The following is a 288,358-nucleotide window of genomic DNA, read 5'->3' as shown; positions in this document are numbered from 1 at the left end:
GGAAGATCCGTAAGTAAAAACCAGAGAGAAGAGAGAAGCTTAACCAGTGCCCTGCTCTACAACATGACCAGGAAATACGTCCTCCGTGTGATGTCACTTGTGTGTCAGCATTTGCATCTGGGAGAGTCTAGCATCACTGAAACTGACGCAGTTTCAACGGATATCTGTGGTATCCATAACCACTTCATGAGTTTTCCGCCCACCAGCCATGGTTCTTTTCCAAAAAGGAAAGTTTATTCATTAGCCCCTCCCTTACATCGGTGAGTTCTTTTTCCTTCTCTCTATTGAGGCCACCAAACTATGACTATCTTTCCTTAAGAGCCACAGAGATTTTCACTCAATGTGCTTCTTCAGGTACACAGTAGAATCTTGCTCCTCCATTTCTTCCCCTTTTTAAAATAAACCGATTTATTTAATATTACCAAGAACAACGAACAATACAGGGTCAAGAGAACCTTAATTTTAATCACACTATCAGTTTTTAATTCAAGTGGATACACTTGGTATTTATGGTGGAACTCTGAACTGTACAGGAAATAAAATTTAGAACCACCATCTAAACAGCCAACTTTTTGTTTGGTTTTTAGGGATTTTATGTATGTAGGAGTTTTCCCTGTAGATACGTCTGTGTACCACATGCATACAGTACCTCAGAGGCCACCTCCCTTCCTTCCTTACTGCTGTTTCCAAACACAAGGCCTAACTCTGAATCACGGTCTCTGGGTATAAGTAGTTCTATGCCTCTTTGAAGAGATGTTTAACTTATTAAAAATAAACCCCTCGAGCATTAAAGGCATCATTTATTATTTAATTATACACAAAGAGCTGTGTGCTTTTACACAGTGAACGTTTTCGACCTTATCACAAACCTTATCACAAACCAAGGTCATGGGTATTGTTAGAATCTCCACTGTGCAGATGAGAAACGGAGGAACTTGGCTAAAGTCACACAAGAACTGTAAAATCTAAATCTAGACCTTACTGTCTTCATTATGCCCCCCACCTGCTCACCTGGGGCTGAAAGCATCTGCCTTTCTATGGCATGCATGAAAATGTATGAAGGGTATGCAGAAGGCATTCTGCTACATTCCTTTTAGAAGCCACTGATAATAGGAAAAGAAACCTTTTCACTCTTCTAAAAAGCTGGTATTGGAAATTTAATCTAAGGACTCACACACAGGCAAGGCAAGCGCTCTGCCAGCTGAATCGCAGCCTTTTAAAGATTTTAAATTAATTTTTCTATAACCTGTGTGTGTGTGTGTGTGTGTGTGTGTGTGTGTGTGTGTGTGTGTGTGTTTCACAAGATAGACCTGAAGTGATGGGCGGTATGTAATTACATGGCATTAGCCTAGAGCTCTTAGCTGCATTTTGTTTTCTGTTCTTGTTGAAGGAATCCTTGCTCAGTTAGCAATGAAATGTTCTACTCTACAGACTTCAAGGAGGTACTGTAGAACACTGGTGATCATTTTGTCATTTCAATGCAACTTATCCACCAGATTTTGATCCAGTGGTGGCAATATTCTTTGATTTGTCAATAGGGACCCGCCCTGCAAAGTTACCTATTTGATAGCAATAATTTCACATGTAATTTGAAACGACATTTCAGAAAATGTCATCATAAGGCAAGAAGGCATTGAGTGCTTATCAATGCCAGGCATGGAGCTGATCCTTCTGTATTATTCTTTAGTCGTGCCCAGTAACCACGTAACTGGAATTCTTTTGTCCCTACTTTTAAAAATGAGGAACTCAAAACAAAACCTCTAAGTAATCTGTGAAGCTCACACAACAGAGATAAAAAGGTAACTCAGATGAGACATCCCCACCCAGAGTCTACTTCCTAACCAATACAAAAGCAGAGTGTGAGCTTCCTACTCTTGATCTGCCCTGGGCCTGTGAGTCAGAGGCCAAGACAGTGACTGCCTGCCTGCCTGCCTGGAGACATTTTACATTAAGCTCCAAATAGGTCTTGACTTCTTCCATTTGTCCCTGGGAATGTTCCTGAGTTACATTGCCAGAGAGAAATGTCAAATTTGGTTTCAGGTGACTTAAGGTATATGATTTAATTAATTCTCATATACTTTAAGGGATGTTAACTTATTGAAGCTTTCTTTAAAAAAATAATTTCAGGAAAAAAATCTGTAGGGAGTTGTCTTAGTTACTGTTTTATTGCTGTGAAGAGACACCATGACCCAGGGTGACGTCATGACCAGAGACTTAGTCCATTAGCATTGCGGCAGAGAACATGGCAGCACACAGAGGTGCTGGAGAAGCAGCTGAGAAATGTACCCTGTCCACAAGCAGAGAGGAAGGTGAGGGCAGGGAGGGATGAGGGAAGAGGGATGGGAGGAGAGAGGGAGGGAGGAAGGAAGGAAAAAAACAGAGACAGAATGAGAATTGTGTATGTGTGTGAGAGAGAGGGGTAGGGATAAAGGAAGAGGAAAGGAGAGAAGAACTGAGAGAGACAGAGACAGAAAGAAATTAAAGGAAAAGACAGACAGACAGGCTGACTGACTGACTGACTGACTGGCTGGCTGACTGGCTGGCTGACTGGCTGGCTGACTCTGTCTAGTTTGGGCTTTTGAAACCTCAGTCATCCCCAGTGACACACTTATTCTAACAGGGGCATAGCTTCCCTAACAAGGCCAACCCATAGAAGCTTCTGGGAGGTCATTCTTACTCCAATCAGGACAGAAATGTTAGGAACTGATGTTTAAATTCCCCCATAACTACCTCTTGGATGCAGTGTTTGCTTGAAGTGGCAGCACTCTAATATCTAAGTCTGCTTCTTCATGAATACTTTTCCTACGTATGGACTAAGAATAGGCATTTTACTCACTCAAAAACAGAGGCTCATTAGACGGGACTTTTAACTGCCAGATTCTTCTGGCTTCTTAGGATGTAAGGAACACTTGTCCCTAAATCTTAGAGAAGCATTCTGAAGGTCAGTGCATTTTTTTCTTTCTGACAGAGATGTGGAACTTTGCCATTGGTCTAAATATTCAGCGTGAATGTCCACTGTCTTTCACCTCGGTGCTTCAAATCACCAAACTCACTATTAGATCTTGCCTCCCAGGACCTATGCATGGCAAGTAATTGTTGAGACGCCACAATCTGCTTAGCTTAGCAAAATCAACATTGTAAACAAGATCGGATATGCCTGGCTTGGGGTTCTGCTCAGATCTGAATATTCACTTTCATATACAGGGAATACTTCTATATTGCTTGTGATTGCGCTTGCTATCTGTGAACTCACTTGAGAAATAGATGTATAGTTGCTTTGCCTTCAGGGAGCAGAATTCTCCTAGAAAAAAATTACCTAACTAAATTTTACCAAACTACAAAATGGGATTTTAAGCAAAATAGTGATGGCATCTAATCACTTAAAATACACAATTTTCACTAAAGCGTGTAAAACATTAAGACTAGTGCAATGATCTTCATAAAATATGAGCATTCTAAGAAAAGCCCAATGAAGAAAGACTTTATGAAAAGGTCTTTGCTCCTAAGACTAAGACTAGCTATAATAAAAGGTCCAAAGATCGGGAGCTGCTGAGTCATGGACACAAGGTCAGTGTCCTGTGAACCTGCAGGCTACAGCATGCTGTCGGGAGGGAGGCAGAAAGAACAGGCGCAGGTACGGTCAGCCCAAAATGCCCAGTGTGTGCTGGGAAAGGTCACGCATGGACCAGTGTGACCTCCATATGACAGCATTCTCTGATCACCATTCAACATGAGCTGACTCTCATCAAGAGTAAACGGGAAGCATTAAAAAATGGCTGCTCCGAACAGTGTGAGATATGTTGCTAGTTTCTGTCCCTTCTTAGTGTTCTAAGCATGTGTGGTTTGCTTCCTCTGAAGGGACCGTGGCTTCGCATCACTTGGCTTGATCCAGAACAGATTGTGATGAGGCAATCGTAGTTCCTCTAGTTGTTCAGGTCTTTTGGAGTTCCGGCCTCTTGAAGGTTTCCCCTCCTAAACATCTAGACACACATTCTGGATTCTACACTGGGGAATCATTCCAGACTGTCTGCTGCCTTCCACTCAGCCGTCTGCTGAGGTTAGTAGGTCGTCTTTGATTGAGGCTTAATTTCAGGACTGTGCCACAAGGAATGCCTTCCACTTAAGAAGCAGGGGGAGGATTTCATCCAGACAATAAATTCTAAAGAGAAAATCGGGGGGTTAGAACTTACCTCTCTGGCTTCATTGGCAGTGTGTGAGACCACAGCCAAAAGATTAAGTTCCCAATAGGTTAGTTTCCTTGTGTGGTTAGCTCTCGGTGTAATAGTGATTTCTTATTTACAGCCTTTCATTCTTAAGGGGGAGTTTGTGTACCTTTATGAGATGACATCTTCTGAACCAAAATGTCAAGTGTAAAATCGGACAGATGACTTTTTACTACGGTTTCTATTCCAGCACTTGAAAATCATTCTATTGCATGTGTTAGATTCTCCCTGGTTACTATTTAAACCAGAGCAAAATTCCTGCAAACGAAGCCAGGAGCTGCATAGAGGCTGAGCACGGAAGCAGAAAGCCGGAAGCCACGCTGCCTTAATTTCCCCTTGCAGTTTTTTCCACAAGGAAGTCCGTTTTTCAGATTGTAGACACACACTAGAATGGTTTTGAAGGGGAATCCGCTTCCACTTTCCACACTGTTTCTTGCGTTAAGATTCAGTTTTTTGTGGAGACAAGAGCTCTGTTTGCACAACTGGACTTGGAGAAACACTGCTCTCAGCTCAATTACCGAACAAGATGGAGTCAGAGTTGCTGGGAAGTCCTTCGCTGTGATCTCACATTCAGCTTGGCTTAGGAAGCTTCGCCAAACTGTCCCGAAGATGGCGCCACGCGCTCAGTTTTAGAAAAGGCAACCGCCGAACTCCAAACAGGAACACAGATCTGTGGGGACTGTTACCTAGGAATAGCATTCCTCGGTTAAAATTCGAAGATTAAACCAGTTCACCCAAGGAATGACATATGATTGGATTATATCTGTTTTTTTGTTTCGTTTGGTGGATAGTACAGAAAAAGAAAATGCAGAAAACACCTCTTGGGGTTAAATCAATGCCAGGCTGACTCCAAGAGTCCCAAGACATCTCTGACCTTGTTATTCCTGCTGTGTTCAGTGTCGATGGCATGGCCATGGGTCAAGTGGAGTGAGGCAGAAACCTGAATGAAATCCTTGGTCTTTTAACCTCTCCCACCATGATGCCACATCCAGTCAACCTAAATATCTCAGGTGTGCCCATATCTCCCCATTACCATAGTTACCAGAGCTGCTGCCTGCCGGCTAGCCCACTACCAGATGGTGATAACGGCTCCACTTAAGCATCACGCTTCTCTCCAAGGGCTCCCCACTCTTCATCAAGAGTCAAAAATATAGATCTGATCATTAATCTCCCTGTTGGTCATCCCTGGCTCTCTAGTGCTCTCAGTAGATTCGAATTCTCATGTGACCTACAACACCTTTAGCAATTGGCTGCCCTCTGTTTCCTAAGCTTCAAATTGCCACACTAGTCCTCTTATTTTCTGCCTTAGACATGAGCCTGTTTTTCAACCCCTAGTGTTCATAGCAGGGCTCCCGGGTCACACTGGTTTAGCAAGAGCTGCAGCTCACTGCTGTCCCACACAGACAGTACCTAGTCTCCATTTACCCAACTCATGATATGATTCCATGTCAACACGAACATTGTTCCTCTCTGCAGGACCCCTAGAGTGTATTGGAACCCCAATCTGTGATTTCAAAGGACCCTGTATTTTCCTTTTAAAATTATTCCAGATGATTACTTGTTATTTTTTTCATCTGATATATTATAAACTCTATAGCTATAGAAAATGTCCTTGTACATTTTTTCACAATTTTATTTATTTACCGTCTTAGGGTTTCTATCACCAAAATAAAACAACATTGGCCAACAACAAGTTGGGGAGGACAGTTTATTGGACTTATACTTCCCTGTTGAAGCTACAGTATTCCTACTCAAACAGGGCAGGAACCTGGAGGCAGGAGCTGATGCAGAGGCCAGGGAAGGGTGCTGCTTACTGGCTTGCTCCTCATGGCTTGCTCAGCCTGATTTCTTATAGAACCCAGGACCACCAGCCTAGGGATAGCACCACTTACCATGGGCTGGGCCCTCCCCTGTCCTTCAGTAATTAAGGAAATGCTTTACAGCTGGCTCTTATGGAGGCATTTTCCTATTGGAGGTTCTGTCCGTTCCAATACCTCAGCCTACAGAAGACTAGCCAGCACATCTACTGATTTGTGTGTGTGCTTATGCTTGTGTATTCGTCAGAGGACTCTGAGCAGGTCAGGGACATTGTGGGAGGATCTGTTTTCTCCATCCACCCTGCAGGTTCTAGAGATCAAACTTAAGTTATTTGGCTCGTGAGCAAATGCCTTTACCCACCCAGGCTTCTCAGTGGCATGCAATATTCTTTTTCTTATGTCTGTTTGTTTTTGCTTTTCAAGACAGGAACTTAATCTGCAGCTCAAGCTAGCCTGGCACTGACGAGATTGGTCCCAAACTTCCTCTGATTCTGAAAAGCTGAGCTTACAGATGTGGGCCAACATGTCGGGCTGCAATCTCTTTACAGTGACCTTGTATCACCTTAAGGTTTCTGACATTCTGCCTGCCATTTCCCACATCTCCCACTGTAACCTCACTGCTCATTCCTCTAATTGCTTCCTCTAGCTTCAGCAAGAACTTGCCAGGCACGGTCCTGCCCAAAGGCCTTTGTCTTGCTAAGTCTCCTTAGAAAGCACCTCCCCCAGCCATCTGAGTGACCCCACCCTGACCTGCTTCAAATTCTCTATGCCATTATCATGTTCTCAGTAGACTTTTTTCTGACCATCTCACACTGATCTCTGTGCCACTTCCTACCACGCTCCCTGCTTATATTTTCCTCCTCGGTTCTTAGGGTTGTGTAACATCGTTCTGTTGACTGCTACTGAGCCCCTCTGTTAGAATGCATGCTCATCAAAACAGGGCACTATCCCTCCAGTGCACAGAGTAGCTCTGTGAAACTTACTCTACCTCCAGCCTACTGACATCATAGACTACTTCTATTGTTTATTTTATTTTATATTTTTTCAGGAATAGCACTAAATCATTCTAACTAATAGCTTCAGAGAATTCACATACTCCTGGAAAGTGTTCTCTCTTCTTAACTAATTCCCTAATTCTAGAACTCATCTGTCTTTGGGGGAGTGTGAGAGCAGGAAGGCTTAGAGAAATCAGAACTAAAAATAGTTCTCCCATGAAAATACAAAAGCATAAATTCCTGAGCCCTTATGCATTTCTTTTGCTTCCAAAAATAGAATTTCCTGAAAACCAAGAGATTAATTGATTTGAGGCCAGAGCAGTAAGTCCTGTTGAAAAACTTCATCCCTTGGCCAGATGCTAGCTCTTTGGTCTTTCAGTATTTGGTGAGATACTCAGAAAGACTTGGATTCCCTAGTCATTTTGCTAAGTATAGCGTGGTTGCCTCTCGGTACATCTCGCTCTCTCACTTGGGTGGAAGTGTGAGCCCTCCCAAGCCAAACCAGGTGTGCAGGAAGACAGAGCCTAGTGTCCTAATGCAGGGATGACAAAGGAGAATCAGGTTAAAGGACTGCAGATGGGAGTCTTAGGCTGTGAAGCTGGAAGCCTGCATTGTCAACACCAAAGGAAACAAGACGCAGATCCAGAATATGCAGTGTTCACTCGTGACTAACGATTGATCATATAAGTTTGGCTCAACTTTCATTTTCAGAGGTGTAAGATGAGGAAGGAAACATCAAACTCCTCCCAGGAGTATCTTACTGCAACTGTTATTAAGCGCATTATCGATACAGATGTGTAAAACACTTTGCAGGAAAAAATTAAGAACTAGCATATATCAGGTGAAGTGGAAGCGATATGTTTTATATCTAAATTGTATTCTTTTTAGCTAATACACAAGAAGATTACATTTGTAGACACTACTGAATATCACATGATGTTTTGATACTTATATTTATTGTATAATACTTACATCTCTAATATATCATATAATTATGAGTTATCTGTGGTGGAAACATTCAAAATGCCTTCAGTGTTAAAGGATAAGTGTCCCACTCTATAAAAGTCTACAGGGAAGGCAGCAAAGGTAGTATTTGGTAGGAAGGGTAAGCACAAGATTGCAAAGGCCAGTTCATGGAATGTTATCCTTGCACAATGGCGCAGTTTCCCAATGGAAAAGAAGCCATGGGAATTTGGTGGAGAAAAGGAGGCTAAAGCAGTAGCTTAGGAAGCTACTCTAACAGAGGTCAGGAAGTAGGTGATGTCAGGGCTGCAAACATTCACAATGTAGACATTTTGGAAACAAGCAAGACAGTGGGAGTCCTATGACACCCACATCTGAAGTGGAGTTCAGCCAGAGAGTAAAGGGAAGACTCCAGCCAGCTGCTGACCACACTGAGATGACAGCAAGACTGCAGGTATGGGGGCAAGAAATTAAGGTGGGAAATAGAAAAACAATTTCTAAAAGAATCTCCCACAGGGTTGGAGAGAGATCTCATTTGATAAAGTGCTTGTTTGGTAGGCACAGTGGCCAGAGTATAATCCTGAACTCATACAAGGAAGCTGTAAGTGGCTGTGCCCACTTGTCATCCCAGACTAGGAAGGCAGGGGCAATGGTCTAGTGTTCTTGGAAGGTTTCAAACCAGTGAGAGATCCTGTTTAGGAAACATAAAATAAATAAATAAAAACAAGAGACATAAAGGGAAGAATGACACCCAACGTTGTCTTCTGTCTTTGCACATACATGTGCACCACCACGCATAAAAAGAGTGCCCCGTGATTGATAGTGATCTGAATAAAAGACTTGGTCCAAGGACAAACTGACTGGAAGAAAGTAATAAATCCTGGGGGGGGACCTCTGTCTGCTTCCTGGGGGGTCTCATGTGGAAATATTCCCCATTGTATCCCTACTTTCTTTCTTAGTCCCACCATGGAACCTACAGTGAAAGACTAACCCATCTACACAGTGTGGAGTCAAACAGTGTCGAAAAATAGCAGTCAACTGTTCCCAAGATATGCTCCACGGGATGTTATCATCTGCTCAAGTAGAATAGGAATTCAAGGATTAAAGGAAATTGTGATTTTTCTTCTCCTTGAAGACATCTGTGAGCATCCTATGTGCTTCTGGATGGTATGTCAAGATCATAACACTCAGTGACTCTACAGCTTTTCCTTATGGTTTATTTTCTATGAGCAATGTTGCAACAGGTCGTGGTGAGTCATGACCTTCCGAGACAGGAGCAGGTTTGCCAGAAAGCAGATGCAGTTCAAAATTCAAAAGTGAGTTTCTTAACTTCTGGTACAGTGTCCCTTTGTTGTCCTCTGAATATCCTTGTGGGTCTTTGTAGACAAGGGTGACATGATGTATGTGAAGGCTGTTGTACTATATATAATAAAGCTCTTTCTCTCTGACACAAGAGTCTCATGTCCTCTGCCAGCATTTATGAAATGTCAGAAGGCTATCCTGATAATTTAGAAATGTAAAAGTTCCTGGCTCTGATCATTACTACATAATTCCCTGGGGTTTTTGTTCTTTTGGGTTTTTGTTTGTTTGTTTGTTTGTTCGTTCGTTTTCTCTGATAAAGCCAACTTGACCATCCAAAGGACAGTATTGTGAAAACTATTTTCCATATTAAAGATCAAGCAAATTAATCTTTCTATATAACAGTTAGAAGAATAGAAGTTTGCAACACATGCCTTGGGAACCATAGTCTAAGAATACTAATGCAAATCTGGATGGAATATTTGGAAAATTTAAAAAAACAAAAACAAAAACAGCGTTCTTCAAGATACTTTGCTGTGGTCTGGTATGTTCCCATCATCACACACCTTCTGGATGATTCCTTCACTAAAATGTGTGGTTTCTAGAAGTCTCCTACTGAAATGCAGACATGTTACCTAGGGAGGAGTACAGGAAGACATAGAACACAGAAGAGTAGACAGGGACAGAGCTGCTCTCTGACGGACTGTGGTGGGTGGGCTGTAGGGAATATCCTGAAACTAAACTGTGTCTGGGTATTAGAGGCAGAGGAGAGGCACTGTGGAGATGAGCCCTCTTATCCCTATCTCCCTTCAAGGGCTCTGAGCTAAGGGTTGTATTGTTAATGAATTGTAAAGTGTCTGTCATCATCCATACTTATTGTTTTTTTCTTGTTTAAACATTTTAATTTTTCATTCCCATCAAGAAAGTAACTAAAGATGTGACTATTTGGGAATTTGTTTTTGCCCTTGTTTGATTGATCGCTTTGCTTTGAGACAGAGTTTCAGAAGCATCTGTTGGCTATGTTATCCCTATGTAGCCAAGGATGACTTTGAGTGCAAAGCTTATGGAGTACACCTCTAAGCCTAGCTTGATGTACTGCTGGGAAACACTCATTCTAGGCAGGTACCCAGTCAATGACTTACAGCTCCAACCCCTGTATAGGTTTGCTTTGATGGAATCTCTTGTTTCTGGGAAACAAAAGATAAACTGCTGGGCTATCTTGCAAAATACTTTCAAAACAAACTCTTGCTTCCTCGAGGACACCTTTGACGGTGCTAACACAGAGTCAGCAGGCTGTTAGCCTCAGTGCAGCTCTTCTTTGTCTCGTTGGTGGTATTCTCTTTAAATTATCATTTTGTTGTCGAGTAAGTGTGTAATGTAGAAGAATGGTGGTGCGTCTGCTGTGTGCAGTTGTGTAGGTCAGAGGACAGTTTGCAGATCCAAGTCCGGACACCAATCATTTGCAATAGTTCTGTCCACCTGGTGACCCCTCTCACTGAGGACCCACTGGTGTTATTTTTAAATTCACAGTTGTCTTATTTTGTTTTTTGATTCTTTGACTTTAAGTCACACACTTGGAGATTTATGGTAGATATGGCCCAACCCTGTTTTCAATTACAGCTATTTCTGCCAAAACAATGCATATTCTAGTGTTCTTACTAGGCTCACGACTTTTAAGAAGCTGTTTATCACAGTTACTTAACTTGTACATGATTTTGCTATGTTCTCATCACTGTTTGGGAAAAGTTATTCAGAGAGAATGCACTTATTTTCTGTTGTATTTACTTTTAAATGGAGGTTGTGTGTTCAACCCAGGGCATTGTTCTCTAAGAGCCTGGGTTTTCCTTAGGAATGAACTTCTCATCCATCCTGCATACACTAAACTTTGGACAGAGCAAGGAGTGCCATTGCTAATCCAAAGTGAGTGGCACCTCAGACATGTTTCCCACCAGTTGAGCTATAACAGGAATTAGAGAAATTATTTCATGGCATCCAGTTAACGTTCTTCATGTTTTACAGACAGATTTAACATAATGGGTTCTCCTAAGAATGGAGTATTTGTGGCTCATCCAACATTTCTGTCACATGTAGGGTCATTTTCATCTGTAGGAAACCTCTGAGAGGTCAGCAGAAATAATTGACATTTGTAGAGTCTTAGATGCTGGCTCTTAAGAATGTGATGGATTCTAACACATTAGGGTGTGTGATCCATCCAATAACATAATTCAGCCTCTGATTCCTACACAGAGAACATCTAGCACTGTAAGGAACAAATATGGAACCATGGTTATCAGAAGTAAATGTCATTAACAAACCAAGAACGAAAAGAACACACCAGACATTTTCACCCCTCAGGACAGGTATCCCTTACCTTCGTCTTCCTGTATTTCACTCCACAGTGTTAGTCCTCGGGAGTGCAACAGTATTTTCTGACATAGGAAAGCCAGGCACAATTGGGATTGGACCTTCAGTAAGCTACCCATTGAGAAAGATTTGCAAACTATGAGTACTTTTTACAAAACTTCAAGCTCTCAGGAGGATTTTGACTGAAACTCTTTCTTCCATTAGAACATTAGACATTCCAGGTATATCAGCAGAGGACAGAGATGCTGGTCCTTTGTCTCATTCTCATTTCCAGGCTCAAGGACTACTATTTCTTAAGAGGGGGTTGGGGGTACAGTTTTAGTTGCTTGGATTTCAGAGTTAATAGGAAAAGAAGGAGTTGCTCTTCAAATGCCAGGAAGTCACAAAGTATACCAGTTTAGTGTGTCTCATGTTCAGTGTGAGTCAACGCATTTGACTACTCCATCCTTCTAGGGCTCAAGACTTCTGGAATGCTCAAAGCCACCATGAAATGTCTTGTTTAAAAATGCCTGCCCTCGGATTCTGTGCTTCTCTGCCTTCACTTTGCTCATTTCTTTATGAATGTCCTAACTTTTATCCTCCGGCCTTCCCAGCCTTGTTGACACAGCCCCATACACACTATGGATGTGTCTACCCCATAACTCCTTAGACCTTGTCGATTTAAGATACGTCGGAAAGCATATCCACTGCCTGCACGTGCACCTCGCTGCAGAGCACCACACTCTCTCCAGGAGTACAAAAAGCTCCTGAGAGATGCTGAGAAATCTATGGAGAGTGGTCTTAAGGAGGCTGAAGCTTCTTCCTTCTGCTTTTCTGGAGTGTGAGGTCGTGACATTTCTACTTCCTTTCTATCAGAGAACATCAATTAAATTGTGGAAATACCGACAAGGAGTTACCTTCAGTAGCCCATAACAGTACATCTTTGATTAACTTTATTTTCCTGTGACATTTCTCCACCCCTATATATACTTCCTCAGATAACTTCCCAATTGACCATTTGAATCTTTATTTTATGGTCTTTTATGGGAACCAAACTGGAATACAGACACTGGTTTTCTTTATTATGTGACTTTGGCCTACATTTGAATGACGTCATACCAGATACTCAAGCCAGGCATTCAGATAATTTACCAACTCTAAGGCATTTTACAGGGAAGCCAAGAGCAATGTTGTCTTATTTGTAGTTGAAACAAGTTTGTAGTTGCATGGCTTAAATGCAATATTTTCTCCTCTTATTACATCTCTATCTCTCCAGAAATATTGTATTAATTTGTCAGTGAGCTCAAATATGTGCCTCTAAGCCAGAGTTTTCTCTCAAATTTTGAACAGAAAATATTGATTGGTCTTGTTTCCTGGATATACTGATACCCGTTAAGCCTGACAACAACATCTCTTAGCTTAACGAATTTTCTTCTCAGCCTGCTCCATCTCAGGGCCCTCTCCATTATTTCTCTTACCGCTTAAGTAAGAACGCAAAGTGCACGCTTGATTCCTCTCACTTAAACCACTGTCAGAAAGGCATGCATTTAGCAACAAGTAATAGGAAACTCAACTGGCTCAAATTGATATGCCTCACGTAACAAATAGGTTCAGAATAAATGGCCAGACTTTTCATTCAGTAACCTAAATATTTCTAGCCATGTTCTCACAGTTCAGGTATAATTCTCTGAGGGCACTGAAGCAGAACTATGCCAGTTCCAGAGTCAAGGAATGCAGACGCAGAAGCAGAAGGAAACATTTGAGGCTTGTCTCAGTATCCACTCCTTTCCCTGAAGAACCTCCCAGCAGACTGCTCTCTTAGAACAAGCTAGAAGAACATACCAGCTACAGGAGAGAGCAAGGAAAGAGGAATAGGCTAGTTATTGTTAGTTATTGTGGGACTACTCCCATAAGACTTGATGACAAGAGGGGCCCATTGGACCCTAGAGGAATTAATATTTCTTTAGGGAAAATAAAGCACTGTATTCCCTCCTACAATCCCACACCCCAAGGTCAGTTCTGTGATTTCAAGATATTAAATTAATCACTCTGTGGTAATAGATACATGCAGTAGACAATAATACTTAATCTAAATATTGATTTAAGGAGTTAAAGAGAAAGTGTTTGTCCCAGGCTTGGAAGGTCATGTCTGTAATCCAAAATTCACATGGTAATACAGGACCATTTTCAGGAGTTTGAAGACATGTTGGACTATCTAATGAAGTATAGGCCGTCTTGATCTACAAAGTCTGGGGGCAGAGAGAAAGAGAGAGGAAGGAAGAAAGGAAGAATGACTAATATAGATGCTAGATGTAATCCTAAATTATGCACAGGTCAATGGATGAAATCTACTGAATGCTACTTTCTTTTTTCAAAAATGAGTAAGTTGGATCCCTATTCTACCCTTATGGAGCATATAGTCTGGGTCAATGCTATCCAACAGAATAGAAGATGAGTCACATATATAAGAGGTATTTTCTAACATCTATACTACAAGGCAATTTAATTACAAGTATAATTGATTTCAATAATTTTAAAGTCACCTGTGAAAATATTATATGAACTGGAATCCCCTCAAAGGGGCTATGCAGATCATGATTTCCACTCATAGCTGTGCCCAGTGTGTACTGGATTTCCACTTCTATTACACTTCATTAATTTACAGTTGGAAAAGCACCTAACACATCTTAAAAACTTAAAAGCTTAAAAACTCTACAATCCTGCTTCAAATGGCACTTGCAAGTTTGACTTCTCCACTACTAAAGAAGATGTTAATTCAGGTCTCAATTTCAGTGTTGTATTTCAGTGCTGAAGCACCACATGTAAGTTAGGCAGGAGGAGATGTATGATAAAGGCGCCCATTACTATGGAATATGAAAGGTGAAGACACTGTACTTTGAGGACATGCTGGAGGTAAGCCATGTGAGGGAATCTGCAAAGAGATATTCTTGATTTTCAGCCTTGCTTATTTTTCCTACCTTATTTGTAAACTGCTCTGAGTAACCCATGCAGTATTAACCATGCACATATATACATTCACTGCATTAATCTCTCTGACAGCTGTTTAGGGCTATGAAACTACTCTACCCAATCTATTCAAATAAAATTTTTCTTCGTTATTAACCAGTTAGTTCTAGCATATATTTGATCTCTCCGGTAGATCACATTTTTCCCATTTCCTGGTGAGAAGCATTGTCTCAACATCAGGAGGATGGCTCAAGCTTCCACTTACATATGGGCACACATGAATTTATAACAAATCACACAAGTACACCTACATAGACATGAACACACACACACACACACACACACACACGCATGCATGCATACACATTTATAAAATGTGGTGGTTTAAATAGAAAATGTTCCTAGTTGTTTGTGCTATTTAGGATTTGTTGTAGGGATTCTTCCTTGCTGGAGGACTTTTGTTACTGGAATTTGGTTTTGAGAGTAAAAAGTTCTTGCCTTCCACTGACTAGTTTATTTTCCCTGCTTCCAGCTTGTGGTTCAAGATCCACACAGAGACCCAACAAAGAAAGAGAACATCAGACCAGTTTCCCTTATGAATATCGACACAAAAATACTCAATGAAACCTTACAAATCGAATCCAAGAACACATCAAAACTAATATCCATCATGATCAAGTAGGTTTCATCCAGGGATGTACGGATGATTCAATATATAGAAATCCATCAACATAACTCACTATATAAACAAACTCAAAGGAACCAAAAAAGTCATGATCATCTCATTAGATGCTGGTAAAGCATTTGATAAAATTCAACACCCCCTCATGTTAAAAAGCCTTGGAAAGACCAGGAATTCAAGGCCCATACCTAAACATAGTAAAAGTAATAATCAGGAAACCAGTAGCCAACATTAAAGTAAATGGAGAGAAACTTGAAGCAATCTCACTAAAATCAGGAACTAGACAAGGCTGCTCACTCTCTCCCTACTTATTCAATATAGTTCTTGAAGTTCTAGCCAGAGCAATCAGACAACAAAAGGAGGTCTTGGAAAGGAAGAAGTCAAAGCATCACTATTTGCAGATGATGTGATAGTATACTTAAGTGACCTCGAAGTTTGACCAGAGAACTACTAAGCCTGATAAACAACTTCAGCAAAGTGGCTGGGTATAAAATTAACTCAAGGAAATCAGTAGCCTTCCTCTACTCAAAGGATAAACAGACTGAGAAAGAAATTAGGGAAATGACACCCTTCACAAATAACATAAAATACCTTGGTGTGACTCTAACCAAGCATATGAAAGATCTGTATGACAAGAACTTCAAGTCTCTGAAGAAAGAAATTGAGGAAGATCTCAGAAGATGGAAAAATCTCCCATGCTCATGGATTGGTAGGATTAATATAGTAAAAATGGCCATTTTGACAAAGGCAATCTACAGATTCAATGCAATCCATACCAAAACTCCTACTCAATTCTTCATAGAGTTAGAAAGAACAATTTGCAAGTTCATCTGGAATAACAAAAAACTCAGGATAGCAAAAACTATCCTCAACAATAAAAGAACTTCTGGGGGAATCACCAGCCCTGACCTCAAGCTGTATTACAGAGCAATAGTCATAAAAACTATACGGTATTGGGACAGAGACAGGCAAGTAAATCAGTGGAATAGAATTGAAGATCCAGAAATGAGCCCAGACACTAATGGTCATTTGATCTTTGGTAAAGGAACTAAAACCATCCAGTGGAAAAAAGATAGAATTTCAACAAATGGTGCTGGTTCAACTGGTGGTCAGGATGTAGAAGAATGCAAATCAATCCATTCCTATCACCCTGTATAAAGCTTAAGTCCAAGTGCATCAGGAATCTCCACATAAAACCAGATCCACTCAAACTAATAGAAGAAAAAGTGGAGAAGAGCCTCAAACACATGGGCACTGGGGAAAATTTCCTGAACAGAACACCAATGGCTTATGCTCTAAGATCAAGAATTGACAAATGGGACCTCATAAAATTGCAAAGCTTTTGTAAGGCAAAGGACACTGTCATTAGGACAAAACAGCAACCAACAGATTGGGAAAAGATCTTTACCAATCCTCCATCCGATAGAGGGCTAATATGCAATATATACAAAGAACTCAAGAAGTTAGACTGCAGGGAGACAACCCTATTTAAAAAATGGGATACAGAGCTAAACAAAGAATTCTCAGCTGAGGAATGCCTAAAGAAATGTTCAACAACCTTAGTCATCAGGGAAATGCAAATCAAAACAACCTTGAGATTTCACCTCACATCAGTCAGAATGGCTAGGATAAAAAATTTAGGTGACAGCACATGCTGGTAAGGATGTGAAGACAAAGGAACACTCCTCAATTGTTGGTGGGATTGCAAGCTGGTACAATCACTCTGGACATCAGTCTGGAGGTTCCTCAGAAAATTGGACATTCTACTACCTGAGGACCCAGCTATACCACTACTGGGCATATACCCAAAAGATGCCCCAACATATAACAAGGACACATGCTCTACTATGATCATAGCAGCCTTATTTATAATAGCCAGAAGCTGGAAAGAACCCAGATGCCCTTCAACAGAGGAATGGATACAGAAAATGTGGTCTATATACACAATGGAATATTACTCAGCTATCAAAACAATGACTTCATTAAATTCATAGGCAAATGGATGGAACTAGAAAATGTCATCCTGGATGAGGTAATCAAGTCACAAAAAGTATATGGTATGCACTCATTAATAAGTGGATATTAGCCCAAAAGTTTGAATTTCCCAAGGCTACATGAAGCTCAGGAAGAAAGACGAGCAAAGTGCCGATGCTTCTTCAGTCCTTCTTTAAAGGGGGAATAAAATATTTATAGGAGGAGATATGAAGACAAAGTTTGGAGCAGAGACTGAAGGAATGACCATTCAGAGACTGCCCCACCTGGGGATCCAGACCATATATATACAGTCACGAAACCTAGACAATATTAATGAAGTCAAGAAGCGCATGCTGACAGGAGCCTGATATAGCTGTCTCTGAGAGGTTCATCCAGAGCATGACAAATACAGAGGCGAATGCTAGCAGCAAACCATTGAACTGAGAATGGGGTCCCCAATGGAGGAGTTACATAAAATTTTGATGGAGCTGAAGGGGCTTGCAACCTATAATAACAACAATACAAACCAACCAGAGCTTCCAGAAACTAAGCCACTACCCAAAGAGTACACATGGACAGACCCATGGCTCCACCTGCATATGTAGCAGAGGATGGCCTTGTTGTGCACTAATGGGAGGAGAGGTCCTTGGTCCTGCCAAGGCTAGACCCCCCAGTGTAGGGGAATGTCAGGGAGGGAAGGGGGATGGTTGGTGAGGGGGAACACCCTCATAAAAGAAGGGGAAGGGAGGAATAGGATAGGAGTCTTCTGGCCAGGAAACCAGGGAAGGGAATAACATTTGAAATGTAAATAAAAATATACAATAAAAAATAAAAGCCTCTGGAAACAAACAAACAAAATAAATAAAAAAGATGTGAGCTTTTAGGTAGTTGCTCCAGCTTCCACACAAACCATCCTACCCGCCACTTCCCCTAGGATGGAGTTTTACCTCTCAGCAAACATAAACCCAAATAAAAGTATTCTTTTGTAAGTTGCCTTGGTAATGACATTTTATCACAGCAACAGAAAAATAACTAGTACAGAAGTTAAAAATATAAGCCTAACGTGACCCAACTGTTAGGGTGTACACATTACAAAATGAAATTAAATAAAAAGCAGGAACTGGCATGCATTGGTGAGAACGTAGAGAAATAACTCATTTACTATTCTGCTGCCAAAAGGGAAAATGATGCAGCCATTGCAGAAAATAGTACAGCGACTTCTCAACGGACTGCACACATATACACACACCACTGAAAACAGGACATTGAAGAGATATTTATAACACCCATGTTTGTAGCAGCATTATGCATAGTTGCTGTAATTTGGAGAGTACCTATGACAGATTAGATGAACACATAAACAAAATACAATATGTACCTGCAGTAGAATGTTATTCTTCTTTAAAAGACAAGGAAATTGCACAGATGCTTCAACATAGATATATCTTAAGCACATTATTCAAAGAGAAGGAAGACAATTACAACAAAGCAAATAGGGGTTGTTCTACTTATTTGGGGTTCCTAGAGCAGTCACACTTGTGGAGAAGTTGAAGTAGAAAATGGGCTCAGTAGGTTAATCATTTGCTGTGCAAACACGAGATCCTGAGTTTAGATCCCTAAAAGTCTTGCCTAGCCAGTGCAGTCCTGGGCATCTGTAGACACTAAGTCCCTACAGCAAGATAGGGTATGGAGAGAGGAGAATCTACAGAAGCTTCAGCCCACATAGCTAAGCATAGTGCAGAAAGCCAATGTCCTGACTCAATGTAGAGGATGACACCATCAGCAAGGTTTCCCTCTGACCTCTATTTGTGCCTACACTCATACATGCAAGCAGGTACACACTTGTTTCATGTGCATACACACACACACATGCATACACACATACACATACAAGATAAATTACATAGGGGAGCTGGAGAGATGGCTCAGTGGTTAAGAGCACTGACTGCTCTTCCCAGAGGTCCTGAGTTCAAATCCCAGCAACCACATGGTGGCTCATAACCATCTGTAATGGCATCCAATGCCCTCTTCTATAAGTACAGTTACAATGTACTTATATATAATAAATAAATATTTTTAAAAAAAGAAAAATACATAGAGAAAGTGGAATAAGAAATTACAGTTGAAAGATACAGACATGAAATTTTGCAAGATGAAAAAGAATCCCAGAGGCAGGTATAGTAATAACTGAGTCTAAATATATTTATTATTACTAACTTTAGAAATGGTAGATTATTATAATTTTGTTATGAATTTAATTGCAAATGTCCAGGCTCGCGTATCTAGTGTCTAAGCTCATGGTACTACTGAGGGCAGACTGAATCATGAAGGTGTTGACTTCATGAATGGATTAAGTCACTGGCATGTCATAATTTGATGACATTATTGGAATGTTCTAGGAACTAGGAGTTGGGGTCTACTAGTAGGAAGTTAATCACCAGGGGCCAGGCCTTGAAGGAAATAGCTTGTTCCTGACCATTTTCTCTCTGTCTTTTATTGTCCTGGCTTTCTCAAGGTAAGCCGCTACGCCCTTCTGACATTATGGTTCTTTTCTGCCACAGGGCTATCAATGGGCCTCTCTAACCACGGAATAAAGTGCTGAAAATGGGATAAAATAATTTTTCCTTCTTGGATTGTTTTAGTCATAGCAGGGAGAGAATATTATCAAATACTATAACTTAATAGAAATTAAAACAAAACCCAATAGCTATGCATGAGCTAAAGGATTTCCTACTGATGAAGGCCAGAGACAAACCTAAGGACTGAATTGGAGTAAGAAAAATGTGTCAGAGAAAAATAGGGTGGTTGAAGGGACACCAGAGTATAATTAGTCAGAGTATATGAAAATTTGCTCTTAGCTAAGAGAAATTAAGATTGGAGCTATTTCCCAGAATTATGTTTGAATAATAATGGTACACACCGGGGAAGTTCATTGAGATGGTGAATAAAAGAACGTAGGCTTGGCTGAGGTTGGGACTTTCGGGAGTGAATGATTCTCCTTCAGACTCTTAGATTATGATGTGCTCACTAAGGCTCAGAAGAAATCTTCTAGAAAGAAGCCTGCAATGAAGGTTCATTTCTGGGGACAGATCTTGTAGCGAGCATAACTAAAACAGCCGGAGTGGATGGTCACCAAGGATAATCTGAAGAAGGCTGCAGCTTGTCTGCCAGCACTTTGTTTCCTTCCGAGTCTGTGGAAAATTTTCACTGACTGCCCATGTGATTGTAAAAGAAATAGATCATAGACACAGAGTGGTAGCAATGGATGAGCAGGGGGCAGCAGCCTGAGCTAGTGCAGCTGAAAGGGTTTGGACGGTAGGACTGAGTTGTTTTCGAAAGTCCCCATCTCAAAAAGTAGAGTTCCAGAGTTCATTTTGCTGTGGCAAGGGTGAATAAGGGCACACTGAAATTTAAAATATAGTAAATTAAAGTGCTTTATTTTCAAAAAATAAATACATCAAAATTAGGTTGAATATGCTTTGCCCTATTTTCTCATCGTTCAACTTAACATCAAGGTCAAGTTTCTATCACTTTGTTGCACTCACTTTCAAGGCTGTAGCACACATCCGTGCTCTCCTTTCATTTGGAGAGTCGTTCCTTTTGGAACGCCATTTTGCTCCTTTGCACTGTTGCCTTTATGAAGCTTCTTTATCTGCATCCCTATTCTTATGGATAGTGAGCGCTGATATTCTTTGGGTCAGATGTTTCTTCTGTAATCTCACTAATGTTCCATTTTAATTCTTAGAATCATGTCAACTTCTGCAACACTGAACTTGACCTTGCCTGGTACTGAAATGCCCTGCCTTCTGTCTCTTTTACTGTTTTAGTTCAGTATGTAAGCTCAGTATCTGACAGTAGTAACATTGATTGTATTGTAGTCTTCCATCCCAAATAGGAATAAAGACTTCAATTCTAGTCCAGCTGGTTTTCATGTATAACTACTACTTCAGTAAGTCATGCTAATATCACTTTATCTTGTCTGACTTATCCTTTGTTCTGTAGCTTCAAGAAGATAAGGATCATAGTTTCTCTTATCTTTTTTTCAGTCTGTAAGCATATCACATTTGTCTCCAATACTTTTAATTTCTTTGCTGCCCTTCAATTATGGGTGATTAATTTTCCCTCACTGGTTTTTGTAAACTTCCACATGGGTTTCATTACATGAACTGAATCATAGGTGTATAACAACCATTCACTAAGTAACTTTGAAGACAGTAACGCGACTAGTCACTAAGTGTGAAGGTTAAAAAGTTGTCAACTTGATGGGATTTAGGATCACTATGAAAATATATCTCTGGGCATATCTGTGTGGAAGTTTGTAGAATTTAAGTAGAAGAACACACTTCTAAACTAAATATGGACAGCATCATTCTATGGCCTGCGGGTCCTGGAATGGAAGGGAGAAGTAAATTGAGCACCAGCGGTCACCTTGCTCTGCTTCTTGACTGTGGATGCAATGTGACCAGCTGCCTCCTCAGGCCCTGCCACAGTGAATCCTGATACAAGGGACTGTAGCCTTCAATTGTGAGCCAAGGTAAACTTCTTGTCCCCCAAATTGCTTTCCCAAGTATCATGTCCTGGAAGTGAGCAAAGTAAATAGTGCACGTTTGTGTTCACGGAAGTTAATTTGTGGTGATCGGTGGACTGAGAAGTTAGCACTGAGGTTAATGCAACTTCTTGTCTTTTATATCCCACATGCGTAAGTTTGAATGATGCTGTCAGGAGCTGGTGTTTGTCACCTAAACAGTAGTAAACTAATTGTCCAAAGCAGTGACTACCTTTCTGCTTAGTGCAGAGGTTGTGTAAGAAGAAACCAGGAGACACAGTTCAGTGCCTTGAGAAGAAACCATTTCTAAGGAATAAGCAAAAGAGAATCCTGCATAATAGTTAATAAAAATAACCAATCAAAGGGGGAATAGACAATCAAGAACCTTCCTATAAGGCAAAGGGTTTGTTTGTTTTTTAAATTGAACAATACTAAGATTTCATAAAGCAGCACAATGGAGTTGGCCCTTGTTTCAGGGTATGTGAGTGAGTCAGCCCTGAGGACATGAGTATAGGAGAGCTGGCCCTGCCACGTGTTTGCCATTTGGTGTCATGGGCAAGGAAAAGATGCTCCCTACCCCTCACCCCCTATGGAAAGTGAGAGAGCTGATCCCCAGGTCATGAAAGACAGATAGCTGGTCCCTGCCACTCACTAGCTCTAATACTTGGAAGACTGGCCCTGCACTTCACTGGAATAGTCACGTAGCTTGGGTGCAGGGGTTGCCAGTAGGCAGCCTCTGAGGGTGTGAGTGTGTGAGAGCTGGCCCAGAACTTCACCTGCTGTGGCACTCAGGAGAACAGGCTTTACACCTCCCCTGAGTAACAGCCCGCCATCAAAATAGAGCTGAGCCTATTTTGGAGAGCTGGTGGGCTGATCAGCTCAGCTACCGCTCAGGCCCAGATCCAAGGCTTTGAGTTGATCCAACACCTACCTCATTGACAAACATTGGATTGAGTGAAGGCGCCAGTTTTCTTCTTTTCTTCTTCTTCTTCTTCTTCTTCTTCTTCTTCTTCTTCTTCTTCTTCTTCTTCTTCTTCTTCTTCTTCTTCTTCTTCTTCTTCTTCCTCTTCTTCTTCTTCTTCCTCCTCCTCCCCCTCCTCCTCCTCCTCCTCTTCCTCCTCCTCCTCCTCTTCTTTCTTTTCTCCTCCTTTTTCTTTTTTCTCCTCCTTCTCCTCCTCTTCCTCCTCCTCCATATTCTTGTTCTTCTCATTCTTGTTCTCATTTTTCTTTTTCTTACTTTTCTTGTTCTTCTTTCTTCTTTTCTTCTTCCTCCCCCTCCTCTCCTCTTCCTTCTCCTCCTTCTCCTCCTCCTTCATATTATAGTTGTGGGAAATCCTGTCTCTGTGACTTTAATTATGACAGGTTTATTTTAGTCCACATGTCTTTATGGCCCATTTGTGTGGGAACATGTTTCATGATATTTTTCTCTTTTAAAACTAAATATTGCTTGTATAATGTATGCAAATGTGCATTTTTGTATGATATATATTTGACCTTTTTTTCTACTTTGGGGGCAATGATAAATAATGATGATGTGGATGGTTGCATAGAAAAGTTTGTGCAGACATATATTTTTAATATTATTAAAGATATAACTATCTCTTGTTGACTTGTGCCACACGGTAAGTCTAATATTTTCAGAAACATCCTGACTAGTTTATGTTCCCACCAACAGTGTGTGAAGATTCAGTCATATCTCTTCTTCAAAAATTTGCATATGACTATTTCCTCTCATTTTCTTCTACTTTTATCCTTTCTCATTCTAATGTCATGTCTTCCTTGTGTCTTTGCATTTCTTATTCCATAATTGTTAACCTTATTGATACTCCTACTGTGCAAACAGTGCCTTTCTTATCATATAAATCAATTGATTACAGCCTCCTTACCTTATACAAAAAAAGAACCTATTCATTAAAATTATAATGAGTGTCAGATCTCTAATAGTTCAGGTCATTTTCCAAACTATTACCATCATAAAATCCAATAAACCAAATCCCAACTAAACAAACAAACAAACAAACAGCAACAAAATTCCAAGGCTAGGTAAGGTGAAGGTTCATAGGAACAATTAGTTTAACTACCTGGTTCTTGCCTTACATTAAAAGAACACAACGCGATAGGTTTGGAGTGAAGAGTGCTTGCTCAGTAACTCTGATCTTTAGGTTTCACAAAGTGAAACAAGTGGCCTTTTGTTTTGGGAGGAACATCTGTTTACCAAACTTACCAGATGAGTCCTTAACTGAAATGTCAGGGATCTAAATGTACTGGGATTTGCTTCTTACCCACTGACAATCATGGACAGTTTTGATACAGCTAGGGTGCTGCTACTTAAATTCTGAGTCTATTAATACAAGGTCACTGATATAGTGAATAAGCAAGCTGTTCTATGGAGTGGGGGTGTGACTCAAGTTTAAAGCTAAACTACCCTATATAGTGGAAAAATTGGTGCATCTGGAATAGAACAGTTCACAGAAAACTGATCGGATATTCTTTCATATTGAGATAAAGAAAAAACATCAGAACAGTCACTGAAAACTGAGTTCAGGGATGTGTTGCTGATTCACTCAGCTAAAGAAATCATGTGGACTAGCATTTCCATTTAAAAATCTGCCTCTTGATTGAGCTTACAGCAATCTACTGACATTCTCCAACAGTCAACCTTCATTTATATACAAAGCAAAAAAGAAGCACAGGTTTCCTATGGGATTTTAAAGGGATTGCTACCCATGCCTGTTAGCAGATAGACCCAGCTGCTTGAAAGCAGTCCAAAAAGATAGAACGTAAACAAGATTATAAGAGAAATGTGTGTCTCATCAACTGAAAAGCCTTATGTAAGTCGACAAGAATGATGCTTGGTTTTGTCTTCAGTGGGCTAATTCCTTCTTTCTTGTTGCCACAGTATCCACATAATAATTGGTGTCTTTTCTACATTACAAGTGGAAAAGGCAATAGGATGGTCACGTCAATTTGTTTTATTGACAAGATCCACAAATTGCTTTCATTGATCTCACCTATATCATTGGCACAAAACTTTGTTATATGGCCAGGCACAGCTGAGATGTGGCAAGATAATGTAATCTGTGTTCTGAATGGCTGTTTTTAGAGCTAAAATTTGGATATGGTTTTTCTGTGATAGAGGGCAGAGCTACCAAGGAATGACCAATAGCCATAGCAGTATCTCCACATATTTCATACTTTGAGTCTAACTAATCTTTGCATTCCTCCAGAGTGTAGTTTTACTTTTTGATAAGGACAAAAAACTTGACATTCAGTCCCTGGTCTAATACAGCTTTCATAGTCCTCACTAGGGTCAGAGAGAAGACATGAATATTAATTGTCTCTACACGTAGGATATATGGAACCCAATTACAGTATGGATTTGTAAACCTATAGAATTGGGACCCCCCAGTCTAAAAGTCCACATATGTCCCCACCCTCTGTTTTGTTAATTAGTTCACAGTTGATGGGTGATCGTTCCAAAGGTTGATTTTTTTTGTCTCTTCTGACTACATAGTGGCCTTGAGAATGTTCAAAGGTACTTTTAGAGGTGGGTAAGAGAAAGATTTGGGACCCTCTTATACAGCTTCCTCGACATTCACATCAAGCCTTGGATCACGTGGGAGCAGGAGCTGCAGAGCAACCATCGGGAGACCATGATGGCTTGTGACAGGTTCCATAATTCACATCATGTTATTTGCATCTAAAATGCAGAGATCTAAGCAAAGATTAACACACTGTTATTGGGTTCCTTGAGTTAAGGTGGCTCCAATAATCAGTATATTTCTGTGTGTTATAGTAAAGAAAAAAATATCACCTTGCTTTTGACTCTCATAAGATGTTTCCTGTTGTATCGCACTAAAAATGTCAAGGTAATGTATGTCTGCTCGTCAGAGGATGGAGAAGAACGTGTAAAAAGTTATCTCATAACTAGATATTTTTAACTTTTTCTGCTTAAAACTTTGTATTGCTCTTTGCCTACATTGTATCCAGAAAGCTTGGGTACTATGTTCGGTGTGGCTCAATATTAATTGTATGCTTTAACCAACTCTCTGAACAAACAACTATACCCAGGGGTTTCAGAAACCTGTCGAATGTAAAATTACTAATAATTATAACTGTTTTAACAAATTCAGTTTAATCCTCCCTAGAATAGCCTCTTGGAAAGCTATTCCCATACAATTGCTCTCATATTGAGGCTAATAAAGACAAATGGACCCTTGAACTTATGGGCTAGCTTTTTCTTGCATTCACAATTATTCCAGCTTTTTTCTTCTTGGAACTGATGATAGTCATAGGTTGGTGGTAATGAGAAATGCAGAGCAGGTGTGAAAAGAGTTTCCATTCTCTTTCAAATTATATGCATTAGAGGAATCTTTACACATACCCACATTAATACTTACAAGATACAGCAGAAGGAATTGCTGATGTTGGGAAAGGAGGTTTTGCAGTAGCATTTTAATGTTTTGAGAAGTAGGAGCCATCTAAGTATCCTCAAATGTTTTCATTGTACTTCTCAGGTTGTGATCTCTAATATGATCCATTAGCAGGTGAGTGTGGCGAGATATTGGACACTACACATTTTCCCTCATACTTTACTGAGTGTAATGCTTTGAGGAGAAGTGTTCCCCATAGTCCATGTGTTTTAACACTTGATCCCTAGTTATTGGCACCATTTAAGAGTGCTTAAGAGATGTGGTCTCCCTAGAGGAATTATGTGACTACAGGTGGGCTGTCAAAGTATTTAGCATCTGTCTTAAGTTAGAGAGTCTATTGCTGTGAAGGGACACCATGACCACGGCAACACTTATAAAAGACAATGTTTAATTGGGGCTGGCTTACAGTTTCATATTTTTAGTACATTATCATCATGGTGGGAAGTATGACAGCACGTAGGCAGACATGGTACTGGAGAAAGAGCTAAGAGTTCTATATCTTGATCCACAGACAGTAGAAGTGAATGCCACACTGGGCATGGGTTGAATATCTTTGACTGCAACCACTAGACCACTTCCTTCAACAAGGCCCCACCTATGCCAACAAGGCCATACTTTCTAATTGTGCCATTTCCTATGGCCCTAGGGAAGCCATTTTGTTTCACATCACCACAGCCTGTCTTTATTTCCAGTTTGCTGTATCTGCTTCATGTTTCTAATTGAAGTTGTGATCTCTTAGCTTCCTGCTCCCACCTCGAAGCCTGCTACTTGCTGCTATCCCTCCCTGTCATAATGGATCATTATCCCTCTGGAACCTAAAGCCAAAGTCACCTCTCTTGTTTCTAGGTTACCTTTCATCCAGATCTTTTATGCCAGCAACAGAAAAGTAACTAACACAGTCATATGGATGACTTCTGAAAAGATGGTCACTCACTCGAGTGTCTCTATTTCCAGAACTCTGGAATAAAGCTCAAGAATTTTGTTTTCAATAAGCTCTCAATTGTGACCAATTCCACTGGTCCAGAGACTGGTTGGAGCACCAGCAAAATACAACAACTCAACAATCTGTGTTTGTGAACAGACCGACTCAGCTCTGCAGATGATTCAAGCCTCCCTTAGAGAAATCTTTCCTATGTGCCTTCCCAGCCCCGTGCTTTGAACTACTCATTTTTTTCACTTGAAGTTACCCAGAGAAGGTAAAGGAACAGACCCAACACTCTTTAGATTCCTTCTATTTCTAAAATAGTCTACTGCAGTACCTATTCAGTGTGGCACTACATTCCAGGTGACCACAGGCAATAAGTTGATCAAGGAATCTACTGTTGGATGTCACGGACTATTGTCATCTCCCCCTTTAATACCTCCAAACTGCATCCTAGTTCATCAGTCAGCTGGTCACATGGCCTTGGGTTCTGACTATTCTGTTGTAGTCACAATTCTGCTCCATTTTAAAGGCAGGAGGGGATTAGGAATTGCAGATGCTATAATTGGCACCATGTAGAGCCAGTACAAATAGATTTCATGGTGGGCATAGATACTTCACAGAAATGTCAATAAATGTAAAAGCAGAGTCTAGCTCTAGGTTTCAAGTATGATATTCAAAACCATATCATAAACTAGGCTGCTAAGAGAGTCTCTAGAGTCAGGCAGCTAAGAAAACTGAAAGCTAGCACTTCATTGGCTGCCTTAAGGACTTTGCGCTCAGCTTTGTGCCAGCCAAATAAGTCTGTCCTCTGACTCTCTATGCAACTCAGTGTTAAGTTAAACTTTAGGGCTGTGATTGTAAAATGTTTGCCCCTGCTACAGAGTCCAGGCAATGCTTTGCATTTATTGCTTTGTGTTACTGTCCAGTTTTTATTATAGAAAAGCAAGCAAGGACAGCATTAGATTGTGATGTGAGTAATTAATCTGAAACATCAATGACAGGCAGAAAAACCAGCTTGTACCTTGTATGATTGTGTACAGCAGGCTGACAGCATAGGACTGACTAATGCTACAAGAAGTATAGATCCTGAAAATTGGTCAGCCACAAACTTTCTCGAACTGCATGTTATCTCTCATATTAGTTTTTGAGAAAGCATTTCATTATGTGTCCCAGGTTGGTCTTGAACTTGTGATCCTCAGGCCCCTACCCAAGGTGCTTCAGTTTCACATATACACTGGCATGCCCGGCGTATTGCCCATTCTTGTTAGATTGGTATTCAACTGAATAGATGGAAAGGTTTGTAAAAACCTTTACTCTTGGGCTCAGGTTTATGGCTCATTGGGTATAGAAATTGCCACACAAGTGTAAGAACCTGAGTTTGGATCACCAACATAGCTAAAGTCAGATGTCAAAGCACATGATCTGTAACTCCAGCTCTCCTGTAGGCATAGAGACAGGACAGGAGGATACTCAGAAGGTCACAGACTAGATAGCCTAGTATAAGCAGAGCGTAACAATAGATTCTGCCTCAAATAAGAAGGAAGGTGAGGACCAACACATCTGAGGTTGCACGTTGATCTCCACATGAGTGTATGGAATGTATGGGCCCACATACACACCGATGTACACCACACACGCACACGTGTGTACATCCATACGTACACACACACACACACAGAGCAATTTTTTTAAAAAGCTCTACCCTTTTCTAGATGTGTAGCTTTGTATAGGTTATTTTCTCATCTGTATCAGGATAATAACTAATATCTGATGCAAGGTCTGTGATAATGTGTACACTAAGATAAGACTATGTGTGCAACAAGAAATACTGACACTAAATCAACATTGTGATCAAAAGGCCACAATCAATGGGCTTTCTGAGATAGATAACTTTGTTGTATGTGCGCGAGTGTTCATGTCTATAGTAAGTGTATGTGGAGGCCAAAGGACAATCTTGACTGTTGTTCCCCAAGCAAGGTACACCTTGGGTTATGTTGTTGTTGTTGTTGGTAATGGTTTTGTTTTGAGACAGGGACTCTCTTGGCCTGGGACTCATTGGATAGGCTAAGCTAGACTGGCCAGGCATTTTCCTGTCTCTACCTCCCCAGCACTGGGATTACAAGTGCGTGCTGCTACATCTGACTTTTTATATGGATTCTGTGGATCTAAGCTATTATTTTCATTACACGAATGAGGAAATAACTCGTCCAAAGCTGCACACACGGAAGAGTGGCACTCAGATCCTCATGCTCCATTGGCAGGCACTTTACCTATCAAGACATCACTCAGCCTGGTAGACAACTATTGCATGGTTTCCATAAAACTGAACATGAGTATCTCCAAGGAAGGAAGTATGAGCTTTCTTATTTTGCACTTACATATGAGTCTGATACGTGTGGTTTGTTGGTACTTGGATTGAAATACATGTCTCCTTGACGACTGGAAACTTTGCAGTTTAGAATCGAAGATCAGCAATAAATTAATGATATCTGATAAAGAGGTGCCAAACACTTCATTCCCCTCCATCTTCTCCCTAGTTCAGTTGAAAACTCCTTCCTTTGTCAGTATTTAGGGGATGAAAATGCCTAGAAACAAATGTTGGATTATAATTAAGCAAGATATATTTCTTAAAAAAAATAACATCTCCTATTTTTAATTTTTGTCATTTTACTGACTATAATTATATACAGTACACAGTTTCACCCCCCTTGTCTCCTCCCATATCACCCCATCTACTCAACTCCCTCCTCAAACAAACAAACAAGACAATAAAGAGAAAGAAGACAGAATAAACAAAGCAAACAGAGAAAAATTAGAAAGAAAAAGCATGAAAAATACACACATACAATACCCACATATACACACAACCCATAGAAACACAGCTCAGAAACCATAATATATAATAAAAGACAAGTAACGTTTAAAAAGTGTTCAAACAAGACATCATGAAATAAAACATCTCCAATTTTTTTTTGTTAATTTTTTGTTGGCCATCTATTTTATTGAAAAATGTTGTAAGCCAGATACAATTGGGGTGAAAATCATCTGAATTTGTATAGGAGAACAAATTTTAGTAAATTCCTAAAGATTGAGCTAAGAGAAAGATTAATGAAGAGGTATAGAATGATTCATCTGCATTGTCTCTTCAAACTGATTAATCTAATCAATTAAATTTGTTGACGATACATAAAACCTGGGGAGATATGATGGCCTAAGGTACTGGTTACCAACTCTTCAGACTTCTCAACAGAAAGTCAGAGCAGCTGACATCCCAGGTCTTTGTTATTTTCAGAATGACAGAAGCCATCAAGTTTAAAGTTAGCTTCTAGAAACAAGGATGAACAATGCTTTATAAACATAATTCGATTCTGTGCCACCACAGCATAGCAGCTAAAGGACCTGCTTTGGGGTCTAGCTGATCTAGGCTTGGATCTCACATCTGCACCAAGTAGGAGACACGGAGCATGTTACTGAACTGGCCTCAGCTGGGTTTCTGTTCAACTGTTAAATACGAATCACCAGAGCTGTCACCTATTTTAAACCCTGGACTGATGCCGGTAGCTGTTTTTGTTTCCTACCTTGCAAAGTGGCAATAACTCGTGAATGAGTTATTGATTTACTATGTAATTTCTGAAGAGACAAATAGTGTTCATTCAAAATTAAAATAATCGTTGCTATTTCATTCATTTTAAATCCATTTAGACACTCTGTACAAAACTGGCTGTAGTTTTAGGGTAATCTTCCTGAATGTTCTAAGCTATGTCCTCTGCCTTGATTGACCTGCTGTACAGCAGCGTGGGTCAAACTCCACAATTTATTGCTAGGAAAACTGTAATAGCGAATCAACCAATGCTGTAACCAGCATGCTGCACCCCAGTTCTTTCTACTTACAGGAATCTTCCACAGCTCCGTCATACCCTATTCCCCCAATCAAAAGTCTTCTGGGGACGCAGGCTCTGAGGCTTGTCTCCTCACTTCTTTCCATTGTTATTCAACTTCCTCTTGCTACTAAGGATGATGACCTTACTTAAGGCCTTTCACGTTTTCCAAGGACTAACTAGAAGACCCCACCTTCACACCCAAGGCACAAATCCCAGGGCACACCCATCTCACTTTCATGAACCTTCTCTTCCTGGGTGGCCTTCCTGTGCTAATCTAGGCCAAGTGTCTTTATCTTCTGTTTTTAACACCCTGGGGAAGCTTGTTTTACTTTCCTGTACACCCTTCTAGCTGGTCAGCAAAGACTCACTTGTGAATGAACCCAATTCAATGAACTGCATAGAAAGCTTTTTTTAAAAAAAGGTCTATTGTTCTATTGTCTGCTGCTACAGTCTTCTGTCATCCCTCTACATTCAACCTCACAACCCAGTGGCTGGACTCGTACAGATTTGCAAAAGATGCTTATTTCCTAGTATATTGGTTTGCATGAGAATGCACTCCCCCCATGGGTTCATATTTTAGAATGCTTGGTCTCCAGTTGGTGGACTATTTAGGAAGGATTGGGTGTGGCCCTCTTTTAGGAGGTGTGTCTCTAGGAGTATGATGGAGAAAACACAAAACAAACTGAAAATCTAAACCAAATGCTCTGACCAAAGCCACTAGTCTCAGCCCTTGAGTAGTTAATATTCTCCAACATTAAGAGAGAACATGGAAATCTAGGATGATTTTTTTTCCACTGAAAATTATCAGTTTTGTTCATAGAAAGCTCTACGAATTCAGGTGTGAATTCAAAGGAGATGGAAAAGGTATGTTGGAATTAGCTGACTCAAAAATATTTTCTCATCTCTCAACTTTTTAAGGGAAATAATTTATAAACCACAGACACATGGATTTCCTCTTTTACTCCCTACAGCATCCAAGAGAGTCCGGAAAAGATAATTAAGAGAGAACCTCCTCACAGGCTACTCACTTTCACTCCAACCACATTGCTAACAGTCCAAGGCCATGTCTTGAAAGTAGACCGAGAGGCTGTAGCTGCATAGTGATACTGAAACGGAGAACTGAATCTACCTCTATCCAGAGAGTAGTTCCCTAATGTCCTTATTAAAGTCTGAAGGTCAAAATTAAATATTTACTCATTTTTATACTTCATGATTCAAGATAGGAGCATCAGATTAAACATTACTCTGCCTGTCCCTCTCTCAACCTCTTAAATGGATTTGTGACTTCTTTTTGGCAGATGGTGTGCATAGACAGTAGATTTCAGGGAGCAGAAAGCAAGGGGAGGAGATGAGAGAGGGAGAGGGAGAGGGAAGGAGGAGGGGAGGGGCAGAGAGAAGAGGGGGAGAGAGGGAGAGAGGGAGAGGGAGGGGAGAGGGGAGAGGGAGAGAGGGAGGGGAGGGGGAGGGGAGAGGGAGGGAGAGGGAGGGGAGAGGGAGAGGGAGAGGGAGAGGGAGAGGGAGAGGAGGAGAGGAGAGGGAGGAGAGGAGAGGGACACCTGAAAGATCTTGAGGGAAGTGGAAAGAAAGCAAGGGCATGGGAAGGTGGGGTGCACAGGAGATAGTGGGTCTCATCCACAGTCTTGGCAACACTGTTATAAGCTGCCTCTTCAAATGAAACACCTTTCAAGGGGAAGGAAAGAAAGTAAGTAGAAGCTCAGAGCAACCAAGGCAGAGGAGGCAGCTGTGGGGACCTGCCCTCACAACTCCTCACTCCATGCTAAGATTAGGTAATCGTGGCCAATTCCCTCTGGGATAGATTTTGGCATTCATAGTCTTCCCAGCGCTTTGATGTTTTAAGTTTTCAGCACTGGCTTGCTTATTGAAGAAGAAGATAAACCAAGAGCTGTGAGTTGTGTCACGAGAGAAGCCTAGAACCTCAGACTATCTCACAAAAGGACCAAATAGGTCACAGGATCAAAGTAGAGGTGTTTATCAACAACCTGGAATGTTAATTTTTAAAAAGCGATTTCTAATACAATTAGATCCTCTGTTATGACATGGTTGTGGGCCAAATGACTAAAGTGGAGTCATATTTGTGTTGTGTCTGCCTGCCTATAACTATTTGTTTATTATTAGAGCCTAGCCTTGTAATCAGATTGTTCTGTTGGGGCCTCAGAGTGGCTTGTCACTGGGTAAAAATAACTTCCCATGGCAGGTGCTCCCAGCAGGTGGCTGCTCATGGTACCTGCAGCAGAAAGGTAGATTGAGTCAGAGATTTAATTTTAATAGGAAATCTGTATTACAGCCGGAGCCGCAACTGGGTGATGTGCCAAAATTCATGTCTGCAGCATGATTTATTATGTGAAAATACCACAGAACTAATCAGTGGAGTTACTAATTAATACAAATCTGCATTTTTGCATAAGCAATTAGCGCAAGGAGAGAGCAGTGAAAGAGGAAGTTGGACTCCTTTAATCTCAGTGTCTATTCAAGTGGAAAGACCCACCAGGGCCTAACTCCAAGATCTACATTTGGAATTTTCCCACTTTGATGAGTTAAAGACACAAAAGGTCAAATTATCAATATTTAATTCAAGTGGAAATGCATCTTTTAAAGAAAGAAAGAAGGGACTTTATTTAAAGAAAGTGAAACTCTAGGGGTGAATTCTTGAATCAAAAATAATTATGCCTTTCAATGACAATGAAGCCTGAATAACACCCGATGAAGAGTTTGTTTGCTGATCATATTTGGAAATAAAAACAGGACGTATATGTCCTGACTAGAGTGCAAACTGCTTCTGAAGAGATTGAGCTTCTCTTCTTTTATTTCCATGTTTCTTTGATCAATCCTAATCTAACAGCGAATATGTCGCACATTTCTAAAACACTTGTGTTTTGGTTGAAGGTACTTGCCGTTCCCCGACTCACATCTCTAATAGACTGTTTTCCAGCATATTCTAGACTAGTCATGTGTCCCCAGTGCAGTATTTAAATCTTTGTGGTGCACCAAATCTGAGAAAACAATACAATTTTGCTTCTGTAGGATTATTTCACCCATAACAGAAGTCACTTATGGTATAAAACAACAGGAGAACTGATGGATAATTGTGACAGAGAAGTATTTAAATCCGTGGTAAAATAGAATTAAAAACACTTCTAGAGGAAGTAGAAGCCCAGTAGAAAATAGGTGAAAATACTAGAATAGTGGCTTTTTTAAATTGTTCAGTCTTTGTTTCAGACATATTGGTTGAAATTTGGTTAATCTTTCCCAGGTCCACATCAGGATATCTAGGTTTCCAGGAAACTTACTCTGTTAAGGTCCTGGGAGGCTCTCAGACTAAAGGTGACTAGTGATTTAGCAAAAGAAAGACATTAGAGGGTTTGGGGATTTAGCTCAGTGGTAGAGCGCTTGCCTAGCAAGCACAAGGCCCTGGGTTCGGTCCCCAGCTCCGAAGGAAGGAAGGAAGGAAGGAAAGAAAGGAAGGAAGGAAGGAAAGGAAGGAAAGGAAGGAAGGAAGGAAGGAAGGAAGGAAAGAAAGAAAGAAAGAAAGAAAGAAAGAAAGAAAGAAAGAAAGAAAGAAAGAAAGAAAGAAAGAAAGAAAGAAAGAAAGACATTAGAAACAACAGCAATAACGATGGCGACGGCGACTGATGACAACAACAACAACATCAGCAAAAGAGTTTTAAATCTGAAAGCAGTTTCAGGAGTCGGGTCAGGGTAGGCGTTGTCCACGGTGCTGATTCTCTCAGGAAGTTATTTCCCTCAAGCTGCCTGGGCTCTACTAAGCCTAGCTGGCTAGTCTTCTATTCTGCCTTTAGAACCTTGTTTGGCTATTTCCCCATCTTAAGGTGTCAGCCATTGTTAAGGGTATCCTGTGCGCTTAGCTGGCCCTTCACTCCTAGCTACAATAGATCTCTCTCTCTCTCTCTCTCTCTCTCTCTCTCTCTCTCTCTCTCTCTCCTGTTATGGCAAAGTCTGGCAAACACAGGGTGCTTGCGATCCCTTTAAGCCACAAGCTGTTCCTCACTACATAAGAAGTGAAACCCTTGGGCATATAGCCACTACCCCCAACATACACGGTACCAATATATACATTTATGCTCTCAGATGTCGAATACACATCAACAACCACGCACATAATCATAGATCCACGATCATATAGTCCCACACGTGATCGTACGTTCACACTCAGATTCACACGCTTGAACACTCAACCACAATCGCGCTTTAACACATTTGCACACGCAGGCTTTCTGACAACAAATGTGCCTGAGAGCCGCGTCTGCCAAGGTGCTCTGCCATCGTTTATTTTTATGTTGTTGATTCTGAATGCTGAACGGATTTAAAGGAAGCCCCTTAATTCTGACAGGGAAGCGGAGGTGCATTCTCTCGAGATCTGTGGGCGCCAGGAGGGGAGCCACTAAGGCCCCAGCGGGATCTAGAGAACGTAAATAATAAATAAAAGGGCTCGGGCAGGCCAAGCTGGGGAAGCCCTGCACTAAATCACTCCCCAAATCACAGCCTCAGCGTCCTCCATCCAATAGCTTTAAGCAATTTGTGGAGTTGGGGGTTGGAATCAATTTTTTTTCGTTCTCGCAGGTGCAATATGAATCAATTATCTTAATTAAGATTATGCCGCAAGCCCAGGAGATTTGGGGAGAACGGGTTTTGCGCTCCGGGCGATAGCGAGGCATTTTAATAGCGTCTCTTTTGCTCCTGGCTCTCTCCTGTCGCCTGCCTGTCTAGTCGCGGCAATTCCAGCTTCTGGCCAGGACCAGTTCAACTGCCTCCAGAGAGGCGGATGAGCAAAGCCAGAGCAACCCTGGTTGGTAGTCTTATCCGAACCAGCTCCCTCTTACCTTCTAAAGGGTAACAGTTAAATACGCCTAAGAGAGGGTTTTAGTTCTCAGCTGATGGATCTAGGGATCCACCGCACCCCAAGGTCTCCGAGTACTGGCTATGCTGGGTACCGATAGGCTCCTGAGGGAGCCCAGGTCGACTCTAGGCTCTGTAGGAAGAGACTTGGGAGACATTCGAGTCGGTGGGCAGACACAGACACACTGGGTCCTTTCATGGAAAGTAAGCATCTGTTTCTGAGAAAAACAGGTCACCACCCGGGACGCTGCAGGCCACGACCCAGCTCTTTATCTTAGCTCTGTGAATGCGCCCCTGCCCCATGGCCAGGCCACACTCCTCTGTCCTCTCTCCTCCCCCACCCCTCCCAAGGCCTCTGCTTCCCTGGCTCCCGGGCTGCGGCTGTAACGGCCCCGACGCAGGTCCAGTGCCTCGCTGGGGACTAGGGCCCGGCGGGGTGGCAGATTTAGGGCATTGCTGGAGGGCACTGAGTCATGAAAAGCGGCTTTTGTTGCCTACGCGTGCAGCTCGCGTGCCGCCCGGCTGCCTAGGGCGCCCGAGGGGGCCAAAGTTGGGGGAGTGCGCTCACCCGCTAGGCAAGCAGAGAGAACTGGGAAATACCCACTGTCCCAGCAGAGCTACCAGCGCCTAAGGGCTGTACAGCGGGCCAGGGTCAGGGGCCCCAGCACCGGACTTCTCTGAGCGTTCCGCCTTCCAGCTGGGTGCGATTCAGGTGACCTCGCGGTGTTGCTCCTTCCCCCAACACACACACCTACTTTTACAAAGCAAAAGTCCTTAACTCCCATCCTTATTAGGCAATCACTGCTTTCCCCTTCCCCGGAGAAGCCTGAGTGTTTGTGACTCAGACTTGGAATCAGGGCCACATTAGAATTAAGCAAGCATGAGCTCTCACAGAAGGAGAGATCTTACTTCAAGTCCCCGAATAGGCAGGTGTAGCTTTTCCTTTTCACAACCTCTGGTCTGTCAGATCCCCTGAGCCATAACTTCCACCGCGCCCCAGTTACTCTCCTGTAGCGCCCCTAAAATAGAGATGAGAGCCAGGATTCGAGTTACAATTACTGAACCAGGATATGCAAGTTCTTCCTAGAAGGGCGGTCCCAATAAAGGCTGCCTCTACTGTGCTTAAAAACTTCGAGGTTTTTCTGAGGCCCCAGGGATTTAAACTCAGTACTCTGAGTGAAAGCAAGGACAGTGCTCCTTGTTTGCTCTGCATGCTGACAGAACAAAGAAAAGGCAAAACTCCATCTCTAGAATCCCAGAGCAATTGGTGCCATATTTTAAGCCACCAAAGAACTCCCACAATGCCTTGCTTTTTCTTTTTAGATTCTTTCTGGATCTGGAAGGTGACTTGCAATACCTTACACATGCGCAGGATCTCCTTAGAACCCTCCTCCCCTTCCCCAGATGTACCCCACTCCAGCCACTCAACCCTGACACTGTTTGCAAACTCAAGGGCAACTGCCTTTACATAAGCAATTCAAGTAGGATGTATTCATTGCAAAGGGGTTGAAGAGGGTAAGAACTTGATAAAGAATTAGAAGAGGAGCTGGAAAGAGATAGGGGCCCAATTGTTCCTCCTCAGGTACTTTTCTTGGGCCACAGGGTTGGAGGAGAATCCTTCTGAAACATGCCTCATTCAGATGGAGAAGATAAAGACTCCTTATTTAAGAATAGATTAGGCTCTTCCACAATAGACTTTGCTTGACTTAAAACAGAGAGCCTCCGGATAGAAAAATGACACCTTATTGCAGCTTCTCTTTGAGCCTCTTCTGACCCAGGATTCCACGGCCAGAGACTGAGCATCAGGGGCTCAAGGAAGACTGTGATCCCTGTCAGAGATGAAATTCCCACTTCTGGTGAGGGGTATTTAATCTTCTGGTGAGGGGAATTTAAGTATTCCTTAAATGGGCTAGGTGAGGTCATTTATTACTACAGCAGCATCTGAAGACCAATGAAATCAAGGTTTGCTGGCAGAAACTAGCTTTAGACACAAAGTTCTAGGGATTAGACTTGAAGACTGTCTTAGTGACGTCTCGAGGTGTAGAAGCAGGTGAAGGTTAGGTTGACATTTGGAGAGTGAAAGTGTAGGGTATAAAATTTCTGACCTGCAAAGGATGCTCTAGTCAGAAAGGTTGACAACTAGTCAAGGCTGCATTTTCAGATGGGGTCGTTTTTATATGAAATATATGATTGCCTAGAGAGGTGATGGGGATTAGAAGCCAGCCACCCTTTCATGGCAATGAGCAAAGCTTCTGCCAAGGGGTAGAAGCCAAGGGATGGGTCTCTCTGAGAGGACAGTCAATCTGCACTGGAGACTATTGTCAAGGGAAGGACCCTTCAGCGCACCTCAATATCCGGGCTGTGACTGGTTCACCTCTGTCTCCTTGCCTGCGCTAAAGCAGGTTTCAGGCTCGGACATAGACTCAGTGATCTTCCTTTACCTTTCCCGCTCGCCTCCCGCAAACCCCTCCCCTATGTCCTCTGTCTTCTGCTGCCACAAAGGGTTAATCTCTCCTGCGGGTAAAAACAGGTCCGCGGAGTCTCTAACTGGCGACAGATGGGCCACTTTCTTCTGGCCACAAAGGGGCCGGAATGGAGCGCTCCGCGGCATACAAATAGGCAGGTCACGTGGTTCCCGGCTCTTGGCTGGACCGGGAAGACCATATGGCGCATGCCGGGGAGGAAGGAGCAGGGGCGGAGGTACTGTGGGGGTGAGGGGAGTGGTGGTGGAAAGGGGCGGGAGGGGAGTTCTAGGGAGGGGTGAGTGGGGGGCGGGAGTCGCTCAGCCTGGACGCGTGCGCTATTGCGGGGCGCAGGGACCTGCTCGTTGCTCAGCTCACGGCCCCGCCCGCGCTCAGCCTCAGCAACTCGGCTATATAACCCTAGCGCCCCGCGCCACCGGGACACGAGGAATTCGCCCACGCAGAAGGCAAGGTGTCCCGAGGCTCCAGGGTTATGAGATCGTCACTATTCAGAACCTTTTAACAACAGGTAATTACGATTCCTATTTTTTACTCTCCCGAGAATAAAAGCAATAACTGAAGAGCTGTACCTTGGTACTTTGCATGCGCACATTCGTGGAGTCGGTTGTCCCTATATTTGAGACTGGTGTCCCTCCTTGTAATTGCCCACAAGTACTCGCACATAATGAGTCCCAGCACTCAAGTACCCCCTGCAGGCTTTCTAATTACATTTAATTTTTAATAGTATAGAAGCTTTTAGAATGTTTGGGGAGGGGAGTAACTGTAATTATTTGTAAGCGGTTATTTGAAAGTCCCCAAAGCAAACAACCACTTCAAGTTCTCACTTATTCCAGAGAGGCAAAGAGGAAAAAAGCACCTGCTGCCCAGAGTTTTATTTGGTGTACAGATATTTAGACGCACTGTCTTATGAGACTATTTCAGGAGGATGGGGTACTCGCGTCCGGAAAAACTGACTGAACTCTGAGATGGCTTAGCGGAAATGTAGAAAGAGGGGGAGAAAAGGATGGAGATTTTCCTGCTACCTGTTACTGCCCCAGAGGCAGCCAAGTCCTCGGTAGCCTCTGCTGGGGCCAGACATTCAGTTGTTTTACTAAAGGCTTTTTACAGTCCTTATTAGAAGCGGCACCTTCACCATTGCCAGTCGCTGACCATTGTAATTACTCCATCTTTTAAAGCGAGGTTTGAGGCGAACTTTGAAAAGCTCCAATAAAGAGCGGGCGGCCCTTTCAATGGGCTGTTTATTAGAGAGGAGCCTTTTGCACCTGATCCCCAGCGCGTGGGAGAGCCTCGCCTGGGAGCCAGAGCTTTTGTACAAGGTGGGAATTTAGCGGGGGTGGGGGTGGGGGGGGTGAGACAAGGAAAGAAAGGCAAGGGAGGGACGGAAGACTCCTGCCCACTTCTGTGGCCAAATGTATCGCTGGTGGGGAAATAATTCGGTGGAAACTACTTTTCCTCCTCCGTGCACTGGCTCTCCCTTCCGTATAATCTTCTTAAAAATCGGGGTCAGTGTTAGTAAATTACGTAATGGCTTTTCAATTTATTTAAACCTCTAAGTAGTGGAAAGCCAGAACAGAGATGAGTTCAGAACGTTCCATTTCCAAACACATCGGTTTTTTTTGTGAGTTGGGAGTGACTTGGGACGCATTCAGAAAAACGTGCACTCTGCACTTATTTCTACAGAGGGCACCTGGCCAGACAATCATTTGCCCAGCACACAGTTAAGCTGATCACTGGGAAGACACCCATAGCCACTCACGACAGGCCCAGTGATGTCCAGTACGCAGCAGCGAGGCACAGACACGCCAGCATGAAGCGCTGCGTTTAACTTTTCCTAGAGGCATCCATTTTGCAAGGAACTCCTGTGTATTTCTATTTGTGTGCATTTCTGTAGGATGAGGGAGAGGGAGCTGAAGACTTATCCAGCTTTTAACTATAGCTGGTGGATATTTTCTTTCTTTCCTCTTTCTGCTTGCCTCTTTCCCTGTTGAATACAGGAAGTGGAAACATGACCAAATCATACAGCGAGAGCGGGCTGATGGGCGAGCCTCAGCCCCAAGGTCCCCCAAGCTGGACAGACGAGTGCCTCAGTTCTCAGGACGAGGAACACGAGGCAGACAAGAAGGAGGATGAGCTTGAAGCCATGAATGCAGAGGAGGACTCTCTGAGAAATGGGGGAGAGGAGGAGGATGAAGATGAGGATCTCGAAGAGGAGGAAGAGGAGGAGGAAGAGGAGGATGATCAAAAGCCCAAGAGACGGGGCCCCAAAAAGAAAAAGATGACCAAGGCGCGCCTAGAGCGTTTTAAATTAAGACGCATGAAGGCCAACGCCCGCGAGCGGAACCGCATGCACGGGCTGAATGCGGCGCTGGACAACCTGAGAAAGGTGGTACCCTGCTACTCTAAGACACAGAAGCTGTCCAAGATAGAGACACTGCGCTTGGCCAAGAACTATATCTGGGCTCTGTCAGAGATCCTGCGCTCAGGCAAAAGCCCAGACCTCGTCTCCTTCGTACAGACACTCTGCAAAGGTTTGTCCCAGCCCACTACCAATTTGGTGGCTGGCTGCTTGCAGCTCAACCCCCGGACTTTCTTGCCTGAGCAGAATCCGGACATGCCCCCACACCTGCCAACCGCCAGCGCTTCCTTCCCGGTGCATCCCTACTCCTACCAGTCCCCTGGACTGCCCAGCCCGCCCTACGGCACCATGGACAGCTCCCACGTCTTCCACGTCAAGCCGCCGCCACACGCCTACAGCGCAGCCCTGGAGCCCTTCTTTGAAAGCCCCCTAACTGATTGCACCAGCCCTTCCTTTGACGGACCCCTCAGCCCGCCGCTCAGCATCAATGGCAACTTCTCTTTCAAACACGAACCATCCACCGAGTTTGAAAAAAATTATGCCTTTACCATGCACTACCCTGCAGCGACCCTGGCAGGGCCCCAAAGCCACGGATCAATCTTCTCCTCGGGTGCCGCTGCTCCTCGCTGTGAGATCCCCATAGACAATATTATGTCTTTCGATAGCCATTCGCATCATGAGCGAGTCATGAGTGCCCAGCTTAATGCCATCTTTCACGATTAGAGGCACGTCAGTTTCACCATTCCCGGGAAACGAATCCACTGTGCTCACAGTGACTGTCCTGTTTACAGAAGGCAGCCCTTTTGATAACATTGCTGCAAAGTGCAAATACTCGAAGCTTCAAGGGATATATGTATTTATTGTCGTTACTGCCTTTGGAAGAAACAGGGGATCAAAGTTCCTGTTCACCTTATCTATTGTTTTCTATAGCTCTTCTATTTTAAAAATAATAGTACAGTAAAGTAAAAAAAAAAAATGTGTACCACGAATTTCGTGTAGCTGTATTCAGATCGTATTAATTATCTGATCGGGATAAAAAAAAATCACAAGCAATAATTAGGATCTATGCAATTTTTAAACTAGTAATGGGCCAATTAAAGTATATATAAATATATATTTTTCAACCAGCATTTTACTACTTGTTACCTTTCCCATGCCGAATTATTTTGTTGTGATTTTGTACAGAATTTTTAATGACTTTTTATAACGTGGATTTCCTATTTTAAAACCATGCAGCTTCATCAATTTTTATACATATCAGAAAAGTAGAATTATATCTAATTTATACAAAAATAATTTAACTAATTTAAACCAGCAGAAAAGTGCTTAGAAAGTTATTGCGTTGCCTTAGCACTTCTTTCTTCTCTAATTGTAAAAAAAAAATAGAAAAGAAAAAAACAACAAATTGCACAATTTGAGCAATTCATCTCACTTTAAAGTCTTTCCCTCTCCTTAAAGTAGAAACCAGACCCATAACACTCAAGAGGAAAAAAAGAAATGCATTCCTTATCAAAACATATCGATTCATTCCTTGCACACGCTTGTAAATACATACTATAAATAAATGCCAACACACACTCCTTTAAATCAAAAGCTGCTCGACTATCACCCACAATTTGCACTCTTTCTTTTTAGTCTTTCACTTCTTTGAAGTCAATGATTTTTACGGAGTGTCTGACGTTATTGATGTTTCCAGAAAATATAAATGCATGATTGTATACATAGTCAAACAAATGGTGGCTTGTCATCTATTCATGTAATAAATCTGAGCCTAAATTTATTCAGGTTGTTGATGTTGGGGTTTATACCTGTGTAGTCAATTAGTACAGTAGTTTAAATAAAATTCAAACCATTGGATCCATAATTAGAACAATAGCTATTGCATGTAAAATGCAGTCCAGAATAAGTGCTGTTTGCGATGTGATGCTGGTACTACTGGAATGGACATGTACTGTAATCTTGTTCGTAATCCTGTGTATTATGGTGTAATGCACAATTTAGAAAACTCTCATGCAGTTGCAATAAAAATAGTATTGAAAATCAAAACAATGGGTTCATTTCTTCCAAAAGTGATTTTTTAAAAGAATAAAATCGTATCGTACCAAGGAGGGTTAACTTCTGTATTTGCTGAGCTAATGTTAAGTATTAGTAATAAAATAAAGAGTTGAGCTTGTCTTATGCTTAGTCTGTCATCTTGCTTAGGGAGTCACCAGCTTCATAGATATAAAAAAAAAAGACCTCGCTACTGTTTTATTATTTGGAATACAGAGCTGGACAAACAACTCTGGTTTTCTCAAGGTGAAACGTCTTCACCTTGAACGTAGTTTTTTTCCTCTTTTGCTTGTATGTTTGTCTCTGTTTTTTTGAAATGACTGTTAGAAGTTTCTTTTATTCTGAAGGTGGATTTGCCTAAGTATTAACTAGCAAGACAAACCAATACCTGACTTTAATTTGTTTATACATATTTAAAGCATAAACGAAGAGCGAGCATTTTCCTACTGTTCTGTTACCTATACATTTGCTGAACTAAGTAGCTTTCTTTCAAAACAGTGCAGCCCTCCAAATTGTCCTGTGATATTGTAGGAAAATTATTTAATCAACTGAAAGATTCCCAGAAGATGTGGCATTTGGTAGTTGTTCTATTAAGTGCTTGAGGATATCTTTACTAATTGTTCCACAAAAGTGCCAGTGAGCTTTTGGTACACAAGTATACATTACCTGTACATTATACATTATACATTAGGAAGGTATATTGCTTCCCAGTTTAATAAACACAATACATATGCACCTACACACACACACACACACACACACACACACACACACACACACACCAACTTCTGTCCATTGGTAAGTCCACTTAAAGAATAGTTTGGCTTTTCCTCTCCCATGAGAAATGACTGACAGTCTTGACTTTTGTGGGATGGCGTTTGGCAGTTTTATTCTGGCTCTACTGTGGTTCTTTGATTACTGTCATTAGTAACTCTATTGTTCCTTCTCTGATTCGGATGCCACATTGGATGCCTACCTCCCTTGCAAGCATGTTCCTTTAATCTCCTTCTCATTGGTGATTTAAGGGTTCCAGAAAGCTGACCTCATTTAGTAAGCTGCTCCAGAAAAAAACGTGAGTAATCTAATAGACAGGAACAATTAGCCATAGTGATAACATTGCCAACGAGGCCACATCAAGCTGTGACAGTAGCAGCAAGGGATATTTCAACGTTCAAAAAAAAATGAGTGTAATTTAAAATCATGTTTTCTACCAGCCTTTGTCATACACAGAAATACATTAAAGCTGGTCCCAAACGCAGCAATCTCTGTCCAAATGAGTCAGGGCAGTTCTTTTGGAACCAAGCTGTTGCTTCCTATCTTGGATTTTTCTCACCATTGACTTTAGGACACACAATACTGACAGCAGAATACTTCCAGCCACCCAGCCCAGGGAACCATGAAGTGAACATTCAGGTCTGATCTGATCTGATCTGATCTGATCTAGTAAGCGCTCAGTTCCACCTGTAATTAAAATTAGACATCTCCATGTGAACTAAAAACTGTTGCTATAGTGAGCAGAAGGTTCGAGGACGGCGTTTCTAGAATCACAACATTTAAAACAGAGAGCAAAGGAATCTAGACTGTGGGTTTCGTGAAAGGGAGAAGTGAAGGATGAAGGCTCTGCTCCGTTCTTTTTGCTTTTTCATTTGTGTGTGTGTTTAAGACTTCACTCTAAAGCAGGGGGATTCTTTCAGTCAGTCAGGGAGTAACTCACATGCCACCATCTTTAATTCAAAGGCAGGCACAGATGTTCCTTCTGCAGGGGAGGTTTTAATTTATGAAAATGATATTGTTTATGCATGAATGAACTGCGTGCACTCTGCATAACGCATAGAGCTTCCATCTGATCAGAGAAATACCACGAAACCAGCGCCAATGTCAGAAACATATTCTACACATTCACTCACTTAAATGTTTAATGAATATTTGGAAGGCATTTTCAAACCATAGGAAATCTTTTAAATTATCTCCGTCATTTCTTTTATGAATTGTTAAGCATGTTTTAAAGATACTTTTGGAGGCTTTATATTTGCTTCATCCTTATATAAGCTAAAAAAAGACTAGTCTTTGGTGAAGACTAGTCAAGAAAGGAGAGAGAGAGAGAGAGAGAGAGAGAGAGAGAGAGAGAGAGAGAGAGAGAGAGAGAGAGAGAGAGAGAGAAGATATGCTGGTAGCTTTGGCCTTATCAAGAAAAATATTTCATATGGTTTGGCTGTGTGGTGCTTGTTATAGCATTTGAGTTCTGTTTTCTTATTCTTCATGAGCAATTGAAGTTCCTACCATAAAAAAATACAGCTTTGTAATGTTAAAACACGTGGAAAACTTACTCCTAGAAGAAGCTGGCAGATTACTTCATTGTTGGAGATGAAGTTTGGTTAAATACTTTAACTTGTGTATAATTCCTACAGAATAGGGCTACTCCATAAAACACAAATTTCATTTATATCAATATCAATGTTATGTAATATCTATATCTATTTTTAACTATTAAAAAGACAATTTCATGCACCTATTAATGGATTACCACATATTCAGAATAGCATACAGACTTTTAGGTTTATAATACGTTATAGTAAAATAATATTGCACTCAGATTATAAGTAGCATAACTTATTGTTTAGAATGTCACTGTTTTCACCATTTGAACATCTATATAAATTCTTGCAAAACTGATGCATCTTCCGCAAGATGCCTACATCCTGCAATTACTAAAATGATATATGGATCATTAGCTAACAGTATGAGCCAAGCTGTTTTAGTTCTATAATTATATGAGAAATTTGAAGTGAAAATATCTATTAAACAATTAATAAAACTAGGTTTCAAAAGCAGAGCAGTTTTGTCCTAATGGAAAACGGATAATAACAAAGCTTTTTTTGAAACTACACTAAAAACCTCTTTAAACAAAAAGACCCATGGCCTCTTATTTTTTAAAAAAAAATCTAAATAAAAATGTCTGTTCAGGTATCCAACAAAAGCTAAAAGAGCCGATGTGATATGTTGTGGAAGCCCAGGACTGAGGACCCATGCTATGATTGTAAGAGGCGCTCTGGAGTCGGATGAACAGTGATTTGTAAGGTGGCAGAATCACTGGCCAGGCATTGTGTTCCAGTGGACACCATTTTCAGGAACCGTTCAGCTAGAAAGCTGCATGGTTGTGCACTCAGAAGTTGAGATCATATGCCTTCCTATGTCAGGAAAATTCTGTGCTGGCAATCGACTCATGCACTCTCTCCACACACACACTAACACTTGGTTCAGTGGCTCTGATGGAATTAACAACGTAGCCAAGCTAGTGGCATTGACAAGGCACGGTCTCTGGGGAAGTCTGATTAAACTGGTAATTTAAAAATACCTTGAAATGCAGAATGTTGTGTTAATGGTGGACTAAATCTTTAGACACATTAAGTGTTGTGTTGGCCACCTACACACTTAGGGAATCTTTTCGCCTCCCAATTTAAAAAAGTAGTAACAGGAACCACATTTCTACAGATCCCCAGGTTTGGGAAAATCCTACGGTCTACGTCAAATTAAAATGACATGGAAAAGGGAAAATAAGTATGTTCATCTGGTCTACATGAGAAATCGGTGTCATCGCTGCAGCTAACGCTGCTGTGGACTTCATGAGTAAGGACAGCTCAGCGGGAAGATGGTCTCTCACACCAGGTCAGTGCTCGACACTTTCTGTTCATTTGTACCTGGCTTCATCAAAGTTGTCTTGTGTCTTATATTACATGGGATATATTTCCCATATATTACATCATATGGGAAGTGGCAGGAAACGCCTGTGTTTGAAATTTTCTTTTAGGATCTTGTTTCCTCAAACAAACTTTTTTTGACATTGATCCAATGTAGCCAACACCTTCAACAGTACCCAAAGCACTCAATTATTTTACCTCTTTTTTTTTGCCATAGTTTTTATCTAGTATTATCTCTTTGTTCGTTGTGATTATTTTAAATTATCTATCTCCTTGTACAGTCTGTGGGCTTCTCAAGAACAGGGACCTTGGATTTTTCACTTGCTGCTATTATTCTGATCCTTTAGAGACCTAGGGCAGCCTTAGCAAATATTACTTGTCCAAGAGACCAGACTGTACGATTGATGCAGAGGCCTCTTGCCAGAACCACAGTGCTATAAATTAATCTGTTGAGGATGAGTATACCAGAAATGAGTCTCATCCTCATGGTCGTCAATTGTCTGAAAGATAATAATTGCAACTCCTCTCTTCTGTTACCAAATTTCCCTCCCGGTTGAGAGTAAGCAGTCTTATTTGCCTTTCTTTCTTATTTACTGATGGATTGATTCATTTATTTTTACATCATTGGGTTGAATATAACTTGGGTCTTGGTTAAAAGGAATGTTAAAGTACCATACGCTGTCTTCAAACCAACCTTTTTCTTTCACATAATAAGAATTCTCTTATAAGTGGATATTAGTCCAAATGCTCAAATTACCCTAGATGCATAGAACACATGAAACTCAAGAAGGTTGACCAAAATTCGAATGCTTCACTCCTTCTTTAAAAGGGAAACAAGAATACCCTTGGGAGGGAATAGGGAAGGAAAGTTTAGAACAGAGGCTGAAGGAACGCCCATTCAGAGCCTGTCCCACATGTGGCCCATACATATACAGCCACCAAACTAGATAAGATGGATGAAGCAAAGAAGTGCAGGCTGACAGGGACCGGATGTAGATCTCTCCTGAGAGACACAGTCAAAATACAGCAAGTACATAGGCAAATGCCAGCAGTAAAACACTGAGCTGAGAACGGGACCCCGTTGAAGGAATTTTAGAAAGGACTGAAAGAGCTTGAAGGGGCTTGAGACCCCATATGAACAACAATGCCAACCAACCAGAGCTTCCAGGGACTAAGCCACTACCCAAAGACTATACATGGACTGACCCTGGGCTCCAACCTCATAGGTAGCAATGAATAGCCTAGTAAGAGCACCAGTAGAAGGGGAAGCCCTTGGTCCTGCCAAGACTGAACCCCCCAGTGAACGTGATTGTTGTGGGGAGGGTGGTAATGGGGAGAGGATGGGGAGGGGAACACCCATATAGAAGGGGAGGTGGAAGGGTTAGGGAGATGTTGGCCCAGAAACGGGGAAAGGGAATAACACTCGAAATGTAAATAAGAAATACTCAAGTTAGTAAAGATGGAGAAAAAAAAAAGAATTCTCTTGAATGCATGCTACATTTTTCTCTCCTATTTATCAGTGTTCAGGGCATCCCTCTTATTCTATATTTAGGGCTCTGCAAAATTACACTAAGCTATAGTTTCTACTTTAAAATGTTCAGTTTATAAACATACCACATGACTGCTGTTTCTGTACTGTTCACTCTCAGTGATGTCAATTAAGGTTACAGTGACGTCAGTGGACCAGTTTCCTCTTGCTTAAGGGAACTGTTAATTCCTTTTATCTGGCATCCTTACTGATCATGGGGCTTGTCTGCTCATAGAAGGGGATTATAGGACTATAATCTGTTGAAGGCTTTGAGTACATGACTAAGAATGTTCACACCCAACAGATAAATAGAGAAGATAACAGAGAGATCAAAACAGAATGGGGAAAGCATTACCTGTTAAAAATAACAAAATAGCCTGTATTCCACATGGCTAAATGTATGCTGATAAATAACAATAAATTAAATGCATATAACTTATAATAAATTCTTTTTTATTTTAGCTATAATAAATTCTTAATAGTAAAATTAATAACATTTCTTCACAAATAATTTCTTAATAAAATAAGGTTGCTTCTATGCACATTTTTAATGCTAACACAAGAATATTTGCTTAGAGGACATCTATTTCAATGTGCTTTAACTCTAAAGGATTAAACAAAGAGATCTTTACTTCCTAATCAACTGATAGTACATTTGTGTTGTGGAATATATTTAATCTCAATTGGGGGCTTCTACCCTACCTTTGATCATTCAGTTCCAGGATAAAAAGCATATAACACTTATATTTATAACAAACTTTAATCAACACCAGAGCTGGGCAGATATCCACCCTCTATGCTGGTAGAATCTATTTCCCAATCCATAACCACAAGGTATAATTCGCCATGTTCCATGTGAGCTGCTCTTAACTTCAATTGGCCAGCCATGTTTTCATGACTCGCCCAACCCATGCCATCGTTCTTTCCACCTTCTCTCTCCTCCTCATGGTTCTCCTGAGACCCCAATTCTGGAAAGCCCAAGACCCGCCTACTTCAATTCTGCCCAGCTATGTTGTCATCTTTATTCACCAAGCAGGGATAACTTGGGGAGCAAGGTCACATGGTATCACTTGGGTCTGGTGCAGACTTTCTCGTCCTTGGGGGGCAGCCAGGCCTTGGGAGCCAATATTTAGCATTATAATATATAGCTAAAGAACAAATCTCAATATATTGATGTTTACATTTTATTTGTCTATCTTCATATATATTTTTATCTATTTATTTGTTTGTGCGAAGAGATCTTAGTTATCTTAAACCCTAATTATTTTCTCACAGATAATTAGGATGTTAGATGAAACGTGAGATGAAGTCACTCTGACTGAGGTGGGCCCCACAAGCAATTCGCTAATGTTGTTGTGAAAAGACAGGATATACAAACACATGGCATATAGAGATAACAGGAGGTGATGAAAAGAGAGGAATTTGAGCAATGCGTGTATGAAGGCAGGGACTATGGGGACCTTGGACCACTGCTAGAAACTCAGAGTCCCTAGGAAGGAAGCAGCCCGAGGAGTACCTTATTTCACAGCTGCCATCAGAAACGATATGACCTGCTGCAACCGTGATACTTTATTAGAGTATCCTTATAAAGCTAAAATGCACAGTGAAGTCTGCTTCGAATTGATGCTAAAGATATGTTAGCTGTGGAAAAGTTAATTCAAATCACATCGAAAATGTTCTAAGTGATCACGTGTGTCACCACCAGAATATTTTAGTTAGTACCAAGTTTGCTTCTTGAACAGACTGGCAAATAGTAGCTATCCAGTAATTACCTGGATTATGTAAAAGTTGTGGGGAGTTTTAATCATATGACTGAGCTTTTTTTTTTTTTTTTTTTTTTTTGGTTCTTTTTTCGAGCTGGGACCGAACCCAGGCCTTAGCTTCCGAGGCAAGCGCTCTACCACTGAGCTAAACCCCCAACCCCGCATGACTGAGCTTTAAAATATAGGTATATTTAATGAAAGGTGACTTAAAATTCAGATTTTAAAATATGACAGACTTTATATAAAGTATCAAACATCAACTATTGTCTAAACTTCATGGGAAAATTTTTATTTGTAGGACAGCATGGATTCTCCTAAATAAAGCCTCTGCAGAAATGTCACATTTACATAGTTTCACAAACACTCATCTAACACACAGTATTGTAACTTTCTTAATGCTTGTAGTTCTAATTAATTTAGATGCTATCACTTTTTAAAGTTCTGTCTCTGTTTCTAGGTTATCTGGGGTCTTTAGTCTGTTTTCATCTTTTAAATTTGAAACCTGGGTGCTGAGACACCAACTTAGTTATGGAGGACTCTTTATTGAGTTACATAGTTGCCCTGATTGCTCTAAATATGAGTGAGCTGCTGCTGCTGCTGCTGCTGCTGCTGCTGCTTCTGTCTCTGTTGTTGCCTCTGCTTCCTCCTCCTCCTTTTTCTCCTCTTCTTTTTCTTGATATTCACTTAGACGAGTTTGGCTATTCTATACACCTGGAATTCATGATTTTTGGTTTTGTTTTTTGTTTGTTTTGATTTTAGGGGCAGAGTTTCATTCTGTACTATTTATCGGTTGTTCTAGACTTTGCTTTGTGTAGGAGGCACAGAGATTTTTTGGTTTTGTTTTTTCACTAATTTGTTCATTTATTCACTTTACATCCCAAAAGCAGCCACTGACCTCCTCCCAGTCCCCCCTTACACAGCCTTCCCCCTTCTCCCCATTCCCCTTCCCTGAGAAGAAGGAGGTCCCAGTGGGCACCAACCCACCCTGGCACCTCAGGTCATTGCAGAACCGGGCACATCCTCTTCCACTGAGATCAGACAAGGCAGCCCATTTAGGGGAACAGGAAAATATTTAAAATCAAATCACATCCCGACTCTCATCCTTTTCCCTGTTGATGGCTAAAGTTGTTAGACTTTGGGGGGCAAAATGTAATACAAGAAGACTTCCCTGGGATTTCCGGTAAAGGGAAAAATTAATGCCAACAGCTGAACTAGGGCTTCAGGCATGCCGGGCATGTGCTCCATCAATGAGCTAGTGATTGTTATTGTTACACACACACACACACACACACACACACACACACACACTACACATATGAATATATATTATGTAAAATATATAAATATAATTAGCCGAGACCACGTTGTTATTTATGTGTATACAATTCAGGGTTGACCGTTTTGTATTAGCTGATGACCAATCAGGAGGTTCATCCTGAGGAGAGGCTAATTCTTCATTTCTTAGCAGTCTCCTCTAGCTCATTGTCTAGGGGTGGGACTCTAAGAGGTCCCACCATTTTTATGCATTTATTTGCCACTCACAAAACAGAAGTTCTACAGCAGGTGTAGAATTAGAAAACCAATGGGCTTCACATTCTACTTCGTGACTCATTTTTAAAAGCTCAAGATGAACTCGTGAGTGACGGGAAGCCACATGGGGAGAGACAGAGGTCACTAAGTGATGCAAAGCCACATGGGGAGAGACAGAGGTCAGTCTCCACAAAATTCAGCAACCCCTCTGCAAATGCCAGGCCTGTGGGTTCATCATGGATGTGCAGCCAACCAAATACCAGTGTGTTCAATTAACAATCCATGGAGCAGAGCCACCTAGCTGGGTCCAGCCAACTCCCAGAATCACGAGAAATAACAAATTGTCATTGCTTTAAGTTAAAGTGCTTGGAGACTGTCATACACTGGTAGAAAATCTATATGACCTAGAAGGGACTACCCAGATGTTGGTTGCCTCACCAGCTGTCACCTATCTCTGTGCTGTTGGGTTTTTATCAATGTGACAAACCCGGATGTATCTTGGAAGATGGACTCTCTATTAAGGAATTACTTCCATTAGTTCGGCCTGTGGGCATGTCTATGTGGCATTTTTTAATTGTCGATTGATGCGGTTATCCCCCTTCTTGGCAGGTGGTCCTGGAGGTAAAGGAAAAGCGAGCTGATCCAGTTGGTAAGTATCCTTTCTCCGTGTTCTCTGCTTTGCTTCCTGCTTCCAGGTTTTTGCTCTGAGTTCCTGTCTTGGCTTTCCCCAATGACCAACTGGGATCAGGAAATGTAAGACAAATATGTCCTTTCCCCCCTCAAGCTGCTCTTGGTCATGGTCTTTATGAGAAAACAATCTAAGATAACCTGACCTTCTTTCCGTAGGTTGGCAGGTCTCTGAAAGCTGAAAAGCTGCAGACATGTTCCCCCACCTCCCAGAGCCCAGCTCTATTGCCAGATGCTAATTTGTGGTACTTGAGAGAAAATGTGATGGGTGAGATTTTGAAAGATATGTTCTTCTCAGAGAAAACGGGAGATGAAGAAAGAGAACCTGCTTTTCTCTCTTCATTCCTCTTCTTGGACACTCTTGTGGAGAACATTTGACTCCAGCACACCAGGAACTATCTTGGAGCCACCCACAGGGTCCTGACTGTTTTGTCAGGGCCAGCAAAGCCATTTCTTTCCCAGTGACATCACATAGGATCAGGAAACACAGCAACACTCTGACTCCGGACCATTTGAGAAATATTAACTTTTATGTGAGAAATACAATCTCATAAGCTATGCACTTCTAGTTGTATAAGTTGTTGACAGAGGACAGAGATCCAAACTGGTCAGACACAATGAAATAAGATTGAAAGCCACCTAGTTCAGTGCAAATTCTGTTGCCTATGGGGAATAGCTGGGAAGCAAGTTGCTATTTTCAACAGTAGAAGGGACACTGATTTTTCTCTGTTTCATTTAGTGAAGCAAACGAGGGTAGGTTTGTGATGGGTGGGATTGTGGGACCCCTGCCTGCTTTAATCGCGTGCCTGTTATGCCTAATTTAAGATTCCACAGTGCAGAGTCTCTACTGGTCGCTGTCAGATGCTTCCAACTCTCTGCTCAGAGGAAATGTATTTGGAGATTTTACTTGTAGTCTATACATTTCAGCACCAACCTTAACAGGATTTTTAAAACACTTGGGAGAAGAGAAAGAGGATCCATCCTCCTTCTCTCTGTTGCTCTGTGTTACTGCCCACTGAGAGGCTGGATATCATGGTGTGTGAGATGTGTCCTAGAATGTAGCTGAGCAATTCATTTTCAAAAGTTCCAATCTGAGGAATGGGGGTGGGGGGGTTGGGAATCTGGCATATTCAGAAAATGGGATATTCTGACTTGATGGGCTTTTAGCATATTTTTCTTTTTCGTTTTTCCTCTGTGATTGTTGTAGGGACAGATGGCCCTCTACCTTCTAGGCAGCAGGAGCCACAGTAGCAGGAACATTCTGACAACATCTCCACTCAGCGTGAGAAGGAAGCCTTCTCTGTGATGCCTTGACAATGGGCCCATAGAGCATCAGGAATAAGGGAGAGGTGGACACGACCTAAGGTGACCTCACTTCCAATGCCTGTTGGTGTGCAGAAATAAATGCTGACTTCTGCCACACATATTTCTGTTTCTCTTATCCATGAGGCACTGTATATTGAATAAGATCAGAAATTAAAGTGGAATTTCAATTTTAAACTAAATTTACTCATCAACACAGTCAACCCAATTATTGAACATTTGTTACTGCAAAATATTACTATAACTACATTGTGTAGAGTGTGTGTGTGTGTGTATGTGTGTGTGTGTCTGTGTGTCTGTGTGTGTAGGTGTGTAGAACAGAGGACAACTTTAGAGGTCAGTTCATACTTTCCACCCTGCTGAGGCATTGCACACTTTATTCCGCTGCTGCACTGCGTATCAAGCCTACCTGTCCCACAAGCTCCAGGACAATTCTCCTGCTTCAGCCTCAGATCACACCCAAGGGTGCTAGGATTATGGACTTGTGTTACATGTGCTCTGGGAGATCTGAACTTGGTCATCAGGGTTTTGTATGCAGCAAATATTTGTACCCACGGAACCATTTCCTCCACCCCAAAAGCATTATTTTAAGCACAAGAGATTGATTTCTAAGTAAGAAAAATAGAGCTAAGGTAGAAATCTAACAGAAGAGTATAGGACAAAAATTAAAATTTGGCCTATGGCCAATGCCCTTAGCTGCCAGTCAGGACGGATTGCTGAAGACACCACACACTTCAGACACAAGGTTTGAAGACATTGAGCTGAAATAGACCCGGAAGCCTCTTGTTTGAGTACTAGCTCTAATAGGTCAGAAGGGTTATGCAAGCTTCCAGGAGAGAGAAGTGATTGGTAGTGATTGGCCGTAAAACCAATGAAAGAACACCTAGACCAGCCAGGCATCTCTAACAGAACACTAGTGCTACTTTTATCTTGGGGATTGACCAACAGATGTCTAATTGTACTTTAATCTGCTTAGGAGGAGGGAATTCATGCCTGTTGTTGTAAACTCAGCTAATTATCTGTGTCTGGAGAGGTAACAGAGTCCAGAAAAGAACCTGCTACTGCCGGGTTCCCAAGCCGGTGCAATGTCTGCTTCCTAAAACTCGTATCCTTATACCCACAGATAAGCGTAGCTCTCACTCCTTGTGTGAGAAGTTTCTTTTTGCCACCAATAGAAACCATTGGCTGATAAACGACTAGACGAAATGCAGAAAATAGGTTGGTTGGGGTGGGTGCCCAACTGTTACATTTGTAATTCAACCCCTGCAACTAATGCTTAGGAAAAGAAAAGGAGGTAGAAATATTATAAGAGCCAGAGAAACAAGATACCTGGTGCTAGCTAGTGTGTCCCATGTCATGGGATGCTGCACCCATGAAATCTCAGCAATCCGGTCATCTAAATATCCACATGATGACAACACGGCTTGAAATGCCAAGCTGGACAGGAACAATTTACATGGTTCCATCCCGTAATGTAACGTCACAGGTGGTCAGTGCAGGTGACAGGGGGAGACTTAGTTTCCTCTGGGGATGAACTCCCACAATCCCAAGTGAAAAGCATATACACATGATTGAAGTTCACATGTAGCAATAAGAACTGCAGAAGAGCTCATGAATCTGTGAGGGAACTGTAAGGGGGGGAGAGTAATACAGATGCACTGCTCATATACGAAGTCCACAGAAAACTTATCTCGCAGACATCAATTTCAATTTTGCAAAGCAGAAAGCGAAATGGAGACATCACCGCTGAGTAGGACTTTAACATTTAATTAACCAGACAGATCTGTCCTTTCAAAAAAAATGACACGAAATCCGTTCCCATTCCAGACAAAGATGCACCAGCCCAGGGTGGTTTGCATGTACTGTTTGGTGTCTGCTGAGCCACAGAAGAACTTTAAAACAAGCAACATCGGGGTTGGGGATTTAGCTCAGGGGTAGAGTGCTTGCCTAGTAAGCGCATGGTCCTGGGTTTGGTTCTCAGCTCCGGAAACAAAACAAAACAAAACAAAACAAAACAACAACAACAAAAAAAAACAAGCAACATCATATAGAGGATGAATACTGAATGTGTTTTCTAAGGACATCTATGCTAGAAGAAGAAAAGGAAGAGGAGGAGGAGGAGGAGGAGGAGGAGGAGGAGGAGGAGGAGGAGGAGGAGGAAGAAAAAGCAACTATCTATCCAGATGCATAATTTCACATTGTAGCGAAGCAACAGTGAGTGCCAGGGAACTCTAAATAAAAGATGCCTATGTGCTGATAGCCATTGTCTATCTTCCCAATGACTATTGCAAACATTGAATGCCTATTTCAAGGCTTTCCCCCTTTAAGAAGATTCTTCTCATACTGTTTTCCATTGTCAGCATTGTTTCTACAATTTTCTATGCCCTGCATTTATTCTTCGCATCATTTCCAATGCCACAGGTATGCATCATATGAGGATTCTTAGAGCTTTCTTGTTTCTTTTACACACATATGTTTGCAAATTTTACTATGCAAAAATATGTTATCACAACTTATTTGAGTTGGTAAATAATTACTTTGCTTCTACCTACAAATATTGAAACCTTGTTGATAAATGCTGGGTTCTCTGTTTTGCAATCTACACATGTGAAAAACTTGAGGTTTCAGTCATTGGGGTAGCTGTGCATATGATAATGACTTACTGTGTATTGTTATTATTATTATTGTTGTTGTTGTTATTATTATTATTATTATTATTATTATTATTATTATTATGTGAGAAAGGGGCCAGGGGCAGTGCACATCACTGTTGACCTGTTTGTTTCAACCAGTCTCCATCTGCTGAAGTTCTCTTTTCCTCTAATAATACTTCTAGTCAGCAACTACTTTGGAACAGAACTGTAACACTTACAATAGTAATGCACATTTGTATATTTTACTTTTTGACCTTTTGCCCCATAAATACAGTTTGCCAGATCACAATAATTATGCCCATTCAACTAACTGTGTTTAGTGTAACAGATTATTTATGCTTGCAATATATATAGATGTCATTATTATTTATTTTATTATGTGCCTATGAAATTCTGTCATGGTTTTGTTTATAAAATAAAGCCCCCTTTAGCACACAGTTTTATATGCTTATATGTTTTATATATCATGTTTAACATGCAAACACTTACAAAACTCTTTGGGAATTACACTTCGGGGGTTTTGCTATTTTCTTTTAGACTTTAAGGATTTTATTCACCGGGATGATAACATTTGGTATTTTCTCTTCTGGGATTACAACCCAAGCTGGATTCAGATATACAATATCCTAATGCATTAAAAATCTCATTTCAAAAGCCTTGAAGCATTCTGAACATGGCTTTCTTGCTATGGTTGTACATTGGATATTCATTTCCAGAACATTGAACAGAAAGAGTGCTAATCCAACAGTCACATGGTTTATATCCAGAAAGATTTGGCTGTGGAAGTCTTAGAATTCTGACTAGAAGACCATGGAAGGCCTCTAATGTTAACAAAATGTTTTCAGGGACTGGAGCAATGGCTTAGAGGTTAAAAACGTGCACTGCTCTTGAAGAGGTCTTGAGTTTGGCTCCCAGCAATCATGCCCAGCAGTTCTCAATCAGCAGTAACTCCTGCTCTCAAGGGCCTAACACTCTCTTCTAGTCTCCAGTTACAGCTGCACCCATACATTTATACACAAAATAAAAATAAAAAACAAACCTTAGGAAGAGCGTTTTCAGGAGGCTCCTACATGTGTTCTGAAAACAAAGCACTCAGGCTCACAGGGGAGGTGAGGTAACTTCAGGGCCCCGGCCACCGGAACAGCCTGCCTAGGTCTGGACCACTTCCCAAAGCGTCAGATGGAGACAGAACTCCACTGCCAGCAGAGACACTGCAATGGGGAAGGTGACAAGGAGCTCTTCTGGTGGGGACCAACTGCAAGAGCTCTGAACTCCAGCCTTTGAACATTCAAGCCTATGCTATTCCCTCCACCTCCCAAAATCTGTTTCTTTAAGAGTTTGACAAAGCATAGGGTATTTTTTTCTATTAAATCGATATTGACATAATTCTTTGGATAATGACTTTTAAAGAGTGTTTATTGAAGAAGGACTTACATAACTCTATGTGATCTCATTCCAGCCCACCCACTAAGTCTCCACTATCTGTGGCAGGGCATGTGTGTGCATATTTGTGTGAGTGTGTGTGTGTGTTTGTGTGTGTGTGTGTGTGTGTGTGTGTGTGTGTGTGTGTGTGTGGGTGTGTGTGTGTGTCCATGGGTCTGTGTGTGTGGTCTGTGGGTCTGTGTGTGTGTGTGTGTGTGTCCATGGGTCTGTGTGTGTGTGTGTGTGTGTGTATGGGTCTGTGTGTCTGTGGGGGTGTCTGTGAGGCTATATGGGTGTGTGTGTCTGTGTGTGAGTCTATGGGTCTGTGTGGGTCTGTGTGTCTGTGTGTCTATGTGTGTGGGTCTGTGTGTGTGTGTGTGGGGTGTGTGTGTGTGTGTGGTGTCTGTGTGTGGGGTGTGTGTGTGTGTGTCTGTGTGTGTGTGTGGTGTGTGTGTGTGTCTCTGTGTGTGTGTGGTGTATGTGTGTCTGTGATGTGTGTGTGTGTGTGTCTGTGGGTCTGTGTGTGTGTGTGTATGTCTGTGTGTGTGTGTCCATGGGTCTGTGTGTGTGTATGTGTGTGTGTGTGTGTGTGTGTGTGCATTCCAACCTGGCACAAGTTGGAATCATCTGGAAAGTGGGAACCTCAGAGGAGGACTTGCTTCCATCAGATTGGCCAGTGGACAAGTCTGGGCATTTTCTTGATTGATGTGAAAGGTTCCAGAGCCGTGAGTAGAGCCATCTCTGGGCAGGAGGTCCTGGGGTGTGTAAGGACAGTAGCTGACTGTGAACCTGGGGAGCAGGCCACTGAGCAGCACCCCTCCATGACTTCAGCTCTTGCCTTCAGGTTCCTGCCTAGGTTTTCCACCCTGACTTCCCTTCGTGATGGATTCTAAACTGTGGTTGGACATAAGCCCTTTCCTCCTCAGGCTGGTTTGGACATGGTCATGGTTTGAGTGAGATTCTCCTGGTAAGTCTTGGCTGATTGAATATGTTGCTATGGTTAGTGACTATCTGCTGAAGAGTAGCAGGTGTGACCTTGCAGAACGAAGTATGTCACTGTGACCAGGCTTCAAGACCCTAGCTCATTCCAAATGAAGTCTCGCTGCTACTCTCAGAGGTGAGCTCTTGGGTGCTTTTCCAGCTGCCTGAAGCCTTCTAACTCTGATCTGCCATGATGGACTCTAACTTGCTGGACCCATGAGCCCCAAATCAACCCTTCTAGAACCTGCCCTGGCCTCGGTGTTTTACCACAGCAATAGACAAGTAACTGATACAGCCATGTTTATTACAATAGAAAGCAAACTGGTACGTCGATCATGGTTTTCATGCTTCTCTCCTTGATGCCCCTCAAGCAAGCCAAGCACCTTGTCTTCTAGGGGCTCCTCTGTGCTCACTACTCTGCACAGAGCATTTTTTAAGTGAATTGTTGCACAGACCTTCCCATTCTACTCTGTACAGTTTTGAACTAGCCAGTGACATTGCTGGCTTCTTCACGAATGCACGTGAAGACCACTAACATATTTTAAAAGTGAAGGTTTTGTCATTGCTAAACTCTTAAAATTTGGCCTTCTGTCCCTTTTAAGCACCACCCCTGCCATAGAAATCATGGGTTTTCAGAGTTAGACTTTTAGGATTTTACCATCTGGGATTCTAATCTTCAGGATTATGATTTGGGGGATTGTAGATTTTATCATTTTTTATCATTAGGGGTTTCAACATTTGAATTATAGAATTTGTGATACTTTAGACTCATTGTTACAAATGTTGAGGGAGTTCGCTAACCATTTTGGTTATTTATTGAGCATTTACTAGATACTAGGAGCTATGCTGAATGTAGGGGTCTCAATGGTTAACACGTTAATTTTTCAGCCATCAAAGAGTTCATTTTCTACAGCAAAAAGGTGATGTCTCTGGAGTACTTCTTATACTGTGCTCCTGACACTAATGGCATTCAGTGAGTGACCACGACATACATGAAGAAATAAATATGCAAGTATATATAACAGCTACTTCTTTTTAAAGAAAAATAAAGAAGAGTATTAGCAACAGCCTACAGCTAGGTGCATCTCGGTCCCCAGAACCTGTGAGCACATGATTTCGTTTAGCAAACTTGACTTTGTTAGCCGAATTGAGCTAAGGATTATTGAGAAGTCATGAAGTCATGAAGTCATGAAGTCACACATTTCTTGTAAGAGAGAGAGAGAAGGGTCAAAGTCAGACAAAGGAAGGATACTCGTGAGTAGAGGCAAAGAGCATAGGAAACCACAGACTTGGAAGATGAAAGAAAGGGCAGAATCCGGAAACAGAGAAGCTTGAGAAGCTGAAAGGTCAAGGGAGGAGTTTTCCCCAACCAAAACCAGGAGCTGTGCTGACACCGTCATTTTCATTTTCATTTAGACAGAGTCTTACATAGCTCAAGCTGGTCTTGAACTCATCTTGTGGCCGAGGAAGACCCTTGACCCTCCCTCCTTTGCTTCTCTGCCTGAGTGCTGGGATTATAGGTTTGTCCCATCACATCCACTTATGTGTTTCTTGTCTTGGTGTACGGCGGTGCACAGATGAGGGCAGGCTGACAGGACTGAGTTATGAAGGTGGAACACTCGGGATTTGTAGTGAGTTGGACAGGAGGCATGAGACCAAGGACAAAAAGGTGGCATGTGAGCTTCTGATGACATTGATTAAAAACTTTCCAGAAGAATAAATTTGTGGTGAAAAATCCTAAGGTAGACATCTATCTGAGGTTACTGGTCAGGTAGATGGAGGTGAGATGTAGCCCATTGGGATATACTATTGGAAGTTCTCTCTCTCTCTCTCTCTCTCTCTCTCTCTCTCTCTCTCTCTCTGTGTGTGTGTGTGTGTGTGTGTGTATGTGTGTGTTAGATCCTTTGGTGGCACAGAACCCTTTAGAACCCATGGGCTTTATTGTTTTCATCTTCATGACAAGACGAAACGAAGCCAATGTTTGCAACTCCTGGCTTTACTGAAGCTTGACAAATGGCAACCTGCCCCTTTGTAAAGGTCCTAAGAAGTAGCCATTGCCTTGGACTGTTTGCCTTGGCTCGCAGGGAGTTTTTAAAATGCTAAGGAGCTTGAGTCTGCCTGACAGCTGTGAATCCGAGATGTTAACTCTAGAAGTGAACTCTTTCTGGAACCGCACAGCCCTTACCTACCAGTGACTGCCTGCGAGAGGCTTAGAGATGGATGGGTTTCTGCTCCAAGAAACACGGCAACCTGGCTGCAATCAGACCAACCAGAGGCATTTCCCTGATTGCTGGGGAAGGCTGAGTATTTGCTTTCAGTGCATTGAATAGGAGAAGTCCCTGATTCCCTGACCCACTGGAGGTTTATGTTTGAAATGAATTGTCTACAACAGTGTGAGTGTTGAACCCAGAGAAATCCTCCTGCAGCTAGCCCTCCTGACATAGGGCTGTGGCCACACAGAGCATGAATTGTCTGCCTTATGGGATGGATGGAGTCCTTAGGCAATAGTACAGGAGAGCCCAGTTTTAAATCATCCTTCCATGCTTGACTCCCCTCCTCCCACCTCAGAGCATTATAAGGACCTCATAAAACCCCCTTCAGTGTCTAGACTCCAGCCACACTAGGCTCTTGTTTTCTGATTTCAAGTCTTAGCCTTGGCTAAATCCTGGGCTTTCAGAGGGAAATGTTTCTGGAATCTGGACCTCATCCCTGGAGATTGCAAACTAATCATTTTGAAACGTGGCCAAGACAACTGGATTAAACAGCAACAACCCTCCTAGGTCACTCACTCTATTGTACAATCACAGTGGAGAGCTGTCCCTCCTTCCAGCAGGAAGTTAAAGCTGAACTCTGGAGGCCTCCTGCTGAACAGTTGTGTTTGGTGGATAAGCCCTGCTCTTTGCAGTTTCTAGGCAGCAGCAGCAGATCCAGCAATGCTAAGGCTGAGGAGGACGCATCCAGGGAAAGGTAGGTCTCTGTATAGATATTCTACACTATGGATAGGCTGGACAGTAATATAACTTTGTAAGGTGCACGTTTGTGTATGCAAATCAGGGGTTTACACTTGCTCGTGGGCAATCACACAGTCATAGAGATAATGCAACTCCTTGGGGAATCTCAGAGGAGACCTCTTAGAAGGTAGAGAGAGCCTTGCACACTGAAACTCCTTTATGACTCCTGGCCAGCCCCTTCTGCAGTCACCCAGTAAGTAAATTCTTACTGTTTCTTGTTGTTGTTGTTGTTTTTGTTGTTGTTGTTGTTTTTAAATTTCTATTTCTGGACAGCGTCTTACATGTAGTCCTGACTGGAGTCGGACTCACTGTTTAGCTCTGGCTGGTCTGCAACTCAAGTTCACCTGCCTCTGCCTCGTGAGTGCTGGAACTAAAGGCGTGTGCCACCACTCAGAATTTTGGGTACTCTTTAGATCTATCTGACAAGAACCTGCACTTTATTTAACACGTGACTAGGTGATGCATAATCCAATTTTGGGGATGCCTGGCAGACTAGGGAGCTCAGCCAGGGAGCTCATACTAGCAGCATGGTCCAGAGAGGACACTAGCCCTCGGGAAAAGAGAAAGCGCCCGCGGCTCCGCCCTCTCGCCCCGCCTTCCTTCAGGCTAGCGTCGTTGCCCTGGCAGCGTGGGACAAGGCCCAGGCGGTGGCTGTAGCCACTCTTTCTTCCCCCACCAAAGGTTTTTGGTGGGTTCCTAATTCTGCCCAGCCCAGCGACGCCTCACCATGCTCCGGAGGAGACTCGGGAGCCGGGTGGGCGCTCTAGAGGAGGGGGCGCCCGTCGGGTGTCCGGAGCTCCCAAAGGCAGCTGCTGAACCCGAGCGGGTTCTGCTTCGAGGCATCTTCGAGATCGGGAGGGAAAGCTGCGATGTGGCGCTGGGCGAGCGGGCCCTGCGGTGGCAACGCATCCGGCCTGAGCTCCCGGCTGGTGAGTGGCGGCCCCCGGCCCCCACCTTCCCACGCCCCCCACACCCTGCAGCCGCCACGCCCTCCTGTCACTGACACCCCTCTGACCCTCCACCCCCAGCCTCCTGTAGAGGTTGTGATTGCAAACCAGGAAGTTGCAGTCCACTTTCCATCAGGAACAAGTTTTGAAACTAGATGTTTAATGAATTTCTATAGAATATCGCATCACAGATTTGCGCATTACTTAACCTTACAGTCTATTGACTTACGGTTTTGTGTTTTACTTGTTTGTTTTGTTTCGATAAGAAAATGCGATACCACAAGTCGACTTCGGTTAGACCTGTCTTGGAGAACAGTGGAATATGGTTCACAGAGTGTTTTTAATTAGCTACGAGTTTGTGAAATTAGAAACAGCTGATTCCTTCGGCCTCCAGAGGAAAAAACCTCCTTGGGCCACAGTTTGTCATAGAATGGAAAAGTCATTGTTTGAAAGTTTCTTGTCCAAACGTCTAACTAAATGAAACCATCCAGTCAGGGACCAGCATTAGCGAGGAGTATGAATTTCACCGGAGCCACAGGTGCAGCGCTGTTCACTTAAGCAAAGCTCCTTTGGGCTTTAAGTAAAATGTTTTCATGTCTCTTAAAAACCCAAGGTGAAGTATTTTCCCGATTCTTTAATATTACAAGCGAGGTGCCGGGATGTGGGATCTTTCTCTTCGACTGTAAATCAGCCTGAGTTGGGGAATATACATGTTTGTAACTAGAATCTGGATTAGCCCAAGGAACCAATTTAAGCTACAAGCTGACAGCATTTAGAGATTGCAGTGAGACCCCCATGTAGGTCAATGCAGGTCAATGCTGCAGCACAAAGACAAATAGTGACTAGAGGAGAGAAATCCCGCTTTACAGTGAGTGGTGATGGAGGAAAAATCGGTTTAATTAGCACTCCTGGTAATAGAATTTGAAAAGCTCTTGTGACAGTTTGATTGCTCCGAAGTTTGTAAGTGTTTAATTTTGCCCTAAGACCCTTTGGTTTTCTTTCCCTTCATACAGAACACATTAGTTTTCTTCACAATTAAAACCTGGTACTTTAAACCAGAACCTGGCACTTGTATTTGTAGAACAGGCCAAGCAGCACATTAATAAATCCAGTGGGTAAAGAGTAGGCATTAGGTGACCGTACCAGCAAAGGTCTGATGTTGCATTATTGTAGATACGCATGATGAGGAATGAGAAAGGTGAGTTCCAGAGCAGAGGGGAGACACAACCAAACCACCACACTTAGGAGAACATGGCACTGGGATATGTAGTAGAGGAAGCCATGACTTGGCAGTGGCCTAGCTTCCCAGGGTGGTGCTGGGCATCCTGGAGTGGGGCTGAGGTCACAAGGTCTCCGGACACTATTATGTGGTATATATGAGCTGTTATCAGAGCATTGCATTTTAAAACTTGAAATATCTTAGCAGTTTCATTGAGAAACAAAAATACTCCACGATCTTCCCTAACGTGTCCATCTCGAGCACAATGAGGGAAGACACTGATGTGTTTTATGGAGGCCATCACTGCTGGAGCTGGGATTAACTGGTGATCTTGTTGGCAGGGCAAGTGACTCTGACTGGAGTGACTGCAGTTCCCTTATTGGGTTCAAGGTTGACTTGGAGTGACAGTTGTGTCATCCTTCTCTATATAGATGAGGCTTATGAGGGTAACTACAGGCTGAGGTGGAAAGCTTAAATACACCAGCAATAAGTTTTAGTCTTTTTTCTTTAAATGAAGGGATGTTTTCACTTTAGTGTACTAGGTCTTGTTAGGAAAGATATTAATCCTGTGAGTAGTTACTTCCTTGTAAATTTCAGTATTTAGGGCACAAGGACTACACAGACTAGCATACTTGCCTGACACCTAAAGACAGAACTCCAAAGACTGACACTGCCACCAGTCAGGCATTCATCACATGTGAAGTAACCAGTATGTTGTGCGGTGATCTAAAGATCCACTGGAATTTCAGTGTGCTCAACAGAGCATGTTCTGTTCATGATAGGAGGATCAGTTAGCTATTAAGTCCCAAAAATTTAGGGGCAAGGAGGAGAAAATTGAGCATAATGGTATTTTATTGTGGGTTTGCAGTATTGTTAGAAACCAAGATGTTATCTGTGGACCTAGGGTAGAGTTTATGGCGATTGCCTGGGAAGTGTGAGGTCCTAAACTCAGTTTCCCTAACCCTCCGAAGGCCCAATCCTCCCTTGTGTCTTTAGCCTTAGTGTCTCTTGGTATTTCTTGGCTTGTGGTTACATAACTCTGTATCTTCACATGGATCCATATTGTCTCCATGAGTTCCCTCCCCTTCTTATAAGGTCAGTGGTCACTGTAGTCAAGAACCACCCTAATTCTGTGGTAATCTCCCTGCTAGATTACGAAGGCAGACAATTTTCCAATATGGTTCTTTTCAAGGTTCCAATAGGATGTGAGTTGGGGGAGACAGTTCATCTCACCAAATTTATGATGGGAGTTGGGAAGACAGTTTGGGTTGAAGGCTTCAATGAAGAATAGAAAATGAAAGGCTGTTGCCTGGGTTTGTAACTGATGAGCATCAGTCAGGATTATACCAGAATATTCCAAAAGTACCAGAGACCCGATGATGAGAAATGCAGGGTTAATTCAGTCGAAAATATAAAGTTCTGCCATGTTTTTCTTCTTTAATTTTAAATCTCTCCACAGATCTCTATTCTAAGCCCTCTCACTAATGATGGCCTGTCGAATCCTTATTGAAACCACCCACCTTCCATGCCTCTGCCGTGTTAATGACTTTAGCTTTCATTCTGCTTCAGAATGCCCAGCTATGGCTGCCACACAGGTGTTTGCTATGTCTTAAGTCTATGTCCAGCTCAGGAAGGATGCTGTCTCCTCCCCTGTAGATATTAGTCTTCTTTCTCTCAAGCTCTTTTACTTAAGCATGGTGAAGTGCCCAGGGCTTGCCCTTCCTGACAGTCCATGGTCTGGATCTCCGACTGTTCCCTCTCTCGTTCTCAAATTGTCTGATGTGCTTTCAGAAAAATGGTGCCTCTCGTTTCCTCCCATGACTCATCTCTGAATTCTTTCTTAATTCTGGGAGGCCCACTATCTTCCTCTCTGCTGAAGGTGCCCAGGAAAAGCTTTGAAGCAGTATTCAGTTAAATAGAAAATGCCAGTCTTTCCCTTCATGGAGTTCTCCTTCCTGTGACATGATTCAATTCCATTGGCTTGATCCCACTAGCACCTAGATTTTCAGTCTCCCATGGAGCTTCATTCTATGTGTTTGTACTTTTTGGTGTTCCCAAGGAGTCTCATCTGTTGTGGCTGCATATGCTTTCCAGAGTGTAGGCAACTGCCAAGTATTTCCACACAGCATTACTACTTGCCTGAAAGTCACTTTGTAGCTACATTGATATTTGATCAATAAACAGCTAATGATTTAGTGCTCATATATTGGGGTCAGAACTATGCATAGTTTCAGATACATGGTGATGGATAAGAGGGGTCACTGAATTTCCAAAGATCAGGTAAGATGTGAGTCCAGAAAGAACCATTGGTATTAGTAATAGATGGTAATTAGTAATAAATGGTGGTATTATGCTTAGGCTTCAAGGGAGTAGACCTGAATTTAGAGATGAAGACATTAGGCCAGATCTTTGACCTTTGCCTTAGCCTGACTCATTTCTTCCACCAACCCTTTGAGGAAGGAGGTTAGAATTCACTTACCTCAGCTCCCTCTCTTGTATTTGAGGCCAATGATCTGTAGGCAGGGGAAAGAGAGCAGTGCTGTCATGCATAGGTAGTGGCTTCAGTGCACAGAGGAAGTAAAGAATGACGGAGTCCAGATCTGGATGGAGGAAGGAAGACAGCCAGAATGTCTGTTTGCTTTACTTTCAGCTCCAGCATGGACCAGCCACAAGGAGAACATTTACTGAACGAGCATGTTTGTGACTGATTGCTGGCCTCACAAGCATCAGTATTACCTAGTGCCTCGTCTCATGATGATCTCTGCTAAGCATGGACTCATCCTCTGTACGAGGGTCCTCACCTCCTTTCTCCACTTTAAGAACTGGAATTCTTTATAAAAATGTTCTTAGGGGATTTCCAATATAACATACATTAAAATGAACGTTTCTTAGTCAGAGTGAGTGAGTCTGTTTCCTTGGCTCCTACTTTGCCTAATGGGACCATATTTGTTTCTTTGAAAACCCACTGAGTCGTAGGGAATGGGCTGAGAGACACATTAGCTCCCATGGCATGAGGTCTCCATGATCTACATCTGCCTGGCTCTTTGTCCTTATTTCCTCAAATTTCACCACCTTGTGCTAGACAGGATGACAGAGATAGAAGCCCACAGACGGGGCTTGCCATGTGACTCCTGCCGCCCAGAACTGGCTTCCTCTTCTGTTTTTATCAATACTTCCCTGTTGGCACTCATTAAAATTAATAGAGACTCATTTTAGATTTGTTCCCCTCGTTCTCTTTCTGCATTTGGGGCTCACATACAGAGACATGAATCAGTTTTCCTTTCTCATTAGAGGACAAGCTCCTTGTACATCTTTAATTTTATATTGTTTCTGAGTTTCTAACATAAGAGCTAGCGTTGCCTCATTTCTTTGCTGTGAGGGTCTAACAGGGAGTTCCTGTTTTGCTCAGCTTCAGGGCCATAAAGACAAGAAGTCTGGCACTGTCGTATAAACTATATGAACCGTAAGGCATTATCCAGTTCAGAGAATGATTTATTTTTTATTGCTGCAATAGTCCTTGATGATCTTCTGATTAGGACTGAAAATTGTGACCGCCTTACTTGTGGACCTTACATGAGTTTATTCATGCTGATGTAAGTACTCAAGGTAGCTGCCTGTGACATAGAAGAAAGCAATATCCTAAAGATCTTAGAATGGAGTCCGATGAGATTTCTGAGTCCAAATGAGCTGGGTACAAGGTGCCAAGATTCACAGGGAAGCTCAGTGTCTTGGTCAGATACAACTGACATTTGCCAGTTTCTTTTAACTTTTATTGAATTTAATTGACAATTTCATATATGTATAAGGTGCATTCTAATTATTGTGATCTCTTCTAAATTTTTCTCTTCCCTATCAACACCCTCTTCTCTATGTAATTCATACAATAAATTTTTGAGTCCATGGAATTTTGCCAGGATCACCTGTGTGATTATGAATTTAGATATATCCACTGAAACCTGGTAGGATACTCAGTGGGTACACAATTGAAGGTTACTTCTCCTCCTTCAGAAACCATCAGTAGCCAATAGCTCCTTGTGGAGAAATAGGGTCCTATGGGCCTCTCCTTGATCCATTATGTAGATAGGCTTAGTCTTGTGTAGATCTGGTCCATACATCCAGAACTCTTGGAATCCACCTGCTTTATACTATGCCTATTATCCTGGTTTTTTTGTCAGCCCAGGTGTCTCCAGAGTTCAATATTTTCAATGGAAATAGCTGTCTATTGCATTGTTTTCTGTCTCAATCAATGGCATACTTCTAGGAACATGTGTTTGTTGATGTTGATGATTAATTTGGATTGTTATATTAAGGTAGAAGACACAAGACTTTGTATATCCTAATCACGAAGATATTTTACTGTCTTGTGTGATCAGGTGTTATTTATTTCCCACGGAACAAAAGCAAGAGAGAGAAAACAAGGGACAGGGGGTTTGGGCTAGGTCAAGCTTGGTTGTACTTTATTTACAAATGTATTTAGAGATGGATCTCTGTGGCATGTATCAACAGCCCCCGGTGCTTCTCATGACGGCAACATGTCTCCTCTGTTTTTTCTCATTTCTCTGAAGTGAGGGCTGTGGGTGAACAGAAGAGTAGGACATAAGCAGATATATGATCTTCTAACATGGAAATTTCAAAGAGAAAAATCTCACCATTGGTCTGTGAAGGCCACTCTGGTTTCACACGAATGGTGATCATGATTCACCAAATTAACTTCATAATTTGCTAAAAACCAACAACTTGGAGCCCCTACATCCCTGACGTCTATTTGCATATGTGATACAGAGCATATTTCAGGCACGGACATGGAAGACTCTCAGGTCTTAACTCTGGGACCTGCAAGTGTATAACCTAGACAAGTAAGCAAACCTGGATGGGCATCAGTTTATTCAGCTGCAAAATGAAGGATTTGTACTATAGCAACATTTCTAAAGAACATCAGATCCAATCACCTGTACAGCTGTGCTTTAAAGAAGAGAAACCCATGCTCGCTTCGGCAGCACATACGCTAAAGAACAGAAACCGGGACGTATTTTGTCCAACAGAAAAAGTCTGAGTAAGCTTTGGATGGTGAGGGGATTCAGCATTTTGGTGTATGTGGACAAGAGTTTTTTAGTTTTTTGTTTTTTGGCAGGAACTTTGAAACCTATTGAATTTCTCATTAGGAAATGAGGGAAACAGGGGTATCCTTCAGTTCTCCAGTACTAGGGCATGATGGGAAATGGGTTGGACCTTTTTCACAGGCTTTGTCTACTTGTTAGCAGAGTTTCCATGACAGGCAGAAGTGACATTTCATCCTGTCTGAACTTTGTTTTATCTGAGCAGACTCTGTAATCTTATTAAAATATTATGCTTCAAACACTTTTACATAAAGTGAGGGTTTTAATTTTTAATTATGATTTCCAACTCTTGTTTTCACATATTTACTACCTCTGATACATTTTAAAGTTGTTTTCTTTAAAAAAAAAAATTCTCACCATAGCTCAGAGCTCAGAGAATTAGATCAGTGACCAGAAAAATCTAAGAAAGCCAGGCTTCAGGGAGAGTTTTCAAAGTGTCTCTTGTTACAAGGCAAAATGACTTTCTCCATCTTTAAGTTGATACAAACACATTTACATACTGGAAGTTTAGCAAAAAGAAAGGTAATATGGAATAATGTGAAAATGAGAAAAAGAAATGATTTTTTTTTAAATGGGAGTTGGGGATTTAGCTGGGCAGGGCCCATTCTAAGTATTAATCTGCCTAAGCTGCTTGGGAACAGATGTAAGCGAAACAGATACCCAGAGCTCTGCCTTACATCCAAACTGAGACATCTGTCAGAGGGCCGTGTGGTCACGAATAATGGAAGGAGGGGCTAACCCCTCAAATGACCTATTCCTCATGTGAGTTAGGGAGACAGTAATTAGTAAGACGTGGTGCTTTGGGTTGTCACTCTGCACACTAATAAGAAAGCGTCTCTGTGTGGTGTGGTCCAAAGCTGCCGAACTTGAAGGGATTCTTAAGAGACATATATAAAGTTTCAACTTTACATAGTAACTGTATTCTACCTGGTAATAAACTTTTAAAAATGCTTTATTTATCATGTGAAAATTTCCCAAGAATTTGTTTTTTATTAGGTAAATTGGTCTTCATCATAACAAAACAAAGAAAACCATGACATAACATAAATAAATATACTGTGATGCCTCTCTCATAGGACTGCATTTGCAACTGGCCAGTTCAGGCTCCATGTTCTGCCTAGAGGTTTTTAAACAATAGAGATATGGCTAGTATGATAGAAGAACAAAATCTGAAATAAGGTTGAATTTCAATGTATATAAGTCTAATACACGCAAAAGGCTGGTGACAGCTTCATTAGACAATGCTGTAACAACTCAAGAGTGAGAATGTTCATTTTTGATCTAGGGATGTAGCTCAGGGAGAGGATCCTTATGAGGTCCTGATTCAATCCCCAACCCAGTACTTCTAAAAGGAAAGGGAAAAGAAAAGGTTAAGTTTTCTTATTTTTCAGGATTTAGTTCTAATGCATTTTTCAACACAGGAAAGTATACTTTTCAAAATGTTTATCCCGGTGTAGAATGAAGGGAGTCATACAATTTGCGTGGCCTATTAACAAGAAAAGCAATTGAGTTCTAGGCTGTGTTTGTTGGTACTCTAGAGGCCAAGGCAGTGTATCTCAAGTTCAGATTCAAATCCAAAGGAAAAACAAACAAAAAATATTAGCAATGCTGATCTGGAAATGCTGAAATGGCATTTACTCTATTTTGTGTATACAAGACGGCCTTCATTATTTGTGAGTTAATTGGCTAGTGATTAAGTGTAAAAACCACTGCATAGTTCACCACAGTCACACTGTATTTATTGCTCGAACAAATTTGACAATTATCAATGTGCTACTGATTTGAAATGGTCATGATCCCATCTGGCCCCTTTGACCTTGTGAAATTCTGTAGACTAGAATTCTTTTATTCCAAAAGATTAAGAGCCCATTTGAAGGCAAGCACATTCAAACTTAACCTGTCTTCTTTTGCTTGTTCCTCTCCTTTCTTTCTACTCTTGTGGGCTCTTTGTGAATGAAACTGGAACACAAGTGCTCCCTGGGAGAGGAGACAAATTTTCCACTGGCCCCTCAGGGACATACAGTAAGAGGCACCTGGGGGATAGGGGTGTCGAAGGTCAGTAGATTAGAATTGTGAAGCAGATGGCACTGTCCATAGCTTGGGGCCCTTCAGAGGACTGAAGAAATGCACAGATGACAAAGATAAAGACTGAAAGAGCCAAGGTGATCAGTACAGACAGCAGAGTACTGTTGGGTACAAGGAGTTATGGTTGCCTCGGCTGGGGAATGTTCACATCTCATCTACTGCAGTTTGACAGTGGGTTTTAGAGGACCTGAGATACCTGGCAATTGTGAGGTCTCACTGTTCGACTGTCCACCACAATCCCATGTTCCTTACGGCTTCTTGTATGTTCTGTGACTAGATGGTAACACTTCATATTACATGGATGACTCAGCAGAACATCGCTCAGTTGTAAGCACAGTCCCCTCAAAAGACTGTGACGAATCACTGGCACAGTTGTAGAAGTGTGGGGCTCATAATAGTGTTCCATCCCGAGGGAATGAGGTATGTCTCTGCGTACATAAATACATTCGTGTGGTACCAAAGGAAAGGAACTCTCAGTAGCTATGATTCTTCCTATGATCTTGGAATTCCCAAAGCCAGGGTGTGCTAGTTGAAGTTAGGGAAAGAAAGGAAGGGGAGGGCGTGGCAGGAAATTGAACCTCATGCTAAAGTTTTGTCATGAGAACAAGATTTTCGGGGTTCTCTGTGTAGGAGATGACTAGATCTAAAGGTAGGCAGACAGGTAGACAGACAGACACATACACAGACTAAATACTTTTACAGTTTTTTATTTTATTTTATTTGCATGATTGGTATAATATGGTGTAACACTATGCACTTACAGTAAACACAAGGATAAGTCTAAGCTAACATACCAGCTGGCGTCATGGGATTCTTGTGAGTACTCCAAGATTTTGTGTCAGAAACAGTATTGTGCACAAGCCTACTGCTGCTACACCACAATGCCCTGTGCTTGGCTGCAAATAGTGAACGCACGTCGATTGGTGTTTATCCCACTAGGATCTGTGTTAAGCGGTTTTTATTGTTTTACCTTTGCAATAAGACTTTGTGGTCTAAGAGGGAATTGGCAGCATTAAGTATCTTGCCCCAAGCCTTACTAGTAAGTGGAGTTGTTTGGATCCAAAGTTTGGCAGTCTCGGGTGCCTGCACTTCTTACAACGCTGCTTCTTCAGGGAACCTAGAATTCTTTAGGACTCCCCAGACTTGTTGGTGCCACATCCCACAGAATAATAGTGAAGACTCGGGGTCCTACCTCCAGCCCTAAAAACTTTCAGAGGAAATCATATGGCTTCTTTTGCCATTTAAGAAAGTTGACGCAAGAGTTTGTTGCCTTTCTCTATCCATTTGTAATTTTTTGAATAAATGAAGGAAATATGAATTTTTAACAAATTGTTTAGTTTTAGTTATTTTAATTATGTGTACACATGAATGTCTGGGTGGATGTTTATACTTGTGAGTGAAGGGGTTTGTGGAGGCAAGAGGTATAGGAGCCCCAAAGAGCTGGAGAGACGGGCAGTTGCAGACCACCCAGGTGGGTGCTGGTACACCCCCGAACCAGAGTTAGAGATGAGAAATGGTATTTTACATACTTTTAATTAGTGCTTCCCTTAAATCATTTGTTTTTATTTTATTTAGGAAGCTTTCTGTATGTGCTGGGGTTGCTAAGTGTATAATGAGTTTGACGGGCTCTACAAGGTATATACAATCTCTTGGAAGGCATAGTAGCAGAATAATGACTTGGTGATTCACATTTGGGGCGGATGAGGTGTTACAGGACATTGGGAATGATCATGGGCAAACAGCTAAAGGAAAACCATCTCGTCCCATGGGTAGGAGTATGGGGTGGAGAGTGGGAAATCAGGTGAGAGTGAATTTAGAGTAAGCTCTTAGTCTGGCCGGGAGTCAGCAACACAGATGAAGAAAAACAATCTTGAGAATATTTTGAGAATGTGCTGGAAGTTTTTGGCTTATTTGCAGAATGAGCACAAGGTCCAGGTAGAATCACATATGCTTATGAAGACAAAGAGGTGACCTAGTTAGGGATGATAAAGGACTTGAATACAGGACTAGCATGTCCTATCAACCTCCGTATTAAATAGGAGCTGGGTGTTAGTGGGAATTATGGATTTGTTTTTATTGTATTTATTTACTTTGGAAATAGAGTTTGGGTTTAGAAAGTCAATCAAGGATGTAGGCAGGATAGATCAGTGGTTACAGGAGGAGGAGAACGGCCAGTATACCAGAAGACTAGGAGGCCATGTGTGTAGACAGGGGGAGTGGACATGTGGGAGATTATCACATATAGAACTTGGAGAATGTAGGATTAAAGAAAAAGGTGTTGCAATGGTGATACCATTTATTTTTAAATTTTTATTTTTTTATTTATTTACATTCCTGTCAGAGTCCCCTCCTCAGTCCCCCTTCCCATAGTTCCTCATCCCATCCCTCTTCCCCCTTGCCTCCAAAACCTCCCCCTTCCCTGGGGCCTAAAGTCTTTCAGGATGAAAGCACACCTCCCACTGAAGTGTTATATACTTGACCTGTGACAGGCCTCAGACCAACCTGTGTATGCTCCTGGTTGGTGGCTCAGTCTCTAAGAGCTCCCTGGGACAATTTTTAAAAGTAGGTAATTGATGGACTGTGGGTATTGCTAACATCTATCTCAACTGAGCTAAGTACAAAGCATTGTGTCTGTTACAGATCCTCCCAAAGACCCCGTGTCAAATGTGTCAGTGATTAGTAAATGCCCAGCAGAAGGGAAATTGCTTGAACAAGGCACTAATAGGAGAAATTGCTCCTGAAGATTGTAAGTTGAACCCTATCAAGCCTAAGTTTCGTTTTTGTTTTGTTTTTTTCAGAAGCCTCGGGGCCTCTCCTGAATGTATCTTGTTTCTTATTAGAATGAAGAATGCTGCCTAGAAATGATATCTTAGAGCTTTTTGTACTCAGAAAATATTGTTAATGTGATAAGGTTATGATCTTTGAACATGGCCAGCAGTTATTATGAAAATAAAAGTGTGAAATAGCAGTTTATAAATATAATTTTAATATGAGTAATATATAAGTTTATAGCATTTTAATATTAGAAAAAGTCCATTTATTTCTTAAAATCTCCATATAAATTTGATTTAAGGCAAATATTAATGCTTATTTAGCTCAGGTTTAAGTTTATGGATGTGAGAAACATATTACTCAAACCATTGTGTCCATCTGTACAGGAAGAATAACATGAATGGGAGTGAACAGCTGTTGTCAGGTGCAGGGGTCTCATATTCTATGTTTTAACTCTTTGAAAGTATAAAGCAGAGGCAGTATGTTCTGGTGATATTCCATTATGCAAATAGTTAATACCATTTAAAATCTTGTTAGATATATTTTAATAGCCCCATTAGTATCCCACATATATTTAAATTTTTCATTTAAGTACTTATGAGAGTCATAAACTCTCATAAAAATATAAAGATTGAATTTTTCATGAAACTTGTTTACTTTTGATAAATTTAACATGGGTCATATCTCGGGAAAAATATCTTTAGAATCTAAGCTAAAGATAGCTATTGTTTCTCAGGTTGTGTGAATTCTTTGCATCGGGAACAAATGTCTTCCGGTACTGGAAATATCTTGGAAAACAAATGTATTCCTGGTCAACATTTGTTTTCCTGGGCTCTTCTTGGTATGTGAGAATCTTAGGTGCACATTGGATGTTTGCATCTAGTTGTGTTGGGGAAATCCTGTGCTCTGGGAATCCGGAGCATACAGCATGGATCCCAAAAAGTAAAGCTATGGGGTGCCTTTTGGATTTGAATGTTTAAAGTCCCTTAGTCAACAACATTTAACTAGTATCCATTGTGTAACATTACCTATTGCTTTATTGTGGATATAACTATGCCCAAAGTAATATCTCAGAAGATCTCAGCCTGCTGAAGTAGATGCCACACTTCTTTGGCTGTTTGGTACTTAAAGTTTAGATATTGAGTCAGCAGTTACACATTGCTTAGCCAATAGATATGGGGAACAGCACAAAAACCATCGATTAAGGGATTCTTGTTTATATCCTAGACTTAGCTTTAAGAATAGGTGTATCAGTGTTGGAGAGATGGCTCAGCAGTTAAGAGCACTGGCTTCTCTTCCAGAGGTCCTGAGTTTAATTTCCAGCAACCAAAAGGAATCACAACCATCTCTAATAGTATCTGATACTCTCTTCTGCCATGCAAGCATAGAAGCAAATAGAACACTCACATGCATACATACATACATGCATACCTACATACATACATCTTAAAAAATAACACCTATCTCTGACATAATTCTTCAATAAATAAAACCACATTGGAGGTCCCTATAAAAACACAGACACTGCTGTGTGGTCTGTTCTGTGCTTACAAGAAGTTAAAGTAAGGTTGATGAACTGCTACCTCTGAAAATCCAAACCATGCATCATTCTCAACTTGCTACTAATTTCACAGCCTGGAAATAACCTTGTATTCTGTTTTCCGACTTCGTCAGAGCCTTGGTCATCACCGCTGCTAGCAATGCTCTTTTGTCTGCATACACTGTTGCAACATAATGTGTTGTGCATTCGATACGGATATTACCATATTGCCATAAGGAGCTGCTATTATTTTAGTCACCAACTGATTCTACGATAGTGTCAGATTTCTTTGGCATATGCTTATGTTTTTATACAGATGACCCTAAGTAACATCTGCCAGCTTTGTGGCGGTATCTACTGTTTCCGTTTTAGGTTTTGTGTTTTCCAGTCACATTTTAAATGCAAATCTATAATATTCCACTGTGTTAGGCTCCTTTTATGCTTTAAATATCGATATTAGGAAAATGAACCGGCATTGTTATCTCATAATTAGGACAGAAGTAGATTCTACCTACACATGGTATTTTAGAAAGCCCCTTTATGTGACTGTGCTTTTCACCTCTCTTGTTGATTAAAATTTGAAAATAAAAGATGCCCTTCTAATGGATCCTTTAGGTTTCTAAATTTCAAGCATACATAGCTTTCTATTTTACATAGTAGGGTTCTATAAACTTAATGACCCAAATGTATAGTCGTGACAAAGCTCTGGTTAGCTCATATCTTGTTGGATACCAGTCTTTCTTGGTGTCTGTGATGGTCATACTAGGGCAGGCAAAAGAAGTGGAAGTGAAAAGTCTAGAAACTGTCAAAATACGTCTTCACAGGCACTGGAGAAGATTTTAGAAAACAGAGGTCATTGACTAAAACAGTCAAGGGGCCCTTTCTTGATTCTCTTGGCACCTCCTTGTTGGAAAAGAGCAGAAACTAACAATTCCCACTGACCTTTCCTTTTATTTTCTGCTATTCTCTTGTTTTGTCTACTTATAAAACATATTTATTCAAAGGAAGTAGTTTGACATCTTTTTTGGTGGCACTTAAGTGAATCCAGAATATCAATGAAATGAAAACCCAAAACTTCCTTTGAATTTAGTATCAATGTGCCCTTGTTTTCTGCTGGAATATTAATTAGATTTTATCCAAGGGTATTATCAGTTAAATATGTCACTTCCATGCTTGCCACTAAACTTAAGCTGATAAAGTAAACACACATAGAAAGCACGGTCCTGTTCACAAGATGTGTGGTGTTGACCTCACTGTGCTTCTCTGTCCCAGCAATTGGCCTTCTTGCTCAGGGTATCAGCAAAGCCAACATCTCCATGTTCATTCAGTGGTGCTGGCTTCCCTCAGTCCCTCTGTGTCCCTTGGGTGGCTTACATCATTAGAATAACCTTCTGTTCCCCTCCTTGCTGCCACTTGGCTGACATCACATTCTGTGCCTGTCTCTCATGGCTCAGCCTTGGCTGCTGTGGCGTCTGTGTGGCTTCTCATCCAAAACTCAGTTCTACTGGGGTGGGGGGCATGGACTAGGATCCCTGCAATCGTTGGTTTTGAGGATAAGACCCAAGTGAAGCTGAGTGCTGGAGTAGCTTTTCATCTGGGCCTGAAACAGGAGAGCCTGGGACTGGAGTGTCCCTTGAGAAATAGGAATCTGCTTCAGCCTTCTGTGCCCAATACTCAACTGCTTAAGTGGGCTGGTGGGCTGAGTCCAAAGGGAATATCATTTCCACAGATTGTGGTTTAGTTTGTCTCCCTGTACAACTGAAGCAAAACTGGATAGGGGGTGTTCCCAGTGACTCCCTTCTTCCCAAGGAGTAGACAGCTCACTTTGTCACATCTCCCTACTTCTCTGTACAATCTCCCCTACATCCCTACATAAGGTATTTGAGGGGCAATAAGACTTGGAGACACATTCTTAAAAGGGGTTTTTAGGTGTTGTGTATATATGGAGTAATAGTTGCTATATATAAGATTGCTTAGCTGTTTTCAAAGAGAATTTCTGATGCCTTGGTTAGCTTTTAGCATGGTAAATTCTGTCAGTACTCACAAGGATGGGGCTAATAGGAAGAAACATATTTCCATTAAGATTGTGTTGTGTCTTGTAGCCACCCTGAGCAGGTGGACCTGTAATTATTTATTTGATGCTCTTTTAAGAAGTCAATTATACCATGGGAGATAGAAGAATAGCAAAATTAATTTGTTTAAGCATTGCGTAGGAAATCTTCTGTACACGTTCACTAGAGAAACATCGGGTTTCTTCCCTTAAAGGACAAGGCTTTGTTTTGTTTTTAGTAAGACACACTCTTTATAATTAAAACAAAATCCTAGTGTTAAGGGATTACTGCTTTAAATAATTGGATTTCTTTCTTTTGTCTCTCTGATCCCTATATATGAGAAGAAAATCTAGTTGTGCCATAGGATAATAAATATTTCCAAATTAAAGGGTCCTTTTAAGCAGAATTTTAATAATGTTTTTTAAAAAAGTTTATGGATGATGATATAGGAATACGTTAAGGTCAGGAATCATTTTAAATTTAAATTCAAAAGCCAAAGATACAAAACTTGGTGGAGCAGTGGAGCTGGGCAAACACTTCTTACATGGCAATGCATTTCTTCTTTGTAATAAATTATTACAGATTATCCAAACAGCTTCATCGAATCCTTTCATCACAACACTATATTTATCTCTTTACCCATTTGGTACTTTACATTTTGTATGTCATATGTCTCTGTCAGAGATAATTAAAATTTGAAAGTGGTCAGGGTGAGAAAACTGTAGGGAAATGCATAATGTAAATATCTGACCATGTTGGTTTTAGGGAAAACTTGCAGAATCAACCGCAGTCTTCTTTCTTTTATCTCTTTACACCATTGAGTCTTTTTAGGAGATTCTAAAATCATTAACACGGAGCCTCTAAGGGCAGCTGCCTAAAATTGAGGGCATAATTTGTATGAGGTAGAGTTGCTCCATCCAGCACCTTTCCTTGAGCATTTCCTTTAACCCTTGAATCAGGAAAGGATGGCATTTGTGGATGAAGAAGAGTGAGCTGACAGGGCTGAGGGTTCTTACTTCCTAGGAGATCACTCTGGGGATAAGGAGCACCTTTACAGATCCATCTCGTGAATTTCAGTCTTGGGCTCTTTGGAAGCTCAGAGAGGCACAAGCTCTCATTCTAGTTGAAGACTTAAAACAAACAATCAAAACAACCTCAGAACAAACCAATGGAAATCTGGGGCTGGAATAGCAAGAGATTTCAACTTGACCCATTTGGCAAGCAGCATGGGTCTTGCCATAAATGATACTGTCCCTTCATAAACAGGTTCTTAGTCACCTTAATCCATGTCACCAGATTGTTTTGCAGCCCTTGCTATCTTGATGATTGCTACCTAAAATAATTCAGTGGTTTCTCAATATAACTCAGATGTTCAAATCAATAACAATAAAGTAGGCTTGTTTTGAAAGTGTTTCCTCTTTGGCATTAACTGTTCTTCAGCACTCACACTGGGGGGGTGGTATTTGATCCCAGACTGAAAGAAGGGATAGGAATGAGTTATGTGTCTGTCAGATTTCCATATAATGACAAAAAGAACAATGGATCACCCACAGAAGACAATTTGGAACTGTTATGGAATAAGAAGTTATGAGGGGACAAGATAAGGAAGGAGGGACACTACTTGTCTGGAGCTGCCTTAAGAGCACAGACAGTGTGGCTTTAAACCACAGAATGACTTCTCATACTTCCGGGACTGAAAGTCCAAGGTTCTACCAGGGTTGGTTCCTGAAGTGCCTCTCTCGGGCTCCAGGGCAGCTGTCGTCTCTCTGAGTGTTTACCTGGTCTTACCCTGGTAACTCCAGAGAGAGAGAGAGAGAGAGAGAGAGAGAGAGAGAGAGAGAGAGAGAGAGAGAGAGAGAAGAGAGAGAGGAGGAGAAAGAGAGAGGGGGAGCAGGAGAGAAAAAAAAGATAAGTGCTAGTGGGAGTGAGAGTGAGAGGGAGAATTTTGTTTTCTTAAATAGAAGGAGATCAGTTCTCCCTTGAGATGTCATTTCAGGTTAGCTAATGGCCTCATTGCTTGCTCTTCAAACACAGTCCCACTGGATGCTGGTTGGGCATTGATGTATGAATTCTGGCCCATACAGTCCATAATGGATGAATCTACTACAAAATTATAATTAAATCTTTTCCAAATGTGCAAGTGAGTTTTTACTCCTAACTGTGTTAGTAAAGTTTATCTTTTGATTTGAATATAGTGGCTATCGGCAACTTTCTTTAAAAGTATATTTAGAAAACAACTACCAAGAAATAAGAATTGTTAGGACATCTAAGGCATACTGAAATAATTTTGTAAAAGGAGATTTAATACGGGGTCAATATAAATTTTTATTTTTACAGACTAAAGAAACATGACAAAAAAAAAATACCTTCGTGCCCGGGTGTTCCAAACATTGTCATGACTTTACTTGTTCCTGTCAATGTTTAGCCAAGTTAACTAATATGGCTACTAATATGATTGCTGATGTCAGACACAGATTCCTCTCTGGTCCCTTGACATTTATTACATGCTTACTTCACATTTAGGTACCAAAAAAATCACTACCACCACCACCACCACCACCACCACTACCACCACCACCACCACCACCACCAACAACAACAACAACAACAACAGCAGCAACAACAACAAAAAACCAACAAAAGACCAATATTCCCTTAAGTCTAAATCTTAGGTGCAAGTCTTACCAGCAAATAATTACTTTAAATGTTGGTACCTGCATTGGGCTACCAGATTCTTGGCCTCACACCTAAACCATTCAATAGCCGTGGGGAGAAGTGACCTAGGTGGATATCCTACTTCATTCAGGTCTGGGAAAGCCACATTTGAGCTCAGTCAGACTTCTGACCTACATTTGCAAAGGCAGTGCTGTGCTGTTACCTGAATCCATTGTGCACCTGAGGGTGAAATCCTAGAACTGAGGCTGACAGTATTTTTTTCCCCCAGCTATATTTGACCAGAAGTGATTTCTTACATCAGGTGGCTGGCTTTGAAAGACACAAAAAGTTCAAGGTTCCCTAGGATACCTATGTGAAATCATAGGAAAGGTGATTGAGAACAAGTCAGGATACTGAAAAACAACGCCGAGATAATGTAAAGAGAGATTCAGATGACTTAATTGTACCAGAAAGTAGTGAGACATAACTGTGGCTTTTGCTCAAACCTGCTCTTAGGTACATGCTCTGAGTATTAAATCATTTACTTCTTTAGTCATACACCCGTTAACACAGACTTAGAACCTCATCCTTATCTTGGCTCTGCGAGGCTCTGGAAACACAAAGCGACAGATGTTGTAGGCAGCATAATTACATGTATCCTGGAAACATATCTTTATGAAGTAGGATTGGTTCTTGGGAAAACAAAAATTTGGCAAACAAAGGGCGCTACCTTGCTGGTGTCAGCAGTTACTACTCAGGCTAGATTATAATGATCCTGTGTAAGCAGTAACCTCGGGCTGCGTGTTTCAGAGAAACAATGGAGTTCTGAAATACACTAACCCAAGTGAACAGTAACCCACTCATTCCCTGAAGGACGGAGGAGAGGTCCTCACAGCTGAGTTTCGTGTTGGGAGAGTTCTTTCTGCAGCCCTTAAAGGGCGTTTCCAGAGTGCCAAGTCTTGGCAGGTTGGTGCTAAAGTTTGGGGCACAGCTGACGGGGGATGCTGCCTTTGGGCTGTGTTCTCCTCTAGGATACCCACTGCAAAAGGTACCCATTTAACAGCTGAACTGAGCTCCTACCTTCCGGTAACTCGGTAACTCTTTGAATTGAGTTGGACACCCTGGGCTCTGCAGTTCTGTGACGCTTGATCAGCATTGGAGTCTGTACCACTCTTTCATTGGCCTCCAATTCCAACTCAAAGCACCCTCTTTGCCCTCTTCTGTTTAATACAACACACCCACTTAGTCAGTGTCTCAGAGGAATTGTCTAGACAACATGTTGAGGGTGACTATATGACCCTTTTCTAGTGTGGGAAGCTGCAAAGTTGAAAAGACCTTGACCAATGTTTCTGGGGTTACAGTCAGAGGCTTAAGTAACTAGGTTTGCTTACAGTCATGATCTGTTTATCTACTTGGCATCAAGATCATCTAAATGTGGACTTGTTTATATTTCCCCACCAAGTTATTTTGAAAAATAAACAAGGCCTCCAGTACAGATTATTTATACCACAAGGCTATTCTGACATAATTGCGCCTCGTGTCATGTGTCTTATTTTGTGTATTTTAGACAATCAGCCTGTATTTTGTTGTTGATAATCATCTTACAGATGGGCCATCACCTGCTTTAAAAAGCTTAGCAACCAAGCCTCCTCCGTTGCTATGGCACAGATTTCACATTTCCGAGAAGCAAAGACATTGAATAAAGAGAGTGGCACATTTCAGGGTTCAGGGTTCGCATGCCACCTCATTCAGTGTCTCAATGCTCAGGGCAGTGCTGTGTGTGGGGTTGAGCCCGGCAGTGTGAGGATGCCTTCCTCCTCAGCACAGTGTGTATTTTCACAAAGCACAGGAGCTACAGGAAAGTCAAGAGCAGGAAGCTAGGTAGCTGTGAGCAAACTTGAGCTGCACCTACCTCACCCGCGTTTGCCCAAAATTTAGCCGTTCCATCTTGGGTTGGAATAGATGTTGAACTTCCCAGTGAAGGGAAAGTTACAGAAACCTTTTAAAATCATTGAATTGGAATGACTGTCCTGGTTAAATGTTTTTGCAACCTTGATCACAAGCTGTAGCCATTAGAGAAGAGGGAAGCTCAAATGAGAAAATGCCCCCCTCAACCCCCACTGGATTGGCTGTGGAGCGATTTTTTCTTGATTAGTGAATCAATAAGGGAGGACTCAGCCCATTGTGGGTGGTACCTCAGGCTAGGGGTCCTGAGTTGCATATGAAAGCAGGCTGAGCCAAGTCAAGAAAAGTAAGCAAGGAAGCAGCACCCCTCCATGGCCTCTGCTTCAGAGTCTGCCTCCAAGTTCCTGCCCTGACCGTGATGTGGAAATGTAAGCTGAAGTAAACCCTCTCTTCCCCTGGTTGCTTTGGTCATTTGTATTTTTTAACAACAGCAATAGTTTTCAAAAGTGTCAGAACTCTATGGACGTGTAGGAAATCATTATCCAGCTGGTAAACGATGGGATTTTCTCATAAGAACTGAATCTGTGGTCATAAAATTTGTCCAAGTTTCTCCTACTCCACAGGCAGACACTTATTTTATTGATGGCTCATCTAATGGTATGGTCATGGGGGAGTGAAGTTAGTCTTCCAGATATTTATTAATCTTAATAGACTGGTATTTCCTCTTCTTCAGCCCTATGGGTGGGGTTGGATGTTTTGATTGATCTATTACAGTTAATTTCACAAACCCTTAAATATCATTTCAGATTCTGCTTATCATCTCAGCAATAGATTTGTCATACTTACTATCATGCACACTGTAACTTCTCTGGTTTTATGGCAGAAGGAAATAAGCAAGCTAATGCATCATCCTGCACTGTATTTACTTCTCTAGAAGAAAATTGGGGAGGGGTGTGCATCTGTCATTGGAGAAGTTAAGGCCCTATGTTCTGAGGAAGAATTTATTTTATTATTGATTCTATGTTTATGACTGGATGTTGGGACTACAACAGATTTATCCATTCAACTGTAGAGGGACCACATATAATTTTCCCTGGATTTAAATCACTTCTTAGTTGCATAGGACATCATAACATTTGTATTACTACCGAAGCCAAATATGGGCTTATCTTCTACAAGATACTAGAACTTAATCTTGTGGGCTCTATGAAGCCACTATATGTTACTTTAACATTGTGTATCAGATTGCATAATTCTTCTCTATGGGAATCAAATCCCAAGCCTCTGTATCGTCTATACTCCTGTTCCATGTCACATGCCAGCTTCTGATTTATCTGTTTGCACATCATATCTCCCTAGCCCTTTTTCACTAGTGTCTGCCACATCTTGACTGTTCATAAATACTAAACCTGCTTTTCACACAGGGATTTTTTACACCTGCTCAGGCAAGTGTAAACTCTTAGAGCTAGTTGTAACTTAAAATTTAGATACTTGTTAATATGGTGTATGTAAGTTACCTGACATAACTGGCCTAGATAGCATCTTATACTCAAATATTAGTATTTTTGAGTGAAACATTGACATTAGTCAGTCTAGGCAGGAGAGCAATACCTCAGCCTGTATGAAGTTTTTCCTGTGTAGTCTCGAGGACCTCCAACATCTTTATTTCAAGTATATCTCAATTTTTGGTCCACTGTATGTCCTCCTAGACCAATAATTTAAAGACAGTTTTAAAACACTAAGCTCTAAGCCGGGGGAAGATGTCTCAGTCTGTAAAGCATATGCTGCACAAGTGTGAGAACCTGAGTCTCATCCCCAGGACCTACACAAATCCTGGGCCTAGTGTCACATTTTTGTGATTCATGCAATGTGGACGTTGAGACAGGAGTAGTCTATAGACTCTGGCCTGCTAGAATAGTCTAATTGTCAAGGGCCAGGTTCTAGGAAGAGACTTTCTCAATGACAACCAAAACAAGGTGGAAAGCTCTTGAGAATGACACCCAAGGTTGTCCTTTGCTTCCCCCTCAAAAAACAAACACGTAAGCACAGAAAAGCACATGTATACACAAGCATGCACACACACAAGCATACATAAGCATACAAACATATATGCACACAAGCATGTACACACAGAGATATAAATGTGCACACACCCACAAGAAAATACATACATAACTATCTGTGTTCATGTTCAAATATTTGCATCTCTAGTGGACATGTATAGCCACACACACAAATAATTTTTCACTTCAATATGGTCTTTTGTTGAAGATGGTGCAAACAGTTTAAGAATAGTTCACCATTATTGAAAACAAGTACTATTTGTTTGATAGTATTTAATCAAGCACGTATTAATAGTAGGAATATCAGAAATAACTTAATGGGTCTTATGTCAGCGAATGATCCATACATAATGTCTTCTAGGGCATTGCAATATAACCAACTGAACCCTCTTATTGATCTGCTATTGATTTGACTCCTATCTGTAAGTCATGAGGGTAATTTAATCCTCACTTGACATTTTAATATTTATTTGTGTCCCTTACATTGAGGAACTTATTTCTTGCCAAAGAGAATGAAGATAATATATGGCAGAGATATGTGTCTTGTTTTGGTTGACAGTTCACAGGAGACAGTTAGGCACGAGTAGCAGTTTCAATAAGGATCACTTTTCTTTCTCCAGTCAGAAAATTTTTAAGTAATTCTATAAATTTTCATTCTTATTCCTCCCTTCTAGCTTTAGGACCACGGTTGGATTTGAGCTGCTAATTTGTTTTAGGATACATAATAAATGGTTGGACATTTATACTCAGCTGACCTTGGTACTTGTATAGTATTTCTTTTTGTTACAATCTAAGTATCTTAACAAAGAAAGGTGGAGATCCTGTTATAGTTTTGCTGCATTTTCCAGATCGATTCCTGAGCTATGTGCAGAAGTCCCTTTTCAAACAGGAGTTCTCTCTCTTTGCCTTTCTCTCAGAGACTGGATTCAGTAGATTCTGTCAGTTTGTTTGTTTGTTTATGCAGATTTATTTTTTATTTCACATTATGGGGTAAAACTTTGTTTTGGAGAACTATAAGGAAACCTCATGGTAGCAATAACTGCGTTGCAAAAGAAAATGAAACCAAATGCTAAATGTCCGTGCTAAGTAGGCTTGCAGGCTTTATGAGGTCAGTATTCTGAAGGCCTTCCTTTCTGGCTGCACTGGGCTATATTTAGTAGTGTTCTTGCTACTGAAATAAAAGCCTTTTTAGCCACACAGGCACAGGTGGGCATCTTGGTAGCAAGCCCCATGCAGTGTGACACATGGCACAACCCTACATGGGGGAGAGATCATGCAGCTTGAGCTAGGAGCCATTTTATGGCTACTTTACTGTAGGTTTGTAGCTTTCTTTTTTCTTTTTCTCTTTTTTTTCATAGAAAAGCCACTATCCAAGACAGTTAAAGAATATAGCATTTTGAAACCTCGATGTTTGTTATTATTTCCCTAAAGTAGTCAAGACTTGAGTCCTAGAACCTATTTAGAAAGCAGAGTCTCCCACCCGCCCTTCCTATCTATACAAATGATATTTTTGACTCTGTCCTTTACAGTGTTGGCACCCCGTGCATATTAGATGTAATCAGGGCTGAAAGGAAACTTGAATCCATCTGGAAGCAATAAACTTTTCTAAAAGACTGCACAGTGTTATTTAATCCTGTGACTTCTCACTGTGAGTGAAATTAAGGTTTGATGCAGTTGTGTCACATCGTATTGATATCAAATTTATCTTTCTAAGAAAAAAAACCCAAAAAACAAAAAACCCTGACAGTAGTATTACAGCCCCGAGGAGAAGATGGTTTTCTGAAACCCTGAAAACCATTTTATGTTCAGGGCTTGCTATGCAGCCCAGCAAAACTGTACAGTACATGATCTAGAGTACTTGCTTTCTTTAAAAATTTCAAATTACCAAGTAATATTCTCATGCCCCTGCCTTGGGTACTAGTCTTTTATCATAGTATTGTGTGATAGAGACTGTCTAAAAGACCTGGAGAAAAATCTGTTTTCAAGCCATTTTGAACCGGTAACACGGTATGTAAACACCCTGCATGTAGGAGTAAGTTAAAAACAGCAAACTCACTTTTAATACCAGACCATTTGAACTCTTTAAGCATTTTTCAAAGAAAAAAAATTGACCTCTAATTTCATTGTGGGAATAACTTTTAAACTGTGATTTTATTTCAAATGTTTAGGTCGGAGGGTTACATGTTTCATGTAGATACGAGTTTTGATTATACCAGTTAACTAGCTTAATACCTGAAGTTTATTTTAACGGTTTTTAACATATATATTTACTTTATTAAAACATATTTTTCTTAAAATTTGACTAGGTTGAAAGCAATTGAATTAGAAGATAATTTAGAGTTGGGTAATTTGACTACATTTTTTATAGATAATTTTCTGGTGATTTTTCTTTCTTAGTGAGTAATTCATATTGCATTTACTCAGCGTTTATCAATGTCAGAAACAAATCAAAACCCAAATACATTTGTCATTGATAAGCTTTTAATGATAGAAATGAAATAAAAGCTCATATCATGCCAATGCTTAGCATATTAAAAATAAACATGAACATTGTCTTGAATATTAAGTTGGATTAAAAATAACGTGATACGTTATATTCTAATTGCTTCTCCCTGTTTTTTGTTTCCATATGTATTAGCCTTGTAAATACTAATCAGATAGTAAATAAATATGATTTTTTATATAACCATGGATGATGTGAATTTCATGTTTATTTTGGATGTTCAATGTATGTGGCTTCTGGAAATCTCTCTTTAATTTCTTTTCATCCCTCCTCTCTTCCAGCACCTTGTCCACACAGTGGTCTGTTGACCCAGTTTTGTCTCAGGATTAGGGAGGGATCCAAGGAGCAGGTCCCAGTAGATGGTTCTTGTTTCTTTTCTTACCTTTAACATGTGATCAGGATTTTGGCATGCTGCTCCTGGCTGTTTCGGACCATAGGTAAAAACCATTCTGGTTCTAAGTCCAATCTTCTAGGTAAAAACTGCTACTTCTTCAGTCTCCCTGGCAATGGGACTGCTGCCTTCCAACCATGCAAATCTACCTGGGTGGAGTCAAATCAACCTTGAATAGCCAGTAGCTATTCTGATAATTTCTTATGCTCATATTAACAGTCTTAAGGGGAAAACTATGTGGAAGGGAAGACAAAATGAATCCTCTAGTCTTTTTAACTAGAAGTTTTAGTCTTTTAACTTTGGGTAGACTAAAGGGCTATATGATATCCTCGCACTGTGAGTGCAGGAAGGCCAAGGCACAACTAGATAGCCCTGGTATCACATTGGTTCACACTAATGCATAGTTGAAATCAAAGGAGGTACGACTAGCCATGAGGCCTCCCTGAATGTTAGAGTGTGAATTGGCTTAGACTGTGGAGCTCTAAGTCCACGTCCAGACCGCCTTTCTCAGAATTCATTACAGAAAATGTCAAAAGTTCTCAGGGACACATGTGTTTCAACCCTTGTTTCCAAGGTGACAAACCTGTTTGGGGAGGTTGTGGCACCTTCAGGAAGTGGGGCCTAACCAGAGGAAGTGTGTCACTGGAGTGCAGTGAAGTGGCAGGCTTTATGGTACAGCCTAGCTGACTTTTATCCAGATGATCTCTCTGCTTGCTAACTATAGCAAAAGTGTGGCATACCCCCCATGTCTTCCCTGTCACAATGTGGTGTATTTTGCACAATATAAGTCAAAACAAGTCTTAAATTCCCCTGAGTCGATTCTATCAAGCATGGAGTCCTATTGTTGAGAAAGTAGGAATCAGTGCACACCCCAACAGAAGGATGCTTTTATCACTGTCATGGATCCAGCCTACAAGTTGAAGGGCACAAACTTGAGGAACTCTCATCTATTCTCAGACAGTTATCTATAAGGTCCAAGTACAAAAACAATAGCACTTTAATTTGGAAAGGAAGTATCTAGAGTATAGTAAATGTTCACGTATGTCAAACAAAAGATTAAAGCTGTTGTGTTTGCCTCAACCCACTGCATTCTAATTTATCTCTAACTATGGCCTAAGTTTCATTTTAAATCACTTGTTCAATGTGGAGAACAAGTGCAGAAGATGAGTGGAATGCTCCCTGTAACTTTTGCTGAGTATCTGGACTATACAATTCAGAAGGACTCAGCAGCAAAGGTTATTCCTGGGAATGATGACCTAATTGGCCTTAAGAGTTAATGTTTGAAAAGGCTAGAGTCAAGAAGGCCTTCCATTATCCAGGAAATGAAGGGCCAAAGGTTTGGAAGTGGACACGTGCATAGTGTGATTAAGATGCATCTGATTGCTCTGACTGTGCTTCCTATCCGCATTTATTGGGAGACTGACCTCTTGTTGAAGCACCAAATGAAGTGCTAGGATATGGAGAGAAGTAGAGATGGGGATAAGCATAAAGATACTGCCAGTGTGTATGACTTGACAGACATATATGAACTGATAAGGTCAAAGAAATGGCTTGATTATGAGAATAGAGTGAACTCATTAGATTCACATCTTCTGTGAGTGCCATGTGTGGCATCCCCTACCCTTGAATTTATCAATGTTTCTATTAAGAGAGATGGGAGTGACACAGGGAAAGAACACACATGGACAAATATGAACACGATAAAGTATTAAATGGTCCCAGTAGAAGTTGCACATGAATACCCTTCCTGAAGGAATGACAAAGCCTGATCATGTTCCATAAAGTCATTCAATAAATAAGCCTAAAGTAACAAAGTATTTATAGGCTTAGATTGTGTCTTCTCAAGGGTCATATTATATATTTCAAACTCCTGTTTGGAGCAAACTTGAATGATTGAAAACAGCCAAGAGATGTTATTTATACAAATTATATTCACTGATGTTAGTTATGTTATAGATTACAGATATTTTACAATATTAATTAAAGGGCCAGGGATATAGCTCAGCAGTGGAGTGTCTGACTGGCTTGCAGAAGGCCCTAGGTTGGTTACTCAGCATCACAGAAAAATAAAATATAAAAATAATAGTAGTAAGCCTACTACATATTAATATCAACAACACACTTATTTAAGACATTTCCACAAACACTATAATAGCAGTGACACTGTCTTCACAGTCCCATAGTCCTGGGAACCTCTTTAATGTCTGGTGGAATAGCAAAGAGTTGGCCTCTCACTTTACTGCTCCAGTCCGCTGTGAATATTTGTTCTGGTTGATGTGTATAGGAAAATCAAGCTTAACTCAGGTGTAGGAGAGGAAACCGTTTCACATTTGCCTGTAACCATCGCTCTGAAACCGTAGCACAGTACATCAAATACTAGCTTCTCACAGGCCAGCTACAATGTGGAATCTGAACAATTTCAACTGATTTCTCTCATTCTGCTATTTGAACAGATTGCTAACTCATGCATGATTTTCATGGTTTTTCCCCTCGACTGTTCGGAAAGCTGGACACCTCTGTTACAGTTTCAAGACACATATATCTTGCAGAGTATATTTTTTTAAAGTCAAAGAATCCTTGCCAGTATCTCCAGAAAATTCCCTTAAGATGGGAACCTATCATGTATCTTTTAGAAAACCCGATTTTCCTCAAAATCTTGTATTTTATGATGGGCCGCACTTTCAGTTGTATTTGTTGGCCAGTTTTGTTCATTCTCCAGAGAACACTTGGCAAGTAGCCATGACTGAATGCCAGGTCTTTTGCTCAGACTGGCCTTGAACTCTTTATGGAGCCAAGGAGAACCTTTAATTCCTCATCATCCCGCCTCTACCTCTTGGGTGTTGGGATTAAGTGTGTCCTACCACACCTGTTTGTGTGCTGCTGGGGCCAAACCAGGGAGGGCCTCATGCGTGCTAAGCAGTCACTCTCCCCACTGGGATACCTTCCCAGTCAGCTGGTCCTTTTAAGTAGAGATGTACCATAATAACCCTGGAAGGCAATTGGGTGACGTCAGCTTGGGTGGTGCCAGGGCTCTTCTGGAGAGGACCATCATTCTGTTCACAGCAGTGACACTTTACGTACACTTGGCCTACAAGATCTAAACACAGTTTTCTTTCCTCCACCATTAGTGGAGAATGTGGGTGGTTATTAGTCACATTGAATGGCCTTGTCTGTAGTCCTTTCAAAAGCAGGTCCTTAGCCAGCATCAACATGGCAGGCAACAGAGTATTGCCAGCTTTAGTAGCAATAGAAATTCTCTTGAATCTGTGTATCCTGTAAGTCTACCATTGAGAATGGCCTATGGAGCTGTTTGATTTCTCTTAAGCAGTTGAATGACTTGCTTAACCCATTCTCCCCAAACTGTCTGTGTAAGGCAGCACGGTAGATGTAGGCATAACTTGTTACCGGCAGATATTTAAAGAAAACTGATCTCTCGGAACTGGCCAAGGTATATGAAACATGAATAAATTATTCATCAAGAAGTAGTTTTAGCATAGAAGATTGTGTGTTAGTTTTTTTTTTTGTTTTTTTTTTTTTGTAACCAGTTCTGTATTTTCTAATGCCAATTTTGTGATAATTATGCCTAAATATAGACTATGGTTTTAATTATGTCACTTCTTACATTTTGGGCATTGTTCTGAATAAAGAATTGGCATTTTTATCTGTATTTTAAAACCCAAGCTACAGGAGAATATTTAAATTTTCTTGACTTTTCATTAGTTCACTGTGAACTTGATGCAGAAATGTCTTTACACCTTTAAGTGTTTAAAATCTTAAGAGACACATTTGAGGCGCTTACATTTGACAGAAATAGATAAATGGAAGAAACCCACAGGCAGAAAAATCATTTTCAATATTAAATTTGGTCTAGTAGAACTGTAAGATTGATAGTGGATTTGGGATTTCTCTCAAATATGATGGAAGTTTTCTAACGTTTTCACTGGACAAGAACACTAGTTCTCCATATCTCTGTCTTGATATCGTGTGCCTTCGGAGTTTGAGCATCTCTGCTACCCAATGCTATTCCACGTTCTCCAGGAGCGCAACACACTGAAGCCCGTTTTCGGTCTGCTACAGGATTGGCCCTATTTCTGTAAACCCTAGTTTAACCTGATTATTAACAATTACGTTGTGTTTTCTACTTACAATTAGAGTGTATTCAAATTTATTGGTCCCTTGCTTCACAAATTTTTCTCAGTATGTGGTGTTTTAAAAAAGATTTTTTTTTTTTTAATTAGGGGATTAAAAAAGTAATTTTGAAAAGCAAAAAAAAAAAAAAAAAAAAAAAAAAAAAAAAAAAACCAACCAAAAACCTGTTAGGCATCATTTTGCCTATCAATCTGACATACACCGTGTGTGTGTGTGTGTGTGTGTGTGTGTGTGTGTGTGTGTGTTCAGGGTGTTGTGTGGGAGCCATCTATCCAGCAGGCTGTTTTCTCAGACCGTGTTTTAAAAAGTGGACATGTGCAGGAACTGTGAGCACAATTAGCACCAGGCAGATAAACCCAGCTTTAATCCTGTTTACGGTCCGCATCAGGCAGATGTGCCAAGATTGATGCAGACAAGCCCTGGGCTTATAGTAATATTTTTAAAAGTGCCGCTCGCTGTCCTATTTTTGTTAAACCTTTGCTCGGGTACCCTTAAGCACCCCAGGCTTTGCTCCTCTTATTTGCCACCGTAACCCACTTTGAGCAGGTCCTGCTTTGCTCTCATGGTGACAGGGTAACCTGCCAGGAAAGGTTATCTTTATTCCTTGTAATTAAATTGGCTCCCCCTCCCCCAAGAAGATACAATAGGAAGTGGGTGCTGAATTAAATAAATAGCAAGCTATCCAATAGACGCATACTTAAATCCCCTGCACGAACAGATGGCCCCAGTATCTCTGTAAGTAATGCAAGAGGACAGTTAGTGTTCTGAAGCAACTAGCAGCGACCAGTATGATTCTAATGAGCCAATAGCTTTCAAATAACAACCCACATGCCACCAACCAGAGCCCTCCAGGATCTGTGAGGAGTTGGTGGCCTGAAAGGCAGTACCCGTAGAGCATTTCTGATATTCTCCTGATATCAAACGTGAATTTGTAAATGATGTTTTACTTCAGAGTCTTCCCAATAACTGTGCTGCATTTACAATACATGCCCAGAAAATCAGTAGGCGTGGTGCTTCTCTGTAGAACTCTTTCTTTACTCTACAGTCTGGTTGTAATAGTTCCACAGAAATATGGCTTTCACGTGTAATTATGCGAACATTTGCTTTCCTTGTGACAGAAACTGATACCGTCCCAGAATCAGCCCAGCCACTCGGGAGTAGGGAATCCAAGCAGAGATTTAAGATCTGACCCTTTTGTTCAGCACTTAAAGTAGCTTGCTTATTTTCAAAAGCTTCTTTCTGACTCGCTTGTACAAGAAAAGGAATCCAAGTCATTCTTAAAATAATCCTTAGAGACACGCAGACAGGTAGTCCACCTTTATGGAACCCAAACTTCTATTTACGACACGGTTCATTTTCTTTACTCGTGTTTATAATGAATATTTGTATATCCCGAGAGCGTCCAAAGGGTGTGCTGAAGTGGTGACTGAGGAGAAATAATGACCTAAGATTTTCAGTTTATCCCATCAGATAATCCCCAGAACCTTTAGCCTTTCCTCAGGCTAGCCCTAGGGCTTTCCACAGGGACCTGGGGAGACCTTCATTAACCTCTGATCCAGGAGGCTGGCGTTGCCCCACCCAGAGCCAGCAGGTCTGCTGCTTATTGCTTACAGACGTCAAAACTAAAAGGTGCAGCTAAGCACAGCCCACACTGATTAAACAGTCAGGCTGAAGCTTTCTGATAAAAACATTTCAAAGCCAAGTGCACAGAATTCTAACGTGTTTTCCTTCGGACCCATTTCTACACGGAACGCTCAAGTCCCACTGTGCTACATCAAAGTGCTTCAGGGAACACGCCTTCTATTATCCCATACTCTAGTGGTTTCCAAGTTTTATCTCGGTGCTGCTTGGGTGAGCTCTCCTTTCACTTCCGCTGTGCTTCTTAGTCATTCTTTTGGAGTTAATTCTGAAGAGTAAGTTTCCTGCATCAAAACTATGCACACAAAAAGCCTTTCCTCCCTCCCTCCTCCCTCCCTCCCTCCCTCCCTCCCCTTCCCCCTCCCTCCCTCCGTCCCTCCTTCAGAGTTCATGTGCCAGGGTGGACATTAGAGAACAACTGGTCAGGAGTTGTTCAGAGCTCGCCAAACCTCTTTCCCCACTGAGCCATCGTGCACCCAATTTCCCCTTTTCTACACTCAAAATTGCTGCTGATTACTGGAAGGGAAAGCTAATGAAGATCTAAGAGACAAACAGAGCTTCATGTTCTCGATCTTATCGCTCTGAAACAGTAACTGGTGTTGAGCATTTTCTGTGGTTATCTCTTGGGGTTCTTTCTAAGTAGTATGTAAGCGGGTTCAACAACCTCTCCCCCACTCCCCAACAACTGTGTCATTTGCTTTTATTACATGCATTCACTCTTACTGTCAATGTCTATCTGGATGCGGACACACCAGTGACACTTGTTCAGTCAAAGCTGAAGGCAATGACGGTTTATTCTACCATCCTCTGAAAGGACACTAGTGCCACTTCTAACCATTTTGCTGTTACGAATACTGCCGCAATTAACATTCGGAAATCGTTTGATACGTACTTGCAGCAGACTCCCCAGCAGCTACCATTTGTACACCGGCACTCTAACTGCTTCCTCCTCAGCCATACCAGCGCCCACCCTTAGTTTTGATCCCATGCCAACCTAAAAGGCAAAGAGTGGTGTCTGGTTGTTTGGATTTGCATTTCTTTGATTACTAATTAGGTTGAACTTCTTCATATGTTTGTAGGTTGATTTGCATTCCTCCTTTTGTGGAATGCCTGCTTGAGTCTTCCGTGTTCTTTTCCATGAAAGTGTTGCAAATAACTCTTTGGCCTTTGCTCTCTTTGTGACTTTTCTTTATGAATCTTTAGGCCTTTCAAGGTGATTAAATGATTTTTAGGTCAGGTGACTTGAGCTCTGCTTGTCTCATTGTTTCATTACGATTGGTGCATACTTAACTTAAGGCTACATAAATTTCTAATCTAGAAATACTGCTGTAATTTAGGGCTTTCTTTTATCTCAAATGATTAATAAGTTTGCAACCACCTTCTACTCCTTTCCACAAACTTTCAACTTCTTTAGATAAGTAAATTAATGAATTTTCAAGCACACATGCATTTCTGTGATCCATTTGTTTCTGTTCTAGATATTGAAATTACTGCCACTTTGCAAATCTCGCCTGCAGGGGATGGCAATGTCCTCACTGTTCTTAGAATCTCTTTCTAGCTAACACAGCCTATTACCCCAAGAAAACTTGCAAATTATTTGAACAGAGTCCTTGCTCATCAAAATATTAAAACAACCAACCAACCTTCCATTGAGGTTTTGGCTGAAGCTGTATCATAAACATTCTTGAACAGTGAGATTTTAGGCTTGCAAGAAACGAAATCTTGAGATCTAGTCTGTCTCCTTTCATTCACTTCTCTTTTGGTAAATTTTAAATGACTTCACGCACTCACTCAATTCCTGTATCAATCGTGGCTGACTTTTTCAAAGGTATCATATGCTAATTGATATGGAAGTTCTGTCTCCCGATTATATCTTCACGGATGTAGACATATTCACCTGCAATTGTCATTAGGTCTAATGATTAGTTTGATCCACTTGAATCTTATAAATACGTCATGCTCTAGCTGGTAATTAGAGTTGGAGTCCTACTTCTCCCTGCAGCGCCAGGCTTGCCTTTTGTCTCCTAGCAGTTAGCCAGGATGGGGAGATAATCAGGAGCAGCAAGGGTAGTGATAGGCATTCTTCTTCCTGTAAAGACTTCTCTGTTTGCCATTACCAAATGTGGCATTGTCTTCTGGCTAATATCTATAAATTTGTGACTTATAAGAGATTTATGTTAGATTTATCTAGTAATTCTTGAGTTACTTAAGTAAAACATGTACATATTGAAGAATTCAAACTATGTGGAATGAAATTTCAAATAAAAATCGTGGAGTATACAATTTTTTCTTAGTGTCTATTTCATTCTTTCCCCTCTTCCTTTCTTCTATTCTTTTTCCCTCTGCATATTTATGACATGTCTCACTCTACAAAACTAAATGCTTAATTGACATAGGCTATGACCAACATCAGCAGATTGGCCTAGACACTATTTGCATCCTGTACAATAAGGGTCAATGCCAGCCAAGTTTATTTGTGATACACCTACAAATGGGCGAAAGATGAACAAGCGAGAAGAAAGGAGGAAAAGAATGTGCAAGTGAACCACCCTTCTGTGTCTGTGTATTGCCTATCTGTGTATTGTGTCTGTGTGTACTGTGTGTCTGTGTGTGTTGAATGCATATATGCATTGTTGTGAGTACACGTGCTTGTGGAGGCGAGATGGTGACACTAGATGTCTTCTCCGTTGCTCTCCAGCTTTTTGAGACAGATTCCCTCACTGAACCAGCAGCTCACAAATTTGGCTAGACTAACCAGTTAGCCAGGAGCGGAAATCCACCTGTCTCCATTTGGTTCCTCCCAAATGGTTAGAGCCCCATGCTATACACATCTGACTTTTGTGTATCTGCTAGGTAACTGAACTCAGACCCTTCTGCTTGTACACCAAGCTCTTTATCCACTAAGTGCCCCACCCCTCAGCCCTGAAATAACAAATCTTAAGAAATACAAATGGAAAATAAAGAGGTTTCACTAATTGCTTGACTAGTAGACTTTTGCAAAACTACCGATAAATAGACCAAAACAAGTTCTCCCCCTGGGTATTATAATATAGCTGTAAATATATCTCTCCAGGAGCACCTCCATGTGGAATATAACTGTAGTTTTCAGACAGTTGACCACACAGTCTGTCACACTGCGCTAGCTGAGGAATTCCCTGAACTTTGATGAGCCGGTTTTCATGCCCTATGTACAATATCTGACTCTTGCACATTCCAGGGAAGATACTCACGTGCCTGCCTGCCTGACAGGTGTACATAGCAGCTAATAAGCTCAGCGTGTACAAACATGACTCCTCACTGGGGCTGAGTTTGGTTCCCTTTGCTGTGCTGAATAGTGTTTATCAAGTAGACACAAACAAGAGTCACCTGGGAAAAGGAACCTCAATTTAGAAATTGCCTTCATCAGATGGCTGTAGGCAAGTCTCGGCAGCACCGGCCAGGGTTTTAGTTTCTCATGTTTCTTCCCCGGGACTCCTTGGAGTCTATAAATATTATTCAGCTCTGAGAAGCAAAGGCTACTCTCAAAGACATCTGTAGGTGGTTACATAGAGCAAAGGGATATGGCTGCAGGGATGAGTAAGCTGGGATAGTTTTTAGTATCAAAATGTACTACATTTACTTGATTGAAAGACTATGTAAACAGATGTAATGCTGACATAACCAAAACAGACATTGTCAAGCACGCTGTGATGTCATCTTCTAAGTGTGGTCCAGAAATTTCTTTTCAGGAAATATAACTGAGATAAGCACTTTTATGAAATTACCAAGTTTCCTGGCAGTTTTTCTCTCATTCCCTGACAAGAACACAGAGTTCTGAGGGTCATGGACTGTGTCTATAGTATATATACCATACACACACACACATATACATGCTTTGTATCTGCATGTTTTTAAAAGGTCTTAGTTTTAATTTCCTAGACCTAAAATATAGATACATATAGGCACAGATATGAAAGTTATTTGGGATCCTTTGATCTTTTTTTTTTTACATGAGAAAATCCACTATGAGGCTAATAGTTTGAGAAGTCTATACTAGAGAAAAGTCCTCCTGAGTGAGGAAGGTTATTTGAAAGGTGTCTATAGAAAAGTGTGTGCATGCATGCATGCGTGTGTGTGTGTGTGTGTGTGTGTGCATGCATGCATCTTGTAAAATAAGTCAGACAGCTTCACTCTCTGGATTGGGTTAGGTGCTGACTGCAGTGCTATGGTTGGCTTACTGTCTGTGACATGGACTGTCTTGATGCTCATAAACAAACCCATGGAATTTAACCATGGGAGAGGACTGAATCTTAAGCCACCAATGTCCCCATGAATGTCCCTGCACACTTTTAATTCCTTGGGTGTAGTGTGATCCCTCTGAGACTTGCTTTGAAGCCTTGTACCTTAGTACCTTCAGTCGCTTGCTAATGAGACCCTCTTCTAACTACTGTCCCCTGCTTCCCCCTCAATACTTCCTTTCTGCTCTCATACCATATGATGTGTGTGACTTAGTAGTAATGTATGTATCCTTTACTTTGATAAGCCATCATAGACTTGTGTCCAGGAGCAAAATCAGTGTTTTCTACTTTTCAGCACTGGAAGTCTCTTGCATAGTGCTAATTGGTTATTAAAATACTGCTTTGTCTTCTAATTTGTAAATTTGTTTATACATCATGTGTTTCTAAGATTCCAAAAGTCATGCGTTGTACCTGGACCATGCACTTCAGTTTTTCTTTATCCTTGGGAAAATTGATCTAATTCTTTTCTCTCATTTCCAGTTCACCCAGGGACGGAGGAAAAAGGCAAAACCATGAAATCCCAAGTTTAAATAGCTCTGTGGTTGTCAGGTATTCTTCATACACTCAAAATGGAGAAACAGTGGTTTTGACTGAGAGTTTATTTATTTATTTAATTTTTTAGGTGGTGCCAGGTGTGATCCGCTGGGCAAAGAAGAGTCCCTAGACCTGGAAGACATATTCGCAGTGAAGCTGAAGCAACGTTGCTCTGTCAAGCACCCGGGCAGTGGCACACTGCTGGGCATCACACTTTTCATCTGCTTGAAGGAACAGCAAAACAAATTAAAGGACTCCACGCTGGATCTCATTAACTTCAGTGAGGACCACTGTGACATGTGGTTTAGACAGTTCAAGAGAATCCTGGAAGGTAGGTCCTTATCATGGGGATTTTTAACGAGCATGGCTTCCTCAATATAGGTAGGGAACATTGCATGTCAGGGGATAGAACGGTGGGTGGTGGTTAAGAGGACTCACTGTTCTTCCAGAAGACCCAGCACTCACATAGTGGCTCACAACCATCTGTAACTCGAGTTCTAGGAGTTCCAGTGCCCTCTTCTACCCTTCATGGACACTGGGAATCCACACGGTACACATTCAGACATGTATGCAGACCAAACACCCATACACCTAAAATAAAAATTAAAGCCCACAAGTTACTTTTCTGGGCAAAAAGAACATGCAATTAAGCTGTAGACCAACCTTTCTGTTTCTAACCTGTTGTTTTCATCCTGAGGAGATCTTGTAATTTGTCAGGTGCTTTTAAAAAAATCAGCTCAGAAAATCATATAATAATTTTCCCCTTTATTTTGCTGATGTGACTGACATAGTACGAGGGTTGGAAATTGTGCCTTGAACTATCCTTCTCATTCAAGAATAAATCTCACTTCACCGTGACATATAGTTCTTTTAATGTGCTATTGAATTAATTTGGTATGACTTTCTTAAGAATTCTTGCATAAATATCCATAAAAAGTATTATCTTTGGGTTTTTGTTGATATCATTGCTTGATTTTGCCACCTAAACAATCCTACAATCTGATCTTACAAAATGAATTTTATACTAACTTTTGAATGATCATTCTTATGGAGAAGTTTTGGTAATTTTAAGCGGGAAAGATTTTTATTTTATTTATATGTATGGGTGCTTTCTCTGCATGTACATATGTACACCATGTACATCATGTAAATGTAATGTTGAGGACATTAGATCCCCTGGAACTGGAGTTACAGACAGTTGTGAGCTGACTTGTGGGTGCTGGGAACCAAACCCATTGAGCCATCCTTCTAGCCACCTAACAAGTTTTAAAATAATTTCATTGCATTTAAAAGTTTACAAAATTTACTTCCATTTGGGGTGTGTTAACATGGAGTACATGCCACAGTGCCTACGTGGAGGTCAGAGGTTAGCTCTGTGGAGTTGATTCCCTCCTTCCACCTTGACGTGGACTCTGGGAATAGAACTCTGGTAGTCAGGTATCCAGTGGAAGCACCCTTTCCTGCCCACACACCTTGCCAGCCCTGTGAGTTATTTTCAGAAGTATCTTTATTGTGCTAACTCATCTTTCTCTCAAACTTGTTTTAGAACTAACTTGCTTCCTATCCACCCATTGCTGGCAAAATACATTTCTGTGTCAGATACTTGAAAATAAAATTTAAAAATGTATAATTTGCTATGCTTTTTATAGTTGAGAGTTGTTTATTGTGGGGAAGATTTTTCTGAAACTAAATGCCTGAGTATGTACACGAGGGCATTGCTTAGTCATAAACTCAGTGTGGTTGAAATTCTGAAGTGACATTTCATACTTTGAATGCTAAAAATCTTAAATGCCATGAACTTCATGCCTTTTGAGGACAGAATCACACAGAGGCCAGAGTTTGGTTCATCTCTCTATAAACAAAGCAAACGTGTGTTCATAACTAGAAAAAAATCATTGCGGTAGGTTATTTTTCAATGCTGTTATTTTAAATTTCTCTCAAAAGATTACATCAATTAAATTTATTTACATGAGTAGGTATTCAGAAGGCTTAGATGGTCAATAAAGTAAGAATGTGTCATTTTCTTAAGAGAGTGAACCTCTTCCTTGCGCTGAAGGTCTGAGAACACTCCCAGAGGGCGTATGAAGAGCTGGCCAGGACAACTTCAATATATCTTACCCAAGCAAGCAAGCGAAGGACGTCTAGGCAAGCTTCAATTTAGTAAAAGCAATTTCATAGGAGTAGAGAGACTTGTCAAAACCCACATACCTCTGAAAACACTATCCAAATATTTAGTTTAATGAGCGATGCGTTAGCTTGGTCGAGGGTTAAAAGTCTAGTCAAATCGTCAGGAATGAGTAAACTACACATCTTTGTCCGGCATCCTCGGGGGATCTCCCTTGGTACTTTTGATTTAGATAAGAGTGGGAAGCATCCATAGGGCCATCTTCTCTGGCTTGCTCCTGGAGTGCTCGATAATTTTGCTCATGGAAAGCAAAGAGGTTGACTTCTAAAACCAAACAGTGCTGACCATTAGGGTTAAAAACCTCTAATGAGAGGGAAAGAACCTAAGCAAGACAGAAGCGTCTGCTCCATCTCTGCATCCAGGGACACAGAGTGTCCTGTGGGGGTCAGGTCCTTGTCCCATCGAAGGCAGTCTGATCATCATGCTCAAGGACATGTCAGAGGCTACAAAGCTCTCTGCCAGTTACATTACATAGGGTCTCCCTTTTCGAGCCTACAGTCCAGGAGTGCCCCCTCTGCAGATCCATATGATTCAAGCATTCAGTAAAGTGCCTGCTACCCAAGAATCAAACGGAGTTGGCGCCAATCCTCTCCCATGAATGGTAGAGGCTCTGTGTCCTTCCCAGGCTAAGGTCTGTTGACCAACTCTTCCTGATCGTCCTGGTTTTCTTTCCATGGATTTAGATCTCTGTGTGTATTGTCTTCCTGCCATATCCACCATTCCTTGCTTGACACAGGACTTGAGATTTTGGCAGAGAGTGGTTACTCACTGGTTACACCCCTGCCCAGTGTCCCCCATCTAAAGAGTTTATTGTTCATAGAAAGTTTGGGAGGTGACAGAAATTTTGCATATTAACAATGTATATAACTTCCAGTTAAATATTAGATGACCATATTTTAATTCCAAAGGCGAAGAACTTACTTTGACAAGTCATCCTTAAAATGGCATTGGATTCAAAGTTATTTTGAATTTTGCCTTGATTGAACAAGTATAACTTTTTTATTGCCAATACTTACATGTCTCTTCTCTTATTCTTCTAAGGAGGAAAACAAAGAGACATTTAAACCTCAAGCGGGTGGTCCTCTAGTCTTAATTAATCCAACAATCACATTTTTTATAGCTCTGACACTGTGTTATTTCTAGATATGAGCAATTATACTTGGAATCCGAGCAAGGAATAAGATGTGATAATTTTTAAAGGAGAAGTTGGCAGAGGCGGCTGCAGGAGGAAAGCAATAGCAAATACTTGAGATTTGAAAACTAATTAACATTGACTAAATAATTACAGGTTTATAAATATAAAAGAGCACATTTTCTTTTCATCTAAAAGTCAGTCAATTTCCCTCTTGACCCACTTTTCTGAGCACAGTTGAGCAGCATCTTTTAACTTTATTTTGCTTTGTGTTTTTGAAACAGAGTCTACATAGCTCCAGCTAACCTTGAACTCATGTTCCTCCCTTCAGAGCCTTCACCTTGCTAGAACGACAGGCCGGCAGCACTGTACCCAGCTTTCTTTTCAACTTTTAGCCATAGAAAAGTTGTCATAATTTTGTAACTAGTAGGCAACATAATTCATTCACATACCACACATCATGCACCAGACTCTGTTCTGTGTTGTAGACAAAGAGAAAACCCCAAAACAAACAAAACAGAGCATGCACTTTTTTTTGAAGAGAACCTGAGTTCAGTTGCTGGTCCACAATAGCAGGCTCACGAGTGCCTAGAGCAATCTCTCCAGAAGGACACATCTAGACTCTGAGGGCACCTGCACTCACATGCACAAACTGCCCCGACAGCCCTTCTCCCCAAACACAGCTACACATAGTAAAAATAATAAAAAAAATTAAAAATGGAGATGTATTCCTTAATCTTGTTCACCATGGAGACAAAGAATACAAAATGCTGTTTTAAAAATGGGTCAAGCATTCAATGAAGACACTAACTTAATGAAAACCATAGTCACTGACCATTGATTCTGGAATTAAATTTTCTTTTTTTTTTTTTAGCAATTGTCATAATTATGTCAAAAGTAGTCTCACGTTTTCTGATTTAAGAAAAAGTACCTGTGATATGAAGATAAGTATACACAGCTTTAAATATAGTACATTTATGTATGAATACTATGTGTGTGCTATTGTAATGTACACATTAGATGTGTCCATTTTCATCCCTTTAGGGCACAATTCTGTTTTTTACATATTTGAGTTTCCTAGTAATTGTCATTTCAAAGCTCCTTTGGAGATCTGAATGAGTATCCTTGGGTTTTCAAGTATGCACACCTCAGACAATCTCACAGCTGTCATTTGGCCCATCAAAATTGATAGAAACCTATAGAAACAAGAACAAGGCTTTTTTTTTCTAGTTCAAAAGCTCTAAAGGCTTCTGCTAAGTGACTTGGAAAATTAATGGATAGAGTGTACTCAAGGCTCCAACTGGCTCCAAGGGAAGGTGTCCTGATCTGGAGACTTAGGGACTTCAGACCAGGTTCCTACTCCTCTGGAGAGAAGGCAGCTCCAGGCCCTTTAAGAGCAAATTGAGAGGAAGTGAAGAAATCCTTTGATTTAGGCGTACAGGCATGCTTAGAAAGTAGTGGTATATAGTTTCCAAAAATGACTAAATATAAAATCATAGGAGATTTTTGTAATAAAATATATAAGAGAAACCTTAGAAGAAAAATGCAGAAGTGCGCCAAAGGTAGAAGCGTTATAGAACATGATTATTGAATTTTGTTGATATATTTAGGACTTGTTGATCTATTTCCAAGTAGTGTAGTCAATTAATGATACTTTTAGCACAAATTGGGGAGATTTAGTTCTGAAGTCATTACTGTTCAGTTTCATATCTTTAAATACTGATTTCACAAGGCAGGAAACTATAAATGAGCTACATGTGTTTAGTTTATTTTGCTCTTGCAATGTAGCCTGAAGTCCTATTGTCATAGCTGAAATAAGCTTTCAGATGTGAGGCACAAAGAAAACAGAAATGCTATTTAACTATGTAGTTTTATTCCCAAGAAAAGTAATTTCCCCTGTTTTGCTATTATCTCAAATCTGTGTCTGATAGGTTGATCTTAGTGTACACACAAACACATAAAAACCAAACAAACAAGAAAATAAAGAAAAAAATTTTCCTTAAAACTCTTTTGTTTAGTGAATATATCATCTTGTATAAGCAAATTATAGTTATAATTACACACAGAGAGAAAAGAGAGGGGAGAGAGAGAGAGAGAGAGAGAGAGAGAGAGAGAGAGAGAGAGAGAGAGAGATTGTCTTATCTGGAAAATATGTAACAGTTTTACTGTGATATGATGAGAAATGATGTACTTAGACGGAAACATAAAAAGTTAGTATAATAAAGATTACTTTAAAGTTTACATTTGTGTGTGTGTGTGTGTGTGTGTGTGTGCGTGCATGTGTGTGCATGTATATATGCGGGCATGCACATGCAACGTCATGGGTGCATGGGCCATGGTATGTGGAGGTCAGAGCAACTTGTAAGACTCATTAGTCTTCTTCCATCATGCAGGTCTTGAGGATTGAACTTAAGAACCTTATAATGTTCTCTTTTAAATGAGCAGTTGTTATCGGTTAAAAGAATGCTAGTGTCAGACACTCAGTTGTATGTAATATTAGTTGGTAGCATGTGCTCTGTTTAGGGACAGGTCTTTTTTGTTCAAAGTGGTGTCATATTTGAAGTACATTCGTTGTCTTAGGTACCAGGAAATGCAATAAGACGTTAGTTATTGATCAGTCAACTGGACAGTAAAATCTTTTATGTCAGTTTTGAATGTTTTCCCCACAAGTGTACACAATCAACATACAAAGAAACTGAGCATTATAGCTATTTTTTTTTATTTCTGTATTAACATCAAAACATAATCTCATGTGAGGTACTCTAATGTGATGTGCCACCCTCCTGCAGCAGCTTAAAAGTGAGGTCTTCGGAGCACCACTACCCCATTTCCTGCCCCCACATCCCGGTGCACTTTCTGCATCAGCTCACCACATACCTACTCTTCAGCTAACTGCTACGATTTCTATTCATTCCTTCTGAGTAAACCTTTGTGTGTATCTACCACTCAGAACCCAACCACTAGAAACTCTGTGCATCATCACAATGAAAGACAGCCTATCAGCACACAGCAGCCTCCAATGCCAGCCTCTTCGGCCACACAGAAGCTTGGTAAAGTCTGAGTACCCAAATCTATATGGGTGGCAAACCTGCAATTCAAATCAGAGGCTATCTGCATGATGTTAGTACTATTATTATCATTGGCATAAAGACTTACTAAAGCTATTCATTGTGAACATGTTTAACTGTTTCCCCTCTAATGATCTCATATAGGCTGTGTCTTATAAACTGACTTGCAAATAGAAAGCCTATATTTTATCAAGCCAAGTATTAACAATGAGTTTAAAAATAAATTTTTTTCTCAGTTAATGTTCATTTCTTTTGGATTTTCTATTGATTACTGAACTGGACATTGGAAAAAGGACAGTGACATTCATCTCTAATAAATTCTGAACAATTATCAATACTGTTTAACTCTTCAAGGATTATTGTCTTATCAAAAAATTTCATTCAAAAATCCAATTTTGTCATTCTTGCATCTGAAATTAGACATGGAGACAAAGCACAGTAACCATGCAATTTTTGCTAATAAGGCAATAGAAGCATTTACAGTTTATGTTAAACCTAGAACAGGTTGCTTTCACATTTTGAATTGTTTCCATTCTAGCAATTAGCAGTGTGAAAATTTACTAAGTGTCAGCCTGTAAATATAGCAAACCATAGCATTGGATCCCAAAGAACTTCACACAATAGAACAAGCTCAAGCTGAGAATACAGAACGGCCACTTCTCAAACAATAAAGCAAAAAGAGAGACAAACTATCTAAAGATATGTGAATGTGCATTCTAGAAAATTTATCTTCACTCTCTGGCCTGCTATTCCTGGACCTGAGCCTCAGAACCTCTCACTGAATAGGTCTTGGTGGCCCCAGAGATGTGCCTCTTGTAGGAAACTCATTACTTAATCTAATGTATTTCTAGGTGAAAGAACGGATATTGACAACTTCAGACAACTTAGTTTTACTAATGCATTTATGCAAACCCCCACACATCACACTTACCAAAGATGTCTTTGCAAACAGAACATAGAATAGTTACACTCCTGTTTCACACGTTTGCAAAAATTTGCAGACACCCATCCTTCCATCACACTGGGTCACAGTTTGTTCCCTAGACCTTTGCCCCTGTTCTGGCTTATCCTGATAGAGACTGAAAGAAAGAACTGATGGGCTTCTTCCAGTTTCTTCTAGGTTCTTCTCTCAAAGCCACTGTGTGTTTCAGCTGATGGGAAGCTAGACTTAGTCCTTTAGAAATAGTTGATTCTATTATAGGTGAAATAAATGATCTCAGCAACTTCCCCAGGGTTTCTCAATACCCACTGCAGCATTCTCCTCCTAAGAGAGGGCTATGGTTTTGTATGTAATTGATTATAATTATATTGAAAAAATTAATTGTTATATTGTACAAGAAAATTATATTCTTGATTCATTCATTGACAGAGTGTCTTGAGAATAGAAGCTGATGAGCACATTCATTTTTGGGAATATCAATGTCAGATCAATTTGCAAGGAAGAAGCCTCTGTGACAGTGTGTTTTGTATAATTCAACTTCTTCTTGGAGAAACAGCTCAGGTGGGCTTTGTCAGGTTTTGCTGTGTGATTAGAATCAGAACGTTAAATGAACATCCTTTAAATGTTTCAAGTAAAATGTTGAACTAAGTTTTCATGCTGTTAAATGAATTCGTTAGCACCACTTCTCTGAATATCAGAGAGTCATTATTCTAAAACTCAGAGGCTAATGATAATGACTGACATTTATTAAACAGTTACTATGTATGCCACATACTTTGTGAGCAACTTGTATGAATTATCTCATTAAATACTCATAATAGCATCAGGAACGATAAATATATTCCCATAGAAATATGGGAACAAAATTACTTATGAGTTTTGTTGTGAGGCTTGAGGAGTTGAAACAATTCATGGCAACAAAAAGTGAAATGGAGTAAATTAATGTTGGTTATCGTTTCTTAGTTCATACACAAGAAAAGTAAAATGATGAAAGGAGATTTTAAAGCCTGAAGAATCCTATTTTTAAAGTGTGTGTGTGTGAGTGTATGTGCATGTGTGTGAGTGTATGTGTGTATATGGAGGCTAGGAGAAGACTTAGGCTATGATCATCTGGGACACTGTCTACACTATCTGTCTCCTTTGAGACACTGTATTTCCCTGGTGTTGAGCTCACCAGTTAGTCTAGACTGGCTAGCCACTGTGTTCCAGGGATCCAGCTCTCTCTGCCTGCCCAAAGCTAGGCTTATAGCTGACACTTCTGCGTGGATTCTAGGGATCTAGCTCACATCCTCATACTTGCAATTCTTTACCCATTGAGCCTTTTCCCCAGAGTGTGAAAATGGTTTCCCTATATAATGGGAGTAATTTACCCCAGTTTGCTATTAGATCAGTGTCCCATGAGACTGATCATCTTAGGGTGGTTGAGCTAAATTAGAACAAAACAAAAATTAGAGCTTCTTTAAAACTTAATTTTGTCTCATACTTAAGTAGAAGAAAACTTACTTTTAACTGGTTTTGCTAGTGGGGTTTTTTTTTTCCCCAAAAAATGGCATTGGCTTGTTTTAAAAGAGATCATTTCTTTCCAGCATGTACGTGCATCTTTCCCCTTTTTCCTTCTCAGAATATATAGTGATCATATGTTTGCCCCTCATTCTCTATCTGCTACAATGCTACTTCTGGACATCACAGTTACTATATAGTTATAGTATACTATAGTTTGAAGACTCTGTCCTTCAAAGTAGGAAGGATGTCAGACACTTGTTAGAGGCCTCCATATCATCTTCATTGAAGATCTCCATCTCTAGTATTCTGTTCCAAACATGAAGATTCAGAATTTTAGAGTCATAGAACAGACAATGTTTGGGGCCAGCCATCACACTAAAACTCCTGGTCCCAACACTGAAATAACTTTCCTAACATGAATCAGTATTGAGTATTCTCAGATGTCTTAGGGGAACTACACAGATACTATGGGAAGATGTGACAGTGGTTTTATTATAACCTAGAGGAATTTGAAAAGCTCACATAAACACACTGTTCTATGACTAATATTGGGCTCATACCTTTAGCAGAGTTTCCTAAACCTTGCTCAAATACTATGTGAGAGAGAGAGAGAGAGAGATAGAGAGAGAGAGAGAGAGAGAGAGAGAGAGAGAGAATTGAATCAGTACTTGGATGAGGCCAAAATGGACTGTCAGTTTTCTGTGGGGAAGAAACGAAGTAGAAAATAATAAAGTGACAACCCTACAATTTATGCAAATAGAAATAAATAATATTTCATATTAGGGAATAAGTTGTTAGAGATTCCTGGCACTCATCACAATACTACTGATGCTAACATAATTGTGTAATGTTTGTAAAGATATTACACGCACCTTCAGGAATCCTTTGTAGATAAAATCTTTTGTGGATAGATTTGTTGTTGTTTAAGGCAGATGGAATATTTTCAATAGGTAACGCACTGCAACACTGTGCAATTAGCTCTTAAATTAGCCAGTTATCAGCATTAAGATAAAAAACACCTAAAGAATAAAAAGAATCAATTTTAGCTCATTTTAAAAAAATATCTCTCAAGTGGAAAATTACATATCGTGAAAACATTCATTTGCTATTTCTATTAGTTACACATACTGGTTTCTCCCTCGTAAAGAGGAGACAAGCAAAGCCCGTTTGTGTGTGGTTTCTGGACCATTTGCAGGGATGACTAAGGGCTCTTGTCACTCAGTTTCTGATGGTACTTCCCTTCATGTCATGATCCAAAGACAGAGGGCAGTGAGAGAGTACAGGGAAGCAGGGAGGGAGAGAGGAGAGATGGGAAAGGGATAAGAAGAGAAAGGAGGATAAGTGAAGAAGTTTGACTCATTCCTAAAGCTGGCCCCTTTGCTGTTTCCCCAGCTTCCTGGTTGGTGGTGCTTGTTCATGTGGGGGAATTGTGAGATACTTTGCTGCTTTAGTTTGGATGTGGGATGTTTCCCAGAAGCCCAGATGTTAAAGGTTGGTGCCATTTGAAAGTGGAAATCTTAAGAGGTGTGGCCCAGTGTGAGGTTGTAGGTCACTGGGTTCATGTTCTCAATAGAATTGTGATCTTCAAGAAGGTATATTTTTCACGTGATCAGTGATAGTAAGATACCAGTCACAGGGCCGAGCAAATGTGCTTTGAGAACAGCTGACTACGGGAGAAGAAAGATAGAAATTTGGGAAGGAGAAAAGCAAGGAAGATCACTGTAGAGCCGTATCGGAGTCAGAGAACAACATAAACCTCAATTCTGATAACTATTACCAACCCGTATTGAAAGAACCTAGAACATGAGGCATTCTAAGGACAATGAACGCACCTAACATTTTGATTTCTTGGTATCAATTTCTACTCAAAGAAACTAGGAATGTTGAGAAGCTTATCGGTTCCAGGGCTGGGACAGGAAAGGCAACTACAAACTCTGTGGGTCACTCAGTCAGCTGTTACTGTTCCAAAATGCTTGACTGAATCAATTTGCACAGAGTTTATTTTAGCTCATGATTCAGAGGTTTCAGTCCTCTGTTGCATGGTCCCATGTTTAGATAGTGTGTCATGGTGAGGCCATATAGCAGAAGAAATTCTGTTTATCTCAGAGCTGAGTACAAAAGGAAAGCAAAGGAAAACACACCATGACTCCTACAGAGATTAAAGCCAGAACCTATTTTCAGAAATGTCTTTTCTATTGATCTGAACATTTTCTACCAATTACAAAGCATATTATGCTTCTCCGATTTCAAGGATTAAATCAGTTTGCTCTTTGACATAGGACTTTTTGTGTTTGTGACATAATGTTCCTGCTGACTTCCAAATCAGGGTCTCCCCTGTAATCTTCAGGTGTAATCGGAGTAACAGAAATTTCTGGTTTCTTTGGAGACTCGGTTGTGCCATGTGATGCTTCTCTGGAAACTGTCTTATGAGAGGAAGCTTTTGCTGAAGCAGACACATGGGAGGATGGTTTGTTAAGAACAGACATGTAGTATTTTTCTAGAGGCAGCCTGAATAAAGAGCATGTGGTATTTTGCTAGAGGGGACACTTGAGAGAACATGTGACATTAGTATAACCTGAAAGACAGAGGCCAATGCTGTGTGGTATCGGTGTGCCTTACCATTCTTTGCTGGTCATCATTGGGCTTTGCTGATGCTGGTCTTCATTGAGGATGCTAGGTGGTAATGGTGCACCCTACCATCCTTTGCTGCTCATCATTTGTTGTGACTTCATAGTGAGCAACACACCAAAAACCTTCTGGTAGTGTTTCTGTGGGCTCTGGCTGATAGGCAGAGCCTTGTGGCTTCTTCTGGTTTGACCCGTCTTTACTACTTCATAAATGATGTCTGTGAGTGGATCAAATTGCCACTGCTGATTGATGTTAACTGAACTACTGATAACCTGACACACAGATTGGATTTGCTCCAAAGAACTATTTCTAAACAGGTCCACATCCTCCTTTGCTCTATCAACCTTTCTTTCCCATTGCCACTGGTATGTGGTAGGCTAGAAGGGAGGTTAAAGCATTTAAGAATCCTTATTAAAGGTAAGTTTTGAAAAATCTAAGCCTACATGTAATCCCTAGCTCCTGGCGGCTGGGTTTGCAGGGGTCATTTCATTTACGACCTTGACCTACTCAATTTCTTACCTATGCCATTCAGTTTTGTTTCACCTTTCTAGTCCTTCTTATACCCTGAGTTTAATTTGCTGTTTGATTTCTAAATTTTGGATGTGGAGGTTCATTTTTGCTCTTATTTTATTAATGCAGAGGTTAAAGACCCTTGAATTCTCACAGCTATGTATGATGTAGCTCATAGAGGACAAAAGTGAAGTATTTTTACCATAATCTTTAAGTAATTGCAGTTTTTATTTGAATTTCCCCTTCCACCTAGATATCATTTCATAGAGATTAAATCTAAATATGTTACTCTCTCACTGGTTTTTATTATAATTTCTGCGCCCATAAATGACTCTGCCCTTCATGAATGTTCTCTAAAAGTTCTGCTTCTACCTCTGCTGTGCTCTTGATGTCTTTTATTAGATATTCAATCACATTAAGGTCACTTGAATATGATATACTACATGTTAATTTTCTTCTTGCTGGGACTCAAACCAGGGACATGTGCCTCATGGGTGCTAGGTAAGCACCGGCCATCAAGCTCCAGTTGTAGTTTATATTTCCCTGATGGCAAAGGATAAGGACAAGGTTTTTGTTTTATTTTTTTTCCTTCTTTTCCACAGATCCTTGGAAATCCTCCCCTTCTTCCATACCTCTCTATTTTAGGTCCTGCTTTCTTGTTTGTTTTAGAAAAGACCATCTCACAGCAGATTTCCTGCTCCTCAAGTTCTAAAAATATTTCTGAGGCTTCTTTTATAATATTTTCAAAGCCATAGCTAAGAAGTTTTGTGTTACAAATGTATTAGTTGGGCACGAGCATCCCAAAATTAATTTTTATATAGAATATTTAGCCATCATTTGTGTTTTTTTCTTTTTAAGACTGTGTATCTAGTTTATCTGTTCATTTGTTGATTGGAGTATTTGGTTTTTCTAGTGTTTGGTTTTTTGGAGTTCATTCCATGGTCTGGCTATTAACTGCCATCTGATGTGTGGTTGGCAGAATTTTTCCCATTCCAGATACTGTCTCTCCCCTTGAGCTTTCGAGACCTTGCAGATTACTGAGAATATTTCTTTTAAAACCACCCGAGTTATAGCACTCACATGTGATCCAGAGTAAGCTACTTTAGTGAAGCTTTCTAACTGTAAATTATTAAATTAAAAACAGTCGTGAGATAATTATCTGTTATTTTATAATTTCCTGCTTTGGGTGATTAAATGTCCAATTGTGCAATCAAATTAGATTCTCGAGATGTTAGCTGTATTTAAATAATAATCATTGTAACTGAGCCTATGGTTGGTTAAAGGTAACACAGTCTATTGGGTGAACTCTCTCCTATCTGCCTCGCCTCTCACTTGGTCACTCTTGCTCTAACTGGAGTGGGGTTCGTTATAGTCTAAATAGTGAAGCATTTAGATCATCCCACCAGCAGGTGATTTGTTCTGTTAATCGTCCTTCCCTTCATGTTGGCTGGTAGAAAAAGATTTGTTCACATGGGCAAGCTGCATGCAAATTTTATTTTTTAACTGAGCCAGACTGTGGCACTAGAATTATTTATATCTAGGAGTAAAGATCAGTACACATATGCTTCTGTTTGACAATACAGGGGAATCAATGCATTTCAGTATAAATCACCTAAGGTAGAGAACATCTTCCCCTCTACCCTCTGCTGGGAAATAGTCAGGTCTTCCCCGAAAGGCTTTTACCACTGCTGTTACTCATTAACAGGACATGGTTTACTCTCAGAAACTCTCAAACGGTGCTTCTTAGCAGCGGTTAGCTGAGGAGTTTGTTTCTACCGCTTGGCCTTTAGCTCTCTAATAATTTGGTTGCCTTCTTGTGTGAAATAGTTGCAAATATCTGAAAGACTATCGCAGGATCCTGGGCTCCTAACTTGTGTTGAGCACCCTGGCATTCCCATCACACCCCAAACTCAAAAAACGGCACAGATGTGAGTCTGGGGGTGGTGTCCCTGCAGCTCTCGGGAGCCTTTGTTTGGAGAACACCCTGATTAACCCCCACCCTTCATGGTTCATTGACTCACTGATAGATCAAGTTTAAACTAGTACATATTAGCACATTTGTTACTAACACAGGAGCAGTTGGCCATTCTGTTTTACACTGCTGGTTCATTGCAAACTGGCGTGCTAAAAAGGTCCTTACTCCAGAGTATGAATTGAGAGGTTACCAAGGGACTGAGAATCCAGTCAGTTGCATATTAATGTTGACTGGTGCTTCTATTTAAATCCTGGATTATCTACTGGGGAGGTGCTTTACCATTGTACAGTTATGAATAAGTGATCGCTGCCACTGTGAAATTCATATTTTTCTAAGGGGTGGGGATTTAAATATCTCAGTATAGCTTTATATTAATCAGTCTGTCCCTGGATGAGGTCCTGAATCTGATGCCTGGTGTTGTGCCAGGATAAAATGTTGATCACTGGGTTCTTTGTAGCTGCTGGTCTGACATCTATCCTCGTCCTGTTTCTATATTCCCATGTTCTGTGAAAATGTTTCTGTTCAGTCCACAAAGCGTACCTGTTTTCTCATCAAACAAAAAGCAAACAAACAAAAAACTTCCCTTTCAGTTTATTTGGCACTTTTTTAAAAAAAAAAATTAAAAAATAAACAAACAAACAAACAAAAAAACCTTAAGGGACCACGCCTTACCTGCCTCACTCCACTTTCAGGGTCTCTGAGTGCTTTTACACAGTTCGTTCTTTTCATGGAAAATAGGCTCACAGAATCATCTGGCAATAGTAAGGGGTGCATTTTGCCTGGGCTTCATTGCTCCCCACCATGCTGTCTTCTGGGCCACCTGCTTCTCAGCGTCTTCCTTTCTCTCGTGAGATGACGAAGGCTGAACGCCCAGTGGAGCTCAGGGACATCACACTGAGTGCAAGACAAGGATTGAAAAATGGAGGCTGCCTCACAAAGCAAACCGTTTTCTCTACACGAAGGGCAGCGAGGCACTCCAGCTCTACTGCTGGCCTTGGGTTATGATTGGTTTCTTTCTGGAAAGTGAACTGATTTACGTTCTGAGCAAAAGGATCAGCATGTATTCCCTACGCTGCTCTTAGTTTAGAAAAGCATTTGCCAGCTCTTAAATATTTTCTACCAACTTTAACTTTCTACCTCCTCAGTATGAGACGGAGGCTGGAAACCTGAACCTGGCAGTGAAGAAGTGGTTACCCTTTACACGCTCAGTACGTCTTCCAACAAATTTAGACGCCCATCATGAAACCCGGTTCTGAGAGCTCATTGGTTCTCCACCAAGTATTTGTCTAAGCCTTTCCATTATACCTGAGCAATTAACACAAGTGCTCTATGCTCTTTTGTCTGTTTCATATCATAGCATTTTGGAAATTGTTCTATAATACAGTTTGTTACCTTGTTCATATTGTTAATTGGACTTCTTTAATGCAACTGAAATCTGTTTTATATTTTTCTATTTTTATTCTCTCAGTGTGTGTGTGTGTGTGTGTGTGTGTGTGTGTGTATGAAAAAAGTAGAATGCAAAGCTTTTGATGCAAGCGGATCTTGTCCTACTAATACAAGAGTAATTTAAAAGGTTAAATAAATACATTTCCAGTCCCCTAAATGATGATGTGTGCTACCAGGAAATGGAAAGGTAGTATTTGCCATTGTGACTATTCCTGCAATGATGGACTGCAATACATGGACTGTAAGACAAGCAACCCCCCCCCCAGATTGCTTTTAGGTCAGGGAATTTTATCACAGCAATAGGAATAACTCGGGAACAGTACCTGTGTGTACATCACCTTGATATTATAGTTCTTACTGCTTTCCCATGTTTGTGTTAGACACAGTACCACTGTGTTACAAAGTAGATCATAGACGCTGTAATATATCTACCTGATGAAACTTTAATGTAATTTCTAACTTAAATCTGCCTTTAAAACCAGACATCTCACGAATACTTAGATATCATTATCCTCCAAACTTACTTATTATCACTGGTCCCTATCGAAACCATCACGTTTCCTATAATATACTTTTGGTTAATTTCTATTGAGTCTTTTTTTTAATTAGTTATATTTAAATGATATTTGATTTTCCCCCCAGTTGTTGTGTTTTCTTAGACATTGATTTTGGAAGAACCCCGATTATTGGTTCCATTGACACTTTAGTGGATGTAAGGGTTGCTAGGATAGTTTGTCCCGGCCTCTAGACATCCTGATGTGCTGTATTTAGGGTGGGTCTTTTTAATGAGATGCCAGGTGATTCTTCCGTACTACCTAGTGACTTCATGATATTATTTAGTCTGTTCTTTGGTCCTCTAAATAAAAAATTTAGAGTATATGAAACTAGGTTTTCAGTCAAAAGTTCTGTCTCCTGCCTCTCTATGGCTTTGGATCCTGCTAATTTAGAAGTTTTATTTAAGTGTACTTTCCCATGGGTACATGAGAACTATTCAATCTGATTAGATATTTAAAGCAAGAAGGCCACCATGCTAAATCAGTTGTCAGTATGTGAACCAATATGTGACTTTAAAAAATGAGTTGCTGCACTGGAAAGGACATTCCTGATTATTAAAGAAATTGAATATCATAAAACTCTTTAAGGTAAATTTATCTTAATGCAATCCTCGAAGATACCAGAAAGATATGTAATGCTAGATAAATTGTTTTAACTATCACATGGGGTATGACCCAAGCAAGTATTTAGCATGTGCAAGGCCTTTAGTTGAGTTCCCAGCATTCCAGACATCAACAGCACCCACAGCAAAGCAGTACACGTGACTAAATGAACAGCCCTCCGACCTCATACCCGAGGAGTCACACCTTCAGCATTTTTGTGCATCTGAGGGTGGCATTGAACTCTGGGGGCTGGGGCGGGCTTGTATCTCCTAGGCAAGCTATGTGGGTACAAACCCTAGCATAAAACATGGAGAATCCAAGCTATTAATCATGGAAACAAACAGAATCCATGGGAAAAGGCTGATCAGTTAATGAGTGATGTTGGGTCAGGTGGGTAGCCAAGTGGAGAAAATATAAAGTCAAATTTCCATTTGATTTCTTCTGCCAGGATAAATTTCAGATAGAATCTTTAGGAGTATGAAACTGAGACCACAAAAATATTAAAAGAGAAATAGAGGTGTTTAAAGTCCCAAAGGCCTTTTAAATATGACATAAGATTCAGGGGCCATAGAGAAAATGCCAGAGAAACTCAGTGGGAAGTACATAAAATGGAAATCTCAGCAGGAAGGGAATGCCATAAATAAAATACACAAGGCCAAAGAGACCATTGCACAGAGACCAAGGCATTTCTCACCATGCAACAAGCAACTGTGATTTTGCTACAGGCCCCAGCACCGTTCTAACTAAAACAACCAGGGGAGCACAGAGAACTCACTTGAAAAGTATGGCATGGTGTGGTGTACGAGCTTGCAGAAAAATGGAAGCAGCTTTTAAATATTCGCGTTTTCCAATCTCTCGCACAAGAAAACACTAAATTAAAACTAGAATGAAATTGACCTCTTAATTACATATCCTTTGTCAAAGAGAATCCAACCCAGGTCTCCGACTCGGAGGCAGGTGCTTTAACCGCTGAGTCATCTCACTAACCCCCAAATCATGTTTAAAATAAACAGTGACCAGAAACAAGGATGACACAGAGTACATGTGCGGACTGCTTGTGCGTGCCTACATGTTTCTGGAAGGATTCCTAGAGCCGTATTGAGTGTCCGCCCCCCAGGAGGGGAGTTAGGTGTGCTGCAACCTGCAGATTAAAGAGGTTTGGGGGTCTGTCCCTCGTTTACCCTTTCACTTGTCTATAGAAGGTTCTCAAATTCACAGTTCCACTGAGGTCCTTGGGGCAGAGGAAAGCATTGGCCTAAGGCCTCACGGGGACCTGGCTTCAGGTTTGAACGGCGTAGTCAGCTGGCCAGGATGGTCTGTAGAGAGCACTAGCCTTGGGCAATGCTGCTTCTCTGCTAGTTTTGCCCGAGGCTGAAGAGAGATGTTCTCAGATCCACAGTGCTTAGGAGCAAACCCTCTAGCCAGAACTATAAACTGCGATTTCTACCCCAACACCAAAGAAGACTCCTCCTTACTGAGCCCATCCTCTAGTGCTCTGCAAGACTAACCCAGCACCGTTCCTTGCTTCCTGCAGCTCCAGACACCCTCCCTCTGTCCTCTGGGAGGAATGATCCGCCATTAGCAAAGCCTACACTTTCACCTGCTTACCACACCCCACACACAGATAGTTGGATTCATTCCTGACTTAGGAGTGCCCCAGCTCTCCTGAGGGCCTACAGCTCCCCCTGCAGTCCTCTAACAGGGTGACCACCTCTGTGAACCATTCATCCCTGGAGATGCTACTGCCCTCCTCCTCCCTCCCGGTTTGCACTGCCTGTACAAGTTGTTGTCGTCTTTTTTCATTTTCCATTGTGCTTCCTCTTAAAGACTAAAGCCTCTGTTGGCACTTACTCTGCTATGCTACGCTGGGGGCAACCTGATATTTTCACACATGTTCTGTCAGTCTCCGTGTCGAATCCATCAAAGCCCTCGAGTCTTTTACTTGAACCACACTCGCCCATAATCATTTTCTATGATTGCTAATGTTTTCACAAGGTCCCACTATACGGCTCTAGTTGATCCAGCCCTCTCTGTGTAGTCCGAGTGGGCCCTGATCAGAGTAGGTGCCATAGATGATAAAATTAGATAATACATATATTTTAAAAGTGGGAGAGGTTCTGACCCTTTAGATACGACCCCTGAGGGGAAAAGTGCCTACGAGGAGTCAAAGGTGGGTACGTGTGGGAGAAGCCGAGAGGTGCACTGTGCATAACTCTGTATAAGAACGGGTGGCACACATTGCAGCTCTCTGTTTCGGTTCCACTTTTAAAATACGTGCAAAATCTAATTTTAACATCTATGGCACCCACTTTGATGCAAGAACAATCATCTTCTACTCAGAATGTAAGCCAGCTGTGCTGACTTTGTCTTCCTGTGGTTCTTCTAAGAAGAACACAAGCTTCTACACAGAGGCCAGAGTGAGCCTATTTAAGGCCAGAGGTTATATTACTGCTTTGCTCAAAATTCACCATGTATCTCTTTCTAAGCAGCAAAACACAAAGTCCCTAGAATTAACTGGAAAGCTCTGGGGGAGCTGCCTTTCCCTACTGGGGAGTCACCTACACCTCTCTCTCCTATACTGTGACTTTGTCCTTAGAACAGATACCTCTGGCCTAGTCTGAATTCCTTTGTTTCTGTGTCTAGCCATTAGGATGTCACCTTTGTAAGGACAGGGGCTTCAGTAATGGAGCCTTAGATTCCCCGCTTCTGCCTGATACACAGCAGGCACAGAGGTGTTGGTGACAAAATTAGGATCATAGAAAAACAGAGAAACTAAAGTCAGGTTATACAACACCAACTGTATGGAGACCGTCTGCTGACAAAAGAAAGTAGACCCTCAGGCTAATGTAGACCACTAAAGTAGATGGACAAGGGAGGATTACTTCTGACTATTGGTGCCTGAAGTTTGAAGCCAGCTCTTGGCTCTGGCCTGGTGTAACGAAAGCAAACCAGACATTTGCCTGCTTAGTTCTTCATTAAGAGACAGCAACAGTATTCCTGTCAGATCGAGAGTCTCACAACATGCAGCTGCAGTTGCTTCAGTGTCTTGTAAGGGGGAAAGTTGAGGATTATGTAAATAGTCATCCGGTGGATCGGGGATCTCTTACTTCTTGCTTGAATCAATTTTTCTAGTTTGTGAAAATAAGGTTGTTTTTTGTTTGTTTTGTTTTTGTTTTTTTTTTAATTTTATTTTATATTCTGTCATTTGCTTAGTATCCATGTAACCTGTTAAACTGAACGCATAAAAAAGCCTGGAGCAACGTAACGTATTCCGGTCAAGCCCCTCCCCCCTTTTTTTAATTGAATTGTGATTGGTTAGTGGAAGCCCCAAGAAGTTCCATCAGACACTGTGGTATAAATGCTACAAGAACAAGTTAATGAAGGAGCCTGGAGTAAAATGGAAGCAGAACAATGAAATGGGCCGATTCTGGGGATGATGAAGAAAGGCTCCCTCCTGGGAGGAAGTGGGGTTTGGAGCCAGCCTTGAAAAAAACTGGTAGAATTTTTAATTTTTTTTTTTTTTTGGTTTTTTTTTTTGGATTAATTTTTTTTTAAGCGTGTTTGAAACAGAAACAGAAAACTGCCTGAAGGAAGAAGGCCCAGAAGCGGCTTTGGCGTCTGATGCAGGGTAATGGCCAGAGTTGTCGTAAGGGAGTTGAAGCCCCCAGGAAAAGCCCAGCCCAGGAAAAGCCCGTGTTAACAGAGCTCCGTATGCTCACTTAGGCTGGCAGCATCTAGAAGTTCCAGCCTTGTCGGACCGTTATGAATTGGAGAGTAGTGGAGGAAGGCATTCTAGACGGGAATAAAAAGCCCCACGCAAACACTCCTTTCTTCTAGAGGGCTTTTCCAGACCCTGAGAAGCAACACTGCCGTAAACACCCCCGTACATCCCCAGTTCTCCCCACACACTCCCACCCCACAAACTCCCATCCCCACACAGTTCCCCACCACGCAAACTCCCAAAGTTTATCACGCCCTGCTTTGAGTCTAGATGTCCCTGCACCGTTGTTTCATACCAGCTGCATCTTCTCTGGCCAGCATAGAAAACAAAGGTCCCATAAGTCTTTCTTGAAGGTTGAATGGAAGAGGAGAGGAACTGGGTTCGGGTGGCATTTGCAGTCTCTGACAGCCATATTAAGGGATCTGGGCAGCAGTGTCCACAGCAGAGATGACAGAGTAGCTTCGAACAGTGAAATGCTGGAGCTACTCAAACCAGGGGAAGCACACGCGCGGGTGGGGTCCCTCCCTATCCCAGCAGGGGTTGGTGGTGAGAAATACAGAGGGCCCAGGAGCGAGCACTGGCAATATAGGATTCTCAGGGCTCATTCAGATACGAGAACTAGAAAAAGCAAGGCATAGGACATGGACGGGGGTCTCAACATGTGTGACCAGGAGGCCGGTGAAGCTTCTCATCCAAACAGAGACCCTGAAGGTTTCCTGGTAAAAATGTCGGAAGACTTCCACGTGGTTCTTCCATTCCTCGGATCCCCAGCCCTCCCTGATTTCAAAACAGTATGTGCCGGTTAAATAAGTTCATTACTTCAAATATCATGAAAGAGAAAAATATTCCATGCGTAATATATAAAACATAGAGTTTGCTATAAATGGACACTTACTTTCACTTATCTTTAGTGACGATTTTATTCGAAACAAATGCTAACTGCTTTAGTAACCTTAAAATGCTGTCTTCCGAGAGCAGCTTACCACAAAAGAAATGGTTGTCGGCTTCCTTTTGCCTCCTGCCCCTTCCTAACAACAGACAATTTGCTCTGCACCTGCTCCAAGTGGGTTCTCAGTGCTAAGCATCTTGTGAGCCCAGAATATTGCAGTATCAAATCTCAATCCCAACTGTGAGGCAGCACAGTGACCAATTGCCTTTGGGGAGGGGCGCTTTCCCAGTCCCCGAGAGAAAAGCACTTTCTCCCCTCCCCCTCCTGGGATTTGAACTCTGACCTAAAGCCTCCTTTTAGCTACCAGCATGCACTGCACTGGTTGATAACAGTGACCCACCCTTGCTCGCTCAGTTCTGTCCCTGGCGTTATGGGGTAGGTCACAGGTCAGTAGGCCTCCGGTCAGTAGGTGTCCAGTTCCCATATATGTATATATCGGAGGAAAAGAAATGCACCTCCATGTTTGTCACAGCTCACAGCCTGTCTCCACAAAGCAGTGCTTAATCTGCGAGTGAGTCAGCCAGCGGCCATCAGCATTGCTCGTGTGTTTGCGAGTTACTGCTGCTGTTCGTATCCTTCTTCCTGAACAAAATAAAACGCTTCTTATAACGCGTGACTTACTCTAAGAGGGAGCGCACTGGGTTTCACCTGTAGGAAAGCAGCTGGTTAAAAATGAAGCCACATCCAAGCAAGAATATAAGATGCAAATAGCAAATGCCATTGAGATGGGTGTGTGATATTCTGACGGACAGCCTAACTTTACTCATTTTCATTTTAGGTTTCACAAACAGGCCAAAGGCTCTCAAGATCCTCCTCAACCCTCAGAGTCACAGAAAGGAATCTGTCCAAGTCTACTATGAGAAGGTCGAGCCGCTGCTGAAGCTTGCGGGCATAAAGACTGATGTGACAAGTGCGTCTTCTTTTTTGTCTGCGTGTTACTTTACTGCTTAACACTCCACAGGGAGCCCACAGCCGTCCCACCTCAGCATGGACAGCTCTCATAGCACTAGGGCTTTCTTCCTGTGTCCTGTACCCCGTGCCAGCTTCACAACCACCATTCTCTAGTTTGCTTTTTTCATTCTTTTATTGTGCCATCTTGTATTGAAACGACAATATGTTAGACTGGGTGATATTCTGTCCCGGATGGTTTTGGATGTCAAGGTGACACAAGGTAGTCATCAGAGAGGAAGAAGCTTCAGTTAAAAAGCATGCCCCCTTGAGATCCTGCTGAAGGCGGTTCCTCAATTAGAGATCAAAGGCGGAGGGCGGGACAGCTTGTGGGTGTTGTCATCCCAGGGTTGGTGGTCTTGGGTTCTATAAGAAAGCAGGCTGAGCAAGTCATGGGGAACAAGCTAGTAAGAAGCACCCCTCCATGGCTCCTACATTAGTTTCTGCCTCCAGGACCTTGCCCTTTTTGAATTCCTGTCCTGACATCCATCAATAATGAACAGCATGGAAGTTTAAGTCAAAGAACCCTTTGCTCTCCAACTTCTTTTTGGTCATGGTGTTTTGTCGCAACAGTAGAAACCCTGACTACGGTGACTTCTTTCACGGTAACAATTATTAGGGATTATTTGAAAGGAAACCATGGGTTTTGACATCTTCAAGAGGCTGTGTGCTATTTTCACATTCCTGCCTAGTGTTTTTCTGTGGCTCCTCCCTTCAGTAGTTTGTTCTTTTTTGGTTTTGACCCTGACCCCTGCTGGTTAGGTCAAAACTAAGCACTGTGCTGCTGGTTTTAGTTGATTTTGGAGAAACCAGGAACTTGATCCATTGTTGAATATGAGTATACCTAGCCTCTTGCTAAGGGAGATGGGAATTAGATATCAAAAAATTAATAGAAAGAATGTCAGTAATGTCTTTTTTGGGCATTTGCATTTTGGTGACCAAATTCCCCTGCTTTATTAAAATTCAACTTAGGTCCACCAGGAAGGGTGACATTGCCTACAGCTAGAAACTTCCTGGCTTTAATCCCTTATAGCATCACCGTAGCAGAAGGAATCCGTTTCCACACTGTAGGCAATAGAGTCTACTGTGTAATCAGTCTGAGTCTCAAAGTCCTAATGACATGTTTCTCAAGGAGGGACCTGGGTTTGCTCAACTGTAACAGGTGGAAATGGCTCTTAAACTGTTAATAGGGTCTCTGAAATTCAGTGTCTTGAAGGGCTCTAGTAGAAAGAAGTTGCTCCCCAAAGAAACTCTGTGGGAAATTCCATCACTCCTATGGCATCTGTCAGCATAGAGGTTGAAGAGAAGTTACTGGCGCTAAGGAGGAGCCTGATGTGGCAACCCATGCCTGTAATCCTGGCACACGAGAGACTGAGGAAGAAGACTGGGGAGTCTGAGGCCAACCTGACCTATAAAGCAATACATGATTTATTAAAAACAAACAAAATAACGATAAAATAAGAACAAAAGACAAAAATACCCTCAAGTGAACTGTTTTTATAGTAAAAAAAAATGTTAGCTTTTATGGCTATGACTTTGAGAGCACTTACAAGGGAAATAAACAATTCAGGTTCATCCCTATTTTCTATTGAATAGTTCCAAAGATTGGAGTGATTTGAGATCTAAACTTAAATGAATATCAGGCTCATTAGCAGCTCTTATATTTTCCACATGCGAGCGCCACACAGTCATTGGCATGAGCATTACCATGTATCAGTCAGTTTATGAACCCATCACTGGAACCAAAGCACTATATACTATATACTTTGGAATTTAAGGCAACGATGCCACTTGTGCCCCAGCTTTTGAGGTAAACCTCGCAAACAAGCATTCCTGTTTAGTGCAGTATATAGTTATGGATCCAAACAGATACTAAAGCCTGAATATTGTTTAGACACACACATAAAAACTTATGGTGTCTGAAGCGATACTAATTTTGATGAGGGCTCAAGAAAACCACATGAACCAGGAACTTCTTAAGAGCCCAAGGAGGCAGAGAAAGGAGGGGAGCAGGCATAGTTAAGTAAAGGATTGATAGGAGGGGGTGGCAAAGGGATCCATGATATCACAGCATCTTGGGAGTTTTATTTTGTAATTTTGGCTATACCTTCACAAGTTTGAATTTGTCTTGAATATGCCTTTTCCTGTCTTCAAATAACAGTTGACCACTTGGTCTTGCCTAGTGGGATGAAGAGAGGCACGTACATATCAGAAGAGGAGACCCTAACATAAGCTAAAATTTCTTTCGGTTTGATTATCTGTGTTCAATGTAGGGCGATTGTTTCCTTTCCTAGAACCTGAGGGTAGATTCCTTCCGTTGAAGGCTGAGGGAAGATACCTGAATAGGATATGAGTTCTATTAAGGGAGAAGGGCAAAGTGGCTTTGGGAAGGTCCCCCAGCGATGTATCCAGCTTGAGTCCAGACACAGCTGAATCGCATCCCGCACTCAGCGATTTGCTTACCACACCTTGACTTACAGTGGCTGCGGTGTGTTTTATGATAGTGTTAAAATGTAGTTTGGCAAAGATGGGTCCACCCGCTGAATCAAAATTAGGGAAAGAAGATGAGGAAGACAAAGAGGAGGAAGAGAAGAAGGAGGAGGAATGAGAGGAACAGGTGGCAGGGGATGAGAAGGAAGATAAAGGGGAGGAAGAAGAGGAGGGGAGACATTCGGTCTTGAACCGAATTAGGGATACGTGATTTTCTTCGTACAGTCATATTGGTAATTGAGGTATGCACTGTGTATTTTCCAAATTCCTAAGTATGATTTATGTTTTAGCATACAATTTGTGTTTAACATTATAATGTGCCATATGATTTCAGAAAGCACAATTATCTTTTGTATTTATGCAAAATGGTAATTACTACTTGCCTAACACTCCTCCTGCAGGCAGAAACACACAATTGCATCCTTTGCTTGTGAGGGGATCTTCTGTTGTATATCAGCAAAACTTTTACATTAAAATATTTTCCTTTTTATGCATCAAAGACATAACAAGCGTGTGGTTGTTGCAAGCTTTTTAACCTTTCTACCTACCTGGCTTAAAGTGCCATACAAGTGTGGTCCTTAGACTAGGAGTTTCATCTTCATGAAACTATGTAGCCAGATTCAATTCGCCTTTTAATGGGAAGTAATGTACGAAAAATAATGCAAAAGAGCATTCATCTACTGCATGCCCATTGATTTAACACAGGCCTGCACTGGTGAGTCCAAGTGGAATCGGAATCACATAAATCCTATATGATAGTTTATTAGGAGGCAATGCTGTGGAAGTATTCTGCATGATGTGCAATATTACACCTATAGATAATACTTTTTCACACATTTATTTTAAACGCAGATCCTACACATTAATAAATTTATACTGGTTCACTCCGATTTGTGCTGAATCCCTAACCACCTCCAAACATAAATCAGCACTCTTTGGAATATTTTAGTTAAAACTGTAGCCCACCAAGGTGCCACTTCCACCAAGAGAGGCTCTTACCTGGCAAGAGCATCAGCGAGGCCCCTGCAAATGCCTAGGAGAAACAGATATTCACTCTAGTGATAGATTGGCCCAACAGCCAAAGAAGAGAATGAATGTTAAGTCCAGGCTGACACATGACATGTTTTTCCCTCTCACTCTCAAAATAAAACAAAATAAAAGGCATTAAAGTTTATACCATTAAAAATGCTAGAGTTTGGAGAGGTCATGGGGTGACAGGATAATGCATGGAACAAGAAAGAAGAGAAGTCAAAAAAAATTATCTCAAGATCAGAGAGTTCCAGTTTCCCTGGTAGGGAGGAGTTGAAGTAGGTAGCATTGCCTACTACCCGGCATGCCTAGTCCAGGGCAGGTGCCTAGCTCTCCCTGTGGGTGTCAAGGAGTCTAGCCTGGGACCCTAAGCTAGAGGCAGTATATCACGTACTGAGCAATACTGACCCTGAAGTGTACTCTCAATGCCTTCGTGCACATAAGAGAAGGTGCTTCCTTTATACCCACTTACCTATCAGTTGATCCAGCCCAAGGCTACACAGCTCACTGATCAGGAGCACTGCTCGCATCACAGATTCGCCTGTCTTACAGACTGAATGGTTTTGTGCTAGTTATAAACTGCACAGTACAGAGAACGTGAGAGCTGACAGTTAGCTTCTGACAACTGTTACCCTCTGTAGTTAATGTTGTCCCTTGTAATGCTACAAAAGCAATGCATTCTTTCTGGGGTGTGGAGTCACCAAGCTCTGCGCCCTTCTGTGCATTCACAACAGGTACTTTAATCTGCAGTCACCCTTTGCTTTGACAGAGGTGTTAGACCCGCTCCTGGTAATTATCATCATCGCGGTTTAAAGAAGCTTTTCAGAACTTAGCCACGATCACTGTCAGCCCAGAGTCCCCGGGGATGCCTAGTCACAAGATAATTCTGCCTCCTGAAAGAACAGGGCTTATTCAGGAGGAGCGCTTATGAGGTCACACGCGTCCTTTTCATGGGGTTGTGCTTCGGCTCTAGGTCCCTGTGACTGTGCTATTTCTCCTTTGTTCTGTGTGGCTCTACTTTTGTCGACTTCTCCTTCCTTATTTCACCCAGTCGAAAACCAGGCTACCTGGAGAAATCAGCCATAAAGTGTATGCAAGGGGTAGGGGCCCAAGTTATGAAAGGTGCATCTGGCTGCAAATTACAAATTATTACAAATTCATTATGGAGGTTTAGTATTAACCTCAAGACATTATTCACCCTAGACTTTGTTCTTCGAGCTCATAACATTTATGCTGAAGTGGAATGGTGCTGCAGTGAAAGAACTGGACATCATAGACTCTTAAAATCTCCAATATGGAGAGTGTGGATTTCTTACGATAAGGCAGCAGTGTCATAGTTTAAAAGAATCGTTCAGCATCCTGTCTCCATGATTGTTTGTGGAAGGATGACCGAGGCTCTGTCTGACTGTAGGAACCCTAACAGCCAGTCTTGTTTATTTCGATTCTCCCTACTCCACAGAGTTATATAAACCACAGTTTACCCTTTTCTTTACGATCACTTTTTACTATTTCATATATTTTTTTCACTCAAATATGTTACGTATCCCCAGAGGCCATTAATTTTATTCATCTTGTTAAAACATTTTACACCTGTGGATTTCTTAGTCAATTTTCTTTTATATTTTTTAATATTTTTTTGTCAAAAGTGTGATTTTTTTACTTATCCAACCCCCATTAAGACCGTTGTGCTTAGGGGCTGGTGAGATGGCTCTGTGGTTAAGAGCACTGGTTTTTCTTTCAGAGGTCCTTGGTTCAATCCCCAGCACCCATAGGGTAGCTGACAACTTGTTTATAGCTCCAGTTCAGGGGATCCTGCACTCTTAGTCAGGCACACTTGTAGGCAAAATACCAGTGTACATAAAATAAAAGTAATAAAAGAAATTTTAAAAGATTTCTGTGCTTAGACATGTTATGTATATGTTAGTGTATAGTCAACTTTCATTTGAGATATTAAAGAAAAAATAGACTGGTTTAGCTCTTGCTTAAATAAAAACATTTAACTAAGCATAACTTAAAAGTGATGTTTGTAAAAATATTTAAATATTTTTTTAAAAGTAAGCTTTGGTATAAAACCCAGATGCGAAGACTTCTTCATGCCTTATGTGCTTCTTTATAACAACTCTAATGATCTTCAATAATAATAATAATAATAATAATAATAATATAATAATAAGCATAGGAGTGCTTATTACATGCAATGAAAGGTAGTAAATGGTTATACATGTAGGTTATAAATGACTTATCAGCACACATCTTTTATGATAATGTAACCTTGAAAGTTTATGAATATTGATATTTTAATTTTCTTATACTTTCCCTTTAATTGGAACTTCCTAGGGCTTTTGTTCTGGTGAATATGCTTCTGGAGAATTACAATGTAACAATACTAGATACAGAATGATCCTCTCAGACACCAAGACTAATAATTTTTAACAATATCCAAAAACATCATCATCATCGAGCTCAAGCCATGCTGGCACCAGGGACAGACAGGCATGAAAGATTAATGTAATCTTGCATATAATGATGCACATTCTTACACAAAAAACCCATCTGCAGTGTCATGTCAGTCAGCAGAAACCTTTGATGGGTGGATACGGCTGGGTTGCCTCTTCTGGCAGGGATGCCCCAGAAAATGCTAAATGTGCTGTGGTGCTCCGTGCCATCTGCAGCGCACCCACTCAGCCTGTCTTCGCTGGCATTTCCAGTGCTGCATGGGATATTAGCAACTGTGGCAACAGAGATGTGCTGTGACAGACTCGTTTTCTCTGTGGACCTGGACTCTGGTCCTGTGCATCGCCCTCTCTCTGGGTTCAGGGGTCTCATCATCTGGATGACAGAACTCTATTTTTCATAACCATCTCCTCTTTCTTCCTTCCTTTCTTCCTTTCTTCCTTTCTTTCTTTTTTTCCTTCTTTCTTCCTTCCTTTCTTTTTTTCTTTCTTTCTTTCTTTCTTTCTTTCTTTCTTTCTGTCTTTCTTTCTCCCTTCCTCCCTTCCTCCCTTCCTCCCTTCCTTCCTTCCTTCCTTCCTTCCTTCCTTTTTCTTGAATCTAGCAACTTCTGATATATAATCTTATACTAACCCTTTGACTAATTTATTCATGTGAGGTTGCCAAAGTGGTTTAATGTGGACAATTCAATGCCAGCTGTATTTTCAAAATACTCCTGTCCCCAAGCATCCAATTGTCTTATTTTGGGAAAACTAAACAGACAGGCACAAAAAAAAAAAAAAAAAATCCCTAAACACTGTGTTGGATATCCCAAAGTAACTTACATAGTTGGAATGACTCTGTGGTCTTCTTTATAAAGCTATAAACCACACCAGACAATGAACAATTAATCCTCTTTCCTATAATTCAAATATTTGAGAATAAATACTGTTTTATGACATGACAATGATATCTTGCCAAACCAAGCTGTAAAACTATAGTTTTTTTGGTTTAAATATTCAGTTTTGTGTGTATTTTTTTTATAGTAACAGAATATGAAGGGCATGCCCTGTCTCTGCTTGACGAATGTGAACTCCGGGGATTTGATGGGTAGGTTATATTTTTGGTATTCATGTCTGTCCAAATTATTTTAGTAAAAGTTTTGTTAGCTTTTAATCACTTATCTGGGACTGATACTTTTCAGTTACTATCCACGTACTGATGATTGATGGTAATATATCATGGTCACCCATCCCTCAGGAACTGGCATTGATAATCCAAAAGAAAAATGTAACCACAAATACTGAGAAACTCTACATTTAACGTGCATATATTTGCACTTACAATCCTTAGAGTTTGGGTTTGGCCATGTGACTATAAGAAGAACACCGATGAAAGCTGTTAAATTCATCATATGGCATAATGATGTTATGGCCCTCTTTTACAAATTTACTGACAGCTTCATAGCTATCTAGTAGTGAATTTTGCTGTGATTAATTATGGTTGATATTTTGTAACAACATATCTATTTTCTGAATGAATAAAGTATGCTGACTTTAATTATCTCATAATTTATTGACAAGTAAATGGGTTTTCTTTTTTACAGGTTTAGCACTTTACTATGAATGGATTGTCACAGACTTTTATATTGCATATTCAATTAAGGCAGCACTATGTAGCTTTAGTTTTTATTTCTAAGGACAAAAAACCAAATCCTTATTCTACGCACCCCGTCCCCCTGCCCCTGTTACCACTGATGGCTGTACACTTAAAGGACAGCAGTTGCTTTCTCGAGGCCTGTACAGCCCCCTACTGTGCTTTCAAGTGTTCTAGTACAAAGTCTTTCTGGTCTGGTGGGACTGCCTCTTCTCTGTTAAAGGAAGACAGTGCCCCAGGTAACCTGAGGAACAGAGCGGTATGTTTGGTTTGCAAGGGGCCTGTGAGATGCTTAGACCAGGGTACCCATCCTATACCTTCAGGGCTGGTAAAGAGCAGACATGCGCCACACTGTCCCCTATTTGTTGATTTCTTCTTCATCCTCATCTTCAAACCCCTCCTCTTTGTCCTTGACATTGGCAGCCTGGTGCTTCTGATGCTTGAACTACAGGTCGTTTATGCTGCTCTTGGCCTTGGTGAACTACATCTCACCAGTGCCCTCTCCTGTAATCTAGTGCAGGAAGGCCTTGCCGTGGGATAGGGCTAAGAACTGCTCTGAGATATGCCTGAATAGCACATCTGGATGTGTGGCGCTCTGGCCAATGACAGTAAGGCCATCTTCAGGTCCCATGGCAGGACGTTGAACATGGACACCTTGATAGTCTTGGGGAATCCACTCCACAAAGTAGCTGCTATTCTTGTTCTGGATGGCCAGCATCTGCATGTCTACCTCCTTCATGGACGTGGGGCCCTGGAAGATGATGGTCACAGTCAAATAGTGGCTGTGGCATGGGTCACGTGTGATCATCATGCTCTTGGCATAAAAACAGCTGTTGTGTGATCTTGGACACTGTCAGGGTCACTATACTGCTGACTGTCCAGGCTATGAGCGGGGTAAAGCCAGGCTTGAAGAAGTGTAGGCATAGGAAGAGCACCATGTTCACTGCCCGTGTACACAGGTCAGAGTTAAACTGGCCAGAGAATAGCAGCTATGTGATGACACTACACATGATGGCAAATATCATGTGGTGGCAGTCCCCGAAGCAGGTGTCACAGACATTCATACAGGCACCGGAAACTTGTTTGTTTCCAGTGCATTGCTAGAATGTGCTGAAATTGTTCAGTGGCATTTGAACAGTAGGAACAAGTCAAATGAGATACTGAATTGATTTGCAAATGTCGTGGATTACCATATACAACGAAACATATTACTTTGGGGAGGATATTTGTGTGAGACTTGCTATCTGAGAGCTTAAAAGGGTGGGGGTGTGTATGATTTTGCCACATGGTGATGGGGAGGAGGCAAGAAAAGACCAGTGAACCCGTGAGGTATATAGAAAGGTCTTCATTTTCCCCAGAGTAAAAAGAAAGCTTTAATAATGCTTCCGATACATGAAGGGAAGTGCTGCCATCAAAGGAAGCACTGAATTGGGGGGAGAGAGAGAGAGAGAGAGAGAGAGAGAGAGAGAGAGAGAGAGAGAGAGAGAGAGAGAGAGAAAGAGAGAGAGAGAGATTGAAAAGGGAGTAAATCTAGATGGGTATACTGTATAAGCATTAGTCACAAGAGAACTAGATAGGAATTGCTTTATAATTTCATAACTAGAGATGGACAGAAGGATAAATAGGCTACAGTTAAAGATGTTATCTTGGAAGTGTACATTCAAAAGATAAGACTGGGGGAGTCACGTGGACTGCTGAGTGACTCGTGCGTCACACAGTCCCAAGCTGAAGTGCAAGGAGACCCTGAGGCCGTCTTAAGTCTTTGCTTTGGACCCTGGTTAGATAGAAATTATTGTAACGGACTGAAATGACTCATGGGTGCCCCCAGATTCCTTGCTGGATGTGGTATCTGTCAGCATCTCCTTATGGAAATTCCACCATTATAGGGATTTAGACACCCTCTGCAGAAGGAAGAGAGATTGTTTAAGAATAGAGTAAGAATTTTCCCTTTAGCTGAACATAGTAATCTTTTGATTTATTTCCCATGTAGAAATTATTTTGTGATGAACTAGGCGAGTTCCTCAATTCGCTCTGACTTTATGGTATACTGATTTACTTTGGGTAATACTTTAAAATTTCCATTAGGAGTCATCTATGTTCTAAATATTTAAATAATTCATTTATTTTGATGGGTTCAGCTTTCCTGGACCTGACATGGTTGGATTAATCCACTTAATTAAAGTGTAATGGTAATTCCCCTTACTCAGAAATACACAGAGTACTGTGAGAACACTGGAAACATTCTTTTAGTAAACACTGATCAAGTCTCTAACAAGAATTGTTTGGACCCAAAATGTCCTACATTGAACCTATTCAAAGAGTGGCCACAGGAATATTTTTTTGAAAAAAAAAAAAGTTTGTACAAAAGATTTAAAGATGGGACATGACCCAACATAGCATTTTGTTTTGACGAGGAATGGGATCCCCTTCCTTCAGGAGTTTGGTCTGGGGCATCTCTGTTTGACTTGTTGATTTGATGTGGCTGGTAAGTTGTGGCTTCTAGGCAGGAGTCTGAGAAGCTACAATCCAAAAAAAGCTTCAGTGTAGCTTAGTCAGCAAAGTAAGAACAGTTTGGTGGATGGTGTTTAAGAAATACTATTTCCTAAGATTTTAGAGCTTTTAAAAACGAGTTCCATATGCTTCTGGGAAGACACATTGTGACATATTTCCAAAGCCAAGAGAAACAGCCGAGCAACACTCCTGACAGCTGGTGCCCCACTCCAGTGTTGGAGCAAACAGTGTGGGATCCATGGCTAAAATCTGGGGGAGGTTCAGGCTCCATATCTCCCCTATTTATGCTATAGAATGGCGAAGAAGAGAGGGTGTCAGCTGTGTAGACTCAAAGCTCAAAGCGGGAGTTGCACTCACTGTAAGGTGAACACTGTTAAATCAATCTGAAATATTTACGTTATTGTTAGTATACTGATCTTTGCTTTTCCTTTGCATTTTTATTTCAATCTCCTGGATTGCACAACTTGTTTCTTTTGATCGTAATACAATGTTACTTGGCTAACATTGACATCTTCTCAGTTTGACCTTGGTATCAGTTGATAAGGTTTGTTGCTGTCCTTGTTGTTGCTACTGTGTTAAGCCAAACTCAGAGTCAGAAAACGACCTGATGTCCAACATTTCAAACTTAACATTGGTTGTGATAAGTGCTAAGCAAACAGTCCTTTTAGACCTTTGCCATTTCTCTTTTAGAGGAGGAAATAAACAAACTCCCTGACCTCATTGTTCTAGAAAGAATCATCGTACTGAGGCCAGGGGCAAAGTTTACTTGCTCTGAGAACAGCAAGATTTATCAGATGCAAAGGAATAGTTCAAGTAGCTCTTCAGTGTAAAGTAAACTTATTACAAAAGGGTGAACTTTTTTCTTTTCTTATAGTATCCCATTTGCTGATGTTTTTATACTAAATACATTCCTTGGGCTCCTGTCACAAACTTGGACATAATCTTAAGAGTTGGGTTAGTACTTTTCTCTCTGCTGTGACAAAACACCTAATTGTAAACAGGGTAAGGAGGGAGTGGTGTGGTTTGGCTCAGTTTGAAGATGGTATAGTCTTCATGGTGGAAAGGCAGGGCAACAGAGCTGTGAGGCTGCTGGAAACATTGTTTCTATAGACAAGAAGCAGAGAGCTATGAATGCTAGTGCAAGCTCACTTTCTCCTGTTTGTATTTAGTCAGGGAGGATAGCCTGCAGGATGTTGCTGCCCATGGTCAGTGAATCTTTTCTAGAAATACACTTGTAGACTACCCCAGAGGTGTGTTTCTATGCTGATCCTAAACCCACTCAAGTTCACAATGAAGATTAATAGTGACCTAGTAGTTGTTGACATAAATTGGTATATTCCTTTCTAATTCTTTCAGTTTCATGTTGACCTTAGTGGTTCAAACTGAGTTTCAAGGTAATGCAATTCTAATGAGGCTACATTCTTTGGATTTCATATATAGAATGGAGAATGATACATTGAATGATAGTGTAGATACTCACTAGTGGGTAGCCATTGGAAAGTTACTTAAGCTTTCTAAACCTTAGCTTCTTGGTCTGTAAATGGAGGCTATCAATATCTATTGTCTGCAAGTATCACTTAAATAAGTTAATACCTGGAGAGTATGGAGAATAGTGTCATTCATTCATATATATGTATATATACATATATTTCACTATATTGTGAATATATTTCATTATATTGTGAATATATATTCACGATATTACATATATTCAGTATATTCACACACAGACACACACATATTCACTAACTGATATTAAGTAATGGTACTTAATCATTGTTACTTTATTGTTACAGTAATCATTTGAACTTGTTTCAAGAGATTTTCCTAACAAAATGTCACAGGTTATTTATTTATTTATTTGTCTGGCAGAATACTCACAGGAAGGGCATCTTTAACTCTAGCAATGAGTTTACATACATATTATGGTGGTCATTTGTAGTCACGTGCTGCTACCCTATGTCATACAAGAGTCAAGCCTTTTCAGCTAAACCCATGTTTTTTTTTTTTTTTTATTTTTGGAGGGAAGAGTTTACATGGTCCTTTCAAATCACACACAGACATCAGCATGAACATAGTCATGGCTAAGGGTTTTAACAGAGTTCATGAAACATTGAGAGAGCTCATGGAAAACATTGAAAGCAAACAGATAAAGTTAAAGAACTGGAAGTGACAATCCTTTGAATGTTAGCAAGCAAATTCTGGTTAGATTAAGTTGGTATTTTCACTTTTTTAATACTTTGTAGCTCAACCTATTTTGTCTATGGAGAACTCTGGAGAATTCTGGTTGTATAAAGGGTATGGACCTGTGCAGTGCTGTGTCTTCTGAGCCATTGAGACAATGGCTAAATATTTGAAGTTATTTTGAGTGATCTTATCCACTACACAGACACAGGCACTGTGTAAGTGAGGTTAGAAAATGTTTTAGATTCTAGATGTCATGAATGTCAACTAATTCTGCTTCCTTCTGCTTGCTTCCTTGTTGAAGTGTTGTCTGTGTTGGTGGAGATGGATCCGCGAGTGAAGCTGCACACGCTTTGCTCCTGAGAGCTCAGAAGAATGCTGGGGTAGAGATGGACAGCGCCCCGACTCTCGCCGGAGCTCAGCTTCCACTTGGCTTAATTCCAGCAGGCAAGGCATAGCTATGGGTTCCTTCAACTGCTCCTTGTCCTAGTTTGCTTTCTATCGCTGTGACCAAACAGCTTGACTAAGATTAAGTTGGGGAGAAAAGGGCTTATCCCTTTTTACTTCAGTCCATCATGGTGGGGAAGCCAAGAACTGAAGCAGAGGCTGGGCAAGGCGCTGCTTACTAATTGTTCTCCGTGGTTTTCTCAGCTACCATCAGCCCAGGACTAGCACCACCCACAGTGGGCTGGACTTTCCCATATCCTTCATTAATGAGAAAGAGTACTTCATAGCCCAGAGTCTCTCCTACAGGCCAGTGTGATATATTTCTCAACTGAAGTGCCTTCTAGTTTGTGTCATGTTGACAAAGCCAAACCCATACAGTGCTCTCGTTCTTCACCCTGTTTCCTATCTCCTAATAATCAGAGTATAGCATGAGTCAAATGGGTCAACTTTGGCTCTGAAATAGCCTCACTTGACTCCCATATTTCCTTCCACAGGCATATGTGAAACTTGGGACAAGTCATTTAACCTTTTAGATTTTTTTTCTAATCTACATCAGAAGAATCGTGTATAATATCCACTCAATTACAAGATTATTGCACTAGGAAGTTTGATGTGTATAAAGGGTATATAGACACTTAAGCAGTGGTCAGTGCAATTTTTATTTCACTATGAAAAAGTCTAACACCTAACGTGTAGGTTCCACCATGGCATGAAAAGATGATATTTTTACCTGCAAAAATAATAAAAGCAAAGGAATGCCCTGGAAGCACTTGCTGAATAGAAAAAAAGCCTTTAATGGGAGGTGATGGTGTCATAGTAGGACAGTTGATGGACCGTCCTGCATGCACGCCACAGAAAGCAGTCTGCGTTTGACCTGAGAAGCAGTAGAGAACTGTGTGACACTTCAGATCCGAGGAATCATTCAATGGAGCCTAATCTAGGAGGATTCATTTTGAGGCAGGGTACAGAATTAATTGTGGAAAAGGTTGGGAGAAAGCAGAGGTCCGAGCCAGGGAAATGGAGAAAGGCTATGATTCAGAAAAGAATATTTTATTATCTATGAAATTCACTCATCCCACTGAGCAATGATAGAGGGGATTCGCTACCTTTTTTTCCACTTAAACAAGTTGGCGTTTCCATCGCTGTAGTAAGGCACCATGAGGATGGAAAGGGTCTATTTCATCTTATAGCTTCTTCCTACAGCTCGTAGTGCAGTATGAAGGGAAGTCAGGGCAGGAACTTGAGGAAGGAACCCAGAGGCAGGAAATAAAGCAGAGGCCACGGAGGAATGCCGCTTACTGGCTTGCTCTTCACGGCTTGTTCATCTTGCTTTGTCATGGCATCCAAACAACTGCCCAGTAGTCATGTGACTCACAGTGAGGTGGGCTCTGTCACGTCAATCACCAATCAAGAAGATGCCCAAAGGCCAATCTGATGGGGCATCTTTTCAATCGATGTTCCCTCTCCACAAATGACTCTGGCTTACATCAAGTTGACACAAAACTAACCAACACAGAAGTCATTATGCAAAATTGTTAGGACAAAAACAGGAAAAATATTTCTTCATATGAAAACAAAAAAAAACATGTGTGGTTAAAGAAAATTCAACGTGTGTTTGATAGCCATATTGTGTAATACATTTAGAATTATCCATGCTATGCGTCTTGCTATTACAGAGATAGCTTTACTAATGTATTTAACATGGGGATGATTCTGGAAGAGATTAGCTTTCATTATTGTAAATTGTGAATTTACAATAAATCATATTTGTGATTTTGCAAGTGTATATGTTATTCAGTAGCTACTTATAGAGATCATTAAAGGGGAAAAAAAACAGAAACGGATCCAAATACCTTTGTAAAATATAAAGTCTTTCGCATAACCAATAGTTTAAATGGGGAGAGATTAGAGTACGTCTTGACAATTTAAGGTACTTATAAAAACCAATAAGCATCTTGAAGAAGATAATAAACGGCTCTGACTGAAGGAGGTAGGGGAAGAAATGCAATTTGGATGATTGCTTCATCCGAATTTACTTCTTGACCCTTTCAGTAGTTCTGCCTGTGGCTGGTGGGAGCTTCCTGGCAGGGTATGTGCCCAGGCTGCGGTTCTCCTCATTAGCACTTGGATCTCTGAGGTCATTCACTAACCACCGCAGCTCAAAAATCGGAAAGGGCACCATCTAAGAAGTGTGCGTGTGATACGGAGGGGAGCTGGTTATAAAAGTCAGTCATTATGCTCATGTCTGTAATATGTAACCAATTTTTTTTACAATGCATAATGTTGAGGCCATGAGGATTCCTGCTGCCGCCCCCCGCCCCCTCCTGCCCGCCGCCCTGCTTAATTTCAAAGCACATTTCACATCTGAAAACACCCTGTTTTTCAGTGGCTATTTCCAGGAATGGCATTGCCGTCTTTTTGTTTTGAAGATGCAGCAGGCTGCCAAACCCTGGTAGTTGGATAAGAGTTGCAGCTTGCTAATTCTGTCCAATAGGAAAGGACAGCCACGTGTGGGCTGTTTAATATAAGGATGCTATGCCTAGTCAGAGCTTTTGATGGAGAAGAGGATCAAGAGCTAGGCAGGAAGTTTCCAAGCTGCCAGTGAGGAGACAATCTGCCTTTGAAGCCATTTGCCTCCTGGAGAGAGACATCCAGAGGGAGAGTGTTTAGTAAATTACTCCACTGAGCCAACAGACTAAGCCGCTGAATTATCCTCAGACTCAAATGTATCAGATGTGGGAAAGCCTGTGTTTGAACTGCTGGCCATTAGGAATGGTGCTTGTTGCTATGGTAACTGGTGCTCAGGAACTATACAAACAGAGTCTGATTAGAAGGGAAGGGGGTTGGGGAGTTAGCAAGGAAAAGCCTGAGAGGACATAAAAATAAAAAAAATAAAATAAAATAAAAAAGCAATCCTGTTGTTGTAAAACAAGACTTAATCTACACGCTGATGGCTCGGAACCGTATATTCCTATAGAGTTTGCATAAATAAATTTCGTGCCTTCCAATTAATTTGAGGAGGATAAAATATTGCCGAGGGACCATTAATTTCTCTGATATTTAAGGCAAAGAGCCGATGTGTAGGCGCTGCTTTCATGAGAATTTTAGATATGCTTGGCTAGGAAGTCATTACATCACGTTTATCTGCTTGGATGTGGGAGACATTAACAGCCTTATGAATATTCATGCTGTCTGGTTAATTAAGTTAATTGTTCTGCAGAAGTGCTTGCACTTCCAAGGACAATTTTTTTCCTTTATTTATTTATTTACTAATTCATTCATTCATTCATTCATTCATTCATTCATTCGTTCGTTTGCTGCTTCTGTTGGAGTCCGTGGGTGCTGCCTTGTACTTCATCAGAGTTCCACTTCGTTTTTCATGAAATGCTGCACCCCCAACCCCGAATCACCCCAGCTCTCTTTTTTACCACATTTCAGCATGTGTGTGGGAGGGACGGGGGCAAAGTTACTTGTAGTGTTTAAAAAATATAACTTTTCCTGTAAATTAAAATGCTTACCTTCTGCTATTGATGTGAGCAGCATGGTCTTCTCCGTTGTGGACATTTTTTTTTTCAAACCATGTATAGTTTTCTGGAGGGGAAAAGTACCTCCTTTAACTTTATGACTTCAGAAGTACTTTCTTCTGGGCCTTCAGGTTTCCTTCAGAGTGCTAAAGAAACTCACGTTCAAACATCAAGGTATGCTTTAAATAGCAGCTGATGAGTAGTTTCTGACCTCTGGTCATATGACGACTGAACTGTGTGAAATCCGAGGACAGTTGCAGAGCTCGGCAGGTCATGAAAGCAGAGAACTGATCTCTAGCATTCCAAAAGGACGTCCGCCCTCACCGTACTTGAGACAGGCGGGAGCAGTCTGTACTTCCCTGGTCATGAGGTGCACCCTTTGCCACTGTGCATAACAGCATTATGTTATGTTATCTTCAGACTTTTCTAGAGGAATGCATTTACAGTCTTCTAATTAATCCCAGGGACGGAGGAAGTGATGTCATGGGATACTGTGATCAATAACCCTGAAGGTCCCTCTCTAATTATGTGTCCTTTTGAAACCTTAACTGTAAATCTGATGCAGCAAGGAAAAAAAAACGGGTTTGTTTTCCTTCTGGATGATTCCAGATTCATCATGCATCGTGTGGCCAATCAATACAGGCAGGAAAGATCCAAAAGATCTTTGAGAGTTCTAGTCAAAGACACCCAGAGTAAAGGGTTCTAGGCTACTTGTTTGCAGACCAAGGGTTCACATTGAGAATTCCTTGAAACTTACCTAGGTCCAGTCTGTGCGCCTCACCCCCCACCCCTACCTTTTTCTCTCCATCCAACCAGTTGGAGGTAAAACCTGGGAAGGAGGTGGTGTTACGACTGCTTATTCACAGACTGTGCCTCTGTAAAATTCACTTGGGCATCTTAAAACTTACAGGCTGATTCATGATATCTAGAGTGGGACCTAAGAATCTTTTTTAAAGCTAATTTATCTCTATCAGTTGGTTTAAATGGCTTTCCCTCACTTATTTTTAAATTGACTAAAAGCGCTCATAGTCACATGTACGGCCTGTTTGGAGCACGTGGGCGTCTTAGAATGACTAAGTTGGATTCATTATCACATGCGCTCCTCCACATATTACTCATTTCTTGTGTGTGAGAAAATGAATTCTACCCTTAGCAGTTTTCAAGTATGTTACACATTAATTGTGGTCACTGGGCTTTACACTAGAACTCCTGAACTTTCCCTCTCTAACTTGGATTTTGCCTCCTTTGGCCACCATGGCCCTCACTTCCCATCTCTCCACTGCTGGAACCTGAGCCCCTGCTCCCTGCTTCTTTGAGCTCAGTTTTATATCTTTTGGGCTTTTTTTTTCTTCTTCAGATTTCATACATAAGTGAGATTTTCTATAGTGTTTTTTTCTGCATACCTGCCTTATCTTACCAGCCATACTATCATACAAATTTGTCCACATTGTCCCAGATCCCCGGGCTGTCATCATTTTAAAGGTTGCATTTCATTGTAAATATATGCCATATCTTTCTGTATGCATTCATCTAGCGAGCACTGGAGCTGATCCTAAATCTTTGCTGCTGTGAAGACTGATGCGTGAGCAGGGACTCGCAGATAGGTCTGTGACATACTGCTTTTATTACCCTCTCATGTCTCCTCACCCAGCTACTCACACTACTATCCTTAGCTTTCTGTTCTCAGGTTGTGCGTGTGTGTGTGTGTGTGTGTGTGTGTGTGTGTGTGTGTGTGTGTGTGTGTGTGTGTGTAAGCAAACACTAGAATAAACTAGAGTTTCATTCTAGGGCCTGAATGCCCTCCACTGTCTATGTACACCACATTTTCTTTACCCATTCATCTGTTGGGGCTATATGTAGGTTGATCATCACTTTCGTTACTGTGAACAGTGCTACTGTCAGCATGGATCTGCAGGTCAGTCTGTGGTATTTGTCTCACTGTCCTTGGACTATTGTGGGTTTGTTGGGAAGCTTCCATGTTGATTTCCAAAGTGGCTACCCCAGTTTACATTCCTACCAGCGGTAAACAAGGGTTTCTCTTTCTCCACATATTTGTCAGCTTTGGTTGCCAGTTGCCTTCTTGATGATAGCCATGCAGAGTGGGGTAAGATAGGATCCAGAATGGCTTAGTTTGCATTTCTCTGATGTCTAAGGACAGTGGACACCATTGAGCTATTGAGCATCTGTGTTTTTTTTTCTTTTGAAAACTGTTTATCCAGTTTAACATTGACTAAATGATGTGTGTTTTATGTTTAATTTTTGCAACTCTTTATATAGTCTAGATATTAATCCCCTTTCTGATGTGTAGTAGTCAGAAGAATTCCTCTGACTCTGCAGATACTCTTTTCATCCTGACAGTTGCACCCTTTGTGGCACAGAAGCTTTAATTTCATTTAATCCATCTATGAATTTTTAGATCCATCTATGAATCCATCTATTTCTTGTACTGTTAGAATCATTTTCAGAAAGATCCTCGCATATGTCTATCTCTTAAACTACTTTACCTGTATTTTCTGGTAGCAATTTTGAGTGTTTTGGTACTACAATCATGTGATTCCTGTCTTTGAGTCCAGTCATGCAACTGTCTTGTTGGTTTGCTATGTTGGACAAGTCTTATACTCTTGAAATACAATAAATCTGTTGACCACACATGACCTTCATAACGTTATTTCTTTTGCTACTTTCTGCAGAGAATTTTTATTCACATTCTTCAGGGAAAGAGGTTCATAGTTCTCTTTATTATTGCTGTGTTCTTATCTTGTTATGGCAGTGGATTTTGTAGAATGGCTTTGGTAAAAATGTGGAATACACCATGAATTTGCATGGCATCATTGTTCAAGGGTCAAGCTCTTCATCTGTTTCATCCCGACTTTAGTATATTGTTACCAAAAGAACAGTTGTTGAGGTTTTAAATTGTATTTCTACGATTAGTGATGGCCTAAAATCACTAGTCATAAAATTTATTCATTTTTTGAAAATCAAATGTAATGTCAAATTAAAAGACGCATTTGAGTTCCTTGGGTATGAAGTCATTGTTTAGTGTAATCACATTTTGGTTAAAGACAGACTTCATATACAGTGATGGCGCTATACATTCATAACGAATGTTCTTGTTGCCCAGTAAACACATATTGAGTCAAGGACACTACTGTAGAAGAATTCCCAAGAAAACTTAGAGCTCTGGGGAAATTTTTGAAAGCATAGACCCAAGACATCAAGTAGCTTCCACAACAGAGAGGAATGTTTGTGGTGTATTATCTGTACAAACAAATCTATGATGAAAAAGGACAAGCGTCCACCATGGGTGTTTTTCTGAAAAGAAACCCCTTCCCCCAACAGGGGCCTCAGCCAGGTCCTTTGAGGAGGATCCAGAAGATGGCACTGCTGAGACAGCAAAGCCTGAAGCAGCTGAAGGGAAAGACAGTGATGCTTGCTATTGATGTCCACAGTGGGCACGTTTCTACCATGTATGCTAACGTCTTTTTAAAGATTTATATTTAATTTTGTTTGTATGTGGGGAACTATGTGAATGGGAGTGCACTTGGGAGGTTAGAAGAAGGCATCAGAACCCGCTAGGTTAGAGATATAGGCACTTGTGAGTTGCCTGATATGAGTGCTGGGAACTGGATTTCGGTCTTCTGCAAAGGCAGTATGCACTCTTAACAGCTGAGCAATCTCCCTGGCCATGATTCCCCTAAGTTTTGAAACAAATATATTTAAAGGGCAAGAAAGTTTATACATAGAGAAACCATTTGTAGAGCAAGGACATAATAAGAATGTCCATGTTTTAACATAACTATTATTCACAGGCCAGTGCCTTATTGAGCCAGCATCAGAGAAACTTCCTCCTGCAGCGGAACAGAGACCACAACCATACATTACACAGAGAAAGACACCTTGGGCCATACAGCTCTAAATGAGATGTTTCTATCAAACACCTTCACTCAGAGCTCAGGGAACCCCTCGGCAGAGGAGGCTGAAAGAGTTTAAGACCAAATGGGATGGAGAACAAGGCCCTCTGAGTCAAACTGGGGAAGGCTCATATGAACTCACAGAGACTTAAGGAGCAAGTGCAGGGCCTCGGCAGGTCCACACCAGGTCCTCTGTGTAGATACTGTGGCTTTCAGTTCAGTATTTTTGTGGGACTCCTGAATGAGTGAGTCTCTGCATTATTGTCACTGCTCTTTGGTTCTTCTACTGGTTTGCCTTGTTCGGCTTTGATGTGATGGCTTTATCTTATTATATTTCATGTTGTTATCTTTTAGAAGTCAGTTCTATTCTGATGAGAGACATAAAGGGAGTGGATCTGAATGGAATGGGAGGTGGACAGGAACTGGGAGGAGTATGGGGAGGGGATATATAGTAATCAGGATATATTGTATGAAAAAATCAATTTTCAAACAATATCCGGTTATTAAAGAGTCAAAAAGTTTTTAAAATTTAAAACTTTATCAACTCACAGTAAGCTAAAGTTAACTTGGTGCTGAATAGAAAAGCTGTAAATTTACTCTAGCATAGAATTATAACATTAATAAAATTAATAATAGCATGCAGCATTGTCCTAGGCCTTTATACCCATGCTTCCACTTACACTACTTCATTTCTGAAAGCCCCACCTTAAACTGCTGTTTTTAAGAATGTTCTTTGCACCTTTCCTCTGTTTGTTTATTTGTTTGTTTATTTTTACTTTTATGTCATATACTCACTTTTATTTCTTTTGTTTTTTGTTTTAATTTTTATTGGTTATTGTATTTATTTACATTTCAAGTGTTTTCCCCTTCCTGGTTTCCCCTCCACTAACCCCTATCCCATCCCTCCTCCCCTTTGCTTCTATCATATGAGAGTGCTCCACCCTCAACCACCCACTCCTACCTCACCACCCTAGCATTCCCCTATGCTGGGGCATCAAGCCTTCACAGGACCAACGGTCTCTCCTCCCAGTGATTGCTGATAAGGACATCCTCTGCTACAGCTGGAGCCATGGGTTCCTCCGTGTGTACTCTTTGGTTGGTGGTTTAGTCCCTGGGAGCTCTGGGGCAGGGGGTCTGGTTACTTTCTACTGGAGGAGGAAGACTAAAGTGTGGATGCTTCAGTACTACTTAGAAGGGGGAACAAAATAGTCACAGGAGTTAGAGGGTGGGAGGGACTTGGGAAGAAGAGAGGAAGGGGAGAGAGAAATCGGGGGTGGGGGTTGCAGGATCCGGTGTGGGAAGAGATGGAGGAGAGGTACAGAGGGTCATGAAATTGAACAGAAGTGTGTAACAATGGGAGATGGGGAACTGGGGTTGGCCACCAGAAAGTCCCAGGTGCCAGGAAAGCAAGAGGCTCTCAGGACCCAACAAGGAAAGCATTAGCTGAAATGCCCAACAAAGGGGAGAGATAGCCTGTAAAGACCATATCCAGAGGTTAGACATGCTCCTGGCTGTGGGATAGGACCACCCACCCATCTCAAAAATATTAACCCAGAATTGTTCCTGTCTAAAGGAAATATAGGGACAGAGAGTGGAGCGGGAACCCAGACACCATTGTTGATGCCAAGAAATGCTTGCCGACAGGAGCCTGATATAACAGTCTCCTGAGAGGCTCTGCCAATATAGATGCAGGTGCTGGAAGCTAACTATCAGACTGAGCACAGGGACCCCAACGGAGGAGTTAGGGGAAGAACTGAAGGAGCTGGAGGGGTTTGCAACCCCATAGGAAGAACAACAATATTAACCAAGCAGACCCCTTTCTTCTATTTAGGTATGTGTAGACACGTGCTTATCCTGTCAGGGTTACCTATATTGCAGCACAGTAATCTGTGACTTGGGTTTGAAGCCAGGAGCAATGGCACACAGCTTAGGTCTGCACAAGGCTTTATCATCCAGGTTTCTGGAGGTCTGCTCTTTAATTTTGGCGGGGTGACAATGGCACTTAAAAACACATTTCTCAGGCTGGATAGCCATTACAAACTAGGCATGTCTGCTTGGGATGTGAGCCCTTACCAACTGTGGACTGCCCTGTGTGAACATTCTCCAGTTCTGTTGGTCATTTCTCATTCCACCGAGACTACCTTGGGCTGGGCAGAAGCTTTTCACTGGAGTATACTTCTCTGTGTGTACACCTTTGCTCTTGTGCCGTGTTTTAGGAATCAGAGCAACAGCATGGAGCTCTCCCCCTCTACTGTCTCCCACTGAATGTCTGAATATCTAATCCATTGTCATTTGGGTTTGTGTACAAGTTGTGGGAGGGTCTAATTTCATTCTCCTGCACGTGAACAGCCAGTCTCCAGTTTCAGTGACCATAACTTACTTTTGTTATTGTTTTGTTTTTGTACATGTGTGGAATATCGGTTGACTGCAAGTGCTGGAATTTTCCATTTTGGGTCTTTATATTCTATTCTATTGAGTATGCATCTGTTTTTAATGCCAGGAGCACGCTGTTTCAATGACTATGGTTTTATAGATTTTGAAGTTAGGATATATGCTGCCCCTACCAGCTTTCCTCTTTCAAGATTTGTAGTAACTTGGAGTCCTGTTTTTTCTTTTCTTTCCTTTTTTTTCTTTCTTTTTTTTTTTTTTTTGGTTTCTATGAGAAATCCTGTAAATTTTCATAGCGACGGCATTGAATCCTTTGGCAGGGGCTGCTTTGGGTAGGGAAGCTATGATAACAGTATGAAGTCTTCTGGTTTGTGAACACACAATATCTATGCATGTAATTCTGTCACCATAAACCTCTTTCATCAATGTTTATACTTTTAAGCTTGCAAATCCTTCATTTCTTCAGCGAACTCTGCTAAGTACCTTTGGTAGTGTTCATAAATTGTTTTATTGTCTTGACTTATTTATGACAAGTTGCTATAAGTAAGTTTAAAAACTGTATGTACATATTAATTTTGTATCCTGCGACTCTACTGGAGTCTCTGGGTTTGACTCGGAGCTACCTTGATCGTGATATTTATATTATTCCCTCAAAAATACAATTATATAGAAGCTTACTCCATTCAGATTTAATGAATGAGCCTTCAGTCTCTACACAAAAATAAGAACTGACAACAGCAGAATGTCTGTGTTCAGCAAAGACAAATTGCATAGATAGATAAATGAGAAAAATTCAGCCAATACTGGGAAAATACAATATCACCTTCAACTCTGACAGGCATGTTCAAAGTACATTCCGTGAGTCCTAGAGATACACGCTCACTTCAAATCGGTTTCCTTTCTATGCCTGAGAGAAAAACTGCCCCACAGGAAGACAATATTAAACTTGATTGTGGTCATTTAAAAGTGTGTACACAGGACATAGTTTCTGATTTTCATAATCATTAAGGTAATTCAAAAACACTCTCGGATTCCTCCATCTACTCACTAAAGGGAAAAAGCTCCCTAGTGAAGGATCTGTCATGTTTATGTGCGACCAAACTCATACAGAGCCTGCTTCCAAAGAGCAGAGTAGCAAGCCATCTGTCTTCCAGGCCAGTAAAGACATTGGAAAGTATAGGGAGAGGGTCAGTTGGGCAACAGTAAAGGTCAGCATTTTCTGGTGGATTATTAGACATGATCACTAGTGACAATTTGTCTCCTTCTTTTCTGATTTCTCTATCGCATTCTCTTACTAACTGCTCTGACCAGGACTCCCAGGAAGATTTTTGAGTAGAACTGGTAGGATTGACCTCAGTGTTCTCTTCCCTATGAACACCTTTCAGTAAACAGTGTGGCTGCATTCCTCCTTGACCAAGGTTGTGTTTTAAGGAATTGGAGTCAGAACAGGGCTTATTTTGGTGAATCAGTCAGAATTACTTCTGCAGTTGGTAAGGTGAGCTTTGTTCCTGCTGTACTGTTAAGAGTTCTGGTTTAACTATGCTTATTTACCGTTAGTAATTAAAATGTGTTCATCAATACTTAGTTATATATAATTATTTCAATGGCATCTTAGTTAATGGCAGTGGCTGAGGTGTTTCAGCTTCTGTAACTGAACACTAAGGACAGACAAGGTTGCAAGTGACACATTTGAAGCACATACTCATGGGCACAGACATGCCACTTCCTAACCAAATCCAGGGGATGGGTCTCTGTCTTGGGAACTAGTGTGCAACAGACCCATGCTTTCACAGCTCTTGGTCAACATCGACTTCTACCAGTTGCCCAACTGACCCTCTCCCTATACTTTCCATTGTCTTTACTGCTTGGAAGACGGATGGCTTCTTGCTCTGCTCTTTGGAAGCAGGCTCTGAATGAGTTTGGCCACACATAAACATGACAGATCCTTCACTAGGGAGCTTTTCCCTTTAGTGAGTAGATGGAGGAATCCGAGAGTGTTTTTTAATTACCTTAATGATTATGAAAATCAGAAACTATGTCCTGTGTACACACTTTTAAATGACCACAATCAAGTTTAATATTGTCTTCCTGTGGGGCAGTTTTTCTCTCAGGCATAGAAAGGAAACCGATTTGAAGTGAGAGAGTACCTCTAGGACTCACAGAATGTACTTTGAACATGCCTGTCAGAGTTTAAGGTGATGTCGTATTTTCCCAGTATTGGCTGAATTTTTCTCATTTGTATATCCATGCATTTGTCTTTGCCCAACACAGACATTCTACTGTTGTCAGTTCTTGTTTTTATATAGAAATTGAAGGCTCATTCATTAAAATTGAATGGAGTAAACTTCTATGTAATTGTGATTTTTGAGGAAATAATATAAATAACATGGCCAAAATAGTTATGAGTCAATACACTATTCTCCAACTTATGGTTCCAGAGAGAGAACACAGGCCTTACACATGCTAGCAAACACTGCACTACTGGGATGATATACCCAGTCCAATTTTCTAACATTTTGTGGTATTTTCTAACTTTTAAATCACTTAGAAGTTTAACAGACAATCCCGCAAACATTTGACAAGCATCTGTGCTGTGAATAGAAAGCTGCTTGTCTAATGCTCTAACAACTTTTCTGTCATAAACTTCCATTAATTTTCATCTGAACATTGCAGGGGTGGGTTGTGCAATAAGAGCACATGGTAATTTAAAACACAACTCTACTGATAATACATGTTTTAAAATTGTTTTGGCAGGATCTACCAATGTGTTGGCACATTCTCTCTTTGGAATTCCTCACGTGGTGACTGCAACCATGCACATTATACTGGGTAAGGATTCTTCTAGAGACGTCCAGGTGGAATAAGGAAGTTCTTATTCATGTAAGTAACTATTGTGTTTCTGTCAGTCTTATCTAGGATTGGTAAGTTCTCCATCTCTAAGCGTAGCAATGTTTGAATGAAGCTCAAAGGCAGGGTGTCTTCTAGCTAAATTGCCTTTCGTTTTAACTACTTGCTTTGAAAAGAGCAATAAATGGGGTTTTACTATAATCTTAGTGGAAAAAATATTGTAAAACCCATTTTTTTTACATAATGGGAATAGTTCATGCATATTATTTGCATATGTAATCTGCACTATTGTTTGATTGCACCAAGACTTCAGGCATATAAGATTATGTTATTCAGAGGATGAAAACTACCAGGGCACATCCGTGGGTCATAAATCATCCCATGTGATGGCATGAAAGTTCAGATAAATGCAATGCAAAACTAATATTAACTCTGTTTCCCTGGTACATCGACTTCAGCATCAGAACCCTAATCTTATTTTTTATGACATTGATATAGGCTATAAGATTTACTACTTTAAGTTTCTTTAAGTTTCATCACATGAAAAGGTTGTAAGTGGCATTTATAGTTTTTATAACAAAGATAGGTAATGAGAAAGCAAGGTTAATAGTGATGATAGATGGTACCTTGCAGTATTTCTCAAGTAAATAAACATTCTCTCTGATGTTTGCTGTTTCGGCCACTCAATGATGGACTGGATTCACCATTCCAGGTCACATACAGTCAGTGGACGTGTGCACCTTCAGCTCTGCTGGCAAGCTTCTTCGCTTTGGGTTCTCAGCCATGTTTGGCTTTGGTGGAAGGACATTGGCTCTGGCAGAGAAATACCGATGGATGTCCCCTAGTCAGCGGAGAGACTTTGCTGTAATCAAAGCATTGGCCAAACTTAAGTAAGGGTTTTTTTAAGGCAAAAATTCTATATCCCAATGCCAATGACTATTAGTACATTTTATTATATATTTTTTTTTAGGCCAGAGGATTGTAAAATATCCTTTTTACTAGCGGGTTGTTCTCAGGATGAACAAGAAAGGTAAATAAAAGCTCGGTGTATTGTTGATACCTTTACTTCTCTTTATTTGTAGTAAAATATGTACAAGTGAATTGCCTGCGTGTATGTATGTGTACCATACACATGCCTGGTGCCCACTGAGGCCAAAGGAGGGTATCAGATACCCTGGAACTGGAGTTACAAATATCGTGTGCCACCATGTGGTAATGGGAATGAATGGGGGTCCTCTACAGTGGCAACCATAATCTTCGCCATTGGACCCCTTTGTTTCCCTTTAAATAATACGCTACTTTTACATAAAAAAATGTACCATGAGTACAGAATCAGAGGTTCTTACCTCTTCTAGAAAAGGAGACATTGAGGTTCTGCCTTCAGAGGCAAGCACGCATCCAGACTAGCAGTCCAACGACTTTTGGTACAACCATGAGTCTCAGGCCCCCAGTCTTGATCCTTATGAGAATTCATGGAGAATCATGGAATTTCAATATTAAGGCAACAACAAAGAAAGGTTCCACAGTAACTAAAAAATGAAAAATGCGCCTTATAATACATTTATACCTTAAGTGATATTCTATTAAGGAAAATCCTGCAATTACGGGTTCTCTAGTCTCCTTGTGTTTAGTAGATGTTAGCTTTGCACATGTGTGACATGTTTTTGTTTCTGTCATTTTACTTCTAGAAAAGCACAGAGATCTCCAGAATCTGGTGAGTCAGAAAGAATCTACTTGAAGCCCTATCTTGCATTAGTGACTGGGGAGAGGATATAACCTGGTACTTCCATCTTCTTTAGACTGTGGTGGCCACTGGCAAACCATCCAAGGGCAGTTCTTGAATATCAGCATCATGGCGATCCCCTGTCTGTGTTCAGTGGCTCCCAGAGGCTTAGCGCCTGACACAAGGTGAGTGTTTCAAGGCCTACTAAAGCTTACTTTTTAATAAATATTTTTCTTTGGTAATACTTTAGCCAGCTAGAAACTTGTTAAACATATATTCTCAGATGAAAGTCCAAAGAATAAATGTCAGCAATTGGAATGCTCACTACAAATGGGGCATCCATCTCATCCTTGACCCCTGCCAAGAATTGAGGACCATGGTAGAAGAGAGGTAGAAAGATTGTAAGAGCCAGAGGTCAGAGGGGAGCTGCAGCAGAACAGTACCTTCTGGACACAATAGTATTTGTTCATTCATAAACTCAACAGTAGCTGCTGTTGCCTGAACAAGATGTATTTAAGATCCAGCCAGTGGACTTTCCAGCATGGGGTGAGAAGGGGCCCATAGGCTCCAACCCCTAGCTGAGGAGCTATTAACTACTGAAGGCTTCTGAAGGGGGGAGGAAGAGTCAGTTTTCATTAAGGATATGACCACTGGTAGTTTGTGGTTGAATGTGGATGGCCCCAAGTTCATGAGTACATGAGCAATACAAGTAGACTTGGTGGATTATTGAGAGATAAAAGATAACACAACAGTGGGAATGGGTGAGAATGTAGGAAGTAGATATTAGAGGAATTAGGAAAAGAAGTATGAGGATAAATATGATCAAAACATTATAAGAATGTCTCAAAGAATTAATAAAAAGAATAAGTAGGTTAGAAAAGTAGCTGCTCTTTGCATGATATTAAGTCTTCCTTAAGGATTTGTCCACATGATGGATTGTGAACAACTATTGAAGTGGAGAAAACTGGCCTACAATCACTTGCATTTTACTAACCCTCTGGCTAGCATGTTCTTGGGTCTCATTGGCATTAACCTTGGGTTGTGCCTCCTTTGTTTGCTTTCATTTCACTACTTGTTGAGAATTTTATAATAACTGTTGATGTTTCTTGGAATGTCTCTGCACTCTCATTTTTATACAAACGTATTCTAAATATGAGGACTGGAGAGATGGCTCAGTAGGTATAAGTGTGTACTTCTCTGTCAGGGGATCTGGGTTGGCTTGATGCTTCCAATTAGAGAGACATTTTGGATTTGCTTAATGCGAACCATGGTGCATAGGAATCTCTTGGCTACATTTCAATGAATTAACCAGCAAGACATTTTATGTCTGCTCAGAATTACAGGTACCCTTTCTTCTGCACATTCTTGTAAGCAAATGTTCATTTTTAACCTAGGAAGTAGTTTTCTCCCAAATGTAATCATGTAGAACAAAGGGGGAGGAATAATATTTATAAACTCACACAACTAAGAAAGACGATGTGTAAACACAGGGCCATGAACACTCAGGTGCTGTTTGTCTTCAGAGGAAAGAGACAGCATGGTGGGTAGGAGGAGTATTGGACTCCACTTAACTCAGGAGTTAAGAGCTCTGCTGCTTGCAATGTTTTTTCATTGCCGCTGTGCGCTGTCCACTGGCAATGGTCCATCCTTATATTAAACGACTGGAGGAAGAGCAAATATCTAAGGTTCCTCACAGCTCTAGCTTGAGCCTCCTTTTACCGTCATTGTTATTCTTGGGACAACTTTGTGTTTGCACTGAAATCAAGCATGAAATTATTTGCATGTATTTCTGCAAGATGCCTTCTAAAGCTAATGCATTTGAGGCGGCTATGTTAGCACTAGATCACACTTTTGGTTCTAGTCTCTCTTACTGGATGGGAGTGTTATGTAAGATTAAAATGTTCTGCTGTTTAGCGGAACATAGGTGGTAACAGTTGTTCCTGCTCTGCCCTCTATCCAGGGCAGTTCCATTTATTCCATCTACTGTGTCACTTAGACCTTCTGCCCATAAACAAACACTTCAACCACAGTTTGGATTTCAGAAAAGAACATCTAGCCACAGGTTATCTCAGACCATTTTCAAATGTTCACCGTGTCACAAGACATTTTTAAAATGTAAAACACATGGCTTCATGTTTAGAATTCTTAAATAATTAAGGTAGATTTAATATTACTTCTTGATGTGATTAGGGTGCATAAAAGTTTGATTTTCAAAGAGCCCTGCAGTAAGGTTTTTGGTGAGAAGAAACCCCAGGGATTAATAAAACTAATTTGAAAGCCTTTTCATTTCAACGAGAGTACAGCAAAATGTGATTTAAAGTTTTAGGTCAATTCAACACCGTGATTTTTCGATATTGGCCAGTATTCTCTAGAGAGCACTATATTTGTCAGACAAAGTGATATGGGGTAGTTTCCAACATAGTCCGTTAAACTCCTTGATGTCAAATACAAATGTTTAACTTCAGATTAAACAATGGAAGCATGGCCCTTATAGCTGTACGGAACACCACTCGGCCAGAATTTGTAAAGCACCTGAAAAGTTACTCCAGTGTAAAGAACCAGGTATGGACAGTTCTTACTGTTACTTCTTTGCAAGGCTATTAATCACGAAGATAAAGATGCTCCAGAGATTAACATCAAGTTTAGTCCTGTGAGAAACCTTTATTTTCTTCTGTCTATGTTAATCATCCCCCCAGCCTTTATTTCAAAAATTGAAATGTGTGTTCCAGTATTAACTTACATTTGATTCTTTTGACATATGGGTTATATGACTTTTCCCCCTGTGGAAAAATTCTAGTATTACATTGAAAAGTGAAGGAAGTTAAGTGTACAATTATACACACACAGACACACAGACACACACAGACACACACACATACACACACAGATACACAGACACACATACACAACAGACACACAGACGCATGCACATACACACACAGACACACACACAGCACACACACACACACACACACACACGCTGTTCTTTAGAATGGAAAGTGGTAAAAGCTGAGAGTTTAGCTTTCTTGATTTTACAACAGCAGATTCTAAACTTATGACAGTTAGATTTTCCTAACATTTGCTTACAACCTGCTTCATATTCATGGATTTCAAAAGATTTGCAGTTATGTGCCTAAAATACCCATTTTATAGATGATATTGTTATCCCAAACATATATTGAGATATTTCCACTTAAGTGGTTAGACTCAAGGAGAGAGAGTAAATATGATGATCTGTGGTCTCGGGCATACACTCCGGTTAGCCTTGAAGTACAGATGTGGCTGTAAAACCCTGTAGTTAGACAGAACCATCTTTTTTAAAAATCATTTGATTTATTTACATTTCAAATGTTTTCTCCCTTCCCTGTCTTCCCTCCATGAACCCCACCCCCACACCTGCACCTCACCTTTGCCTCTAAGAGGGTGCCTCCTACCCTCCCACCCACACCAGCTTCACCCATCTAGCATGCCCCTCTCTGGGACATCAAGCTTCCACAAGGCCAAGCTCCTCCCCTCCCAGATACCAGATAGGCAGTCCTCTGCTACATACATAGCTGGAGCCATGGACCAACTCATGTATACTCTTTGGTGGTTTTGTCCCTGGGAATGTTGAGGGTCATGGTTAATTGATACTGTTGTTCTTCCTATGGGGTTGCCATCCCCTTCAGCTCAGTCAGCCCTTTCCCTAACTCTTCCATTGGGGTCCCCAGGTTCAGTCCAATGATTGGCTGTATCTGTATTTGTCTTAGTCAGGTACTGGTAGAGCCTCTCAGAGGACAGCTATACCAGGCTCCTGTCTGCAAACACCTCTTGGCATCAGCAACAGTACTTGTGGATGGAATGGATTGCACAGTGAGAAGGTCTCTGGACCTTTTCTTCAGCCTCTGCTTCATTTTTGTCCCTGCATTTCCTTTAGACAGGGACAGTTCTGAGTTAAAGATTTTGAGATGGGTGGGTGGCCCCATCCCTCCACTGGGTGCCATGTCTATCTACCAGAGGTGGTCTCTTCAGGTTCTATCTCCCTACTATTGAGTATTTTGCCTAATTTCATCCCCGTTAGGTTCTGGGAGACTCTTGAATCCCCGGTTTCTGGACTTTCTAGTGGTTCTCCAAGTTCCCCCAAACCACTGCTACTTATTCCTATTCATTTTCCTTACCCTCTGGACTTCTCGCCTGTCTCTTCCCATAGCTGGTCTTGTACCCTCTTTTTTCCTCCCGCCTCCTCACCCCCATCTAGATCCTTCCTTCCCTCTGCCTCCTGTGATTATTTTATTTCCCTTTTCTGAGTAGATTTGGAGCATCCACTTTTTGGCCTTCTTGCTAAGCTTCATATGCTCCGTGAGTTGTATCATGGGTATTCTGAGCTTTTGGAGTGATATCCACTTATCAGCGAGTGCATAACATGTATGTCCTTTTGGGTCTGGGTGTCCTCACTGAGGATGATATTTTCTAGTTCCATCCGTTTGCCATTTTTAATAGCTGAGTTGCATTCCAATGTGTAAATGCAACACATTTTGTGTATCCCTTCTCCCATGGAGGGACATGAATGGTGCTTGGATGTAGTCAGGGGAGGAAAAATGGGAGGGGGAGGAGAGTAAATCCAGGTAACCATCACAGGCGGAATGTTGATCCTACACCATAGCCACTTATAAAAGTGGAGAGGGAGGAGGGAGGGGGAGGGAGGGGGAGGAGAGAGAGGAGAGAGAGAGAGAGAGAGAGAGAGAGAGAGAGAGAGAGAACAAACTGACAGACTGACAGACCGAGTCTCTTTGTGTGTCTGTGTGTGCCTATGGGAGCCTCAAGAAAGAGTTGGATTTTCCTGAGCTACAGTACAGGTGGCTGTGAACTGCTTCACATTTGTACTGGGGATGAATTTTGGGTCCTGTGGAAGGACAGTAAGAGTTCCTAGGAGCTGAGCCATCTCTCTGGTCCCTGGGTCCTCCATGTTTGCCTCATATTTTCATACTACAATGAAGAACTACAATAATCTGGAATTTATAACCATATGTAATTCATATAATCATCTCTATAAATAATAAACAATGTAGGACTATGAATTATATGTAATTCATTTAAAAAAACTTTGCCATTTAAGAAAGCCTACATGTATCTTAGTTATAGTAGGATTGTCCTCTGCACAGCGAATCCACAGCAGTGCCAGTGTGTGGGAAGGAAACACATTCTGAATTCTTTTCTTCACTCTGACCGTGTTTTCGGTGCTGGACTGCCAGCTGTGGAGCAGACTGAAGATAACATCACTGTTTTTACAGTGACTCCTAACTCAGTAAAACAAAGGATACAACTATCCTTTGGGGCTCTTTTACTGCACCCTCTCGCTAGCTCTCCTTTCTCCCCATGTTCTTGTTCTCCATGGCCATCTTTGGCAAGTGGTTTTAAAACCTTCAAATGCACTCTCCCATCTTCCAAGGACTCGCTCTTCTGTGGTCCCTTTGTCCCAATTACTTCAGTGGATTGCCTTCAAGCACACACCCGTGCAAGAGTCTGATCGCGTCTTCAGATCTGCTGGACACCGTCCTTCCCTTATGCTGTAAAGTTTGTAAACCACCCAGGTCTCCCAGTCTGATGGGTCCATGGCTGACCTTGACTTTTCCCTTAACAGCATCTTCCCCCATTCTGCAGTTTTTCTGAAACTCCCCTCCTCATTTTCTTGCAACACTACACCCCCTGCTTCTGTTGGTTCTCATTTTTAATATCTCTCCCTCTTCTTAATTTAAATCTTACTCATTATAATGGCCTCTCGTGTATCTTCGGTTTGTCTTGTCTTTTGTAGCTCCTCCTGGAGGAGTTCTCCTAATGTAGCTGAGCTCTCCTGTGTTGAACTCTTCACCAAGGGAAGCATTCTATTTCCTCAACATGGATGCCATGGTCCTTGGGAAACATTTCCTCACTTCCAGTGCTACAACATGAGGAAGGGATCAGCCAGCTCACTAACTCATGAGGCCACTGTCCCTTTTCAGCATGGTTGTCCTATAAGTGTATTTTCATGTGGCTATCCCTTGGGACATGTGAATCCCTGGTACTTTTCACTGCTTTCAAACTTCTACTACCCCAAGGAAATGGGTCATGTTGGATTAGGCTCTGCCACACACATATGTGTTGAATGTAATTCTGTCTTTAGAAGCCTTATCTTCAAAAGCAGTTATTCTGAGACACTCAAGATTAGGACTTCGATGTAGGAATTCTTGGGTGGGGCATACAATGTATGTTGAAGCTTTTTGTAATTGGATTCTTCAAAGTAATTAAAACAGTCAAGTAGTTTTACTGTAAATATAGTTACTAGTCATTGATCATTTCATATTTTAAAATAATGGCTTTGGGATTATCCTTCAGTAAATGTAGTTTCCCCTCCCCCTTCTGCATATAAACCTTAATGAAGCACAAAATTTAAAAAGTTGTTTAAAGCAACTTAAGGGTCAGTATTTTCCCCTAAACCTTTATTTTACACACACAGAACAAAGGTCCAGGAAAGGCAACAACTTAAACTATATAATAAACTGAGTTACAATGTGGATTCCATGCTCACCTCAGCTCACAGCAAGTCTTACCAGGCTGGCTTTCCATGAAACTACTCGCATATCATAACTATGATAGAGTTCCCACACTGGGTGTAAAGCTTTCAGTATCTGCCTCATATTTAAAAACTGGCTGATATGGGATAAATGATGTCTGTTCCCCACCCCAGATACTCAGTCCTAACCCTTGTTACCTTTGCCCTATACCCTATTTGGAAGAAGAGTCTTTGTAGATCTAATTGAGGATTCACTGCTGTTCCTCCACCTGGGTAATTTCCTTTGGTAAAGAAGAAAAAGAACAACTTGAGCGTTAGCTGGTGGCATTCTAGAATGGCTAATAACTATCCTGCCTTGTGCCAGTTTGTTAAAATGACCTGTAAGCACCTGGGGGAACCATATTTGAATGCCTCTTTCCTCTCTCATGTACTTTCCATCCTATCTCAATAAGTTTAGATTTAAGCTCTTCTGTATTGAATTCCAAGTGTGAAACTTGGGCTACAGTTTGTTTCACATCAGCTAGCTAAGGTTGTCATGATGTCAGTGGTATCAACTGAAGAGTCTGTCTTTAACTAGAAATTAGGACATTATTGTTGTGGGAAACTCTTCACAGGTACCAACTGTCATCCAGTAAAGATGAATGGGCATGGAAACAAATTTCCTTTTCAGAAAACCTGGGGCTATCTGGTTAGAGTTGCAAAGCTATAAAAATGTCAGTATGATGATGAAACTTCATTATAATAGGGGCCACCATGAAGCATGATGACCTTTTGCGTTTGTTGTGTTTAGTTCAATTTTCCCTTTGTGGAGACTTACACCATTGAAGAAGTAAAAATTCATCCAAAGAGCAATAGCAACGGATACAGCCCACAGGAGGAGGGTGGACACCATGCAACTGTTTCAGAAAATGGGTTTCCTTGGAATATAGATGGTGACTTAATGGAAGCTGCCTCAGAGGTTCACATTAGGTAAGCCCAACTACGACTCAGTGTGGAGAATAACAGATGTAACACTAATAATATAATATGCGAGTTCTGCCTTCTAAACCCAGGCAGAAGATTAAAAGCCAGAGAGTTAGCAAATTGAACAAAGACATATCACACCTTTCAATAACTACAAACACAAGCATTTATGCTGGCACTGCAGAGCATTATTCTGCATAGTACAGACATGCTTGCAATTTTCATTATTTGTCTTTGAGGATATTTTTAAATCTTTTCATATTAATGTAGTCCCACATCCTCTAGCCCTTCTCCCAACCCACCACCAGTGCCAAACTGGGCTCTAATATCATGTAATACTCTGTTGAACAGTTGTTTTTATCAAGTCTTATTTTTATTCAAGTTCTGTTTTTTATTCAAGTCAGTATATAAAGTAATAGAATCTCTTGTCAAATCTTTACAAAGCATTCAACACACCATACATATATGTTAACAAGAGTGATTGATTGTAGAAACTTATATACGCAATCTTAGCAAGCTTAATGTCTTAGCAGACTGAAGCATGCTGGGAGATGGGCAGGAGCCTCTGCTAGGTGGGATTTTTTTTTCCTATTTCACAGAATCAATTTTATGGGGTGTTCTTTGGGGTATTCTTAAATGACTGTCTCTTCACAGAGGCACTAGAGGTATTAACCTGGCAGGAAAGGTGGTTAAGAATGTTCTGGAATAGTCACAGATGTTGGTGTCTTATGTCCTTCACCTTGCTGACTTGTAGCTCTGCTAGGAGTGTATGTCAGTCTGTATGTGTGACTTATGTACCACACTTGTGAGGTGTGTGAAACATCACAGTGGCAGAGAAATGAAATAATCAAGCCTATGTTATTCCTTATAGGCTGCACCCAAGACTGATCAAACTCTATGGAGGAAGCCTGGAGGAAATGAATGATTCCAAAGTAGCATGTAATTGCATATGAAAGAAGTGTGTAAAGTAGAAATTTATTATAAAAGAATCTGGCATGCAATATATATATATATACAATATATAAATAGAAAATGCATTTTAATGAAGGTAACTATTTAATATAATTAAAGTATCTATTTTAATGTAATTAAAATATTTTTATCTTTTTTTTATTGGATTTTTTTTATTTACATTTCAAATGTTATCCCTTGTCCCAGTTTCCACTTGAGAAACCTGCTATCTTCTTCTGCCTCTATGAGGGTGCTCCCTCACCCACCCACTCCCTCCCATTACCCCGCCCTGATATTCCCCTCCACTGGGGCATCAAGCCATGACAGGACCAAGGGCCTCTCCTCCCATTGATGCCCAACAAGGCCATCCTGTGCTACATATTGACTGAAGCCATAGGTCTATCCCTGTGTACTCTTAAGATGGTGGTTTAGTGCCTGGGAGGTCTGGGGGGTCTGGTTCATTGATATTGTTGTTCTTCTTATGGAGTTGCAAAGCCCTTCACCTCCTTCAGTCCTTCTCCTACATTGTGGATCCCATTCTTAATTCAATGGTTAGCTGTAAGTATCTGCCTCTGTACTTGTCAGACTCTGGCGGAGCCTCTCAGGAGACATAATATAGTCTGGCTTTGGTGGCTGCACATGGGATGGATCCCCCAGGTGGAGCAGTTTCTGGATGGCCTTTCCTTCAGTCTCTGCTCTATACTTTGTCTCCATATCTCCTCCTGTGAATATTTTTGTTCTCCCTTCTAAGAAGAACTTAAGAACCCACACGTTGCTCTTCCTTCTTGAGATCCATGTGGTTTCTGAATTGTATCTTGGGTATTCTGAGCTTTTGGGTTAATATCCACTTATCAGTGAGTGCATACCATATGTGTTCTTTTTTCACTCACGATGATATTTTCTAGTTGCATCCATTGCCTAAGAATTTCATGAAGTCATTGTTTTTAAAAGCTGAGTAGTACTCTTGTTGTGTAAATGTACCACATTTTCTGTATCCATTTCTCTGTTGAAGGACATCTGGGTTCTTTCCAGCTTTTGGTTATTATAAATAAGGCTGCTATGAACATAGTGGAGCCCATACGTAAACATAGTAAAAGCAATTTACAGCAAACCAGTAGCCAACATCAAACAAACTGGAGAGAAACTTGAAACAATCCCACTAAAATCAGGGACTAGACAAGGCTGCCCATTCTCTCCTTACTTATTCAATATAGTACTAGAAGTCCTTGCCAGAACAATTAGGCAATAAAAGGAGGTCTTGGAAAGGAAGAAGTCAAAATATCACTATTTGCAGATGATATGATAGTATACTTAAGTGTTCCCCCAAAGAGTTCCCCAAAAGGTCCACCAGAGAACTACTAAGCATGATAAACAACTTCAGCAAAGTGGCTGGATATAAAATTAACTCAAAGAAATCAGTAGCCTTCCTCTTCTCAAAGGATAATCAAGCTGAGAAAGAAATTAGGGAAATGACACCCTTCACAATAATCACAAATAATATAAAATAATATAATATAAAATACCTCAGTGTGACTCTAACCAAGCAAGTGAAAGATCTGTATGACAAGAACTTCAAGCCTCTGAAGAAGGAAATCAAAGATCTCAGAAGATGGAAAGATCTCCCAGGCTCACGGATTGGCAGGATTAATAGAGTAAAATGGCCATCTTTCTGAAAGCAATCTACAGATTCAATGCAAGCCCCATCAAAATCCCAACTCAATTCTTAGAGTTAGAAAGAGCAATTCGCAAATTCATTTGGAATAACAAAAAACCCAGGATAGCAAAAACTATCCTCAACAATAAAAGAACTTCTGGGGAAATCACCATCCCTGACCTCAAGCAGTATTACAGAGCAATAGTCATAAAAACTGTATGGTATTGCTACAGAGACAGGCAGGTAGATCAAGGGAATAGAATTGAAGACCCAGAAACGAACCCATACACCTATGGCCACTTGGTCTTTGCAAAGGAGCTAAAACTACACAATGGAAAAAAAGACAGCATTTTTAACAAATGGTGCTGGTTCAACTGGAGGTCAGTATGTAGAAGAACACAAATCGATCTATTCTTATCACCCTGTACAAAGCTTAAGTTCGAGTGGTTCAAGGACCTCCACATCAAACCAGATCTACTCAAACTAATAGGAAAAAAAAAGTGGGGAAGACACTTCTTCCTAAAAGGGGAAAAATAAATATTCATAGGAGGGGATATGGAAGCAAAGTTTAGAGCAGTGACTCAAGGAATGGCCATTCAGAGCCTGACACACATGTGGCCTATATATATATACAGCCACCAAAACTAGATAAGATTGATGAAGCTAAAAAATGCATGCTGAACAGGACCGGATATAGATCTCTCCTGAGAGACACATCCAGAGCATGTCCAATACAGAGATCAATGCTAGCCGCAAACCACTGAACTGAGAACAGGACCCCCTTGGGGGGAATTAGAGGAAACATTAAAAGAGTTGAAGGAACTTGCAACCCCATAAAAACAACAATGCCAGAGTTTTCAGGGACTAAACCACTACCGAAAGACTATCCATGGACTGACCAAGAGTTCCAACTGCCTATGTAGCAGGGAATAGCCTTGTTGGGGCACCAGGGGAAGGGGAAGTCCTTGGTCCTGCCAAGGTTGGACCCCAGTGTAGGGGAATATGGGGGGGGCAGTAAGGGGGATGTATGGGGGGGAATACCCATATGGGGGAGGGGGAGGGGAAGGAATGGGGGTTTATGGATAGGAAACCCGGAAGGGGAATAAAATTTGAAATGTAAGTAAAGAAATATATCTCCTGAGAGACGTAGCCAGAATACAGCAAATACATAGGCGAATGCCAGCAGCAAACCACTGAACTGAGAATGGGACTCCCGTTGAAGGAATCAGAAAAAGGACTGGAAGAGCTTAAAGGGGTTCGAGACCCCATATGAAAACAATGCCAACCAACCAGAGCTTCCAGGGACTAAGCCACTACCCAAAGACTATACATGGACTGACCCTGGGCTCCAACCTCATAGGTAGCAATGAATAGCCTAGTAAGATCACCAGTGTAAGGGGAAGCCCTTGGTCCTGCCAAGACTGAACCCCAAGTGAACGTGATTGTTGTGGGGAGGGTGGTAATGGGGGGAGGATGGGGAGAGGAACACCCATAGAGAAGGAGAGGGGGAGGCGTTAGGGGGATGTTGGCCCGGAAACTGGGAAAGGGAATAACAATCGAAATGTAAATAAGAAATACCCAAGTTAATAAAGATGAAAAAAAAAGAAATGTATCTAATAAAAATTTTTTTAAAAAGTGAGGAAGAATTTCAAACACATGGGCACAGAGCTCAAGGACCTCCATGTAAAATGTGAAGCTAATAGAAGAGAAAAATGGCGAGTGTCTCAAACACATGGGCACTAGGGAAAATTTCCTGAATAGAACACTAATGATTTATGCTCTAAGATCAAGAATCAACTAATGGGTCCTCATAAAATTGCAAAGCTCCTATACTTAAAATATTTTAATACAATTAAAATAGTAACTATGTATTTAAAAATAAAAATAAAAATATGAAGTCAATGGAAAAAATTAAAATTCTGATATTTGGAAGGTATTTGTTAGATCCAATTTAAAAAACATTGTGCTATATTGATATTGTTGAAGATAATGTTTTTGTATTTCCTATATCCTGATAAAACATAGATTTTGTAAAATTTCAGACTTCACAGTTAACTAGTAATATTAATACGAATATCCACTTAATAGAAAACATTCTTTCCTCCTAGGATGTTATTCTACTATCATAACAGCTAGATTTGTACTTAAGTAAACTTACAAGTTTTATTTACAAATATCAATAAAAAATATATCTTTCTAACTGGGCAAAATGTAGCCCAGGAGGTAGCAGTGTTCTTATGTATCTGAAAGGCAGGAGTTGGTTTTCAGTGTAACGATCCGCATTTTCTCAGAGACCATCCCTTGAAAAGGTAGGTCTGAAATGATATTGATTTCTCATCTAGTAACTTTGACATCTTCATGAAATAACTACTTGAATTTTCATGAGAAAACTATAAACAGTTACATTTTACACAAAAAAGTATACCTTAAAAATATAAACATTTAATTAAATATGCTTACTGCACACCCAGATCTGATGGCTCCGTGCTCAAGTTTCAGCACTCAAAACCTCCCTTGCCAGCCTTAGCAAATCCCTGCTCTCCAGCCAGACTTGTGAAGAGGCCACCCTCATGAATCCGGAAATCTGAGGAAGGGCCAGCTGGCAGCAAACACTTCCTGTAAAGTGATCTTTCTTCATAACACTGAAGGCTGCCTCTTTTATCTAGCACATGTTCAAAATCTGGACATGGCTTTCTTACACATGACAGATTCAGATGAAGCTTACAGTTATCCAACCACATAGATGAAATAAATACTACAAAATGGTTGTAATTACAGAAAAATTATGTAGATCCAGGTAGAAGCCATTTCATTTTTAAACAGAATCTTGCGCAGCAATATCAAGCATGCCTTATCTTGTGGGAATTTCGATGTCACTGCATACAAACTTGATCAGTGATTTGCAGTTCCAACTATGTATTTGTTTGTCCATTTTCAGAGTCCTGGTTTACGTATATTTAACCAGGCCAAGAAAAAAAAAAACAATATCTTAGCAGATACTCATGATTGCTTAATTTGAAGCGGTGAATGTTTTATAAAACATTGGCCTCCAAGTCTCTCTTTGTACAATTTTCGATCACCAGTGAGCTGCAGTGCGTGTTATATCCATGTGTATCGGCTCAAGTGCAATATTTATAATCTGCTATGAGGATAAAATTCTTAAGAATTGGCATTTGCAGATGAGAATTTGAAAAAGCAATTTTTCCTGGGTGGTTTTGATAATGGAAAGAAGTAGATTGAAGTTTTTATTCTTTAAAAAGTATATGTACATGCATAGAAGAGTTCACAGCTGTTATTTCTCCAGTATCCTGCTGCAAATGGATTTTGTTCTTCAGGATTTTAAAATTCCTATCTGCAGATGAACAGGGCTGTAGGGACACAGCCCAGTGATGCCGGGCCACCAACAGCAGTCTTCATGTCCTCTGCTTTATCCATTAGACAAGCCAGGGATAGCTATTTTCAATGGCTTCATGGATCATGGTCATAGTCTGAAGATAAATCAAAAGTATATTTAAAACCAATACCCTTCCATATCATGGCATCCATTTTGCTGAGGTGAGCCCACCTAATCAGTAATATCTCCTTGAAAGATCATTCCTTTTAAGTCGGTCCAGCTAAATCTGGAGTTACTGTCCCTTTAAATTGGCTTCGGAAGTTCTGGGTGTGTCCAGAGCTTTAGTGTTTTGCTCCACTTATTCACTGACTGCTGTCAAGCCATCTTTGTGTATTTCTTCCTTGCAGACTTCCCCAGCACTAAGATAGAGTGGGTCACAAAACCATAAGTGCATGGAAAAGAGAAATTATCACAGATCTCCTGGAGAGATCTTAAACTGAGACCTTTTTCAATTCTCTCAATTTAAGTCTTCAGTCATCATTGCTTTTGCTGTTGACATAACTCCAGCTGTCTCTCCTGTTTTCTTCTTGTAGGATAGATTTGTACTGCCTTTTAAAAAATCCAGCCTGAAAATAGATTAGATGACAATTGATTAGTTCTGAACCCATAATAGTCAAACCAAATATCTAATCAGCGATAATCAGCATAGACCATGCAGCATTAACAATATAGGACTTCTCTGTGACATATATGCACCCCCCGACATTGACATTTGACATTATCCACATTTTTCCAAACAGATTCTTGCAGTAAAGTTAGAAAAAATGTGTGATCAGCATTAAACATTCAGATAGCAATGGGAAAAAAAAGAACAGTAAATATTGAAATAATTGACTTTGAGACAATAAAAGCATTTTGAATAGTGTACTATTGGTAACTATTAAAGGCATGGTATCCATATAACACATGAAATTAACAATTATTAAAGGATTACCTTCCACATAACCCATGAAATTAATAAAAGTACAATAAGTCCAAGGAGCAAGCTGATGGTGACAATCACGATGGTGAAATGCCGTTTGGGTCTTTGATGATGGAGCCCTTCCAAGTAAACCTGCACAAATTAAGTAGAAGAAACACACACTCAGAGATAGCACTGCTGATATTTTCCTTGAAAAGCCTCCCAGGCTTTTACAGAGATCAGAACTATCCACTCTGTCCTGCTCTAGTCTCAGCCCTACTAAGCCCTGGCAACTGTTTAGCAGAAACAATGAGTAGAATGCTCTACATCCATCCCATTCTCACCGATGCCAAATCACATCTCCAGAGAGCTCTCTATATATGTCCTCTCAGCTGTGGCAAATGCTACCTCTGGGTAAAGGGTTAAAAGTGCTCTATTGGCTGGTGACATGCTGACTCCTGACTCAGATCCCCAAAGGGCACCACTTATAAACACCCTCAAACTATTCCCCATACAGCTTTCAGGCAGCAACCAAGAGAGAGGATCTTACATGGGCAATGTTCTCATCCTTATTGAGCTCAATAACTCTTGGGTGTGGCTCTGGAAAAGCTGTTGCTTTTATTTCAAATTTGAGTGATGAGGTCTCATCCTGTTTTGAAAAGAAATCATCAACAGTTTGATTTGTAGTTTATTGCATGAAGACATGTCAATAGAAACACCACCTTTGCTATCTAGAATTTCTGTAACTTACTGAAATTACAATGGCTTCCTTTGGGCTCAAAGGTGTGATCCTCTATCTCATTGGGGGGGGTTGCATTTATAGGGGGTGGATAAGAACGCAGTACTTACATATAATTTTAAAAATAAATAATACTATTATTTGCATATATGGGGGTAGATGCAGACTTACTGGAGGTGGTTTTCCTGCCACAGTGCTTCTGGTCATTGTGCTTGAGGGGAGTGTTTGAACCACTGAGCAAAATTTTGCTTAGGTTATTCTTCTCTTTTCTTGTCTTTTCTTTCCTTCCTTCCTTCCTTCTTTCCTTCCTTCCTTCCTTCCTTCCTTCCTTCCTTCTTCCTTTCTCTTCTCTCTCCTCTTTCTCTTCCTTCCTTCTCATTCTCTTTCTTTCTTCCTGTTTTTTTTTCTCTTTCTTTCAAAACAAACCACATGGATCCCAGGCTGGCCATGGCCTTGAGTTTCTAATTTCACTGCTTGAATTACAGGTATGCAGCATTACATGCCTAGTTCTCACCAGTGCTCAGTGCTAAGGATTGAGCCCAGGGCTTTGTGCATACTAAATAAGCATTAGCCCAATTGAGCTATACCTTGGTCCTTGACTACTGATTCTTAAGGATATCTATTATCTCAAAAATGCTAAATTCTACTAAGTAAGGTTATCTTTAGAACTAGAAATTATAAGCTTCACCTAGACCTACATCATTCTTTCAACAGGAGGACTTATCCTCCAGGGACTGTATGTAGTGTCTGGGGACATCTTTGACGGTAGGAATGGGAGCAGTGGCAGGAACTGCTTGGCGTATAGGACACTCCTAAGTGCCCTGTAGTGTACATGGCTGTCTGACAAAGGATTTTCTGTCCCCCGTGTCAGTAGGGCCTCTGTTGAGAAACTTGGGGCATGTGAGAGGCAGATATCACAGCCGAATGGTTTGCTCCTTGTCTCAGGACTTTAAAGCATATCTGAAGCGAAGATGAATGGATCTCTCTCTCTCTCTCTCTCTCTCTCTCTCTCTCTCTCTCTCTCTCTCTCTCTCCTATCTGATGAATATTCCTTTGACCAATATTTGGTAATTAAAAAAGTATGCTACTGAACACCTAATAGCTCCATTTCTTTTGGCTATCATGGACAAGGGATGACTAAAAATTGTGAACAAAATTCATCTCAGTCTGCAACTGCAGTTGGCTGGCCTTATCTACACTAGTCACTGACATATCCACACTGGCCAGATGGAGAAACCGAATCAGTGTTTTAAATTTTCTCCTCTCATCTGAGAGCTCTTTGTAAAATGTGCTTTGTTTAAGAGAAAAATTCCAAAATGCACTTAATTCTTTTTTATTTGAAGTTTTAAACTTTGTTATTTTTTAAAATGTATTTTTGCTACAGAATTTTGTTATACTTTTTTTTTTTGAGACTGAATCTCATGTGGTACAAGAGGGCCTTGAACTCACTAAATAGCATTGATAATCTCAAGCTTATGATCCTCCTGTCTCCATTTCCAGAGTGCTGGGATTACAGGCATGAACCACCACACCCAGGTTTAGTTGATACAGTTTGTTTTAGTTTGATTTTCTCTAAAACCAGATTTTAATCTTACTTCTTGGTTTTAGTTTTTAAATATTATACTTTAAAGAATGATTTAAGGCAGTGGTTCTCAACCTGTGGACAATGACCCCTAGAAGGGTCTTGTATCAGATATCCTCTATATCAGATATTTATATTACAATTCATAATAGTAGCACAATTAAAGTTATAAAGTAACAATGAAATAATTTTATTGACGTGGAGTTACCACCACAGAATAAGGAACTGTACTAAAGGGTTTCAGCATTACAATGGTTGAGAACCAGTGATTTAAGGTTATGATGTGTACTGATAGGGTAGTCAACTTCTATTTAATTAAGGCTCACAGACAGTTGAATGATTTATTTCTAAATGAAACTCAATGATCTATATTTTATCTCTGTCAGTTAATGTAATAAAAATGAGATTTGGGTTTTATTCTCGAACTGTATTCTTATCTATGTAATTTTTTGAATGTTTCCATACTATCTTATCTATGTAAAAATAACTGGCTTTATAGATCCACATCTATCTGATTAGAAGTTATCTGCGTGATTTCACACTCACCATTTCCAAGACGGATGGCCTGCCTTCCAGCTGAATGTGAACGCTGGCTTCCTTCCCACTCTCCATTTTCCCGAAATTACATAAGAAGTCTAAACAGTGTCGATCAGCTTTCATGCAATACTGGAAAAGAATGTAAAAGCGGTAGCGTTAACATCTCCTACACTTAAAAAATTCACAGCTGAGGAAGATGGCTCAGTGGCTGGAAGGCTTGTCATGCACGAATGCTTGCCATGAGGACAAATGTTGAAATCCTCCCCAAACCGTGGAAAGATGGAGAAGATTGCGTGTTCTTATAATCCCACCGTTTCTACTCTAAGATGAGAGGTAGAGAAAGAATTTCTCTGCAAGGAGAAAGAAACCAACAAGGAGAGTCTGCGTCAAACAACTTAGAAGTGGGGGGTTGACACCTGTGGCTGCTTTCCGAACACCAAATATGCAGTGTAGCACACCTGAGTTCTCTCACAAGTGTGTGTGTGTGTGTGTGTGTGTGTGTGTGTGTGTGTGTGTGTGTGTGTGTGTGTGTGTGTACCTGAGTTCAAGTCCCTACAGGATGTAAGTACTGTCTCCTACAAGTTATTCTGTGACCTCTCTAGGCAGACAGTGACATACTTTTGTGTACACACTCACACAGTTGAATATGTGGAGTATTTTTAAATGTTCTCAGTGCCATTTAGAAAACTGTCCTTTCTATAAACATCTTTCCTTCCATACAACAAGCATTTTTTGTTTTTATAAATTATATAGTATGTTCCACAGGTAGCATGTAGTCCACCATTCTTAGAAACTGAACCTTCTGGGACAGGATGAAAAGGATGATGCTCATAATTAGAGTCTCCCCCTTAAGGTACGTGCTGCTGTTGTTTTGTTGTTGTTGTTGTTGTTGCACAACTTCTCCAGCTTCTGTCATTAAGTCACTAAATAGGGAGAATAAGAATCTCGTGCTATAAAGATGACTGTGCAGGTGACTTGGTATCAAGAGGTTTCTAGTATAATGTCTGGGTGGCACAGGTGTGGCATTTGTAAGGTAATGAAAACCTGATAGCACACACTTAACCCTGCCCATCTCAACACTCTACCATGCCCATTCCTTAGTGGTGGGATTAGAAGCTGTGTTTTCAGCCATTACCACTCTCTGGGCAAGCAGCCCAAGCCCCAGTTGAATTTGGTTTCGAATTTGGTTTTTGTTCTTTGTAGGAAGGCAGAAATGCATATTTGAAGAATGGAAACTCACCAGGAGTCTTTTATCAGTCTTTGATAGAAATTTGACCAAATCGGTCAAGGTCCCCGCTATGCCTTTTTGCTGTGCTGATGCACACTCTCGTCCATAGTGTTCAAATTGGCACTGCCCCATAGATGCCTAGATAGAAAACAAGAAAAGGATCACTTCTCTTTGAAGAGAGCTAATGCAAATGGTTTTAGAAGTTTCAATTAATTGTTTTTACTAAAGTACAAGAAAATCTTCAGTAAACTCACAAACAAAACCCCAACCAACTTGGTCCAACATTACTGAAATGGGGAAGTAAAATGGCAGATAAACATTAGCCTAAATGTAAATTTTCTTTGCTTTCATTAAACAGTGTAAACCACAAAACAAAATACATCCTAGCATCTAAATCTGGAATCAAAGTAAATTTTCAAGAAAAGATTCTAAACTCACTCTAGTAGGATTTTTTTGTTTGTTTGTTCGGAGGTTTTTTTTTGTTTTTTTTTTTGTTTTTTTTTTTGTTGTTGTTTTTGTTGTTGTTGTTTTGGGGGGGTGTTTGCTGTTTCTTGATACTCAGGTAAAATGAAACAAAAACATCAAAAACTTCATGAGACCCAAAATACTGGCGTAAGAAATGACTCAAATGCTTCCTTAAAAAGGGCTTCCCTCTCTGTTCTTGCTGTACTGTCTTCAAGCTTGATGGAATATTCTACTAGCTACATTACGTCTGTGGGTTCTTGTCCTCCCAAAAAGTCATATAAAATAGTTAATAAAGAAGGAAGAACCAGGTTTTCTGATTCTATATGTCAATGCAAGTGCCACCTCTGGTGTACAGTTCAGAAAAAAAAATATTTAAAGTCCTCTCTGTTAATGCATGAGCAGTTCATGGGACTGAGTGTGACTGGAGTGAGCAGAACCCTCCAGCTTCACAATAGGGTTAGCATTGAAGACACACTTAGGGTAGGTCAGACAGAGGAAACAGACTGTTACCTGGACATCCAAAACGTTGAACAGCTTATCATTTCGAGGGAGAAAAGAATTTGGTACCATTATTTTCACACTAACATTTGGAGCCATGCTAATGCCAGTGTTTATAACCTGAAAAGGAAAGAAAGGAACTTTAAAATTAAATTTTTTCTTTAATTACAAACACAGAAACCACTGAGCCTCAAGACAAGTATTTACCAGCCCAAGTGAAGGATGTATAGTTGGCAGATACACAGCAAAGCAGACAGAATAGCTGTAGTCAGATTTTTTCTAGTTTAATCTGTTCCAATTCATATTATTTTAAGTTTTTTTTTGAGGGGGGTGTTTTTTCTTTTATGGCTGTATTTTATCACAAAACTGGTCTTAAATAGGAGATGACAAGTTTGAGGCCATCTTGAGCTATATAAAAGACCCTGTCTTAAAATATAAAACCAAAGAGAGGTTACTATTTACTTTAAAAATATATATTTAAAGGTTCTACTGTGAGGTTGACCAGAAGTCTTTTTATAATCAGGTTAATAGTAATTTTATAACATTTACAAGCTGGGAAATGACACATTACCTGGCTTTAAGAAAACACAACCTATAATTACCCTCAAAGACCATCTAGAGATGATATTTATTTCTATAAATGTAGAGATTACAGATCTGTGGAAAGAGGAGATTGAAACAAAAGTTTTCCTACTCAGGGGCTTAATTATGCAACCAACACAAGTCATGAAAAGGTGTGCCACAGTACCTGGATGAAAAGGGATCAAGTTATCAGAAAGCAGATGACATGGGTGAACAAGAGTGACCCTGAGCCTGGGAGAGCTGCTGGGCCATAGCAGTTTGAACAGAGGAACACAGTGCCAGAACACGGAACTACAGACAAGCAGCTATGCATTGTCTCTCATTCCCAATGGTGGTCAGACCTCCAAGGATCCCTCTGTTCTTGAGCAGACTCCCCCAACATGTTCAAACTGCCAGTGCCTCCATTTTGCTTTGACTCCATTATGCTTTAATTAGACATACTTAAGTGGTGATTGCAAAGTAATGAATAGCCCCCACTAGAGTATGACTTGGTTTCTGTCTTAGTTTACCAAAGCACTCACTGCGTTCTCATGAGCATTTCTTAGGTCTTCAGTTGAAGTGCAAAGTAATCAAAACAAACAAACAAAAACTAAACAACAACGAAAATCTTAGGAGATGTAGATGTGATAGGATTTCATTTCAGAACCATTATTTTCTGTAGATCTGGGATAAGCCATGGGAATTTGCTGTTTGCGTAGGCACCATAAGTACTTCTAATGTCTGTCCTGAAAAAGCAGTATTGCCTATCCTGCAGGAAATCATGGTGTTGTCCTGATCTAAATACCTCGGGGAAAATGTGTCATAGGTTTTTCAGGTTAAGTCTGTGGCTCCTGGGGCACTGTATGCCCTTCAGTTCCTGATAAACAGAAGCACTGCCTCAGGACGTGAAGTATTCAAGCCATCTGAGTTTCTCTGTGTTCCTTAGAACTTGACAGTACAATTGATCTTAGACATTTTTCTTGTATACATCATTGTATCCTGGAAAATGCCATAGACTTGATCCTGGCATTTATATTTCATTATATTCCATTGCCAATGAAGGTAAATTAGCAAAAAAATGCTTGCAATAAACTTGACACAATCTTAGTCTTACTGTAACTTACCTGTGCCTGGTTGGTGTTTCTTACCAGCCATATTGGGTAACCTTGCCCTAGTAAGGGACCACTGGCACTTTCACTAATCAAGACTTGCAATCTATACATTGCTATACTACTCAATGTTTCGACAGTGCTTTTGATTAAAACAAATATCTGTGACACAGCCAAAATTTCTGCTTAACAGCTAATTTTTTTTAAAAAATGAGTTTTATATTGGTATATGTTTGTGTGTGTGTGTATATGTGTGTGTGTGTGTGTGTGTGTGTGTGTACGTGTGTACTCATATATGAGGACAGTACTTTTTGAACTAAAAAAGATTAATACTATTATCATAAGAAAGTATTAATATCTTTCCTAATCCTGAAGTTTGGAAGGCAAACCAACTATGTTGATCCTCAAGAAAGGGAAGGTAAAGGCTTCCATGGCTACTATATATTATCTGATTTGCCTCCAACCACCATGCTTTCCTTTGACTTATCTGCCTTGAATGCATCTCCAGAATGGTCAAGAGATTCCCAAACTCTGCATGTTTGAGGTATTCACATATTTTACTGAGAAAGTTTGGGGCAAGAGAAATGGGAAAAGCAACAGTAGCCTGAAAGGAAAGGGCCTCCTCACAGTACTGCAGTCCTGCAGCCAGCCATGGTCGCCGAGGCTGAGGGACACTTGGGGGATAGGAATTCCCCTGGAGCAAGGCATGAGCCTCTCCTTTCTTCCTTCCCATCCGTTACCAACATCAACACAATCCGCTTCGCTTACGTGGAAAGTGAGGTTCAACTTCTCTGCCATGCACGTTTCTGGCTCGTTTTCTTCACTGGATCCATACACAAACGAAGTTGGGGTCACAAACCTGATGGGAACAAGGGCGACTTGAATGTCCTGCCTTCTTGATGAGGGACTGTGTGGTCCATCTTCAGAGGTGGAATACCGCACATTTACAAGGCAATGCAGAATCCTTTTGGCTTCTTGGTCAGATAATAGCTTTAACAACTGACGTAACAGGAAGGCCAGGTGGCCATGCCTATTCTAGCCAATATATGCACTTGCCTGCCTTCCCCACACCTTCTGGCTGGTTGCTATTTGCACTTTTTGGCCTAAAAATGATTTGTGCAAACTTAAAACCCTTATCTGAGGCCTTCACTTTGCCTCAGGGTCTGCTAGCTCAATCTAATCTGTTAAATGTCTACTGATGGAGCCCAAAACCCTGGTCAACAAGCAAACACTGACTTATATACAGACAAGCGTTTGCTAGGAGATGAGTTTTCTGATTTCTTTTAAAGCCCTGCAATTAGGAAGATGTATGTAGTATCAAGCACCAAGAAAATGCAGTTCAGGGGAAGTCCCTAGACCACAAGTCACTCATATTCGGCAGCTAATAAGATAATTCCCAGCTAGGGACCTAGAAGGCAGGAAAGGTATTAGAAATAATCCAACAACACATACTTGTACAGTTTAATGCTTGTTAACTTTGTCCTAAATGCTAACAGGGGAGGCAGAGGTGTTCATCGCATGAAAGATCAAGAAGCAGGGTAAATTCTCAATGCTAGGAGACACCAATCAGCTTTGACTTGCTTCACCACTGTCTCTCGGGGCCTGCTTTTCTGAGAAGGACCACTCTTTCCCTTCTTCATACAACTGATACTCAGTTCTATCAGTTACAGAAACTGACATTTAAATGCAGTTGGATGCCTTCCTCATGCATGGTTAAAATGATGAAGGGATACATTATATTTAGAGCAATACATAAAATTCATCTATCTGTTTTGTCCTGTAATTCATGTCTTCTAGTGTGTTAAAAATGCATGCATGCATCTAGTATCAAGTGGAAGGGGCCCATGAGTGCCCTCCCCTAACTAAAAAGCTGTGGACAGTTAAGGCTTTCTGAGGAGGAAAAGTCAGTATTCTTTGTGTGTGTGTGTGTGTGTGTGTGTGTGTGTGTGTGTGTGTGTGTGTGTGTGTGTGAGAGAGAGGGGGGTCTGAAAACACTTCAGTGGATGTCACCACACTCAGGAGTATGTGAGCATCATAAATTGGAATTTGCAGGTTATTTTCTCTAAGCGTGGCATGAATTTGGAAGCATTAAAGAAGAAGAATGGATGTGGAAGGAATTAGGAATATGATCAAAATACATTGCATGGAATACTGATGTAATACTTATTGGGCATGGTGGTACATGTGTATAAACCTAACACTCAGGATGCAGAGCCAGGATAATAACCAAATGCTCAAGAACATCCTTCTGGTCTACACAAGTTGCAGGTCAGTCTGGACCACACCAAGAGAAACAACAAGAAATGTCTGAAACACAAACTTAAAGCTTGAACACTTGCCAGTTGAGTGCTTAGAGATTCCGTCAGCCCCCTCTTTCTGTTTCTATCCACACATTTTGAATCACAGAAGGATCCACTTAGAAATTATTAAGACCACAAGGAAACCATAAAGCCAGAATTCTTACTGCAGGGCACTCTCAGAGAGAGAGAGAGAGAGAAGGGAGAGAGAGAGAGAGAGAGAGAGAGAGAGAGAGAGAGAGAGAGAGAGAGAGAGAGAGAGCACACTCTCACATCTTAGTCCTTTGCCACACAGTTAGAATTGGGTTCTGCAGAGCAGAAGTTCAGCCAAGTGCACAGCCAAGTGTTGCCCCCCTATTATGGCCACTGGGCACCATGCCCCAAGCTGCACACTACATAACTCTGTGCCCCTTGGTTGAGAGTCGAAGGCTGACTATGGCCCGCTGAAAGCATATTGGGGCTCTTCCAGTACAAAATCTCCAGCAGCTGGCCATGAGTTTAGTGTAGCATCAGAGTAGATTACAGAGGGGATTAAAATAATGAATCACCAATCAAGCTACTGTGCTCAGAGGCAATTGCAAGGACATAGTATCTTTTCCACTTAAACATGTTCAAACAGACTTCATTAACATAAGAAAAAACAAACAATAGAAGGAGAATTGTCTCTAATCTCAAGGCCTCGGTCTGTGCTTACCCGTGAACAGCCAGCATAACTTCATACCTTAGAGGTATCACTAAGGTCACTCTGTTGTCTTTCACTTGGTCCAATTCACCCTCATTTTCACTGTAGAAACATAGAAAGCCCCCATGAAAATCCAGCATCAGAGACCACCTCCTGCAGACTATTAAGACGTAATAGAGCGCTATTCTGGAGCATTGGAGGAGGAAAATAGAAAGAAAAATGGCAATGAGGCACTGTAGGGCAGTGAAATTGCTCTCATTATTTATACTGTTGTGATTTATAGACCATTAGCACAATACAGCGCCATGGATCCCTTAGAGCCATTGCAAGCATGGGGCAAGTCCTTTGTGACAGTTGTGTCTTGTACACTGAACCATACCAGGAGGCATGCACGTTGATGCTGAGGTCCTCATGGGCCCTGCTGAGTGAGCTCACATCCAGGAGAAAGCTAATGTCTATCTGGAAAGCAGAGAGGAGAGAGCCAGTTTTTAATCTGAAATACATTATTAGAGTTCATCTTCTTATTTCTTAAGGAAAACAGTGGAATAGTCTAGGTGCGGCAGAAGTTCACCTCACAGGGAAACTGCTGGCTTTAAGGTGTGAGCGTTTCAATGCATCACCTTCAGAAACAAAGGCTTCTCTGAATGTAAAGACTGGCAGGCCCAGACGGACGCCATTAGAGATGCTCTAACAACTTGGCTGAGGACGCTTGCCAAAAACACCTTTTTTGTGTAGCAGAGGTAACATGCCTGGCAGACAGGGCCACCTGGGGTGGGGGTGGGGTGTTGGAAAAGAGTAAGCAGGCAAAACAAATTCTGATTGACACATTTATTTTCCTGTCTTGACATAAACAGGCTCTCTGCTCACCCTGCAGCTCCTGACCCCCCCTCCGCCCCGCCCCGAACAATGAACATTGCCAAGAATCTTAATGTAAAGTTCGGATTCTGGGACAAGCTGGTCTCACTCAGTTTCATAACTAAGTTCAGAAAGCCATTCTCAATGCACCATGAAGGTAGAAAATCACATTCCAACTAGCAAATGAAAATGCTGAATGCTCACCCTTGAGAGACGATCCACGTATATGTAACCGAGGCTGCAGGCAAGCTTAACTATGCCTGAGCTCTCTGTCACGTCGCAGTTTATTTGTTTCTCTTCCTAAAGGAAAAACGCAGAAAATAAAACAATTAGTTTGGGGGGGGAGAATTAGACATTGATAAAAATATGTTTGATGGTAAGTGTTTTAGAAGACCACCATTGTAGGAATATTTTCTCAGGAAATAATTTTCTGCTTAGCCTGGGAATAATATTTAGAATTATAGTAAGTGATAGAAGTGTATAAACATAGGTCATACACAGTACTAATACCCGTGTGAATTCTTTACAAATAGCTCCTGGATGTGAACTCTCATATTTCCTTCTTTAAGAGGGAATGCTCTGAAACATCAAGGAGCAAGGAATCCACAAAGCCCCTATTTCCTTCTGTCTAATACATCTGAAATGTATTTAAAGTATTTAATTGTAGCAAGGGCAACCACAGTAGAAATATATTCAAGTATAGGCTCTGAGTTCCCTCCCTTTTGAAATGGCTTCTTGGTGACCGAGAAAAAGGGGTAAATATCTACTTTTAAAAGGTGAGAGGTCCCTGGGGTTAACTGTCTAGAGGATAGGGGGATCTCAAGGCAAATGTCCTGGGGACTTTTTTTTGTGACTCTATCCTTCTAAAAACTCACTAAGTGTCAAAAATTTATAATGAGTCCCACATGCATGGAGTACATGTAAGATCCATGTCTACCCCAGGATCTAAATCAAAGCAGGATTTCGAGACTGAGGAAGGATAACAGTTCAGAAGAACTGGATGAGGGCTGGGAACCTTGGCTTAAAGTGTGGTGCAGGAATTCTGGGTACTAAGCATGTGGGAGGACTATTGCTCCAAGATAAGCATCCTCAACATCTTAAAAATATGTGTCAGGGAAGAATGTGTGGTGGCCAAGGAATCCTCTCCTAACACTGGAAGGAAGGAAGGAAGCGAGCAGACCCCTTTCTACTTAGATCCCAACAGACTTGTGCCTCAGACCAAAGGGAGGAAGAACAGCTCAAATAACCAGAATCTGAGGGATGTCTAAACATCAAGAGGAGAACTTCTGTTGTCTACATTAAATGAGTAGAGTAGCAACGGCATTTACACTTGCTTTTAAACTTGAGAATATTCTACCATTGTGGTTTCTAGCACTTACCAGGTCTAAGATCTTAATGAAATAAAGGCCTGTGGGGAGTTGGACATTCAGAGTAGTTTCATAAGCATCATCTCCAGCATTGAACAAGGACACATTTAGCATTATGGTCTTCATGCTCCCAACAGCAAGATAGGTTTTATTTTCATATGGCCTAAAAATTAAGTAATGGAAGTAAAAATTCTCCATCCACATATAAAATATTCACGAATATAAACTATTAACTTAGAAAAACAACCATGGGATGATCTCATACAAATGGAGTTAAAGCTTCAATTTCTCATATTTCAGGCATGTTCAACCAGCTGTTCCCAAATAAAAGTTTGATTTTTAATTAGTTATTATAAAAGGATCTTTTGTTTTAATGTCTTTTTGCTTGACTTACATTTTCCTCATTATTTTGCATGATTTTTATTCAGTCTTTGAAAAGACATTGAACTAGATGCTACCCAAACCAAAAGATTAGAAGAGGAACAGGGGGAATGAGAAAAAACATGGGGTTTTAATTAAACTATAGTACTGCTCTGGCCTTCAGGTGGTGGCACAGAGATTCTTTTGAACAAGACTAAATTCCTGAAGTAGGTTGCCTCTGACAAGACCTAGTTCAAGTCCAAGGCTAAACTGCAGAAACCCATCAGTGTCCTATGAACTACGAAACACAGGTCACTAGAGATCTGCACATGTGAATACAGGCCTTAGGAAAGCCTCTAGCCATTGGGGGTGGAATTTCAATTAGCTTGGCTAGGCCTTGGCAGCCCAATCTGTAATAATGGTAAAATTACTCTTCAGTGAAGTTCTGCATCAAGCACATCCCATGAAATCCCTAGAATATGAAGAACTTTGAGCATAACAAAGACGCTCAAAAGTACAGAGCTAGAATATTCTAAACCTTTAAGAGACGTGCACAAAAAAACCCACAAACAACAACAACAATAACAACAAAAAACCCTCATAACTTTCAGTTACAGTATGTTTTGATTTTCTAAGCATTCCCTACGTCATCTAGTAATTCCAAAATTAGGAGAAAACTGGATTAATTAATTCAAATTGGAGAAGGTTGTGTGCCAAAGGAACCAGGTGGAGACGGTCTAACAACAGGATGTATAAAGGGACATTAAGAACATGTTAAGGGGCTGGAGAGGTGGCTCAGCGGTTAAGAGCACTGACTGCTCTTCCAGAGGTCCTGAGTTCAATTCCCAGCAACCACATGGTGGCTCACAACCATCTGTAATGGGATCTGATGCCCTCTTCTGGTGTATCTGAAGACAGTTACAGTGTACTTGTATATAATAGATAAATCTTAAAAAAAACAAACAAAAACAAAACAAAAAAAAAACAAAAAACAACAAAAAAAAAACAAACAAAAAAGAACACGTTAAGATCTCTGATTTAAAGGAAGTTTGGAGATGGATAATCACTGAGCAAACCTGAGGGCCCCAGGCAGTGAACCAGCCAAGCCACTATGTTGCCCACTCTGTTGCTTTATCACAAGAATACTGTTAAAGTACATTTCCCCACCTCGCAGGAAAGATAAAAGGCCCATTTCCAAGTATTAGATACACATCAGAAACAACTTGTGACTGGCGAGCCCTTGGCGAGGAGATAAGGACCTACTTTCGCCAGGGGTAGGAAAAGCATTGCTATTCTTTGCTTTTCTCTTCATGATATTCAAGTTTGCTACTCTTTGGGAATCTTCTGGAAAACACAACTCTGACCATTTCGGTGTCTACAGGGATTATGCCTCTGATGTGCTTTACACTCACTCTCTCCTCTCACTCTGTCAGCGTGCCAACAGTGTCAACTAGGCAATGCCCATGGCAGTGACTGTGACAGAAGAGTCCCCACTGCTCATCATGACACTGAGACACTCACGGGCCCACCCTTGTGTCACTACCACTGCACAGGACGCTCCTTTGTTTCAGCTGCATCTACATTCAAACATCTGCCAAACAAACACAAGATGCTTTCTGACTTCCTTCAAGCTCCCCTCTGACCTGAGCACCTTCTCCTCATTATGCACCAGCATAACTTGTACTTGCTCTTAAGAGTCCGCTTAAACAGCACTAACCCTCAGGAAACACTGAGAAGCACATTTTACGATGTCAAACCACAGCTGTCTTGCATCACTAGTCTAACTGTTCATGGAAGCAAGAGGCTAGATTATGGATATTAGAGTTTCTTAAGAGTCAACAAATACAGTTACTGTGTTTTGTTTTGTTTTTAAGTATCAGATGAAAATGGCTGGGTTATATTCAAACGGCAAGTAAAATACCCCAAAATATTACTAGATACATTATTCACATTTTAAGGCTTATGAAATCTTCAATATATATTCTGTAAAATTGCAGCTAGAGAGCATGCTTTCCTGTTCTGAATGATACAAACATTTAAAATAACTCATTAAGAAACTCAATGTCCAGCACTACGATGTCATGTGATTTCCACCTCGGTCCACATCCAATGATGTTAGCAGTGGCGTAGCCCCTGAAGTGACCACATTAATGATGGTGTTAACTAAGGCAAAACCAACAGTGGAAAGGAAAAATCTACTTTCCAAAGTTATCAATTCTTCTGAACTTCAGAGTGGATAAACAAAGTTGTATCTTAGAGCCCTTTCTCTTCACTTAAAACGACAAGTACCTTTCTAAGAAAATGACCTTTCTATTTAAAGATTTTGCTCCTTTTATTATACCTTTTCCATATCAAAGCTGTTTGTATAGAAGGAAGAAAACATCCTGAGATGTGACTCATTAACTGTGATAAACTGAATACTTGTAGGAAGCTGGAACGCAAGCCAGGACCCTATGCACATAGACAATACACTGGGGGCCCCCCTAAAAGGCCACTAACTTTTGAAATCTACATGAGAGTTTTACCCAGCTTTATATTTCATACAAATGGGATTCGATGCAATCCTCTGTAGCTATGGCTTTGAATGCAGTTTCTTTTATTTAAAACTTCATGAAATTAGTTCATATCCATGTTTGCAAATTGTTTGTCACTTACGTCTGTGTTCCACCCTTAGTCATTTGCCTGCTTGCCCACTCAGTGGTGAGCAGGGTTTCAGCAGTTTCCCATGTAGAACTGTAATAGTCTCATGTTAAATACATACATGCAGTTGTTCTGTGTGTCACCCCTTCCCATTCCTTCTATCTTCCCTCCCTGTATGTATGTTTATCTCAAATAAAACTTTTTTTTTAATATGAGATAAATTCCTCAAAATCTCTGAATCATTGTTTGGGGAACTAAAGTAAATTATACAGAAGAAATAACAAAATATACTATAAGAACCTGTTTTTAACCTAGAAAAAGAAAGCTATACTAAGGGAATGCCACATGAAAAGACGCAGGTCAACAAAGTAGGCATCTGGAATCTCCAGCCTAAAGGTTAATCATTCCTTTATTTTTATAAATAAAGCTTTATTGAGTCCAGCCATACTCATTTTGCACTATGATGGGATAGACAAGCAACCGAGACTGAGTGCATTTCCCAAGAAATTGAAACTATTTCTGTCTCTATAAAAACCATTGGGCTGGCTCCTACTATACAGTCTACATGGACAATGAAACCTTTCAAATAAACAAGCAATGTGATATTACTAGACAACTAAATCCATTATGCTTGCTGTTGGTTTTTGTTGTGTGTTGTACTTTTTTGTTTGTTTGGTTTTTTTTTTGTTTTGTGTGTGTGTGTGTGTGTGTGTGTGTGTGTGTGTGTGTGTGTGTGTGTGTAGAAGAGAGTCATGCTATATATAGGCCAGGCTGGCCTTGAACTTGTGATCCCACCCCATACTCTGGTGTGCTGTGATTACAGGTATGCATCGACATGCCTGGATCCATTCTGAGTTCAACAGAGGTTCCTTTATCTCAGCTGGCAGAGGCTACAGGCTTTTCCCTTAGAATCCATGTAGAAGGAGAGAAAGTAATCCAGCCCCAAGCTTTTAACCTCCCCTGTAGCACCCTGTAGAAAAGAAGAGAGAGAAATCAAGGATACCCTATGTGAACAGGTTCTCCCTTCTGAGCCTTTGGTTTGAGAAGCTGTACAACGAACGTGTAATAAATAACGAAGCACTCACTCTAGACCCTGGCTATGGTCTCATCCTGGAGGTCCTTGACTGAGTTGTCATGAGCTACCCCAGCATGAAGAGATTGCTCATGTTGTGAGCCTTAGGACTTAGTCGGCATGCTTTTGCTTAGCAGTGCCTATTAAATGGTGAGAAGAGAGCCATGCTGCCTTCTCCCTACTGTTCTATCATCGTGTTATAACCAAAGGGACTTTCGGGGTTCTCTAAAAGTAAACTTCAGCTTGACATTAAAGTTTAATTAAGACTTGTAAAGAGCTGCTTAGAAATAGACATTTATAAAATATTCTGGCTTAGAACCAAAGCATTAGTCACTGAACACCTTTGGGAGAGAAGTTGGCACTTCGACAGGCAACAGAAGGTGGAAGTGTGGCATCCACAGCCAGCTTCTGAGACGGAAGCCGGGCAGAGTGGCACCAGGCCCTATTGTCAGCAAGACTCCTGCTTTAGTTTCCATTTCAAGCTATTTTGCACAATTACCACAATCCCAACTCTACACTTTTTAAATGTATACCTTCCTATAGATCTTCTTTAACAAGAAGTCATTGGAAAGACACCAGCCAGCATCCTGCGTACCACGCTGGAGAGCCAGCTGCACATCTGGACGGGTGGCATGACTGAACGAGCGGCTTCCCTGGGACTCACAGTTCATTCTTCATTAAAACATGCACAATGCTTGAAATTTACAAAGCTGCTTAGAGTCCACATAACTGACACAAACCCAGGTACTGAGCACACGTGCAGCCATGACTTAATAAGTGAGAGAGGAAATGAGAAAGCTCTGACAGCAGGCTCTACATTTTCTCTCAGTGAACATGACTGCATTTTACAAGATGTTCACAAAACCATCAATGTACAAATCATCAATGTGTTCTTTCTTGGTACAGTCAGTTTGGTCTCTGAAGCTTAATATTTTAACAGAATGGTGGAGATAAAAAAAAGGAAGGAAGGAAGGAAGGAAGGAAGGAAGGAAGGAAGGAAGGAAGGAAGAAAAAGATGCCCGAGCTAAATGCAATGTGAATGGTTAGCACAGTTTAGTGCTCAAAGGCACACAGAAGAATTATGTAACAGAAGAGTGGCCTTCAGCAAATGGCCTCCAGTCCACAAACACTGAGGTATTCTTGTCAGCTGGGATAGACCAATTGTCTGACTTTATTGAATAAAAGTTCAAGGGGAAACTTGAAAAGAAACGTGGATTAGGAAGTTGGGCAGGGAGTGAGTGGACATTAGTGTAGTTGTATGTAATTCATTCTTCACAAGCTCAGTGAAGTCAGTGAGGCTTTTATTTTAAAAAGGACAATCGTATTAGATTAGCCGGTTGTAGAATTGAAAAACATGGTGCCAGGTGCTACTCACAACCTACTGCCTACTCATCGATGAGTCCCCCACGGGATGCCAACAGAACCCCAGGTTATTCACGCAGTGGGCAACACTCCTTTGATATTGTAGAAGTTGAGCATTTAGTTCATCCATGGGAAATGAAGTCTGATATGTAATATAACCATAAAGACTACATTCTCGCTGCATGGTGACAAACTGAGGATGTCTACATGTCAAGTTAGAGTTAGCATGAGAAAGGCTATATTTTCTGAAAAGCTTTCAAAAGAAAAAAGCAAAACAAATAAAACACACTCTTGTTCTGCATCTGTTTCCTTTATGGAAATGTTAGCATTAAAATATAATCATAAATAAAAATCCTAGAGAACATAAAAGACAACCATCTATGCAGGCATAACAGACCTGTAACTACCATCTCCATGTAGATATTATGCCACATATATTTCTGTAAGTCGGGATTAGTCAAATATTCTTGTTACATGAAGTTAAAAGTAGTCCTAACTGTTACAAAAGCAGGGTCGATGTTGATCACTAGAATCCTGAAGCATAGCAGAGTGAGGCCACTTACATCCTGACCTATATGAAAGGTCTGACTGTAGACTCCTCCTTGGTGACTAATGCCTATTATTCTTGTGATTGTGATAACATGTTTGTTTGCTCACTGTTAGTTTTCGGTGGGGACTTCTCTGTTCACTGTCCCAGGAATTTGGACACGGAACCGGGAGGGAGTGTGAATCAACACTGCTTGTCAAACCCGAGAGGTTTATTATTGCAGGCATCAGAAATTCATGTTCCTTATGGAGTAAATGCATTTACATAAAACAGACTTCTAGATCTGGGACACATAATATCATTAGTGCCAGCAGAGTTACAGCCAGAAGAAGGCATACAACATATGGCCCCAATTTGCAGACTGTTACTGAGGAAGGAGAGGAGACACCTACATGCAGAGATGTTGTATTTTTGTCTGACACAGAATAACTTACTCAAAACACAGTCAAAAAGCTTTCCCTGTGGCTCTGCAAACTTAATTAGATGAGTTCTCATTTGCACATCCCAAATAGGTTATCATGAACCTCATAGAAAAAGTTTGTAACTTTCCAAAATTATGCAAAGGAACTGGTACCTACTGCTTTACCCTGAAATCCACACTATTCTAAAAATAGTGGCACCTTTCATTGAACCTCAAAGGTATCAGAGCTAATCACTTGTATTAGGTGCATTTTAAAAATTAAAACATCCAATAGAGAAGACATAATTTCCACTCTTTTATAGCAAGGAAAGGGGAGGCTAATAGACTTCTTTTAGACTGCCATTTTGGTAACATGGTAGATGTAAGAGTTGAGCCAAGTCGAACATGATTAGCTATCTCCCACATGAAAATCTTTACCACTGCATTGCTCTCCTGGTTTCAGAGTGATAAAGTCTTGTATAAAATAATGGAGCTGGAAGGGTTAAATGGGGCAGGGATAAGAGGACAGGGTACGGGAGGGATAGCACTAAAGAAAAATCGAAAGGCTAAATGGAAACCCACTATTGTAGAAGTTACTGGGGTGGGGGGAGAGAGGGAGGGAAGGATGGAGGGAGAGAGTTTAAATGGAGTTATCCCATAATGAGAAGACAATTTCTCTTGTAGACATACCAGAGACTAGCAAATAAAATCCCAATGACTGAAATAGGCTGGATTTGATGGTCAGCAGGGTCTCCTAGACCCTTTCCTCTGGGTCACCATCCAGATTGTGATGGTAAGACTTTATTACTAATGTAATCACATACTATAGGTATAGAACATGGAGTAAAATGCTGATATGACCTGGAATCTTCATCCCTATTGGCTAGATTTTACAGTGATAGAAGGTGCTATGTATTCTACTTGGGAGAAAAGCAATCATCAAACTTATCCATCTGTGAGCCCTGCATGCCAGAGTAATGACCACTTTGACAAAACATGCCCAAAGATGCCAACAGTGGAACAGGTGATATGGGAGTAACCAACCATCTTCTGTTTTGATATAAGACCCACTTCATAATGTGAAACCTAAGCCTGCCACTGGAGCCAACAACCCAAGACCCAGATGTATTATAATACCTAGGAAAGAACCTATTGCTATTATTCTGCTAAATGGGCGAAGTGTAAAACGAATTCTCAAAAAACCCACATCCTTATCCCCACAGATCGGGACATCTCTCAACCTTCATCAGAGATGCTTCTTTTGTAGTAGATGGTGCTGAGCGCAGAAACTCACAACTGGTCAAACTGTAGAGAATAATATATGGCAAAAGGCTCAGTCCTAAATGAGGCACCTACATCACACTATCTTCTTCTAGGACTCAGAGATATTTCAGAAGAGGGGGCTCAGAGACACTTTGAGAACGAGTGACACTGGAGAACTACCTCAGAACTGTGTTTCTGGGCACAACAAAGCAATCGGTCATAGTATCTTACTAAAGCTATGACTATGTGCACAAGAGCAAGCCAGACAAAAGTTTCAGAATGGGCAGAGAAAGTGGGCACGCAAAGTCCCACCCTTAGCTGGGGCACTCTTGAAAGTAAATGACTTCCAGGTAAAGGAGAATAAGCTTTATTCAACGATGCGACCCCTAAGGAGAAACCCAGGTTCCAGTGGATGAGATTAAACATAGCACAGTAGCTACGCAAAGTGAACTACAAGGGTTAAAAAAATAAAGAGAACACATGAAATTTGGAAGAAATTTGGAAGGGATAGTGGTAGGGTGGAGAAGGAGTTGGAGGAGCAACAAGCATGTACTTAATCAAAACACATTATATGCAGGTATGAATTCTCAATCAATTTTAAAAAGTCAACTTATAGCTCTGTTCATAGTGAAGGCTCCTTTCTTAAATCCTATGCCTATCGATGAGAAGTTTCTGGGGTCTTAGGACATACATTTCCAATAGACATTGTAGGTATTGTCCTGGACATGACTCAAGACCACATCCTAAGAAATGGCACCTTACATGTGGCCAGATACTATTTAAAATCATAGGCTTGATTATTAATTGGAAAAATGCTTCCTATTAAAAATGCTAAATAGACAATTAAGTCAAAATTGACTTAACAATTCCAACTTACTTGAATGAAAACATTCTTAGCGGTATTTTGAAATCCTGTTTCTCATGGAAAAGATGATTTGCAATCAAAGAGGACCAGGAAGACCCAGAGAGCCTAATGCTAGCACATGGAAATACTTCATCTATGGTCTAGAAAATGTTCCTCTCTATAAACATACCTGCACAGCGCTTTTATCAAAGTCTCTTGATATAACTAAAACCTACATGTCTTAGAAAACAGATACTAATGGAAAGTTATAAGTTCTTAAACTAATAGTCTCATAAAGTCACACACAAAGCAGTTACTCAGTTCTGTGAGTGAGACAACTGAATCATTTATAAGCATAAAGTTCCTTTACCAGTCAAGGAAGGGCTCCTTGTCCCTGCAACTATAGATGTCCATGGCTATGCTGGCATTGTCTGACTGAGAAGAATTCATGCTTTTCCCCAGCAAGACATTTACTACTGCAATCAAGCTTTCTGCTCTTTCCTTTTCAATCCCTTGTTCCACATTTAACAGTCACATTGGAGCCTTTGTCCCTCAAACTATCCCCTATATCCTCAGCTGTTATCTATGAACTTGAATTACCACAGCATCAACCCATGACTTTTCTATATTTACTCATTTCCACAATTGCAAGGAAGCAATCAATCATAATCCCCAGCTTTGTAGCTTAAGCTGAAGAGAATCTTAACTCCTTTCTAAGGCTAACTTTCTCTACTTGTAAGTCTGGAGTGTCAAGTGGGGGAACTCCTGTTCCATTCTTAGCAAACCTCTTAGCCACCTCCTCTCCTCCAGGCATTCTGTTAGGCTCTGGGAGGATAAACACAAGGACAGGACTTGCTTTACAGCTCTTCCAGAGCTGTGCGGAGAGAGACATTCAATAAAGTGCCATAGGCCTAGGAGTACAGGGAGTCTAGGGTAGGGGGTTGGAAATAGACAGCCACATCTCAGAAATGCTGAGGTTTAAAAGATAAATACAGGTTCATCAGGCAGAAGTGAGAAGATGGTGGATATGAGGATCTGTGTCATGGCCAAACAACTGTAAACATTCTTCCATTGATGTCAAAAAGACCTATGATAGTGGTGAGAAACTGGACCAAGAAGTTTAAATTTTAAGTCTAACATGACCTACTGAATCCTTATCATTTAACAATTAATTAAGGGATCCTTGCCTCCCCCCGCCCCAATTATAGATGTTAGGTCTTCCTGAACACATGATGGTCAGGACACTGACAATGCCTGGAAAACCAGAATACTAGGTGATATGAGAAGTCTACTGGGTATCTGGTTTGGAAAAATAGCAAAGAGAGAAAAGAAAGAGATAGGATAGACAATTAACACGATTAAATGGTGTACTTTAAATTTTATATAATTGATAGATCTCAAGGATAAAACAAATGAGAAAAAAAAAGGTAAAATCTAGTTTCTTGCTTAGGTAATTAAGTATCAGTTACACAATTGCTGAATAACAACTAGTCAGAATCAATCTGTGTGATATTCTTCATGCTTACCGGGCAACAGGCCATGGGGTGTGCAGCTCGAAGATGCTGATCTAGGCATAAGCAGTGTGGGAATGGCAGGAGAAGTTGTAGTTGTAAGTAAGGTTAGCCCAGGAAAACATGACTGTGTGAGAATGGGTAGGGCATGAGTGGCAAGTACAGATGATCTAAGCACAATTGAGAAGAGGATGGAAGAGGAAACACAGCAGGATGTCATCAAGAAGATGAACAGAAAAGAGAGTCACGAGGTAGAGTGAGGATTTTCCAGATGCTTCAGGCTAAGCTCAGGAATGAACTTTAACATGTCCTTTGGGATGTAAGCCAAAGGTCGTCCTCTCTGATTTATCCTTTCCCTGCCTCTGATCCTCACATGGCATGCTATTCCATGATTAAATAAGTCACACTCAAGGAATATATAAAAGATGGGCATATATCTTTAATTCCAGAAATTGAGAGGCAGGCAGATCTCTGTGAGTTCAAGGCCAGCCTGGGCTATATAGTGAATTCCAGGACAGCCAGGCATACATAGAAAAAAACAGAGAGGGGGGTGACAAGAGAGAGAGAGAGAGAGAGAGAGAGAGAGAGAGAGAGAGAGAGAGAGAGAGAAAGAGAGAGAGAAATGCAAGAAAAGTATGGAGAAAATGAGGGAAGGAGGAATGAATGAATGAATGAATTGAATTGAATTGAATTGAAAAAAAGTCATTATTTGTGCCCACTGACATTCTTTCCTTCTGCAGTTTAGATGCAAACTCCATGGCCCTTCCCATCATTATGCTATCTGATCTTGGTATAGAATATTAATATTAATATTAATGCCATTTTTTAATATCCTCCATTTGTTATATTATCAGGACTTGGTTTCCTGAAGATCTCTTTATAGTTTCCAAAAGAATTTCTACTGTTTTTAAGTTCCTTGAATAAAATGAGTCCCAATATTTGAGTCATTTATCCCATTTATCCTGTAAAATTTACATTTCTCATCCCTATGCAATCTCAGGAGTCTCTAATGTGTAGAGGAAACTTTAAATCTTGTATTGAGAGTGATTTGTAAGTAAGGATCTGTGTACCAAAGCTCCATTTTCTTGGGTAAGTTTCCTATCACTGTGATAAAACACCATGACCAAAATCAAGTTGGGGAAGACGGGATTTAGTTTCTCTTACATCTCATAGTTCATCATCCAGAGAAGTCAAGACAAAAGCCTTGAGGCAGGAGCTATGCAGAGGCTATGGACAAGTGACTTGCTCAGCCTGTTTTCTTGTAGTGGGACCGCCAGCCAGCCCAGAGATGACACTTGTCCACAGTGAGCTAAGCCTTCCCAAATCAATCAGAAAATGCACCACAGGCTTGCCTGTAGGCCAATCTGGTGGAGGCGTTTTCTCTATTGGCACTCCCTTTTTCCAAATGGTTCTTCCTTGTGTGAAGTTGACATAAAACTATGGTTGCATGGTTTCCTTATGTCCCACCTTCTAAACCAGTTTGTCCTCCCCCTCCTGGTCACTCTGCATCCTTATTCATTATCCTTTTTTATTTCCATTGTCCACAGATGTACGAAGTCATTTGAATATAGGGAACCTCTGCGTGATGCATAATTACAGGGGTTTCCTTTCCCTTACAAAGTCACAGTGGGCATCCCTATTCCCCCAGCTCTTGCAATACGCCTGATGCTATTCTAGGTATTGTATTTTCTTCCTACTCTGTTTATCTTGCTGTGAATGTAGAACAAGTTAGTTTATTCTTTTTCAAATTTGTCAAAATACATTATTTTGCATACCAGTTTGAGTCGTGTAACTCACTTTCTAGCCGTAAAATATACTAACCATTGTGTAGTAAAGTTTAATTTTTTTCCCAACTAAACCCTTATTACCAGTCCTTAAAAATATTAAAATATAATTATGACTATGATAATGATATCTCAAAGCACAGTTAAATCCTGAAATACCTTCTAAGTTACAATAAAATAATTAAAACACACTTCATAAAACCTTAGGGACACTCATATACGTTCATTCTTTAAAAAATGGTAATGTTTAAAGATATAATGCATATAATATAATGTAATATATAATATATATAATGATATAAGCATCATGCAGTTCCTCACAGCAAAACATTATCATTTTGCAATATTTTAAATGATGTTAACATTCGTGGGTTAGCTTTTCTCTAACCAAAACCACCATGCATCTACCCTTTATGTTCTTTTGATGAAAAACAGAGCAAACTATACTTACTTCAAAAACCCAACTTTTGCAGAAACCTGCAGATCAGCTGAACAATTTTCATAGGCACAAAACCTTGCGAAGTTTATCTAGAAATAAAACATGACAACATTTATTTTAATTTCTATGTATTTAAAGAATGCGGCACCTGTGCTTGACAAAAATAAAAGTCACACATTAAATTATAACTTATGCCTCCCCAAGGTTCAATCTGGGAATTAGTCAGGAGGTCCAAATACATAGTTTCAGGGCTATAGAAACTCAGTTCTTCTAGTGGATTCCAGGCCTAAATGTGTTAAGTCAAATAAGTTTTGAGAAATTATATTAAAGACACTATAAAATATTTGTAATAGCAGCTGCAAAGACATTCCTAATCTGCCTCTTCCCCACTTTCTCATGCTATATTCTGATCAAACTTATTACACAAAAGTAAAGCTTCCATTCTTTTTTGGCATAGGGATGGACAGCGACTTATATCCAAGAATACATCTACATGTAGAAACTGAGAGGCAAAACTTTGTGGACACATTGAACAAAATTAAATGGTGGCCTGTCGTGAAGTTTGTTCAATTGAGCTCTAGTCACTTAAAAGGATCCATGTACACTACTGGGTATGCATATACTCCTCAGAAAGATGTGAAGGATATGCTATATAAAAGCAAATAAAAATATTAAAATAACTCAATAGTTATTCTTTTCAAAGAAAGGGAGATCTAGAAAGTGAAGAAAGAAACAAGGCACAGGGAGTGGGAAGTGAATAGTCACGTGACATAATAGAACTTAGTCCACCCCTGGGGTGGCTGAAGTACAAATATTCCACCAAATGATTAAGTCAGTATGATTTTCTTCCTAATATTCCTAATTAGAGAGCACATGGGTGTAAGAATCAAAATATAGATTGCAAATTGCTAATATTTTCTCCTGTATGTTTGTAGTATCGGCATTTAAATAACTGAGGACATTGGAAAGTAATTGATATAGAAAACTGCAATTCAGTAGAAGAATTTTTAAAAATTTCAACTGACTCGCATAACCATTTTCATGCAAGAATCTGGAACTTTGCTCTTAAGTTATTAATGTTATTTTGATCAAGCATCCTAGAACAGATAGTAGTGATTATGAGCGTAGGTCTGCTAACATGATTTAAAGCAATTTTGCTTGGACAAGGTATAAACTAGACCTTCTGCTGTCCCTGTCATATTATATATTCTGTGTGCCAATAGTACTTGCTTTAGTGAGGGCCTTTTGACTGTGCCCCAATGCATGCTGTTAACTATGTCTACAATGATAGACAGTGAAGGTCTCAACACTGGGACTGCAGGAGCAAAAACATTGTCAAGGAAACAGAAATACTCAAGAACAATTTAGGAAAAAAATAACAGTTCACTGGCCAGAAGGCAGGATCATCTGAGTATGCAGTTATTATTGAAATGAGGCTAAAAACATATAAAAGAATTTTCAAAAGAGAAATTTTGTCACATAGTAAATGTGTTTATATGTGACAGAACTTCAGTAGGAGAATTGAAAATTCAGAGTGGATCCATGGCCAAGGAAAGAGACAAGAAAAGAAGGTGAGGAATAAATAAAGGAAGAACAGTGGGTGCACAAAATGGGGAAGACCAGTGGGTGCATAGAACAGATAGACCCGTGGGTGCCCAGAAAGATATTGAATAACCAGCTCTTAGCACAACCAATGCCTAATGTGTTTTCTCTTGAGAAATTCATTTCTTCAAGGAGATAAAAACTTACATATGCTCTACATAAATATTTATACATAGAAAGGTACTCGTGTGACTAAATGCAAGTTTAAACATGTTCAATTGAAAATCCCAAAGGGATTATTAAATACACACACACACACACACACACACACACACACACACACACACACAGAGAGAGAGAGAGAGAGAGAGAGAGAGAGAGAGAGAGAGAGAGAGAGATTTTCATCAACATTTTAAAAAATTTCTAAACAATTCAGGTACATTTCAATTATTTTTGTTGTATTTTAAAAATTCAATTATGTTTTAAGTATGTTAAGTTTTAAATGCAAGAAAATACTCAACCGTTTTTCTAATAATGTCTTTTTCTTTCTTCTGCTGAAGGATCGGCTGGAGGGGTGGGAATTCCTCTGTGTTTCGTTTGGTGATCACATGATGCCCAAGGTGGTATGTGGCCTCAACCTGAATGGGAGTGAGGATGTCTCGCACGTCTTTCTAAGGGAATTGAAAATCATGGATATAAATAAGAGTAGGAAGCATGAATAGAAAAGGATACACAAAATCATTTCTCTAAAGGATCAAAAAAAAGACACAATGCCCCACATTTTAGCAAAATTTCTTTTACAAAAATTGAACGGTATGTTCTTTTTGCAGTAGAGAAATGGTCCTGTTGCTTGTGACAGGACAAAGAGTATGAAATGAAAAACTACCATATGACAGTATTTGCAGAAGTCAGAATTTCAGCACTTTCCCTTCCATGATATTTTGTACAATTCTTATAGATTGGTATCATAATATACATATTTATATTTTTCATTTACATACTCAATAAATAACCTCAAAGTTTTCCTCAACACTTCTATTTCACTTAATAATCCCCTATGTGCTTATAGGAAAATAATCTTGCTCAGTAAACTTTCTTTAAATCTCTTGGAACACTTTGTACTCAGTTTGATTCATTCGACTTCATATTTATTATGAGCATTTCTGGGTTTTTTATTTATCATAATGATATTTTCCCCTTAATTATCTAATACCATGACTCGTAATACAGGAATGATGTTAGGTTTGTATTTCTAAGCTTGCTGAATTTTCTCACTGTGACAGTTTTCTTGTTTGCTATGCTATAATTGTTCACACGCACTCAGAGTTTATAGGTTTATTTACCAATCATACAGCAGGTAACCATTAAAAATATTCTGTTTTGAATAGAATTCCTTTATATGTAGTGGCTTTCTGATTTCTACATAACACTTCTTGTGTCTACATGGTCAAAAATACACCATTGAATGATGAAGGTTTTAACATTCATTTTACTGAGTTTCCAATGACAAACCTGTGTTTATTCCAATACATTATCAGTTCTTCCATTTTAATCTTAATTTCTCCAAGCATGCATTAGTTTTATTTCTTTTAGGAATATTTCCCATGGACTTAGAATGTTTTTCATTATATTTTCATTTTATTGTTTACTATTCTCTTCATTAAAATCATGTCATTCTATCATCAAAACTATTTCCTGACATACAGTACAAACGGAAACAATTTAACCAAGTGGAAATAATCCGAAAGCATTCAGGACTCAATTAAATCAGCACTGCAGTATATCCAAAAGTTATTCTCGAATCGAAAACACATGCATGGGAGTGAGGTAAGACACAAAGCATGGTGTTGCTTGCTCAAGACTCACTAGAAAGACAGATTTCCCTTCCTCCTTGTCTGGGGAAGTTATGAGGTCTTTACTAACAAAGCAGTGCATGAGCTTTTATAACAGAAGTCCACTGGGCCCTTCATGAAATAAAACACGTTAAAGACCAATACACATGAACATGTTAAGCACAACAAAAGCTTAAATTAAAATGACCTCAGAATTTGAGAGGGCTGACTGTGTTCCATAAATATAGTTCACAAATACAGGGACCAGTTTAGAACAATGTGAGTAGCCTTCATTTTTCTTTTTTTTTTTTTTTTTTTTATTAACTTGAGTATTTCTTATATACATTTCGAAAGTGTTATTCCCTTTCGGTTTCGGCAAACATCCCCTTCCTACCCCCCTTCCTTATGGGTGTTCCCCCCCACCTCCCCCATTGCCGCCTCCCCCGACAGTCTAGTTCACTGGGGTTCAGTCTTAAGCAGGACCCAGGGCTTCCCCTTCCACTGGTGCTCTTAATAGGATATTCATTGCTACCTATGAGGTCAGAGTCCAGGGTCAGTCCATGTATAGTCTTTAGGTAATGGCTTAGTCCCTGGAAGCTCTGGTTGCTTGGCATTGTTGTACATATGGGGTCTCAAGCCCCTTCAAGCTCTTCCAGTTCTTTCTCTGATTCCTTCAACGGGGATCCCGTTCTCCAGTTCAGTGGTTTGCTGCTGGCATTAGCCTCTGTATTTGCTGTATTCTGGCTGTGTCTCTCAGGGATCGATCTACATCCGGCTCCTGTGGTCTGCACTTCTTTGCTTCATCCATCTTGTCTAATTGGGTGGCTGTATATGTATGGGCCACATGTGGGGCAGGCTCTGAATGGGTGTTCCTTCAGTCTCTGTTTTAATCTTTGCCTCTCTCTTCCCTGCCAAGGTATTCTTGTTTCCCTATTAAAGAAGGAGGAATTCACATTTTGATCATCCGTCTTGAGTTTCATTTGTTCTAGGCATCTAGGGTAATTCAAGCATTTGGGCTAATAGCCACTTATCAGTGAGTGCATACCATGTATGTCTTTCTGTGATTGGGTTAGCTCACTCAGGATGATATTTCCAGTTCCAACCATTTGCCTACTGAATTTCATAAAATTAATTTGTTTTCATAGCTGAGTAATATTCCATTGTGTAGATGTACCACATTTTCTGTATCCATTCCTCTGTTGAAGGGCATCTGGGTTCTTTCCAGCTTCTGGCTATTATAAATAAGGCTGCGATGAACATAGTGGAGCACGTGTCTTTTTTATATGTTGGGGCATCTTTTGGGCATATGCCCAAGAGAGGTATAGCTGGTTCCTCAGGCAGATCAATGTCCAATTTTCTGAGGAACCTCCAGACTGATTTCCAGAATGGTTGTACCAGTCTGCAACTCCACCAACAATGGAGGGTGTTTCCTCTTTTTCTCCAACATCCTCGCCAGCATTTGCTGTCACCTGAGTTTTTGATCTTAGCCATTCTCACTGGTGTGAGGTGAAATCTCAGGGTTGTTTTTGATTTGCATTTCCTGATGACTAAAGATGTTGAACATTTCTTTAGGTGTTTCTCAGCCATTCGGCATTCCCTCAGCTGTGAATTCTTTGTTTAGCTCTGAACCCCATTTTTTAATAGGGTTATTCATTTTTCTTGATATTACAATTGTGACTATGTCTAGAGACAATTTGAAAAACTGAGCACAGACTTTTGGTATCTTGTCATCTGCATCTGGACCATTTAAATGTCAAGCCAAGATTGACTCAACCTTCGTTTATGTGTCAATTTATAAGTTCCATTTAAAGGAATGCATTCAACAAGTTTCTTCTAGTTATCAAAGAAACTTAATTAATTTCACCAAGACAGACAGATTTTTTCTAACCTGCCACAATTTTGAATGGCTCCAAAGATAGACATAACTGGTCCGATGAGGGAATGAAGAAAGAATAAACACATAGACACACACAGAGAGAGAAAATCTGGGGCCAGGTGGGCAGTGGACATTCTGATGGAGTAATGCCAACTACTCAATAATTGGGAACCTTGGTGCACTTATTATGCATAGCACAGTCATTAGCTAGTCTTGGTAAGAAGTCTCTATAAGCCAGAAGTCTCAGTCTACAAACATCCAAAATGAGAAAGCTGCTTTGCTAGTTTTTACAGACACTGATCAGTTGTGCATAAATACTCATACTTGCACATATTACCAACATTTGCACTTAGAAAAGAGGGAGGCTTTGCCAGTTCCAAGCATGAGCTGCATGAGGAAAGCTTTGACCTTCCTATAGATCAGAGGCATTGGGTCCTTAGCATGGCTGTGTCTACATCAGCAATATACATTCACTCTTGACTTCACTTGCCCTTAACACATTCTCTCATGGCTTCCTTTTCTCCCCAATTAACCAATACTAGAATCCTGTATCCGAGTTCCTCAGGGCCGACTTAACAATTCTCCTGCTGAGTAGTAACATCAGTGGTATATATATATATATATATATATATATATATATATATATATATTGGTACATGGCTTAAAGATCACTTCTTAAAAGCAAATTAAAGGACTTGAGTTTAAGGAGCTAGCAATCAATAATTCTTAATGGGTAGTACAATCTATTATAGATTATTGCTGTGTTATTCACATAAGAAAATCAATCTAATACATTTATAAAGGTGGCATTTACTACATAAAAGACTGTGTTTATTCAACATTCTTTTCATAATTATAAGTAGAAAGAGTACAACTGTTTCTTCTTCTATTCACACAGTAGACATTAATATATCATGTTAAACATACCTATTATAAAGGTAGAATCTTGAGTCTGCTAGGTAGAATCTGAGAGGTAGAACTCCTATGTGTGTAACTGGAAAAAATATGCAAAACCATGGCCCCAGCTTTCATGCAAAAGCCTCAATAAAAAAAAATGGAACAGACAAACAATCACGGGATCCTCAAGTTATCTAAAACAGGATTTAGATGTGTGACGTGATAGCTGAATCATGGTAGCTATGCCTTCTGATATTAAAATACCACTTGGGGGGTTGGGGATTTAGCTCAGTGGTAGAGCGCTTGCCGAGGAAGCGCAAGGCCCTGGGTTCGATCCCCAGCTCCGAAAAAAAGAACCAAAAAAAAAATACCACTTGGTTAAATGTCCTTGATGATAGAGATAGGATGTTATTATTGTATAGAAATAGGGTGCTGGTGTATTGTCCTGCACATGTGTTCTAACAAAGAGAACTTATCTTGAAAGGGCCTTGGCTTCATTAAAATGTCATTTATGTTATGGCTTTGATTTTGAATAGGCTTTTAGAAAAGCATGGGAAAATTGAGAAGATCGTGAGTGGCATTTCTGGTCCACCATGATATGTGATGGGAAAAGAGTTACTCATGTTACCTTTGAGAACTCTTTGGGGAAACTTCCTCTGATCTCTTTTTGGAGTAGATATTTTGATTTGCTTTGTTAAATAAACTTCTAATTAAACTACCTCTGCTCTCAACTGAATTATTTGCTTGAAGAAGACGAGAACCTAAAGGCCCCATAACAGGGCTATTACTCCCTGTATAACATTGGCCTGGATATTTACTGTGTTTATGTTTTGTTGCATTATCTGAAAAGGACAGTGGCAATGACCGTGGTGATGTCTACATACTGTTGGGATGGTCAGATGACATGCGAAATACCTCGATGTTATAATTGTGTGTATGTATGTGTAGATATACATACACACACATATAACTTCAAATGAGCTATATAAGGTAGCCAATCAAACACTGAAATTTAGGTTAATAACTGCTGAGAAACATTTGGAGGCATAGGAAAGTGGGGCTTTTTGTCACTCAGAGAGCATTAAGTAGAATACGGTGTTGCAGTGCCTATCAGATTTATAGATCAATGGCACCTGAAAGAGCTGGAGCCTGAACTATGGTGTTCAAGATACTGGGTTATGTTTTTATTCTTTTATCTCCAGATGTTCTTGATTAAATTACTTGGTAAATGATCATCTCAACAGGAAACCTTGACCATATCGGAATGCTGCAAATCAAAACCCAAATCCCAAGTTATCAACTTGTGAAAATGGAACAGCTTGAAGCCCTGAATATTACAATAGCAAACTTGATTAAATTATTCCCTGGGCATAGGAACTAGACAGTCACTGAATGTCCCTCCACATGTCCACTATATTAATTCTTCTCAACAAGCTTGCTTTGACCAAATCACATGGCACCTAATTCATACTAATTTTCCACGAGGTCTTCTCTACATCTGGTGAACATTACTTTCATTATCCCAATTACCTATTAATTATGCTTTTCTCATAATATATGGGATGTACATGTGCTTTTGTAGGGGAAAAAAAGCACACTTGTTCAACTTAATCAGCTCTATCTAGAGACAGAAGCTAAAACACTAAAAATGTCTTAGAGTGACAATAAGAATTTGAGGGGAAGAACATGGATTTGCTTAGACGTGTATTTATGAAATGACATGTGCTATTATATTAAACATAATGAAATTCTATGCCATGTTTTCATCTGAATTTTCATAAAATGGTACCCACAAGAAATCTGATTAGCTTGTGCCTAAAATTAGGCAAAGTTGTATTCTTTCTCTTTCATAGAATCTGTATGTCTGACCCTGTGACTGTAAGTCCACATCCTCTTATTACTCTTAATTACTGGGACAAATAGAGCTGGTCAAAATATGAAGCTACTCAGGCATAAGCATTTGAAGATATTTACTAATTGGTTCATTGTGCACACAAAGAGTCAACAGATACAATGCTATGTTAGTACGTCTATCACAGTCTACCACCCATGAATTCACATATATGTGTGGGGGTAATTATTCCCACGCATGCAGGGACAAGTACAGAGGGAGGGGGCCATGTTACTAGCACTGGAGAGACCTGTGAAGATGCTTTAAAAATAATACCTTTATTAACATACTGTTAACATGTCATACAAATCATCTCTTTAAAGTGTAAAAATCTTTGATGTTTAGTACATGCTGAGAAAGATACAATCACACACACACACACACACACACACACACACACACACACACACACACACACACCAATTTTCACCAGGCCCTAAAAAAGCTATCTTTTCTCAATCATTTCCATATGATTTTTGTTTCTTACACCTCAGCAACCACACAAGTCTACTCGTAAGGCACTGAATTGCTGGATTTCAGAATATTGATGATGACAGGCATTCCTGTGGCCTTTCTCCAAGTATAGATCAGCATATGCCAATGGTTAACTGATGTTTATTTGAGAAGTTAAATATGTTTCCCTCTCAGCAAGTTCACAACTGCACAATAGAATGTTCCAAGTAAAAGTTGTGGTTTTTTTGCAGTGCTTTTTTTTTCTGAGTTTATAGAAATGATGTATCTGGTTGCTTGGGCTAACCACTCTGTACTCGTCTTGATGACTCTCCTTCAGGTGTCTGACATAGCACGTTAGTAAATGGCATAGAATTTGTCTTCAATCACCTCTGATGGAAACATCACTCTGATCTTGGTGATATCAGTAGTCTTTTCTGTGTCAGTGCTTGCAACCTATGATCCATCGATACTCTCTTCACAGCAGGCAGAGTGCTTTTCATACTGAAGTCATATACACTCTGCTCAAATTTCTGCCATAAATCTCCATCCCACTAGAGAAAAACTCACAGATCCCATCAGGTCTGTCTGCAAGTATTCCCTCCATCCCAAGCTTCATTTCATTAGTCTACCTCACCTCTCTATTGTCCCCTAAAACAACCTGTCACCTTCTTGTCCTGAAGTATTTTAAACCTAGCTCCCAGAACCTTCTGCTCCTATATCTGAGATTCTCGGAATATGATTCCCAAGCCAGCCACACATGTACTATGCTTGTACTTGACCAAACAGCGGATCTCCATAGCTTCTGCAGGCCCATGCAGTGAATGGCTCTAGCTACAGTCCAGCATGTTGTTTGAGGAACTTACACATATTGCTGACATAAATTGAACTCAGGGTTCACTGCCTTGCATTTTTGCATGGGAAACACCCTCACCCCTTGGGTCTTTACTTAGATGTCACCTTCTAAATGAGCCCTCCTCTTAGGTATATTGTATTTTAACTATGTCCATCTGCCAACCCAGTGTCTCTCCTCTTCCTCTCCACTTTCCCTTTTCTCTCTCTCTCTCTCTCTCTCTCTCTCTCTCTCTCTCTCTCTCTCTCTCTCCCCCTCTCCCTCTATCTCTCCCTCTCCTGAACTCTGCTCCTCCTTTACATGCTTTCCCTTATCTGCATAAGCGTCTAGAATGCTCGAGGTTTCTTTCCCAGCATGCTTTTGTCTCTTATTGCTAGCCTAGAAACTACAGGAAGGTAGTGATCTTGTTACTTTGTCTTCACTGAGAATGTGTAAGTGTCTCAAACAGAAGCTGACACAATATATTTAATAAACACCCAGTGGCACCCAGAGAGCTTAGTGAAAAATTGAGATTTAATTGGTATCTCCTAGTGGGGATACCTCCTGTGAATGCTGAGTGTACTGAGTGTGAAAACACTAAAAATTTATTTTTATTTGTATATTCGTGTGTGTGTGTGAGAGTGTGTGTGTGTGTGTCTGTATACGTGCATCTGTGTGTGTGTGTGTGTGTGTGTGTGTGTGTGTGTGTGTGTGTGTGTGTCTGTGAGGGGGGAGAGAGGGAAGGAGAGAGAGACATGATGATCATGGAAGGCCATAAAATGTCAGATCCCCTGGAACTGGACTCATAGGAGGTTGTGAGCTGACTAATACATGTTGGGATCTAAACTCTAGTCCTTGTCAACAAGTTACCAAGTCAGCTACCTCACTAGTGCCCCTGAATACCATATCAGGAAGTGTTATCATATTGAATTTTGAGGGGCTCTAGGTCAAATGCACACAGTCTGATACTGGACATCTCTTACAGAACACAAGAACTAGTCAGTCAACCTGACCACTGCCCATCTTCCTCTCTGCTTCATCAGGAAAAGAGAGAGAGAGAGAGAGAGAGAGAGAGAGACAGAGAGAGAGAGAGAGAGAGAGAGAGAGAGAGAGAGAGAGAGAGAGAGAGAGAGAGAGAGACAGAGAGAGAGAGAGAGAGAGAGAGAGAGAGAGAGAGAGAGAGAGAGAGAGAGATTTTGGATTTTGCTGTCTTGTGCTTTAAACTGTGAAGAATTAGAATGCCGATCTTTCCTAATGGTGTGGGCAACCAGAGAGGCAGGGGTGAGAGACTGCACTTCTTGACACCTGTACTCCCTTCTGACGTATTAGCTACAGCTCCTTGGCAGAACTCAAAGCTGAACCTGCTACTTCAGTAGTCCCTATATCTTCTCTGGGTTTCTGAAAATGAAAGTTGAAGTTGCTTATGTAACTTAGGAAAGGAAAAAAAAGGAGCAAACCGTGACTAAAGTTCTACATGGTGCATATCCCATCTCATCACTAGATACTATAATTAAATTTGCTATAGTGTAGGAGGACTTGGGATGCAATTAAATGCTGGAGAGTCTTCCTAGCCCATTACCATTGCTCTCTAGCAATAATAATAATAATAATAATAACAACAACAACAACAACAACATTCATGATAGGGCCTATAGTCAACAGTGCACCCCATTATCATAAAAGTCATGGTAACGCTGGAGGGATACATGAAATAGACTATGAAAGCCTCTGCTAAGCTCTAATTCTGCTCCAAATGTGCTCTGAAGAAAATGTACAATTTGGATGATCTGATCCTTTATTCGTAGGAACAACAGCAGGGAACAGGACAAAATAAACCAAGCTCAATTTGCTGCTATTTTTGTAACTTAAACACAACCTGTTTCCTTGAGAACATCTAATGCTGGTCTTCGTATTGCCCTGAAAATGGCCTCAGCCTTTCTCTGTAATTGACTAACAGAAGTCAAAACACATCTGTGAAGGAAGAAAATAAAAGAACCTCTCGTATCCAAACCACGTATCTGATGAATACCAGTTTATGTGTTTAGCTCTGACCTCCTCTTATAGCTTTATTCTAGCACAATAAGCCCTGTGAAGGGAGATGGGGAAATGGCCTGGAGATTAGTGTTCTTGGCAAGGCAGTGTACCGGTCTTGGTGCTTGCTTACCTTTCCTGGAATAGTATCTTAGGGAATACTAAGTTCTAAGCTGAGTCTACTATTTCACGTCCCAGAAAGGGCTCCTAGGAACAGTTTGCCTTTCTGGTGACAATAGATTTTCTGATGAAATACATGCTTCCCTAGTGAAAAGACCCTGACACAGCTTCATATACTAAAATTTAACCAGGAGCACGATGCTCGGCTTGAGAATGAGTGTTTTAATAAAAGAAGCATGAAATTCACAGTGCTTCGGCAGGATTATCCACCCCCAAACCATCACAAGAGCTGTCACCCTGGCCCACAAACGAGCCTTACCAAGCCACAACTGCACAAGCTCCCACTGACACCCCCACAAAGCTGCAGTGGGGATAAACAACCCGAACACATTCGCGCTGACGTCTGCCTAGCTGAGGTCACGAAAAGCAAAGGAACATCCGCCCTGCTCCAAGACCCCAGACACACCACAGCAAAGGTCTGAGGCTCTGCAGAATGACACAGGCACATTTCCGAGTGAGCGGGTCCAGAGCACAGGGAACAGCAATCAGAGGAAGGGAAAGGCAAGTCTCTGGATGCACGGACACAGACAAATATGACAGAGAAAGATAAAAATACATCCAGAAGTGGACTTTGCGACTTCCAGCTTGATCCTGCTTAATGTTTTAACCGGGACAGGAAGCTAGCAACCCATAAACACACAGTAAGTTGTTACGGCACGGACAATGGGGGTGTCTATATGGGGGTGTCTATATTTCACAGGAAGTAGCTTCCCTTACCCGCATGAATGCCTGGTGTGTCCTACATTTCTCTCCACTGCTTGAAACTCGTATGCTTCTTGTAATCGTGTCAGAAGTCCCATTGGAGAAGAAATAAAATCTTGACGGGGACTCGGCCTTCCTGTGCACATCCAAGCTCACATTGTAAAACAAAACTGCCAAAACAGAGAAAGAGCCGTGACTATCATCCGTTCTTAGGGCACCGAGGTATTAGCAGCTACATGTCAACCAGGAAACACTGAATTAGTAGGCCAAGTTCTTTCCTTAGTTCAGATTTAAACAGTTAAACTGCAGTACGAAAAAAAGAAATAAAATACTCTTTAAAATTATTTTTAATAAAATAAAAATTATTAACTTCCCCAGTTTTCTTTATTAAAATCTTTAGTTATTTCCTTTATCTTTTCACATATAAGAATGTGAACACCACACCATCAAAATCATTTCTAACAGTACAAGCTTTTGGAGTCCCATTTGTCTACACACCAGCCAATGACAAAAGTGTAGATAGAGCCCTGATTTCCAGCATCGCTCAGGGGGAACCTGTCTTGTGTGATAGATGACTTCTGTGAGACACGACTAATATCAAATATAGTACGGGTCCCTTACTTTTCTGTTTCTTATTTGAAAGCTTGATATTTGTATTTAATTTTCCTATATAAAATGAACATACTGGTCATAACCCACACATTTATAAAATGGCTTACTAATTCAGTCCAATTGCCAATTATTCATTCTTTATGACTTTACTTCATGGTTTGAACCTCAAGGATTAATCTGTGCAAAATGAAAAGCATATAACCTTTCTTTCAAATACTCTAGTGGTTTGGGGGAGTGGTTAAAATCTGACATAGTTAATATTTAGCTGAAAAACAAGATCCTCAGCTCAGAAAAGAAGAGGGGAATTTAAAAAGCTATAAAGTCATCAAGGCAGATTATAGCAAGGAAGTAAGCCTCATTTCCTGACTCTAAAAGGGCTCTTTACAAAGTGACTTGAGAGCAGTCCTCCACTGAGTTGCCCTCACTGCATAGGAGTAATGATGTATAAGTAAAATTTTAAATATATATATATATATACATATATATAGACATATATACATTTCCTGCAACATTCATTTAATATTTATATATTGAAAGAAACAAAATTTTGAAGATGTTTGGCCTACAACGTATGCATAAAACTTGTTATTCTTACATTCATTTTCAAATAGCTCTTTCAACCATCACATACTTTAGAAAATAAAGTCTAAATCAATTGAATTCAAAATTACAACACCCATCATTTAATACCTAGAGAGCAAGAGAGAGTTGCAACTAAAGTAGCCATCTTCAAATTTATCACCTGAGTCCAAAGCAAAGGTAAAGAAGGAGGGACTACAAATACCTTCCCATCAAGGGGCAGAACAAAATGGCTTCATCAAAGAAAACTACCATGTGGGTTTTATTTACCAGAGTCATCTGATGACAGTCCTAAAGCCTGTTTCATAAGAACACTGTGATTATTACCTTTCATATATTCATTTTCAGACATGAAGAAATATATCTGGTTCAATGGAGTTGGAAGAACAAGGAGACAGCCACATCCATTCATGTGTATCTTTCAGATAATCCATCCGCTTGTCTATGCTAATGTGCAATTCACTCTGGGGTCACACTCTCCAGGTGCCAATAACCAGATGAGGGTTTGCCCATCTTTTTATTACTTCAGCTCTGGCCAGAGCTTTTCAAGAAGATTATTAAAAATGAGTCTCAAAGTACAGATGCTGGGTTCATTGTGCACGTTACATAACAAAATTGCTCAGACTGAAACCTCTATATCATATCAAAAGTTTGGCTCTATAAGTAATTGGCAGCCTCTGTGATGTTTATATAACAGCAGCCTGTAATGTTATTGCATAATCAATTTCACAAGTGACTAATATTCAAACGATAGTAATCCCAGGTATAATATGACTTACTGCGGGCTACTTTTATTAGTAATTATTCTAAATTCTCTCTCTCTCTCTCTCTCTCTCTCTCTCTCTCTCTCTCTCTCTCTCTCTCTCTTGTGCCTGTGCCTGTGCCTGTGCCTGTGCCTGTGCCTGTGCCTGTGCCTGTGCCTGTGCCTGTGCCTGTGTCTGTGTGTGAGACTTTGATTTAACTACCCTCTTGGATGATCCCCATCAATTGCTACATTCTCTATGGCAGGCAAGTGAAGAATTCCCTATAAGTGGAAAATGAGCACAGGTCTCAGAGCTGAGGGTAGCAGCATATTACCTATACTAAATCCATGGCTAGCCTCCAGATAAGCATCTTTAATTATTCAAATAGGATAGCATATACTTTAGAAAACAACCCCGTGCCTCTTATTCCTTCATACCTATGCTAGCTCCAGATTTTCCGAGCTCAGTAGTGTTGAGGGTGTAATTCAGTGCTGTAACACCTGCATAGCATCCCTGAGGCTCCATGTCCCCTCTCCATTACTGTTAAAAAGGCAGTAATAGCAATGAAGACATTTCAAAAGGATCCCTGCAAAGCAGGAGCTGTGGTGCCCTCTTTGGATTCTGAAGGTTTCACTGGTTAAGCACAGAGGATTCACCTTAAATTAATTCAGCAAGTGATGACCCTAGCTGTGCCTCTTGAAATACACACTAAGCCTCCTTTGTGCCTCATACACTGGTTAGAACAACTTGAGAACAAAAACAGACAGACAAGAGGTACACACAAAAGATTATTCTATTCTGCCCTAAAGAAATGTCAAATGCTCACGATAATGGACAATGAGGGCACACAATTGACTCCTGGATTAAAGAATGAGTGTATGCTCAAGGGTGGCATTAGTTCTGTGGGGTGTGCTTACCGATGTAGCCTGGGACCTCTTTGCCCTTATATGAGAAACACAGTTTAAGATCCATGCACACAGACGGAAGTCCATTTTCAGTACAGTCAAATTTTGTTCTATTTACTGACTCAGGATGGCTTAAAGATGCTTCAACAATCACTACAGGCCGTGTCCTAAGAAGGCAATATGATTATTAGTATCAGATGTAGAATAATCTTACTTTAAAGACAGTAATTACATTTGTTCAACAAATGAGCAGTGTCATCAAAACGCTCACTTCGTAGCGTGTACATATGTGCTTGATTATATTTTGTGTACAGATTAAGAGAAATTTTCACTTAAACATATAAAACCGTTAGTTTTATCTGATGATCTGTTTAATTATATCCAAGCAAAGTGAGAAAAAATATCCCAATGTTTAATAATAAAACTTCAGGATACCAAAAGGAGCCCCACCAAAGCCATTTCTTTTAAAACCTGCTGCCTACTCTCTACATTTAGGCCCAACTGTCATTATGGAGCTTAATACATCAACCTCACCTTAGCAACACTGCAGAATCAGACTGAAATGCACCAACCGCTACATCTGCAGAATAAAAAAAAAAGAAAAAAGAAAAAAAACAACAGGGTAGATTAACGATCACTATTAGTTAAAGAGAATTACCTTGCAGCTACAAATGCTGAACTGCAAATCACGTTTCAACTGTATCAAACCAACCTTTACAGAAATGTAATCAGGAGAGGCAAGCTAGCATCCTCAGATCCATTTCACCATTTGTCTGACTCTATTCACTCAGAAGTAGCAGCAGCAATGTTTTTACAAGAAAGCAAAGAGGCTGCATGCTAGGCTGCCAAACCAAACGTAAGGCTTCGAGCTGAAGCATTCCTCCAGAAGACCCCTTTCACGTCCTTCAAAACGGATTTCTCCTTGCTTTTCATCACATTTGATTGAATTCCTCGCTACTTCTTTCTTCCTCAAGAACACAATTACGAGTAACCTGAAATCCTTCATATTGGCTCTCCGTGTGCACACTAAAGCATCCCACAAAAGGGCTTCCACCTGCCAGTCCTGAAAGTGACATATCTACTCACCAACATATCCATTGTTGTCTGCATCAATTTGTCCTGAGATAGACTGTCCAAACATCCTTAGTGACTGGCTGATTTGACGTCCTTCGATTCTCTGGGGAAAATAAAGAGGGTGTGTGTGTGTGTGTGTGTGTGTGTGCGCGCGCACGCGCGTGTATTTGTGTGATTTTGATGGGAAAGTTATTGAATATCTAATTATTTCCAAGCTCTTAGCTTAGGTCTTCTCAGACTTACCTTAGCACATTGACTAAGAAAATGCATTCTAGATAAATAAAACACTTTAAGATAGGTAAAGTTTCCCACCTTTAAAAACACCTGAAATCTATTTTGTTACTAAAACTTTATGCTGTGAAAAAGGCAGTATTTTACAGGATAATTTTTAGGGTTTCCAAAACAATTACTTATTTCATGTCTTTGAAATTTTTTCAAGTTCTGTATTTACTTCCATAACCAACATTAATAAATAGAGTTTGGAAAACAAGTGTTTATTACTACTTATCATGTTTTAGTATTCAGATATCTGATGAAAACCTGCTGGTTTTGACAGATCGCCCCTTCCCATTTAAGAACAGTCCATACTTCAGTCTGCTCCATCTTTTTAATTTCATGTTCACACACTGAATTAGAAATACGTTGGTGCTATTCATAGCAAGAAAAACATCGGTATCTTTGACTTGACGTATATCTAACTTTTACATTAAATTTAGAAGGTCATTTGCCCACTCTTACTTTCAGCAAAATAATGTTAGCTAGTAAATCTTTGGAAAAAAGGTCTTTTTCTACACTGAAATGCCCTGAGTTGTCAAGATATAGAACTGAAATGAGAGTCTTGTCACAAAATTATATTAAGATGGTATTAGTTTAACGACTATACATGGAAAGAAACATGGTCTTAGGAACGCATTTTGCTCCCTGTGCTAGCTCTGTAAAGCATAAAGCTTTATCTGTAAGGAAGAACAATTGATATCTAAGTGGGCAAACTTGGAATAGAATAGCCATTGCCTTGAGAACATAGATATGTTGTCACACATAAAGACAAGAATGTGAATGGATTGGAACACTAATGGAAATCCGAGAGTTAAAATAAGACCACTTACCAATATTATACGGTAAAATAAAAATGGTAAGTATTTCAGAGAGAAAACAAGTCCACATTACCAGTTGAATAATGAGGGTACTTAATCACCAGTACCCTGTGGAAGACTGAATAGTATCTTACCTGTGAGTATGTAGAGGAGATACCATCTACTCGGCCATTGTAAATGTAGACAGCACCTCGCAAGTCATCTTCTTGTGGTGCGCCAATAGCAATATCTGTTGGATTTAAATAGTGGAAATGTTAGACACTCTCGATGCAAAGAATGAACTTGGAAAACTAGCTTTTGTGATTCTGAAAGCATGTGACATAATGTAAAAACTCCTTCTTATAAGGAAACCCAACCACTCTTCCAGAATAAATTACTAACTTCATAGTCTTCAGGATTATGCCCTAATAGTCCTGCAAGGAAAAATAACAGAGTGGGTGGCTTTGCAGCACACTCTTATAATAGTGAAGCATACAGGGGCTGCAGACCAACCTCGTGACACCCGCCTCAACTCTGTTGCTGTACCCCGCTACTCTGTAAATCCCCAGTATTTCATCTATGTGTCTTACTTCCCCATTTATGGAAAGAGAACACTCAGAGACAAACATGCTCGGTATGCAAGGATGCAACATGTCAACTGCATGTAACAGCATCTGGCATGTTATAACAGGAGATTGTATGACCAGAAGAACCTTAATTTTGAAAGTCTAGACTTTTTTATTACTTTAAAATGGATTCTAAGTCAATTCTTCCAGTGGTGGTAATTAGAGACCACACACATACAAAATAGAATTTCAGAAAAATGCCTTGTTTTGTAAAATAATGACAGAATGAATTTATTGTGATTAATGTTGAATTTATGACACTGGGGTGGAAAACATGCTGACTCATCTCATTGCCTAAGTGATGTAAATACATGAGACATGAATGAGGAAAAATAACATTCCATAGCTACAAGAACACGTCATGTTATAACGCATGACTCTATGGGGGCATATTAATGTATTTAATAACGTACAACATTTTTAATTATTTTAACTGATATCTAAAGAATAGAAAGTGTATTTTCATGAAAATTGTCTGAATTTTTTCACAACCACGATGGTAATTTTTGCCTGTTATTTAATGCAAACCATATTTTCATTACCAATGACAGTATCAAGAAGATGCAATTCCGAGCCATGAAAACATGAACACTTACTTCCTGAATTGTAGGAAGCTGTTGCACTCTGGGAAATGGTACACTCTCCCTTACACACACTATCCTATGTGTGCAGTTTCATGGGATCAGTTAACTCCCAGTAATAGGCTAAGGGGGTACAGGTATAGAGGAAGCAAGCCTGATGTCCAGGGTAGAATGCATGGTTAAGACAGTGCCATTTATTTAATCATATAAATGTTTCAGGATCAGTTGGTGGATAGCCACTCCTTTGACTCTCATGGCTGTTTCTCACCAACGCTGTGACTCTCACTGGGGTCTTTCCAGATCCTATAGCAATGCAGCTCCAGACAGTGTTCCTGGCATAGAAGTGATCACCAGAGCACGCTCCCCCTTCGCCACCTGACTCAGTTGGGTTTGGTCAGTTTCTGAACTATACTGCTAGTTAAATACCATGGTCCAATGATATAGACCCCTCATGCTTTCTCTCCAATATCAGGATCGTTTTAAAAGAGAGAAAAGATGGATATCAAAAGTCGATAGGCATCATTTTAGAGATGAGAAAAGAGTGATGCTACTTATAATCAATGACACCTTTAGAATCAATAAAATGCTTTGAATATCCCACTCTAATTAACCATGTTAAAGATCAATAACTGACATAAGATTATCTAAATCTCGGTGGCATATCATTCTTGTCCCCCTTTCAACAAAAAGGCAAACAGCTCAAAACTACGATCACATTTGCTTCCTTGAACTATTTTAAGCATGGAAATTAAGTACCAAGTCAGAGATTTTTAATTACCTTCAAAGCCATCATTGTCAATGTCGCCAAGATTTGCTATGGATTCCCCAAACCTGGCAGCATATTTGTCACTTCCGACGAGCACTCTTTCCATTTCAACCATCACAGCTCCCTAGACAGGAATGGAAAGAAAGGTGCCATTACAAAACCGCCCGGCAACCGGACACGTGATTTACTGCTATAATTGGATATGGATTTTTCTAATGCGTCAAACCACAGACAGAGCTTCAGTACACACATCCCAGTTCAATTCAATAAATATTTATTAAGTCAACATATATAATAGCATGATTAGAGCTCAGAGGACATGGAAAATGGTCGAACTCATGATCCCTAGCTTTGAAAATCCAATAAATCATTTTGATAATTCAATTTAACAAACACTTATTGAGCTCTTGCTAAAGACAATGCACTGGACAGAGCGAACCAGTGAAAGCAGCCAAGGAGGAATGAATATATATATATATATATATATATATATATATATCACTGTTTCCTCCAGAACCACAGATACAAGATGGGCTTTATACAAGCATGGGCATGACCTACAAGTACAAACAGCTTTGCACTAATGAGAAGAAAGGAAAATAATTCTAACTGAAGCAAGGAAGGACTTCCAGGAAGGAAAGATGATCTGAGAGAGATGTCACTCAGAGGTGTGCAAGGTGGCTACTGCAAGGAAGGTGTGGTGGCGATGTACAGAAAAAAAATGTTCAGCAAAATAGCTACATGTGTAAGTTAGACATAAATGTTAATATCTGCCATATATTTATTAATTAATAAACATATAATGAACACAATAACAAAAGACAAACTGCTGTCCTACAGTATACAGCAATTGGATTAAAAGGGGGAATTTACTCTTTCTGAAGGAAACCATAGGAAGCCAGGGGAGGTCTCTGAGATAACAGGTGACATGACTCAAGTGGCCTTTTGGAAACGTCCAAACAGCAATGCACTGGTCCACCCTCATCTTGGAAATCAAAAGTGAGCAGTTATTATATATGGGATGAGCTGTCTAATTATGCTGTGATAATGAGCTCTGATCATTCCAATCCCACATTTGAAAAACAAATTCCATGTAGTGCTCACAGGTCTTATTCTCTTCTCAGGTAAATCTACTCTTCATTCCACAAACACACATTCAATGCTTTACCAAGTCACCTTCACCTTTTCTTCATAACAGAAAATTCCTATTTTTTTCTCTGTCTCAAATACTATTTCTTCCTTGAAATACTGTTGGTCAAAGTAAAGAATGTCTACTTTGAAAGTACTTATCACCTGCCATGTACCACGTTGCATTCCGGTGACTCCTCCTTGACTGGCATCTCACCAAATCCTAAAATTCAGGAGTCACGATTGGGATTGTTGTCAGCTTTTTTAAAGGGCCATTTTTGTTCTAAATGAATTGAAAACTTAAATTTATCTCTATAGCTGCAATCACTACCATTTACATGGCATGGAATTACATCCAAGGAGTGAAGGATAAGATGGGCGGGCTCCTCAGGAAAGGATTCAAAGGAAGAGATGGGGCTTCAGTGAAGACACACAATGCTTAAACCTCAAGACAATGCTGATTTAGAAGAGTTCCAGGAGTAAGTGGTAATTGCTCCTGTTCAAGTATCCTACAGTCATCAAGAATGGCAGCTAAGTGCTCACTGGGGACCCCTGAGAGCGATTTAATAGATTAGGTCAAAACCCGAGTCCTTCAAGTAACCTTCTTTCTTTCAGTTCATTGACAATAATTCTGAAGTGTCTGCCTGTCTAGGACTTGTATGGGCCATGAAACAACAAGGGTAAACGAAACAGATGAGTCCTCTCCCATGTTAGCAGAGGTTCTGGCAGACGAGGAAAAGGAAATGTTAGGCTGCTTCATGGCTAGTGCCATTTCAGAGTTTAGAAATGGATAAAATGCAAGGAGAAGAAGAGAAATCCACACTGTGGGATTTAAAAGTGAAAACCAGGTGCTGAGCTGGTTTCAGTATTCAACAGCAGTGCTTCTGGGTAATCGGAGGGAAGGGAAGCCTGGTGAGCAGACCCATCCTTTGCTTTCTCAGCATTCCCTTTATCTGTTTGCATATTTGGATGGCCTGAGATTTCAGCGGGGGGAAATGTTCCTTTACTTTAACATGATTTTTAGGTACACTATTTCTTTTAAATGTTTCCTCATTCAGAGAAATGTACCAGGTATTTGCCACAAGGGAGAAATGAAAGATACTTGCTGACTAAGGGCAAGTGAGTAGAAGGAAGGCCATCTGTGAAGGGGAGGTGTGGAATGAGGTACAATGTTGTTCGCATGCAGCCATTAATGAGATCTAAGAGATCCCTACCCAGAGGACAATATGTTTTAGTTTAGAGAGAGTCTAGGGAGCCTGTGCATATGTAACCCTCTAGTCTAGATTCAGAACTTTAGGACTCCCACGCCTCTAAGACTGCAAGCCCTTTCTTTTGCATTGTATAGAGTACAGCAGGACATTGGAAATGAACACTTATTAAATTCTCTGAAAAGTTCGAGTAAGCAGGATTACAAGTGCACTTGGCTAAACCTCGACTAAAAGACGTTGTGTCCTAGGAAATAAACCTGTTTTCTTAAAAGCCCACTCTCATTTTCAAACTAAAGGACTAAATACTTCTCACGACTTAAAACTGAATGATACTCAGTAACTATCTGACTAAACAATGTAGCCACTTCAGAATAAATGATGCCAACCTCAGATTATTTTAGAATCTAATCCAAATGGAGTGTGTAATAATATTTCATCAACACACCTTATTTCTGTTTGCAAGTCAAGATGTTGAAAACATTGAATGCTTCATTTCTTCCTAATAACAGACATTTTGTAACTTACTGAATTATATAAGGACAATAATTATTGAGTTATACAAACATCCATTTCGAAGTATCTGCAAAAACCATTCTCCAAATTGTATTTGTATGGAAATTAAACTAAAGGAAATTTTAATTACTGCTCATGAAAGCTGTGCACATAGATTCCCTTTATGCTCCATCTGTTTCCTTTTCAGAGCATCAATACAGCAGTAGAAATTCTACTTTGGTCCATCAAATAAGCTTAAGACTTTATCTTTGACCTGACTAAACTTCTTGGTGGATAAAGAGTGCTTATGAATGAGTCTCGTGATCCAAATTGGATCTCAGGAACATGCAGTAGAAAGAGAGGCCTGAACTCCAGTGACCTCCACATATGTATCATGGCATGGTTAAGCATGCAAGCACATGCACCATGCACGTGTGTACACGAACACACTGGCTCAGAACTCTGAAACAAGAGCAGTTTCAATCTGAATTATATTTTTGGTTGTGAGCCTAGCCTTTAACGGCTGAGCCATCTCTCCAGCCCTCAATCTGAATTATAATTCACGAATGGCTTCCTGTTTGGGGACTATCAGACATACCATGCCAGAGTTGATGTACACGAACACTCTTCCTTCCTCCCTGATGGTGCTCTGCATAGGCGCTCCAACAAGGAGATCCGAGAAGCCATCTGCGTTGAGGTCCACCGCACAGACAGAAGCTCCAAAGTAAGAGCCAAGCTGTTCCAAAGCAAAGCACATGCGCAGTGAGAACATGTGGCGCTAGTCACAGAAGCCCTCAGCAACCCCATAGGCAGCAACGTATTTACCTTTTTACCTTTCATTTCATATACGATGGTCAGTTCGCTTTCATCAATGCTGAATATATACGCCTAAAATTGGGGAAAGAATTCAAAGACATTTACTTTCTTATCAAACTCAACCTATTTTTTAATCAAAATATCAATCTCTACAAGATGTAACTTGACAAACATAAAATATCAAGTGTTTAATAAAATTGTTACCACTATAAATTTTAAGAGTGATATATAATATTAATATTTATATTGATATGCCTGACTTGAAACACTATCGTCTCAGGAACCAACTTTTGGATCCCATAGAAAAGAAAAAGAAAAAGGTGTACCAAAAAAAAATTGAGTGCCCAATACTTGTGTAGCAAACTAGAAAAATCCAGAACTAGAATTACTTTATTCTATTCTTTCTAGTCTTACATGAAGCATTACCTGTCTCAACTCCCTCTTATTAAATAATAACCAGTACATTTATTCTCTGGGCATCTATAATTATGCCTTATTATTTATTATCATATTATATTATCTATAAGTTGTTATCTATATATTATCAATTTACTCATAGCAAAGCCTCATTTAAGTTATATGAGTCCCCTTAAAGTTTTCCAGCTAAATTTCTTTGAGAGCTATAAATAAATCTTGGGCAGATTCAACTGATGCAATATATCACTCATCATTCTCATCTTATATGTTACAGTGTCCCTTCAACATGTGACTCATGTAATCTATTCAAGGCTTTGTGAAGAAACACAGAGAGGGAAAAAAGGAACGTCTTACTTTTCCTATCTGTTCGTGTTGAGGGGCTCCTCCCACGACTTCGGTAGTATGTGGATTTCGGAAATGACCAGCTCCTACTGAGTAGCCTTCATAAAAGGAGAGAAACATATGACGCTCATCGTTCACAGCAGTTATATGCTTTTCTAACTCTGCATGGAGGTAACCAAAACTATCCAAAATAACTACTTTAGGGAGAACCTCAAAAACGTTTATATTAACTTAAAACGGTCATCTAAGCAATTTAAACACACACACACACACACACACAAACACACCACATGCACACGCACACACACACACACACACACACACACACACACATATATATATATATATATATATATATATATATGTATGTATGTATAAATTTGAATTCCCAAACTCTCAATCTTGACACTTGACCTGTTATTCCCTGTGCAGTATGATTAGCAATGGTCTTCCAGGATTGCAGTTGCAACATCTGAGTACACAAAACTCTGGAGCTTTCAAACGACAATCTTTACACCTTTCATGCAATCTTTCTATTTCGCTGACTTTACATAAAGATATAACTTTACACGATGAGACATAAAGTTGCCTACATTTCCTACAATACTTCAAGCTCAGTCACCTAAGGGAATGCTTTATGAGTTCTGTTGGAATGATAATAATATATTACTTGTTTTATTAGTGTCCTTTCTGAGCACAAAATGTTCGCATTTAAAGCACATATGGGTCAAATAAGCCTATACTTTGTTCAAAAATAAAAAACAAACAAACAAATGAAAAATCTACAAAACATATGTGCTTTCCTATAAAGGAAACAACATTACAAAATTTGTATTTTGTAGAAATATAGGTGACAAATATGATATTCTTGACTTGGGAAATGACAATGAGGAGGAGGCAGAAAAGGACAATAAAAATTGTTAAGCTCTGAGAAACAATTCAAGATAATCTTAAAAACAAAGCTTCTACAAGGAAAAAGCCAAAATGATAATTTTTAGAAATTTGTCATAATGCTCTCCATCAACTGGGAGGTTCCTTTAGGATCCTTTGGTCTTCATTTGCTAGTCTAAGAAAAAATGCACATATATTCAAAGACATGTGTTTAAATGAATGAATTAATACAGAGTTAGCCTAAAAACTTCCTACGAGCCAGGAGAGGTGTCACAGACTTTTAATTCTAGCACTCATGTGTCAGAGGCCAACTAGGGCTATATCATGAGATTCTTGGAAAACAGAAAAGAAAGAGTGGAGAAGGAGAGGGAGAGGGAAAGGGAGAGGGAGACGGAGAGGGAGATAAAAGAAATAAAGGAAGGAGAGGAGAAAAATAAAAGGAATTGGTTGTGGAGGGGTGAGGGTGGGGGCTTCCTGAGATAGAGTAAGCATTCAACAGTTCCTACATAAGGACACAGGGATGACAGCTGTAGTTACTTACACCAGCATAAATACAGTTAATGAAATGCTATTGGCTTTATGCTTAATTGAGACAGTCTCTAATATATACCTAATTGTTACTGCCCAATAGATGCGTATATAATTTCTAAGGCACAGATAATTTAAGTTGGTCAACATTTTACAGTACCTAAGTAGCTTCCAAATTTTACTTGATTCTGTCTGTCTACAAATGCCTTGTATTTGTTCGTAGTTATGTTGTAGACAAAGACGGAGCCGGTCCAGTACGATGATCCCGGGGCCCCCATCACAATCAAATCCTGCAAGAGAAACCATCATTTGAAAGTTAAACCTTACTGCACCAAATCCCTTGCAAATATACAACATTCTAAGCAAATAACCAGGAAATGCATTTTATACTAAAGCTCAAAAATGGGAACATTTTATTAATTTAAAACCATATGTTAAATAGCCAAAAAAGCTAAGAATAGAATTTTAGAGAACAAGCTCTGGAATTTTGTCCACATTGACCAGTGGGTTTCAACTATCAAAGGTAGGGCCATTAGACACTAGAATAGGCTTTGGGGACCAAGGCGAGGTGGGCCAGTGAAAGACAATCATCTGTGTGTAATTCATTAGGGTTCATTACCAGGATAATCATGTGTTACCAGAGAGTAAAGGGGGCTTAATTGATTTTAATTTGCAAAAATCACTGAATAGTGTCCCTAACAATTTCTGCTCAGATAATAAAAAGGCTAGTGAAATTTAGGGCATATTTTATCCTAACTAGGAAGGAAGAAAGGAGGGAAGGAGCAAGCTCTTGCCTCTGTTGCATAACAACTCATAGCAATCAAACCCAATTGACATATAGTATATTCTCTAAGTAACTCTGAACTTTCAGTGTCGTCAGTTCAATAGAGACTAAAGAAAGAATTGTTACGACATGTTAACATGTGGGAGTAAACCCAAAATGATATGGTCTTGAAAAAATTTATGAGATTTTAATGGGTTTCTGAGAAAACATGCAACATTTATTATTAGTTATTATTAATTATTATTTAAACTGAGGACAAGATATAATTGAGTTTTATGTAGTAAGAAGAGTTTGGAATTCTCTCTGGTTTTCAAGAGTACCTCACTACCATCACAATTTAATGTAAAAAGGACTCATGTATCTTCTTCACTTGCCACTAGTGATTTAAAACAACCTACTTGGATGGATGTGTTCATCTTTGAAATTAGCAAAAAGAAAATAACTAGCTACTTTAGATTTCCACTAAATCCTCAGTAGAGGAGATAATCTTGAGTGTGGATTTTAATTGATCCTGTATAGTATTGGTCATTTAGAATTTTACAATTTACAAAATTACAATTTTCTATAATTACATGTAAAACAATCATATAAACATGGTAATAATAGTCTACAGCTTAAGATTACTTAAATGTTACTCAGTAAGTCTAGAGAAACCCCAGAATTAAGCTTCTGCACAGATACAAAATCACTGGAGCTAATATTAAGCTGTTACCTGTGTGTAAAAACTAGATATTCCAGCTTGACACGATGCAAAATTTTCTCCAAATTTTCTCACAAAATCTAAAACAGAAATTCAGTATTGGTTTAGATAAATTGGAACTATATACCTTGAGACAGAGTTTGGCTGTAAAGCCCAGGCTGGACTTGAACTTAAATCCATCTGACTCAGTCTTTTAATTGTTCAGGTTTAATTTTTATGATAATGACCATTCGCCATAGTTTTATTTTTCTCAGAGGGCTTCACAAACATGACTCTTAAGATCTATATCTTACGATCTCCTTTTGAAAATAATAGTAGTTGTCATTATTTAAGACCATTCAGGTCTCCTGTATTAACCTTCAAATTATCATCATGAATCATAATTAAAGGTATTTCTCTCTCTGTTTTATCTTCATGGGAAGGATTTGCAACATATATCAAAAGTTAAAATGAACCAATGAGTGAAAGGACAAGACCTAGAATTTGCACAACTTAATATCCTCTCTCTTCATGGTGACTTTTTATCTGTGTGTGGTCAAAACAATGGCAATCTACATCCTTGGCAAAACCCCACAATAAGCTGTCACGTTGCATCCTGTATATTCCGTTGCTAGATTCATTCTCTGACAAAACCAGAACTCAGTGTTGTATGATAGATACCTCCTTATCATGCTCCATCTCCCACATCCCCAACCACTTTGCCACTCTTCCCCTGTTTTTAGTATTTTTAGGTTTCACATATAAATGTGATTGAGTGTGTATTGTTTTCTGTGCCTGGTTTACAGTATTCTCCGTATTCATCTTTGGTGTCCCAAAGGGCACGGCTTACTAAAGCAAGATGACATTCCATTACATGTATGTGCATATACACACACCACCCACAAGTCCTTTACTTGCAGACTCCTGAAAGGACCATGGAGTTGTGTGGAGTTTCTATTTTCTCTATCTTGAGAGGCTTCTGTAGAGTCTCTCATGATGCTGCTGCAGTAATTTGCACTCATACCACCTTTGCTAGCTTTTACCTCTTATCTTTTTGGTAAACAGTCATTTCAACAGGTAAGAGGTGTTCTTTCCAGGTTTGATATGCATTCCGTGATTGTTAGTAACACCAACCCCCTTCATAAAACCATCAACCCTTTCTCTATTTCATTGGAGAGAAAAGATCTTGGTTTTACTGATATGTAATCAGGTTACTGGTTTTGTGCTATCTCTTTGACGAGATTCCATATATACTTGTGTAAAGATCTCCACATCTGAGAATCTTTGTGTGTGCCTGGTTCATTCCCCAGTCTTTCTCTCTACTCACTTGACGACTCTCTTAGCTATGCAGAAGCTTTGCTGCTTGGCTTACTGCCACTTGTCCCTTTCCTTCTCTAGCTCAAGCTTTTGTTGTGGTTTCCAGGAAATCATTACTTTCTCTGTGACCAGGGGTTCCAGGGCTGGGGGCTTCACCTTCACCTTTAAGTTTTTATTCCATTTTGAGTTTACTTGTATGTATGGCATAAGATAAGACTCCAATCACACTCTTTTGCTGGAGGATATTTGGTTTTGTCACATTAATTCATTGAGATTATTCCTTCCTTTCTGCTTTGCCTCACAGAAAGAATCAAGACCCCTGTGGACATGTAAGGTCTCTTACTGCAAAGCCCTGTGCTACATGCTTTGGGACTTTACTGAGTGTCACAGCCCTGCTTCTTCTCCTGATGCTCTTTTATCCATAAACTTCTATGAAAAATAGATGAGGACCACTTTTTCCTGTTGACAAATTACTACATCGACATATTTGCATTTCCTGCCATGATTTCTCACTCTTTCCAGTTTCCTTAAGCCTTTGTTTTATAAATTTTCATGTGCTATGCTAATAAGGCTATGCTAATATTAACTTCTAAAAGAATTTAGATAGATAAATTTTAGAAAAATAACTCCTACAGGAAAATGTTTAAATACATAAAATAAAATTATTAGGTAAAAGGGAATAATAAATATATAGAAATCCAGACTGAGTTTTATTGCAATTGAAAATTCAATATTCATCTCTTGCCTTCTTGCATTTGAATGTAAAATATGAACAGTTATTACATGGAATTCTCCATAATATTAGAATCCAGACATGGAAGAACCTAAAAAGATCAGAATCAGTAGGTAAATTTAAGTATGTGTTCAAAGTGCTGACAGGTAATTAAAGTTATTTTTGGATGATAAGGGAGATGATGACAGTATTTTTATCATTAGAAAAAAACTGGCATTCTTCATATTTTTAGTGTTCTAAAGACAGTTGTAGAGTTATTGACTGTTATAAATATCATCTTGAAAGCTGCTGACATTTGTCCCTAAATCTCAGTTAGTTCTGTACATAAAATACAGATGTCCAATGAGACAGAGTTTTCCAAGTTTAGAGCAGTGATTCTCAACCTTCCTAATGCTGAAACCCTTTAAGAAAGTTCCTCTTGTTGTAGTGACGAACCCCCTCTCCCGCCCCGATCTTTCGTTTAGAGTTCATAAGTGAACCTTTGCTACTATTATGAATTGTTATGTAATTATCTGTGTTTTCTGATGGTCTTAGGTGACCCCTGTGAGAATGTTATTTGTACCCAAAGGAGGTGTGATCCACAGGTTGAGGACCACGTGTTGCTATAGACACTAATTCCTTACAACTTCAAGAAATACATATGAGCTGGGGAAAGGGGAGTGGGAAGGATTTGCTTTTACAAATGCCTTGAATCCTTTTAGAGACTCCTACAAGCTTCTAGGAAAACAGAAAATATAGTCATTTTCTTTCTAATAAGAATTTTCTATGTAATTCCATGACTTTGAGGACCCTCTGTTTCCCTAGCATTAGACATGCTTATACAGATTTGAAAATAAATTTAGTACAAAATTGGAGAGTTATCGACCAGCTCCCACAATTATTCAAATGAAACTGAAGAATTGCTTTTCAAAAGCACAGAATGTTTGTTTAATGTATCTATCGCTACAATACAGATTAAACAGAGGAAGGATACTGTAAGTTAACAATGGGTACATCAAAGATATTCTTCCTCTTTAAGCGGGCAAAAATGAAAATGCAAAGAAAAGCTGACTGAAAGCCTTTGCTTGTGTCACTCCATCGAGTTGGGTCCCACTCACCTTGGTAACAAGGGGCCATCCTTTTACTTAGTTCTGTCCGCAAATCAGAAGGCATGCCATAGCAAACACCAGTGGGGAGTTTATTATCGTTCTTCATGTAAAATATATTTTTCCACCTGTGCCCACAAGTCTGAATAAAACAAAGTCAAACAAAAATTTGAAAGTCACACCTAGAAGGTCTGATCCCAGGACTGGTCTTGGTCGGTGGTCCCACTTCAATACCTACCACGATAGATCCATTTTCTCCTGGCTGTCTGGAAATCGTCACTCCCAGCCACTGATTATCTCTCTCTTCCAAGCACGTCCTCCCACAGGGTTCTCCACTGGGGCTTCCTGCAGCATTTGGAAAAATCTTATCAGTTTTGTTGAAAACAATGTTTTTCTAAAGGCATAGAGTGGTTAAAGGTAGACCCTTATTTCTAGGGTTTTTCTTCCCCCAACTTTATTTCCTCTTATATCCATTTAGGAGTAAAAGTGAGTTGCTCTACGCTGACATAGTTGGTCTCCATACAAGCTGAATCTTCTTTGCTGAAATGACCTCTGAGTGATGCCATAGAGGCCATGAAGAAGTGGCCTCAAGTGGTAAAGGAGGTAGTTAATTAACATGAACAGGATGAGGAAGGTCCATTTGATACAAATCGGAGGCTGGTGTTTAGAAAGGAATTTGTGTTTTGCCTTACCCATTTATTAACATCAGCAGAGCCCTTCCTGAAAATGTTTCTTGAATGTTTCTCAGCAATTAAAGTGCAGTTTATTAGAGCTGGAAGATGATGGCTGAGAGTGTAGACATCGGAGTGTATAATTAGCATACCAATAATGCACAGCCTTTGAAACAAAACGCCCTGTGGTTTAGACTTAGCGGGATGACTGGCGTTTTCAAGGATGATCAAAGTTCTTTGAAAACAATATGGAGGTGTGGGGGGGTAGTCAATAGGCTTTGACAAATGTAGAAATTACAGTTGGATGCAGCCCCGCTAGAATGTCTAGCGGTCTTCTTCATGACAGTGATCTTCTATTTGCCAGCACAAACCTTTATCTTTTGAGGGGGAGCCTCAGTGAAATTCTGTGTTAAAGTGATTTCCAATCATTAGCTGGAGGAAGAATAAGGTAAGATGGGTATCATAGATCCTTTTTTCCTGACTTTACATTTTGTCCTCTTTAGTCAACACTTGAATATTCTGTGCTCAGTTCTGACAGCAGAAGAAAAGCATTAGTATCAATTAGATGAGGTAAGTGTACCGGAAGCTGGAATTCCTTATTTGGAACACTGGCTACAAGCTTTTTTAGTGTTATAGCACAATTTCCCACACAGGTCTTTGTGTTATTAAGTACACATTTTCCCCTCTAACCTTAATCCTCGGTAGAGGTTCCTGGGAAAACTCTCAATGCCTACCTACATAAAGATAATATATTTAAAAGGAAATCATTTGTATTGACTTTCCTGAGCCATACAGATTCTGTGTAAGAAGTCTAGGAAGATATATATGTGAATATATGTATGGGTTTCAAAACATAGAAATACCTGATGCTTCAATACAGCCAAGCTGAAGGGGGCTTCCAAACTCTTTCCTGGAGTCTCATTCAGTGGAAACAGCCAGGCCTATCTATTCCAAGGGTGGCTTCAGATCAGGTCAGAAGCATCTTTAGCATAGAACATTGATAATGCTTTGTTGGCTTGGTTTCCTGGAAACCAATGGTGCCTTCTACTACTAATGGGTAGTCCGGGAGAGACAGACTGGGAAATGAAGGCAAAGAGACCCAGAGAAAGAACACGGCTAAGCAACAGGAAGAGCAGCTTACTGTGGTCCCAATCCTGATAAAGAATGGTCCTGAGGTACAAAGAGCTTCCTGTGTGAAAATCATGAAAGCAAGAAAGGGCGGAGAGAGAAGTAAGAGGGAAGGAAGGAAAGCCAAGAAATAGAATGTGTTTGTATGATGTCCTGTTATACATTCCACTTTGAACGCTCTCAGCCATCATCTTCCAGCTCCAGTAATTGCCGAGAAACAGTCCGCCAATAGGGTTAGCAGGCTAGCAGTGGTAGCTGCTAGGGCCACACAATTCTAAACCAGTATGGGAGTAATAAGAAGGGAGGCCTAAGGGTAATTTAAGTTTCATTGGGATACAATTTTCAGTTAGAATTGTCTTTAAAATCACCAATATTCTCAAATTAATGTCAAAAATAGATCCAGGCCAGATGTAGATAAAGCCCTATGACCTTAAGAATAAATGACATATAATTGAAAACATGAAACTTTTCTTTAAAATTATAGTCAACACCCAGACAATCCACCTCCAGTTGTCGTTGTTAAAGACAGGAGTGAGTGAGTGCACGGGCCTCTGAGTGCCACCTTCCCTGTCTGCATGTGGAGGAAAATGGATGTTTTCCTCAAGATTAGATTTGATATTTGCAAACAAACGTTCTCTTCTACAGTTAGTCACCAGAAGTTTAACAACCACAAACACAGTGCTTTGGAACCACACAAATGATACCATGCAAATTTGCAAGCTGAAAATGGCCCAGAAGTTCATATGTTCAAGAATAGCATACTGCATGCAATTATGTGTTTCCTAGCTGAGCTGTTTCCTGTGTTTTCAAACGAACATCAGAGACACCTTTGCCAAGTTAAGCTGCTATCTGTTTCATCCAAGCTGCTTTCTGAGCAGTAGTGTTAGCCATGCAGAAGACAGTGCTGTTACTGTCTAGCCTTCCTGTTCTCTATGCCCCTTTCGTATCATTTCAGCCCCTATCTCTCCATTTCTGGGGTTTTTCTGAGCCTTCCAGAAGGACTTCTGAATGACCTGGCTTGGTTAAAATGACTTCTCTGAGAGTCCATAAAGTCCTAGGCATTTATTTCCTGTGTGGCCGAAGCCCCACTCTTTCCCTTACTCTTAATTCTATGGTTAAAGCAATGATTCTTAGAAGCAGAACAAAGAGACCTCCAGAAGCCACAGGAAGAGATGTTTACTTTGACATGGAAAGTGGTCAAACTTTCTCAGGATCCAAGCGGTGAGGCGAAATTGCTCTTGAAAGGGGGATGCAGTGGATGGGGTTGAGTAAGACTAGACATGGTCTTTCACATGTGTTATTATGTGGCCTCAAACAACAGACACTTCCTAATTTATAAGGTCTCTGCTTTGTGGTAATTTAAAAATATATATTTACACAGTATGTGTACATATTAAATGATATAATACATATCACTTATCTACTTTATGGAAAAGACTCTCAACCTTAGAAGTCAAGGGCTCTTACTAGCATAGGCTGTGATCCCTGGGAAGAAATTATGATGATTCATTAACCAGGAGGAAGGAGGACTTTGTTTTGACTGGGATTAGCTGCACACATTTGTTTGCAGCTGCTCTGCTCTGCTTCTGTGGCTTAGCACTGACCTTATTCATCGGGGCCAAACCCAAATCTTACCAGTCATCATCCCATCCTAACACAAAACTCAGAAATATGTGCTAAAAAATGAATTTTATAAATGGAAAACAATAACCAATCTTCTATTTCCATTACGAGTCTTGATTTAATATATGTCAAAAGTATGACTATGAAGTCATAAAGTTCATAAAATAATAAAATTGTGAAGAATTATTTTTACAGGCATACACTCATATATATAGACACATATCATCGCCATACACACTCACACCCACTCACATACACATTGTGATATTTCTTCTTTTTTGCTTCTCGACACTGCTTCCCACAGAGGCAATCCTCAACTTTAACCACAGCACAGAGAGGCTTTCCGCACTTGTTATTAGACAAAATCAGTTCCCAGAACAGTCTGCAAGTCAACACTTTGGCTCTGGAATTTCCTCGATTTCTGGAACACGTTCCCCTTCTCTTTGGGAATGCCAGAAAAATCTCAGCAGAACAGTCAAGATGGCCCCATCTTATGCTTTTCTTGGGCCTCTGAGACTTCCTTCCCTCGACCTCTGTGCTTCTGAATCTACTGTTCCCTGTGAAGGAGTTGAATGGTCCTGAGATCACCTAGAAGAGTTTTGAACAAATACCAACCACCAACTGCACCCTCCTCCCCAACCATCAGTACTCAGACAAGCTGCTGCTGGGGGAGACCTGGCCATTGGCATTGAAAAATGTCTCCCAGGTAACTGCATTTGGGGGTTGAAGCTGGTCTTAAGAACAACTGTTTCAATGATGTAGATGGGCAGGCCTTTCCCTGTATAATTACTGGACAACCTACATTGCTTTCAAAATAGTAATGAAAGATCTGTCCTATTGGGTTTCAGCTAGGTAATAATAGCAGGCAATTAAATACTAAACATATTTTCTTCATGAAGGAATTGGGTATTCATTTGGAGGAGAGGTGACATTTGCAAAGACTGTGACAAGAAAGCTAATTTTCATGAATGTCTTTGACAACACCATAAAAAAATCCATATTTTATTTTATCCAATGTCACACTGCAATGATTTATAATCCCACTTTCAAGTCAGCTTACACATTACTAAGCTAAACTTTTAGCAAATCAAATTAGTTCCATGATTGAAAAAGTATTTTACATGGTTGAAAACAAAAGAGGTCAGCAGGAATTAGCATCTGATGTTTTTCCACTCTTTTGCACTGGAATGGCTAATTTGTAGCACAGTTGAATGCATTTTCCCAGTACAAATTAAGGAAAAAAATAAATATTACAAACCATCCCCCTTTTCTAAGAATTAAGCCCATTTTTATTTTTTTCAAATTGAGGAAGAAAATCAGATATATGTGTGTGTATTAGTTTTTAATTTCAAACCAATGATTTCTACCAGTATATACAAATGCACACGTAAATGAAAATTAGGCATTTTAATGAGCAAAAGTAAGATTGCTAGTACAAAGCTAACTGGGCACTCTCCTTAAACGCACCTCTTCCCCATTTTTTATTTTGCTGTTTGCTTCCTTGTATACTATCAATACTCCAAAAATCTCACAGGACAATGGAGGACTGGATAGTCAATCTTCCACATCACCTCAAGGGAGAGAGACTGGCTGTGTTCTGACAGTAGCACTCTGGTAGCACAGAACACTGCTGCTCACATGGCAGGAAGGGGCTTGATACACAGTTTTGAAGAGGGATTCTAAAATAAATTATGCCACCGTAAAAATCCCTTGCTAGATATGACGAAAGACTGTAATGTTTTCCCCAGATTCAGAGATGAAAGAGTGCTTTGTTTCTGTGTCCCCTAGTTTTCTTCCACAAGTCTATTTCCTTGAGTTTTAAGACATAGTAAGTACAACTAGTGTGAAGGAAATAGCACTTGAGACTGAAGATTTTTCTAAGTGTGACTGGGAGTAGGGTGACTTAAGATGGTAAGAGAGTTGGGATCTGTGCATTGCTGTAGGGACCAAGACAGGTGTGATGTATTTGGACAAGAATGGGACGTGAACATGTTTTATGTGAACATTAGATGATGATATTGTCAATGCTATCTTAAGGATTTGATTAAACATTAGCTGCATGTAGGTCATAGCATAATCCTCTTGTATACATGGCCCATCGTTTTATGGGAAACCTCAACATGAACACTGTTTTATTTCACAGTAAGGCCAGAAGACTGCATTATTAATCCCTTTATTCATAAGAAAATTGATTTATGTGAATATGTAAAACCATGTGTGTAAAGGTGTGTGCACACTGGCTAATGCATATGTGTATTTAGAGGTTAACCCAGGAGGAGTTTCAGTTGCTCGCTGCTGTATTTTTTTTTTTTGAGGTAGAATCCTTCACAAAGCCTAGACTTCATCTATCTAGCTGGATTGGCTGGTCAGTGACATCCAGGGATCCCCCTGTCTCCACCTCCCCAGTGCTGAGATCAGAGACTTTTTACCATGTCTGGCTTTCACATGATGCTGGGGGTTGGACTCAGCTCTTCATGCTTGTGCAGAAAACACTTTGCCATCTGGGGCATCTCACCAGCCCCCCAAACTGAGTCACTGAGTCTGAAACTGAGTCAAGGACCTGCCCAAAGGTATGAAGCCAGTAAATAAAAAGATTACAGTTTTAAAAGATTGATATTTATGTTGCTTCCCACAATTCTAAAACATCTAATAAAGAACTCTACAAATGTTCAGATATGTGGATTAACTCAATTCAATTTTGCATTCTAAATCTGTTTTTCCACCTAAGAGTGTGTAAAATATAACAAATCTGCCCAAATTGTAATATCAGTTTTTTTGTTTTTAAAGTTAGGGTCTCACTCTAACTCAAGTTGGCCTGAAACTCATCACTAGCTCATGAAACATCAAGAACATATTGTTTGTGAAGATTCTCCATTTCTTGACCCCTGTCCTGCCCCTCCCCTCTGTGTTAGTCACCTTCTTCAGTATTGGGGCATTTCCACTGAAGAAGTAAGGACACTATGGAAAGGTCAGTCTTCTTTCGACACCTTTGAGGGCTCGAGTGAAGTGCTGTGCACTGGGGAAGACTGGGACTTTTTGGTGAAATGGTGTGGTTTATCTACCTGAGTCACTGTTCTGTGGATTCCCCAGCAGACACTTGGTGTGGTCACTCAGTCTGACTTTCTGGACTATAGAAGTAACTCTGCTCCTTTGGAGCCTATGACATTCTTTCAGGTTTCAGAAAAATAGCAAAAGCCCTTACTTTAAAAGTTACTTTTGTCTTTCACATTTGAAGTTCTACTGCAAGAAAAACATGCATTTAAAACTTGCCCATTTTATTTTTTTAATTAATCATAGAAAATGAACTTCTTCTCTGTTCTTTGTCCTACAGAGTCATTAATGTAAGATAACTTTTTAACTTTATAAAAAGGCCATGCTACATTCTCAGATTAATGTGGCTGACCTTTTCCCTTTCAATTCCTTTGCTGGGGATTTTTCCCTTTTTTCTTTTTTTTTCAGAGCTGGGGACCAACCCAGGGCCTTGCGCTTAGCTATGCAAGTGCTCTACCACTAAGCTAAATCCCCAACCCCTTAAGATAACTTTTTAAAGGAAGTAGTAACTGCTGAGTGAAGGTAATCTTCTAAAAATCCCATTCTGTACACAAATTTAGACTATCAGAAAAGAAACACCTGGAACTATAGTGCAGATAAATTAACATCCTATAAAACATACCAATACATACAGATAAGCATTACAGAAACTTATGCCTGTGTATGTAAGGCTGCCTAGCACATAGTAGGTGCTCAATAAATGGCAGATGCAGTCACTCAAGGGACCTGCATCCTGCGGATTTCAATTTAGACACCAGAGGGCGCCCACAGTGCCATGAGATTCAGTAACAGTCTCCAGCTCTAACCCAAATGGCCCTTACATTTAGTTTGTCCTACCAAACCATACGTACTAATAAGTCCATCATATTATACATTCTACGATGTAAAAAGCATGCAGTTTTCTCACACATCTAATTAAACATGGTGGTGATTCTTCTAAAAAACAACAGTGATGTAGGAACTCAATAGCAATTTGTACTGACAATGATGCAGAGAAATGGAAACCACAGCACTGGCATTTTGAAGGTGGCAGAGGACACGAAAAACATCAAATGCCCAAGACCCTGCAAATCTAGAGCCAAGCAGGAAGGAAAAGATCAAACTAAATGTCAAAACGAAAAACACTCTCATTTTTGTTCCTTTAGTTAAGAAGTTCTTTAAATGTGATTTTAGGATGGCTAGCAAAATCTGATATTAGCTAGCGGACATGTTCAATACGTATGAAAAAAAATTATAATTCATAAGAAGATGTGTAAGGCCAGATACTTCTGTTCTCTAACTTTTAAGTGTTCTGTTCTGTTCTGTTCTGTTCTGTTCTGTTCTGTTCTGTTCTGTTCTGTTCTGTTGTCCTGTTCTGTTCTATCCTATCCTATCCTATCCTATCCTATCCTATCCTATCCTACCCTATTTCTATTCTAATTCTGTTCAGTTCTGATCTATTCTGTTCTAATTCTGTCCTATTGTTTCTAAAGGTTTCACATCACAGTTACTAGCACCACAATGTCAGCTTGAAACACAGATGTGACTTGGTCCTGAATCATTCTGTAGTTTCAGAACTGTAGAAAACAAGGGGACTTGTGGAGACCTCATTCTCCTATCTGGGTCTCTAAAGGTCTTTCAGCCTCAAGTTTCTTCAAAATCCTCCAGAAAACCCATACTGCTCCTTGTAATAGCATCAAGGGAAAATGTACTCCAATAGGTGTATTTGGTAAAAATAGCTTAGGAGAGTCACCTTCTTATTTACTGCATCATTTTTTTGCACCAGCATAGTTTTAATAGCTGTAAACACATGTATTGATTAATTTTTCAAAGTATTCTTGAAGTAAGCATTATCATAAATATCAATATCAAATATGAAGAGGGTTTAACAAAGGGAGACTGACTACTTGTTAAAGGACACACAACTAACTCTTGGTGGGTGTAAGGGGGTGGAAAGAAAAGGCCAACACAAAAAACAAGCTCTCCAACTTAGCTATTCAAATGTTGGCATTACTAATAATCCAATTTGGTACTAATCCTATTTTAAAAATAATTTAGTGCTAAAATTCAGTGACATTTGTTTTCAACATTAGAAAATAATAAAGGAAAAAATCTACTTTCATAGTTATGAGGTAGTTTCTTGGATTTAAAGATTCATTTGGAAAACATATGAAAATTAAATAATGTAAAATTTTTATTTATTTATTCATGTGTGCTTGCATCTGTGCATGTACACATATGTATGTGTGTTCCTGTGCACGTGTGTGTATGCCTGTGTGTGTGTGTGTGTGTGTGTGTGTGTATGCATGCAAATACTGTCCCAGGAGCCTCCAGCTGGTTTTCCTGTCTCCACTTCCTGTTAATCAACACAAGCATCTTTACCCACACAAGCACCATAACACAAGATTCTAAAAAGAAAATTTATCTGGGGAAACCCGCTTGCACTTAAAACTAGAGCAGCCAATGTTGAAAATGCTATCCTCCTTTTGTACAGTTCACAGGTAAAGTAGGTAGAGAAGAGAAAAAAGAAACTGCAGATGGTCAGGAAGATGGGAAGGTTTAAGGAAAATCAGCGAGGACTTGCCATACTGTCCTTGCCAGGGAAGTCACACCCCAGGATGAGGAGTTAAAGATTTGAGGAGGTATTTCTCTGCAGGAAAGGCTAGGTAGAATAAAGCATTTCAGAAACCATGATTGGCACACAGAAATGATCAAATACAATGCTCGGTAGAAAACATTCACAGGAAGATAGCGCCTGAGCGGAGAGTGAAGTCCTGCTCCAAAGGTTTCACAGGTGTTGTAAACATTCACATTTTCTACATCTCAGCTGTGATATGATTCTAGCCTTCAAAGACTGAGACATCTCTCTAACTCAAGGTATAACACGAAAAAGAATATGACTAACTCACTTCACGGAAGTAGACACTCTCCCAAATAAAGGGGTCTGAAAGTGGGTATGTTCTGCTTTTTCTGAACATATTCATTACGAATTATAGTGTTTGAAGATTGAAAAGAATGCTCATAATCTAAAAATGTAGACATAAACCAAGGACATCAAAACAAACATGGATATTACTGAGCCAGATCCTGTCACTTATAAAATCAGTTCAATGTTCTAATTCCCCATGTTGAACTATTCATGAAACTTTTTGCCTTTTGAGGCAATCGCTTCCAACCCACTGCTGATGCAGTGTCATTGGGGGGAAGCTGAAACTGGCAACAAAGCCTGTAAAATCCCACTAACTCCATTCATTTAGTTTATATTGAGTCTTCCTGTGTGATCATCAAAACCAATGAAAAAGGACTTACACCTTAGCTTGCCCCATTCCAGAAAGCCTATCAGATGGACCTGACTTTTTGTCGCTGCCGATGTATATCTAACATCATTCATGAATCACTTATCCCACCTCTCTGGTCATCTAGATTGAGTTCATTGAAGCTTTCGGTCTCATTTTGTTTAACTTTATTTCTTAGACATAGCATGCAAAAGGACTGAAGGTAGAACAAGTGAGAAGGATTGGTATCTCTTGCTCCCATCATAGACTAGTCTGGACACCATTTAATACTAGTCTTCCCAAAGTTATTGATGAATCAAATTTCTCTAACTCAGTGAAGCTACCTGTGTTCTTATCTTTGGGATGTCTAGGGTCTTTTAACACTTCCAGTCACTTGCCCTTTCTCTAAACCCTCTCATCCTCTGACTTCCACAATGCCAGGTGATTTTCTTCCTGCCTTCTTGACTCTGTCTTTCTTCAATCCCTTTCTATCTTCCCCAGCAGTTCCCAACCATAGATAAACATTGGAATTATCCTTGGACCTCTGGAAACTCCTCATTCCTTTCTTGGACTTAATTCGATATAGAGCCACTGGAACTGGAATTCTTAAACACCCATAGATGGCTTAAGCTGAAGTGAATTGAGTAACCCTATTGTAGGTCCTTCTCTAGTTGTAGAAAGCCTCATTTCTATCCTTGGTCTTCTGATTCTCTTACCCTACAGCTGACAGGTTAAGCTCATTCACCCCTACATGACTTTGACTGTTCCCTCTATGTCCATCACCCTTGTCTCTGACTGACTGGGATGAACTTCTCTCTGGTTGTCACAAGTAGACATCTAACTCATAGATAATCTATTTCTGTGTAGAGAAAGATTTCACATCAATGAAATGTAAGGCCTTCCCAGAACACCTGCTGCCCTACCCCTTTGTGTACACATCACCATTATCTATCCAATATCCCAAAATTAGAACCGTTAGTGACATCTTTGATAATTTCTTCTAGACCTCGTTACTTATTCAAAATGTACCAAGTGTTTCTGACTCTATCCTCCAAACATCTGCAGAAACTACCACTGTCCTAGTTAGGAACTTATTTCCAGTAGCTTCTATCACAGCAGAATTTACCTATAATTGTCAAACTATTCTTAGTCTTGATTCACTGATTCAATACTACTCATCATACCAAGACTATGTGTCAAATACACAATCTGAATATATCACTTCCCAGTTTTAAACATCATAGGATCTGTTCATAGCCACAACTAGTTCCAGAAATAATGTCTGGAATCTCCCATTCACATCTCTCTTCGGCAGCACGAACTTATACAGTTTTCAGTTCTTTCAAGGTACTGTGCTCTCAAAGTCCTAGGCTTTCCTGATGCTTAATCTGGCTGGCAAAATTTTTTCCATCTTTATTCTTTGAGAATTTTGTACTTGTATGCGATGAACTATGACCAGATATACCTCAGTTTCCCCCAACACCTCCTTATCCTCATTTCATTATGTCCTCTTCCTCCAACTGCCTCTCCTCTTCTCTAATAATCTACCAAGCCCAGTTAGCTGCCCATATGTGCAAGGCTATGGAGCCAATCAACTGGAGCATAGGAACCTCATGGTGGCCACCTCCTCAATGGAATATTATTTTTATAATCTCTTCCTCTACCTGAGACTTACTTTGTCCCCACATGAGTCTCAGTTCCTCAATATTTTGTTCTTGTCAATTGATCTTTCCATCACCCTTTCATACAATAATGAACACATAATTGGAAAAGACATTGTACAAAGGATTTTGTGCATTTAGGTCTGATCCTTGGACATCCTTCAGCTAATAACTAAATGAATGTACAAAGACATATGCATAATGGACTACTAATACCTGGACCTAGATTTGTCACAAAGGAAAAGTATCTTAGCCATTAGAAATATTAGCCAGTGAGCATCTAATATATTAAGAAATGTATTTAAGAAAGCTTCATCTTTCCAGTTAAGAAGATTAGAGAACTTCTAACCTTTTAAAATACTTGTCTTTATTTTTAATTATACATAACTGTTATATAGATATATTGGAGCTGGCATCATGGATGGTTGTAAGCTGCTTGGTGTGGATGCTGGGATTGAACTTGAGTCTTCTATTAGAGTGCTTCAAACCTTCAACACCTAAGACACTTGCCCAACCCCAGCTTCTGCCATTTAACCTCGGAGTTTGTTAATGGCATCCTCTCACCATGATTTTCTGTGTTCAGAGTAGCCTGTGTTTGGGGATGATTTTTTTAAAATGACCAATCTGTACTAATTTCAGCTTCATAAGCTACAATTTTAAGCTTACTGCAAACAAAAGAACATTCCCTAGGATATATTTGAAGTTGTAACAGTTAAGTATTTGCATTTTAGTATTACTAACCCTTGCCAATCGGGCAGAAATGATACAGTACTTAGGAACCTGACCCCATCCCAAATAGGGTATGAAATATAAAAACAGATCTCCTAAGGCAATGTTATTTCCAGAAATACATTCAAAACCATTAATGGTGACCAAGTTGCTATGGACCATTGGTCTTTCCAGGAAGAGAAAAAGTAGTCCAGGCAGGAAGCTTAACAGAGCTCTGCATCTGTAAGGAGAAGTGAGGATCCCACCCTTTCAAGCACAAATGCAGGAGAGCTCCCCCCAAGGTGAAGTTTTAGGGGGCTATTGCTGTTCAATAGATATGTAATGTGTGCTCAACTCCCATGTTTAACTGAAGGGTTGTCATGTGACAAAAGTAAAAAGAAATGTTAAGTCCATTCAAAACTATGTAAGTTATCAATGCTAGCTTAAGATATTTGCTTCATGAGGCAATTATAGCTTAGATTTGTACTGTCTACTGCATAAATTACTTAATAGAACTTCTTACTGTGGGCATTTCCTGTCCTCAGAAGCCACATGTGGCCAGTGACTACTTTACTGAACTACATAACTGGGTAACCTTAATTTCTATTACCAGTTAAAACAGTCATTCAGAGCTGAAGAATCCCCACTTAGGGAGAGTAAGGGAGGAGAAGGAAAGAAGGAGTGGGGGAGGAAGAGGGCAGGGGGAGAGGGAAAAGAGAGAAAGAGAGGGGGGAGGGTAGAGAGATGGGAGAAGGAGAGAGAGAGAAACTATTCTATTTTGGTAACTATAAACTATTAAAAATTCAGAGTGTCAGACTGGAGACATGGTTCAATGGTTAAGAGCACTGATCATTCTTCCAGAGGCCCTGAGTTCAATTCCCAGCAACCACATGGTGGTTCACAACCATCTGTAATGGAATCAGATGCCCACTTCTGGGGTGTCTGAAGATAGTGACAGTGTCCTCACTTACAGAAAATAAATAAAGAGGTCTTTTTAAAAATAAAATCCAGAGGGCCTTAAGAACCAAATACACTTTACATCATTTAGGCGGTGTTGTTGTGTTCTGCCTTGTTGGATACTGTCATTTCATGGATAGATCATGCTTAAATGTATTCATGGAGTCACCATTTTTATCATCCTGACTCAGGAACTATCAGCGACCAAATAAATTCATTAAACAACCCCTAGTAAGGGTACAGGGTCTCTGACAGAGAAGAGGGTAACCATGTGGAAATCTCCACAGGTAGGCATATGCCCTCCTGAGTGGGGGGGGGGGCTACTTTTCTGTTCATGGAAGGAAGTAGCAAGAAACCAAAACCCAACAGAGGCAGGCACGGTGCCAGGAGAAGGCTGAGAACACAGGAAGAAAACACCCTCGGTGGTGCATTACAACCCCTCGGTGTCACCTCAGCAGCCAATTCCGTCTGCTGAAGGGGCACTGCCAGCATCTCCCCTAAGCATGCTAGATAAATGAGTACGCCTGTTCCACTCTGATTATAGCTCTAGTGCATACAGCAGGGTATGCAGTAGCAACAGCCGTAGGTTACACTAGGAGAGCACAGGAATCTATCTCTATTGGAGGCAGCCATTTATCTGAGCTACTAGAGAGACTTGGAAACAGCCCCAGATGAATGCTTGGAACTGAAGAGCTGATGAAACCATTTTACAAGACTGGACAGTTTAAGAACCATGATAAAAAGTAGTTATTCCAGGGGCAAGAGGTTGCTTCTGCCAACAGCTCCATCCTAGTGCAACTATTTTGATGGACCAATGACTTCCTTTTTATTTTGCTTCATTTCAATTTGTTATGATTTTGTTTATACAATTAGCATTTTTGCTTAGTTTATGACTTGACTCTAATTACTTATTTTGATAGCATGTTATTGCACATGTTACATATAGTCTTAAAAGATAAATAAAGAACAACTAATTTTTGAATGTCTGATACATATTTGATATTAAGCTAAATATTTGGGTTGGGGTAGGACAGAGGTTGAGACAGGACCTCACTATGTAGGTCTGGCTGTCCTGGAACTTGCTGTGTGGACCAGACTGATCTGGAACTGAACTCACAGAGTTCTACCTGACTCTGCCTCCTGAGTGCTGGGATTAAAGGTATGTGCCACCATTCCTGAATAAGCTAAGAATTTTTGAATTCTAGAATATAATCAACCATATTATAGATAAGATAATATAATTAATTATATAAATAATATGGCTCAGGACATACAGAAGACTTTGTGTATATATAGGTAACTTTCTCCTTCATATCTTTCTTCTTAAACATACATACAGAAAATGTGTTCATAAGTGGTGGTGCATAGTCTACAAACCTTGCAATCCTAATATGTTTCTGCCAATCAACTGGTGACTTTTAGCTTTCTTTCTGGACATTAGCATCAGTATCTTACCTTCTAGATTTAAATTACTTTTTATTTGTTCTTAGTAAAGGAATGATTTTCTCTAGAAACTGAGAATGTATTGTTCAGAATGTTCACTGAGAAGTAAGTTCAGGCAAGTCCCTTACAAACCCCTCTGAGTGTTCCCATGGCCGATGCTGCAGCCATTCAGTTGACTGGGACCTCAGACTCATTTCTGCCTCTCTCATCTCAGTAGTTTTGTTGTTGACTCAGATCTTGAAGGTAAGAAATATCGCTTTGGCTTACCATGGCTGACTCTTTGACCCAGAAAGCAAGTTGATGACTATAAAACTTAAACTTTCCCCTTACTCATCCATCCCATAACGCTTTATATCTCTTAAGTACTTAGATGTCTCTGTGGTGAATTCTGTGCTCCGCACCCCCCAGTGAATGTAGGTTTTCTTTTAATTGACAGCTGTGGACATCTAAAAGTTCATATAAATCAGGACATGATCCCTTTCCAGTTTAAATAAAAGGATCCAGAAATAGATCCAGTGCCCTCCAGGCAGGATGTAGCCACCAGTATTTGTAATGTCATGGAAAGAATGCCAGTACCACAGCAGTGAAATCGCCGCCCTAAGACCCTGTGAGGACTCTCTGTCAGATCAAGGCTTCATTCATTGCACAACCTCTCAGGCACTGAAAATACAAAATACAAAAAAAAAAAAAAAAAAAAAAAAAAAAACAAAAAAACCCAAGAAAAACAAAAAAACAAAATTTGAATGCACAAGTCTGTGAATCTTCTATGAACTCCAGTCTGCCACTTGGAAAGGGGATGCTTAATGATGCTCAGAGGCCTAGCCCTCCTTTATAAAGAACTAAGTTTCATAATAGTTGTTTTTTCTGAGTAAAATTTGTTGTTCTTTCGCTCTAGCCTTTGTCCTCCTCCTCCCCCTCCCCGCTCCCCTCCCCCTCTTCCTCCTCCTCCTCCTCCCCCTGTGTTTTACTACTCCCAGGATCCTTTGCACTTTAGTGTCAGCTGTAGCCTAGCCCAACACACACATAACTCCTGCAACTTTTATGGGTTGGGGGGGTGTGGTGGGTGGTGGTAAAATTGCAAAGACAAACAAAACAAACAAAACAAGCAGACAAAGAACAACAAAGACGAATATAAAAGGTTTATGACAAAGTAAGATATTCTGAAATAATCCACTTACAGACAAATATAAAAAGGTAGCAATTCTGGCCCATCATTCATCATCACTGGTAATATATCCTATCTACAGAGAGACTGTACATCAGAACCCTTCATTTAGTTTTATCTTCACTGAAGATGTACACCTGAAGTGATAACCTAAGTAGTCACTACCTAGGATAACCCTAGGTCATAAGTACTTTTTTGAAGAAGGAACCTACAGTTTTCTGTGTTGGAGTCCTGCAGGAGCAGAGATAGTACAACCATAAACCAGAGTCGAGGGGGAAACATTGAGCAATATACACAACGATGCTTAACAGCACTGAGAGCAAGATAGATCTAAATTAATATTAGTTCCCCTTTCCTTCCCCATGCGTCTGTGCGCAGCAAATTTGCCTTTGACTTTGAAACATGAAACTTGTTCCCCTCTGCCCTCAGCGCACATTTCTCAAGTTGCTGAAAACCTAAATAAAGACAGAGACAATAAAGACAGAGGCTGAAAGACAGGCCTGCTTTGCAGGAGAATTTGAGGGGAGGAAAAGTAATAACTATATGTTAGACCTCCTATATTTATGATTTTAACAATAGGCGTGCCGATTTTTCTTCTCGTTCTTTTGTGGTCTACAGTGTCTTTTTAAAAGGAGGAAGAAAAGCCCCTGGGCTAAGTGGCGGGACGGGTTCAATCGAAGTTTCCATTCCTGATGTGCCTCTCACTTTAGAACAAAGTTGAGAAGTCAAAGACAGAAGTGCAATCCTTAAAACCTCTCTGTGGCTGGGTCCTCCGGCTTTGAAGATTTTACACATGTCAGAATATAGGAGGAGGTAGTGGCCAGAGGCATCTTATGAGATTTTTCTCTGAAAGAAGTTTGCTAGATACTGAGATCATCTACAGCTGCAAGCAAAGGAGAGGAAAATACACCCAGAAGAAAGGTGGCGTGGCGTTAAAGTTGAAAAGCTTGCACTTTAAACCAGAAGAGACTGCCATCATGTCCTCCAGGACATGCCCTACAGTGGGCCCACGAGGGGGAGAAAGTTCATCATCTCTTGGTTTGGGGACCCAACTCACCCAGCTGGAGCTGTTCGCAGATCTGGTTTGGATTCTTTCCGATCCTGCATCTGTAAATCGCCCCAGGATTGACCACCGAGGCATTGGCGAGCCAGCTGGCAGTGGGCGCCCCCACGATGAGCCTAAAGCAAGAAACATGCAAGTTCGTTCAGACCTGAACCAGCCTGTCCACCCAACCTGCCCCGTGTCGGCTTCTGACAGCTGTGCAGTGGGCAGCAAGGGAAGTGGCGCCCACCTCCTCTGTCCATCACTGGAGACTCGGGACTCAGGAGCCAGGTACCAGGAGCACCCTGGGGGCTGCCATCCCAAGATAAGTTAGTTCCAAGGCTTTCCAGTGAGCCGGCTGGCTGAAGCTAGGATTTTCTCTGACCTCCCAGGAGGGCGGAAAGTTTGATTCAGACATGGAATCCCAGAGGCGGAGGCGCTGAGACATGCCTCTTGGGGAGGGTGTACTCACCAGCGCTTCGTCCCGTGGCTGTGCAGCACCACCGAGTAGCCAAACAGCGTGCCGGAGGGGCCCTGGTACAGCAGTACACTCTCCGGGTCCAGGTTGTAGGAGTGCCCGGTTGGTACCCTGAAGTGTACCCCGAAGTACAGCAACAGCATCACCGCTTCCTGGAGGGCGACCCCTCGGGGCCTCGGTCTGCACATCGCTTCCGCAGCCATGCACTCTTGGTGGGGAACATTCAACACAAAACGGCCACTGACCAGAGTTGCACAGGATGCGACGGTTGGCCAAAGCGAAGAGCGCCCCAAGAGATGAAGTGCAGCAGCGTGTCTGGTGCTGGCAGGCGACAGGGGCGGAGAGAAGAACGCCAGAAGAGGAGGGGAATTGGTGGCCACAGGCGGAGCGATCCTGGTGGCCAGGAATGCCTCAGGCTCTGACCCACGCCCCGTTTCTGTGGCCCGGGGGCCAGGGGCCGGGTGCTCCTAGGATCTGGGTGGGGTCCTGGGTGTGGTTCAGTGGCTCACAGCCTGGCCTCCCATCTCCCCAACCCGATCCCCATCCCTGCCCCGCAGCTGCTGTAGGGGGCGCTAGGGGACCTAGGTTGCCCCCTACAGGACTCACACCCTGACCAGGTTCTGGCAGACATCACACAGGATGGGATGGCTCTGGGCTTCTGGAGCCCAGCAAAAATAGCCCTTGGGAGACACAAAACAGGTCAGGGGTTCCCCTTTGAAAGTTGGTTAGGGCTTGTTGTCTAGCCTTGAGGCACTTCACTAAGTGACTGGCCTCCATGGCCAGTCCCAGTGGCCAATAGTGGTCCCCCAAATTTGGGAACTAAGACTGGAGAACCTTCCAGAACTTCCTTTGCCAGTTCTGTGTAGCGTAGAGAAATCACACAGCTTGCAAGCAACCAAAAACACCCCCCACCCCCACCTAGGGAGCACTTGTGACAAAAGTATATGCCTGGTCTCTTCAAAACTCCCAGGCCTGCAGCCTTTTATACTGGCTTCCTTCCTCTCCACACTTCCTCTTAAATAGAGTCTGTATGCATGAGCAAGCCAGGCAATAGCCTGACCCGAAACCCAGGCTAGCTAAGGAAATTCTGTGACTTGCCTCACTTAGCAGACTCCGCCCCTTGCTAACTTCTTCATAACTAGTCCCCGTGTACACAGAGATCCCCGGGACACACCTGTCACCAGAAGTGTAGACACAGCGTAAGACAAGGTCATAATGGGCTTCTAAAAAACCCACCAGAGGTCAGAATCACAGCACACCTGAACCAGGTCAGGGGCCTCTTCTGAACGCACTCCGCTTCTTTTCATGACCGAGCTACTAGGACTGATGAGTGTTAGCAGGTGAGATGAGGGGCCTCTTACCTTTCCTGCGTGAAAAGACAAATGGGGGGGGGAGAGTCTGTGTCTGTTACACCAACGGAATCGCACACCTGCAGCTGTCACTGTGCACGGAGTCAGATCATTTCAAGCAGTGGGCAGCACCAGGTCCTCCGAACACCACCGCAGGACGCATGGAGAAGCAATCCAGCCACAGTTTTGGCCAGATGGTAGAAAGAGAAAAGTTCACTATTCCATAAAGTTTAATTGTTTGGGGACACTTGTTGGAAGACAAGGATCGTTGAGATGGGCTATACACACTCTGAGAACAGGCCTGAGGGAAGGGCCGGTCAGCCTGGTAGAGGAACTGAAAAAAAAAAAAATTAGTAGGTCCTCTTGAGCCCCACAGGCGGGGAAGGAATGGTTAAACTCTGGTCTTTGCTGATAGCTGTAGAGCGGCTAATGGGCAGGTCCTCATGTCTTTCATTCTGATTACAATTTGCTACTTTTCCAGAAGTATTAAACAGCTACAGCAATCCTCCTTCCTTCCCTTAGGACTCGAAAACAGCCTTGTTGCTAAAAATCGGGTCGGTGAGATATAAACAATGTCTAACCCTTCTGCTAAAGTCCCAATGTGGTTCTGAAATTCCTTTCCTCTGGGGAACTGTCTTAGTTAGGGTTCCTATTGCTGTGACAAACCACCATGATCAAAAGCAACCTGGGGGAGGAAAGGATGTATTTGCCTTAAATATCCTGAAACATAGCTCACAAGGGGAAACAAAACAGGAACTCAAACTGGGCAGGAACTTGGAGGCAGGAGCTGATGCAGAGTCCCACTGTCTTACCTCTGGTGGCTCACTTGGCTTGCTTTCCTATGGTGCTTAAGAAAACCATCCCAGGGTAGGGTGGTACCACCCACAACGGGTTGGACTCTCGCACACTTTATCACTAATTAAAAAAAAAATGCCCTACAGGCTTGCTTGCCTATAGCCCAATCTTATGGAGGTAATTGTCAATTGAAATTTCTTTCTCTCATTGACTGTGGGTTGTGTCAAGTTGACATAGCCAGCACAGAAATCCATGTTTGTTGTGTTTCTTACACAGCATTAGTGAGTGTTATTTGCTACTATTTGGGTTCTCTTTCCCAACAGGTCCTTTCCCACCTGGAAAACCAGCAGAAATGAGGGTTTCCTTGTAGAGGCATAGATGGAGCCCAGCCTTCTTGGGCTTACATAATCCAGTCCCCCGCCCCCTTCAAAAGATAGCAACTAAAGCAGGCTTTCAAACACCAGGCGGTAGGAAGTAGTTGGATATTCAGGGAATGGTCTGTGACCCTCCTCTCTTCTCCATGTGGTGTTTAAACAGTCAACAGGTCCATCTGGGATATTCATTTTGAAAGAGAGGCAAGCTGAACTCCACAGGATGACAGTTGCTAGCCTCAGAGGATACTCACATACAAGCCTCATTCCTTAAGCAATAAAAGGTCCTTGGCACTGCTTTATAAAGTCCAAACTTAATATTTTCTTTCCTCAGGGGCATTCTCCTTTGAAGACTCTTTTTCCTCATTGTGATGTAGCCCCAGACTGTCCCAAACCTGTCTCTTTTCCTTGGACCCCTTTGCTTAGGCCATCTCTGCTCTTCTTAGTCCCTTAAGGTCCCGAAAGCCTCTCCATCATCCTCTGGGCCTTTGACTGTCTTGTCCCTCTACCTGGGCACACAGCCATTCTCAGACTTCATATGGCTTTTCTTTCCCTTCCTCTTCCTTTCTTCCCTCCTAGTCTTCCTTCTTTCTCCCCTGCTATAGAGATTTTTTTTCCTTCCCATCCAATGTAAAGCCTCCCCGTTCTGTCCCTTTTCTTTTGGAATCTCTCTTTTAATTTTCCTTGTGCCTTTGCTAGAATGAGAAGAAACTGGAGGTGTTCCTGCTGTTCTAGCCACACAGCTGCTGCTGACATGTACTAGGCACCCAATGGGTGCCTTCCAGTGTCCCTTACATGGACATCACTAATTCATAGTGGAAAGGACTCGAAATGTATGAAAGACGATCCCAATCTCAGAAGCTTTAATACTGAAAAAGAACATGTATGCTTTGGGGAACAGTGTAATGTGGGCAAATGTGACGGTTATACGAGGGGGGCTGAGTCGACGTAGTGAACACATACAAGTCATTTGGACCTAAAGGTCAATTCTGAGTCCTACATGTGAGGAAGGGAAAGTGAAAGAGTGGACGGAGTACATTTGGTGTGTGTGTGAGGTGATTTAGTGGACCGTGGAAGGGGAAAGTGGACGGCACTGGTACTTTTAGTCTGGGTGGCTGAGATATTGATACAATGGAAAACAAAAACAACTACAGAGAGAAGAGTGGAACAGAGCAGAGCAGGCTAAGGAAAGAGGTCTTCTTGGCTGATGCTGGCTGTGTTTAACAGTGAAGTCTAAGGTATTGTTGGAACATTCAGCAAGATATAGCTAGCGAGTGGTGGTGTAAGCTGTCTCTTATTAATGTTCTCAATTACTATGTAAAATAATAATTCTTGTTGTGTGATATCAATTTATCTACAAACAATTCTCTTCGTATTTTTCCTTCACTCATTTTTCTGAAATTCCTATAAGCTTTGTTTTCAGCCAAGGTCAAATGTACAGAGCCCTGAGATAAAGACAATGTTGCAAAAAATACATTTTCATGGTCTCTGCCCTCTGATAGCAGGAGAGGGGGATGCTGTGAGCTGTGTCTTGTGAACTGTTGGCTTCTTACATGAACCAGTTGTTAAATCATTCCAGTGCATAAATCCAATCTTCCAGGTCAGATTACTTATGAGATAAAATGTTGTCACATAATAACCATGTGCTCTGAGACAGGAATGGTCTTACACAAGGTCCTTTATACACTGTAACAAGAGAAGCAATTGTTTCTGCATGTGAACTCAAGCATGGAACAGACTTGGTTTAAGAAGTTATCAAGTATCAAGCAGTTTCTAGAGTTTACATTTTTGAAGAAGTGGTAAAATATGAAATTTTAAAAACTACCCATCTATTAGAGACAAGTTGCTTTGAGCATATTAGCCAGAAGGAGCCTGTCCTGGTGTTAACTGTCTTGTCTGTAACTTCTTGCCTGGCACCCAGTAGTTCCTTGTTTGGGGTCATTACTTGATCTCTACCAAACTAAAACAATATGATAAGAGGAAAAAACATCGGCTATGTTTGACTGGCATAAAAAGTTAGTGTGGGGCCCACCATGGAAGGCATTAAGTTTCAGGCAAGAACTTAATGGGAATTTGGGTTGATTTATGGGAGGAGCAACTGGAAGTATCAGAGGTAGAGACTATATTGAGGGTATAATATAGGAAAAGCTATTTCCTTAAAAATACATATCAGTGTACCAAAAAGTGAAAAATTGGAAATGGAAAATAGTTATTACTAACTCTTGGATTGCTCTATTGAAAGTCACAACTGAAGGATATAAGTGCCCGCTGCCTTTTATCACTCCATGTTGTTATCTCTCAGGAACACGCAGCTAATGCTCCAAACATTTGCTAAATAAACAAGAAATATGCACAGAAACAGCGCCTAACAGTGCTGTTAAGATAAAAGAATAGCACTTCTTGCTTCTTGTTGGGCGCTTTACCATTATGAGGAACAAAGTCTCACAGTGTGATTCCACGAGAGTGCTCCTTGATTGTGGGGAAGGAGACACCTTCAGAAGGTAGATTAAAGGAAGGCAGAGAGATGATAAAAATTTCCTTTATCATCTACTATTATTTTACATAGTAATTGAGAACATTAATAAGAGACAGCTTACACCACCACTCACTAGCTATATCTTGCTGAATGTTCCAACAATACCTTAGACTTCACCATTAAACACAGCCAGCATCAGCCAAGAAGACCTCTTTCCCTAGCCTGCTCTGCTCTGTTCCATCTCTTCTCTCTTTACATATATCCTTAAAGACTTGGAAGACACATGCAAAAACAGTCAAGTCATAGCCTAACATGTGAGTATCTAGGAAAATGGGACACATGAGTTTGAAACCAGAAAACAATTTCAAAGGGTCCAACACAGCAGGTGTATGTTCAGCACCAAATAAGATATAGTACTGTTGTCAGAAAGCATTTAGTTTAACCCTAGATCAACTTCCATTTCTCTTTCATTTTCTTGCCTTTTGCCAGACCAAACTGGAGACACATAAATGAGTCCTTGCAAACAAGGTGGGAGAGATAAGAGCACAGCAGGGACCAAAGTGTCCGAGACAGAAGAGAGCAAGAATGGAAACTGGGACAGAGAAGAGAAACAACTTAGAATGCTAATTTCCCTAGAAGCTTCAAATCCAGAAGAAACTTTTGGAAAATCATTATATTTTAGATTAGTAAAATATAGTGAACATTACTAATGATATTTCTCCTATTTGTGGTTTACATGAAAATCTACAGTTTTTCAGGCTAAACGGGGAAATAAAAGTCATAGGAGAATTACGGACTTGGATAAAGCTCGTAGTTTAGAATCAGAGAACATAGAAACTTCTACTAGAGAGGACTGAAGGTTAAGTCATTATATCTAGAAAGACTGAGAAGTCTGTGGTTTTAATGATCTCTCTCTCTCTCTCTCTCTCTCTCTCTCTCTCTCTCTCTCTCTCTCTCTCTCTGAGAAAGAGTTGAAACTTGCTCTAGAACTTGCTCTGTAGGCCAGGCTGTCCTTAAACTCAGAGATCCTCTTGCCTCTGCCTCCCAAGTGCTGGGATTAAAAGTGTGTCCCACCACTATGTGGCTGAACTCTCTTAGTAAAAGGGAATGTTGGAGCTGTGGAGATGGCTGTCAGTAAAGTGCTTGCCAGACAAACATGTGACCCCGAGTTTGGCTTCCCAGAACCTACATAAGAGACAAACATGGCTGTATGTCTGTAAGTCCAGTACTGGGAGTAGGGTTGAGAGACAGGAAACTCCCTAGAGTTCACTAACCTGTCACTCAAGCTGAATCAAGGAGCTCCAAGTTTTAGGGAGAGACTTTGTCTCAAAGAATGAGATGTAAAACAATTGAGGGAGACATACCTGGTTGACCTCTGGCTGACATATATATGCAGAGACACATGTATATGAATACATACACATGTTCTCTCCCTGCTCAAACACAGACAGACAGACACACAAAGAGAGACAGACACACAGAGACAGACAGGTAGACATAAAATGCAATAACATGAGGACAGAGAGAAAGGAAGCAGAGGAGCCAGGTCCAGAGGGCGAGAAACGTTAACGGCCATGCATCAACATGCTGGCATCTTCCGGCAGCTCAGAGATTATCACTGATTCTCCAGGAAGCCGAGATCACAAATTGATGCCAGAAGTCTGCAGTGCCGCTGGTTCTTAATAGCAGAACTGTAAATTACAAGCTTATATTTTTCTGTGAATTTAGTCAGTCTTAGTTAATGCTTTTTTGTATCATTTATTTTGTCTTAAAATTTTTTGTACAATATATATTTTTCCTCTTCCTAACCTCCCTACCCAACGTGTTCTCTTCTCTCCCTCTGTCTGCCCCTCTCTGTGTCTGTCTCTCTCTGCCTCTCTGTCTCTGTCTCTCTCTCCCCATGTCTCTGTCTCTCCCTCTGTCAAAAATGAAAGCATACCAAAAATTAAAAAGTAAAACAAACAAAACAACAATGAAAAAATAAAAAGGACAAAGACTGTGCAAACAACGCAACACAGTATGGAAAATGCTATTGTAAAGTGTTGAGATAGTATTTCTCATAATATAGAGAGTTCTGGCTTAGAATCATCTGAACTAAAAGTTGCCTTCAGGACTCTGCTATCCAGAATAGGTTTCAATAGGAAGAAAGGCTGTCTATGAAGGAGTATTCTTGATGGCTTACACAGTTACAGTAACTTCAACTGCTGTGAAATAAAACATTAAACACAATTATCTACTTTAAATAGGTCAGACAATGACTTTCGTGATGTTAACTGACTGCTGGTATAGTCCTGCTCCTCACAGTACCTCTTGAAAGGACTTGACTGATCTATCCAGAGAAATAGCCATCAAAGTAGTAGCAAGTTTCAGGTCTCAATACAGAAGTGAGGCCAAACAGGAATAAGAACCTCCTGCAATTCATGAAATCAAATATCAATCCATTCAACTAAGGAGCATAAGTAGAAGACCAGAGGCTGAAGCTCAAGAGCCAGGCAGAAAGCACTGGGGCAGGAGCTGAGTGGAGTGGCCCTGGGTAGTGACTGCGTGGGCAGAAGGGTCTGTGTATCACCACTGCTGTGATGTGGAGTCTTAAGAGGCAGAGGTTTGAAGAGGTAGAAAGTTAAAAACTGACCAACTGAGACTCCAGGGCTGGTTGGCCTTTCAGTTTTCTTACTCATTTTTAACTGTGTTTTTCCCATGTGCTTAGATGGATGCTATCCATGTGTCAGGACCTGAAGCCACCAGAGAAAGACTTTGCTCTAAATAATCATGAAATAACCCATGATGTGTTGTCTTTATATGTTGATAAAAATCTACCTTAACTTCTGGCTTACCTGACTTCAGACTTAAATTTTTCTCTCATAAATTAAGGAAGCTATGGAAATTCTAGCTCTGTAGTCTTTCCAAATCTCTAGCAGATATCGATGACCACTTTTTCTAGATCAGTGTTTGTCATACCCATAAATGCATAGCAGTAGGACAAAATGCAGAAGGAAGGAAATCAGATAGCTTGCCTTCTAGATCCAAGTAAGTCTTATTTTCCTAGTTAAAGGTTTTATTAAAAGTAGATCTAGGCTCACCCACCTATCCAGATTTAAGTATAAATATCAAAACAAAAACATATTTCAATATTTTTTCAGAAGGTCTGCCATTTTGCTCACACTTGGGACATAGTAACATGTTTTGATGACAATAATTGTGAACAGGTTCTAGTAAAACTGATTAAAATCTCCACAAATTCATGCTATAATGGCTGTACTTAAGACTTTCAAGCTATGAAGAATTCTTTAGGGCCAGCAGATATGGCCAAGTCACAGAGCTGTGGACCTTGTAGGAGACAAAGCAAGGCATGCTGGGAATTATGGGGATCTGATATCATCGTCTTGTACAACTGTCACTTCCACAAGCCTTATAATGGGTTTTAAACGGGTGAAGTGGAAGTATCTAGAATGTTCACTCTTGAATTCCAGTTTAACTTCTAGCTAAGAAACTGTAGTCCCAGGAGTGGGTGAAACAAATCAAATGAAATTTAATTGGCTCTACTGAAGTGAATCCTTATCATGGGATCCATGCTGTTATGAATGACAATTTCTGTAGCTTTGAGTCCCATCAGCTGTTAATACTCTGAAAGTCTGAAGGTAAAGGTAACATTAAATTTTTCTATCTCACAGCAGACTCTCTTTTCAGACTCGACTATCCACAGCACCAGGCTTCTCTTAAGAAGAAAAACGTATTTAGTAGAAAATTCTCCAGAATTCAGAATGTCATTTGATAATCTTTCACAAGACAGAATTTCTAAATGGGTTTTAACTTCAAGTAGAGGAATTCCTTATTTGTCACAAAAGAAGTCAGCAAGGGGAGACGAGGGGGCTTCAATAGGCTGAGGACATTGCTTGTAGTTGAGATGGTAGTCTGACTTGTAAACAACATCAAAAGGTCTTCTGTATGGGAATTACCCACCAGAGAAACATTTGTTGCAGGCTAAGCCTGGTTCTTTCATGTCATTCTGTATTGGTAACTTTGATGTCTTTAACAGACATAGTCTAGCTCCTTGTCTCTTGGAGCCATCCTGACCCCTTGTCTAAGCTGAGATCCTGGCGATCTTCCTTGTGCATGCTCTTCCACCACAATAGAATGACTCTGGCATCATCCCATAAGCCTAGAGATGAGTGACCATTAGTTGAGGAGAAGAATTTCAGTTTCAAAATGGCTTTGTCCTGATAAATATATTTCAGGCCAGGGCAAGAAAAGTGCATATCAAGTCTGTGGTCTGAATTTATTCCGTACTTAAATGTCTACCTTTCTCCCAGGGAATTCTTAGTGACATCTCCCTTAATCGGGAACTCTGTTTATTAGGATCAAGATATTTATAGTATGTATAGAGAGACCGATGCAAAACTAAACAAAACAACTCTGTTCCTTTAAAATGCAAATTATATCTAAGAATAAGATGAGAAGGAAACCATTTTCCCACTAGACTGTATCTGTTAAAGACATCAAAGGGAAGAAACCTACCTAGAATTTTCCTTGTCAATGTTATTAGATGGGAATAGTTGCTCTTATACCCCCAGAGCATTGCCCTAGGCACTGGAGACTCGTCTCAGACTTACCGTGTACTACAGCATACACCACTGTGCTGGGGTACATTCTGCTTAGCCCTTAGACATGATAGAATAGAGGACCAGGAAACGCGAGGTCCCACAGGTCACTTAGAATACTTTATACATTTGGCACAGACCATGAGGCGGTATGAAGAACTACAGACGGAGGCAGGATAGAAATAATGAAAATAAGGTATACAGTATGCAAAGCTAAAAAGGATGGATTTTTATTGCAATCTGAAAAACAGCATCTTATGCAGCAGAATAATGTGACTATACAGGTTAACATGATGGAAATTAGAGTCTAGTTAAATGACTGATATACAAATTCAGGGGAAAAAATAACTAGAGTTCAAGGTAAATGGGTCTTAAAGAGCAAATGAGAAAGGGAGGGGTAAGGGCAGGAGAGCAATGTGCTGTTCACAGACATGGTCCGCTCTTCTTTGTGATAAGCTACAGGAGTGGATCAAACCCGGAAGATAGTTTGGGGCATTGTGTTAAATGTAAACTTTCTGAAAGCTATGTAAGTGAAGTGTCACATGTGTATGCGCGTGTACACACACACACACACACACACACACACACACACACACGAGTTTAGGATTCAGGAGAGACACCTCTGCTAATGACATTGTCTTGGTAGCATGATTAACCCATGGGGGATGGTAAAGATCATCTTTCAGGAAATGAGAACTATTAAAAAGTAGCAAAGTTGATCAGACAAAGGGAAAACAACCGTTAATTAGGTATAAAAAGGATCATCAGATTCAACCAGGGAAATGTCTGTGCAAATTAAGAGCAGAGAGTAGTAAGAAGTGGTTTACCTGTGGATCGTGACTGGTAGGCAAGGTGCCTGGAGGTTAGTCTCGTGAGCTCTTGGATAGCACATGACTTGTAAAACTGTGCAAGGAAGGTAAGAAGATGGGGCTGTAGGTGACAGGGTATACTCTGTCCACATGGAAGCCTGAGGGAACAACCTCTTATAGTTACATCTTCACTTTTAAGAGCAAGACTTAAAGTCAGTCCCGAGAAAGGAAGTCCCCTCCCCTTGAAGACGGGTTTCCTGACTCTTTCTTCTCTACAGCAGAAAAGGTCAGACATTGCCTCTTCTATTAACACTGTAAACCCAGCCCCCTTTCAAACACCAGTTCCACTGACTCAGTCTTAGCGTGATTCTCTTTCCTTATTCTTGGACGACAGCTGATAGTGATTAGCTTCACTGCCCCAAATTCTTGCTACTTTAACTCACTTCAGATTTAGGCATGGTAGGTAATTCTTTAGAAAAGGTGATAGGCGCCTCAATCTTAGTGCTTGAAAAGCTCAGTAGAGAATGACGTGACAAGGAGGAGGAGTGGGAAGGGACTGAGAAACAACTGAGTCATGAGAAGGACAATGCTTAGGCTCAGGAAAGAAAGACTCAGGGCAGCTAAGGATGAGGTGACTCTTGGACAGGACACACCTGATCCTTGTTTCTAATGTCAGTCATCCTGGTGCCATCCTCTGAGCAATGGATGCTCTGAGCCATCAGCATGGAATTATTCTGTTGCCTTCTAGACGATGGGTTAGAGGCCAGACTCCAAGACAATTGGAAGATCTTGGATTGTCGCAGAAGCAATGTGGTGAGATATTTTGGGGCAAATTGAGTTTTATATATATTTGAGGAGTTCGTAAAAACTCAGTTGAGACTCTAGGGATCAAATGTCTAACAGAGAGGGGACCTTGTTCTTGAGAACTCAGTGGCTGAAAATTGGTGACAGAAGGAATGATAAGGAAACACTGGAGACTGTCTCCTGAGATAGCGCTTCTCAAAATGCAAGGCATGCATTAACCAGAGGATAAAATGCAAATCCTCACTTGGGAAGTCAGGGGTGGGTCCTGAGACTCTTCCTGGTTCTGTTGTGATGTAATAGGTGCCAACTTCAGTTAATACTCTGAGAAGAACATTTTCAACACAATACTCCTACTTGAGTCTCATTGTAGACTCCTCCAGTGGAGCATAAAGCCTGTTGTCAGAAATGCTGGGGGAGGGGAGGAAAGGGAAAAAGAACATGAACTGAGAAGCTTAGCATAAATTGTTCTTTTCTGCCAACATCTTCATAGCCGAGAAATTGAATTAGATTGTGTAACAAAATCTATTTTGACATTCAGCTATAAGCCATATTAATCATTTTTATGATGAAATAAAATTTCACAGCTCTGTACCTTTTAAAACCAGAGACAATGAATTGTGTTAAAATCCTGGTTCTGGACATTGTCACAATACAATGTCTAGTGTATCTTCCCATTTTTAAAGTCAAATGCTTTTTTATCATTTCCTTTCCTCCTTGCCTCTGTTTCTTCCTTCCTCCCTCCATCCCCCCCCCTTTCATGGTGGAGAAAGTGTGTGAGAGTTCCCATAGAAACTCGCGTTTATAATGAGTTTAATTAATAATAAAAGGGGGACTCTAGGAAGAAATTTTCTAGCTGTATCTTTACTGGATCTTGAATTTTAAAAACTCTGCTAATCCTTGATGATAAATAGGACTCCTGAGTATTCAGATCTTAACATCAAACATTCACTTTATTAGATTTTCCCAAGTAGTTGATCTTTTTTTTTCATCGCAGGCTTCGCCACCTATGCCTTTAGATGTTTGCAGCCTGCTGTGGGCTTTCTAAGCATATCTCGGATGTGGCAGGATTTTGAAGAATGTTATTTGATGCTATGAAATTCATTGCTTTGGATGCAGGCTAGATCCCATAGGGGAAAAAGCGACTGCGTGGTGTCTGGAGGCTGATTCCTAAACAGAAAACTTTTACCATAGGACTTCATGTCACTGCAGTGACACTCAGACCTTGCTAAAACCACCTTGGACAACCTCCAGACTTAGAGGATACACTGACCTGACCGTACTCTGCTTCATTAAAGTGGCATCTCCCTTCATCGGCCTTCTACAGTTGTTGCTCCCAGAAGACATATGTCAAAGACATAATGACAAAACCGAGGAATAGACTCTATTTCTTGGGTCTTGAATAAGCCTCCTACCCTGAGACTTTCTCAGGAAAAGTGCTGTTCCCACCATTCCTAGAGGCATGACTGACTCCAAGTGCCTCACATGTCTCCTGGGTACTTCTGTTTTGTCTTCAAGGCTCTCTCCACATCCTTTGCCACACCTCTGAGTTCTTTCTCTAACAATGATAAAAACCTGAGAACACTGTAGAGGTTTTGGTCTCCCTGATTTCTTTCTGCTCCCTTCAGCCATCTTTTGTCTACTGTACTCATGATGATACTCTGGAAACTAGTTCTGTGAAGCAGATTATCACTTTCCAAGTGGGAGTTCTGTTGCCACATAAGTCAGGGAAATGAAGGTGCTTTACTTCCTTATCGATGTAAACAAAGGCAATAAACATTTGAAAATTAAATTACCACAGAGATGCTCAGAAATGCTCGTCCACCAGAACAGGCCTGGGAGATGTCTTGTTCTGTTTTCACATTTCTGTCTAGTTTGGGTCAAGGGCAGAGCTGGATAAAATCCCTTTCCTTTTAGCAGCTGTAAAGCAAGAGAGAAGCTTTGCAGATTTAGCCCAGCTGCCTTCCTGAGAGGTCCTTTTGGACAACCAGGAAGGACACGCAGAGCAGTGTTAGGTAGCAAGTGGGGGCAGGGATACTAATGGGAGTGGGATATCATAGTACAGTTGGGCCAACCTTGAATGTCAGAGCATCACGTGTGAGGACTGAAATGGGGGAGGGTAGCTTCCAGGGAGGCAGCTAACAATGCTGGCAGGAGGCTTTCAAAAGGAATCACTTTCATTGCCCTTGGACTGGTCCATGAGACCACCTTTCTCATTTCAGCCAAAGCTTTTTGATTGATGCCTCTGTTCTTGTTTCCTTTGTCAGTCCTCCATACAGCTGCTGGGGTGTGCATTTATAGGTGTAAATCAAGTCATATTACTTTCCCACTCAGACCCATTCAATGCCTTTCCTTTCATTTAACTGTATCCTGCCTCTTTGGCCACAGGTAAAAGGTTCTATGCATTTGCATACCTTTGTCTCATGCTTTGTTTCATTCTAGTTCTGGCTTTTCTGTGTTACACACACACACACACACACACACACACACACACACACACACACACACACTCATCTGGCAAAATCTGTTTCTTGGAACTCTGTTTTCTGCCTAGGGACCTTCTTCCTTCCTTTCATGTTCCACGCCCAGTGCTAGTGAGACCTAAGTGTCAGCCTCCCTGAACAAGCAAGGACTCCTTCTCTAGTGTTCAAATAGAACTTCCTGTCATACTTTTGCCTTCATTTCCTGCTACTTCTACTTAAGTGGCAAAGTGTGAACTGCCCTTGTCTTTGAGAGCTCAGCACTGAAGTAGATTCTTACCTGTGGACTTGACAACATGTATGGAACAAATTAATTGGAGCTATAAAGTCATTGATTAAAAGAGAAGTCAAGGCGTTGTTTGTAACAAACATTTGAGTAGTAGAACATATATGAAGATGTCTACCAGAGAACTGTGAGTAGCAAAGACCTCATTGGGGTTTCCTTTTCTCTTCTAAACCTGAGAATGACCCCGAGCCCACTGTTAACAAAGCAAACCAAAGAGAAGCTGCAAAGCTTCTTTTCAAAGGTCTGTGCCTTGAATCTTATTCAGACGTCCAAGGGGTCTTGCCGAAATAAAGCCTTTGCTCATATCTGTAACATTTATTACAACCCTGGCATATGTACGTTAGATTAAGAGATGTTTTCTACATTGGTACCAATAAGGCGTCTCCTACAAAGCCTCAGGAATGGAAGACTGAATATAAAATCATATCACACACAGAGAAGGGCAGATTTTGAATTCTAGTACTACATTCCTCCAAAATTATTCCTTAGAAAACATCTTCTAAGACATTAAAATTCAAGTCTAGATTATTCATTAATTTGCCAGACAATTTGTCTGGGTTGTGCATTGTTTTATACATATTAAACCCAAACTAATTTTCCTTATGTGCATTTGAGTACAGATGATATTGCCAGATCTTAACACATACTTTGATTTCTTTTCTGTTTTTTTAAAGCTTACTTATCTATCATACTTTGTCCTTTGTTCTAGATATCAAGTGAAGGGGGCATGATTTCCAGTAGAAGTTAGATTAAAAACTTGGAACTAATTAAAGACACCTACTTTTAACTTAAAGCCTCACTTTCAAGCTGCTAAAAATTGAATTCAAATTAATACATGAGCTTGTTTTTCAAAAATTTTGTGGTTGTGTCAAGAGCCTGTTGATAGATGTTCAAGCAATATCTGTACCGTGAAGAATGCTTTATAGGGCTGGGGAAATAGCTCAACTGGTAAAGCACTTGCTTTGCCAGCACAAGAGCCCAAGTTCAATCCCTAGAGCCAAAGTAAAAAGCCAGGAGTATTGGAGAAGCATAGTCAAGAGTTCCCTGGGCTTATGGGCCAACCACCTCAATTGCTGAATTTCCAGTGATAGACCCTCCGTGTTGAGAGAAAGTGAGAGAGGGAGAGGAATGGGAAGGGGACAAGGAGAGGGAGAAGAAGAGGGAGGGAGAGGGACAGGGAGAGGGGAATACTGAGAATATTCTCTGGCTTCCCAGGCCAGGGTGGAGGGTAGAAGTGGGTGGGCTCCTTCTTTACTTCCTCCTTGGGAAGCCACATGGGCATTTCTTCTCATGCTCCTGGCTTTCTTGGCCTCCCCCTCTGGAGTGTTGCTTCATTTACCTTTCACATCTGCATCTGATTCTTTAAAAGGGCTCCATTAACTCAGGTTTTCCAATGCTCCCAACTTTCCTTCTCTTAAGAACTGTTCTTTCCCCCCAAGGATTGGGTCTTCACCCAAACACATGGTCTGGGAGGTGTTCAAAGGTTCCCCAGGGCCTGTCTGGAATATTATACAGTGCTTGCTTTTTCATTTTTGCATGCATTCTTCTTCCCTGCAGATTCCCAGGCTGAATCTGAGACTCCTTTTCAAAACACAAAAAGGAACAGAATGGACTCTGGGCTCTTCAAAAGTCCCTTTGCAAACCTGGTTACTAAAAGTATGAACTTATTTCATATTTAAACTGAAAAACACACTTAATTTGTTATTCCAAACAGCCCTGGACTAAATAAATAATTAGCAATTGTTACCTGCTCTTCATAATTAAATTTATGTTAACTAAGGAGACTTTGTGACTTAACAAAGGTCTCATGCATTTGATTACAACCTTAGGCTGCCCTGTTTAACTGGTCCTTACAAGAACACAGCTGTGGCACTGTTCAAAGACTCAAGGCATATGTTTGCCCAGCATCCTCATTCTCTGAAACATACTTCATGATGCTCTTGGAAAACTGAAAACTATAAGTGGGATATGAAATATCTTACTAGTTAATGGTCTGCTTATAAAGAAACAGGGGACATGAAATAGAACATACTAGTGTTTTTGTTATAATTCCAGTAGTGTTGTTTTATGAAATCTTAGTTATAGTTCTATATAAAGTTGACTGACTCTGTGGTGTTTGTGTGTGTATGTGTGTGTTTGTGTGTGCATTGGTTTGTAATGTAAAATGCACTTCTATTCAATATAAGATTTGAAAAGGGTTGTATTAGTCTCTCACCTCTTTGTGGAAACATGAGGGCTTCTCTGTGTGGATGCCACCTTCTACTTCAGTGTCTCCTAATTCAACCTTTGTAGAGCTCTAGTGGCCGGAACAGTGAGCCATACATTTTTACACTGTCAGAGCCAGAAACGTTCTGTAAAGATAAAGCTGACAAGTTGCAATGTTTCTGGAGACCACATGAAAATAATGTCATGAAAAAAATAAAATAAATAGTCCCATAACATGATTTGCTTGTGGTCACTAACTGCTTTGTCCCAGATGGGTTAAACAAATAGCTCTCGGATTCTAATCTGAGGCAAATCTAGGCTGCTATTTCTCAAAGTACCTCCAGATCCTTTCCAGGAAAACATCAAAGTACAATTTCACCCTTTAGAGGCAGACTCTTTACTTTGTTAGAAGAACAAGCTTAGTTTGGCTAAAACCTAGTTGCACATTCTGCCAAAGAATAGTTTGGAGGAGGAAAGAGCTTAAAAACTAAATGTTAATTTTAAATTTTAAAATAACTTTATATGATAGGGTAAAAATAATTTCTGTAATACATTTGGATTTTTGATATTCAAGTGTAGTAATTTTGATATTTCTACCAGTAATTTACCAGTAAAATAGAACTTACCAGTAAGCCAGTAATTTACATACTTTATTACTTGACAAATGAAGAGAATGACTTATATAAACACTTAGATTTTTGATATTCGAGTACAGTATGGCATAGTATTGTTAACAGTCAAGAGGGAGGCAACATTTATTTAATCGTTTCACATATATACATTTTGATATATAAATCAACTTTTATATCTATATATACAAATATAGATATATTAAAATTAACACTCTAGAACGCATAAGTCAAGGGAAGAGAGAAAGTCCTGACTGATTACTGTGGTTCAAACCCTGACGTGCAAGTTCATCTTATGAGTGATCATATCCAGGCACTGAACTAAGGACCTGTATCATTGCCCAGGATGTAATGCAGAGGAAGCTGAATACACACAGGGTCAGTGAGCAGAGGAAGATGTTTGTATTTCTCTGGAAAAACTACAAGTTTTAACTTTTCAAGTCTTGCATATTCTTCTTTTCAGAAAGCAGTCCTCTGGGGGTAAGGGATGATGTCATTCATTTATTCAAAGGTACCAACCTTAGAAAAGGTAAATGAACTACTCACCTTGAGACCAGTAATGATTTTACTTCGGCGAAGGCCAGGCTTTTAGTACTTGAAGGAAGAGCTCATTGCTACATTGTTGAAAAGATGGTGAAACAGTTTTTACCTTTTCCCTAACTGACAAAATTGGGAAACACTGTTCAGAGGACCCATGGGTTCCAAGTGTTCACTCAAACATCACTGCAGAGCAGACTGGTTCAAGTTAAGGCCTATAGTGTCTGTAAACACAAAAAGCATTTGAAAGTATGCTACACACACACACACACACACACACACACACACACACACACACACACACACACAGAGCCAAGTGAAAATGGACGGTCTCTTTCCTGCTTCTCTGATGTAAAATGGATGGTTATTCAAACCTAACCTAAGAAGCATTTGTCTTTGCATAAAGAGTGGGGTTGGGTAGGGGAGAAAAGCAGATTGTCACATGAATGGTGTAGTCTTAGGTCTGGAGGAGAACAGGTTTTAGGCACTGACACTCATTTCCCCACATGCAAAGGACAATGGCTCTGTCCAGCTTGCCTTTGATAGGAAACCACATACTCTCTCTTCCTTCAATGGCATGGCCTCCTGGACAGCAGCTCCAGGTCCTGCTGGGTTATAGAGTGTATTTTAGACAATGCTTTCCCCCCTAATCAATTTGAATCCTGGATAGTTTTTAGTGTTGTGCCATGTACTGTTTATAGTACACCAAGGAGTTTTTAGTACATGTAGATCATTTAATTGACAGTAATTAAGGTGGCCAGGTGAAATAGATTGCAAAAATGCTGGTTTTCATTTCTGGCTTTATATTTTCTTGTTATTCACATGTGTAAGCAGTGGTCATAATCAGTAAGATTAGGTGTGCATACGACTTTGTGGGAAAAGCTTTCTGTCTCTGAAATAAATACACACAGAGTCACTTTCACCTTCGCAAACACTTGACACCAAAAAGAATCCCAGTTGTTCATATCTGAAGAAACACCAATGCCCAACTATACAGAGAATATGACTTAGAAAATCAGTAAGGAGACTTGGAAAATCAGTAAGTGTCCCCTTTTCCCCTGCCTGCGATAGAACTGTGTAGTATGTGCTGGGCTTCTTTGTTGAAAGCCATTCTGAACTGCATGAGAGAACCTCAAAGTAGTTTTAATTTGGATTCCCCTGATGACTAAGAATGTTGAACACACGCAACAACAGCAATAAAAGTAACATTATTAGTTATATATTAGCCATTTGATAAATAATATTATTTATTATGAGAAAGTCTGTTTAGCTTCTCAACCCAATCTGCGATTAAATCATTTGTTTAGAGTTTTGAGTTCTTCATATATTCTAGGTATCAGTCCTTTGTCACATATAAAGCTAGCAGACGTTCTATTCTGCAGGCTGTCACTTTACTCTTTACCTTTTTACTTGCTTAACTGTTTCCTTTGCTGTAAGAATGTGTGTGTGTGTGTGTGTGTGTGTGTGTGTGTGTGTGTGTGTATGAGTGTGTGTGTGTATGTGTATGTGTGTATATGTGTGTGTGTATTTGTGTGTGTGTATGAGTCTGTGTGTGTATGTGTATGTGTGTATATGTGTGTGTTGAATTGAAGACCCTGGCTATGCTAGGCCAGTGCTTTATAGCACAGCCCATTCCACCCCCCAGGAACATTTTTTGAGGCCTTGTTCCTCAGGATTGATCTTAGTTCCTGAGCATTTGAGTACTATGCAGAAGGAGCTCATCTATACCTGTGTTTTGCAGTGTCTTCTCCACTTTCCTTCCATCAGTTTCGGAGTTTTGAGTCTTACGTTAATGTCTTTGATCCACTTGGCATTGGGTTTTGAGTGAGGCAAGTGAGAATTTTTTGATAACCATTTGTTTCTCCAGGATGTGAATTTTTCCCAGTATTATTTATTAAAAAGACCTGCCCCGCCACCGTGAGAGTACTTGACACCTTTATTGAAATGAAGTGATGTGGCTGCATTGTTTTATGTCTGGGTCTCCTGTTCTCTTCCACTGGTTTACATGCCTGCTTGTGTCAGTGCCATGCTGTTCTCCTAACCCTAGCTCTGTAGTATAGTTTGAAGTGAGTGATGCTAACACTGTCGATATTACTCTTTTTACTTGGGGTGGCTTTGGCTACTTGGGTCTTTTATGCTCTTCTGTGAATAAATTTATGGTTGTTTTATCCATTTCTGTGAAGAATGGTATGAGTGCTTTGACAAGGAGTCTGTTGTATCCAAGATTGCTTTTGGTAACACAGCCAAATATACACAGGGTACGGCGGTCCTCCTGGAAACCTCACTTCTTCCCTTTCCCTCCTCTCTCGCTGGCTTGATGAGTGTGCTAACACTAAGGGCTAAGAAGCCTGCTCAAGGGATTCATGGATCAACCAAGGTCAGAGGTGGGTATGTGTCTTTCCTGATGGCTGTTCTCTGTCTTAGGTGCTCCATGTTTGCCCAAGACACCCTGCTTAACACTGAAAGAAATCTCATGATTTCTCATAGATTTGCCACATTAAGGTTCAATTTTATAAAGAGAAAAGTTCCCTAGCTCATGCGAGCATATGGCTTTCTAACCGTACGTTCAGCAATGATTGCCACAGTAGACAGAAAGTACACTCTAGTTCCTTGTTGTTTTTGTATCATCTCTTTTGCATTCAGATCCCCGGGTTATTTCTGAGTCGCACATATTTAATATAATATAATAATAATGAATTTAACAGTTTAACATGACCTAAATGGCTGAAAATGATTTTTATTAATGACTATTAGCATTAGAAAATAATCAGAATACATTACTTACAAGTGACATATTTTTCCCATACAGAAAACTCATTTAAAAAGTCATTTGGAGGAAAATCTGCCCTAATAGTCTCCCAAGTAACCGAAGTCATTAGTTCCTAGATGTGAAAAAACAAATACTTGGGAGGCTTGTAATTTATATTTCAGATCACTTGACTAATAAAGAGAATGGCTTACATAAATAATTTATCAATGAAGTGTTCTCACTGCATACCAAACTATGAGAAAATATGGTCAAAGAATGGTGTGTATGCCATTGGTGTTAGCAAGATCCTGTAAGGTAAAAACCGAAACTCACTGCTGAACTAGCAATTGAAAATCAATTATGGTATGGAATGAAACATGAACACCTCTACCCCCACCTCTAGCATTTTTTCATGCAGCTATTGCTTTGAGGGGTTTTAAAACTAGAGCTCCACAAGACATCACTGAGAAACACTAGTACTGCATCCCATCACTGAGAAACACTAGTACCCCATCCCATCACTGAGAAACATAGTACCGCATCCCATCACTGAGAAACATAGTACTACATCCCATCACTGAGAAACATAGTACCGCATCCCATCACTGAGAAACACTAGTACCGCATCCCATTTACTGTAAAAAGTAGAGACAGATAGAGTATGTATTAGTCTATGTACTTCCACCATGTTTGCAAATGAGCGTCAAATGGATTGATGTATATGACATAATTTCTTAGTAATGTTTCCCTGTAGATATCCTGGCAGGGATAATACCTTGAAAGGTCTTCAAAAGTCTTAGCTCAGCCTGCAGATAGCAGAAAAGTCACTCATGAATCCTCTGGAGGGCCATTGTCTCTGGAATTTCTTTCATCTGACAGGACCCAGGCTTATCCAGATTCTCTTTGCAAGACACCGCGACAGCATACCCGTGACATCTTTGTCTCCCCTTGGCTATTATCTCAGTGAGGGAAATGCCATTTCTGATTACCCCTCACCAAACCCTACATCTGCAGCTCTACAGCTGGTATTTCCTACCAGGATGGGCAGGTTTGCTTTTTAATTATCTCCATGCTTCAAAATCCACTCATTTCACATGTCATAGAACACTTTTATGTGGTGACACTGCAGTCTGATTCTCTGTAACATTTCCATTACCTCAAAAAAGACTCCTTAGTTTAAAATTAAAAAAAAATACATAATTCTCGTTTAAGAATACAATGTAACATACAATTACAAAATGACTAATATGAAGTTATTTAATTTGTAGATTTCCTAGTTAGAGTAATGTGCAGCTTGGTTCTTGTTGAGCTGACAACCTATTGGGATAGAATGTCGTGCTCAGAGTACTTTTAAATCATAGAGATGGTTAGAGTTTTGACTGAAATATCTTTGTATTCCATCAGAAAGTCTGAAACTAAACAAGATTTTTCCTACAGGAAGAAAATTCATATGTACAGAAAAATTGTTCAAGCAAACCTTTGATTGTGCTGAGAAATTCTGCTGTTTTCTTCTCTCACCACTGAGAAGGTCTATTTGGATATTTACTCAAGATTGAAAGACTAAAACAAGATGATAAACAGAGACCAACATCCCCAGGGCAGACTATCAGCTCCAGACCTGGAAATGTGGCCAATTAGGGCAAGCAACACCCTCAAACCAGGTCATGACTTCATGGAGCCAGAGAAAATTCTTAGGTTTTTCTCTATTTGCTCTCTTTCTTTCTCTTTTTCCTTTCTGCTTGGCCTACACTCACCATGTCGATTAGGCTGGCTTCAGCCTTTGCAATGATTCTCCTGCCTCAGCCTTCCAACTGCAAGGATAACAACAATGCGTCATCACACCACTAAGCTATTGCAAATGAAAATGTATTCGTCTTAGCATTCCGGGATTTTCCTAGCAGAGTACTCAAAACCTGTGTGTAAGAGAACTGAAACGTACGCTTCCCCAGCTTTGAAGGGAGAATTCTGAAGTCAAAGTGTGACCCTGCCTGGAAGTGCTCCTTCTGAGTGAAATCTCTCTTACTTCCTAGTTTCCGGAAGCAGCCGCGGCAACTCCGTGTTCAGCAGTAGTGTGTGTCTGTTTTCTGCCTCCAGCATCACACAGTGTCCCCAGGTCACTCTATGACTTTTTCTAATCTAAGTATGCAAAGTCCCTTTTATCAGATGAAGCCACACTCCATGTAGGGAATAGAAGTCCACATACCTTGCAAGGAATTGGCACTCACCCACAATGCACCTCTTTGCGGATCATTCATCTTGTCCACGCTCCTCTGTTGAAGAGCGTATGAGCCTTCCTATGTCTAAGAGTCCCTCGGGTTTTCTGTCCAGGAAACTGGGTTTTTATGACGTTAGGTTTTGAGATGGGTATGATGCAGCAGCAAAGCATTTGCCTGGCATCCTCACAGCTGTGCGTGGGTTTCCCCTCTAACGCTGCAGAAGAAAAATAAGGGCAGAAAGGAAAATTAACTTTCAACATAGAAATAATTTTGTAGGACATATTTAACATGTACTCTCATGTGTGCTCTGGTTTTAATACATGTGCAAGTGTTCTGACATCTGTCTTTTGGCTTATCTCTTCTTCCTTCAACAACACGACAGCTTCATTCTGCCTTTGAAGATGATACATAGTTTCTATGGAAACAAGCACCACAGCTCTTGTTAGATGAAGGCGTGGACATCCCGAGTATTCAGTTTTGTTATCCCACTTGCCATAGTTCCCTGCGCTGGCTTTCCTCCTTCTCTGAATATTATTGAACAAGATTTGTACAGCAGCCCAATGGTGATACTATGATTGTGGCAAGTGCCTAAAGTGTATCTCTATTTTGTTGTAACAGGATGTTCAATGGGTGCTTCCTGTTTGGGTTTTTAGCCTCACCTGCACACTGTGTAACTGTTTAGGTGCTAACTGGCTTCAGCTGGAGAGGAAAAGAACAAGCCTTTGACACCCATAGTCATCTCATGTATATCAAGAAGTTCAGAAACCTCACGAGAGGAAAATGTTGTTACAGGAAGAGTCTCACTGTCATAGACCAGTGGTTCGCAAACTCCCTAACGCTGTCACCCTTTAACACAGCTCCTCATGTTGTGGTGATCCCCCAACCATAAAATTATTTCATTGCTACTTCACAATTGTCATTTTGCCAGTAATGAATTGTAATGTAAATATCTGATACTCAGGATATCTGATATACAGTCTATGGGGGGTCAAGGCCCATAGGTTGAGAACCAGTTCTATAGAGGGACTGAAATGTTCATTTTTGTTACTTCAATGTCTTAGGGTTTTACTGCTATGAAGAGACACCATGACCAAGGCAACGTGACTAAGATACCACAAAAAGACAACATTTAATTGGGGCCGGCTTACAGGTTCAGAGGTTCAGTCCATTATCATCAAGGTAGGAGCATGGCAGCATCCAGGCAGGCATGGTGCAGGAGGAGCTGAGAGTTCTATATCTTCATCTAAAGGCCGCTAGGAGAAGACTGGCTTCCAGTCAGCTAGGACAAGGGTCTTAAATCCCATGCCCACAGTGACTCACTTTCTCCAACAAGGCCACACCATCTAATATTGCTACTCCTTGGGCCAAGCATATTCAAACCACCACACCCAAGAATAGTATTAAGGGTTTCAAGGCAACCATGCAGTCTCTGCGTGACTCCAGATCTCTCGAGCATGGTGAGGGACTTCAGTCATAAGATGTTGAGAACAGGTGATTGGCTGACTTGTGGTAACAAAGAAGGGTGCTGCTCTTAAAGTAACTCTATGGCCTTTGGAAACCGGAAAGCATGCAAGAGAACCACACGGAGTCTGCATAGGTCCTATACCAGAATGCTGCTGAGGATAGGGTAGAGGGGGGTCAGAAAGGTCCTGCACAAAAATTTCTTGTACTGCCTAGATATTCAGGGGTTGAAGAGAAAATGGTGAGGAGCCAGCTAGACAGTTGAGATACGCAGGAGAAGTCTTTGGTGAGTTGTAGAGTCTCAGAAGTGCCTCCAGAAGGTGCTCACAAAGGATTGCCTCTCTTCAATTTGAAATGATTTTGACCTTCTGGCAGGAGGGAAGTGATAATCCCACAAGACAGCTCCTATTGGTGCAAAGGGAAAAATAACCTATTGTTTTCTTATTTGTAAATGCCTTGACTGTACTTTTTACAGGTACTAGGCATTCTTGGGTCAGATCATGATTAAATTCTTGTCATGAAGGGAGAGTCTCTAAAGGTCATTCTGTGTCACGGGTGTCATGTACATGTACACAGACCATTAAGCGAGAGGAACATTTTGCTGTGTATTTAAAGCAACTAATCAGTTAATAAATACTGATTAAATGTTGCCACTCCTGGGCAGCTCATCCTGACTTGTATAGGAATGCAGGCTGAGGAAGCTCTGAGGAGCAAGCTAATAAACAGAATTCTCCTGTGGTCCCTACTTCAGTTCCTACCCCAAGTTCCTGCCCAGACATCCCTTCCAGATGAACTGTGATGTAGAGCTGCTTGCAGAAACAACCTCTTTCCTCCTTGAGTAGCTTTTGGTCGAGGTATTTTCTAGCAGTAATAGAAGCCATAACCAAGACATCAGGGATCTCAGAGTAATAAGAATTTCAAATCTCAGAGCTAAGCTGGAAAAAGTGTAGCCTTCTCTTTTGTGTGATAAATCTCTGAAATTGACTGCCCAAAAGTCTAACAAGAACCAGCAGGGATTTGGACATTTCTGGCTTGCTCTGCAGTAAATCAGCTCATCAGAAAGGGGTTATATGCACCTAATGTAGCTTATGCCTCTAACTGTCCAATACCCAGAATCAATGACTTCTAGGAGCCAGTATTAGGCAGAAGTTCACACAAAGAAACCAGATCCTTGAGAGTTGCTCTTAAAATCAGAGCCAGGGCACATACTTTGGGGTTACCAAGAATTATTGCTTCTTGTGAAGCCATGATGACACCTTTGTTCTTCCATTCTGTCCTTCAGAAGAGCACCGGTACCAGCATGCTATGACCTCACTGTAGCCTTTCATTTTCTTTATAGTTTTCCTTTAAACAAATTCCCCTTTCTGACTTCTCTATTCTAGTAAACAGTAGTGTTTCCCTTAGTGACTAAGGGCCTCAATCACAGTTTTCTCATTTCCCCTTCTAGTGTCCCTTTAAAATCCATGCTCTGCTCTTTTGTATTTTCCAAACAGCTCCCCTTCCCGACCTGTCTCTGCAGTCTTACAAAATTCCACTCTTTGCCTGGCTTTGTTATTTTTCCAACTTCAAGTTCTTCTCTCTTTCGGTTTGCCTCACACACACAAGGCAAACGTCTCTCTCTACAACAACTTCAGCCCCTCACTCTGCTGTTTATGAACATTTTGTGGCTCACCACTACCCTCAAAATAATCATAAAACCCCAGGCCGCGTTACGATGTGATCTGTGTACGATGCAGACAGCGTCTGTGAGCCTTGCCATTATGTATTTACTCCTATACTGTAAAGTGCCTTCCTGTTCTCAAAGGTGATTCACTTACTCATTTGAAAATGCTTGCAGCATCCATAGATGTCAGGGACACAGCAATGAAAATGAAAAATACCATCCTTGAGCGCACAACACTTAGAGTCCAGAAAGGCTTATAAACAAACACATCTCAATGAAAATCACAATAGGACAGGAATAAGACCACGGCTTGGAGATTTAAAGGAGACTCATCAAAGGAAATGACATTCACCCCGAGACAGGAAGGCGACATGAAGAATGGGCCAGCCAGATGTCAAGTAGAGGGTAGAGAGTATGTACTAACCCATGGGTGATAATGAGTCTGTCTCCTTTATGTAATTAAAATAAATTTTGCTCTGCAGGAATGGAGTATGCTGGTGTCTAATCAATGATAGGACAGAACCTATAAATTAGGATAAGGAATTTGGATTTTGGAGGGATGGGGAGGGGCTAACACAAATTAAAGTGGTATGAAAAATCCTTAGGGAAACTTAAAATTTTATAAGTCTGCTTTAAAAAACAAAATTAATAAAGCAGTTTGAATGGAAACATCCTTTATGGGTAAACAATACTCCTCCCAGAAGCCTCAAGTTATTAAATGAAAATCCTAGAACCATGTATGTGATGCCTTCCTCAGAGCTGTTGGTCACAGAGGCCTCAAGGCTCCTGAACAATGTAGTTTATTGATTGCGAATGTCCTTGTTTGTCCAGCAGCTCAGATGGTTATTCCATAGGTATTCTTGGATGTGTGACATTAAGAAGTGAAGATACATTGGAGCCACAAGTTTCCTGGCTAGCTTGGGAGGTGCTATCCAAACTGCTGGAGCAGGGGAGTCATCAATGGCTCTGCTCCTTTGTAGACCTCAAAAGCTACAGGAAGCATCTACCTGGCAAGGTATGTACACAGATGCAAGGATGCAATCATGGTATGATAATAGTGGTACGATTATCATGGGGGGGAACAAGCCCCTTCCAATTGAATTTGAGGCCCATTCCACAGGAAGGAACTTATGTCTTGTCCTGTAAACCTAGTCAAGAAACTGTGGCTCAGAAGTCAAAGACCCCAGGGGAAAACTAATATGTTCTTTTGCTAAATGGACAGAGTATTCTACTTCCTTCTAAGTGTTTGTGTTTATAGATCAGCACTGCTCTCAAGCCTCATAACAGAAGCTTCCTTTAACAGTGAGCAAGTGCAGAAGCCCACAATTTCTCACAGTGAGAACATATGTTACTGTGGAATGATTGGCTCTAAATAAGACGTCTAAATCACCTTTCTGAGGCTTAGGAAACATTTTGGAAGAGGGAGACAAATATATAAGAGCCAGAAGTTGGAGAGGCGTCACAAAAGAGTATTTTCTGAACATGTCACAGCCATTGCATTCATGAATTTACTGTAACTATGGCTACCCGTGAAGGAAACATGAGACAAAGTCAAACTCCATTTCTCTGTGGATGCAGGAAGATCTCATGAAAATCCACCTCCTATTTGGAACTGTGGACAGTGAGTGGTGGGTTGCCATTTTCTCTAGTGGTAGAGTCACTGATAAGGTGCCAGTGTTCCAGTAAATAGCCCTGTGGTCACACTTATGGGAGCAACTTCAATGACACTCAGCTTTAAAAAGAAAAGGTAAGAGGGGTATCGATGGTTGGAAGAAGCATTTTAGCAGGAGATACAGGGGCATGAGACAGGATAATGGGAAGTGGGGGAGGATATGATGACCTAACCTTAGGCTATACATGGCCATTCTCACTGTTAAAGAGAATCCTTTCTGTTGTGTGACAGAAGCACAGCCAGATTATAGGTAGTTTTACACTATATATATATATATATGGGAGATTGAAGTCATTTAAAAACAAGTAAACTATACTTTCTTTTTTAAAAGTTTATTCTTTTTTAAAAAGATTTATTTATTTTATGTAGGGGCGCTCTATCTGCATGTATACCTCCAGGCCAGAAGAGGGCAGCAGATCACACTGTGGATGGTTATGAGTCACCATGTGGTTATGGGAATTGAAATCAGGGCTCTTAAGTGCTGAGCCAGCTCCCAAGTAAACTATACTTTCAACAAATCTCCCTATTAAAGGATGAAGAGAAGAAAGAATATCCACAGATTAAAATCCAGAAATGCTTTTAAAATGTTTCTATTAGAAAGGCTGCATTATTGTATTATCAGTGACACTAACAGTAGAGAAAAAAATGACTGAGGATCTAGCAGTAAAGGAAACTATCAACTGGGATGTGGTCCCTTAGGTAACAAAGAGAAAGCAGGACCCCAGGTGAGAGGCTTATTTTAGACAAAAGGGACACTGTTCCCTAATCACAGGAAGAGAATATATATGTTTACCACGGAGGGAATATGTACTTAGTGGGAGAATCACTCTGTCCTATTTTGGTGGCTTTTTTCTCTCTGGAAGTTGATAGAAGTGAGAATCAAAAATGTGGTTGGTGATTTCTTAATAAAATATAAGCCGGTTACTTAAAAAAAAAAGAGCTTTAGAACTCTGTGCCCCTCCCCCACCGTGCTTGAGAATTATGCAGTTAAAGCTTCCATCAATGAGAACATTTCAGTGACATTTCTCTAGAGGCATTTTAACAGTATGGGTATTGTCATTTAAAAAGATATGAAATTATGTTGAGTTAAGGCTGTTTTCTCCTAAGCCCCTCACTCAGAATAACAGAAGAGGTTCAAGGAATTATAAAATGTTTTTAAAAGTTGGGTATGGAATATAATTTGAATAAAGATGGTTATGGTGGAAAAAAGAAGATAATTAAAGAGACTAACTGTCCCCAAAAAGTTCAACGCAGATGTCAAGGGGCTGATAAAGTGGGAAGCTTCAATTTAACACTGCAGTTTAGCTCCTCTGAATACTCACATGGCCCAAGGTGGTGTGAAACTGATGGACATGAGACTTGGTGCATGGGATGGTTGCCATGGTGATGTCATGGCAACATCAGGTAATGTCTTCTGCTCAGACTCTAAATGCAGCTGTTTTTAGTGCACGTTGTTTATAATGAATACCTCATAAGAGACATAGACTGAGACATTCTTGAATATACTGTCACAGTCTTTCAACACAAAGGGATATGCTTCTGTCTAAAAGTGATTCCAAAGGTGTGACTCAGTCCTTCATTTAGACATATTGGCTAGAAATGTCTTTCCCAAAGGAGGTTTCTTAAAGTAGCCATGCTGCCCAGGAAAGTTCCCCAGTTGGCTTTCCAATTATACACCACAGAAGAAAGGCTTGGACTGAAGTTTTAGTTTCTCTCAGCTACACAAGATTCAATTTTCTACGTGCAACCCAGTATTTGACAATTGCTAAATATTTGCTTTACTCGGGAATTTATTTTGAGTACAACACAATTGCACCTACTATCTTTGCATGGATCTTTCAGGAGCTGGCATGCACTCATAATATTTAACTAGAACAATGATTTAAAAATAGAAGATGCGTTAAGAAATATAAAATGCACAAATTGCTCCCTTGGAAGCACACAAGCTTTGACAAAGAGTGGAATAGAAGTGGTTGTTATGTAAAAAGCTTTGGCATAATTTTAAAAACTCTCATTTTTATTACCTTTAGGAATATTTAGCTCTCTGGTAGGCTATCCTCAGAATGCATACTCAGAATCCAATATTGTGTCTCAAGCTTATGGGTTCTGGTTCTTTCTCATGCAACTGTAATAGCTTGCCACATAAATAATATTGGTTGACCTATTGACATCTTATAGGTACATGATAATAATATATATGTACTGTGAGAATGTATACTTTCGTGGGAATGGATATTTGTAGGAAAGTTACCATAGATCTATTAGACTGAATGCATTTTCTCGCTCAGTCCATTGTGATTAGTGAGGGACTAGGGTGGTAGTGTTCTACTCGCAATGATGTTGAGACAAATGGAAATGAACTTGGCCCTATTAACTCATAATGTACGTGGGCTGAAATGAGTATTCAGTCATTCATAAAGTGTTTATGGAAAGCCCACTCTGTGTCAATCACTGAATATCAAAGACCAAAGGTCTAAATAGGTTGGTGTTCTAATGATTGGTTATAGTTCGTGTGCTGTATACCACCTGCGGAGGTGATTTATATCTCTACTGGAAATAATTTTATAGACCAATTTGTGCTATTCCTGTGGACTTTTGAAAGTTCCAATAATTTGTTATAGTTTATGCTGATTCATATGCATTAGTTCTATTTATTAAAAATTGGAATCCCACATGTTGGCCTTCTATGGGCTGAGCTGGAGTATATATTGATGTATGTGTTCTACAGATTGCTGTTGTATTTCTCAGCATGCCTTTTGATTTAGGAGAAAAAATAGTAATCATCAATATAAATGTAAGAACCCATGTACATGTTGATAAGGAATTATAAATGATAGAAGCATCAGAAGAAAACATCGATATTCCAACTGTGCGAGTTCTATTTATTTTCAGGTTTTCCTCTAACCCACACTGTAACTTAAGCAATCGAACTACTGAGGACTTGTTTTCCTTCCCTTCACAGCCTGAGTTCCCATTTATATGTAAATAATCTTGTACAATGTCTGGGTTCCAACCATATGTAGAAAAAATTAGAACAGACATAGTGTAATATTCTTGCATTAATAGAATTTATCAAATGATGAATTAAAATGTGGACATTTAAGAAGTATTTGAAATAAATAAGGACTTATGTTGGTTGATTTTGAAAATTGCTACTTTTCAAATACGTTTATAAAATGTTAAATCTGGTACCCAGTCATATTTATTTTGAAATACTATACATTTTATTTGATATTCATTAAAACATTTATTAAACACAGTATCTCAAGTCTATTCATGGGGTATGAAGTTGTAAATAAACAGATTAAAATAGAGTGCAGACTTTTAACTTGATGTCCAAAATGACATTCCTGGGTTTTGTCTTTTTCGGGTTATTCTTTTTGGTTTTTGGTTTTTTTGGGGGGGGAGAGGTCCTTTTCTTTCTTTTCTCTCTTTCTTTGTTTCTTTCTCTGTTTCTTTCTTTCTTTTCTTTCTTTCTTTCTTTCTTTCTTTCTTTTTTTTTTTAGGTTTTGCTGAGAAAGATTCTCTCTGTATAGTCCTGGCTGCTCTGGTATTTGTTTTGTAGATCAGGCTGACCTAAAAATCAGAGATTTGTCTGCCTCTGCCTGGAGTGTTGGAATTAAAAGCATGTGCCACCAAGATTTGACATTTGTACTGTATTTTCTAAAGCAAAGATTTCTGAGCCACAACTCAGAAGATCCAAACAACAGACTTGGAAATGGTTCTTAAAAAGTAAGCTGCCTGAAACAATTGTGAAACCTGTTTTCTGGTCTCAACTTGACAGTCCAGTGATTTGTATTTTTATACATAGTTAAGTTTATTGATGGCTATTTTTGAAGCCAGTCATTTTGTTCAATATTTAAATAATTTTTTAAATGTGTTTTCTACAGGATAACTTTTTTCCTAAAATCACCTAATGGCTGCCTCTTGAGTTTAGAAAAAATTCTCCAGATGTGAAGTGTAGTTAGCTTCTCCCCGAGCTCTTTGACCAAAAGTTGCCTTACTCCAGGGTGTGGTGACCCCCGCTTCCTAAAACCCAGTGGCCTTTCAGCTCACTTGGAGCTGGTAGTTACTATGCAGGGGCCTCATCTTTAGTACTTCACCACACCCCAGCCGCTTTTGCAGTCACCTCTCTCTCCATCACATGCTTCAACAATTGTTTACTAGAAGATATTCTTTGTCTGTGTCTAGTTTTCTTATCAGGACAATGTTGACACTATAAAAATTAGTTCAGAGGCACTCTACCCTTTTTAGATATTTTGGGAAAGAAAAATCCGTATCTAATCTGTAACTGCTTGGGGGAGTTTGCAAGAGACGTAATTCTGCCCTTGGCTTATCTTTCTTTGTTTTATTCTTTTATCCTTTTTTTAATTATTGAAAATAAATTCTTCTCTCATACAATGCATCCTAACCACAGTTTCCTCTTCCTCCATTCCTCCCAACTCCCGTCCCAATGCCACTTCACCTTTCCCCCAGAGCCACTCCCTCTCTATTTCCATTCAGAAAAGAGCAGGCCTCCAAGAGACCACAACCAAACATGATCAATGAGGACAGGATACCACAAGGCAAAAGCCCACATATGGAAGCTGGACAAGGCATTCTAGTAGGAGTAAGAGAGTGCCAAGAGCAGGTGAAAAGAGTCAGAGACACATTCGGTCTCACTGTGAGGCATCACTCAGAATCTCCAAACTAACAGCTATGACATATACACAGAGGACCTGGTACAGACCCCTGCAGGCCCAGTGCTTGCCACCTCAGTCTATGTGAGCCTATGTGAGCCCTGTTTAGTTGATGCAGCTGATGATGTTCTCCTTCTTCTCTGACTGCTACAATCTGTCTTCTATCTCTTCCACAAGTTCCCCCATCTTCCAGGTAAGGGACCCAATGGAGACTTCCAGTTTAGAGCATCTCTCTACATAAACTCTGGCCATGGACCTCTACACCTACACCTATCTGCTGCCAGAGGAAGCCTCTCTGGTGACAAATGAACAAGACACTGATCTGAGTATAGTAGAATATCATTAGGAATCATTCTGTTGATTTGTTTTGTTTTGCTTTTTTGTTTTGTTTTATTTGTTAGTATGTTTATTTTGTTTTGTTTAGTCATTTTTGGTTCTACCCTAGGTTTTCCTGGCTATTTAGTTTCTGGTTACTGACCATTCATCCAGGACACGGGCTTCCTCTGTGGATCTCAAGTTAAACTGGATATTGGTTGACCACTCCCAAATTCTTCCAGCATATCTTGCCGACAGGATACACAGGTCTTGGGTTTTGTAGCTCCGTTGATGTCCAGGTTTCTCTTTCTGTAGCCTGCAGAGTAACTTCCCGCACCAAAGGACTAGAATATGGGGTGAAGGCTCCGTGCAGGCACCAGCTTGATCCCTGTACATTCAATGGATGTCGTCTTGCTAATGGGGTCCCATTATCAATTTGCAGAAAACAACGCTCTCTCTTCTTATCACCCTGGGTTATTAAGGGATCTCCATGGGATCCCCTTGGCCAACAACTCAACTGAATGAAACCTACTCTAACTGGAAGTGTTGCCTGGATATAAAACATGTCCAGGTCAGACTCCATATCCTGCATTACGAGGAGTCCTCACTAGGGTCACCCTCACAGGTTCCAAGAAGTTTCCACTACACTAGGTTTCCACACCACCCCTCAAATGTCACCTCCCAATTCTAGTTGTCACTCCTCACACTCTCTCTCTCTTCTACCTCTAATCCTTCTTGCAGCCTTCCCCATTTGTCCCTAGTCTACCTAAAAAAATCTGTTCTATTTCCCCTTCCCAGGGAGCAATATGCATTTCACCCTAGAGTCCTGCTCTTTACCTAACCTTTTTGGGTCTGTGAATTGTAGCTTGATTATCATTGACTTATTATCTAATATTCACTTATAAGTGAGTACATATTATATTTGCCTTTCTTGGTCTTGGTTACCTCACTCAGGATAAATTTTTCTAGTTGTATCCATTTGCTTGAAAATTTCATGACGTCATCTTGTAAACAGTTGAGTAATAATTCTCGATACAATTTTCTTTCTAGTTATAGTTCTGTCTAGATTTTCCACCACTTCATGACTGTCTTGGTATGAGGAATGTTTCTAATAAGTGTCAAATTGCTTCTAATAGACACTGAATAGCCTTTTTGACTCCTCTGGTGTTGATTATGATTTTTATTATTGAATTTTATCTACTTCTGTCTTTCAGATTTTTGTTCTAATCTAACTAGACACTATCGTTCCTTTCAAGATTAGTATTATTTATTATTACATTAATGTTTTCAAATATCAGCTCTTATATTGTTATTTTTCTGTTTTAAATTTCATTTCTGTTCTAGTGTGTGGATTTGCTTTCTTTTGCTAATTTTGAGCTTGACTCATTCTGCTGGTCTTGGGGGTATAAAGTTTGACATTTTTGTTCTTCCTTTAATCATTGAACTACTTGTAAGATGCAGCAGTAATTCAGAGCACGTCCTGTGTAATGGTCAAATCAGGTTTTGCTTCATTTTTAATCCAGATCTTTCCTCTTATGTTAGTGTCCCTTTTGGTCCTGGTCCACCTGCATCCTGTCACTGTTGCATGTCTGGTTTCCATGTTTATCTAACTTCCCTCTTGTTTACCCCTTTGTTAAGTGTTTTGTTTAGATTCAGTGTATTTGTGGTTGGGTGTTATTTTTGCTGTGTCTAATTTTATTCTATTTCCATTTTAATGAATATTTGATATAATTTTAGTCTTCTTAAACTTGTGAAGGCTGTGATCCCCTTCTGAAAGGAATGTTTAATATATCTGAGAAGAGTGTGGATTCTGCTGCTTTTTGGATGAAGTGCCCAATGTATGTCTCTGAGGACATTTAGTATATGGTGTTAGTTAAGTCTATCGTTTCCCTGTTGGTTTTTCTATACAGATGCTTTGTACATGAAAGCAGGATCTAGAAATCCCTTGTTCTATCATTACACCAGTTTACATCACTCTCTTACGTTCTGTCAGTGCTTGCTTTAGACATTTAGGTAGTCTTCTGATGGGGGCCAATATAGTTGTAATTGTGATGTTTTCTTGTGACTCAACCTTTTTCTCACAATATAATATTTCTCTATGTCTCTTGTGATTTCTGACTTGAAGCCTATCTTGTTCGATACATGTATAGCTTTCTGCTCTCTTGGCTAACACTGGCATAAAAATACCCCTTTATGTACCGTTAACTTCAGCCCACAGATGTATTAAGTCTAAAATGATTCTTATATATAACATACAATTGAATTCGCTTTTCCTTTTCCAAAATATATTCAACTACTGTATATCTTTTGATCAGGGCATTTATTTAAAGTAATTATTGATAGGAAATAACCTAGCATAATAATTCTTTTAGTTATTTTTTCTCAATCCTATAGCTTTCTCCATTTTTTTCTATTGAAATTTTAAATCTATTGTTTAAACTAACATAACATTCTACAAACATTCTAGCTTAATTTTGAAAAAGTAGTATACAATTTATATAAATTGAAATACATACATATATACTAGCTTCATTTGTTTTATATATGTATATGTATGTATATTTACACACATGAATATCGATCCAACTCTGTGCAAGTGTACTCAGTAAATGCTTACATTGAGTTCATTATAACTGTAACTATTTTTTATTATAAAAACTTAACATTTCATTTTTCCTTTAAAACATCACAACATTTGGATAATATTCTATAATTTTATGATGTTTAAACTGTCACTGACCAGTACCATGATGTCTGAACTTAATTATGTTATATTTATGATTTGAATATATCAAATAATAGACTATAAACTAGGTAAAATAAGAAGAACGTAGTTGAAATTAAGAATATTTGGCTTAGGGATAGGTACAATGGCAGAGTTTTTAGTTCCAGCAGTTGATAGAAGAGGCAGGTGGACACTTGTTAGTTCCCTGTTTTACATGGAAAGTTCGAGGTTAGCCCTAGTAACAACATAGCATAAAACTATCTTAAAAAGTAATGGTCTATTTATATAAGTTGAAACATACAATGTCCTGAGGATTATATTAGAAAAGCATATGATCTCTCATGAGTAGAGCTCTCTTGTAAAGAGCAAAGGCTAAGGGATAGTCTTAGGAGACTGTGATTAAACAGCTCTGTAGACCTTCAATTCAGTTCCTCCACCCCTTGTCATCCATCCTTTAATGGCTGTAGTTACAACTACATTAGATTAGTGAATGCTTTCACCATCCTAGGAATTAGTGTCCTATGAGTGGAGCAAGGGGCACTTTATGATTTCCTGGTCTTTATTTCAATCAACCAATCAATAGCTATTAATTATTCATTCAGGATTACACTAATGCCATTCCAACATCCTTACTATTGCTTGTCAAATTTATATTCTAACCCTAAGGGACAGGCCATATGAAAGAAAGGAAATGAACAAATGGGGAGAAAATTGAAATCAGTGACGTAGTCCCTGCATGAATTCTGCTGTTTTTTTTTGAATAGTCTTCTGTGTGACTGCATACACTTCCTCTTCCAGCTGCTAGGAATCCAGAAACCCAAATCTTCTCAAGCTTATCACTTTCTACAGTGTCTATTGTTGGCAGGATCTTAAAGAGTATTCAGCTGGTACTCTTTCCTGTGACTATTATCTGTTCCAAAAGGAGTACATGGTGGCATTTGTTCTAATCAATGCTGGGAACCATTGAAAACTGATACCCCCTTTCTGTGGCTCAGTCAGAGCAACTCATCTCTTGCCTTAGCTATTTGTAATGACTAGCCTATGTTTCATGATTTCTCTGGATAGAAGTCAAGGTCATAGAGTTTTCCTAAATTATGTCCAGCATGCAAACAAATGGATTTTTGACTCCTGCACTCATCTGTTCTTCATTAGTGTGTTCATCTGTGAGGAGATACTCATAGCATGTCAGCAGTTGTCTCTGAAAGAGTAATTTCTAATAGCTAGTGTTTGCTATTGCTCCTACAGTTCTCTGTCTGAACTGTATCTTAATAATCAGCAAAGAGTAGGAAAGCCAGTTGGCCTATTTTTTTAAGTATCCTGAAGACGGTCTAACACCTTATTCTGGAATAGGCAATCCTCTTTTGCTTATTATTTTGTGAACTCAGTTGAAACTTAAATAATGATTGTCAGGGCTGGAGAGATGGCTCAGCGGTTAAGAGCACCCGACTACTCTTCCAAAGGTCCTGAGTTCAATTCCCAGTGACCACATGGTGGCTCACAACCATCTGTAAAGAGATCCGATGCCCTCTTCTGGTGTATCTGAAGACAGCTACAGTGTACTTATATATAATAAATGAATAAATCTTAAAAAAAAATGATTGTCAGTTGAAGGTCCAACTTGTGCAGAAAGTTGCAATACGGTGCAATAACAGAATCATTCAATGAAGCCTTTGAAGTGTCTCTTCTGAAAGGTTCTGTGAAAACCAGAGATGAGATAATCTCCCAAAGAGGAAAAGCTATCGAGATCTTGATGGAGAGAAGGTAAAGCGACCCAGAACAGACAAGAGGTGAGTGTAACTAGTGTGTGAACGAGGAGGCAAAGTGATGTGAAAGTGTCAGGTGGGCACGAGCCTTTCTGCCTCTGAAAGCCAGGAGAATGTATCTTAAAACTTACAGATTAAAAGACGGAAGAATCAAGAATCATCGACTCAAATACCAACAGACCCATGTGAAGCCATTTTATGAAGGAAGGAAAAGTAGCAAGGAAGTGTGTGACCCTTACTGAGGAAGCAAAGAATTACAAACGACCCTCTGTGCTGCAAAATGACTTCAACCGTGCATGATCACCACATGACTTCATGAGAAAAATAAGGATCTGTGGTAGTGGGAGCTCAGATGTGGCTTGTGAATACCAGGGAGGAGTCATGCTCTCTGCGAGCTGCTCTTCTTGATACAGGAAATGCCTGTAATGAGCTACAAGTGTTCATCTATATTTGGTAAAATGAGTGAGTCATAAGCCAGGCTCTAAAGACGTGTCATCTGAAGGAAGGAACTGGGTTTGATTTGTCAAAGAAATAGAAGTTCAATGAATAATAAGGAAGTTGTAAGATTCCATGAGTTCCAGAGGAATCTCCTTTCTCTGTTTATTTAGACCAAAAACAAAGGGCTTGCAGCTCTAGAAGAACTCAATGGAATTTCGAGGAGAGATGGAGGACAGAAATATGTATATTAAACATGGTGTGGGCACTGATGATGAAGAGCATAGGCTCAGAAGGCAAATTTCCTCAGCTGAACCTGGTTCCCAATGTGGACTTGTGCAAGAAGCAAGTCACAGACTCCTCTGTGCCCCAGTGTTTACCTTGAAGGTGATTGATGATGTTCCGTGCTACCTAGATTGGATCAAAGTTCAGGGAGTGCACACATCCAGACTATGTAAAATATGGGTTACATTGGATATGAACTTACTGGAATGGCTTCAGAGGATTCTTCTGTTGGAATTGGAACCCAAGTACCTTTTTTTTTTTTGAAGATGTAATGTGTGCAGAATAGAGGAGCAGCATCTCAGAGATAGAATTCAATAAGAAATGAGGCCCAGATAAGATAGTGTGAAAAGAAACTAAAACATGAAATAGGACAGTGTTCACCTAGGAGCCCCAAAGAATTAACAAGTGGAAGGTGCAGTAAAGCAGAGAATTGGTAAATGTGGGAGAGAGCCACTAGGGCAGGAGCCAAGGCTGAAAAAAAGAAGAGACAAAAAGATCAGTGAGTAGAAGAAAGGGTATCCAGTCCTTCAGTATACAGCTGGCAGAGACCAAGGCAATGCGGATACTGAATGAATACACAGAAGGCAGGTGGGGGGAAAGGAGTGAAAGAAACAAATTCAACTCTTCTGAGACCTGTAGGAAATAAGCAGTTTGAGGCCCCCCCAGTGTAAACCTCAGAAGAAAGAAGAAATGATATGCTTAACCTTGTGGACCACTCCCATCATAAAGATGACATTTGGCACGGCAGCACCTAGTGAGGGAGAAGCCAGACTGTAGGGAAGTTGATTTCATCTTTTTTCTCAAAGAATTAATGGACTCCAAAATTAATGTGGAGGAGATGTTATCATGGACAAAAGCTTCTGATATTTATCCTAAAGTCAGAGGCACAGACCAAACACGGGGCTCTAAACATGAGGAGGAGACAGGAAGGTGAGATGCGATGGTGAGAAAACTTGTCTGGTAGCCGTGTCTGCCACATCTGTGTACACTCAGGTGTAAATCCGCTCCAGCACAAGATCCCGGCTAAGCGTCTGTCACAGCTGCTTTGCCACAGAAAGCACCTGCTGCTGGTGGGAGTGCGGTGTTCACACCCATGCCAACAAGGGAGTGCCCATCAGGGCAGGATGCAGACTCATCATGGAATGCAGTGAGAACTATGGAGAAGGGCAGTCTTGCTTCTGAATTGGGAGCCTTCGGAAGACTTGAGAATAGCTAAGCAGAGGGAATAGAAGTATGTTGTCACAGACGTCTCTTCCTCCTCCTGCTGAGTCATGAGTGGCCAGCAGTGTTTAACTTACTACAAATTGTTACATATAGGCAATGTAATTAATGTAAGTACCTTCAACAGAACTGAGCTAATATACTGTGTTTACAATTGGTGGACAGTGAATGTCTGTAGCAGGCTAGCATTTCAGTACATACCTACAATATGTAATGATTGGGATGATAGACAAATCCATCATCCCAAATATTTATCTTTTTTTTATGTTGGGGACATGAAAATCCTTTTGTAGTAGCTATTTTGAACTATGCAATTAATGATTGCCAGTCATAGTTCCCATATTACGCTGTGGAATGTAAGATGCTATTTCTCATTAAGCTGCACACACTAACAGGACACTCTTCACCCATCCTCCATACTTCTTCTAGAGTCTGAACCACTGTTCTTTCCATCTCTGTATCATCACCTTTTGATCTCTCCATATAAGTGAGAATGCATAGTTTAGTAGAGAGCCACAGGGAACAATGAGAAGAAGTGAGAGGAAGCCTGGTGACTGCTAAAGTCACCCCTGAAGTTGCTCCTTGTTTATGGTCAAGAAGACAGATCCTATTTGGAGGTCTCTGGAGCCACAATTGACTTTTTTTTTCTTTTTTCTTTTTTTCAGAGCTGGGGACCGAACCCAGGGTCTTCTACCACTGAGCTAAATCCCCAACCCCCCACAATTGAATTTTTGAGTGGAGATGAATTGAGAAAGGAGCTCACTAAGTAGTGGTGGTGGGGGGTAGGAGAGAGTAGAGCGCTATATGTGTTCAGAGAAGCAAAATTCTCAACCAAGACAGGGAAGAAGACAGAGGACCCTTAAATAGGTGGGAGGCCAAAGTAAAGCCAAGAGATCAGAATGGAGAGATCGGTCATCAAGACTGGTGACAGAGGACTGGGAAGGGCAGGGCTTTGGGAGAACCACCTAATGAATTGGGGACTCAGAAATGTCCATGGGTCATAAGCATAGTGGTAGTAACAGAGTCGCCTTGGCTTGGATCACAATGAAGAGAACACAGCAAGCATGGCTGGGGATCAGAATCTTGAACAAAATTATGCCCCAGGAGAGGGCCATTAAGAATAAACAACTTAAGGCCAAGTTGTTAAGGCCAAGGCAAGGCCAAGAAAAGGCACAACTAAAGCAACGAAAACCCAGACAGGAAACTACCTGACTCTTAAGTTCCCGTGTTCTCAGAGCCAACTCTTACCCTTAATGACTTAGTGACTCTGAATCAATGACTCCTCAACCCCAAATTTACAAAATGCTTTATGAGTGCAACACTTTAGAACCCATGTGCACTTTGAAAAATTTGAAACTTTTCCAAGCCTATGTGAAGGCTGCTTTCTTGGTGATCTGGGAATACATGGTGCTCTGACAATAAGACCACATAATGCTCTCTGCAAATGCCATTCTGACTCTCAATTAGAAAGCATTCCCAGGGCTAAATTGTCAAAACAGAACACAGTTACTAGAGTTTCATTGTATTTTAAAGAGGCTGAGTAAAATTTAAAAATGACTGGGCAAATGTCATGAATTGTGGAGGTTCTGCCCTGATCTGCGTAGCAGAAGTTGCTGCATCAGCTGTTTTTGCCATCACAGGTGGAATGTCCCACCCCTCCCCCAATCCCCACCCCCTAGTTGGGAGTTCCTATTTTGGCCAAGAGAGACCTGTGCTGAGAATGGAGAGAGACCTGTGCTGAGAGATGGAGAGAGACCTGTGCTGAGAAATGGAGAGAGACCTGTGCTGAGAAATGGAGAGAGACCTGTGCTGAGAAATGGAGAGAGACCTGTGCTGAGAAATGGAAACCTATGTGTGCCATTGGCCACCGGCATGAGGTGATCATCATGTCATCAGTCACGTCTTGGGGTGGGCTTACGGCTTTCCCCTTTTTAAGCCTGCTGCTTTGCAGCAAAGTCGAGCCTTACTCAGAACTTGTCTTGGCTCCATTCTTCTCTTATCCTTGTCCTTTAATTCCCAAGACCCCCATTTGAGGTACCTACATTGACTGGTGGTTGTGGGTCGACTCCAGCAAATAATCAATAAATGGATGGGCAGATGTTTTCTTTAAGCAAAACAAACCCCCGATTCACTTTTAGGAGATTGCTAGTTTCACCAGAGGTTCCAAAATCTAGATTCATTTACTGAAAAGGGGAATGTACACAGACCATTTCTAAAGATTCACAAAAGAGACGAGAAAGACCAGCCAAGGCTGAAGATACTGCTTAGTCACTACAGTGCTTACCGTGTAAACTCAGGACCTGGCTCTGACATTTTAGGGAGTCAGTGTGTGGTGCTTGCTTGTTCTCTCAGTTCTGAAGATAGAGACAGTTGGCTCCCTAGAGCTCAGTGGCCACCCACCATAACCTACTCGGAGACCCTAAGTAATGGACTCTGCCAGATAGAAAAATAAATAAATAAATAAATAAATAAATAAATAAATAAGTGGGTGTGTGGAGCATGAGGATTGACACTGGCATTGAGATGTGAGGCTGTCCTAGGGCCTCCCTGGCACCAGCACATGCATGAGCATGTACATATATAAGCACACACATTGGGAAGGGTGTCTAAAAGCATGCTATAAACAAGAGCTGCTATATTTCGGGTGTACTATTCTCATTGTCAACATTGCCACGTCCCTTTGCCTGCCCTGTGCTATACCCACAAAATAGGAGTATCTCCCATTCTGGAGAGAATTATCTGCTACAGCATCTCTCAATCTATCTACACTATCTACACAAAGTGATCAACGTCATTTTACCTAAGTTTCTGTTTGCAATCTGCTATGGGAATGTTACTATTCAGTACAACCAAAATGCATCATCAGCAAATGAGATGAATAAGACAAAGAAATAGGCATGGGCTTCAGTTTTAAAATTTAATATCCACCCTGTGCAACTGCTATAACAGTTTTCAAAAGTTTACTGCTATAAGTTTAGGAGTTGACATGTAAAGTTAAGACCAACCTAAACTACCATGATTCCTTATGGTGCACAAAGATACTGGGTTTATTACATATGTAGCAGAGCAATAAATAACCACACTTAGTCACATGTTTTCGCTTCCCAAAACATGTCCACATGCATGCTCCCACACTATCTTTAGAACAGATGATAGTGTAGATGGCTCAATGCTCTTCACTTGACCAACAAAAAGCCAAAATATCTTCATGACACAAATACCTCATTTAAGTGCAGATGGTTTTGCCTGCCATTTCCCACTATGACCATGTAAATTCTGGACAGTAAGGTTTTTCTAGTAATAGTCAAGAAATAATTTTAATGCTTGTATGTCTTGTGCAGAGTTTGACATCTGAGGGCAATCTGTACAAGATGTAAGATATTATATACCTGTCGATGCCTAACTAGTCCAAGCTACAATAGGATAGATGTGTCATGGCTCCAAAACTAAAGGCAGGAGGCTTAGGGAGAAGTTATTCTTCGGTGGAGTTTGAGTTGGGTTTTGACGTAGGGTGGCTCTTACAACTGCAGGAATGAAGTGCTGAGAGGGAGGCAAGGTAATATCCTGGTCTCTGAAGTATGAGAAAAGTGGGAATATAGAGACCAGTCCATCCTAGCAAGATGTTTGGCATTGAGGATTCCTTCTTAGAATAAAGCCTGAAAAATAGATAGATGGCAAATTTGTGGAAGCATTCTTGGAGGAAATGAAGGAATGGGTTGTTTTGTTTCCACAGGTCTGACTACCTTGCTGAGTGGAGCCTCTTGGTCTTCAGCTTGTCCTCACTTTGATTTAGCACTTATCCACAGTTCACAGAAGGCAATCTCGACTGAGCAGAGGTCAGCCAAAGGCTTTATTACAGATTTTACAGGAGGCCCGAAAGACAAGTATTATATACAGAAGCTTAATGAAATTACCCATTAAACATCTGTGCTCTTATCAGCGATGCTTCAAGGGTCTTGCTGGCTAAGACGATTAATCCCTCAACTTTTCTTTGTCTCAGAACAACTCATTTGTTTTCCTTGTTATGTTCCCTTATTCAGCGTTCTGTTGCTATGAATAGACACTATAACCAAAGTGACTCTTACAAAAGAAAACACTTAACTGAAGCCTTGCTTGCAGTTTTAGAGGTTCAGACAGTTTTTATCATGACGGGGAGCATGGTGGCAGACAAGCATGGAACTCGAGAAGTAACTGAGAGCTACACACTGATCCAAAGATTGAGAGGGACACTCTGAGTTTGGCATGGACTTTTGAAACCTCAAAGCCTACCCCTAGTGACATACTCCCTCCCACAAGGCCACACATCTTAATCCCTTTCAGATGGTGCCACTCCATGATGACTAAACATTCAAATACAGGAGCCTATGGGGGACCGTTTTTATTCGAAGCACCACACTTACATAATATCCTATTTAGATATTTTGACATGCCATTCAGAAAATAAGAATTCTTTTTGGGAGATATGTGGAGAGATGTACACAGTATATAAGTCTTTTCTTAATTTGAATGGAGATAGATAATTTTTAGTTGACTGTTGGCACTGAAATAGTCATGACATGAAAGAATGAGGACCCAAGGCCAAGCAGACAAGGCCTTTGAGACAGGAGAGTGAAGACACATGGACAGAAAGCACATGGTGTTTAAGAAACAGGGGAAAACAAACAAACCAGAAGTAACTCCTGACCTTGACTTCCAGATCCACTATTACCTCTTGAATACCTGCTTCATGATACATTTACATGCTACTTTTATTTTATTTTTAGCTATCTTCAATGATCTTTTGGATGTTGAAGATACACTGTACTTCGAATCTGTAAGAGATTAGGGAGCTGATGATTACATAAATCACCTTCATATGCCTAAGTCACAAGTCACATAATGAGACCAAGCTAACATTCCCAAGAGTTTCCAAGGCCAAGAGGTTAGACATACTCAGTTCTAAGTTAAAAAAGTATTTATTAATGGAAGTTAAGTTTCCCAACAAATGGAAATAGATTGACCATGATGGCATTGGCATGGTAGATACTTGCTCTGCTTGAGTGTCTCTATACTGCCCCTCAGTTTTTGAAAACATAATGGTCGTATTTAACCAGATAATGTTTATTAACACTGATATAAAATAAGAATAAAATTAAGATTTTATTTTCTTCTCAAATTTAATTAAATAAATGGAAATTAAATCTGACAGATATATGGTGGAATCACAGATTCCAGATCCTGCACACGACCACAGGCTGCAGGGTGAATCCTGTGTGATGTTCTGTGATCAGCAAGGATTCTTACTGCCACACTCTTATCACCTTTGGCCATTTATTAGAGGACAGCAGTGAATACAGCACCCTCAGGAAGGTACAATGAAGACTCATGAGAGGAGTGGCATAGGACACAATAAGCAGTCAGTTTCAGAACACTGCATTTGATGATGAAGACTCACTCACTGGTTGCTAATGAAATCCAATGATCATGACATAATTCCCCCAACCATACTCAAACTCCAAGGTTATCCAAACTGAGTCTTTTCCATGAATTCTGACACCAGAAGGCATTTCTAGATGTCCCAGCTGCAAACATTTTAAGATTAAACTATTATAGCCAGCTCAACCAAATGAACGAGGAAGCAAAATAGCACTTATTGCTGGTGACATTCCAGGGAACAGTTAAATTTGCTTTATGGCCTTCCATAATGAGAGTGGACAGCAGAGTAGCAGTGTGTAATAAGGTGAGTTTAGTTTTATATCCTGGGACCAATCTGCTTTAACCTTATGGCTCAAGTCTTTAAACCGGTCCTGTTTTAAGTGATTACAAAGGAGAGGTGGTAAGTGTCAGTAAGAAACAGAGCAGCCAATGGCCTTTGCTCGAGTGCTTCTCTGGTCTCCCTGCTACTCTGAGGACCATTACATTAAACTTGCAGGGATTTAAGTACAAGAGAGGATGTCACATGAAACAAATGCTTCCTCATTCCTTCAAGCAAGACCAACTGAAGCTTGTGGCCAGTGGTGTTTCTTAATAGGGAGCACAGGAAACCGTGGGGAAGCTTAATTGGCTCGTAGGAGAGAAGACATTTTGTGCTTTAACTGTAATTATATTTATTTCTAAATTGGCATACTGAAATAGTCGTAGAGGACAGATAGAACCCATGAGTTCTTGGGTATTTCTCAATATTTTTAAATAAAATACAGATTAAGCAAACCATTTAATAATAGTGGGAGTGTAATTTAGAAAAAGCAGCTATGTCCTGTTGGTGTGGAAATATGGAGTAGCCTCCAGAATGGCTCGAGGACTCCATACTGATGGTATCTGTGCCTGCGTAGAATGCTGTTTGCCTAATTTGGCTGATGTGCAGCCCATCAATATTGGACAATTTAAAAGAGTGAGACTCCCAAGACTAGGGCAATAATTCTTAAGGTTTCCTTCTTGCTACTTTGGCTATTTTTCTGAGGCTCTAATAGCTGAACCATAAAACTGGTCCATCACATAAGGCAGTGACAAGAGGAACTAAACCTTTTGTCAACTAGCAGCAAAAGACAAACCAAATTCCTCTTGCATCCATCCAGGTGAGGAAGCTGGTATCTTAGCTGAAACCACATAAGATACTCGAAGTCACAATCACTTATAACTTTATAGGAAGTGCTTAGGAAATTCTGTACCATCACAGACATGCTATGGAATAATGAATGTATTTGTATTCATATTTTAAGCTGCTGAAGTAAACTTTTTTTATTTATCATTTAGGAGTCAACAACTAATACATGATTATACCATGGCTAGGACTGGAGATTTTGATAGTGAAATTGCATTTACCCTTCTACGTCTCTTTCTTCTTAACTTTGTGAAAGCTGTCTCAACATGGGACTTACATGGGACATAATTGTGCATGCCTTGCCTCAGCTTCTTGTTGAACTGTAGCTCCTCCTGTCTGATGATAGAAGGGTTGATGACTTTTGATAAAGGCAAAGACCGGAACCAAAGGAAATCTAGAGCACTTTACAGACAGGTCAGTCTGAGATATGTGTTCTGAAGTTAAAGATTACAAATCCAAGAGGCTTGTTCTTCCTCTTTCTCTTGTATTTAATCTAAGATTTGGAATTAATCTGAATTGCCAATAACAGACACATCAATAAAGTATGATATATCAACACAATGGAATACTATCCAGCCATTGAGCTCTTAGGTTAGAAAATTTAATTACATCTTAATCGTATATGTATATGCACGTGTGTGTGTGTGTGTGTGTGTGTGTGTGTGTATACCTGCTCATGTGCACGCACATGCATCTACATGTGGAAGTCAGGGGACAATTTGAGGGAGCTGGTTCTCTCCTTCTAGCATGTAGGAAAGTCTACAGTGTCACATTCATGTCATTGGGTTTCTGGGCAGATCCTTTCTCACTGAGTGAGTCAGCTCATCAGCCCTTTAAGTCGTAGATCCGAAGATTGGGCTGCAATCACACGGGAGTGTAGCTGTCTCTTCCATGCACTAATTTCATGTTGCATATCTGCCTAGGAATAGAACCACTCAATAGTGTGCGAGTTTCTATATTTTTTATTGGTTATTTTATGTATTTATATTTCAAATACATTTCCCATCCCCCTCCCCCTGCTTCTATGATGATGTTTCAACTCCCACCCGCCCACTCCAACCTCAACACACTGGCATTTCCCTACACTGGATCATCGAGCCTCTACAGGAATAAGGGGCTCCCATTCCATTGATGCCAGATAAGGCCATCCTCTGCTACATATGCAGCTGGAGCCCTGAGTCCCTCCATGTGTGCTCTTTGTTGGTTGGTTTAGTCCCCAGGAGCTTAGGGGGTCTGGTTGGTTGATATGTTGTTCTTCCTATGGCGTTGCAAACCCCTTCAGATCTTTCAGTCCTTCCCCTAACTCCTCCATTGGGGACCCTGTGCTGCATGAATCCGCATCTGTATTGGTCAGGTTCTGGCACAGCCTCTCAGGAGACAGTTATACCAGGCTCCTGTTAGCAAGCACTTCTTGGCATCAGCAATAGTGTCTGGGTTTGGTGTCTACAGATGGGATGGAACCCTGTGTGGAGCAGTCTTGAGTATCTTTGACATCCATCGTTTTGCAAACTGGCTTAGTAGTTTATATTCTCCCCAACACAGTGTTCTTTTTCCTACATTCCCACTCTCACTAGGTCTTCTTACTAAGGGTGGTTCTGATGAGAGTAAGGTGAGAGCTAATTGTAATTTGCATTTGTATTCCTAAGATTAGCTACTTTTGCATATAATCTATTGGGGTTTTGTATGTTTTCTCTTTTATTATGTCATTATTTCTTTTACTTATTCATTTTATATCCTGCTTACTGCCCCCTCCTGGTCAGTCCCCCCTTCCATCCTTCTCCTATTTCTTCTCCCTTTCTCTTCTGAGTAGGCAGGTCCTCCCTGGGGAGCCCCTCACCCTGGCACATTAGGTCTCTGTGAGGACAAGTGCTTCCTCTCCCACTGAGACCAGACAAGAAAGCCCAGCTATAAGAACCTATCTCCCCTGCAGGCAACAGCCTTGCTCCAGTTGTTTGGGACCCACACAAAGACCAAGCTGCACATCTGCTACATATGTGCGGGGAGGTCTAGGTCCAGCCTGTGTATGCTCTTTGGTTGGTGGTTCAGACTCTGAGAGCCCCAAGAGTCCAGGTTAGTTGACTCTGCTGGTCTTCCTGTGGGGTTCCTATCCCCTTCAGAGTCCTCAACTCTTCCTGCATATGTTTTCTTTTAAGAAATGTCTATTAAATCCTTTGCCCACTTTGAATCATGCTCGCATTTTTGCTATTGTATTATTTAATTGCCTCACATATTCTCATAACCTCTTTCCAGATGTGTATTTTTTCAAATATTTCCTCCAAATCTGTATCTCTTCTCCCTGTTCATTGTTTGCCTAGTGTGCAGAAGCTATTCAGTTTCCTACAATTCCAAAGTCTGTCGTCTTGTTAGTTACCTTTCTCCCATGAGAGAAGAAGCATGCTGCCTTTAGCTCCGTGGTAACACACTATTCTCCATGCCCTCACTCAGATTCCTCGGGAAATCTGCTCTTAGGGAGGCCGGAGCACCTAAGAAGAGCAAGGTAGATAGGTGAGCAGAGTTCAACGTCTGCGTTTACTACCATAGGCTCACTTACCTTCTGTGCTTATAACCCACTCCTTCTCCACCATCAATGAAAGTTTCCTATTAGGTTTTATGTATAACCTCTGCTCGGCCAGAGCTTCTATAATTACCCCTGTGCCAGCTGCCACCAGATCAATGCTAAAATTACATGTCCCAGGATCTAACTACAGACTATACCACAATGCTTTTTAATTTTCCCTAGAATTCCTTTCAAATAACTAAGGGGATAATCATCACATCACAGCCCTATTAATTTCCTTCCTTAGGTAGGGACTTCACAAGCACATCCTTCTAGACAAAACAGACTGGGCCTCTTTACCCAGTCAAGTCCCAGGTTGCTTGAATTCCCGGGGAATAGAAAAGCTTCTTCACTCCCATCACAAGGGATTCCCTGAGTCATCCCCACCGGCAATCAATGAGATGTTCCTACCCATGGATATATTTGCCATGCCATAAATTTAGTAGCTACCTAACTATGTGGGCATCTAAAATTACATGCTGTTCCTTGTTGATTCCTACTTGTGACACGTAGTGATTTATGGCTAGAACATACATAACATGGATGTTCTACAATTCTTGGTAGAGACAGAAGTAAATTAAACCAGAAACTAACTCCAAGCTCTGGAACCCTAAACACCATCAGAGAATCTCCACTCTTAGCAGGCAGTCACTCTATCATTGAGAAAGGAGTTTGAACTAAGCCACGCAGATCACTTCAGCTTCCTAGGCCCCTGTAAGAGTCATGAGCGCTCGGAATGCCTTGAGGTTCTGTGGTCTCTTGTTTTTCTGAGCACACCAATGGCTCTGTAGTCTGTCTGTCTGTCTGCTTTGTTCATTGTCTTTCATCCTGTCCCCATCTTTTCCTTCTTCACCTTGAAATACCTGTTTGGGAAAAGGGGTGTGGTAAAGATAAGCTTCCTCATGATGACCATTCTACCTCACATGATAAGAAAGTAGACCCTAAAACAGCCTTTAAAGAAAGTAGACTCCCACATATCCTTATTCTTCTGGAATGTTCTGTCAATTCTCTGGATTTGTGATTGCTGTTATTATGTTATTGCCTTAGGTCTGTCCCAGAACATGTGTTCCTGCAAGAACATGCATCTCTGTGCCTTGTTGTCGTTCATAGCACCAGCATCTACATCGGTCTGAAATAGTGATTGAGGTTGCTTGTATCATCCTATATGCCTAATATGCTAAATTTATTATGTCAGAGTCTCAAGGAGACCTGCTTTTGAGGAGTTCATGCCTCAAAGGCATTGGAACTATTTAGAAACAGAAATGGTTTCGAAAACACTTGATGTACTCATATTAAATTGTCTCCAACCCAATGTGAGGCAGCAAATCAGGAACAAAGAAAAAGTTCCTAGATAGGAGTGTCTATCATACCTCTAAATAGTTCCCAGCTGTGTGGCATGCCGGATGGCTGGTTAAACAAACCTATCAAGAATTGCACTGGAGAGTACCTCTGGGTATAATTGTACTTCTCATTTGTGGTTAGAGACAAGGTCAAAATCTTAGGGGTTCTTGTCCTAATGACCATGCCCTCTTCCCTTATGCAAATGCTTTATTAATTTAGGTTCTAAAAATACACATTTTATGTACATAAAGTTGAATTTTAATAGGATCTCTTTCCGAAAGAAATGTAAAAAGAATCGGAGGAAATTTATATGCAGCTTTTAAACATCAAAGTTCATGACTTGAGGGCTGACCCTACTTTGTAATTTGGTTTAAAGGGAAGAATTGAGTCTTTAATCGCAGTGATTGAATTAAACTTCTATATTTAACTGGTATTTTGAAACGATTGCTGTTTCATTAACCAAAATGTGTTACGAGGCCTTGTGAGGAATAAAAATTCAAAAGACAAAAAGGATTTCTCCAAGTTCCATATTGCACCCCCTCACAGAAACATGACCATTCAAAGCATAAGGCTGTAGAGGGACTCAGCAGAGTCCAGGTCCCAGCACTCGGATAGCGATCCAGGCTTCCTGAAACCCCTACACTGGAGATATGAAGACGGGCTCACCAGAGTTAGCTGGCTCCCTGTGTAGCAAAGAAATATCATCCTGAGTGAGGTAACCCAATCACAGGAAAACACACATGGTATGCACTCATTGATAAGTGGCTATTAGCCCAAATGCTCGAATTACCCTAGATGCACAGAACACATGAAACTCAAGAAGGATGACCAAAATGAGAATGCTTCACTCCTTCTTTAAAAGGGGAACAAAAATACCCTTGGGAGGGAATAGGGAGGCAAAGTTTAGAACAGAGGCAGAAGGAACACCCATTCAGAGCCTGCCCCACATGTGGCCCATACATATACAGCCACCAAACTAGATAAGATGGATGAAGCAAAGAAGTGCAGGCCGACAGGAACTGGATGTAGATCTCTCCTGAGAGACACAGCCAGAATACAGAAAATACATAGGCAAATGCCAGCAGCAAACCACTGAACTGAGAACAGGACCCCCTTTGAAGGAATCAGAGAAAGACTGAAAGAGCTTGAAGGGGCTTGAGACCCCATAAGAAAAACAATGCCAACCAACCAGAGCTTCCAGGGACTAAGCCACTACCCAAAGACTATACATGAACTGACCCTGGGCTCCAACCTCATAGGTAGCAATGAATAACCTAGTAAGAGCACCAGTGGAAGGGGAAGCCCTTGGTCCTGCCAAGGCTGAACCCCCAGTGAACGTGATTGTTGGGGGGAGGGCGGTAATGGGGGGAGGATGGGGGGGGATTCCCATATAGAAGGAGAGGGGGAGGAGTTAGGGGATGTTGGCCTGGAAACCAGGAAGGGGAATAACAATTGAAATGTAAATAAGAAGTACCCAAGTTAATAAAGATGAAAAAAAAAAAAAGAACAGAAAAAGAAAGTGTCAATCTCAGGCTCAGAGAGAGGTGGCTTTATCAAGGCAATGGGTAGAGACTAATAAAGAAGAACATCCAATGCCTGCTTGGGCCTTAAAACATTTAGGCAGATGTTCACACCCCACATATATGTGCACACATACACACACACACACACACACACACACACAAATAAATAAATAATAAATAAATCTTTAAAATTATAACTCACTGGGAAAAAAATCATGATTAAGTGAAGTTTTTGTCTTTCCACATAAAATTATTCGGAAATAATTTAGAAAAACGACGTGCAAGGGCATTGCCTTAGTAATCAGTATTGGATGATGTGAGAATATAAAACATATGTTATGATGCTGTTAGCAGCGCACCGACACTAGTCGATCAATGACTCCATTTTTGTAACCTTTGTAAAGTTTTGGCTTGGAAACTGTTAAAAGCAAAAGTTTAGGAAGCCAGTATAATCTTTGAAAAGTTACTTAACTATTTAATTGCTCTAAATGGATCAAGAAACTCTTGCCAAATGTGAAAAACATTTGAAGTTGAGTATATATGACTAGAGAATTTTTTTTTTTTTTCTGGAGCTGGGGACCGAACTCAGGGCCTTGTGCTTGCTAGGCAAGCGCTCTACCACTGAGCTAAATCCCCAACCCCATGACTAGAGAAATTTAGTAGTTTAATTTTTGTATAATACTTTAAATGTGGAAGATAAGTCTCTGTTTCAGTACATAAACTCCACTTACCATAAAGCTTAGTTTATTGAATTTTAAAGATTATTCATACTTAACAAAATGAGTAATTCAACAAACAAAGGAAACAAAGAAAATCCTCAAGTGAAACCATGAAGAAAAATATGACCTCTTAGGATTGGGGACATGGATCGGAATGTAAAGTACTTTTCAAGCAGCCATGAGACCCTGAGATTAATCCTCAGAATCTGTGTAAAAAGTCATGTATGACGGCACACAACTCCAATTAACATAGAAGATCCCCAAACCTTGAGAAAAAACAATAGGCAACTAAGGAATGTTGAGAGTGAGAGGAATCGTCTCTTCCTGGGAAGAATTGCCAATTGTTATCAATACCACACGGCCAGCATTGAAACCCAAAAGCACATGCATGTACTACTATATGGACTGAGCAGATTCTATTTACATATTTAAGGCTCTGCTTGTGTATTTAAGACCTATATATCTATCTATATTTTATATATCGTGTGTGTGTGTGTGTGTGTGTGTGTGTGTGTGTGATTTAAAAAAATGTAGACATGGTGGTACCTACCTATAATCCCAGTATTCCCACCCTGAGATGAAAGATATAGAGAGAGGGATTAGCATTAATCTTTCTAGTGCCCTTTTCCTTTCTAAACTGTACATTTTATATTTCCTTCTGCCCTACTTGTCCTTTTGTCCATTGTAGATCTACATAACAGTGATTACTAGCAACTGTACAAGACAGTCAACGTTAGGCTTCCTTGAAATATTCTTTTACAAAGCAATTAGCTCATTACTTTTTAAATATATTCTCGGGAAATTCTTAGGGCAAAACGCAGAAAGAAGACACATTCTTTGCCAAAATATCACAAGGGAGGTTTCTAGCAGAATGGCTAATGCTATTCCTCCCTGAAGCCTTGTGAGCTAGGAAACTCTCAGCACTGCGGTCGCCAAACTCACACTGGGATGGATCATTAAGCTCACCCCTAGTCCAGAGTTCCAAAGTCTTCCACATCCTTCTAAAATAACATCACAGCCAGGTCCAGCACAGCCATATCCTCTCCCCGATACCAATTTCTGTACTGGCTACTTCCTATTTCTGCGATAAAAACACCATAACTAAGGCAACCTATTTATAAGGAAGGCCTGGTTTGGGGCATATGGTTCCAGTGACATGAGAAGAGTCCATCACCAGTGTGACAGGAAAGTGTGGCAGCAGACAGGCATGGCGACTGGAGCTGGAGGCTGAGAGTGGTCAGCATCTTGAAAATCAAACATTAGTAGAGTGGACTAGAAATGAAGCACAGATTTTAAGCCTCAATGCTTACCTCCAATGTCGTACTTCCTCCTAAACCTCCTAAACCCACCCAAACTAAGTCACCCACTGGGGGCCAAGTATTCAGATTCCCAAGAATATGGGGAATAATTTATTTAAACCACCACACTGTGCTTGGCAGACAGATATTTAATTATTTTATTATGTGGCTTAGTCACTGAGATTTTTTTATATTCTAGCAACATTATTACAAAAATATTTTACCTTTCCCATAGATTGCATTGAAGTATGATGTTTATTAAGAAAATGGCTGAGAAATCTATAGCGGTAGCCTGTATTCCATAAAGAGAAGGAAACAGAAGTTCAGAAAATGCAATTACCCAAAGATCCAAAGCTAAAAAGCAAGAATGTCGGACTTGAGATCAGATTTCCTAAATCCCATTCTATGGCTTCTTTCTCCCTTCAGCTTCTTGACAGAACTGCTGTCCAGCCAAAGAAATAAGTGACCGCTTATCCCTCGGCCGAGATGTCCACGTATGTGGGCTGCTCAGAACCCAATTGTGTCTAGATTCCTTTTAACTAACGAGACAGTTGTAAATGTAGACCAAGGATGTGCCTTGTGCTGTATAGATTGCATCCAAAGCTGCTTAAGTAATTGAGTGGTTATGGCAATCTTCCTAAATCATTGCAAATTATTAGGCAGCATGTGGTACAGTTGGAATCAAGAGGGCTCAGGTGTAATAAATGATTGTCCTTTGAGAGAGTCATTTCTTCATAATAGGCCTGTGATTCATTAGGGAAAGGCAAGAAGCTCCAACTGTGGTAATTAACTGTACTGAAATATGTTATAGACACAGACCCATTTGATTCCTGTATGAATTACTCTGGAAATAAAGTTTACTGGGAAACTACCCAAAAAAGTGCAAAGTAGCCGAATTGTCCTTCCTATGACTTATATGTTTATGAAAGCATCAGTTCAGTTCGTTTTGCATGAAGCATTTCATTTTCCATCTTAAATATATTTGTTTAATGTTTTGCTGCTTGCACTGAATATTTTCTAAACTAGGAAGTCTAAAAAGCTCAAAGGAATACCAAAGAGATTTGGTATTATCAGAGTTTTAGAGAAATATGACATAAAAAAATAAAAAGTGGAAATTCCAGGAACATTATTGAAAGTATTTAGAAATAAACACAAGACTAAGAATAATTCTGTGATTATCCTACTAAAGATAATGAATCAACGGCAAGGAGACAAAGATAATAAATTGGATGTAAGTCGGCTCTTCTGTAGGGCTTCTCTGAAGCCTCTTAGGTATAAGAAAATATACCCAGCCAAAGAATGAAGTGAAACAAGACGCATTTGACAAGTGTCTTCTTTTCCTGAACACACATGGATTTTTTTTATGTTTTTTTTCAGTTTTTAAACATGGGCAGTTACCCACCCAAACACTGTATGCCTCCCAGGAGTCCACAGTGACCAAGGACACAGATGAGAATTTTACCCAAACATGCATGTCAGTTAGGATAGCCACATAGCCCAGCTGACATGGGACCTACCCCTGCCCCCAGCACCACCTTCCTTCCAGCCCACTACCCCACCCTGGCCAGATCAGTGACCCACCCAAACATGAGCCTTCCAAGAGGTCCGTATCCAAGGGCATAGGAGGTCCGAAATAACCAGGGCCACAAGAGGCTTGCTCTGACTTAAGACACAGGAGGCCCTCCCTAACCAGAGACAACACTTCCTGCCTCCAAGGAAACTAGCACTAACTCAGGCCACAGAGCTCTACCTGCCTCCAATGAGACCAATTTCAGAGACACCCAGGCCAGTTAACACCAAAAAGAACCAGATGGCCAGAGGCAAGTGTAAGATCATAAATGACAGAACCCAGTGCAATTTGGCACCATCAGAACCCAGTTCTCTAACGACAGCAAGCCCTGGCTACCCTGACACACATGAAAACAAGATAATGACCTAAAATCCCAGCTCATGAAGGTAACAGAGGCCTTTAAGGAGGATATAAAGAAATCCCTTGAATAAATTCAGGAAAACACAGGTGAGTAAGTAGGAGCCCTTAAAGAAAAAAACAACTCCCTTAAAGAAATACAGAGAAATATAATCAAGCAAGTAAAGAAATTGAACAAAATAGTCCAAAAACTAAAAATGGAAATAGAAACAATAAACAAAACACAAAAGGAGCCAACCCTGGAGATGGACAATCTAGAAAAGAGATCAGGAGCTACAGATGCAAGCATCACCAACAGAATACAAGAGCTGGAAGAGAGAATCCCGGGCATAGAAGATACGTAGAAGACATTGACCTGTCAGTGAGAGAAAATACAAGAGTAAAAAGCCCCTAACCCCACACATCCAGGAGATTCAGGACACAGTGAAAAGATCAAACCTAAGAACAACAGGAAGAGAAGAAGGTGAAGGATCCCAGCTCAAAGGGCCAGAAAAGATGGCTTTTCTCCCTTTTCTGTTTTTTTCCTCAAAAACCTGCTTCCTGAGATTAATGCATTAACTGCACGTTAATATTCCACAGCCTCAAGCTGCTATCATTTCATAGGTGCAGGTGTCCCTATTGCTGGGTACATCCTGAGCGATTTTTGTTTACATTGCTTGGTCGTGAAGTCACAGCACAATCTCAGTGAATACCAGAATGGATAATTTTAATGTCCAAAAGTAGAGATAGACAATTTTCTATCTTATATGCCTACATTAAAAAAAATACTAACCTTAACACCCCAGGATCATGATTAGAAATTCAATCAGTGTAAATGAGTAAAGATGTTGGCATAGGCTCTACTAATCTGACTTGCTCTTGAAGCCGTTACACTGAAATCCTATATTTCTCCACCTCTCTTCTTGCCTCTTACCCTCCTGCCTTCCCCATCCTCTCCTCCCACTTCCCTCCTTCCCTTCCCACTTCTCTTCTTCTTTTCTTTAGTTTATTTGAACCCAGGCCTCATTGTGCAGCAGTGGGTGGACTGGCATTCTCTATGCAGATGAGGCTGGCCTGGAATTCAGAAAGATTCACCTGCCTCTGCCTCCCTAGTGCTGAGATTAAAAGATATGCTACCATATCTGATTTAGTTCGCTACTTCATAAATAATATCTCATACAGGATCTGCTATAGGTGCTACTAACTGTTAATTTTGTACTTTAACTGAATGATTATAAAGAATAACGATTTGCTTAAAAAATAACACTTAAAATAAGAATGAATAAAAATACATTTTGCTTCTATACTTTTATCTAAAAATTTATTTCTAAGGGAATAATATAAGATTTTGAATAGTCTGTTACCAACGAAAATGAACTACATAAATCATAATAAATAGAATTTAAAGAAAAGCTAAAATATAGCAACTTCAAAAGTTGATACAATAAAGCTATTACATGAAGAGATCCATGTAGCTTAACACAGTATTAGTTTCAATGTTTTACATATGTTCTTAATTGCACCTTATCTTCTCTCTCAAGAAAGAGAAAATTTTCGGAGGCAAAAATATTGATTTAATTGTATTTTATCTTATGTCTGATTAATCTTGCATAGTAAAAAGGGAAACGTTTGGGATTGCTTTCTATGCTAAATCGATAACAACTTTAATGAAATCATTGCTATTATTTGAATATGAATTTTAATTTCCTGCTTGAAAAAGACATTAAAACGCACCTTGAGCAGTCTAATAGCTTAAGAAACCAAATACCAAATTGGAACACAGAACTATACTTCCATGGAAAATGTTAGTGAAAAAATAAACTAGTGTTTACTTTAGAGGAAGTGATAGTGCTCGATTCTCTGTACTCAGAAGCTCTGGTCGTTTCTACATGCAGAGCTGACGTGTTCTACCAATTTGCTACCATTGTACAGAGCTCATCCTGAACTGAAGTATTTTTTTTTCTGAGTGCTTGAAAAATTGCATAAATAAATGGAAAATAAATACTGTCAGTTAATAAAAGATTCTTA

General features: G+C 40.5%; 3 protein-coding genes and 1 non-coding gene across 4 annotated transcripts; 2 read left to right on the top strand and 2 right to left on the bottom strand.

The window, feature by feature from the left end:
- Positions 1–38,718: 38,718 nt before the first annotated feature.
- Neurod1 (neuronal differentiation 1) lies at positions 38,719–42,790 on the top strand. The gene is made up of 2 exons (XM_032903556.1): positions 38,719–38,914; positions 40,401–42,790. The coding sequence occupies exon 2, from the start codon at positions 40,412–40,414 to the stop codon at positions 41,483–41,485; it is 1,074 nt and encodes a 357-aa protein (XP_032759447.1). The 5' UTR covers positions 38,719–38,914; positions 40,401–40,411; the 3' UTR covers positions 41,486–42,790.
- Positions 42,791–62,051: 19,261 nt separating this feature from the next.
- Positions 62,052–155,159, top strand: Cerkl (ceramide kinase like). The gene is made up of 13 exons (XM_032903555.1): positions 62,052–62,340; positions 97,346–97,588; positions 119,250–119,381; positions 126,415–126,478; positions 132,024–132,166; positions 144,744–144,818; positions 145,549–145,726; positions 145,807–145,866; positions 146,525–146,550; positions 146,636–146,744; positions 149,025–149,121; positions 153,879–154,057; positions 154,923–155,159. Exons 1-13 carry the CDS (start codon positions 62,139–62,141, stop codon positions 155,002–155,004), a joined length of 1,590 nt encoding a protein of 529 aa, XP_032759446.1. The 5' UTR covers positions 62,052–62,138; the 3' UTR covers positions 155,005–155,159.
- On the bottom strand, positions 138,485–138,586 carry LOC116902501. Its single transcript, XR_004388114.1, has one exon. It is a non-coding gene; the product is annotated as a U6 spliceosomal RNA (small nuclear RNA).
- Positions 155,160–159,861: 4,702 nt separating the features above from the next.
- On the bottom strand, positions 159,862–232,249 carry Itga4 (integrin subunit alpha 4). Its single transcript, XM_032903554.1, has 28 exons — positions 231,881–232,249; positions 231,424–231,545; positions 214,944–215,050; positions 214,718–214,847; positions 211,604–211,671; positions 210,268–210,397; positions 208,701–208,786; positions 207,939–208,001; positions 207,712–207,849; positions 204,298–204,409; positions 202,468–202,562; positions 201,252–201,342; positions 200,700–200,745; positions 200,178–200,332; positions 197,342–197,496; positions 187,157–187,306; positions 185,106–185,182; positions 172,884–173,034; positions 171,709–171,804; positions 171,029–171,108; positions 170,662–170,751; positions 168,439–168,529; positions 166,013–166,120; positions 165,050–165,175; positions 163,819–163,938; positions 161,502–161,600; positions 160,985–161,104; positions 159,862–160,616 (listed from the first exon to the last, which is right to left on the bottom strand). The coding sequence occupies exons 1-28, from the start codon at positions 232,087–232,089 to the stop codon at positions 160,521–160,523; spliced, it is 3,111 nt and encodes a 1,036-aa protein (XP_032759445.1). The 5' UTR covers positions 232,090–232,249; the 3' UTR covers positions 159,862–160,520.
- Between the last annotated feature and the right edge of the window lie 56,109 nt (positions 232,250–288,358).

The sequence above is a fragment of the Rattus rattus genome, chromosome 5 (genome assembly GCF_011064425.1).
Source record: "Rattus rattus isolate New Zealand chromosome 5, Rrattus_CSIRO_v1, whole genome shotgun sequence".
In the NCBI taxonomy this organism is placed as follows: Eukaryota; Metazoa; Chordata; class Mammalia; order Rodentia; family Muridae; genus Rattus; species Rattus rattus.
Note: the sequence above shows the minus strand (reverse complement) of the source record. Positions and strands in the feature narration are given on the sequence as shown.

Excerpts from the sequence above, each read along its gene's own strand:
- Itga4 (XM_032903554.1), bottom strand. The coding sequence starts at position 232,089 with ATGGCTGCGGAAGCGATGTGCAGACCGAGGCCCCGAGGGGTCGCCCTC. Across the intron at positions 207,850-207,938 it reads ATGAAATGAAAGGTAAAAAG|CTTGGCTCTTACTTTGGAGC; the intron begins GTAAATACGTTG and ends GCTTTGGAACAG. Across the intron at positions 161,601-163,818 it reads GGCCATCCGTCTTGGAAATG|GATGAGACCTCATCACTCAA; the intron begins GTGAGTGTGAAA and ends TTTTCAAAACAG.
- Cerkl (XM_032903555.1), top strand. The coding sequence starts at position 62,139 with ATGCTCCGGAGGAGACTCGGGAGCCGGGTGGGCGCTCTAGAGGAGGGG. Across the intron at positions 119,382-126,414 it reads CATAAAGACTGATGTGACAA|TAACAGAATATGAAGGGCAT; the intron begins GTGCGTCTTCTT and ends TTTTTTTTATAG. Across the intron at positions 146,745-149,024 it reads GGCTTAGCGCCTGACACAAG|ATTAAACAATGGAAGCATGG; the intron begins GTGAGTGTTTCA and ends GTTTAACTTCAG.
- Neurod1 (XM_032903556.1), top strand. The coding sequence starts at position 40,412 with ATGACCAAATCATACAGCGAGAGCGGGCTGATGGGCGAGCCTCAGCCC.